A 288,358-nucleotide genomic window follows, 5' to 3' on the forward strand; every position below is an offset into this window, starting at 1 on the left:
CTTGGCTCTGCCCAACTAATGATGCTATTCCTGTACCAGCTCCTGCAGCTCCTAAATCCTCAGTGTGGTATAGAATCCTTGGTATAATTATTACCTGTACACAAAAATCATGTGATTCATTAAACAGTTTTAAAGATAAACAAGGAGTAACACCTAATGATGAACACACCCACCTCGTATCATTGGCAGGGATGAACCATTTATGTGAATACAAATCTTTTTCTGTGGCACTACATAAATCACTTTTTCCTTTTGGAACAGTCCCCACACATCTACCCTTCCCAGATACCTGGGTTAAAGTTATTCCTATCTCTTGTCCCCAATTACACTGAGAAGGACTACTTTCATTGGAATACATTGGGTTTTCCGGATCCCCTATTGCCTCATAATAAGGAGGTTTTGCATTGGGGTTATTCCGGTACAGTACCTGGAAACTGGATTTATGACTTTCCAGGTGTCGTTTTTAAGTACTGCCTCACTATTTTTTAGTATTCATGGGGGGCAGCTCCAAAGTTCCCTTGATTGCTGTGGGCTGGACTGTCCCAAATACCCTCGGGGTTTGGACCCTGGAATTTTCTTCTAATATTACTTTGTTGGGCCTGGCTACCTGAGGAATTTCAAGTATTTCTTTCTTTATTTTGATGAACCCTCCCCTGTCGGTCCCAGGTTCCCAATATCTTACCCCCCATATTTTTCCTAATAACCATGCTGAATCATCTGGATTTGTTACATTTATCCATATTTGCCAGCAAACGTTTCCAAGTCCCACACTGCTCCGTCTTGCCAATTGTGGACTTCGGTCAGGATGTGTGCACCCATAGGGTCCATACCCCACCTGTAGATATTTATCTGGTCCGACCCCAGGTTCCCAATCCGAGGCAATAGTTTCACATTCCCAATAGGCACAATAATATGAGTTTGGGTAGTTGTTGTATCCCCTCCCTGGGTTCGAACTTGGGCAAAGATAATATTCCTTTTATTTTATACAGCTTCCTACCGGTATTAGGTCACAGATGATTGTAAGGAAGTTTGGTGCACCAGCCATAGTAACAGTCTCAATAATTTTTTTGGTCCTTAAGCCTAATTAGACTCCACCGGAAAGGTTGATGTGGGTGGTGCTGTGCTGCCACACAAAATGTGATTACTGCAAGAACTCCCAAGCACCAATGGATACCCCTAAGGCTCATTTTTCCCCACAATTCACTCATCTGCCTTACTCGTCAGCTGGGTTGCAACCAGCTACAAGGTATTTTGGTTCTTCTCAGCAGCAGAAGTGTTCTTCAGGGGGAGCCTTTACCTGGGATTCCTGGTCCCCCTTCGCCCGCGGCGACCCACATGGGAGAAGCTGATGAAAAATACAAACAATTGCACCAAAATAGTTCTTTACCTGCGCCTATTATAAATGAATACCCTTCCTTCTCCCCAGAAGGTCTCCGTTTGCAATTCAATGAGCATTTAACTGCTTAGCCATCTCACTTAAAGCATCCTTTCCTTTCTATTTTCTTGTATATCTCTATTAATTATGTATATAAAAGACGCAGATGTAAAGCCACACTTTAAGACACCTCACAGAAACTGTGAAATAGATAAACCAATGCGCAAGAAATGCTTTTTCATGTCAAATAGCTTTTGTTTCATTTAATAGCAAATTATTCTACAACACCAAAACAAAAACAAACAAACAAAAAAAAAACCTAATAAAAACGCTGAAGTATTTCCAACCTCGAATATTCCATTTGACTACCAGAAGTTTTACCAACAGCAAAAGAAAAAACAAAACCGTTCCTCTCTTTCTTCTTTTAATTCCACCTGACAGCACTGAGTACCAGTAAGCTGCCAGAGAGGTGACCAGTGACACAAGATAATCACGGTCCTGTTACAACACAAAGGAGCAGTTAAATTTTGCACTGTGGTGAATTACTTTAGGAACACATTGCTTTGCTTAGAGGGGGAAAATAATACCTTTATTATCACAAACATCCAAGAGACCTTATGCTACCCCACAGAAGTACGGGTAAAGGGAAAAACAATTTAACTACCGCGTCTCTAGTAAACAATATTTGAAGCTTTGTTTTATTCCTGCCAGCAAATAATTTTAAACATTACTACAGTGTTCCTAATAAAGTGTACCTTTCTGGCAGCTTAAAAAAACAGAAGGAATGGGCTAATAACATAAGGAAGTGAAAGTATAACTCCACGAGGAACTTAGCAACCCATGGCAAACAGAAGAAACCTTCACCTCTCAGTGCACTTAACAGGGAGAGGAATTAGAGGTTAGTTAAATCTACCCTAAAGAGCTAAGCTCCTCTTAGACTCCTTGAAGACATGTTTTTAAGCAGTAGCACTGTGCTTGTCATTTATTTCTTTGGGAGGGAGGGAGATGGAATACTCAAATTGTTTCTCAAATAGCAAATTGTACACATCAGCCGCACTGAGCATCATAACAACAATCATTATTACAAGGGGAAAAAAACACTAAAATACTTCATAGTAGCACTTCCTGTGGAACAAATGGGGGGTCTACTGGCAATTCTAATTACCAACAGACAACACAGGAACTGCAGTACATGACAAGCTACCATAAAAGCAATCTTTCCCTGGAACAAAACTTCCCATCTTTTGCTCCCCTAAGAATATTGGTAACAGTTGGGAACTGCAACAATACCTTAAGTATGTTTGGTTAATGCTGATCTAACTTAACGGTCTGGAAGAATTTCTTAATAACTTTCACAATCATTTAACACTAGGCAGCATATCAGGTCTCCTTTTATCATTTTCATCAAAACTGAAGGGAAACAAGTAGACGGGATAGTCTACTGAGAAAGAACTAACACTGAGGCTGCTTATTTTTTAAAGGAAAAGGCGAGTCAAAATACATACCGACAGATGGTTGAGAGCACCAGAAAGTTCAGCTCTCTTCATCGTGAAAGAACGTGCAATGAAAATTAACAGAAAAGCAGAGGGACATCACTGCTCCCTCTGCAACCTGTTAGTATTTTTCCAAACACAACAGGTAATATATATAATGGTAGAAATCACTGTCAGAGTGTGTTACCAAAGTTGAGTACCCACAGACATTTAAAGACTGTTCAAAATGGAATTAAATCGTGATATTCTCACATCAAAAACTTGTTAATTCCCTTAGGGATTAAACTCATCTTCTCAACATGGAGTCAAGACAAAACTTATGGGGTGTTCTAGAGGTGCTTCTGGGACAGCTGCACAGATCTTCATCTGAATTACCTGGCACACAAAGCCCTGTCCTCCAAAAACCAACAGAGGTACAGAAATAAGCTTCAAACTGATTAAGGCGTTGTATTTCTCCACGTGGGGTTCTCTGTCTTTATTTGGCAAAGCTTTCAGAAACACTTGATAATTCACATCATATGACTTGAGTACTTGGATAAATTTGTGTGGTTTCCATTATTTGCTTTGAAGTACTGAAAAAGGTACGGGGTTCTTTAGTTAACCACAAGATGTCACTGTTGGTAAATCCAAATTTGAAAAATGGCAAATTTATCTGAACTGAAAAAAATGGAATATTGAGGTACTGTTAATTTCACATTTTGTTTGTTCCTTTAAGGATATCACAGCAGAGATTAACTTAGCTGGATGACTTGACATCTTTCAGATTGTCCGACTCCAAACAAAATGATCTGAACACAACCAGTTAATGCAAAAACATCGTAATAGTGTCAATACTAAAATACTTCTGCTATTTACTAACTCAAGAGGTATTGCTGGCCTATTTTTGTATTCTTACCTCCTCCAAGCCTATAAGCCTCATTAAGAACATCAATGCATTACTATAGCACATTATATCTCTAAAAAAGATAAAAGTCTGCCCTCATGGCAACTTGGAATTTGGCTGCTGAGGGGATCATACCCAGATGGGGGAGGGAATCCTACCATAACCTGCTCCATGACCCTTCAGCACACATCTTTTTGTGGTCTATCATTTCAAAACATAAAAAGCACTTCCTAGAAAATTCAGACTGATGCAAGGGCTGAACCTCATTCAATCCTTTCTCCCAGTCACTCGAGCTGTACAGAGAATGGAGACCTGAGATAACAGAATTCCTGTAAAATATATCCTTTATACCTTATAACTAAAAATCCAACCATATGGATTCTTTAGATCTGGATTTTGCTTGTTGCCATACCACTGACAAAAGATTCAAAGTAACTTTTCTTGAACACTTGCCTTCTTTTTGATAGATCAGGACCATTTTTACTCTATAATCCCTTTGTATTCCTTACTAGCCCACTGTGCCCCATATTTGGGATATGTTAAAAGTCACACCACACCACCTTCCAACTTCACACAATATAATGTGATTCATTCTTTTGTACTGCCATCACTAAAAAGTTGTCCCAAACAAGGGGAAGGGAAATAGGTTCTTGTAAAGTTCAGCTCCTGTGAGTGTTAGAGGCTGTTTAATTTGCTCTGAAAAGTCCAGCAGATCTATGAATAACCACATAAGGAATAACAAATACGCTTCCTTCACCACATTCAAGCTTTAAACTATCAGAAAAGAAAGCAGAAATGAAAAATACTACAATAGGTGGAGGTGTTCTGCTCAGGCTTCCTGTCTCTCTCACCATCTGTATTGACATTTTTTAACACTTCATCACAATGAGAAATTAGAAAAGGAATCGTAATTGTAAATATTGAATATGACTGCCACGTTTTCTCATTCCCTCGTTTGTTTTAAGATACTGCAGTGTACCTCGTGTCTCTCGTTAGCATTTCATAGAGCACTTCCACAAACATACGTTTGTTCTTGTTCTCAGCACTTTGTTCTGTCACCGCGACAGATGGCTTTACGCTGAAGCATATGAAAATATTAAATTCTCCATAAACCTGTTGAAGTATGAAATGTCTGCAAGTAATCACTATCTTGGCAACTACTTCTTTAATACAGGTATTACGGAGTACTATGCAGTGTTCCCATACTGACTTCAGATTTGACACAGCCCGCTCTAAACTCAGTTCTCTTTCAGCTTAATTAGCAGTAGCAGGCTTGATTCAAAATGATGTCATTTCTAAGCAAAAAAGAGCATTTTAGTTATTGTCTGATTACCAATGAGTGATAAAATCACATTAGAAAGATTAAATTTAGTCACAACAGGTAATTGTGTCATTGCATGAAAGAATCTGGAGCACTACAGGACTTGGTTTGCTTCTGTCTCCTCTCTGACATTAAGACAGATGTGATATTTATTTTCAACAACTGTTGGTAGAACATTGTTCTCGCAGACTTGATTCCAGATTTCTCTCACAAAATCTTCTATCCTATGACAAACTGGCCACTAGCTCTGCAAGCTTAAAAAAGAGAGAGCAAAGAGGATGTGCACAATGCTTATCACTCTCATGACACCTATACTAAACCAAGAACATTCAGTTTGCAAACCAGGAGAAACGTGAATACTCAGTGCAACAGTAGCATCAGAGATGCACATTGCAGTGCTTTTCTCAACAGGGAATTTTCTTTCCAGGAAGCTTCAAAACACTGAACAATGCAGTCCTGGAAGGAATACAGAGAGATGTTTCTTGAAGGCGAAGAACATAAGCAATGCAAGAACGAACCTAGAATAATTGTTACTAGGTTTATTCTACATGATTTTTACATATTCCTACTCCTTAAACATATATTAACAAAGCAGTCTGGAAAGAACCTTAGAGCTCATCCAGCTATAGACACCCTGCCATGGGCAGGGACGCCTCCCACTGGGCCAGGCTACTCCATGCTCCGCCCAGCCCAGCCTTGAGCACTTCCAGGGATGGGGCACCCACAACTCCCCTGGACAGCCTGTGTTCAGGCTCAGAAGTTCTTCCAGATATCCAACCTAAAACAATTCTCTTTGTCCTATCACTTTGCTCATGATAAAGTACCCCTCTCTAGCCTTTTCAGGCTGAACAGGCTTCCCCAGAACAAGACCAAGCAAGAGTCTTGACATCATAAAGTCATGGAATGCGACATCACCAGGCAATGGATTGTGACCTCACAGCTCTCCACTGCTCATACTGGGGCGCAGCAGAGCCTGGCTCAGTCTTGCTTGTTCCTGGTGTCTGACTGAGCACGTTGGCGAGGTCTTGAGACCCAGAAAGGCTTTCTTGGTTTGTGCTGTGGGGTTCTGGGAGCTGTTCTCAGTGCCCAGCCCCACCACATTACCTGTATTTCCCCGGCACTGCCTGGATCAGGCAGCCGGGTCCCAAAAAGCGCGGTCGAGGCAGAAAAGGTGAGAGGTGGGGGAACACATCCCTGGGGTGGCCACAGGGTTCAGGGAGCTGCTAAGGCTGCAACTACAGCCAGCAGGGAATGGCGTGGGGAGGGCTTCCTGCTGAGGGACCAGGCCACAACTGCTGCCTACCCCAGGACACACACTGACTGTGGCCTCTCCTTGCAGCATTTAGGACTCACTTCGGGAGTGCAGCAAGGGGAGCACATTTCCATCTCCTGCTGCCCAGCCCAGAACGTGGCCATGGAGGAGGAGTTCTGTGCCATCTGCCGAGACGCAAGACCTGACACCTACGTGGTGCCCTGCGAGCACCACTTCTGTCTCCGCTGCATCCTCCAGTGGACCTTGAGGAAGTACACCTGCCCGCTCTGCAGGAGGCTCATGAGCACCATCAACTTCGCAGTGCGGGCAGATGGCTCTCTGCCCTGTGTCATCACGCTGCCATCCGAGTACGAGGCAGAGAGCCACAACACAGACTTCCTGTGGGACGTTGCTGCCCTGCAGCCCACTCCATCGGGCAGCCCCGCCGAGCACGGAGAAGATGAGCTCCCCGGCACGTCCCACACGGCTCCCGGGGATGAGGACGCCGGTCCCACCCGTACACCCGTCCCCGAGGAGGCGCAAGAGCCCCAGCGGGAGGCAGCAGCGGCATCTTCGGCCCAGGTCGGCAGCAGCAGCTCCACTGCCGCCCAGCGGGGCAGGGACCGCTCGGCCCGCGGGTCCGGCCGCCCCAGGAAGAGGAGGGCCCGCAGTGCCCAGAGCACTTACCAGCCCTGCAAAAAGCGGCCCCCGCGGCGCCATTAGGCGCCATTAGTGTTATCAATTTTAGTAATAAATCAATGAGTCTATGATATTCCAATTATAACTTTTTATTAATTATAACGGGTAAAACAAAAAGGCAACTCAACGCTGGGCGACAGGGGAATCGCTGTTCCTCAAACTGCCGCGCCTTCCTATCTCCTGCAACTTCTTTTGTAATGTCCACTCTGAGCGTGTTGTCCTCCAATTGGTTGGCCGTAATCGCGCGACTGGTGTGCCGTTACTTGGTTGGTCCTTCCATGAAACTTGTATCCATCGAGGCGCGCTTTTCCTGTAACTAGGCAGATTACACAATCTACCCACAAAACCAGCGTGCCCTGCAATCCTCGCGGTCTCCACGCCCCGCAACCCCCAACCCCCGCGGTTTTAATGAACAAGCATTTTATCAAACTATTACCACATCCCGGTCTTAATGAGCAAACATTTTATAACAGTCCCCCCTTTCTTTTATTGTACCATTTTGTTTTGCTCATTAAACCGTTTTAGCTCTTGTCGACTCCATTCTAAGGCTTCTTCTTCTGGTCCCCCATTGAGGGGTTCATATTTTTCCCTAATCACCATTAGGTGAGCTGCCTCTAGCCGGTTCTTAACGATAGTGATTAGTCTATTTAAAATACAGGGTCCAAAGGTCAGACCTAATATTATTATAATAACTGGTCCCATTATTGTTGATAATAATGTGGTGAACCAGGGGGAACCATTAAACCAATTTTCATACCAACTTCTTTGAGACTCCTGGGCTCTTTTTCTTTGTTCTAACTGTTTTCTTAGTTCAGCCATTGTGTCTATTGCTACCCCCGTTTGGTCAACGTAGGTGCAACATTGTTCTTTGAAAGCCACACATAATCCCCCTTGCTGCAGTAGGAGGAGATCCAATCCCCTTCTATTCCCCCCTTCAGGGGGAGCCTTTACCTGGGATTCCTGGTTCGGTTATTTCAGCCAACGCTGCACTCAACAAAACAAAGAAAACCATCAAAGAAGTCTCCCAACAGACACAGAGACTCTAACTAGGTCACTTAACCCATTGTATTCGGCCTCTGGAAACTTGCAGCTCGTTTCTGCGTCCAACTGAGCGGCTCGCACATACGTACCTAAATAAGGCAGAAAGTGATCACTGCGCGGGGTTCGATGAGCGCTGCTTCCCTGCTATAGCTGAAGTGCACCAGTTGGCCAGGTTTGTTATTGAGAGCTTTAATCCGCTTTGGACTGGAAGGAGTCACCGACCCCAGAGGTCTCAGCAGGGACTTGGTTCAGCTTTTTGGCTGAAAGCATCTAAAATCCATTATAAAGTCTTACTTTTGAGAGTAAATCCTTTCCTGAACCTCACCCCAAGAAACACACACAAAGCTTCAATTCAAGTCGACCCAGAGCCTGGACTCAGGTTACAGAGGACAAAAGGTGCTCTTAATCCAAGTGACAAGAGGTGAACTCTGCAGTCGGAGCAGTGTATGGAATTGCCTACAGGTATTTGTACACGCGCTGCACGCTGCAGTGCGAGGACAGTGTGAATATGATGGGAGAGAGGAGAAGAGGGAGGGGAGGGAGGGACGGTAGGGGAAAGGAAGGAAATGCATGATGGGTTTTGCTTCTGCTTTGACACAGCAACATTCAGTCCTTCTTACTTCTTAGCATTTGCACCTGAAAGTAAATGTGACTTAGAGATGAATGACTTTCCATCGTTGTTAAGAAATCATATGATGATATTTCTCGTATGATCACACCACGGTATCTATCTCAGAAGCAGAATGTGCCCCTGATTCCAGTTTTAATTGAATAACTGTGCTTTTGTAACTAAATTCCCTTTGCCAGGTGGGTGTGAGCAGCTGAGAAGCTACAGCAGAGAGAAGGCAGGACTGGGTGAACCTCCTGGGGTGAAGGAAGCAGCACCTGAATGCCTTCTTACTCTGTGTCATGTACGTTGCTTATATCTCACAGCCTGTGCCCTGCTAAAGCTTTTACCCTTCTGTGGGGACCCCAGAATCATTACTCTGTTGTCCCACTGCTGTCCTCACCAACTGTCCACCTACAACCAGTGGTTACACTCATGGAATATCCTGAGTTGGAAGGAACCCTCAGAGATCACCGAGTCCAATCCCAGCTCCAGGCAGGATGCAGGAGGAAACGTGGCTAGAAATGAAGATGAATCTTGCTGAAGTCCCCTGCTCTGTGCTTTTGTTTCAGTGAATTTCCACCAAAGTAACTACATGAAGCTGAGAATCAGAATTCGGCGTATGTTCAATATGTAGAACAAGTAACCAAGTCTTGATGTCACCTCAGTTTTCTCCTGACTGGAAACAAGAGGATTGCATGCACATGACTTCTTTTGGTGGTCATTTTGCACGTACTAATCTGTCAGTGCAATGCAGTATCAACATTTAATACAAGAAGAATACAGCCAGTCATTTTGTAATTGCAACTATCAGTCTATATCCTGTCCCACGCAGCAGCTAACATTTAAGCCACTCATGGGTTTGCTTTTTGAAACACAAATATTTTGAGATGGAAACAGAGAAGCTTGAGAAGTGTGGAAAATGAAAACAAAGCAACAGCGCCATCTAGAAGTGCAGTGCTGAAGGCAGGGAATATTTTGGAGCTTTAAGTTCAAAGTAATGAACCAACCCAACCCAACCCTCCATAATGATCCTTCCTACATCATTCACTGCTCCGAGGGCTGGGGAAGGTGTGCTCCATGTCCCAGGGCATGAGCTTCCAGAGGGGATCAGTGCTGATGGAAGACAAACTACTTCTAACGTCAGATGGTGCTTAATCAAAGTGTAGCTTCTGCCCGGGGGAATGTTGGCTGCCTGACAATGCAGAGATTGAATTTTAATTAACCTGATCTATCAGTTAGCACTGATTTTGCCAATTGTAAATCTTTCCTATGAAAGTCACAGCTCATTTAGCTCCTCTGTGAGCTGAGTTCCTTTTAATGTTATTTAATGTATAATGTCAGTGTCAATCCTCTCCTGTTTCACTAACCATTTATGTAACTGTTTAAGTAGACCTCAACCTTCCAGGAAACTCAGAGCTGGAGTTTGAGGGCTGCCGTGAAACCTTCAGTGCTCGCGGCTCTGTGGTGTTCATTTGGGCATTAATAACTTCAGTTGTCCCCAGGTAAATTCTGCGCATGGCCCAGGGAGAAGAGAAAGAGAGAACAGTGAGCCATAAATACACCCTTGGCTTCAAAAACTGTTTCATGAGGAGAGATACCCTGTGACCGAGTCTTGCAATTCTACCAGCACGTGAACCATAGGAAAACAAAGCAAAAAGCCTCCTCATATGACAGATAAGAGAAGTGATGTCTTCCAGTCAGCTCTCAGACACATTATTTTGCATGAATTTTATTTCTCATTTCCTATTTTCTCGCAGTGCCTTTTTTACTTCCCCTGGAGCTGGAAAGCAAAGGGATGAAAAGGGAGAACTACACAAGAAATGTTCCTTTTCTTCCAAGCATGCACCCTCCTCAGTATACATGCTAGGCTTAGCATGACTGCTAAGGGAAAAGATTTGCTCCATTCTCTGCAAGCTGGTAACATGCTGGGCGCCGTACCTGGGAAGGGCTGGAACGTTAATGGGTTTGTTACAGGAAACAGAGAAGCAGCAATGCTACTTGGAAACTGCAAATGATCCTCCAGGGCTGGAATGGGTAAGGACAGCACTTCTATAGTATAGGATAGACCCAAAGCCAACATGAGGACTTTAACATCCTGACTTACGTTGATTAATGGCTTCCATCGATTCTAGATCACTAATTTAAAACTGATGATGAAGAACAAAGAATTTTACATTTGGTAGTTGTACAACCGGCTGCATGCAGTTCAGATCCTAGCAAACGGATTTCAGATTTCCTCAAAAGGAGGGCACAAAGCAAACCCAAATTACTGCAGTCACAGCATCAGTGTCTCAGAAGAGGGACTGTTTGTACTCTGCCGCTCACTCGTACTGTTCCACATATGGCACTAACAAGCAATTTTGTCACGCGTACACACACACGAAACAAGTATTTGCCTCAAAGATTCCGACATAACGCGTCTCGTCCGTAAGATGGCGCACGTTGCGCCACAAACGCTTTGCAGCATCGGACACAAGCCTGAAATCCTTTACCGAAGTTGCTCCGCTGCGCCGTGCCGACGCCGACCCGACGAGGTGAGCCTCACACAGAGAGCCCCCAAACCCGGCCTCAGAGAACCCCATGGAAAGTCAAGTCCACAGCTGCGAGACGAGGTGAATGGGCAGGAAAAGAACGTGGATGTCCTTTTGTTGAGGATGATTTTATGGGACTGTGGTTTGAGTCAATATTATGGACAGCCCATTATTTATGAGTGCCATTTGTGGCAAGAAAGGAAGAAGATCAATTTTAAAATCACTCATACGCAGAGATGGAAGTTACATCCATTGCTCCTTAACGACAGAACACCCCCAGCCATCTCTAAGCCCCTCAGCAGCTTTCTATCCTGTACATAGGATTAACGTAATTACATTTCCCATACATACAAAAATTACTATACTTTCTAAGGCACAGAATGCCATCTATAAGCAGAAAAGATGTAGTAGGACAGACGATATTTAGTGGATAAGTACACCTGTTGCCTTCCTTTCTATTTCCTTCCTACACTCACCACACCTAAAACAGATGCCTGCATCCTTCCCAAGTTGCACGGCATCCATTTTTCCCCAGCTGCAAGAGCTCTCTGCAGTTTCTCACACCTGCCAGCCTTGCTGCACAACGGGATAATCTTCAGTATCATCTGTGCTCCTTGCTTCTTCTTATTCCAATTATTACACTTTGACAGACAGATTCTTTCCAGATGATATGAATTCCCCACCTGTGAGCTGAGGCATAATTGTCTCGTGGCTCTGTCAGGACAGCAGAACTTCCATCGCTTTCTCTCCTTTTAGCTCCTTTATTGCCTAAGCAGAAATGTACGACAGCTACCAGCAATTACAGCATGGCACAAAAAAATGAGCTCAGTTCTCTTCCTCCTTTCATTCCCGTACCTGAGACTTCACGATCTGCCGCTCCTGGGGCAAAATCTCTGATCTGAGCACACTCCCTCAACTGCATAAAATACAGCCCTAGGGAGAAGAGCTGAGGAATAACGCCTGCCTCTCCAAGTCCTCGTCCCTGTTCTTCTGCATGGAGAGAGTGGAGGCGGCCGTACCTGTGGCTGAACCCACCCAGAGGGCGGAGAGTGAGAGGTGGCCACAGGACCACAGCCACCTCGGCAGCACGGCTCCTGAGCCCTGCTGTCACTGAGGTAGCAGGCACATTCACAGCAGGTACTACTGAGGCAACATTACATTACCATTGCACTAGTCACTCCTTGTTTTCTCGCCTCTCGTGCATGCTGTAGGAAAGTACTATTCAAGGACAGCTTAGGAAGTGCTTCAGGAAGTGTTTTTAAGAAGACCAAACACCTGTTCCAGCCTGGGAGCGAGATTATATATGTGTCCTCCTCCGCTGATTCGTCTCTGGCCGCGTCGTCCTCTGGGATATGTAGTTCTCCTCCAAGAGCTGAGTACTCGGGATGCTGCCATTCCACAGAACTGGAGCGTGAACCTTCCACACTTCCACATACCCTTTGTTACACTTCCACATACCCTCTAATTATACTCCGTATGCCGTTAACAACTACACTTTCTCATACCACCAAAACAGTTTGCCACTATTTGTACCCTCAGTTAATGATTCATACTGCACGTGATGTCATGATGTAGAATATTGACAGCAACAGCACAAAACCATGACAGGTGAAGTGCAAATAACTAAAATAGAATGTAGATCTTTGCTGCAATTTGAAATAAACAGGCACTTAACACTGAAGGAAAAAGAAACCCCAAACAACTAAGTACATCCAACTCAATTCATGACTTTTACAACTCAGTTAAGTTGGAAGTGAATCATTTTTGCTGCCTACCCAGGCTTCAATCAACGTTAAGCACAACTTTACCAATTACTACCTCATTACAGAACATAAGCATGCTAACCATTGCCTTTTCCCAATAAGCATTAACCTAAAGATTAGACAGCAGGGAAAACAGACATCAGAGAGACGTTCCAAAAAGTTTGTTCAGCATTTTAGCTCAGGTGAGACCCGAATCAGCGACGTGTCACATACGTTGCTATGGACACCGTCTCTCCGTTGGGCGAACCTCTCACCGCTCCTGCCGGCTTCGGGCCGTGAGGCGCTGGTACGGACGCGGGCAGGGAAAGGAAGCGGAGCCGGGCCGGGAGGGCGGGCGCTGGGGCGGCACTCCGGCGGGGCAGGGCGGTGCGGGATGCGGGGCGCTGCCGGGGGCGGGCGGAGGGAGGAGAGCGGAGGGGCCGCGCGGTTGTGCGGCGGCCGTTGCCTCGCGGGCGTTTGCGGCCGGACCGCCGCGGCTCGGTTTTGTTCCGTGCGCTGCCGAAAACGTGCGTTTTGTACTAAGACACGCCGTGAGCGCTCCCCGGGCGCTGCGTCCAAAGCCTTAAGCCTCCGCGGTTGGCGGAGATCGTCCGCTCCCATCCGCGCCCCGGCCCCGCAGCGCCACATCCCGCGGCCGCTCCGCTCTCACCGCCGTGCGGGGCTGGAGCGGAGCTTGGGACGGGGCAGGCGCTACCTGAACCGCTGACGTCTGGTTTCCTTCTCAGTGTGTTGAGGAAAAGTCCGCTGAGGACAGTGTTCTTCTGCATGGAGAGAGTGGAGGCGGCCGTACCTGTGGCTGAACCCACCCAGAAGGCCCTAAAATGAGAGAGATGCCCATCAGTGTGAACAAGTTTCCATGTTCCTCCTCCCCTAACAGCCTGCAGGCACAGGTATTGTAATCGCTGCTGGAAAAGCTGCACTGTGCAGTTCAGCTGCTGATCAGGTCTTCACTTTAACAAAATTGTTTCTATTTAATGTTAATTACATTGGCAATTTGCTGCCAACAGTTCTGATTTCTGTTACCAAGGGCATTCTGGACATGGGGAAACTGCACATTCAGTTCCCGATCTGATCCTGCTTTGTGCTCCCTCATTCAATGCATTGCTTAAATGTTTTAAGTTGCTGTGTGCTCAGCTGCAGCTCTGTATCACAGGCTGCTGTGCCATTGGGTGCCCTTCCAACAACCGTGCAAAACTAAGAACCCCATTTACTGGCACAGCACTTATGGGAAGTGAATGTCAGAGCAGTTGCAGCAATCTGCACAGCACTGAAATCTCTCGAGTACCACCACAGGATTCCCATTTAAGCACGGCTGACTGAATGTGGGAATCATGATTGGGAAGCTGCAGAAATAGCTTGGAGCTATTGCAAGACTGCAGGAATTCTGACTGTATAAAACTGCATAAAATAACACTGTGTTGTGCAAACAGTCACTGAACTAGGAGTCGTTTCTCAAAGTTTCATTCTGTGTCTGCAGTCTGAAGCCCAAGTTTTCCCTTTACACAACAACCGTGTGATGGAGACCAAACACGTTTCTCTTCTGATAAGACTGTGTTTGGTTCCGGAGAATTTCTTATACTGTCCTTGGAAACGTATGACAGGCAGAAATGGTTCAGAGCCCCTGAGCTTTGCTCACATGGCCAAACCCATCCCTGCTCTCCTTACTAAACCTTGGGACACTTCTTGCACTTACACAAAACCTGCAGCTTTGTCTGCTGAGCCAGCAATGAAATAATCAATAATCTTCCACTTCATTTTCCCAGTTCAGTTTTCTGTGGGAGATCATCCCAGACATAGAATAGTACACAACCAGTCCTTTGAAATCACCAGCACTGCTCAGGTTTTAACAGCTCCATTACTGCAGCCCATTTACTTCTGTCTTCCACACCAATTTCTGAACAAATTATTCACTACTTAATTCCAAAAATCTGATTTTTGGAAAGGTCCATCAGTGACAGAAAGCTTCTCTTTGCAAGGGGAGCAAGGACACTTGGGAAAGATAGAAAAAGCAATTAACATTCCATTTAAATTATTGCAGTCAGTTCGCTCCAAAAATTGCTTTATTCAATCTGGAACATTCCGAAGGACAAAGAGAGCAGAAGGATTTTATCTAAAGGCAAACACTGAATAATTTTTGTAGCTGCCTTCCTGTTTTTTCTCCTCACTCCAGCAGATAGGAAAAAGTGACGGATACTTTTTGACGGCCCCTGGCCAAGTTACACACTGGTCCTTACACCAATATGGTGAGTGGTAAAATGGCGTTTATTAGATTGTGTCAGTCCCTTATATAGGTTTCCTATTTCATTTACACCTCTTATACATATGCATGACCCCTTCTACATATACATGACTCCATCTACATATGCATGACCGAGTAGGGGAGGGCCTGTCTCCGTACATCTCGAGTGACCATCCAAGTCTAATACAACATCTCCCCAGCAGGAGATGGCCAACATGGCACTGGTTGCAAACAGGTGCTGCATAAGATGGTATCAGTGTTGATAAGCTGAAGCTTTTGTGGAGGAGGAGGGCACAGACTGAGGGAAGCAACCAATGCTCTGTGACCAATTGGGCACTGACAGCACTTTGTGTGAGCACCCCACAAGTATGGGTGCATGCACTCTTTCTACAAAGAAGAGTCAGTGCTAAGCAGCAGAGCTATTACCAGCAACCATATATTCAGTGGCTTAGTAAAAAATACCTAACAGAGTCTTAAAGCATTAAATGATCTGCAGCATCCCCATAGCTCCCCACACCCTTACACGAGGCACTGCATACAGGCAGTCAAACTGAGCAGTCACATACACAGCCACCCTGCCCTGCACACCACTCACAGCACAGCAGGCTGAGAGCTGCAAGGCATCTCTCATGCTGCGTGCCCAGGACTGCCCAAGTCAGCTGAAAGCCATGTCTATAGCAATGCAGCAGTTCAGGGGCAGCTCACTTGCATCCCTTGTAAACAAAACTCTGGCTGTGACAGTTTGTAGGCACAATCTTTGCTAATGTGAAACAAATTGACACCAAAGAGTGCCGGTGTTTTTCAGCACTGGGAGCAACGGGGACTGCAGGCTGCCAGGTCTGGGAGCAGAGCTACTCCCCATCCCAAGCTCTGCATGGAGCTTTACCTCAGGAAACAGTCTCCAATCGACGCTCAGCTCTGCAGACGTGCTCCAAGCAGAGCTGTGCACATCCCTGGGCACAACCCCAGCCCCTCTGGGGAGCTGTGGGCCCCAGCAGCGCCTCCACAGCCCCATATCCCACCTTGTGACCTCTTGGAAAGAATATGTATGAGAACGGGTCTGTGCACACCACTTGAGAACAGAGACCTCACTTAAAATATACTTTTAAATTTAGTGAGTGGAAAAGTGTATAAAACCTACAGAGCTGAAATCCCTCACCAATGTGCCTTACCTGCAGAGATAACAGAGCTGACCTCATCTTTAATTTTCCTTTTACCTCTGGAAAAGATAGACCTCATAAACCAAGCTTCAACAAGCTGGGCAGCTCTTCTGCAGCCATCAGAAACAAATTGCCAGGCTGTTTACAGGGCTTCATTATCTTCAGCCATGCCACAAATAGAAAGTGACAAACAGAGGCTTTGCTCCTCTATGCACCAACTGGAAAATGGAGCAGGGCTGATGCTGTCGACTGTGGAAGGGAAAAGACACAACAGTTTATCAGACATCTCTCAGATGTTTTTGTTAAAGGCTGCATTTTGTAGCACAACAGAAACAGAGCAAACACAGCAGCTCTGCCGCCCAGTGCCCGCTGGTGCCAAAGCTCTGCTATCCAGACAGGCAGTGCCAGGCATGTCCTGGGCACCTCCTGCAGACCAACTTCTTTTTCACCAAGTTCCATGAGGCAGAAAATGTGAATGCATTTGATAGGCTGGGATATTTTGAGCAGTGGATGAGGAGAGGGAAAGGAATACAAATAGCTTTGTTATCATAGCCCTGGAAAGGCTGAAGCGACACACCAAAGGTTTGAAGTTCTTCTGTAGCTAAATGTAGATGTATTGGTTATTAATATACAGATGGTAGCAAATGTACAGAAGGTATAAGTAAAGGAAAACTCACCAGTGGTGGTGCCTTGGCTGAAGAAGCTGGGGCAGTCCTCACTGGTGAGCAATCTCCAAGAGATGCTGCTTCAGTGGGAGTCAGCCCTTAAATGAGGTCTCAGAGGGGATGGAGTCGAGCTCCACCCCTTCCGGGAGCACAGCTACATCACTCTCACCTGTGCTCCCACAGCTGACCCCACACTTGCCTCAGCTGATTAATCAGAGGTTCAGGCTGTGATTACCAATCTCCCATACACTAGAAAATGAAATCTTTCACTCCTTCGCACTTCTACTGTACAATTGTTTGGGGTTTTGTTGTTTGCCTGCTTATTTTCACTAAGTATTTTAAGGTCTGCTCAGTGAGCAGAACATTGCTCAGCAAAGCCCATTCACTCACACTGCGGCAGAGCCCAGCTGGCACTGGTGTGGCTCTCTCCTGGCTCCCATGGAATGGGCACAGCCTCCCGTGCCCAAAGGAGCATGACTGCAGCAGACCTCACCTGGATCCCTCTCCTCTCTACCTCTGACCTCCTGTACGTTTAAATGCAGCAATGAGTGCCTTCAGTCACAGGCTGATTAACATCATTTCAGATCTGTTCCTTCCCTTATTAAGGCTGATGTTGTTTGTGGTTCTGTTCTGACCTGAATGATTGAGAGCTATGCTTTACAAATGGTTGGTCAGCTGTAGCACATCAACACAGAGGGTCCTCCTTCCAAATGGATAATATTAAATATTCAGCCTAGGTGTATCTGCTCCCTAAAATGCAGATGAATTGTTTTTATGTGAAAACAGCATCATTTGCTGCTGTGAAACCAAGGTTTTGTTCAGAGCTGATCCAGGCAAAACAAATCTTTAAAACAGACGAATAAAATGCTAGCAGAGGTACATCCAAGAGCTGGGAACCAAGTCCTACCAGTTCTGGCATTGTAGATGTAACCCAAGATCCTTGAGGCCTGGGCTTCTCAGTGCGAGCAGCTACACTTGGAGTGCAACACCGTATGGACCACAGAGAAAAGAGGAAAGGCAGCTGACCTTTGGGAAGAGGTTTCTTCAAAAGGCAAAGTAATCATTGTGTCACTTCATCCAGAAGTATTTCCCTGACAGATTGATCACCAGAATGTTTAAAATGTGCATTTTGTACTACCAGCTTCTCTTTGGTATGTTATGAATTTCCAAAGGCCAATGAATCACTACAGAGGGGTTTAATTAAAACCTTCTGCATTGATTGAAGTGCATGAAGCTCCACATAACACAACATCTGTATTAGCAGAGCTACTACAGTTTGACCTACAGTCTGTACCGGGTAGGTGGAGCACAACCGAAAGGCACATTAGAACAACACGGCTCAATAAATATTGGATTCCAAGTCCAACCCAGTTCCATTCTCCCTCCAAGCAGTCTAACAAAACAGAAATTTAATTGCTTAAAACCAAATACAACGTATTCCAAAGAGGAAAATTTAACACACACAAATCTGTTCAACTGAACTATTACCTTCACAGTTATTTGAAAGTGCTTTTTTCCCCTTCCAGTCTTTTTTTTTTTTTTTTTTTTTTTTTTTTTTTTTTTGCCTCCTGCAGACATGGCTATAATAACAAAGAGCTGATCAATATCACTCATTTACTGATACTGAGGGCTGTTAGGAAGGACGTTTTGGAGCTCAGAATAGCTCAGATTTTGCACATCTTGAACCCCACAGTCATACGGCGTGTCATCTTATGGTGCCTACAAAGGCAGCACTTCAGTGGGAAGACGTTCTTAACACAGAAGGGATACCAGGAACCAACACAGCAGCATATTTTCCGCAGGGCACTTTGCACGCTGTCAGTTTGCACTGTGCACACAGACAGCCCTCGTGGCACAGATCCCGGGGGCAGCCACAGCCCGCAGCACACAGCAGGGCTGCCACAGCCAGGCTTCCTCAGTGATGGCCACACCTACAGAGCAGGTCTTTTTCTGGCAGTTAATTGTCAAGAAACCTCACATGGGCCCTATTTTCAGGAAATATTTGACGATGCTCATCGACTGGATAAACACATGAGCTCATATCCACCCTAACAAGGAGAAATGACCTACTTCCACTTCTATTTCAGGCCCAAGGAAGGACTGCACTGTCCCAGCACTGCTGTGCCGTGAGCTCAGTGCAAGCACAGCCTGTTTCTCTTGGTTGACCTGAACATTTTCCGAGGTCACAGCTTTGAGCCCAGAGCCAAATGTCAGCACCCCGACTTTGTAATGGCTGAGGACGTCCCCTCCTCCATCCTCTCTCCCCAGAGGAGACACCCCAAAACTTCACGTGTTTCCTAGCGAGGATCCCCCGCTCACCATCGCACACTTCTGTCCGTCCTGGCCTTCCTGCTGGCAGCACACACTGCAGTGCAGCTGCGTTCCCTGGGGCAAATCAGATCCACCCAAAGGCTGTTTGTTTTTTACACTTTTGCCCTTATTTAACAGGAACAGAAAAGCCCTTCACTATAGATGTCTACGGTGAAGGAATGAAAAAAGCAGTGAAGCATTTTTAAAGGATGCATTAAATTTAAATAAATATATACATATTTGTTTGGTTTTTCATATTAATTTTTCTTTCTCTTCTACTCCAGAGGGCTTCAAATCATGACAAACCAAATCCAGCTGCCTCAGGAAAAATCAGTTAGGCATTAATGAATATCAAAGCCACAGGAAATTATTCTTTTCAGCTTTAAAAAGAATAACACACTTGTTGCCAGTGAATGCTTTGCCTTGGTCATTCTTTTTCTGTCTTTCTTTCAAGCAGCTGGTCCAGAAGCACGCTGAACCCGTCAGGTCTTGGCTGTCCCTCAGCAGAACATCACTGCTGCCCTCCGTGCTGAGGTCTGGCAACCAGCTGAGCAGAGCGGCCCACCCGGGGCTGCCAGCCCTGCAGGAAGGGCAGCGTGGAGGGAGCTGCAGTGCTGCTCAGCAACAGCCTCAGTCCCAGTGTCTCCATTTCTCCAATATCCTTGCATGCAAGCACTACAAAACCCCTCACAAACAGGACTTCACTACATTCCAGACTCTTCTTGGTTTCTTTACTGAGTTTTATTTTACTTCTTTTTTTCCCCTTTACAAAACGACCCTCTAATTTATAATTACATATCCTTTCTTGTCTTCCTTAAAGTATAATTTTGTGTGTGCCTCCGGTGGCGCAGTGGTATAAGGTGCTGCTTGCAACACCAGAGGCCCGGGTTCAAATCCCCCTTGTGGCGCAAGTGGTAAAAGTGCCGCTCTGCTACTCGGACAGCTCGAATCCCGGGAGTTGGACTTGATGATCTCTAAGGTCCCTTCCTACTCACACGATACTGTGATAATTTGTCTGCTTCTTCCTCCTTGCTCTCTGAGTCACCAGATGACCTGCACAAAACCCACAAACATGCTCTGCAGGCATTTGCGGTGGCATGTTGTAGGCATTAACGAGGGCAAGGGAGCAAAGGAATTACCTGGCTGTGTGAAGAATGGCTTACAGGAAAGCAGACAAAAAAGCAGCAATGCTTTGTTGTTTGAAGAGAGGGAGCAGGCGGGCAGAGCAGGCAGCCCCAGCGCCCAACCCTGGGCAGCACAGCTCTGCTCCGCACTGGCTGAGAGGCAGACGCTGCCCTCGTGCTGCATGTAGGAACAGGGGTGTTCTTCACTTTGGAGGACAGCCAGCCCTCAGCACCTGTGCCTTTTCTTAACACCTTGCTTTAAAAAACAAACAAACAAACAAACAAAAAAAGTGTAAAGCTGACCCTTCCATGCTGCTAAGGAATCTCTTTTGTATATTCTAAGCTTTCCTTTGCAGCTTGGCATCTGCAGAGCACCGCACACACTGCCTGCAGCAGTTTGGCACCAAAGGAGCCCTCAGAAAGCTGCTCTGTAAGAGCAAGCAATGCAGGATGCAGAAGAGAGACCAAAAACCCGGCACTCACAGGTAAGTTTTGACCCCTGATTACTGCCTGCATGGTTGCCATCACCTTAGTCTCAAAGTCATAGCAAAAGGTGACTCTTTTCCCTTCTCTTCAGAAAGGTTACCCTCTGACATTTGTCCGAGCCCAATTCTGCCCAAAGTTACCTATTAACTCTAGTTTGCAGTATGAGCAGACTGTCAGTACTGCTGCTAGGCCCAGCTAAGAGGAAGGCTTAATTATAAGTCAGAGTTTGCTGTTCTGCTGTTTCCTCTCCTTTGTTTTTGGCAGTTTGTCCCATAACTCCTAACATGGGATTTTTCTCCTCAGAGAACAAGCCTGGAAATTAATCTGAAGATCTTAATTACAATTAAAACAATTGCTCTCAATTGGACTACTGTATTTAATTCTCTTTGCTACTAATAAGTACAATAACCACATCATACAGGAAATACTGGCTGTGTTCAGGTCTGACCGTTGTGATGCAATCTTTGCACCTCGGTTTCATGAACTGTGCATCTTCCAGGATCCAGAGCAGCAAAGCACTTTGCCCAGCAGAACTCACCAGCAGGTGTGCGGGTGTGAGCAGAGCCACCAGGGACAGCCTGGAGCTGCTTGAACAGATGGACCACCTGAGGTTGTTTTCCAGACCATTCCCAGCTCCTTTGTTCACAGCACTCAAAGACCATTTTGCCTATAAATCACCCCTATCTGCTCCACTGACACTTGGCAGCTCCAATCACTAAGCACAGCAGCAAACACTATCACTGGGTTTCTGTTTGCAGGGATCAGCTGCATGGCACGTTTTGGAATGAGCAGCACTTCCATTCTGAACAGTTTGTAGGGATGCAGTTTCAAGAGGGCTCCAAACATGTAAAAGCATTACCATGTAAGAGGGCACGAAGGCTGAGGTAATGAGGGATTGCTGTTCCCTTGGTACGGCAGGGAAGGATCACACCGGGCTTCCCCTGGAGAGAGGTCCCACTGCAAGGCAGTGTCACAGTGAGCGCACAGGGCTGGTGCACTGAGATTTGTACAGCGCGCTTACTGTGTCTGGGAAGCTCCTGCTGCAGGAGGCAGAACCAGGCTGATAAAACCCCAAAGAATGCAAACAAGTTTCTAAGCAATCTCACCACGAATTTCTAGCTCTTTGAGCTCAAGAACGCAAGACACACTGAGCAAACAGCTATTCCTACCCTGTATGCTGCCAAGTTAAAAATGTGTTTTGAATGAACAAATGAGAAATCTAAGGTTTGTTTGGGTTTCCCCTGAATAAAGGGCTAATCTGTTATATTGTTAAAATTGCAAGAGCAGTTGAGCACAAACGATATGGGGCCATTAGTTAGGGGTGGAGTTTGGGGCCTTGAATAGGTGTGGAATATTGTAACGAATTTCTAGAATGAACTGTAATAACCGCTCCTCGTACCATGAATATGCGCGTATTCCCTCTAGAAATTGGGATTCACCTGCTTTCGGTGTGCAGGTTGGGAAGGAGTTATTTCCTCCTGCACCCGGCCGGCCGGATAAACGTACCTGCTCTACAACTACTGCGCAGCTATAGAGTTTGTTCTGCAAGTCATCCCCAAATAACACATTCAACATTAAAACAGGCCGAGAAGACCAGGCAAGGCATGTGGCCTGAGGAGGGCAAACAATCAGAAAGGGAGCCACCAACCTACAGACATCTGCTGGGAAAGGCGATGGCAGAACCAGTTCTGAATTACCCAAAAAAGGCTGTTGGTCAGCATCCCTTTCAAGAAAGATTTGTTTTCCCATCCCAAGGCTCGGGGCTCACCAAATACTGCAAAAGGAGGGATCTCCAGGTAGAGAGCCTTCCCTGGTGGCAGCCAGCCCTCCAGTGAGGGTAGGAAGGGCTGGAAGCAGGTTTTTGGAATTGCTGCCACCTGTGCTCCCAGGGCTGGCTGTGTCCCTGCCCCAGGTGCTCAGTCAGTGCTTCAGGCCATGACTCAGCAATTCCCATACAACACCTAAGGAGACCTTTTGTTTGTATGAGCACACTGTCATCAGTAAATGTGAGAGAGAAGGGCTTCAGTTCCAGTCTGCAGCATGGGTTATATACCTGTGTAAGCCCCAAAACTTACACAGGTACAAAACACCTACAGACTGATTTTGCTCTCTCTGGTTTTGCACATTCACACCAGGACTACTTGACAATTGGGTTGTTAATTCCTTCCAGGTGCTAAAATAAGTTTGGTTCGGTAGAGCACAGAGGGCCATGGAGGCCCCATGCTGGTGCCTCAACAGATGTAGGATCTGAAGGTCAATGCCTGCAGCACCCCTCTGCGGGACACACCAACATGCTCTGCTGGTCCCTTCCCCTGAAACAGAGAACTCAGAGCCTTCTTTTTAATGTGTAGATATAAAAAGTACAAGAATGTACCTGCAGCTTGGGCTTGCTTTTCTAATGCAGGTAATTTTCTTGTGTTTTTTGCATAAAACATTCCAACAGTGCTTACAACTTCCCCAGGGGAGTCTGTGTCGGCCCAGAGAACTGCAAGGCTGCAAGGGCAGAAACAAATCCATGCGTGAAAAAAAGGAGAGAGAATGAAAATGGAAGACTGACAGCCAGAGTGTTCTGGATAAGGAACTGTTTGAACAGATGAATGCTGTACGCATGCATCTCTGCTGGAACAGGGGTAGAAAGGACAGCAAGGAAGTTCTTTGAGATCCTCTGGGAAACATCTATGAAGGGAGATCAGAAACCCTGATTTTCAGAGATTTTCTGGCGCTCATTCACTAAACACGGGTTACAGAACCAACCAAAAGCACCTAAAGAGCAAAAAAAGGTCCCGAGTTATCCAGAAGAGCTCCATAAGGCTGCCATCACCACCGCTCCCACCAGCCAGCTGTCACAATTGCATTGAACATGAAGGCCGTGAACCCTGCTGCAGTTGCTCGGGGCTCCAGTGCGGAGCGGCCTCCGTTGGCAGCCGTGCAAAGCGTTCACACCCGCGAGTTCAGGAAGCTCAGCGCGATGAGCTCCGAGCAGCACGGCCTGGGCACCGCGCGGACAGCGCCGGAGTGAGGAGCGGCGCACGCCGCCTCGCGTGGCGCAGCGCAGCAGTGCGCAATGCACGGCGTGTGCTGCACTGCACGGCTTGCACTGTACTGCACGGCGTGTGCTGCACTGCACGGCGTGTGCTGCACTGCACGGCTTGCACTGTACTGCACGGCGTGTGCTGCACTGCACGGCTTGCACTGTACTGCACGGCGTGTACTGCACTGCACGGCGTGTGCTGCACTGCACGGCTTGCACTGTACTGCACGGCTTGCACTGTACTGCACGGCGTGTACTGCACTGCACGGCGTGTGCTGCACTGCACGGCTTGCACTGTACTGCACGGCGTGTGCTGCACTGCACGGCTTGCACTGTACTGCACGGCATGTGCTGCACTGCACGGCTTGCACTGTACTGCACGGCGTGTGCTGCACTGCACGGCTTCCGTTGCACTGCACAGCAACGGCCGGGCCCGGAACTCTGCCGCAGCCCGTCCGCCCCTCCTGTAACCGGGCCTGACAAGCGGGGGTCGTCTCTGTTCTCCTCCTGGTCGGTACCAGCGGAACCACCAGGAGACCCTGAGCTGGGTCGTTCGGGACCGCACGGCGGGGGCGCAGGCAGAGCTACCCGAAGCGCTCCCGGTGCGCTGCAGGCGCTCCCAGCAAAGGCCCCACCGAGCACAGCCGGTCCGCACGGCCCTCACGCGGCGCTGCGAGGCGAGGAGGGGACGGGGAGACGCCTCTGCTGGGGCCGCACCTCGGCACCGACCGGCGGCAGCAACACGGCGGAGGCGGCCGCGGAGCCCCGGAAGGGGCCAAAGGCGGCGAGCGGAGCGCCCCGCCAGGCCGGCCCTCCCCGCCGCGCAGCGCCGCCCCTCCCGTCAGCCGCGAGCGCCGGGTGCGGATTGGGCGCCTCGTGGCACCGCCCGGCCCCGCTGTGAGGCGGCCGTCGCGCCCGCCGTGGCGTCGGAGCGGGCGGAGCGGAGCGGAGCGGCGGAGCCGGCAGACGGTGAGCGCCGGGATCGGGCGGGTGGTTGCGGCGGGGCCCGGGCCGTCCGGGCAGTGGGCGAAGCCCCGCGGCGGCGGCAGGAGAGACGTGCGGGCTCCGGCCCGTGCCGAAGCCGTTCTCCGGCCCTCCCGGGCGCCGCAGCGCCGCTCTTTGTGTCCGTGCCCGGACGAGCCGGGGGCGGCCCGCCTCGCTCCGTGGCACCGCCGGGCCGGGCTGCGCTGCAGGCTGCCGGCCTGCCCTGCCAGGTGTGCGGCTGAGTTTTGTAATGCAGTGGGAACCGAGCGGCGGCACGGCGTAGCGCGGCACGGCGTAGCGCGGCACGGCGTAGCGCGGCACGGCGTAGCGCGGCACGGCGTAGCGCGGCACGGCGTAGCGCGGCACGGCGTAGCGCGGCACGGCGTAGCGCGGCACGGCGTAGCGCGGCACGGCGTAGCGCGGCACGGCGTAGCGCGGCACGGCGTAGCGCGGCACGGCGTAGCGCGGCACGGCGTAGCGCGGCCCCGCTCCGTTACGTGGAGCCGCACCGCCGTGCCGGGGAGCGCCTCCCGAGCCGGCACAGCCCCGGCAGCCCAGGGCCGCGTCCAGCTGTGCGCCGCGAGGCCCCATAGCGTGGTGCTGCAGGGAGAGCACCCAGCTGCTGCTTCTGCGCGCCGCTGAGATCGCGCGTCTGCGGCTGGGAGACCCGCGCGCTGCCCTGCCCTCTCCGTCTCTTCTGCGAAGCGTTAACCGCAGCGTAAAGCTTTAAAGGCGGCTCTTGGTTAAACGCCAGCCAGTGTCACGCCTCCCGTGGAAGCTGCGCGCTGCTGCGAGGCGTCACTTCTGGGTCCGGTGCTGCTGGAGGGCTGTTTGCAGCGAGTTAGCCGCAGAAAAACCTTTTTGGCTCTCTTACCCGCTCCTTTATTCCTCATCACAAGCGGAATGAGGGTTGTGGGGGAGCGGAGGCTTGCATTGAAAGTTTCCACCGAACAGCCCTTTGCTTCTAAAACAGCCTCAGGCCAGGACTGGGTGCGATTTGGCTTTAGCAGAAAGAGGTGGCATTAAGCCGGAGCTAACAGAGTAGCCGTGGTCCCACAACTTCTTTGGAAGTAGTGGATTCCAACTGCACTGTGCTGTGACCGCATGGCTGGCAGCAGGTGCTGGGCAAATGAAGCGATGGTTATTCCCATCGCATATGCTGCTGTTCTCACTGCTTGATTGCTAGGAATGCTGTAAAAACCAAGGCAGGCTACCTGCAATTGCCATCAGTTTATCTGACGTATCTGACTAATGAGTAAATGTCCTTAGATGTGTCTTATGTAAGTAGGATGGAAGAGAGATGGCTTCAGGAGCACCACCAAGTACATACAGCTAGCAGTTCTTTTGAAGACTGGGGTTTTGTAACTTGTAATCACTTAAAGTGACAGATGAAATCAGTGCTGACCCCGATATGTGTGTAGGCTTCAATAAAGGTGAGTCAGAAAGCTGGCTGTAAACTGCTGTGAGATCAGTTTAAGGGGATCTACAGGATGCAGCGCTACTCCAGATGAGAAATGGACTCTGAAGATGATGCAGATTTCAATCAATTGCTGGTGGAGAGCGAGGCTGGAGTTTTGCATCTGTAGCACAACAGACACCAAAGGGCTCTCTGGAGGTTCTTACTGGTGTCTGTTGTGCTACAGATACAGCGTGCATGTGCCACCCTGCAGACAGAATTAATGGCTTTTAGCAGGACAGCTGTAACTATTCACTTAAAAGCCTGAGAAACAGCAGCAAAACTTAATGGTGACACTGAAGTTTGCCTTGGAATGCTGCATTTGTTTGAAACAAAGCAACCAGCTGATATAATACTGCTGCTGCCATTCTGCTTGGTCCCTTTCAGCAGGAGCTGTCTGTGCTATTGCAGAGCTGTGCAGGGGCTTAACAGTTGACTTAGGAAGGATGCTGGTGCCCATCTCCTCAAGCATGAAGGAGAAGAGGATATGCATGCAGAAAGAATGACTGCTACTACATCTGAGAGTTGAAGTGATTTAAGGAAAATGACCTTGAATTTTATCTGTCACTTTCCTAAAAGGTGGATGTCCGTGCAGTCATTTTTTCAAAGGCTTGTAAGCTGGTTTTCCCCCGTATCGTGTGGTGCAAAAGTAGCAGGGGTTTCCTGGATAGAAGCTAGAGTGAGCTGCTTGATGCAGCCTGATTTTTCCTGGCAGTATTAATGGGAGATCAGTCTCCTGATCCATAGAGAAAGGAAACTTGCTGGGTAATGCATCCAGAGGAGGCTGTGCCCTTCTCTGTCCCAGAGCTAAAAAAAGGTTCAGAGGATCTGAGTCTTCTGATGGAACTTTAAAAAGCAGGCAACTTGGAAAGGGCAGATCTGCAGATTTGGCAAAGGAAAAGCTTTCAGAGGGGTCTGTCAGTGGTCATGTACACTCCAGGTTGGACTATGAGGTGCTTAACGAAGTTGAATTGGTATTATGCATCCTGTAGGTCCTAGTTTTCCACCTTCTGACACCTTGTACCTTGCCACGTCAAAGCACAGGAGAGCCTCAAAGACAAGTCCTGCAAGCTTCTGTTCTTATCTTCAACTATTAACACCTAGGTTGTCTTAAAGGAGCTCGTCTGGTTGGTGAAAAGGAACTCCCTAAGAGCCACCCTGAGTCACCCCCAGCTGTTCATCCTGTATTGAATGAGCAGAGTTCATAACACTGCAAAACAAAGGTGACAAACCATGCACCTGTCTGGCTGTAGTGGGCATGCAGCTCTGCTGTTGACTGTATGTGGCACAGTAGCTTTTGTTCTGTTTTAATTGTGGAAAACTGCGTCTGCCAGGCTTGCATACTTGGCACGATTCAACAGCAAACTGCTGGCTGCAGTGGCTTCCAGGGCTGGGAACATAACCAGTTCTAAACCCTACCTTGCTTCTGCTGTTTGGAAGCCACTAAGAGAAGAGCAGAAGCTTGTAATAATAATCTTCCCCTTAATGTTTTGTTTTAATGGAGTTTTCAATAACTCTGGCTTCATTTGCTTCTTGTGAAAATTGCATGAGAAACATCTTTTTTTTTCAGCTCAATGAACAACCAATTAATCACAATGTAGTCAGCCCTTCTCAGCAGACCAGTATTACAGATGGGCTTGCAGTAAACCATTAACATTACGGGTTTTTTTGCAAGTGATACCAATCCTGGAGCCCATTGTGCATTAGGAAGATAATGTATATTAGATCTACAAGTGTTAGATTTCTGGCCGTCTGATGCACCACTTCTGTAAGATTGCTTTAAGAACGCTAAAGGTAGCTGACTTACTACTTGACAGCTCCACTATGCTTTAGTGTTTGTACTGAAGAGTCTTGAATCTCTCCACACTGAACTGTATAGCTTCCATTACTGGGGGAACAAAACCTTTGCTATGCAAATCTAGGTGCAGCCTTGATATGAGTGGTCAGCTTGCTCAACTGTACCTAGTGACTTCAGTGTTTGTGACTTGCTTAACTTGGGCTACAATTAAAACTTGTTAATGGACTGTCATGTCTCAGAATTACTTCATCCTAAGGTACATCTGCATCTTGTCTCAACCTCTCAGTAAAAACAGTCACTCCTTTAACAGGTTGAGGTTGTCCATCTTGAAAGCAGATCAAGATCTGAAATAGGTCTAGCTTCCATTTGCTGTAGTTTGCTATGAAAACTTCTGAATTCAGAGGCAGCTTGTGAAGAAATACCTTAAGACAAGTATGGGCACATTCAGCACCTCGAGCTTCTTGTGCAGGCGGCTTGTGTGAGTCACAAAGAAGGTACCAACCATAAATGTTGCTGAATGTAGCAAATGTCATTAAATGTCTATTTTTTTCCACTGCAGGAGTCTGAAAATACAGTGAAGCCTGATAGTGCAGGCAGAAGAGTCTTTAAGAAGCTGGACAATCTGAAATAGGAACCATGTCTATTATGGATCACAGCCCCACCACCGGAGTGGTGACTGTTATTGTTATTTTGATTGCTATCGCAGCTCTTGGTGCCTTGATTCTGGGCTGCTGGTGTTACCTGCGGCTGCAGAGATTCAGCCAGTCTGAAGATGAAGAAAGCATCGTGGGCGAAGGAGAAACCAAAGAGCCCTTTCTTCTGGTGCAGTACTCTGCTAAAGGACCTTGCGTAGAAAGGAAAGCTAAGCTAACTCCGAATGGCACAGATGTACATAGCTAACTTGGAGCAACACACAGACTACGGCTATGATGTGTGTAACCAGCAGAATCTCTATACTGTGAAGAACTTGGCCACATGCACACTACGCATCAGAAAACATGATGGAGAGACTTTTAAGCATAGTCTGCAACTGCACACACTGAGTAGTTGCTCTCTGCATCAATTGTAGATACTACTTCCTCCACAACAGGAGCTGACTCATCTGGCATGAAGTCCATTGCTGGCAATGGATGCAAGGGTATCTTGGTGCAAAGAGACTAACAGCACTTTTTTGTTACTTGAATGTTCAGCTGAGCCTATTTTGATGGAACTACTACTGTAATATGAACTACTTACAACTGTGAACTGTAAATAGGCTGCCAGAAGCTTTTTGCTTAGCATTCACAGCATATGAGAATAGAATGATGCAACTGTACATAACACAAGGGGACACCTGAACCACAGCTGTAGATGGGAATCCTGATCTTTAAAACCAGATGCATGGTTAAAACTTGCTTCTGCTATTAATTTCTGAGTGCAAAGCCAAAAGTTCAAAACCTCACCAGCTTACTCAACTGGTGTAGCTTACGTCCTTTAAAAAGGTGTACCCCTACAATAAATATGCTGAGGGAAGAAACGTAGGAGCTCCACAAAAGGAAGTAACATCCTTTAGTTGCAGCTAGGTATGGGTTAAGCTTTTGGTTGCTAGAACAGACTTTGCTAACCACATGGCAACTGCAAGGAAACTGCCACTTTGATGGATTCTGACCTGGGAACTAATGATGGTCACCAAACCCTCAGGGTGGTCCAGAAAGTTTCCAGCAGTGTGAAGTGGCAGTAGAGCAGGCTTTTTCTCTTCTGTGTATCTGCATGCTGAAACAGCAGTAATTTTTACTTATAAAAACTAGCATAAATGCAACTAATGAATTTTTCCTAGGACCTCCATGTAATTAGCAGCTTGGGTATCAAGGTATTAATCAACCTTAATCAAGGTATTAATAGCTTGATGTAAAAGGCATTTTAAGACAGTCAGATACAGAATTCAGTTCACGTATCTTGTAAATGACTCTTGGTTTAACTCCACAAGATATTTTTCAGTCTCTTCTATGAGAAATGATACTGAAAGGGAGAAAGATTTCTGGTTTGTTTGCAGTCTTCAAGCCAGCAACTGAAAGTATTTCCAAGCAAGGAGATATTTTCATTTCCTGCTCTGTGCTATAATTCAACTACTGAAACTGTAACAAGATGTGTCAAATAAGGAGTTAGAGATCTCAGATACTTGGGAAAGGGACAAAGCTAAGCAATCAAGGCCTGCTTACCTACCCTAGAACCTTTAGGCTCTCAGGCATCTTTGTGCCTAATTTCATTTTCAAACACTTAACTGCCTCAGATAAAATATACTACAAATAATCAAATCCAACTTGTGTTTTTTTTTTTAGCTCACCAGGAAGTGATTGTACATGTACATGTAAAATAACTAAGTAACACTGGCTTTGCAGGACAATAATGGCATTGTCATAGAATAAAGTCTAGTCCCTTCCTTCCGGAGTAAGATGTGTTGCATTTTTCGTACTACTTTTGACTTCTTTCACTAAAGGCTAGAATTTGAAGCAGAAAAGAATACTGGCAGTAGGGAAAAGCTCCTGCAGTTGCTTCTAGAATACAGTGGGATACAGCTGCCCTTGCCCTGGTACATGCTTCTTAAGGTGTCAGTGGCAGGAGACTGGCATACATGCAGCCAGACCTGTACACCTAGCCGTGTGTATTATAGAAATCCTAAAAAGTAAAGAGAAAAGGATTAATTCAGGAAGAATTTTCTTTAGTTTTGCTTCACTAGGTAACAGTTCACACATGGCTCTCGCAGATTTCAAGACAGTCAGGTAACTGGTATACAAAAGTGATACAAAGTGCTGAAGTTCTTGAATAAAGTAGTTTGTCCATTCAAGTTCACCAATTACAGGGATGAAGTATTTCATTTTAATTCTGCAAACAACGCAGTGAAAATTTCAGAAATGGATGGAGAAGTGTAAATTAAAGGTCTAACTTTTCTTCTAGCAGCTGTTAGAGAAAGCTGGCTGAAAAATAATTGGTCCTTAGAGATGCTTTATACTGCTGCCCCTAAACATCAGCATCTTTAATTTTAAATGGATAGGTGTTTGCAAATTAGTGCAATAGTAAAGTGCAGAAAGTTTTCCATACTCCTCCTCTTCACTTTAGAATGGGGTAGCTAATAAGTTGTTCAAGTATACAAAAATATTCCATTTGATTTTCTAGATCATGGGGAAGAAGTCTTTATTTACAATGGATTTCAATAAAATCTGCATAAATACCTACTCAGTACGGCATCGTGACTCCACATAAGCAATCATTCTGTCCTGTTTTCACTATTGTGTTCTGTTGCTGCAGTATCAACATGATCAATCCTTTTTTCCTCTGTGGTAAGAGTTGTTGAAACTAATAAACTGCTGTCATCAGCAACTGTTTGCTCTGACTGAAGGGCTTCTTTAGATTCATCTTTGCTCTGTAGCTTTCCTTCCCTCGATGCCACCAGGATCCTTAGTAATGCATTCTCCTTAAGGAGGTTTTCTGATGCGTCAGCCAGTTCTTGAAGCTTTTCAGCCATTTCTAGTAATTCCTGATTCTTCTGATCGTATGTTGCCTGTAACTGCTGGCTGTGGAGCTGCAGAGTCTTGTGCTGCTTTTCCAGTGTGTGCTTCTGCTGCTGTAGTCGATGTTCTTCTCTCCTAGCTTCGGAAAGCTGTGCCTCAAGAGACTCGTGGGCTCGATGCAGGGCCCTGATTTCTGATCTTAATTTCTGAATTTCTTTCTCCAAGTGGGAGATGTGTCCTTGCTGTAAAACTGTCTCTTTATGGAGGCATTCTTTGGTGCAGGGCTCTGATGAAGAAAGACTTGAGTGATGTAAAATAAATTTAAGAAGATGAGGAAGGCTAATCGGAAAGTCTTCTGGAAACTTCACACTTTGATCCTTCCTGAAAAGACATATCAAGTTAGCAGAAGACATAAAGGTACTAAGTATCTGCTGCCCAACTCAAACATGGTATCTTGGCTAATAACAGTTAAGAGAAACCTAAATGTGTATAACGAAGATACAGCACGGAGTATTTCAGAAACTGTTTCTCCCGTATTCCAGTCCGTGTGCTACCAGTGTCTCTGCACTGGATCAGTATTTATCTGACAAGATCTTGTTGTTTTAAGAAACAGATTTTACTCTTAATCCACATTCAAGATATTTGTTTGAGGACCCTGCATGTAGTAGCACGACTATGGTTAGTTGAGTTGAAGGAAAACACTGAAGCACTCCAAATCCTATACGTGCTGTTAGCAGTTAAATCCAGCTCGGTACAACCGAGGTAACTACTCTGAGTCTGTACCTGTTCACCTAGCAATAGTAGCTTAACATGCTCCAGTAGCAGAAGGGCTAGCAGAAGAAGCAGGAAAATAGTTTGCTTTCAAACAGTAGCTGCTTGTCCGTCCCGCTTGCTGCTAAGAAGCCTTTCTACTGCTTCCTCATACTACTTTGTCTTTGTGGTGCTGAGGTAATCAAGGAAGCAAACTACTGATGACCAGTTAGTTGGTTTGGGGTTGTTTCTTTTTACTCCGGCATGTATAGCTCAACGTACAGCTGTAAATACTACCAATCCCACTTTACGACAAGGAGGTCCATCACTTCGTGTAACAGTGTATACTGTTACTCAACCACCTGACAAGAGTCCAAGCTGCTCCACTACCAGCTCCTCACAGCTACAAACCATTGAAAGACACCCACAACCTTCAACTGTCAAATACTGAGACATTCTCTGTCTTTGACCATGTGCATCTTCCAGCTGAATTATGTAAGTCAGGAAGAGAACACAGGATAAACCCGAAAGATTATCCAGGCTGGATGTGGCTTTGGGCAGCCTGGTCTGGTGGCTGGCAACCATGCACATAGCAGGGGGGTTGGAACGAGATGATCATTGTGGTCCTTTTCAACCCAGGCCATTCTATGATTCTATGATTATTCTGAAGCACAGCTAAGTCAGATGCAAGACAACGTCTAATGCTTCAAGTTCTGCAGCTGCTCTGCACAACCTGGCCCCCACACAACTCACATGTCCCTATGAGACAGTATGACTGTGCACTGGGGACAGGGGAGGTTTTCTAAGTTATCAAACATAGCTGCTTCAAAAATGTTTTTTGTGAAATCCAATTCATCACTGTCACAGGGGATGCAAACATGTTTGTTTGTTGAGAACTACTTATTGTAGAAAGATGACATCCTTTAATCAATAACTCAAGAACTGGGGCCAGATAAGGCTTGTGTTCATCAAAATTAAGCTATTTTTGGCAGACTAGGCAATGTGTTTTTTCTTCTCCTGCAGCCCTGGTGATCAGCCAAGTTAATTCTGTAATTAGCAGCATCAGTTTCTCAGCTGACAAGCAGCTTACATCCAAATTTAATGATTCATGACATTTTGGAAGATAGCCTGTGCTAAGACAAAATTGACATTACACAACAGTAATGTTTTACTATGTCATTATCCTTTTTTTTTTTTTTCTTTTTTTTTTTCCCTATATCAAAACCACAGCACACATCAGAAAAGCAAAAAGGCTATTTGCAATGAAAACCAAACCAAAGCAGTAGCAGCGTGAAGAAGAAAAAACTCAGCAGGCCACATAATCTGTAAAAACAGCCCCATGGCAAACGCATAAAGAGCTGCACAACCAGCCTTCACAGAAAGCACCTTTACATCTAAAATAGCATATAATCATTCTAGTGCTACTACATGTACTGTCAAAGCTAATTTTATTTATTTCCTAGATGTAGTAAAACACGCTAGAAAGGAAAAGCAGTAAAGAAATCTGCAGATACAGTTCCACTGTGAAACTACTTAAGAAACCACATGGCAAGTTACAGACCCAAACTCACTAAAAGCTGTGAAGTGAGCCTAGAGATGGTTTGTAAAACAGGCCAAGACAAAATAAGCATCTGTGACAAAACAAGAAGCATGGGACTATGTAGCAGCATCAGGCAGACAGAACCAGAGGAAGTTTCACCTACCACAAATCGTTTTACTGCTCCAAAACCTGCTTTACCAGTGCTTTAATATAATTCAAAGACCTTTTTGTGCTATTTCATCCTTGAGGCTCACACTAGCAGCATACTGAGACATATGGACCATAGAGTTATTATAGCTTAGTGAAAGTCAAAAAAAAAAAACAAAAACAGGAGGGAAAAGAATTGTATTACCTCTGATGAGGAAAGAATAAAATGGTCGGGAGGCGATCTGTCATAAATTCCCAAGGAAGATCATTTTGAGTGATATCAATTCTGTTAAGAAAACACACGCATGAAAAGTCACTTGAGGGATTACAAAAAGGGAAAATACAGACCCTTTAAGACTTACTTTTTCCTGAAGCTCTACATAGAAAAGAACATGAGTTTAATTAATGAAACAACTGGTCAATTGCTTGCTATGGTTTTATTTTGCTTTCTTCAGTCATTTCTGATTGTGAATTTTTACAATTCTACTAGAAAGAAAAGAAAAAGAAACCCAGAAGAGCACATAGTGGGTTTCAGGAACACTGAAACAGAAGTAATGGACCAAATGATAGAACTTCAAAGTCAGAAAGAGAATGGATGTAGATCTGAGAGCAGCATTTTATCTATGGGATTAAAGCAACACTTATAAACAAGTGCTAACTCTAGCTTTCAATTGTTTTTGCCCATATATCTGCTGCTGCTCCCTCAAGGAAATTCAGTCAGAATGAAGTAAGGACACGATGAGAGAAGAGTTGCATGCAATCGTGTATTGGAGAATACATCCATAAGAACATTTCAGTTGCACTAAAACCCTGACCATGTTTAACAATGTGTTAGACAACATATGTTATCATACCTATGAGTTATATAAATGCATGTATATGTATAATGTATATATATAATTCCTCAAAATACAGTACTGTAAGATTTCATTCTTCACTTCAAGTAATCAGAGGAAGTTAAAAATGCTTTTCTGCTGCCATCTGCCATATTGGTTCCCTTTCCAAAATCAGGTGCTCTGAGAATAATTGTTCTATTTGAAAATTCATTTTAACTGAACTGCAGAAACGCTGCAGTGAGACTGAAAAGTATCAAATTTAGGCAGAGGGAAGTAAGAGAATGGATTCAAAGAAAAATGAAACAGAAAGAAAGTAAATATTTTCTAGGCCAATTATCCCAATGAACTTGCATTATTCTAGAGAGGTTAAATTAGAATCTTTTTTTACCTTGCCACAGTGAAATGATCTGGAGGCAAAAGCCGAGCAAGCTGAATAAAGATATGATTAAGAGAAGCACAGAATCCACACCACTGTGCATAATAGAGCAGCAAGACATTCTGGAAAATAAATTGAAGAGTTTTATTACCTATTGTGATTAATCTGCACTAAAGAAGGACTAGTCTTCACAAAAGCTCAATTATTTAGCACTCTTAACATATGAAAATAAATTACATGCTAATGCTGACATGCTTTATTACAAGCTATTTACTGATGCCTTCTGTCTCCCAGGTTAACACAGACATTCTTGGGGAATCTCCTTTTTATAAGGAGAAAATGAGGAGAATTATTTAGTTTTCGCTAAATAAAAATGCATCCAATTTTCTTGCACTTCTTAGAATTCTTCTGCAGCCTTAAATTCCTGTGTTTAACAGTGACTGCACACCTCAGAGGTGGTGCTGGGGAAGATGTCTAACTTCCTGCTTTGGGCCTTTGGCCAGCAAAGGGCAGCTGGGATGCTGAAGCCAAGCACAGCACACGTACCCATCTGCTGCAGCCCTCACAGCCAACAGCCACTAATCCTGAATGCTTCTTAAAAAGAATAAAAATTAAGCGATTTGACTGCTCTTCGAGATGACCTATTACATACAACAGTTCCATGGCATGCAAATAGAAAGCTCGTGCCTTTCAGAATTTTGTGTGTGTGCCTTAAATCATACTTCTGGTTTAAAACTTTTTCTTCTATACTGTTTGCAAGTGCTTTTTAAAAAAAAAATTTAAACAACAATTAATACATAGAAAACAGAAGGTACTTATGTCCTTTAAGTAATGAAAGGCAGACATCACACCGCCTGTCAGCATTACCTCAGACTCTACATGTGCAGCATGTGCTGCTGCTGCTGCTGCAGAGTGCAGGCCAAGTCAAGGACTTCTTTACATCTCAAACACACAGGCAATGTAAAAGGACAGAACTTTGCCCAGTGTTAGAGCTGCTCTTCAGGAATCTGCAGCATTGACTTTTTCATTCTCTTACCAGAAAAAAGGCATTTTGCAGATACACTTAAAGTTACACTAAACTCGACTGCTTTTTTTTCTTTAGCAAACAAATATTCTGGCGTTCTTAATAAACACCACTTTATTTTACAAAGATGCATGTGGCTAAAAGAAGAATGAGAACTCTTCCCCAGAAGGTGAGCACTGACTTGCAGGAACTTTTTCCAGCAGCGAGGAGTACCTTTTCACTTGAAAACACGATGTGCTGGAAGGTGCTGGTGGTCACTTCAGCCATGACGCGCTCTGCAGGGACACGGGCTGAGGCGCCATCCACAAGATGCCTCTTCAAAGGACTGTAGACAATGCTGAAATTTTTTATGAAGTTCTCTGAAATGTAAATGATGCATAAAGTTACGTCTGGATTTTGGCAGGCAGTACTTTGCCATTCCCAGATGAATCTAAAACCAACACATCGTACACAGGCAGAAAACAGCAGATCAGGTCTATCTCTGACATACCAACAGCAGTATTTAATTTCATATTCGCTGCTCAGAATTCATGAAATTCTCACAGCAGATAGAAATACGCTTATTCCCCTTCAACATCTCTAAGTTTTGAGTATTTATGTATTATTAAGTAATAACTGAATAGGGAGGAGTAAGTAAAAATACTTTGCCCATGCCTGCATGTTTAGGAACTGCCTGTAAAAACTGAAATAACTGAAATCTGTTAAAGGTATTAAACACAAACCTATTTTAAAACACCAAAAGTTAGGCCACCTATAGGAATACAGTAAAATAAATAATAAAATAGAAAGCAAATCACATGTGAGCCTAACAACACATGTAGAAAAAAACAGTTCTGTAAGCTCAAGTAACTTAGATGAGAGATGCAGTGAGTGCTGCTCGGCACAGCAACCCTCATCCCACTCAGGAAATCCTGTGAACAGAGAATATTTATAGATGATGCTGAGGGCACACAGGGGAAGAAAATTTACTATCTTCTCATCCAGATCTTAATTACCCCCTGAGTGTCCACGTGTGGTCACTGATTTTTGTTTTTGGCATAATTTCTTCTCTCCAGAGTGTTGTGTGGGGCAGGGAGATGCAGATGGGATACAGGTGAGAACTGCAACGTAGCTCTTTGCTCTCCAGTTGTGCCTACTTACTTGTGCAGCTTAAACATCTATGGCAAACTGCAAATACAGTGTAATGATGTGACAACTACACTGATTGAACCTTCTGGAACAATTTACTTTGATGCTACATTCACCAGAACTTACTTCCATATCTACAGTCACTGCTAGCATTAAAAAACCCCGCAGTTTCCCCCAGCTGACCCAGCACACAGTCAGGGCAGGTAAATGCACAACAGGAGGCAGCTCACAGCCTGCTCCAGGAACTGCAGTAAGTCAGAGCAGTGATTGTGGTCATCTCTCCCCAAAGACAACTGGCTATTTTCTTCCCTCCTACCATTCAGCCAGGGAATTTAGTACTGACAAATCTGAACAAAAGCAACTCAAAGTTCTATCTGGAAAGCACACACGCCTTTCAAATTAAATTTAAAACAATTTCTAGATCAGAGGACAAAGGAAGGGCTGGTCTGCACAGGTAAGAGAGCAGTATCTCATGGAACGCTGGCAGCTTTCAGTATGTGGAACAGCTGAACACCAGCACTGCCATTAATACACAAATGTGTTTTACAGTATCACATCTGTTAGAGGTTCAGTGTTGTATTTTTTTCCACAAGCAAATCAGTTTTTACCACTTCCTTCAATGTTATCAGGCAGTCACCATTTACACACTGTGGCGTTTGCTTCAAGCAAATCATTCTGTTCTGTGCATTTTGGTTCTTTTACCATTTAGAAAAATATTCTACTAGTTGGTTACTACTAAATACATTAAATACAATAAATTAAGGTTTGTGACGTTGACTACAGTCTCACTTTTATAAGGAGTCCTTTTCAGAATGACATGAAGTTTTCCATTCTTTTTACTGATAAACCTTATTTTTCTTATTTAAAGCATTTCTAAATAGCAGATAGCATACCCAGGGCAGATCCTGTAAGTGACTGATTCTGATCAAGGACATAGTGCAGCTCTTCTTTCAGGTCAACAATGGCAGCAAATTCCTTAAGATGAGTCGACCTTGATGCTCCAAGTCTCTCTGCATATACCCAAAAAAGATTCGAATCCAGCAGATAGAGGTTCAAGGTTTTGTTGGTCCTGCAGCTCAGACCGGTAATGTTAGTGCCACTACTATGAAGGTCAGGGATAAAGCAGTTCCTATCCTCAATATGAGGAATAGAATTCTGGACTTCAGCATTATCTTTCTTCCCATGGGAAGAAAATGCAACTTTAGGGGTCTGAAAGATGGTCTTCTCAGAACTAATGAAACTTAAAAAATGTCTATCAACTGTTCTGCAACATGCAGTGTAATAGCTAAAGGGACTATAGAAACTTAGGAAATTGCTGCATTCAATGCTATTTGAAACAACGTGAAAAAAGGTGTGTTCCTGGAGGTAGAAAGAGTCCAAAGCTGTTTCTATCTCAAAGAAGTTGCAGTGTGGCACATTGACTTTATCTGGTTTGACACCAAGTGTCTGGTTGATGCAAAGCTCACACACATTGTGAGTTCTGGATATCGAGTGCCACTGCGGAAGCACCACCGTGTTACAGCATGGGTACTTGGTTATCAAAAGCGTTTCTGACAGTTTCATATGTGCATCTGGATCAGAGGAATCCGAAGCTGGTGAATCACTGTTCCCTAAGTGCTGAAGCTCTGGTTCAGCTGCCTGGCTTTTGTTACAGCTGTGGTATTCCAAGGCCACTTTGGTAATCTACAAGGAAAAGAGAAAAGCAAAGCGAGATTAACTGCATGTAGTTCACACAAAAGCAGTTATCTGTTGCAGGCGTAACAACCTCTGATACTGTTGATGGAATTTCACAAAGTTTAGCACTCTTCTATATCCCTAGGAAAGAATTACAGGAAGCTCTGACTTTGGAACAGAGCTCAGCATCTCAGTCTATAGGAATTAAATGCATAAAACTACAGAAATAAACTTTAAAATACTTTGAATCCACAATGTTGATCTGAAGGTTCTCTCTGTACCCTATTTATCACAGTTCAGTGACACTCCATTATATGGTTGAATCCCACTATGAGATGCATAAACCAGTATTGGCTCCTTAATTTCCTTTGTTTTCCAATATGAGGAGAAAATAAATAAAATCATTCCCAATGAAAAGAGAATAGAGGTTCTTCCTGCTTCACATAGCACACAAATTCTGTGAGCACAGCTAACAGTGCAGAAGTGACACCAGTGCTCTCCAGCCACGGCACACAAATGTAGCCATGCAGCATACTCCACACACACTGATGGGACTTACTGCAGTGGAAGCCTGCTGCTCTTTCAGCACTCATGTTCCTGTACTGAGTCACCAATTCATCTTTCATACCAAGGCGAAATGTACAGCAAAGTACGTGTAAAGAACAGATAAGTAAGGGAAAAGAAGGAAGCAGATTTCCCTTCCATCTCACCTATCAAATGAATTTATTTCACTTACTTCGTCTAAAAGAGGCTGAATTTCTGCCAAGGGGTTGTAAGGTACAAACATGAGGAGTGCTGGCCCTTTCTTCAGCTCATTGTTCAGAAGAAGGCTTTTTCCACCATGTGGTCTCAGCCAGCGGATGAGCAGCTCTCGATTTTCTAGAGCCCACTTGCACACATTCTCAGCTGTATAGTTCATGATGTCACTTGGATAGACCTTGAGAAGGGAAACAGTAATTGTTTGCTCTCATTTACTAAAACATACTGCTTATCGAACACAGTTCCCAACCACAGTGTTTTGTTACACTAATCCCTAAAACTCATTTTTAAATTAACAAAACTATTCAGAGAGCTTCAGCACTTCACACCTCCTTCCCCTTCTCATCAGATCACATCAACATTCACAGTCTTCCAGGCAACAAGTCTTCTGCCAGGAAAGCTTTTTCTTTCATCACACCCTTACGATCTCTGCTGTTTGCAGTCATACAAGGCATTATAAAGAGCACCATCTCTAAGTTGGTATCATCATGTGTTTGACTTACAGCATACTAGAGCAGTTTTTCTCACTACTAATTCAACACATTAACTCATCTTAAGTCAGTATTTTAAGACTCCAACATCAAGGCTGTATTTAAAATGGCTACACTGCTTTTTATTACTGAAACTACAGAAAAATTAAAAAGAGCGTGGCCAGCAGGTCGAGGGAGGTGATCCTCCCCCTCTACTCTGCCCTGGTGAGGCCTCATCTGGAATAGTGTCCAGTTCTGGGCTCCCCAGTACAAAAAAGACAGGGATCTCTTGGAAAGAGTCCAGCGGAGGGCCACAAAGATGGTGAAGGGCCTGGAGCATCTCCCCTATGAGGAGAGACTTAGGGAACTGGGTCTGTTTAGCCTTGAGAAAAGAAGGCTGAGAGGGGACTTGATCCAGGTTTATAAATACCTGAAGTGCGGGAGCCATAGTGGCGAGGCTGGTCTCTTTTCAGTAGTGCGTGGGGACAGGACTAGGGGAAATGGGCTGAAACTTCAGCATAGGAAGTTCCGCACGAATGTGTGCAAGAACTTCTTTACAGTGAGGGTGACAGAGCACTGGAACAGGCTGCCCAGGGAGGTGGTGGAGTCTCCTTCTCTGGAGATATTCAAGACCCGCCTGGACGCTGAGCTGTGTGACGTGTTGTAGGGAGCCTGCTTTGGCAGGGGGGTTGGACTCAATGAGCTCTAGAGGTCCCTTCCAACCCCTATAATTCTGTGATTTTGTGATTCTGTGAAAAATTGTTGAAAATTGGCTTACAGCTTCGAGCCTCATTTTCATGAATTAAGACAAGTTTATCCTGAACTGCCTGCAAAAATAACAGCAGCCTCATGTGTTTGCCACAACTTTTAGAAAAAAGTCACGTTTTCCCTGATCTCAATTGAATAAAATACTGCATGGATGATTACCTTCAGAGCTTCCAGCCACATCGTCAGTGTGGACAAATGAGGACTCCGTACACAAAAGCAATTCCAAAAGCATTTTCAGTCTTAGTATTCCAAAACCATGAACCACAGGTTTAAAGTTCTGATAAATTTTCAATTAAATTAATGTAACCACTTCTTGTAATCTCTTTATGATCATTTATGAGGTGTTTGGCCCTCTGGGGTTTTGTTTTGAAGGAGACAAACAATTTCCCATATTATTAATAAGACCTTCCCAAATTATTAAGATGATCCCAAGGGCCTCTGAAAACCTAAATCAATCTATTACAGAAGGCCAAATATGCTGCAAACTGAAAGCCTGCTGTCACACACTTCGGAGTACTAGGACAAGAGCTGAGCTGAGGTATATATATCTGTATCTATATATACTTTCATATGCTGAAATTCCAGGTATAAAAGTCTTTAAAATAAATCTCAGATACAGATGTTACACAGTCAAGAAAATAATTTAATTTCCCTCACGGATGGATGAGCTACAACTGCAAGTACTTCAGCCTGTGCTGGTGCACTGGTGCAGCTTCACATCACTGTGCTCTGGCACTTATTTCCCTACAAGCACAAGGGAAAAAGCCAACAAGCACAAGTTATACCTTTGACTCTCGCTAAAACAAGCCACAGAGTCGAGTTTGACGCTTCTCCTGAGGCCGTATCACCCACCTAGTTGAGACACTGCTTAAAGTTTAAGTCATTTAGAGCAGCTGCTGACTAGCAGAAAGAAAATGTGAATTGCTGTACAAATTACTGTATTACTGTACTTCTTAAATGCTCCTTGTTCTACCAGTTTGTGGAACACCCCTTTAATACACATTTCTCCACATGATGTTTGCACTGCAGCACAGTTTCACTCTCCAGGCACTGTCTCAGAATCACCACGACATAAATACGATACTCACAAGAGATGCGTTGATGTGTCTGTGCAAATACACACTGCCTGGATGCACCAACGAGATCTCCTCTGCCACATGTTTATCTGTGATCACTCCGAAGCGTATTGTTCCCAGGTAATCTTAAAGGGCAAATGTTCAGTTTTAAATAGAATTCTACATAATGATCTCCTCTCCTGACAGCCTTGGAAGAATACACATCTTATTTTTAAAATGCAACAACACCAGAACTGAAGACACCCAGGATTTCCCCTTTGTGTATCACGGAGAGCAGCTGTCCTGTACTCGAATTCCACAATGGCTGACCACAAAACATACCATAAACTTTTCATGTAAGTAAACTCTGCACAGTAATAAGATATAGTTTGGTAATTAGATGAACCTTAATAAACACTCAAATGGGATCCACTTTCAAATTACAAAATATTGCAAATGACTGAAGTCCATACACATACGTTGACCCTTTACATTTTGAAGATGAAGCTTTTACCTTTCTTTAATGAATGTAAAGCTGATGTAAAGAAGGTTGAATAACCGGGAGGCTGCGGTGAAGCATTGAACTCAAAATATCCCACAACTCCAGGCTGAAAGAGTAAGAATTAAAGTTAGCCGCGTGATCTGGAACTATACGAGAGATGAAAGCTGTTTGCCTACACTAAAATGTGATGTTTTAAAAGACAACAAAACAGTGCTTATTGAAGAACAGTCACTTTATGCTGTCAGAAAAGAATTAATATTAACAGACTGACCAGAAATCAGTTCTAAAGCTGTTATTTGAGAGCTACATAAAATGCAGGGAGGCTTTTAGGACTGCAGAGGTGCGAATGTGCAGCTGGCCATTGCCCACACTGGCTACTGTAGTTCTCTAAAAATTAATATTTGTTTTGAAATTATCGGTCAGTTCCTTCTGTATAATATAAATCATAATTGTTGCAATACTTCTTCAGAATGAAAATATAGTGCATAAATATTCTAATATATTCTTATATTCTATAATGTTATGCATTATGGTATATATATAGTATCTGGTATAATTTTTCAGCCTACATTCTCACCATTTACTACATTGCACATAATGAGCAACTGTGTGTGCAGCCACACATCCTGTGAGTCAATACTGGAACTGCTACACCGCCGTACTGCCCCACGTTAAAGCTACAGTCACTGCATGTTCTTCCCTTGTCTCACTTAGGAGTCAAGCGTGAGATCAGTTGCACAGGAACAAAGATACAAAAACAAATACAGAAAGATCCTCAGTTGCTGATCAGATGTGAAAAATGACTCATCCACAGGCAGGGCTGCTGGCACAGCCATGAGCACAGCTGGTTGCTGTGGGGCACACAGGGCACAACCTGCAGGCTGCTGCTCCAGAACATCACCAACATTTTGAGTGTAAATTCTGCAGAATGCAATTCATTTTTAAAAGTTATTATTAATCAGTTTTGTTTTTTTTTTAAAACCATTCCAATTGGTTTTGCAGGTCTTTGGCACTGAGAAAGTGATGGAATTTGGTTATTCTGTGCTGTTTCCCAGCTCCACCATCCCAGCGCATGCTGGAAGAGCACTGAATTCACAAAACAGGAGCACAGGGATGGCTGTGGGACAATATTCCAGACTCGGCGATCACCCTCCCCAACTTCATTTGGTATTTCAAAGGATGCTTTCATTATTTCAGCTTTACATATAAAAAAGCCCCATGAATATAGTTTCAAAACATGAACATATGATTTGCCTATTAATGCTATTAGTAAAAATAACTTGGAATGTTTCACCAATAAAATCATTCCCCTCTCCAGCCAGTGAGCTGCTCGTTCAGGCAGGAATTACCCTGCCTGACACTGAATGCTGCCCACAAGAGCCTTCCTCATAAAGGTTACTAATGAAATGCCCCAGGAAATTACCAACAATAAGAATGAGATATAGCAATTACTCAGACTTCTCCAATAACTGCTGCAAAGAAGAAAATAACAGTATAAATAAAGAAGAAGTGAAAATACCCAGAAATCTAATAACATTTATTCTTCAAGGAAGGACAACAGTTACCAAAAAAGACAGTCTTTACTTTTCTTCACTTTTCCTCCGTAACATCAAATTAATTAGGTAACAAACCAGCCCTTCCCAAGCACCCAAGTAAAGCCAACAAGGAGACACACACTGCTCCTCACATGGCTTCCCAGTTCCTGGCACCATTTCTAAATACCATCACTGCGCGAAGCAAACTGATGGCAACAAACAGCAACTGAAAGTCAGAAGAGACAGCAGAAGTGCCAAGAAGCCAAAGGGCAGATCTAGAAAGCGTTTCAAAGCCATTGAACAGGAGGCCCTGACTGCCGTCACCCACTAGTTGTGGCTGCAGATTTCCGAGCACTGACTGAAGCGGAAGGCGTCACCATGAGTGACTTTTAGAGGTTTCAATAATAAGAAAACTGGGTGGGCTTTGCAGCAGGTACACTTTGTGTACACACCTCATGCTCTATGTCTGATCTGCAACCTGGTTAAACAGTGTCCTTTTTGTGATCATCTGACAAGGAAGAAGTTCCTCCCTGTGACTGGGGCAGGTACAACAGGCAAGTGGCCAAAGTGCTGCATTCCTTCTTGAGATCCATGCAAACTGCCCCATTTTTCTGCCAGCTCTCCAGGTATCATAATGAGCAGCTCTGGGAGCCGGACCAACACAGGGGCTGCTAAGCAGGCGAGATTCAACTCTTGTAAGAGAGATCTCAGAATAGTTAAGAAGTTCCTAATCTTAGGACATAAGTGTGCTAAGAGGAGCTCAGACAGCACCAACTTCCATCTCCTCATAGCTACAGCAGAACTGCAGATTGCTCTCCGGATACCACTAAGATCTTCCTATACATCTTATTTTCTGTTTTCCAAACGGGATGTTTTTCTTTGCTCTCAAAAAATAAATGTAATTCTTAATTTAATTCAGCACTACTATCATTTCATGAATATACAAAAAAATCCAGTTACTGTCAGAAAAAGCAGATTCAGCTGCGGGTGATGAGCAGCACTGCAGTGCCTACAGCTCCAGTGCCACAGAGCCCTCCCATACCCAAATCTGGAGCCCAAGCAGCACCACTTTCCAAGGAGGCAAGCAGAACAACGAAGTTTTAGAGCGATAAAACTGAAACAGAAAAAGGACAGAATAGCTTTAAATTACAGCAAATATGTGCACCAGAAATAGACACAGAACTCACTACTGCCTCTCAGCCCTGGCTTACAATGCTGGGGATCTGAACAAATGCAGAGCTCTCAACAGACAAGCCCAGCCCGGCACCTGCACTGCCAGCTGCACACACTGCTAAACTAAAGAGGAGCCACTTGGCTCTGAGCCCTGCATGGCACCGTGCGCTCTGCCCATGCTGCAGAAGCGGCTCACAGCACAGGGCTGCTCACCAGGAAGTGAGTTGCAGTGCACCAGGGAGTGCAGTGCGACGATGGCATTTTTCATCACGTGCTGCAGAAATTGACAGTTATAAAGGGATTAAAAACAGTTCTGATTTCAATGCATGCTGCCCACTCAGAAGTAATTAATCCACCAGAACTGATCCCAACCTCAGCACCTCTGAGCACACAGGACTGGAAATGAGAGCAGCAGGTCACGAAGGAACAGCACACGGAGAGGTCAGGAGCCAACAGTTATTTCAGCTGATTTCACATTTGCTTTTACCCACCATTTATCTTAGTATAGAAAGATTTAACCCTCCTTTTAAATTAGAACAATTATTATATATTTCTTAGATGCTGCAAGATTTTGGGGAAAAGATTTCTCCTGTCTTTCTGGTTCGTTTCTCTTTTTCCCCCCATAAGGTAACAGCTCTGATTCTTGCCTCTACTAAAGTAGTACAAATTAACAGCATCAAAATTAAAATCATAACAGTTACTGCACAGAGAACCAGCGTTACGTGTTGTTTCATATATTTATGATTTAAGCACATTTACAGGGCACTGATTTCAAGACTCCGGAGAGCAACGAGCACCTGGGAGCAGATCAGATTAACTGTGAAACAAAACTCTTTCTGAACCACAGCAGTAAAGCTAGAGAAGAGAGACATGTACCTCATAATTTGAGAGGAAATCTAGTAATTTTGATCGAGACGAGATGTAGAGTAGTGGTGTCATCACCCGGCGAACAAACTTTTCAATATATACAGCACTCATTGGGCCTTTGTATTCAATTGGTCCAAAACTAGTACCAAAAAAAATAATAGAACATTAAGACTGAAATTCACAGTAGAGTCCCTGCTGGAGGTGACGGAGGTGGAGTTCTACAGACAGCAAGCTCAGCTCTTGGGATTGCTCTCTGTGCTCATTATCCATGGTGCCTGCAGTTGGCAGAGCTGCATTACATTGTCACAACAGCATCCCTGAGGCACAACACAGCATCCCCAGCCGAAATCACAGTGACAGCATGGTGTCTGTGTGCACATGTGATGTGTTGGTAGGGACAGAGGTGGAGACCACTTCTGAGTTTCATTAACAAAGTTGGTAAAAGCCAGGAATTAATTAAATATTCCTATCCATATAGTTTTGCTTTATCTACCTGAACTAAGTACACCACATAATAAAGATCTGAAAAACTCCTACTGTTTTCCCTTTCATTTTCAAATCTTTGGACTGAAAAGGTGCAAGAGTTCTTCACATGAACGTTTCCAAGTACCATTCAGTAAAGTGGGGACCAACCCTGCCATGCTGCTGATGGGCAGCCTTAGTGACCCTGCAGCTCCTCCCTGCAGCACTGACAACCAGCAGCATGCAGCTGAGAGCAGAGCGGGGCCATGTGGCTGAGGCTGCCGGACCTCCTCCTTCACCCCCAAGATCACAGAATGGTTGAGGTTGGAAGGGATCTTGAAGATCACCCAGCTCAACCCCCCCCTCATGCCACAGGCAGGGCTGCCCTATACCAGATCAGGCAGCTCAGGATCCCATCCAGCCCGGCCCCGAATGCATTCGGGGATGGGGTAGCCTGTGCCACAACCTCACCATCCTCCGAGTAAAGGATTTCCTCAGCACATATCCCCAAACCAAGTACAGTCTGCCTCTGCCATGGCAGAGCTGCAGAAATGCCACTGAGAAACTACAGTGCATCCAGCTCTGCTGTACCCAGTACTGGAAAAGCACTACTTTCTGCTCCACACAAAAAGAATGCATGCATACAAATACTAAAATAGCAAAGGTGAGACTGCAGAACACTACACAATGTTACTCAAACACCTGGGGCATAAGAAGGGAGCGTACAATTCAAATTTAGAAGAATGCCTTCACCGCACAGCTCCGTTTGAACACGCACCTAAATTCTATTCCTAAATGACTGCTGCCAAAAACTGGTACCAGTGAATAGAATCGACCTATAGAGCAAAAAGAAAACTAAAATGAAAACACAAATCTGAATAACGTGCATTTCATTGCAGAGAGAACTTCCATGCATGTGCAATACCAGCTTTCCTTAAGGACGAAAACCCAAGGAGCACAACATTTAACTGACAGGTACGGCCCTTCCCAGCAGCTCAGGAGCACACACGGTGAGCTTCACCCAGAATCCCCTCCTTTTCAGCTGCTTATTTTAACTGTAGACACGGAACTTTGAAAACATGTTTTTACAAAGGCTGCTCCAAAAGTAATGCCTCCTTTTTATTATGTTGGCTGATGACGTTACAGACAGATGTTGAAAGTGTTCTGTAGCTGAGAAATTGTTTTATCAAACAGTGCTGTTGTGCTCTTTGTAACTGCTGTAGTTTTCACGGAAATAAATAGGAGGCATTACTTTTGGAGCAACGCACAATACTTCTGCTTTGCAAAGTGCCAACAAGATAAACAGACTCTCCATACGAAGCCCTTACCTGCGGTGGTATAAATGTATCACAGGAAAATAAAAGAAATGCTTCTGCTTCCTACATTTCCCCTGGTTCCACCAGCAATTAATAGCAACAAACAGCACCTGCAAAGCACAGAAAAGTTCACAGCAAAGTACAGTACTGTAACTTCCTTTATCTGGTTTGTTTTCCTCCCCCAGTATATTCCACCTGTTATTTTCGACACCTTGTCAAAGCAGGATTTCATACCTCCTCCTCTGATTTCTGCTGGTTTCTTTCCTTCCTCCCCCACCCCCCGCTCTTTTATTTTTAAACCTTTTTGCTGTCATTTCTTCACACAGCAATATTTTATGGCTACTTTTCTTTCCGTTTTTAAGCTTCCCATCTAAATCCTGGGACTGGAGGCATACTTCCTGTAGTTTGTACCTGAAGGCACAGCAATAAATCTAGAAACACTTTACCAGATGGAAGCTGCAGAGCTCCCTATCCAGGATCAGAAATAACACACAGATGAGCAGGCATCAATGCGCTGCTCCATTCATTCTGATGCTGTGTACGTGAAATTAAAGACGATTGGCTGAATTACTGTACGGTACAAACATGCAGGTCTTCCTGCTTCCCATGGGATGACAGGAATCAGCCCCTCTTTGGAGACTAAAGATCTACCAGATCACGTGTAAGACTCCTATCTTCCCTTGTTACCTGGTCTGACAATCTGCTGGCCACATCTTCTATTTCTTCTCTCACTGCAACTGACTGGCCACACCACGGCGCGTAGAAGAAATACAGTGCAATCTCTGAGTCCTGACGAAGGTGATCTGCATAGTCTATTTGTCCCCGAAAAAGATCGATGACAGGAGATCTTGTGGAGAAAAAATTCACCGGAAGCTTTGCTGGCATTGTTACATCTTTTGCTCGGCTGTGGGAAGGAAATTAAGAGGGCTCACTGAGGCTGAGTAGCAGTGAAAGAAGCATGCCCAAAGCCTTGCATTAGGGCTAGTGAACGTCATACAGCGACAAAACTGCAAGAATTGACACAAATTATCAGAGTCAGTTTCAAGAAATACCATGAAAATCTACAGATCATCCTTTTAAACAAGTTTCAGAAAGTCATACTGTCATAACATGCATGCTGTTCATGGGCATATGAGTTCACACTCTTCTTGCTGGGTGCTGCAGAGCACAGAATTAGCAGGAAGAGTGATTCTTTGGATTTCCTCCCTGGCCTCATCCTCTTTTAACAGGTGTATTTCAGGTAACAGCACCCTGATAAAAGAAGAGACACTGGTCATACAGCTTTGTGATGCTTCCTGGAACTTGTGTTTGTTCGTAATTTGTACCTAACAGACAGTCTTCACTCCAGACCCAGAGCGTTTAACATACCGACTGCTTCCTCATCTTCACAGTTCATTAACTCTAGCACCCACAAAAGGAGTGCTCTCACACAGACTGCCCTAAAAGCAGTGTGTTCTACAGACCTCTGCCTCCATCCTTCCCCCATCAGAACGCCCAGCCCCAACAACTGAGGCTGCTTCTGAGGCACCATCAGAACCTCTCCTCAGACACAGCTGCCCACTCTCAGTACAGCCTGGTAGAAGGGCTGAGAGTGGACAGTTGGTCCCAGAGTTGGGTGAATGGGTGGGCAGACAGACGGAGGGTGCCTAGTGTGTTCAACTAAAAAACAGAAAATGTGGTTGTAAATTACAAGAAAACGGGTCAACAGAAGCCATGCCGTGAGAGGAACGACTCAGAGACTACAAGACAATCCTCATGTAGGAGAACCCTCAACAATTGACGCTGGGAGCTGCCAGGCGACAAAGCAGCAGCTCGCAGCCGATCCTCTGCGATCCCGCGCGGGGCGCTCACGCCGCACCCCAACAGCTGCCCTCAGCGGCCCCCCCTGCAGCTGCTCAACCCCGAGAGCGGCCCGCCCGCGAGCAGCGGAGCCCTCGTGTCCCGTGGAGCCCCGCGCCCCAAGCGCAGATGTTGTTAACGAGCGCGGTACGGCCTAAGGCCGACAGAACTCACCTCGACCACAACTTCCACCGCGGCACCCGGACTCCGCTCCGGGCTGCAGAGCCTCGCGGCCCCGCAGCAGCCGCTCTCCTCCGCCCGTCCCTTCGGCGGCCGGCGGCACCGTGGGCAGCGCGCGAGGCCTCGGCGTGAGTTCAGCTCGCGGCGGCCGGCAGCGGGCAGCCGCTCAGAGGGGAGGAAAAAGCCGCTCCCCGGCACGGCCGGTGACGGCCCGCGGCTTCGGATCGCCGTCTCCTCCGCCTCGCCCGCACGGCTCCGTGCGGCCCGGCCGGCTCCGGACCCCGCGGTTTCCACGGGGGTCGCTCCGTGGGCCACGCGCCCAGCATGCGCCACGCCGCAGCTTCGCGGCGCTCGACCATAGAGCGCGGGGAGGCGCACGGCTAGAGCGGCTCTCCGGGCCGCGCTCGGAAGGCCGCCCCGCTCCGCGCCCCGCGGCCCCGTTCCGCCCGCCCGCCCCGCGGCTCCATCCCGCCGCTCCTCCGCCGTTACCTGCAGGTGACTTTGAGGGCGACGACGAAAGCGCAGCCCAGCACGATGGCGGCTCCGCACAGCACCTCGGGTCGCCGCGCCATCTGGGCGGCGCGAGGCCGCAGTCGCGGGGCAGCCGCGGAGCCGGGCCCGGGGCCGCCGCATAACGACATCGCCGCTGGGCGCGGCGGGGAGGGCCGCGGGACACCGGGCCGCTCCCGCTCGCACACGTCTCCCTGCCGCCCGCCTGTCAGCCGCCCGGGGCGGGCCCGCCGCCCGCCAACCCAGCTCCGCCACGCAGCGCCGAGCCGAGCACGCGCGGGGGAGGCCGGGAGCGGGCCGGGCCGCCGTGGCCCTGAGGAGGAGCGCGCGGGAGCGGCTTCGCTCGGCGCTCGGTCGGCCCCCGGTCGCGGGGCCCACGGCGATGTCCCGCAGCTCCCCGTGCAGCAATCAGAGCTCACACCGCTAACGAACAAGGGATTCACGTTTAGTTTCGTCCAGAATGACTTCCAATAATTTACAGAGCACTTACATTGAACAACGAAAGCGTAAAGCCGAGAGAACAATTCAGAAAGGCACACGATACAGTCAGGCTTTGTCACAGAAATAAATGTCCATAGTACTCCACGCCGTCGATCGCAGCACAGCCGCAGCCCTGTGCGCCCAAAGGCAACGAGCGCTCACCCGCCCCACCGACCTTCGGCTCCACAGCTTCCACGTACACAACATGCGGCCAACGACTACACTGAGGCTCCCGAAGTCATTCTTAAAGCTCTTCTAATTTCTTATGCCAAGAAGGGTGACTAAAAAAGCTCTTGAGAAGAGGGAGAGGCGGAAGAGGGAAAAAAAGACAAACTAATTTAGCAATTGCTAGTGAGCGATAAAGGAGCTTGCTTAAACAAACAACTGAATCAGCACAAATGCGAAGCTGCTGTAGGATCTGCAAGAAGCCAAAACGAAATAAACAGCAGCAGCTCAGAATAAACGGGATGGGGTGGTCGGGCTGTTCCCACCTACTTCCAGCCAGGATGGCGCTGCCTGCCTGCATCCCGCACAGCGTTGCTCCTCTTGCTTTGCAAGCACGTGGGCCGTTTTTGTCAGTGCAGCTGAGTCCAAGGCAGTAACAACGATAAAGCAAATGGCAAACAAGCAGCCGAGACACAGAAACTAACCTAGACTTCAGCAACAGGTGCTCAAACTTTTTGCTAACAGGCAAATAAACCATCGGCTGTTTTTACAAGACCTCAGTCCTGAGAGGCTACATGCAGAAAAGAGCTTCGTGTAAAGTTCTCTTTATTACAGGCAACATTAGTCCATACGATAATACACAATACTGACATACAAGTGTAATCTTTCAAAATCATCATTTAAACAGCAAAGACCAAGAAACAATTTTAACTACTTCATTTTCAAAAATTAATACGTTTTTCCTCCCAAGATCCTTTTTCAGTAAATTATATTGAAACATACAAATAGAGAAAAAATACCCATTCAACATATATTGTAGTTAAATGGTTATTTTGCTTAAAATCTTTAATAAGAAAATCCTTTTTAGCAACCTACATATAGATAAGTAGCAAACTTTGTTTTAAACAAATCGTCTCCATTAAAAGATCTGAAGAATATTCATCCATCATTTTCTTAGCCCGCAACACTCTTTGTAATACCTTGATACCGTAAAGTTTTTCAGCTGAAGGACTGACACTAGGGGGCTTCCTAGACATTGCAACCTCTCTCCCCCTTCTATTCTCTATCATTTTCGTCCAACAGGAGGTGAGAAAGCACATAATACTTCAGATTTTTTTATTCACCGCTCTGTTTCATGACAGCACAGACAGGTCCACTCAATTCCCCTAAATCTACTATATTTTGCTGTTCAGGAGGAACAATATATGCCAATAAAAGCAGAAAACCTGCAGCTTTTCTGTCACATGCTTTTGATTATTGACAATTTTTGTGGTTTACGCTTCCAGCTGGTAACATGTTTACGTCATCTCAGTATTAGTCTAAACCTTTAAACAAAAAACTATATTTTCCAAAATCATTATCACTGGGAGCAATCAAGTGATCTTTTCTTGCTTTGCTGAGCTTCATTCTTAAAACTTGTCTTCGTTCTTCCCATTCATGGAGTTCAGCATTTCCATGGGCAAATTTACAGTTGTTTCCCTCTGTGCAAGTACCAGCCATATATCTGTTAAGACAGATTTTAAGCAGTGTTTTTGTAGCACTACGATGACAACTGTTATATCTACATATTTCACCGTGCTCACGTTTTTCAGATGCAGTGGATTCTTGGATTCTTACAGTCATAAAAATAACTGGAAGAATACTTAAGTTTTAATAAGATGATACTGTTTAGCATTTGATTATGCTCTTCTTCCCTTGCTGTCAAGTATTTGTGGAGGAGAAGAGATGATTCTTTCTGTTCTTTGTGATATCTTACTGAGTCATTTAATGCTTGACACCGTTCATTTACTTCAGGTATTAATGTAACTGATAATATGACCTTCACATTTAGTTCACTAAGCTACAAAACAACCTTTATTTTAAAAATTCCTTTAATTTTCTTTTGCTAACTAAATTTGGTTTTGGAGTATTCAGCACGTCTCAGGAATTCATTATATTCTAGTATTTTTCTGTTAAAAGGTAAGCACAGCAATTGATATTCACTTTATATTGCGTATCTGAGCTCTGTTAGCATTCAGAGCATCACATTACTAAAAATACAGTAAATGAGCACATAAACTACTGTGCAGTGCCTGCACACACCAAATAACTTGCTTTGTATGCTATGCCATCTCTCAAGATCTCTAGAACATTCAAAATCTTTAACACGATTCCAAATGGATAAAGTTTATGAATCAGGAAAATGATTTCAAAGTTTTCAGCCTTGCAATAAAACTGCAACAGTGCAAAGAAATGCCAGCAGGCTTACCAAAATCTACTGCAGCCAGCTGAATGGGCTGCATTTACAGATTAAAGGAAGCAGCAAAATAAACAACCAATGCAGGGAAAAAACAGCATAATACTTCTATTTGCCTTACAGCTCCAATTACAACTGTCCAACTAGAAACTGTAGCTGTGTTCCAAGGGTAATGCAAGGCAGATGTCTAAATAAGCTTACTAGCAGAATTTTTTTGAACAAGTTTTTTCCCCCTGCTGCTCTAAACTTGCAGCCCCTCATGAAGAACTCACAACAATTCATTGGGTTCTGCAATTAGGAAGCTCGTCACTCTCCAACTTCTAACAGCACACGTTCAAATAGTGCTAATTACTTACCTTATTGCTGAAAGACACGCAATAAAAGAAATGTCGGAACATGGTGTGTTAATACATGCAATGGCACTAATTATTTATACTGTGAAGTGGAACTTTTCTGTTTACAAAATATATGAATCTCAGAAAGCCCATACCTATCACAAATGCTAAAACATCCAGTTGGAAAGCGATACTGCCAGCAGTTCTGATCATCTTCTGTGTGGAAAACCTTCTCTTTATGCTTCTCAGAAGAAATGTGACCCTGCCACTGTTTCTCACTATTACAGTTCTTCCCACACATCCAGCAGTGGAAATCCACCTGTTCAACAGTGAGTTTGAAAACAAAACATTGAGAACTCCATTTTACTCACACAGAACTGCTCCTAATACATTTTAAATGCTTTCTTTATGTCAGTGTACAAATTGTTGCTTAGCTTGGATACAGTTATTTAAACAACATCTGCAGTTTATGATTTCCACTGGCTTTAGAGGACTCAGAAGAACTGTTTTTTACAGTTTCAGTTAAACTGTGCATTTAGCATAGCTAGCTATGAGATAAGGGAGCACCAGGAGAGTAAGGACAACAGCACATTACTGACTGGGAAGGAAAAAAGGAAGCTACGATTACTTACTGTTACTTCAGCATAGTCAGTCGGCATGTGAATTTGCTTCCCATTTTCTTTATTCGCCTGAGCAGCTGTATCATCTCCTTTTTCTGGTTTTTGACTTTTTAGCCATATGTCGTACAACTGCTCCAAGTCTTGAACTAATGAGAGCAGAAGCTAAAATAAGTAATTAGCAATTAAGGCAAAAGTCTGAGAATACTAGATAAATGACTGAGTTTGCAAGAATAATTCAGTCCCCACCTATTTTAAGAAGAAAAAAAAGGACATGGCATAGACAGCTACACAGTTTAGAGATACGAACCAGGAGCAATATGAATCTCTAGCTACTCACCAGGACCCATTTCTAACTACACAGAGAAAGCAACACAGTTACGTATTTCTAACAGACACGCAAAGTAAAGATAACTTGATAATTTGCTCCATTGACCAATATGCTACTTCTAACACTTCAAAAATATTATACAAACTACTTTGTTATTAATGTACAATTCAGGTCATGAATATTTAATGCAGCTATTTTTATTTAATGCTATTTTTGAATACTCAGCCAGGGCTCATTCAAATAAACTAAGAGCCTTCAAGGCCTAGTACAAAAGGTAGTAAAATAAAGTTGATTTAAAAGTTACTGAGGAACAAAAATGAGGAGCAGAAAAGTTAGATTTACTGCATTGCTTTAATCTTTACTTTTTTTACTTACTGCTGTTCTCCTTCATATACGTCCACATCTCTCTCTCCTCAGGACTGTGAGCAAATGAGCAGTTTCCATCATACTGACATTTCTTGCCGGAAGCAATATGATTGCACAACTAGAATATGAATTAAAGACATATTCTCCATGGGTGATAGCACTTTTTTTTTTTTTTTTTAGTTAAGTGTTCTCCCCCCCGACAGACATTTACATTACATGAAACACAAAACCACGTCCATTTTATAAAATGACTGTAGTTCAAAATGGAAACCAATAGATGCAAGCACCAGGCCTTCTTTTTACCTCCTATCAGATGACCAGATCACACAGCTGTTTGAAATATTTCTAAGATATTCACTGTAAGTAATTAGAATTTAGTTAAAGCATTTTTTTTAAGTGATCAACTCTTGCTGATGAAAGAGGGCTTCGGGAACTGAAAAGGACTGATCTCACAGGTTAAGGCTGAACTCTGGAGAAACACTGTCAGCATATTCTACCAGTTCCCCTGGGAATTTCTGCAGAGCTGATGAAATAAGGCCAGTTACTGGTATTTTACACTTATTCAGTTTTCTTAACACTAAAGGCTATTTTTAGGTTGACATACATCAAATTGCAGAGGCACTTGTTTCTTTGCAGGAAGGGGACGGATAGTCATCCACTTCTTACGTTCGTTTGACATCACAAGCACCACACGGCGATCTTTGGTCCACCTAGACAAAAATGGATGCATTCAATGAAAAGAAGCAATACTAACTAATGTGGTTCTGGGCAGCCTGGTCTGGTGGTTGGCGAACCTGCACACAGCAGGGGGTTTGAAACTGGATGATCACGGTGATCCTTTTCAACCCAGGCTATTCTATGATAACAGAAGACACTAATGTAGATCAAAGCAGTACCAGGAAAGCCTTGAATGTCTATTTATAAAGCCACCATCCTTCTAGCTGGAATTTAATTGAATTTTTCTGGAAACTCTATTACGCTTCAATACGCTTTTTGAATTCCCTGTATGACCTCTTTCCTTAACAAAGTACAAACTTCTTCAAAAGAGATTTTAAAGTTGACAAAAAGGCAAAATTTTTGCTGCTCTGTCTTACTTACGGATGTCTTGCCTTCGCACTGCAGTATTTTTTGTTTCTGTCTGGCTCATTAACTTGACCATTCCTCCAGCACTGACCACAAACAAACTTCATCTTCAAATTAAGTGATCCATATTTCATTTGGTTCCCAAGGATCTTATGCAAAAACAACAAAAAGAACAACAATGAAAGGTATTTTGTATCTGCAAGGAAATCCATAAGAAATTATGAATTATCCCCTATGATAGAAGTTTACAACATATGTCCATACACTGTAGTTATACTATATGCCCTGTAATAGTTTTTCCTGAAATTTCAAATCTAGCCATTTTTTAAAGAATGCATTTTTTACTCATTTCTGATTTAGGCATACGCAGACAGAAGTTGTGAGAATATGATGTATAAACTGAACCTAAAGAAGTCCAACATATTGAAAAGATAATTAATTGCCCTGTGGCAAATGCCTTTGAAATGATATTTTCGTTTTCTTTTTCACCTGCGACAGAATAAGGAAAGGAAAAAAGTAATTGTATTGAAGAAAAGCAGGTATTTTAAGCGTAAGTGGAATAAGGAAAGCTATACAGAAAGTTCGTTTAGGGAGCATGAGAAGTAAGCAATTTCTAAAATATGCTATATGACACACAGACCAGAAAAAAGAATCAAGTTTGCTACAGCGTTAGTTTCAAGGCAAAATGAAAATACCTGTGACCCGTGTGCACTAGCTTCCATGGTCTGCCAATATTTCTTTGATTCTTGAACAATAGCATCATGTGAAATACCTTTAAAGGAAAGTTAAAAGCTCATGAGCACTTACAGCTATTCTGAAATTTCAGACATGCCCAAACTGCTGTGCTACTTAAGTCCCAAATGTGTATTTACATCCACACATACACCTACATGCATACTTAAGAATCTCACCTCCAAAACATAAATGTAGTACATAACATTACATTAAAAAGCAAACATGGAAGTTTTCTAAATTATACGTTGTCCAAATATATAAAGATGCATCTGTAAGTATTTGTGTAAATACAATTTCTATAAACATATCCTCTGCCAATCTCATTATAAAACCTCCATTTTATTACAGAATGCAAAAAAACACAACAGCAGCTGGCAGAAACTAGATTGCCTCTGTCTTCTTTAAAAAGATCTTAAGCAAGCCCTGTTAATTAAGCTTTGTTTTAGGCCATTCTTACAGCTAAGGTTCGTATTGGAACTATACAGTGTTTTCACATACTGTAACAGTTATTGGTGTAAATCTACACAAATATCATGTGCAGAGAGGGACCTGGGCGTCCTGGTGGACAACAGGCTGGCCATGAGCCAGCAGTGTGCCCTCATGGCCAAAAACGCCAATGGCATTCTGGGGTGCATTAAAAAGAGCATGGCCAGCACGTCGAGGGAGGTGATCCTCCCCCTCTACTCTGCCCTGGTGAGGCCTCTTCAGGAATACTGTGTCCAGTTCTGGGCTCCCCAGTACAAAAAAGACAGGGATCTCTTGGAAAGAGTCCAGCAGAGGGCCACAAAGATGGTGAAGGGCCTGGAGCATCTCCCCTATGAAGTGAACTTGGCCTGTTTAGCCTTGAGAAAAGAAGACTGAGAGGGGACCTGATTCAGGTCTATAAATATCTGAGATGTGGGGTCGAAAGTGTCGAGGCCAGACTCTTTTCAGCTGTGTGTGGAGACAGGACAAGGGGAAACAGACAGAAACTTCAGCATAGGAAGTTCTGCATGAACGTGTGCAAGAACTTCTTATAGTGAGGGTGACGGAGCACTGGAACAGGCTGCCCAGGGGGTTGTGGAGTCTCCTTCTCTGGAGATATTCAAGACCTGCCTGGATGCCGAGCTGTGTGACCTGGTGTAGGGAACCTGCTTTGGCAGGGGAGTTGGACTCAATGAGCTCTGGAGGTCCCTTCCACCCCCTGTGATTCTGTGATCTGCTTGGATTTGAGGATTGGTAAAATGTTTCTTTCCTGAGGTAGGATTTGTTTTCTTCCCTGTGAAGTTATACAATTATACAGTCAATAAGTAAACAGAGGTTAAACAGATGTTTCATATGAAAGATTATTGTGATAGAAAGATAATCTATGATAAATGGAAAATGCTCACCAACGCTGAAGGTTCACAGTAAACTGCACACAGGAGCAATCTCCAGAGAAAGAGATCCTGCCTTAGTGGCAGTCAGCCCTTAAACGAGACCTGGGAGCACAGATGAATTACCTTCACCTGTGCTCCTGCAGCTGACTCATTGCTTGCTTCAGGTAGTTAATCAGAGGTTCAGGCTGTGATCAACAGTTTCCCATACATTCCCATACCTTAAACTCCAAAGACGAGGCTCATGCTGAGAGCAGAGAACCAGAATCAGAACAAAACCTAGAGCTCAAAGTAACTTTAGGGAAGTATGAGGGCAACACATCCTTCCAAAAATAAAACACATCCTCTTGTGGCAAAACGAGTTTACTGGGGAACCCAATCCTTACTTCAAAACAAAAATTACAGAGAAAGTATTTGCTGTGCTTGACTTTGTAGGGGCAGAGGGTAGGAACAGAAAATGACTGTTTTATTTTCACATAGAGACCTCTGAAGGATGAGCTCAGGAGAGACAGACTGGAAATCTGCACAAAAATAGCCACCTCTTATCTCTCTTTGATTTCACGTCTGTGTGACAGCTTCTGTTATCACACTGGCACAAGAATCGAGATAAACTGAAGGATAAACCGCAGGCAGAAAGGGGAAAAAATGCCAACGATGCTGCACCACATAGGGACTGCCAAGCTTCCCTTTTCCTCTGTGCATCACAATGATCCAGCACAACTACTTACATAAAGTACAGTCGTACAAAGCAAAGTAGAACAAATAAGCAACTATGCTGGGCCACAAACTGTTTATTGCCAACAGTTCATCAATTATTTTAAGTTTTAAAACAAAAAGATTACAAAGAGTTTTGAACTCATGGCCAAGGAAGGGCAATAAGTACAGAGAAATACAGTTCAGAAGACATCAGCTAAAAATAAAGTACTGAAATCTGTTATCTTCAAAGAAGACAACAAAAACCAGCAGAAACAAACAAAAAAAAAGCACTCTAAGCATCCTGTATGAAGAAGAGCAGAAAAACCGACTAGACCTACAGTTGACCACTGAGACAGAGTGCCCACCTAGAAGCACTTACTGTCTGTCTTACTATGTAAGAATACCAGATCAACACTAAGCTAAATGAAAGCTCAACTACAGAGAAAACAAGGTTCTTGTATGTTGGAATGGATGGGAACAATGGCATAAAATAAAATACTCCAAAAATTTCCCCCAGTGCTCCATGAAGAAGATATTTGATCAAGATCTTCTAAACTGTGAATGCTTAAAAATAAGAACAAATCTGGTTGGACTCGGATTTAATAAAAACGTGACATTTATGATTTTATTTCAACAAAAAGTAGTATCAGATGATAATAAGCTGTGCTGACGGTTTTTATTATTAAAACCTTTCTAACCTTCAATAGCTAGTAAACTTATCAACACTTTGTACCCTATTTACACAGCCATTTCTCTAATGTGCTGCTACGAAAGTTTTAGCAGACTGGAAGTCAATGCACCTCCCTCCCCCAGGTTGCTAGGCAAAGCAGCAGAATAAAATGAAGAGCAAGATGAACATTCTGTTTAACATACCTGTTTCTTTTTGCATTATCCAGACTTTAAGCTCTACCAGACTGTGAGCATAAAAGCATTTATCCTCTCTTAAGCAGCCATAATGTACCTCATGTCTGCACAGGTCAAGTTGACACCGAACTTGAAAAGGGCGAATTTTGGAATACTTCACCATAGTTTCTCGCAAAATGTGGACAAGGCACCTGTTTAAAGAAGATTCAGTCTTAGATATGTCTAAAAATGACTTAATGTGTGGGAAAAAAAATGTAAAATAACCCACTGTTATCACAGCTTACTCAAATGCCTTTGTAACACTTACTTGAAACCAGCAATTTCAAAAGGAAGTAGCACCTAATTACTGTTTCTAGTCTGAGTAAACCAACATCACAAATCAGTGCTCTTGTGAAATCAAGAGCTTCCTCTTCTGCAAAGCATTACTGAATCCAATCCAACTGGATCATTGGTTTCTAAGCAGCAAAGTGTATCACATTCACTTTATTTTATTTTCACACAAGAACTTATTCTTTCTTTAATGATGCTTAAAAAAAAAAAAAAAAAAAAGAGTTGATGCATCCCAGTAAAAGCCTTACTCTTACAGCTGTGGTATTTCCTCAGCATGGGGAAGTAGAGCATGAATAAAGCAATTAAAATGCTCCCACTTCCATTTCTGTCATATGAAAATTTAACTGTATGTAGTATCAATAATCCAACAATACTGCTGTGAAGTCTTTTTATCTTTCAAAGAATAAAGAGACTTCTGTCACTGCTTTGTATGAATTGAATTATTAAGACCTGTGGTCTAATTCAGGTAATTAATTTCAGGTAATTAATGTAAACCTGTACTTAACTAACTGCGTTAAAACTCAAGCAGAATAAGCACATCAGACTGAAGAAAGAAGATATGTATAAAATCCTATATAAATTCAGCACCATGCAAATAATTACACCAATGCAGCTCACCAAGCTCAGCTCTTACTATTTAGTTACACGGGGCAAACCTTGCTTGCAAAGTTTGTCTTAGCCATACTGTCAAAGCACCACGGTCAGTTAGCAAGGAAAAAAAAAATTATCAACAAGTAAGAAATGAAAAACCGATATTCATAAATACCCTGAAATCTTTGCTTTTAATCTGAAATTCAAAGAGATGGTTATTTCAGACATACTTGTTATCTTCGAAGTCATGCATAGCAGGGTGAGAACAAGAAGATGAATTATCCTTGTTCCTTTTGCTTATTATTCTGGGTTTATGATCAAAACATTTCTGGAATAAAAAAACCCAATTAATTATGAAGTATTTATTTAAATATATTTGAAATACTCACCTTGAGTATTTTATCATAGACTTCAACTATTCTCTGCTTCAAAGCTGGTCAGGTTATGACTGAACACACATTTCAAAACTTACAAGTTAGTCACAAGCAAAAGCATTTCTTATAGGATAATTATATTACCTATTATACTTTTTATTTTATCATTAAAGATAAAGCAGCACCTCACAAAGAAACATAAAGAATCCATGATGTTCTTGAAGAAGTCGTGACACAGTAAAGTTGATCTTTCCATTTCCTCCAAAAAGAGCTTCTCGACTAAAAGCTCCTTTGCGCTCCAATGTCCACACATCTATCTCCTCTTGGCAGTATGCAAACGTGCAGTGCCCTGGATATCGGCATTCCTCTTCAGCAGCAACATCTAAAATGATAACAGCGAATGTGACACTGCTTTTACCCAACTTCTACTCTAAGTTCATCTTAAAACCTTTACCAAGTCTACTAGACAGTTATGGTAAATCCGTTGTGAAGTCTAGCAGATAGAAGAAGAACCTCATGCTGACTGACAGGCATCAGCCTTTCTGAGTTTTAAATTTTCAACATCTCCATCAACTATCTTTTTGTATTCTAAGGCAACAATGCTGAGAACCAAGAGCACCTTTGCTTAAGTACAGTCAGATATGGCTGTTAATTAACACAACAGCCATCTTGCTTGCATCATTAGCAGTCCATACTGCAAAATAATACTTTCTTCTATTGTTGTTTTGCATATTAAGCACTCAGAATACACTGCATTGAGGGCAACAGTATCCACCAAGACTGCCTGACGGTCAGAGCAGTTCTTTTGCAAACCTACAGGAAGCTGAAAAGGTTATCCTGCAAGTCCCTCCTAGTCCAGAGCATGTTTTTAATGAAACAGACTATCTTGTTACTTGAAAGTATGTGCATACTGACAGACCTGCTGTAGTCAGAGTGCATGATCCATACTCTCTCTCTCCTGCTGGCTGGCAAAAACAGACACGTATGCACATCACAACTTCTGGGGGAATGTTAGAAAACAGAAGGGAACTACTTCTACGCCCGTCCCTATTTATCTGTACTGTAATACACGACTCGTAGGAAAAGAGAGATGGCTCAAGGGGATGCAGTAAAATGAAGCAAGAACATAAAAATACCACACTCAAAACTGAAGTTATTCATGATGAAGAACAGAAGTGCAGCTCATGTTTTCTAAACAATCACATTGTCAAAATATAGCTTCTCTCATGACCCTGAAAATATAAAGAACGCTGTAACTCCCTTCTCCATCTCCCATGAACACATATAAAATCTCATTCAATACTTCACCATGAAAAACCTAGAAGATATTAGTAAAATGTTAACATTTGTGCTCAAACCATCTATAACACACTTACCTTTACATATATAATATGGTCCCACATACTGTGTTTTTGTTGGTCTTGGACGTATTTTTTTCCATGATTTATCTTCAGAATTTTTTATTCTACCAATTAGAATATCCTTCTTACATTTATGTTCTAAATTAGGGTGATAAGCATAATCCAGTAATTTAGGACCTGAAACAATCACAAAATTGCTTTTATTCACATAAACTGCAATGTAATTTTATAATTTCCATGCACAGATTGGCGCATACACCCAAAAGCGAAGAACACAAACACAGTGTATGGAATTCTTAATTGAACCAGCAAGTCTGAGGAACCAAAAGTCATCAGCAGCCATGTTGAGCAGAACAGAAAAAAACTAAATACTTACAAAATGACCAGTCTTGTCAATAAAAAGCACGGAGGGAGTACTGTATCATAACCCTGTAATGCTATGGGACAGCAACAAATCACTACCTTTTGTCAAATTCCCAAGTATATTTTTCCATAACACTATTTTAAAATTAATTTGCTGATTTACAAGAAGTCTATGCAGGTGAACTCCAAGGATCAGAAAATGGCCCACTTAGTCTTCATTTTCTATTATATTAAAACAGCTCCTATGCTCAGACTCAAAATGCTAGGTAAGAAGTACATATGCCCAAAATATAAATGTCAGTCCCAGAGCTTTGTTATTTGGGAAGGAAAAGTGTGCCCACGTTTACAATCTCATTTCAGGATGGCACTGAAGTGCAGATTATATTATGTCTAAAAGAAAGACATCAGGGAGTAAGTTTGCAGACTAGCAATGCTCAGTGAACTTTGCTCTTTGCTACTTGGGGTCTATGAAAAAGGGTGCGACTCATTTTCCCTGGACAAGTTGATGGAACAGAATAATTTGAGGTTGTATAAGTAGGCGATACTTAAAGGCTTTGATAGAGATACAGAGAAACAGAAGAAATAGATGTACTGATATAAAAAAGTCAAGACAATGAACAAAGTATTCCCTTCAAAGTTCTACAGCTCCTGCACTTTTAGTGTGTTTCAAATCACTTCACAGGTTTTTCTTGTAAAAATAATTTAAGCCTAAAATAGCTCTTAAAATTGCAATAGTCATCGTCAAAATGCCTCAATACAGCTATCTCCAAGATCCATTACTATGGTGTACTTTAACTGACACCTGTAACTTGAAGCACAATGTGTGTTTTTTAAGATTAGTCTTAATAAAAGCTATTGCTTCTAGAATACAGCTCTGTTTAACAGCAACAGCTCAGGTCTAAAAGATTAGTTATATAAAAGCCCAGTACAGGTTAAGATCCTTTCAGTCAATACAGTGGAGTTAATTATTACTAAGGTTTGGAAGCCTCATGATTATGATTTAGAATTAGTTTGGAAAAAAAAACAATAAAACAGATGGGATGTGAAGGTTACCAGGTACTTTGAACTGCAGTTCAATTCCCCATGGCCAATCAGAGAGGGTATTGCAAGTTTTTTTAGTCTTGAGCAAAGGTGTCATTCTTCACAGTACCCTGGGCATTGGGAGGAAAGTGAATACAGAATGTGAATGACCTTACATAGTTAACCTACAGCTTGGGGAAAGCATGTGGAGACTGGTGGAGGTTTTAGAAATCAAGAACCTAGCAGGACAAGAAATAGAAACAAGAAGAAAGAAGATAAAAAGCTGCTGAAACATTCTACCAGTTCCTTAATAACAAGACTGAATTACGTCTGCAAAGAACAAGTCAGAATTGAGGGCTATTTAGAAGCCAAAAGTATTTTCATTTGTTTTATTTCACGGTATTTCGCCTTGTTTTTAAATCAACCCAGTTGAGTCCCAGTGCCCCTTACCTTTTTTGACAAAACATAACTGGCAGGCCTGTCTTAGCTCATGTGTGCCTTCTAATGGGTTTCTTCCCGTAAGTGCTGAAGATACAGATGTATTAGCAGTTGCACTGCTAAAAACATTTGAGAAGTCATTTCTAGTTTGACCTGAAATCCCCATGTAATTTTCAGACCCAAACAAACTACTAGGGCCATTTATCTGTAGGAAGAAAGTATATTTTACTTGAGCCATCTCATTTCATTTCTCCAACAGAAAAAATAAACAAATAAATAAAAATTAGCTGACTGAAATTATTATTCAAAGCATAAAAAAACTTTGCATGGAGAAAATCAAGTACAAGCTTAAGTACACGTCATAAAAGTGGATGTAGAGATTTCACAAAAGCCATACACTCAGCCTACCAAGCACATAACAAGATGCAACCAAGTACAGAGAGAACAGAAGCAATTGCCAGACTATCAGTACAACATGGCCCATAAGAATGCACTCTCAACATCACCCTCACACACACAATCAGTGGCTATCAGGGCCAGTATCTGCACAAGACATATAGCACAATTACAATACAGAGACCAGAAGAATTCTCAGGTTTGAGGCAGTCTCTGCTCTGTTCCTGCTCTAAGACAGTTCTCTAGGACTTGTAGTATTTGGCATTAAGACCATAAAAGGGATTTTCTCTCTTTTAGGTTGGTTATTTTTAAGTTTACACTGTTAAAAGTGTTTTAAAGCAACTTCCACAGAATAAAAAGTAGCCATGATAGCAGCCAGATCACAAATATGAAACAATCATTGTAGATTTTAGAACGCTTTTTTCCCCTGTGTCCAACTACTGCTGTTTTGAGCTACAACACAATTCTCTCCCATACCAGAACCAAGTATGGGACCACAGCACCATTTTTTCTTTAAAAAAAACTTCCTACTGTAAAAATTAAGATGTGTGTTAAGCCCTTGATGGATCAAGGTTTGAAATGATGGAAAACATTAACAATACTTACAAACAATGGAGAGTTATTGCTGCTAAGTGTAGGTGTTCCATCTCTAGAAGCTGAACTTGAAAGGTCTAAAAGAATAAAGTTTCAATTACTTCAGTTTCCCCAAAACATCCTATAAAACATCCCATTCAAAACATTTTAACTCCTGAGAAGCATTAAGTATCAAAAGTTTGTTTTTTAACAAGGAACCCATTTTGCAGTTGTTTGCTACATAGTTCTGTGCTCCCCCTCCCCCACCAGTTATGTGAAATTCCCCTTGTAAACATCTCAGTAGAAAAATAACTTGGTAATCATTGACAGTATGACTGAATGACAGTAGCAGCAGCTCTGCAGACATATGCTGAAGGAACATAAAGATAATACTCATGCTGTATAAAAAGGGTAGCTAGATAAGCAAAACTTGATTATCAAAAATACAGATATGAAAGAGGGCTAAGAGGATTCTTCTATTTTTAATTTTATTTTGTCTCTTCATTCTTAAGAGCACATTCTGTAACACTGGTGATCTGACAAAATTTATTTCATCTTTTCTAGTTCTCCACCTATTTCTTTCTATTTCACTATACACCTACAGCTTGAATCCAAACATGTACGGTTGCTATCTTTTCAAAGTACACAGTTATACCAACCAGCTTTTTAGGTCTTTCCACGTTTATTGTCAAATCATCAGAAATGGTTTACACTTTGTTAAAATAGATACATAAATAAACCGTGAAGATAATATGGCTGCTACTTATTCCTTGTTCACCCAAAACGAGTAACTTCCACAGTAAATGTAGAAGAAACGAAGAGAAGGAACTTAAAGACACTTATGCAAACACGAAGTAAACAACAGCTTTCTTTATAAAATCTTGTGTACACCCAACAATGATTATCAGTACAGCTAAAAATGTAAGCACAGACCAAATCTTCTGCATGTGCCAAGCATTACTGAGTAGCAGTAAAAATCTGTTAAACAAGGGATCCATTTGGCTAACTCATAACTCTCCCACATTGTAAGGTTAAATATTAAGACTCCTTTTTTACCTCTTTTTGGGTCACCGATTGAAAAGGTGCTTAACGGTGAACAGAAATTTTCCAGTGAAGAAGCCAAAGGCTGTGAAAAGATTTCTGAAAGGGAGGGTGAAGGAACAAATCCTGTACTAACGGGCAATGTCCCCAGCAAGGAAGCAGAAAAGGGCACGCTGGGAGCCACACCGCCTGCAGGAATTGGTCCCCTGGCACCTGCAGTTTGCTGGATGAAAAGAAATTAAAAAAGAAAAAGGTTCACACAAGAAAAAAAAAACTCAACACAATCTGCAACAGTCTTCCTTTCTGCCTTTTAATAAGGTTTTCAGTAAGCTTTTGTAAACCTGCAGAACAATAAAAGGTACAGCAGAGAACTGCAGAAATCACTCTAATGCAAGGAATCAAACACTTTTAAGGTTCAGTTCTCTGAAGTGAACTGAAGAAGAGATTCTGAATTTTTTTATGAGTCAGAAACCTACACAAATTTTTCTAAATAAAGAGAACATAATTCAAACAGTAAGGAGTTAACACTGAAATAGATCCTGGGGCAGTACCGAATGACATCACAGTCTGCATAAACCAATTTACCTTTTTCCCTCAAAGGAAAACCACACATCCTTCTGTACACCTCTGTTAGGGATGCGACAGAATGTGGGAGTTTCCTTCCCTGTGTCTCAACTGCTGCCACAAGAAGCTCCTTCCTTGCCTGGAGGCTGACCAAACTGGTCTGCAGAGCGGGCAACATCTGGTCCCCAAGTGCATTCAGGCTCTACACTACATGAGGCTTCAACCTATCTCAAAAGATAGCATTTACCATTGCCATGGCAAATTTACTATGATTTAACATTACTTACAACTGAAATTTCCATAACACATACAACAAAATAAAATGCATAAAACTTATAGTAAAAAGCCTATGCATTTTTTATTTCAAGAATACAAAACCAGTTCTGCAATCAATCTTTTTTACAGCTGCATCCATGGCTATATGAGAATTAAAAATAACAACTTATTGAAAAATCCAACATGCCAGATCCTCATTTAACAGCACGGTATTAAGGGCTCCAAGTGACTGTCACAGTCACAGCTCAGAGTCAGTAACCTCGCTATTAAGTTCAGCCATCTCTGCTCATCAATCAGAGCTTTCATTTTGATTGTCAGTTGAGGAACTCTGCATGTTTTGTATGCTCCAACTCTAGAAAGGCAGTGTAATGAAGAATAACCCAAAAAAACTCCTCAATTTTTCTAATAATCTCTTCTTACAAATTATGAACGGCTAACCAGAAATAGGCCATTGTGAGGCTATCTGCCACACAGGCGTGGACTAAGCTCTGATTGCAGAACTACTGCTTGGTGCACTAGAAGACAACAGCACAAGTACTGCTGTCCCACAAAGTTGTAAGAACAAGCTTGACTTTCTGCAGCCCCAAGGTGGGCACATCAAACACCTCCAGGCTCACAAAGGACCCAGTTGCAATAAGTATACACCAGCTCAGACTTCAAATGTCTGCTTCACTTTTCATGGTATTTCCTGGAAGTAATATCCCTGCCACAGAGGTAGTGTTGGTAGCAGCGTTTTTCGAAGTAGTACCCATCCACCAGCAACCTCACTCGAATCTTCCAGAACACAAATCCACTGCGATTTCCTTGGAGCTCTGCCAAGTCCTGGTATCTTTACAGACACATTTGCAAGCCTCCACATCTGAGAGCATCAATTTGACCATACACAACTACAGCTCAATGTAACCATAAAAGTTAATTCACATACAAAACAAGATCTCACTCAAAAAAAAAAAAGCAAACAAAGTTTTACCATTATGCTTTCATCTGGATCAGGCACAGAATCAAGTAATTCATCAAGTTCTTCACCAATAATTATATCTCCATCTCCACAATCTAAACATGCTTCTGGCATAGAGAAAGAAACATTCCCTCCATTTGCCAACGCTGCAGAAGGCAAAGAAGCTTTTTCCGCTTGAAGAGACATAACAGAAGATAATGATGATATGGGTACTGATGCCACTTTAGACAATTCAGAAACAAAGGCTGACGAAGAAGGAGAAGAAACCGTATCTTGCTTCTGGTCAGATAAATCTGGAACAGAAAGACAGGAATGAGTGGAACTTCTATTCAGAGGGGTAAAAACACCTCCCATAAGCTTCAGCCTGATGGTGTCAGGAGACAGAGAACAGAAAAACTTTAAGTATTTTAAAGCAAAACTATATTAAATGCCATCCAGTTCATATGTATCCATATCTCTGTGCTCATATATTGCTCAAACTTAAAAAGACAGGAAAAGTTACAGGCTTGATATGCTACTGAACCTCTGGCATAATATCCCCTCCCTATTCTTTCAAGTTTAACAGGTCAGTGAAATGATTATATTAATGGCAGTTCAGTCCTATCAAGGTGAGGACTGGCTCAGCCATTTTGTCACAAAACCATGACACACTTGAATGTGTAGTTTCACAGATAAAGATATCAGACTTTTGACACAGATCTTTCAAATGGCAAGTTAAATTTTCTTAAGAATAAATTTCATAACAGATACAACTAGATCTATAACGTATCTAGTTTCCTAGTGTTAATACTCTAATACACGCAAGACTCACCTAACTCAATATCTTCTACAGAAGAAGAATTCTGCAAGTGAGAAAAAAATGCCTCTCAGTACTTTGCACAAGAGCCCTTAATATTTTTCAAACATATATTTACAGGCAAAGAATGTAAGCCCTCTAAATTAGGTTTAATACAGCTTCTAAGTTATGAAGTCCAGTGGATTTAAGGGTGAAGTAATTTTTAAGATAAAGCATCCATTTGCAGACAATTGCTGTATCACTAAAAATTTGTAACCATCCAACAAAGGAACAGTGAGACTGATACTCGGCAAAATAAGAGTCCAAAAAAGTATCTTAAAGGAGCTGTTCTGGTGTTTCTTCATTCTATCCCAAGTCTTCCTTTACACCTAAATCGCTTATTTCATCTGAAAAAATCTTTAAGAACTCTTTTTCATCAGTGCTACTCAGATACATTAGCTGTATGAAAACAAATACATGTTCAGCTGCTAATGAAGGCCAAATTTTGGCAAACAAATAAATCTAAAGGCACTTCATCCCAGCATTCCTCACTTTCATTACTCTACATAATGTAAAATAAATCACATTAACTACATCCTTGTCTCGAGATGTTAAAAGTTCATCTATTCACTGAACCAGATTTAAAGTTTTAGCTCATATTCATTCTACTAAGATAAACTGAATGATAATCTCATGTCCTAGCAAGCAATAAGTATTCAGCTTTGCTGTATACAAAAAACAACAGAAACCTGAAGTCCAAAACATCAACTGCAAATTTTCACTTAATCATTGTGAAATGATCAGTTCTCTGTAGCTTAAAGCCATCTTACGCTTAACATGTCAAACCTCACCTGAGTTGATGCATCACTAGAAACTGAATTTGAGGGTGGCTGCAATGAAAAGACACCTTCATGAGCAACAAAATTGATATCAAGGGAAAAACTTAACATTAAAACTGTAACAATTTGTGAGATAAAACCAAATCTTACCTTTGCTCTTACATATGCTTTCCTTATTTTTAATCCTAATTTTTGAGCTAGTTCTTGAGTAAGCTTAATCACACTTTCATCCTAAGAGAAATAATATGTCATAACATACATGGATTATCATCTGGTCAAAGACATCAGTTTATATCTCAAATAGTCTTTGTTCTGCAAGATCTCTCTGTGCAAGATGTCTCTTAATGCACACTATGCTCTCATAAGCATGGGATTGCAAGCTGCACTCAAAAATACAGATCCTCAATCAACATGATTTTAAGATCTGGGGGGAAAAAAGCAGCCAGAAAACAGAACAGTATCCACTATGTTGCTTCTTCAAATAAAAAATGGAAGATTTTCCACAACCAGAGAAGTTCAGAGAAGCGTGTAGGGTGCATATAGACACACATTTACACTATTTCTAAGGTAGAGAAAGGAAAAAAAAAAAAAAAAGAACTCAGTATTCTGCCCTGTTATCTATCCATTTTAAAAGAAGATTCCATCAGCATTAAAAAACAAACAAACAAAAAAAAAAAGCATGGAAATCAGATTGCCAGCAGCATCACTGCAATCTGCAGACCCTGTCCTGCTACAGCACCCACTGCCTGCTAACACAAACATAGCCCACAACTGAAGGTCCTTACTGAGCATGGCTAAGAACTGCAATACTAAATGCTTGAGAGCACATCACAACTATGGGCGCTTTTTCTCTTTAGAGTACACCTCTGTCCAAAGAATCTTAAACAACAGTTAATCCAATGGTTCTGCTATTTATTGCAAAAGCTTATGGGCCAAGTGCCATACAGGAATGTGTTTCTTTTGGTGATCTTACTGCCTGTAAGATCTGCTATCAATCTTCACATTCAAAGCAAGCAATAAGAACAGAGGAATAAAAAAAAAAAACGAAAAAAAAAAACAAACACCAAAACCTGCATTTAAAACAAATGAAAAGTAATGCTCTTGATGTAAGTGCATGTTTTCTGTATTAATTCTGTACAACTAGCCATAAAAGTATCATTTGCCTACCTGTGGCACAGCAAGAGAACACTTTGCTACAGCATCATAAGCTGTCTTATACCTTCCCAGCTCATTCAATGCTTTTGCTTTCCGATAGAGTGCTCTAAAATTATTTTCATTTAACCTTAATGCTATCTCACAGTCTTCTAGAACCTTTTCATGCAGTCCCTATAAGGGAGAGAAAAGAAAAAAGGAACTAATCAGAACCATTTTTATTGTTGGAATGTAGAATTTGAACTGTATTAGACAAAGGTACTGAAATGCTATGAAACATTCACCAAGCCCACTGTACACCACACATGTGAAATGCATTAAGCCACTGCCCTATGCAACTAAAAGTTGTGCTACTGCTCTTCTAAAATCCAGTAAGAGGGATGAAGACAATTTAATTCTTTCTCAAAAGCCATCTTATTGCAAAGAGAAAGCGGCAGACTCAGGAGCAGTCAGTAACAAATAGATTAAAATACTCTTCTACCAACTTTCAAGTCTAGCATGACTATTCTGGAAGCTGGCAGCCCTGCCTTGTGGCAAGGGGTCGCAACTTGATGAACCTGGGGGTCTCCTTCCAACCCAAGCCATTCCAAGATTCTATGATTCTGATTGTTCTGCTATTCATTCTAGTATCCAAGTGATTACACTTGTGAAAAGATGAGACAAAACAACACCAAGAGGTTTTCACTATTAAACTTTCCATGCCTTCACAGTGTTAGTGGAGGATTCTCAAGAAATGATACCGTTTTAATAGACGCTTACCATGTTTGAAAAACATGCTATCCTGTTTACATGCAGCTTCTCTAAAATATCATCAGACACATGGATTTCTTCAGAATTGGCATAATCTGCTATGTTAATAGCTTCTGAGTAGTGATTCAGCGATCCTCTCCAATCACCTTCTCGATATACATCATTCCCTTCATTAAAAAGATTTCTAACAAGTTCTCGTATAAATAGCTGTAATAAAGAAAAGCACTCATGACGAACAGTATTTGTTGTGTATCTTCCATGTTCCCAAATACATATTTAAATAGGAAATGCATACTTGTAATTCATGGAACAAAAATGAATTATTATATTTTTTGTCTACATTGGTATTTCTTTCCCCCAGGACAATCTCAAATACTCAGCATCACCACACATGCAAATAAAAGAGGCTGAAGGACTCGTACAGTCACTGCTTTGTGTGTGGAACTCAAAGGCAAATGTAATTTGTGCTCCCTGCACTCTGCTAGCAAACAGCAGCCATAGCAGCTGGCAAAGCAGCAGCACACAAAGGCAGCTTTTGCAAAGCAGAAGGCTTTTTCAAAGTAAAATTTGAACACTAGCAGTCTTAAGTAACTCATTCTCGAGTCCAGTGATGCAGTTTAGTGTTGGATAAAAATACTAGAAAGATGAGTGTGAAAACATAAGTCTTAAAATTATACAAAATAGTAACACATACCCTAACCAAAATCTGTCACAAGGTTGTGTTCTTTATCTCACTTTTGTTGCACTGCCCTAAACTTTATCAGAAACAGCATGTCATTTTATCCAATGAATGCCCAATTCATCTGAGCTGCTGAGCAACTGTCAGCCATCCAAATATCTGAACACCTGGAGCACAGTCCATGTAGTCCTCCGGTTTCTATGCTGAGACATTTTAACATTACCATTCATACTGTATTATTCCTTAAATGATGATTGAAAGCAAGAACAAATATACAAAAAAAAAAAAAAAAAAAAAAAAAAAAAAGGCAAAAAACACTCCAGGAAATGTAGAAGTAATTTCATTACCTCATATTGTTCTTGTGTCCCTGGGTAGGGCAAAGTAGATCTAGAAAAAGAAATCAAGAAATCACAAATGTATTTAGGGAGCACACAGCTCATAAGACCATCACAGCAGAGAATGTTGGCTCTTACTTAAAAGCAGCCCTAACCCAGCTTCTTCTTCAGCCTGTACTGAGCAAGGCACGAATGCTGATGAGCAGATTTAATTAAACAACCGCATTTTGCTATTACTAACGAATCATTTTCATTTAAAGCTACACAGCCAGTCTTAGTTCTTCTCTTCAAAACATGTTACAATTTTGAATGCCGAGTTTAAAAACTCAGTGCTGTTTGTTTAAAAACAGTTTCCTTTCTCTTCTCCAGCATGTAGAAACAGTGTCTATATGAGAACTGCAACCTTTCTATAAGCACAATAAAACGACAAGTTACCTGTCAAAAGAACACACCAATGTTAATTAAGCCATACCCCTAACACTTAGGGATGTTTAGGAGTTCTTACATTTGACACTTGACAGAGACTTTCTCTGGCAGAAAACAGGCATTTATTTATCTCTGTTCTTTCAGGAAGAAAAGCAGAAATCCCTCCCTGTGCAGGTTAACCAAGAAGCTGCTTCTAAATTGTTTTTTAAAGTGCAGGGTTTTTTCTATGTGAACAGTGAAGGAATGCGAAATTTCAGAATCCGCTTAGCTTATCAGGATCTTGTAGGGAGGAACTTGGCACTGACCTAAGCACAGATTAACTGCTGGGAGGCTTTTTCATCAAGTTAAACATGAGCTCCAGAAACATCCAGGCAGCCGTGCACAAAGCGAGGCAGTCAGCAGCAGCCCCATCTCAGGTGTGACGGCCACAAAAGGAAGGGGGATTTCCAGGCACCCAAAATGTCCATGCCAATTTTTCCCAAATGCTGAAGATCCTCCCACCCCCATCTGCTCTGTTTGGGAACAAAGCAGGGCTGGTGTTACACTTTAGGAAGAACCAAAGGCCCTCTGACAGTATTCAATTACAGGGACTTCCCCAGTGCCATCCGTACCCACAGACACATATGCACACAAGAAAAAAAACATAGCACCATACTCTATAAACTGAAGTCCTTTCTTAATGTCCTGTTGTCTAGTGCTTCTTTCTTCTGACACATTGGACATGTTATCCTGAACATCCACGTTTCAGACACACAACTCCTCAAAAAGGAAAGAAGACAGAGTGCTGTTAGCAGGGCTGACCCCATCCCACAGCAGCAGACGATGCCCACCCAGCAGCAGCACCCACAGCCACGCCGCTCTGCACCTCCCAGCTCAGTACTGCCTCCCTGCTGCTCTGCGTCATGCAGTCACATCAGCAGGGGTGAAGCAAGCCGCTCACACAGCATGCGCACGTTACTGCTCAACCAAGCTGAAGCTCAGTGCTTCCACAGAGTCCGTCTGCAACAGCTCTGTACTTCATTTATTTCAGTATTCACTAGAAAGTACCTCAAAAGCTCAGTGTATTTACTGATAAAAAGACAAGTTGATTAGGAAACTACTGTTAGTGCCACCTCCCGAATCTCTCGCTGCCAGCCAAGAACTGAGGTGTGCCTGGAAGCAGGAGGACCATGTGCCCAATGCCTGCCTGGGGAGACTCCCAGCAAAGACCACTGCTTCATCTGTAAAAACGAATGACTTCCATTCCGCATTGCCAACTGAACGTCTAAGCATGATCTCACTAGTTTGAATGGGTGATTTTTTTCCTCATGTCATCCAATTAATGAAGTTACAATCACTCAAGTTAAACAGGCAGAAAAGCTGCACATAACGCCCAAGAGAAGGCTGCCTGCAGCACAGTTCTGCTGCTGCCTATGGCTGAGCCTTACAGCAATGGAGGAACAGATTTCATTTTAAGCAACAGGCCAGCAGGACAAACATCATACTCTGAGAATGCTACAACTTTGAACAAAAACAAACTACCTCAAGAAAAGACGTATTTTTTGGAAGAAGATTAGTTTATGTAGGAATGTATTCCACAGCAACAATGGAAGAACTAAAAAGAATAAAAACAAAACAAAACATCTCACTAAACTGAATGCATTCCCAACTGAGAGCAGAAAAGTGCTGGACCAGATGCCCTCCCTTCCCTGACTGACTTGGAACAATGTTTGCAAACATTTCTCAGCAGCCTCCCACAAGTGTACCGAAGTCCCTCCCAGTCAGTGCTGTTCTACACATACCTTAGTGCAGCACAAAGAACGGCCTCATTTTCCTACTAGGGTTGCCAAGCAAAGGCCCCCACTGCCTGCACCCCCAGCACCGCCACGGGCCCTGGGCAGCACGACCAGCTGCAGCAGCACTCAGAGGCAGCCATGGGGCTTCCCAGCAGCAGCACTCTGACGGGCTGTTCTGACAGCACATCTTCACACAGCAGTAACACCCAGTAACCTGCTCCCAAGGCAGAAAATAACCAAACACTTTCCTGTTACTGCTTTTTGCATGGTTTTATGCATTCTCTTTTCTTCTGAAAGTTATTACTACACAGGGAGATTCTAGTACATACACAAAAGACTTCTACTGTCAGAGAAACATTTCACCAACAATAGCATATCTGCAAAGAAATCTAATGTAAATGCCAAAAGGAAATCCATCGCCACCTGAATATGTTTTCTATACTCCTTTACATTCAGGTTTCACGATTCTAACAAGGCTGGTAAGAAATTCTCACATGAACCAAACCCACAGCTGTGCAGCTGGGCACATGCTCACTCCCAGGAACGTGGCAGCAAAACAAAACAAGCTTCAGTCCCTGCACAACAATGCAACAGGCAATACATTGCCCACGTGATGTGTGAGCACTAACATCAGCTTTGCTCTACTAATTCCAAGCAACCACAGCACTGCACCAATGCAGGTGACACGAGTCCAGTGTCGTAACTGCTGCCTTTATCTATCACCTCTGGCAAAACTTTTTAATAACTCCCACACTGACACTGGAGGATGTGCAGATCCGTTTCCTCTGTAGCAACAGTGCTGATGGAACTGATGCAAACTGGTACCACGGATAAGAGAACGCCAGCAAAGTGACAAAAATACATGAGCGGTGTCATTTACTACTCAAAACACTTCTCTGTTTTTCTCTATGTACTCATTTCCATCTATAAGACATTCAGGAAGAAGTTATCCTTCCTTAACATCCAGTCATTTTGCCCCACTATTTGATGATTTTGCAGAGGATTTACAGCTGTCTCATCTTCCCCATCCACCTTATGTTTAGACCACCTTGTGTAACCAAAATTATACTGGACTCAGTTACATGCAAAGCAAGCAAATAATGGGGTCTTGACTTTCAGTTACTCAGAGTCCACAAAAATCACCTATTTAGCAACCAATTTTCTCCTTCATCTGAACAAACCAAATTTAAAACAAACGTGTGTGTGTGTGTATATATATGTATACACGTATGTATATATAAGTTAAAACATTTCTTGCATTAGTATAAAAGCAAAGCCTACGCTCTTGCTTTACTCTTTAAAATTCAGTGAAAAGTACACCCTAAAGCAAAGGAAAAAGTATCATGCTAAAAACAGAACAAAAACAGACTATGCATCAGTAACTAAGGCTATAGGCAAACAGACTGTCACATCAGAAGTCATATTTCTACAACTGTTGCTGTACGACCAATCCAAGCTCTGTTTACTTCATCTGGCACAGCAAGAAAAGCTGCTGAAATCCATCAAGTTGAGGACTAATTTATACCATTTTGTCCTCACCACGGGCTTTAGTTCAATCGCATCTCACAAAAGCAGAAGCAAAGGAAAAGTTCACTGCCAACAGCCAGCACCGCCTCTTCTGATAGACACCAGCCAGACCAACAGGAGGCAGGGAGGACAAATTCACCCCAGCTCTGGCAGACAGGAAAGCTTACACTTCTCTCTTACACAAAGCTGCCACACGCTTTCCCTCCAGCACAGGGCAAGATAATGCCCTTGTTTCTATACTTTGTCAGTTCCAAGGCATTCAAGCCAAATTGTAAAGGACAGCATCAATACATAAGATACAACAGGGATAATTCTTTAGGCAAAAGAGATCTGAACACAACTATTGCTAGACTATCTCGCAAAGCAGAATGAATCTTTGGAATGCAAATCAACCAATTCACACAGAACCCAGAGAATTCAGTCTTTCTGCAGAAGGAATCTGGGTGCTGTCAAGCACACTCTAAAACCTCAAGCCCAGCAATCACTGCTACAAGGTCTCATGTGACACTTTTCATAGACCCTAAAGTGATTCAACAGGCAGCGAAGCACACGAACATACATCATGAAAACCAGAACAGTTCTGCTGCTGTCAGAGCCGACGTACCCCAGAGGGCACCCACCTGCAGCTCACCCCGTGAGTGCCCCCTGCTGAAAGCTGAGGTCCGCAGGGTAAGGAGAGGGGCAGGACTGAGCCTCTCCTATGCAGCGCAGACAGCTCACTGAGAGACGCAAAGCGAACAGAGGAAAAACACACAATGTTATTTGGGGACAAGAGCTACTAACGCAGGGAGTTCGTGACCTTCAGCTGACCAAACGGCCCTGATGCGGCTCCTCACTGGCAGCAGCGATCACAACGCTCACGTACAGCAGCTCTCCCCGCAACCCCGGCCCTCAGCGCCGCCAGCAGCGCTCCCCGCGGCACTCTGTCTCCACACGGCTGAAGCTCAAATACCGGCGGCTTCTCACAAGCTGGCAGCGCACCCTCTCGCCACGCATCATCGAACTCACTGCTGGGCTACAGGAGCCTCAAATGTTTGTACAGTACGGAACACACGCAGACGCCGCCGGGATCGCTGCGGACGCCCCTCTGCCGCTCCGTGCCGCGCTACAGCTCGGCGGGCGGAGGGCCGCGCGAACGCCCCGAGCTGAGCCCGCTTTGTGCCGCAGCGCACAGCCCCGCGGGGCACAACGCACGGCAAGGAGCGGCAGCGAGGAGTCGGCTCGGCCAGAAACGAACCGTGCCGACAGCCCGGCGCCATCAAACTTTACTCAGCGTCGGCAAGTTGTCAAACCCCGTCCGCGGGAGGGAAAACGCGCTCAGCCGAGCCGAGCCCGCGCCGATGACACGAACCGCGCCCGCCCGCAGCGCATCCCGCCGCGGCGAGGGCTCGCTCGGGGCTCCCACCGCCGCCTTTGTTCGCGCCGAGCGGCGGCTCCGCCATCTCCAACGGCGGAACCGACCGGCGCCGCCCAACGCGGCAGGGGAGGGCCCGGCCGCTCCGCCGGGAGGGGCGGGACCGGGGACGCGGCAGCGGCGCGGCGCCCGCCGGGGCCCGGGAGCGGCTAACGACGGCTCTGCCGGCGCGGAGAGGAGCGGGAGCGTTCCCGCCGCGCTGTAACGGGCCGCGAGAGAAGGCGGGGGAGGAGACAGGACCGGACCCGCTCCCGCGCCCCCACGCCTCTCTCGCCACAGGGCCCTGCTGAGCGCGAGCGGCCCGGCCCGCCGCACGGCCCTACCTGCTGCTCGGGCCCGCGGGAGCGCAGCGCCGCGGAAGGCGGAGCCAGGCGGCCTGGCGCGCGACGACGACGACAACGGCGGAACCTCCTCCGAGCCGCCCCCGCCGGCGCCGCCGCTGCCGCGCGCGCCCCCTGCCGCTGGGAGGCCGTAGGCACGGCCCGGAGGACAGAAGGACGCGATTGGCCGGAGCGCCGGCGCTGCGGGCTTTTCCATTGGCTCATCGCTCTTGTTTTGGAAATTCGCACTCCTGATTGGTGGCGGCGGGGGAGCCTTTTGCTACCGATTGGCTGAAAACTTAGCGGCCTCCCGCCGCCTTCTGCTCTCGGCTGCCGGCACGGCGCAGCACGGCCCTGAGCCTCGGCGCGCTCCGTGCTGCGCAGTCGCAGTGCGGGCGGGACAACGCACGGCTGTCCGGCCTCCGCTCAGCTCTCCCGGAAGCAGCCCGCCGTAGGACACTGACCCGCGGCAGCCCTCGCACCCAGTGACGTCATCCGCTCCGGCGCGAGGGATACGTCACCGCGTCGCTGCGTGACCGCCCGTGAGCCGCTGCCTGTTCTGCGCATGCTCGGGGCGGCCGCGCCTCCGCTCGTGGGTAGCGCGCATGCGCCGTGAGCTGAGCGGGAGGCGGCGGCTGCCGTGCTGAGGTGTGGGTCGGGGTGAGGCGGCCGCCCGGCAAGGCGGGCTGTCCGCGTACCGCCTTTCTCTCTTCGCGAGCACCGGGATGGCCCGAGGATGTCTGCGTTGCTCTTCCGGGGCGAGCGTGAAGCCGAGGACTCGTTATATCTTCTGCCCGCTCGTGCTGGAGCCCAACGAAACGTCCTTAGGAAACCTCTTGTGCCGCGTACCGTGGGCTGGCGGGAGGCCCCGGAGCGCCGCCCTGCCCTGCACTGCCACGGCGGCCCGTGAGGGGGCGCGATCCGCGCTGCGCTGCCGGGCATCGGCACTGCCGGCATCCGCGGGCACTGCGCTGCCTCAGCCGGGCGGGGGAGGCGGCGGTCGGACGCTGAACCGTTAGTTGTGTGTCTGTGGAAATGAAGTTTCTGAAGAGACCTGCGGGCGCAAAACCGGGTTGTGGTTTTACCGCAGGGGCTGAAGGACGGTGGGAGAAACGAACGAGCGAAGCGCGGTGCAGCGATTTCACAGAATCACGGAGTCGTAGGGGTTGGAAGGGACCTCTAGAGCTCATTGAGTCCATCCCCCTGCCAAAGCAGGCTCCCTACACTACGTCACACAGCTCGGCGTCCAGGCGGGTCTTGAATATCTCCAGAGAAGGAGACTCCACCACCTCCCTGGGCAGCCTGTTCCAGTGCTCCGTCACCCTCACCGTAAAGAAGTTCTTGCGCACATTCGTGCGGAACTTCCTATGCTGAAGTTTCAGCCCATTGCCCCTAGTCCTGTCCCCACGCACTACTGAAAAGAGACCAGCCTTGCCACTATAGCTCCCACACTTCAGGTATTTATAAACCTGGATCAAGTCCCCTCTCAGTCTTCTTTTCTCAAGGCTAAACAGGCCCAGTTCCCTAAGTAGGGGAGATGCTCCAGGCCCTTCACCATCTTTGTGGCCCTCCGCTGGACTCTTTCCAAGAGATCCCTGTCTTTTTTGTACTGGGGAGCCCAGAACTGGACACAGTATTCCAGATGAGGCCTCACCAGGGCAGAGTAGAGGGGGAGGATCACCTCCCTCGACCTGCTGGCCACGCTCTTTTTAATGCACCCCAGTATGGCATTGGCCTTTTTGGCTACAAGGGCACACTGCTGGCTCATGGCCAGCCTGTCGTCCACCAGGACGCCCAGGTCCCTCTCAGCAGAGCTCCTCTCCAGCAGGTCTTCCCCCAGCCTGTACTGGTGCATGCAAATATTTCTTCCTAGGTGCAGGACTCTACACTTGCTTTTGTTAAACCTCATCCGGTTTCTTACTGCCCAGCTCTCCAGCCTGTCCAGGTCTTGCTGAATGGCAGCACAGTCTTCAGGCGTGTCAGCCAATCCTCCCAGCTTCGTGTCATCAGCAATTTCAGCCCAGTCACGGGCCGGGCCGGGGCCTGACGCGGTGAAGTTTGTCCGTTCCGCGCTGCCTGTTTGCGCGCTGAGCCGTGCAGGAAGGCGGACGCTTCGGTCATCCTGTCCCGAGCAGCAGAGCCGCGCTCAGCTCTCAGCTGGCAGCGTTAGTCCTGGCGGCTCATCCCCGCGATGTACGCCTTGCCTAAATCCCGCACGTGTTGCTCAGCTCGGTGCGAGCACACCCCGGGCTGAGGGTGGCAGAAGTGCGCCTGAAAATGGCACGAGTTGAAGTTAAAGACAGAAGAGGCTGTGAGAATACCCGGCCTGTCAAATTCTTAGGGGACAAATCTAGTGTGCTGGAAGAGATTGCTGAGCAAACTATTCCGATTTGCTACAGACTGTCCCCTGCAGGGCAGCTGAGCAGCATGCGGCTTGGCACTGCCAGAGCCTGACCTGGGGAGTCCTGCTGTCAGCATCCGGAGCACCTTGAGAATGCGGCAACATACTATAAATCTCTGACAAAAAATACATTTTTTTGTGGAAATAATACATTTATCTTTTATATAAATTAGGTTGGAAGTTGTAACACTATTTTCTTCCTTCATTTGCTTAAATTATTCATATGATTCAGTTATTAACTACTCCGAGGAACAGACTGGTAGTTACACTAAAACCCTCTTGAGCTAACTTCTTGTCACGAGCTAACAGGTGATAATTACTGCTGTTATGTAAACTGATCCCATTTTGTTTATAATATTTATAACAGCCTACATAAACTTATTATTTTTGACAGATTCAATTGCTGATGGAATTATACGGAGATGAAAAGCAGAACTTGATTATTGTTGCTTGTGAGAGAGATTAAAACGCCCTTTTCAGGGAATGTAGAAACAATGTGGTTTGGTATCAATACGAAGAGCCCTCGGTACCTGGCTAGAACATCAATACAGTCAGCTAGAACATCTGGTTGTAGCTGCCTTGGACAGTTCAAATTCTGTCTTCTCCAGGCCTGGTTCAAGAGATGTTTCATCGCTACTTGAACTGATGATTCTGAACTATGGAGGTAAATAATATTTGATAGAAACAGAAAAACTTCACACAGAAGGTGTAATGAGCCGTTACAGAGCTTGTCTGTGCTTTGAAGCAACTCGGTGTTCTTTGATGAGCTTAAGCACTGTAGTAGAATCGTGAGTCAGAAATGTGTATTTTAGTTACTTTCACAAAACTGACCAGGAACCTGCCTGAAAATAAATTAGAGAAACGGAATGGTCTTTGAGCTGAAGAATAGGGCAAGTAAGGGATTACAGGGCAGGCTATGGGGAAATCATCCGACAGATCATTACACTTATCTGTGTTGTTGATTCTGAAGTGTTTATTTAAAAATCCCAGGGAAATATTGTTGTCTTTAGTTTGCATCTTTGTTGTCATACATTTTCCATTTTCCATTTAGATATCATTCTGTTAGGAGAATTTTCTCTGTTAAAAGTTCCTATAATGTCTTGAAATGTAGAACCCAAGTAGCAGGTTGTTGTTGCCCATGTCCCATTGTTTTCAGGGTGCCATGAAAACAGGAGCAATTCCTTTTTGTTATTTTTATGTTAAATTCAAACTAACCGTGGCAACAGCAAAACCAACTTCTTGTTTGTTTCTGAAACAGGATTTCTTTAGGCCGTGGTTGGCATTTAGCAATAGAAGTGGTAGGGCAGCTTCACCATCATGAACACTTCTCGTGTTCCTACACCTCTGTTGCCCCCTTGTGAGTGCATGAATTCATCTGGGTGTGTGGTGAAACAGAACTGATACACAGGCAAAACAGTGGCTGTGTTTCAATGGAAGGACTCCCTGATCTGGCTCACCTTACATCCATGCAAACAGTTGCACTTACAACAGAAAAAAAATGCACTTGGAACAGTGTCCTGAAATTGTCACTGCTCCACTGGAAGTGACATCCAAAAAGAGCATGCAACAGGAAGAGTTAGACAGCAGTTGTGTGGCACTGTGATGGAAACAACAGCAACCACTGAATATTTTACTAGGCACATACAAAAGATCAATCTAAGCGTTGTTTTACTTGCATTTGTCACTCATGTTAGCCTGAGATGGCACTGGACTTCATTGTTGTGGTGTCAGAACACATGCAGAATGGGAGATAGATGTGCTGAAGAAGCTCAGTGGATGCTGTGCTAACACAGCAGTTAGAGCAATAGGTTTGTTGACTGAAGCTAACCTGAGAACAAAAGCAAAAGGTCAGCATGGGCATTTTTCCCCTACCTAACCAGGTAATCTTGAATCATTCTCTGTAAGCAAGATCAAAATCCTGCGCGATTGTCACTATTATTAAGTAATATTTACGTTTTCCATCCTGATGCTTTTTGCAATTCTATCATGTCTGTGTAATTAGCTTCAGGTGAATGTGACTAATTGTGATTTAATATTTTTTTTTCCAGCTGAAGTTTCTGTGGGTGCTGGAGTTGCTGACCCAGTATGTAGCTATTCCATGAAGTCTAGAAAACTGAATCCTGCACTCCAAAAACACCCCGACTGTGCTCTGAGATGCAGTCAGTGAAATGTACCCTTACTGCTGTGAGTGGCTGGCAGTGTCCTGTAAGCTTTTGTGTCTCTTTTCAGACTAAACAGACTCAGGCTGCAGCCTGACAACACTGTACGTTTTTGAGCAGTAGTTACAAAACCAGAAGAATCTCCTCTTTGCTGCTTTACTTGCAGGTACATGCATTCCTAGCTGTTAGTGTAAGCTGTGGCTAGTAAATAATATAATAACCTACGATTTGTGACTGAGTGCTTAATTAACAAAATAATCACAGAGCTCCTTTTTTGGATTAAATAAAGTGATGAACTAATAAAGAATTAGGACTTAAAGGAAGTAGGAATGAAGGCATTGCTGCAGCTTGCTTTCAAAAATAGGGTCAGACATCTTTTATGTTTTCCCTGCTAAGCTGATAAAACAGGCAAAGGGACTTATCTTAAAATCAATAGAATAGCTTAGAAGAGGAAACAAAGCAACAGCAGACTCATTTTTGTGAGTCAAATGTTGAACAGTGAATCAGTTCAGAACGCCCTGAGCAGGTGGTTACATCACTGCCAGTGGTCGCGTTGGATAGGTGTAAGGATGTTTCAGAGCGTTGCTTTACCTGCAGCATCCAAAGTCCTTATCAAATGTCTTCTGACACTGGAGTTGCAGTTCCCAGGAACTTCTGACCTGAGTAAGTTATTGATGAGTGAAGATAATTCCCAGAATGCATTCCCTTCACGTGTTTTGGTTTTGCTGTTTTGTAAATAGTCCTTGCTTCTTTCCCAGACCCAGAATTCTGTCATATTTAGGTATAATGACGTTGTGTTCTTTCCATAAGCAGTCACTTGCAAATATAGGGTTATTCTAATCCTGTGTATATTTTGGGAAGAAATCTCTCTTCCTCAATACTTAGAACAGGGAATTTCAAAAAAGATTTGTTTAAACATCTGTAAAAACAGTCCATTTGGGTCAGACATGAATACATGTTTTAACTGCTCAAGGAAATATTCACCATCAACACCTCAAAAATGAGATAGATCCATAGACAGATCAAGATATTTCAAGGGTATGTGGAAAGCACATCATGAAGTTATTAATATGTCAACTCTCTTCTCTTTGAACGGCTTTAAAATGTCCTTGTTAACATTATTATAATTATTTGCTACAATTTTCCTAAAAGAAAAAATCTTCTGAACATTTCCTATTATTTCCTTATTTTTTACTGTGGCTAAGAAAGCATAAATGTACCAATATCAGCCCACTTAATTTAGTAGATTATTTTGTTATTTCCCACTTTCTCTATCATAGTGTCTTACTGTTATTGTTCATACATCAGTAAAGAATACTGGAGACTAAGCTGAGGAAAATTACACCCATTTTCTGACCTGCTTGCTAATTTGACATGTACATCATTGACGTAACAAGCAAACCCATTGTCATGAGCTTCAGCTGTTTACAACAGGTCTGAACTTTATTGTTTTCTTTCTCATAACTCTGGCTGTGCTGATTAATTTAACGATACAAGATGTATCAGAACATGTCTGCAGCCACCGTTAGTGCAGACCTTGGAAGTGCTTTGATGAGGGGATGATAAGTGTAGACCAAGTGAGATGCTTTTGTTCCATTCACTTTCTCTCTATTGGTCCTGTCTGTTTCCTTGGCTTTATACTTAGGTGTTAACAACAACAGATACTTAATACTAGAGATCTATAATGTAACTGGTAAGACTGATCAACCTCTCTATCACAGCTTATGTATGCAGTTTAAATTTGAGCATAAAGAAGATGGGGGAGGTAAAAGCTCCTAATTACCAGCTAGACTGTTGCTGGCAACATTTCTGTCACTAAAAATGAGAGTCTAATTCTTTGCACAAGTATTTTCAACACAAAAGGTAGAGGCAATAGTTGGGTAAAGCCTCTTTAAGGCTGCCAGTGAGATTATCCTTTTCCTAGGTGAGCTAAGTAGGTTAAGTATCTTCAAATACTCTACACAGTCTCTCTCATATCCTGAAAGCATTGGAACAGTCTGCTTCTTTACAGGCTTAGGTCTAAATGGCTAAATGCTACACTGCATTGCCTTACTTAATCACTGCTAGTCCTCAGTCACTGCTTTGGGTCTTACCTATCTCTGACTTTTTTCTTATGCTACAGAGGAAGCTCAGGCCTTTCACATAGAGACCCAGCCATCTTAATGCCCAGCTATAGACCAGCTTCTCAGTTCTTGCAAACACTATAAGCAGTTATTCATCAGCTGATCTCCGCAGTCATGATTATTCCAAAAGTTAAAGAAGTCATCCAGGACTCAGGCTTGCACTTGTAAAAATGGCAAAGTACTTTCAAGCTGAGTATAAAAATGCCTGTAAGGACTTCAGATTCTCCAGTGACGTGTTCCAAGTCCTGAAAACATTTACTTTTTCATTAATTTCACTTCATGTTAGAGAATATAATGACAAGCAAAATTGTTTTAATAATCTGTTACCTAAAACACAGCAAAACAAAGAAAGATGCTTTGGAAAATCACAGTCACTCTGAGAAACTGAATTGAAATAGAACTTTAAATAAGCAGCGGCCAGACTGGACTGGATTCTGTCAGAGAAAGTACTTTTGGACAGAAAATGACCAAAGGGAATGTACTTGGCTGGTGCTTTTGGCCTACCTTGTTTGGGCTTATTTCTGTGCTCACATTGCTAGGCATCAAAGTGCTGGTATGTTTTTCCTTTTTCCTTAACGCTGTTATTGAAATAAAGGGCTCAAAACACAGCTTCTTCAGAGAGCAGGAGATAAGTCTCCCTGCCCTCCCCAAACATTTCACACATGCTTTACAGATAAAATGTACTCGTAGCATTCACCCTTTATTCCTGTCTGCAAAAATAACGTTGGCTCATTTTTTCACTCACCTGAAAGGGCCCACAGACCCCAGAATCCTGCTCAAGATTTTTGGGAAGCAAGTGTAAGTTATGGTGCTTCCACTGCTCGATGTAATAGCTTCTGCTGCAAACCATGTCATAAGCATGTAGGTATACACAATTACTCCTAAATGTATGCAGTTTCAGAAGTGATAAAGAGTCCCATACGAATTACCTAACGTGATCTATTTAATTTCACAAAGTTCTCATTTTGTGGTATGGAAGAGAATCCACATTAACAGGCAGTTACAAATAATGGCACTGATGGAGGAGCAAAACCTTTCACAACAGCAGCAGCACACGTGGGTAGTGCACACTCAGCAAGAAGCTGCAGCATACCTGAGGTCTGGGAGCAGTGCTCTTGTCTCTCATACCTTTGTGCCAACCATACTTACATTGATTTTGTGTTCTTTTCCTGTGTGTTATAAAGCCTCTTTTGTGTTTCTAACCACTCATAGTTCCACAGAGTCTGAGTTTTAAGCTTGTTCGCCCCAAGACCTGAACAAAACAAGCTTTAGGTGGCTGATTTTTCTTCGCTGTGTTTGTGGTGGTTTGTTGTTTAGCTCTGCTGGTTTTATTTTAAACTGGAAAACGGTACTCTGAAACGTGGCACCCACCCACCAGCTGCATACAAAAGGAGGTTTTATGTTGACAGGAGAGTTAATGTTCTTCCAAACCTCAGTGCAGAGCATATATAATTATACTAAATGGTTGTTAGGAGCTATTTTAAAAGGAAATATCTGCTGTCTTCGGTTTCTCTGTACGTACACATTTCAGGCACGTCAGCTTTGTTAAAGTCTCTTAAAATGCAGCATTATTAGTACCAATAGAATAAGCTGCCCCAGCTGCTTTAATGCACTGGAAGCACAGCTGTGGACATCTGTTCTCTCCACCTTGTCTCCAAATTTTGTATGGAGCTTCAGCTGTCCCATGTCTCAGTACAGAAATGTGTCCAATTGAACTGCTTGTTTTTAAACCCACACAACTGTTCCAGGGATTGGTCATATGACAATTTACTTTATTCTGTGAAGTGCTGAATTTCTAGTATTAGCGAGGTTTTGTTTGTATTTTCCTTTATTGGCTTTTAGATGTCATAGGGATGCACAGGTTTAACTGAGAACAGCAATGAACTAACAGTAAATACTGTTTGTATTTTATTTGCATGTTTGTGAGACTAAAGCTTCTCTGCCCATCAGTTGAAATGGTTTAGTACTGAATTTATTGTCCTTCTCTTCTGAAATGCTCCCCCATGTTACTTTAACAAATACTGTAATGAAGTGATGATTTTTTGCCCTTGCAGGGAGAAAAAAAAAAAAAAAAAAAAAAAAAAAAAAGAATGCCATGTTAATTAAAATATAATCTTCACTACAAAACTTTTACCAGCTTTGAACATGCACAGTCCCATCCAGCTGCAAATCAGTCACAGCTTGCTCTGGATTCAACATTTTTTTCCAGGTAGGAAGAAAGGGTTACAAGGGTTCTGCTAACAGAACAGGAAGTCCCTTATCTCCTACAGCTGTGTGATTCCATATTTAATTACAGGCTCCAGACAGATACAAAATGTGCTCAAATGATTTACTTGAGCCTGTACAAGAAATTTCAGGACCTACGGCATAGAAGCCAAATGAGACGATTTGACCTTCAACTCTTTGAATAAAGGACAAGTAAGTTAAAGAGGAAGGTGAGCAGAGACCAAAACAGTGATGACTTAACGAAGGACAACATTAAAAGAACAGGGAAAAAAAAAAAAAAAAAAAAAAAAAAGAAAGCAGTTTACCAATAAGAAGTCACTTCTGGTTCTTCCCTAAGGGCTCGTGCTTCTTGCTGCTCTCACATCAGTCCCTAAGTCCAGTATTTAACGCAAAATTAGGGCTCCTACGACTCCTCCTCTTCCTTCAGCCTGCAGTAAGGTTGATCATAAAGGCACCCGCTTAATTCCAGTACTCCCAGTTGTGGGGTAATCAACTCATTATGCTGATGACAGAAAACTGCAATATATGTGCTATGATTTTTTTTTTTTTTTTTTTTTTCCTTTAAATGAACAATAGTGGTCATTTAATGCCTCTTTCTGGTCAGAGGAAGGTGCACTCCCTTCCTTAGGATCAGAGATGAAATCATTATGGTTAACTAACAACTTTGCTTTACATTTTAAGTCTGCTTAATACAGTTATTTTTCTTGGTGGCTATCAGAAAGAGAAAATCCAAACCAAAAAACCCGCAGTATGGTATTGTATGGAATAAATATAAATTAGAAGTGCTACATAATTATATTTGTGCATGTCTCCCCTTGATCCTCCCTTCTGAATAAGACTTGGAAACAAGCAATGATTATCTTTTCCTCACCAATCCTTCCTAGGGAGCACATGGACCATAAACTAATAAGGATTTAGCTCTTCTTCTTTCTGAGAGAAGAAATAACTACTGCAACGTTAAAACATTCATATGACATTAAAGAATTCCAAACAGAAGTAGAAAATTAGAAGGTTAGGGTTAAGAACACTTCTTTGTTATTACTCAGGAAGAGTTTATGATTCTACAGGTTCTTCTGAGGGTTGCCCAAAGTGATAATAGGTATATTTGTATCTCATCCCTCCCAATGGGATATAGTCTACACAGTCTCTCTTAGCCTAAAGACTATCTTCATCTTGACTACTACTGTGTACAGTTCTGCAGTTTTCCTCCATCTCGGTAAGAATACAACAGAACTGGAAGAATATTTGAATAAGGGCAACAAGGACATAATGCACAGAAACTGAATTTCAGAACAGGAAATTATAAAGGTAAAAATCAGTTCTTTATGAAGAGGACTCTGCTTCTGTTGATGGTAAAGCAATGCAAACAATAAAAGCAAACAAAGAGAGTGCCAGGTCTCTTTGAAATCAGTTCATATTATTTCTCCTTTGTATTTGCATTGTGTAGTTCTTGACACATGCAGAACTAATTTTCAATGCATTTCTTATTGCAGTAGAATAGATGTACTGCCTTTCTTGCTTGCCAGGCATCATTTCATGAAAAAACAAACAAACCAACATTTGGCTAATCTAAAAGTGGTGTAAGAGCTATCTCCAACTGAGATATACAAATACGTACATCTATGGATATGTTCATTAGATATAAATAGATATATCGATTTTATTAATTAGATTTTCCACATTGCAGCTTATTACCATTTGACTATTGTTCACCTCTGGGAAGAACCAAGCTCTACCTTTTCTACAATCCTCTTGCCATCATCATCTTTAAAGCTAACCAAACCCATCTCCATCAACTTCTCTCTCCCTGAGCCCTCCAGTGGCCTTCACTACTCTCATTTTAGTAGACAAACATGTGTCTTCTGCCAGTCCAAAACTATAGACAGTTTATAGTATAGTCTCATGTGTGCCAAATAGATGAGAAAAAATGATTTTCTTCCAAACCTACCAGCTGTACTCAGCCCAGTATGCAGCTGCACACATTTGCTTGCAAGGCCACACAGTTGACTCATCCATTTTGACCCCTGGGTCTTTTACCAAGCTGCTCTCTAGACAGTTCCCAACCTGTCCTGCCACATGGGGTTGTGTCAGCCCCGGTTCAGGGCTCTGTGTCTGCTGAACTTCATGAGGTCCCTGACAGCTCATTTTTCCAGTTTGACCAGGTCTATCTACACAGCAGCCCTGCCCTCCAGTGTATCAGCCACTCCCCCCAATTTGCTATCGCCCACAAACTTGGTGAGAGTTCACTTGATCCCATCATTCTGGTCATTACAGCAGCCACTGCAGGAACTCAAGTTGATGTAATATCTATTAAAGAAAGCAAGTCAAACACCCTTCCAATGATATGCTAGAGCTTTCAACGTTTGTTTTACAAAAGTAAATGGAAGAGTTGTGTCGCTCTATCTCTTCACATTGAGGTATAAAAATCAACAGTAGCCCTAGGATCCACGAGAAACAGGCCTGGGTACAAATGCTGTAACGTAGAACTTGACTTACAGCATGTAGTAAATTCGCTGGACCATACAGATGGCTGTCAAAACTAAAGAGCTAAGAAAGTCAGAAATTATTTATAGATTTCCTTCACCAGAATCTGCTGGTTTGTGGCTGTGCTCAAAGACAGATGATATTTCTGTATCATAAAAAAGGACAGTTTTGTATCAGTATTTACGTGGTGCTCCAAGAACACGCTTGCAGTCTGTTCTTTGCCTGGTGACAGAAGGCACAGGCTGACCTTTGTGCTGGTAGCCATTATAGTTGAGGAGAATCTGGAACAGAACCAAACCAAATCGAAAAAAAGCCTAATGTAAAAAAGAATGCTGTGGGAGTCATTTAGCTCATCTGCACACACTATAACTGTAAGTCAGTTTCAAGAACATTTATGTAATAACAACCTTTCTAGCACACAACTGTCTGTTATGCTCTGTATGTTTGTTTGCTCTGCAAATCATCAGCAAATCAGACCATAAGCAAATCACCTGGCTTCCATTTCCATCTCTAACAATGGGAAAAATAACTTCTTCCACCCTTCTTTCTTAGTTCAGTGTGCGTAGTTCAGTAATGCACTGGAATAGGAAATATGTCATACAGAGTAATGATAACATGCTTAACATAGTAGAATCCTGATTTTGTAGGACTTATCTTATACACCTACACACCCTGATACTACCATCATCATCAATACTAGAGCTCATCATCATAGCTAAGTGGTGAGTATGTCTATATAGACACACGTATATACGCACCAGCCTCAACCAAGGTTAATGCTTTTTACTTTCTCAGTTAAAACATCTGCTTTTACTAAATATGAAGTGTTAACAGAACTAATTCTTTTGTTAGAAAAATAGCAACATAGATAAATAATAAATAGAAAAAACACCCATCCGCAGCCATCCGGCCAGCACAGACACACCACTGCGCCACGCTCAAAATCACCGCCTTCACCTGCTCACAGGGAAGCAAATAACTGGCACTCGCATTTATCCTATTTCAGACCTCCCTCCACATCTGAACAGTTGGATTAGTTTACTCGGTTATCCTGCTGCATGTACAGACTAATACTCTCATTCTGCACATAAAGAAACTGAATCACAGATATTGTAAAAGTAAATTTGTTAAGCCAACTTAACAAGTTTGCCCATATCTTTATGCTGAGAATGTTCCTTGGTACAATGATAAGTTTCAATTACATTCATCTGTTCCTCAGAGTTCAAAACAACCTAATTAAAACTACCACTGAGCTCACACAACCTTGGCTAAGGACATTTGAAAAGCAAGTGCTTCTCCCACCCTCATACAGCTCCAATTCACATCAAGTAAGACTTCATGAGTAAGAAAGCACGCACCACCTCTCACCAGTGCACCAGTACAGCTCTCACCAGTCACCACCAGGTGCTTTGGAAAGAAGGAACAGAAGAAAATGTCAACATGACATTTGCAGTATTTAAATACTATTTAAATATTTAAAGGGAACGTGAAGTCTCATACGTGAACTTCAACGTCTGTAGCGTTTTTGTTAGCAATACAACATGGCGATTAACTTGGCAACCCAATTCCTTGAACTAAACTGCTTCTTTCTATGAGTTTTTTTTTTTGCTCCAGTTTCATGAGATGTTCTCCTTTGAACTTTTAGCACAATTCACACAAAACAGAACTCCTGACTTGCATTCCTTGCTTCTTTTCTTCATGCAGTGTCACGCTGCATCTTCTCCTGCTTTCTGACAGAGCAGCTGCAGTCTGAGCATGTCAGTCCCACGTGATTTTCAGCAGTGATTTGAAGATTACTGCCCTTCCCTCAGAGACCAGCATTCTTCTAAATCAAAGAGGACATGTTGGTAGCAGATATAATGACAGAGGAGTAGGAAGGGTGCTCACAGACACAATCACTACCAATAGCCTCAAAGATTCTGTGCCATCACACAAAACCAGCTTTCTGTGGTCTCTACAGAAAGAGAAGCTGTCGGAACCCCAACAGCACGCTGCTGATCTCCCTCCTGTTCTGGCAGAACACTTCCCAGGGCCGCAGAATACCAACAGGATGGCTCTGTTCCCATTCAAACTGTTCACGTAGAAAGTACTCAGCAGTTACTTTAAAAAGTATTACAGCAGCGCCTCATTTATTGACTGCTCTGTGTACAACTTCTGCATGTGCCACCTCCCTTAAATGTTAATTGTTTGTTGGTTTGGTGGGGATCTTATTGTGACAGTTGTATAACACGCATGTGATACTTAAAGAAGAATTAGCCGGCCTAAATGAAAAGTCCTCGTCAGCTGCGCTAACCCAACAGCAGCACATTGCACCCTGTCTCCTGAAGGGCAAACATACCAGACAATCCACGTTGCTCCCCTGGATACTACTCTCATTGTCATACCCGATGGCATGCTGGATGGGACACTGTTCTACTGGAAGTTTCACTAAACTGCTGTTGAGAGCTATTAAAGCACTGTAATAGGTGTGACTTATGGACCGGAAGAGTCAGTAAACAAATAATGTACAAGTGACAATATAAAAATAGTGTAACAGCAATTAGTGGTGTGACTCCATGAGTAACAAGAAAATTGCTTTGACCCATTTGATGACAGTAGCGACAAAATCTCAAAAATAAATCAATTTTATCCCAAACCGATGGATTTCATTGTGATTTGAACATTAGCAACACCTTTTCCAGATCACCGACAGCAGTAACGTTTGTTGGATGGCAGTTCTCTGGGACACGAGCCCACCTCCCCGGGACACACAGCAGGAGCTGTGCCCGCACCGCTGGCAATGCTGCACGGCTGGACGCAGCAGTGGCAGCCATCAGGAGTGCAGCAATGCCAGCAGACCACAGCGCAGCATCCCGAGCCACCGCCCGCCATCCCTGCCCGCCATCCCTTCGTGCAGTTCAAGCTCTCAGGCTGGAAACACACTTTGTTCTGGACGGCAACGCTCACACCGTGACTGCATCTACTTCAAGCACAGCACACAGCTTTGCCTGGGCTGCCATAGAAGCACTGGCATTCTGCATGCAGTTGCACAAAGGCACATCGATATTCCACCCGCAGCCGGGGTGCCTCCCCATCTGCCCCACGCTATGCCAACTTCTGTGCCAACACAAACACATCCCAGAGCAGCGACTGACGGCAGCATAACAAAAACAAACCCAATCTGTCTGTGCATGCTTCTTCTGGAATCAGACCGCATATGATTTCCACCTCTGAGGAAAGAGGAAAGATATCTAAAGCAGAAATCAGAGTATTTTAAGGCAAAAGAATTATTCTTCAGTACAGATATGCAAAAATATTCCATTTCTTTGGTGAAAATACCATTCACTACAAAAGCAAACAAATAAACAACCTTCAGGCTGCTTTCCAATCGTAAGATGACCAAGAACAATTTCTTGTTAATCCCAATGAAAGAAAGAAACTGCTGTCTTTATGTTTATCCCTCATAGTGTTCCTATCCCAAAGGGTGCCAATGTCACAGGAGAGAAAGCCAACCCCAAAACAAAGCCCCAGCACAGCAAGGGCTCAGACTGCGGGGAGCATCTACATGGAACACAGCATTTCCATGCAGTTATCAAACGTGTGATGAAACCACTGCAACACAGCAATGAAGAGAAATTGTATAGAAGTGGCACTGTGTACTGAAAGGGGCAGTAACAGCACGGTGGGAAGGTGGCATCCAGCTGAACGCTCTTCAAAATAATTGAAGAGTTAGAAAGGGAAAAAGGGAAAAAAGACCTAAAAATCACATGACTGGGAAAGAAAAAGAAGCCGCGCACAGCAGCACATCCCTGCAGGGTAAGGCTGCGTGGCCGGGAAGGCTCCGAGTTCCTCTCCCCGCAGCCCGGCCGGGGGAGCAGCCCCGCTCCGCCAGCGCTGAGCAACAGTGCAGGAGCGGCGCGGAGTCCCAGCGCTGCAGCTCCAGAGCGGACCGACTCGGAGCGTCACCGCCGGCGGAGCGCCGAGCGGCCGGCACGGCACCCCCGGACCGCAGCTGCAGCCCCTCCCTTCTGGCGGGACGGGCAGAACGCCGTCCTCGGCCCCGGCTGCGGGGACCCGACCCGGGGCAGGAGCAGCCCTTTATAGCCGGCTCACACCTACACGCCTCTCCCAGAGAGCGGCGGCGCTGCCCGGAGCCGCATCCCCGCCCGCCCGCCGCGCTGCCCATGGAGCTCCGCCGCCCGGCCCCGCTGCCGCTGGTCCTGCTGCTGCTCGCCGTCGGTGAGTACCGCTTCCCGAGAGCTGAGGCGGGGGTTGGGGCGGAGCGGGCAGCCCGCAGAGGGACGCGGCGACGGCGCACCTTCCCTCCCGAGCAGCGGCCGGCCCGCTGACCGAGATCCCGGCGCGGCCAGGAGAGCAGCGCGCCCGCCCCTCCGCTCCCGGGCGGCACCGAGCTGGAGCTGCCGCCCTGGAGGTCCCTTTACTCTTGAACTTCATCGGCCGTGTGCGAACGTTACAAGTTTAGTATCCCCCACAGACTGCAGCCTGCACGCAGGGCAGCCGCCTGCTCGCTCGCCAGCCGAGGCGCCGAAGCGCGCCGTGCTGTGCCACACCGTAGGCATCGCTCGCAGCAGCGCGGCGCAGCAGGGCTGCTCCTGCACAGCGGGTCGGACGCAATGAATAAGGTGCGGGTGGGTCCGTAATTAAAGGACCCCTGCCTCCCGCCTTACCCTCATGCACTACTCACTTGGCAAATATTTAATTTTTCGGCTCCTGTGTATTAAATTGGTGTCCTGTTTATTCAACCGTATTAGAGAGCAGTTGTAATAGTGTACAGTTCATTTCCTCATTAATTCTCTGAGGTATTCATCAGTGCAGTATCTGACTGAACGTATTCCTTCCACGCTCCTGTGGAGCCATACCCTCCTTTCTAAATAGTTAACATACAGACAAACATCCACTCATTTCAGGTTCATGCAGTGACACAGAAGAACCCCACATTATTTGTCTGTGTGCTACACCACACAGAGCACGGCAAAGCCCAGCTTTCACTGCTCCCACTTGTCCCCCCACCCCAGAAGCACCAGGTGCAGTTATGGTTATTCAGTGTGTGACTGAACTGAGCACCCGCTGCACCTCTAGGATAAAAGCCACTTTTCCAGACTAGCACTCAGCTGCCTTAAGTAAGAGATTCTCTTTTGTCTTCCTGCCCTTCTTCACACATCCCTACTCATTCCTGCAGCAGGTCCTCCGTACAGAGCTGAGCAGGGGCCGGGGGGAGGAGGGAAGAACGATCACAGGATTAAAGACCAAGGGAAGGTGCTCACGTAATGTGGCCAGCAGAAGGTCCCACTAAGTTCGCTGCCCCAGTTCTACTTCCTGACCTCAGCGTACCCCTGTTATTCCTTCTGCACTTTGTTCCTCTTCCAAGTCTTCACCCCTTGCTCAGTCCAAACCACAGCAAGAACATCAAGGGAAGCAATGAAAGACTGTTTCACTGCTTGTGGCAGCCTGGAGTGATCATTACAGAGAGTGCCTGCCTCCAGCCTGATGGCTCTGAGTCAGGCTTCACACTCACTAGTCACCTGTTCTGTAGGCAGGGAGAAGGGAGGGAAAGGCAATTTACCTCTTTCTCAATGCTTGTGCCACAGCATCAGGCAGACTTACCTGTCCAAGGAAGATTTACTGTTTCTATAAGCTGTAGTTTCGTACGGCGGCAGTCTGGGCAATGAGACGGGGTGAGAAAGGCCGTCCCTGGGGGCTTTATGAAACCAGTGGACAAATCTAAGCCAGAGAAAGAAACAAGAGGTAACGCAAACAGCGTGAGGGCATCCACTCCTGGCAGGATCTGAGAGATGCATCAGAAAATCTGCTCACTCCTAGCTTTCAAGCTCCAAACTACTGGAGCACTGTGGCTTTACCAATACCTATAGGTAATCTTAAATATAAATATATATCATATAAATATACACACATCAAAAATGTTACTGTGGCCTCTGCCTTTGATAGCATGGCTTAGAATTCCTTGTAAAATCTACACAGGATAATGATTAATGCACTATGTATCACAGTTCGTGTAAAGCTCTGTAGCTCAGTATAGTATCTGAAAAACTCTGTGACCCACGCAAGGGAAGAACAGTACAGGAAATAGGACCTGCCACAAAAACTCGTGTTTCTAAAGTGCCTTTTCCCCCCTCCATGCAAACTTAAGAAATTTTAGGGGCTGCAGTTTGGGATTTTTGTTTTGCTTGAAATATCATTGCAAAGCAGGCAGCCAGAAAGCCAGGAAAAATCATATAGGAAAGTGTGGCAGAAAATACCATGTCACAATTATTGTGTCTTTGCAAGATAATGTACAGCACAATCCAAGCTCCCAAGCGCCTGCACAGGCAGCAATCCAGAGGAGTACAATGAAGTTTAAATGCTCCAAGCATGGCAGGAATCCAATTTGGGCAACAGAATTACAGATTGGAAATGAAGCGCAACACAAACATAACGGGATTACTCAGTGCTACTTTCTCTCAGGCTGTTCTTACTGTTCACTTAATTTCACTCTTTAGAAAGAACAGCTTCTAATCTCTGTGACTTAGTTATTAAAATCACAAAGACAACTATAAAGTTTGTCAAACAGCACACAGGGATAGCAGAGCCTAGAGCAATGCTGGGACTGGTATGCATTTGTTTTCCCTTTGACCTTCACTTGTAAAGCAGGTGCCTGGCACCCATTTACACGGGGTTTGCACACGGAGAGACCTTGTGAGGGCTTGGGGGCCAGTTTGTCTTTCACCCTCCTCCCCAAACACCCATCTCTAAAGCTTTCTCTCATCAGCTGAAATTTTAGCAAAGGCCCTCAGGATTCCAGATATGGGATGATCACAGGAATGAAATATTACTATCATTTGGAAAGCTCTAACAGGACAAGACTCAAACTGTCTTGGTGTAGAGTATCTTTGTACACTTGCTTGTACTTATTTCCTGTGACCTCCAGATAGCAAAGCAATGCATGCATAATTTCTCATATACATAATTAAGCCACCAAATTAAACCCAGTCTGGTTCCCTCCCTTTTTCCTTAGCCATGATATTGTCTCCAACACAGCTGTGCACAAGTAGCATAGCAAAAAAAAACTCAGGGACAGTAAAGATCCATTCAACACAACCAATATGAGTTACCCACTATTGGCCTAGTGAAAGTATGACTGCTTTTTCATGAACACACAACCAAATCCACAGAAATATTCCTGTCCTGAAAACAAATGAGCAACCGCTGTAAAAACAAACCTCACAGAATGTTTTTAAAATGCATCTTAATCATAAACTATATGGAAGTGTACAGGTATCTCACTCCATTTTTCAGTTCTTTGATTTTATCCCACAGAAGTTCTGATAAAATATTCTGGAATCTTTTTAGGCCACTGATACATTCATATAACCCTTACCATGCTGACATCCTCACCGCTTCCATAGTTCTGTGGGTCCCAGGAGTCTCCTTCATTGCTTCTGTTATACTCAGGTCACAGTGCCCTTGCAACAGACTTCTCCTTCAGTCACATCCAGAGCATCTGGTACTGCACAGTCTTGGTTTGCACCTGGATGACTAGGAACTCTAATAAAAAGAAACTGCAAGAATAACAAGTTTGTTTCCTTTTCTTTAACTTACATGGCATACTTGAAGGAATTACACTTGAGCTGCTCAGGGAGAAAACCACCACTGCTTCCACCTTCCCTGGATTTAAACAAGGAATTAGAATTTCTCTGAAGCTGGCAAACAGTTCCCTGATGCAAATAGGAATAGAATTTAGAAAAATCTTGCCTTCCTCTTCCCATTTTCTGTCCCTCCCACGTCCTCTTTCCCCAGTGCCCAGGAACTGGTACACTCTGTACATTCTTCTCCTTCTTCAGGGGTTTCCTCAGGGTTATGACTATCACTCAAGCATACTCAGCTTTGCCATCAACTGCTGTTGCAGTTCTTTCAGCCACAGCACAACTCCAGCCAGATTTCCCCAGATGCTCAGGAGTGCAAGCTGCTCCTTTTTAGTGCTGCAGCCTCTCTGTAAGCTGGGAATGCACTGAGTGTGAAAGTAACTCTTGCAATGCTGTTGTAGAGATAACAGTTGCCCCAAATGTACTCTTCTGCTGCCTGGAGCTGAAATGCGTTATTTCAGAGCTACAAAGGAAGTAGTCATGACCATGCATCCACAACAGGACTACAAAGATTCCAGAGCAGTCATTGAAGTCCTGACGTTCATTATCAAAGTTAGAAGATAAAAAGGCTGTATCTGAGTATTTCATCCAATACAAAGTAAACAGTTTTTCTTCCACAGTTTATAGAAGCACGTTGGGGGAAGCCCATGTTAGGAACCGAAGAGGGATTCTTGAGTTAGCCGGAGCCATTAGATGCACTACGGGGCGGTCTCCTTTTGCATACCTACGTTATGGATGCTACTGCGGCCTGGGAGGAAGGGGATGGCCCAAGGACAGAGTGGACTGGTAAGCATAACTATTTATCTGGGTAGCAAAGTGCTGAGTGCTTGCAGATGCCAAAGTAAGAAGACTTAAGTATCAGGTAGGCCTAGTTAACATCAGTGAGGGAAATGAGTCTGAACACAATTCAGAGTGCTAAGAAACCGTGAAGAATTAAAATGGCTTTAACACTGCCTTCCCAGTACAACACAGTTTCCTAGCTGTTGCTGCTTGGCCAAGAGCTGAAGAACTTCTTGGAGAAGTTTTAAAAGCTCAAACATTCAATCTATTAAAAAAAAAAAAGTCATTAGAAAAACCTCCTAGTTCTACTCACCTGACTGTACTGATAATCAGTATAAGACAAAATTGTGCAAAATTCAACCTGGTGAAAATAATGCTTGAATAAAAGTAATAATGAGTTCTTACTAAAATGAGCATTAAAAACATTCCTCATATTTAGCACTAGATCTCACTGCACTGACCAGCATCAATTTAATTTATAATTGAACATTAGCTGACAAGAAGACAATTTCCTGGTTACAACAGTTATATAAGGGCTTACATTTTCAAGTTCAGCATTACAATGATGCACTTCCCACCACACACTACACCTTAAGTTCCCACTGAGCAGACAGGTAACACTGGAAATCAAAAGGAAAACACCTGATGCTTACCATTCAAGAACACACGGAAAGCCAACACCTGAAGGTTTTGCACAGAGCAGTTGTGGTCAGACTTTACACTCTCAGAGACTTTGCCTATGTACTTCAGGACTTTGGTATAAACACTTATTTTAAATACAGTTTTTGAGTTTGTTACTTTAATAGCTGGGAACACATAGGAAAAGAAGGGTCAATTGGTAGTTCTTGGTCACTCACATATCTAAAGATAACAATGGAACATCTGCAGCTTGCTAGTCTTGCCTTGTAGGTCTGATTTTCACACTACAGAAGTTCCATGGTAACAAGAATGCTCTTCCCAGAGCACAGCTCATTAATTGTGTGCTGGGTTTCAGCAGCTACATAACATTAAGGACAACCCAGAAGCAAGTGCATTTACTCTGCTTCTGCGTTTGATCAGGAACAGCACTACCGAACATGTAGCATCAAACACTTTCACCAAATATTTCTTAAAATTATACGCTACACCATGGAGTGCTTACATTCAGAATTAGGTCTGCAAACAAGTAGATTATTCATGTAATAACAGTATCTAAATAGCCATCTAAATGTATCCCTATCATTTATGAACTTGCACACGGAGACTACTGCTTTTTTATTGCTTTTATAAGATGACATCTAAAAATCCAGAAACGTATATTCTATCCTTTAAAGGCTTAAAAGTTATTCTAAAATTCTAAAATGTAGTCTTATTCGTACACCTAAAGAGGATGTGCTGAGCTCCTTCACAGGCATTGTGCTGCTCAACTGTTCAGCACTGCAGAATGTTGAAATGAAGACTGGTAAGACTGGGAATCATTTAATAAGTGTGGGGGGAAAAAACAGTAAAAAAAAAACAAAGGGAAAAAAAACAAACAACAACAATAGAAAAACAGTAATTACAAGTGGGGAAAAGTCAGTGCTGTGAGCTCTACTGCAGACAAGTTCCTCAGACAAGCTGAACACCACCTAAACACCATGTGCCTACAGTAATATGATGCTTTTAGGTGGAAATGGAGTGACTGAACACAAAATTGCTCACTGATACATCCTGTTCTTCCACTGAGTCAAGGTGAGCAGCTGGTTTGCAGTAAGACATCTCGGATGATATGCTACAGCCTAACAGGTTTTCTTGTTTTCTGTTAGTAACTGTTACAATAACATCAGGAACTAGAGGAAAAATAAGGCAGTTATTATCCAGCAAACTGTTCTGGTGTTTAATCGTTACCTAGAGAAAGGGCTTACCCTTTTAAGTAGTTACTTCGTTAAAAACTGAACACACTTTAGATTCTTATGAATGAAAATACAAGGGAAGTTCTATGAGTTCAAAATGTAGCAGACACTTTTCATCTTCAGTCATAATACAAGCAAAAGTATTCTTCATTGTACCTATTAAAAAGTTACCTTGTTTTGATTCCTGAGTAGGTAACTGTTTGCATGCTGATGTGGATTATTTTATTCCTACAACCTATAGAAACACGCCAATCAAAACCATCCAGATGATATGTGACTGTAAATTACCACACCATGCATTAAGGCAAGCCCATTTCTGTTATTCCCAGGTGCTGCTTTAATCATGACTGCTGCTACGGTAAGGCAGAGCAAGCAGGCTGTCACCCCAAGATAGAAAGTTACCACTGGGAATGTGAGGACAACAGCGCTGTGTGCGGTGAGTGGACCATTTGCGTTGTGAGTTTAGCTTGGCTTGCACCAATTGTGTCAGGGACTTCACAGAAAGACATCCTTTAACTAACTGCAAAATCCTTATCCTGCCTTCTCTCCATTTCTGACTTCTTTGCCAGGGTAGGCTGTGTTTCCAGAAAGCATGGCTCTGCCAAATAAATCCAGTTTCTTCTTCTAAATTCCCACTTGCCACAGCCAAAACTCCATTCAAACAAGTTTTCATTACTCTTCCAGTAATAATAAAAATCCAAACCAAACACACAGCCCAAACCAACAAAACAGAAACAACGCTGGGCACCTTTTCACTCCAGCTGAAAGACAGCTGATGTGTATGAGGGAGCCCACGTTACACCACAACCTACATCACACAGACCCTCTACTTCCTAATTTCCTCCTCTGCTCCGATCCTATCTGACTGACAGTCAAGTTACAGTAAAGCTGTCTGTGGCTGTGAAGGTTCTGCTCCTATTTCAGTCCAGAAGCTGATAACATTTAAAATACTGACCAAGACAATAAGAAGCACTGACAAGAAACAAAGGTAAAATGGAGTAAACTAAGTTTTGAGTAATAACAGCAAAAAAAGGTTCTTCATTCATATCGATGTTTTATTTATGCTGCTATTTATGCTACTTATGCTGCTGAGAAGATCATCCCATAGCTAGTTACGGCATCAGCATTTGTACATTCAAAACACTTCTGCTTTTCAGTAGAACATAAGTTCATCTGTCACTGAACTCATGCTCACACCACAAAATCTGCTAAGTTGAACACTAGATTATAAAAGAAATGTGGCCAGAGATGAGTTTTATCACAAACATACTTCACTTTCTTACTGAATTCCCCTAATAAAGTGGGAGTGGTGGTAAGCAAGGTGAGGTGGGATTTAAGCTGAAAATGGAGCCTTTTTGCATCCCTTATTTCCCATATATGCTTTTTAATGCTACATCCTGTAACAGATCAAAGTGTATGTGAAATGGAAAATTTCTTCATGATTTCTGCCCCAAAAGGGCATGCAGGAAGGTTACTTACTGCTTTCCAAAGAGGCAGTGGTTATCAGAGTTCCTTTTGAAAGGCACTGAAGATTTTTTGCTAAAGCAAACCATGCTTACATATTCACTGTTGCTGAGCTGGCCTTGCATGGACCTCAGTCTAAATATGAAAGAATTTCTAATACATGAAAGAACTGCATTACTAAAGCTTAGCACAGTTCCTATTGCATTTCAACTACAACAGCAAAATGAAACATTACCACTGTTCTATAAAAGGTGATGAAGACTATATGGCATATATGGAAGACAGGTAGTAATCGTACTTTCATTTGGTATTTTTAATATTGCTACTTCAAACTAGAATCAAACCTATTTTGTTTTCTTTCAGAATCACTAGAAGACAAATGTCAAAAAATGGCATGTGAATGCGACCGTGAAGCTGCCAAATGTTTTTCTAAAGCTCCCTACCATACAAAGTACCTCCTGTGGCCAGATATTATGTGTGGTGAGGTTCAGCCTTTGTGTAGATATTAAACACACAGCAACAGCCCCTATGAAAACTCTGTACTTATTTAAAATCTGGAAAGATGGCTTTTGTCACAATAGTGACAGGAAATGATTTTTCTCTTTCTTGTCCTTCCCTCCTGCCACTCCTCTGCCTCAGAATGGACAAAGTAAACACTTCCCTTCTTATTTACTTTCTACAATACATGGACTAAAACTAAGTTCAGTAACTTGGTGTACACTTTTCTTTACTAAGCTCAAACTCTTCTTTAGTATTTATCAGTTTAAGGAGTAATTGACTTCAAATTCATTTGAGTCACAGCATGGTTTGGATTGGCTACCTTTTCCATCAGTCTGATCTCACACAACAGATGAGTTTGCACAGTTCAGGAGCTTGGAACTCGTCAGGACACAAAGATGGCTCAGCTTGAGTTGTTTCATAGTTTCAAAAGAAAAGCAGAAGTCAGTAACAAGAACTACTGACAAATACATTTTTTCATAACTGATAACTTTAACAGCTAAAGGACCAGGAGCGGTTTACCTTCACTCACCTCAACTCATTCATAGCTACAGGAATGCAGAACACATACAAGAAATACAAGTCAAAGGTAACGTCCAACACTTTGATATAAAATAAATAAATCAAACTTCAAAGGAAAGACTAAGATTTAAAATGGTATCTTTAATCTTTAAAAAATATTCGTAGGCAAATTTAAAGTTCATATTCATGATACAAATGCAAAAACAACAACAACAAAAACTCAAAACACATAATGAAAGGTCAAAAACCTTACATCATTTAGTGGCAATCTATTTATACAAAACAGTCCACATTTCCAGTCAGCGTTCATTCACAGACCTAGATACATGCCTTTCTTTGCAGTAAGGCATAATTACAGTGTCAGGTCACTTATCCAAAATAATCCTTTTAAGAGCTCATTGTGAATTTAAGGCTTAGCAACAGATTTTAGGAGAGCATTAAAGAAGCTGCTGATGAAGTCAAACTGATCTGAACAAAACAACAACAACAAAAAAATGTCAACAGCAGTTGCCATATTTTCCAGAGGACAAAGTTTGGTCTTTGCAATCTACGTAGGGAATTTCAGAACGACCTTACTGCACATTTCTCAAGCAGAATGTCACACGTGAAGCAGGCTGAAAACACCACAGTACTTTCAATATAAAGCCTATCCTTTCAGCTTTCCTTCAGCAAACTCAAATTTTGAGCAATGAATTGCTGGTGTGAAATTATAAGCTGAAAATACTACCGTAGCTTTTCAGAAGACACTGATTTTAAGACAGAATAAAGAAGTGCTATTTGTTCAAAAATATCATAACATGACTGAGTTTCAGATGGCTAAATCAGGAATACATTTGTTTCTTATTAACTATGAGAATCATTTTGGGTAATAATGCCCATCCTCAGATTTGGAATCAGCTGCTTAACAGTAACTTACCTCAAGGCTTTTTTGTATGTTTAAAGTTCGCATAATCTACTTTCACTACCACATCAGAAAAGGGAAAAAAAAAAAAAAAAAAAGAAGTTTCTTTCAAATATGCATTTTTAGAAAATAACCAGCTCAAAAGTTCATAGCCAGTCATTACACTTGTGTCTCCAGACGCCTTACTTCCTTAACCACAAGATCAATGTTTATAATTGGGTTAAAGTACAAGGCCCAGTAAAACAAACAATTGCCGACAAACTGAGGAGTAAAAGGCCAAAAAACTACAACAAAAAGACCCTGGGTTGAGACTTTCCAAAAGTGTTTCCACATTCTGTGAGGAACAGTCCTGTGGAAAAGGAAAGGGAGAGGCTTAGAGGCTGCATTTTTAACCATTCTAATGCAACCTAGTTTCTGATTTAGTCTCAAGTTATTTCACACCTACTTAAGCTACTTGCAAAAAACAGAATTCTTCACTCCAGAAAAACTTACTTAAAATGCAGCAGTATTACTTTTTACACGAGGAAGTATTAAGTCCAATTATTCAGATAACAAAGCACACCAGATGGAAGCAGTAAAATCCAGATTTGCCATAGATGATTCTCATACAGGCTGTTCTCTTTTGAGGACGCTCTGCCCCCTAGCTGCTGGCAAGAGCAGCAACTCCATGTATTCCAAAGCAACAACTTCTCCCACTAAACTTTAAGAAAAATTATAACCAAGATCTCGCAGCAATTATGAAGTTATATTAATACACTAAAGCAGTAACATCTGTCCAATGAAATATCCTTTAATAACTGTCTTGTGAACATACCATGACAGAATTCTTAAATATTCCATTCTCAGCTGACAGATAATACCAGTTACGGTAAGAGGCAGTTCTCAAGGAAAGAGTGAGGTGTGTTCTGAACTATTAGGTAAACGATATTATTGCATTTACTACATCTAGTCAGTAAAAAACAGCTACAAGAAATCCTTTCAAGTATTCACAGCAACAAAAATATTCAAGAGCAAGTTTTGTATGTGCAGATTCAGACTTGCATCTTATTATCCTGAGCCCTGGTCAACACTGTCATTTTCAGTAAGCACTTATAAAACAGTAACAGACTGATTTTCCAGTTTATAACGTACTTCCTGCATCCCTCAACAAGCTTAGTAGGACTTACTTCAATTCTCTTCTTGACCAGAGCTTCCAAAAGGAGAATAATTCCAGAACAGAGAGTAACATGGCATTTACAATGATAAATCTTGATGTCCAGTAATGTACATCCAGCCAATCCCATGCAAATTCAGCTACCAACTGGTATGGCAAAAATATATACTTCACAATGAATTCTCTCCACTGTTTCCAAGTGGGATCTTTAAGGTCCTGTAAATTAGGATAGAAAGACTGTTAAATAATTTCCTACTAAACAGACAATACTGGCTTATTTCCACTGCTCCTTTATTGATCGTTTATTGTTTTTTATTTGTTCAGCAAGTTCAAAGCAGTAATTAATCTTTTTTATGCTTTCAGTAGATAATATTGTGATCCAATAATTTCAATTAATTAGCCAAAACATCACGGCCAGACAGACTTTACCACTTTACCATGCCATTTCTCCAACGAAGGCATTCTCAGTGAAAGGTCTTTCTACAGTTGTGAACTTTTTTTTTTTTTTTTAATGATAAAAAATAATGATAATAATAAGAAAAATAAGTTTCACACATTTAAAGTCTTAAACACCTTAAATAAATCTTAGTAGATGTTATGGTCACATCGCTGTTAGTCCTACATAACAAAGTAAAAGCAACAAGTTACTTTTAAGATTTCTTTTTAGAGATGACATGAATAATTACATCATACATTTTTGAAGCAACTAAATCTTAACATGCTTCAACCACACAGCATTTGAGTACTTACTAATAATTTTGTGACCATGTCTTCATATTGGTCTTCTTGCATAGGACAAATGGTGTGGATAAAAGGTAGGAAAGCTTCAGTATAATCAAACAGATACAAGTATAACATGCTGAGTCTTGGAGAATTCTTGAGTGCATATAAAAGAAAGAGTGATTTTCCTGGATTTACTGCCTGAAAAGTATCAAATTGCAAACAATGAAAAGACAAAATGAAGGCTGCATGACACTTCTTAGACTTTTAACAGTCATTTTTCAAAGGATCATTTTTTCAAATTAAGCTAGGCAATTTTTACAAAGATGGTTCTACATCCTTAACAATCCTTTTGACTTTAAGAAAATTGTCTTTGTATTACGTGATCATTTCATATTGATGGTAGGCTGTAAAGAGAATTTACCTTGTATTCCCAAAGGTTCTGTGGTGGTTTAACACCTAAAGTTTTGACACGTTCCAATTCTGCTGTAATCGCTTTTCTATGGTTATTGTTCTCTATACTGTAAGGTTCTTTTGTGAAATCCTCCTCTGTCAGCGTTAGAAGGAGCCTAAAAAGGCAGAAGAATTCAGAAGGCAAATGGTGACTCTTCACCAAGAAGATATGACTAACAAACCAGTAACTACATACTGAAACAATAAGCTACTGATAGAAGGTATCACCTTTTGGATCACTTTCCATATGTTTTGAATCAACTGCGTCTCAGAGGCTGGGTTTTAAATATCCTTCTTTTCAAGTCCTCTCTTGCCTGCTCTCAGCATGCAAATGCACGAGCTGTTGGCTATTAATGAACACAGTTCTTCAGTACATCACAGATCTAGTCTGGTCTCCTGATTATCAAACCTAGAGCTCTTGGGTGGAATGCAACAATGCATACAGCATATGCATATTTTCACAAGAAAGAAAAGGTGGAGGGGGTGGATAATGCATTAGTAGAATTTTATTTTCAGGATCATTTCCGTTTGCATTGTCAGTATCTAAATAAGTTCTCAGAAAAAACTTCAGTTAGGTTGCTAAGTATCTACTACTAACATTTTCAACTACAATTAAAACTTCCCCTGTATTTTATCTTGATACATCAACAGAATACTTTCCCACTCTACGGAATAAAGTCTGATCATTTCATAATGCACCATGCCTAGTGAAAGCTACCCAGCAGTCAGCTCAGACAATAGCTGCCCCAGGCAATTAGACCTCTCACCTTCCATTCACTTTCTCCAGCAAAAATCTTTCTTTATAAAGAGAAGCCCACGGGCCCAGCTGCTCTAGCCAAAGTGCCACTTCTTCAGCAGTCCATTTAGCAACAGCCTTGTGGACAAGAAGATCATCTTCAAATTCTCTGCTACTCCAGTGATACCCAAGTAGTACTACCTAGATGTAAATTAAAATAAAGGAGATTCTTTACCTGCAACACAAATATATTAAATCATACAAATAAAAATGCATTAAGGAGCTTGACATGCAAAATCTTCCATTCTAAGTGCCCTACAATATTTTGGTTATGAGGAAATACCTTTAAGCCTCAGCCAATTTCTCTAATTTCCATTTGCTGCATATTGAAACCGTAGCTACTGATGGACAACTCTGAACACTGCTGCATTCACTCAGCTCAGCTGAAGTTTCTTCTATACCGACAATCTTTTTGACATTAATGGACTTTAAGTGTATTTCATTGGATACTTAATCAAATATATGGAAGACCATCCAGATGAAACTTACTGCTACACAAGTTAAAGCTGTCAGAACGCCTGAGAAAAACCCTCTTCCTCGAGGATTAATTCTTCCTGTGTTTGGAGCTGTAGAAATCTGGCCATTCCCATATTTTTGGAAGGTTGCTAAGCTGCGCACTACATCACTGTTTTGCTGAATATCTTCTTTTCTTTGTTCAATGGCATCAGAAAACAGCCTTTCAATAACATCCCTAATGGGAGAAACACTTGTCACTGACCTATATAATCACTGAGACTTAGCAGAAGTCCCAGAAAAGGGATTTATTTTAAGATTTATGTTTTCCAGCTTATACCAAAGACAACCATCTCTGAAAGATAGAAAACATCTGTTATTAGCACTTTGTGAAGTTAATCAACTACTTCAAAACTGCATTTTAAATATAGAGGAAGTTCAAAAGCTCTCATTTAAAAAACAAGTAAATCCTTGTTGCAAAATTAGAATTGCAGAATTAAGATACACTACGAGCATGTCCTGATGATTCAAAAATGCTAAGCAAGTGACAACAAAAGCATCAATCCTATAACCTACTTATTAAAAACCTCTTAGTGAAGACCAGCGTTTCCTTGCACCACAGGAATTGGATAGCAGGTAACTGCAGACAACAGTTTGATATTTGCTTTCTTCTGCCATAAGATCGCATTTCTTCCTACAAATGACTACCACAGGAAGTCCCATTGCTATGGAGGATAATTCTAACTTAATACAACCCATTAATTCGTAATCATTTTAAAAGACACAAATGTCTCAATATAAAAAATAATCCCCTAAAAGGGGAAGGGGAAAACCAAACAAGCAACCAGCAGCTTACTTCTGTGCTTCCTTTTTTTTTTTTTTTTTTTTTTTTTCAGAAAAAAAGATGGGTAGCACAAAAGACTTTGGATTATCAATAAAACACTAAAAATACATAAGCAGACAGTTTTGCTTGGTTTAGGAATCCAAACAGACAACAGAAGTAGTACATTAAAATCACCTGAGGAGAATGTTGACTTTGGGGAATCCTTCCCATTTTTCTCTGCATTCCGGACATTCGTTCTTCTTGGAGGACGCCCACCACAAGGCTAAGCAGTGTCTACAGAAACTGTGCCCACAGTTCAGGGTGGTGGGATTGACCAGGATGTCATAACAGCAATGGCAAAGGAACTCACTAACCGATACCCGCCGACCGACCTCAGGGGGCGCATGAGCTGTAACTTCTGCCACCTTGGGTTCGCTGTGTAAGAGCTCATCATTTTCCATCTTCTTTTATACCTTATGCAAGCAGGTCTTCAAATTGGTACAGCATTGCTTCTGCAAAGCAACAAGAGAGGCCTCGGTATGGAAAAGAAAAAATTTACGACATGTTTAGGATTGCAATCAGTGCACTTTTTCCATTGTAACATACTCTTTTTTGCTGTCATAGTTTTAAAACATGTTCACTTAAATTCTCCCTGAGTGAAACATCATCTTCCACTTTTTCTACAGCACATTCACCCCTAACCACCATGAGAATCATCAGACTCTAGATGTAAAGCAGCGGGCTCGGTCTCTTTGCCTTTTCTTTTCTGGCATTACCGAAACCAAAAATGCAGCGAAAGCAAAACCAAAAGCGGCGCCAGCTCTCCATTCAGACGCCCTTCTTATTTTGACTACCCCAAAGAAACAGCTGTAGAAAACACCAGAACAAAAGAAATAAAAGCAAGGACATCGCCCGCGCACCCCACGATGCCTCGCGGTGCTCTCCGAGTCCAGGCACGGGGCGCAGCGAGGCGAACCCGCAGGCCGGGCGCTGCCCCGACCCAGGCCTGAGCGCCGTGCGCCCCCACAGCGCCAGCTCCTCGCTGCCATTTCAGGACACGCACAGATGAGAAAAGAAGAGTGCTTTTCCCCAGACTTGCCCCAAATTCCGTCCTCTTCGCTACGCGCTCTCGCTCCGTTCTCTCGGGTTACCACATCAAGACAGGCTCCGACGCAGTTACGGACACGGCCGCGCACCGCAGGCCGCAGCACAGCGCGCCGCGCTCCGCCCCACTCAGCGCCACTCCGGCGGACACGGAGCGCGGGCGGGGGAGAAAGGGGGAGGGAGCGAAGGAGCGGGGAGAGGCGCAGCGCTTCCCGCCGCACCGCGAGCCGCTCCGCACCGCAGCACGAGCCACCGGCTTGTCGAGCGCAACGAGCGAACCGTCGCTTCCATCACTTACAAGGGGAGAAATACAGGCAAGTTTTCAACGTCCCAGAACGCCCCGTCCGGTTTCCCAACGAGAGAGAGGAGGCAGCGCTCCCGCAGGCGCACGGCCCTCCCGCTGCTGCCGAGCCGCCGTCCCGACCCGCTCCTCCCCGCAGCCCAGACACCGCCCCGCAACCCCGGCAGGAGCCCCGGCAGGAGCCCCGGCAGGAGCCCCGGCAGGAGCCCCGGCAGGAGCAGGCCCCGCACCGCCCCGCGTTTAGCCGGCGGCACCGGGAGTCCGCTCGGCACCCGCGGCTCCTCCCACAGCTCGGGGTCAGCTCCGCCTCGGCGGCGGGGCTCGGCTCCCGGCTCTGCCTCGGCTGAACAGACGGGTGGCCGCGCGTACTCACGGCCCTCCCTTTTCAATCTTTAACCCTTGTTTGTCAGAGTTTTAAAAGGCAGCCTGCCGTAACTGCTCTACATTCTGCATTTTCCTTAACGCACCCGCTTCCCTTGGGGAGCACCGAGCTGTGTTTCTGACCATATGCCCACACCGAGGTAACCCTGCCCTAGGGTTATTGTCCAGGCGAAGGCCTGGAGCCCTAATCGCAGAGGTTCGTTAGGCTATTAGAGGCTGGTTTAATGGTGGTGCTACCCAGGATGCTGGCTCACAGAGACTACTTCCACTACATTGATTATGTGTGTACGTACACATGCACACTCATAAGTATTTACATCAGTGTCTGTTCCCTTACTGCATTCCTTTCTGACTACAGTCCAAAGCAAATCAAGTGCTGACAAGGTGAATTTCTTACTGTGCAACACAAAGTGACATTTTCTTAAAGCCTTGGTTCTTATTCAGCCTCATACAAGCTGTGAGTGCAGCTCAAGTGGTGTGAGCTACCAAAAGCAGATGCTGTACGCTACAGCTGTCCCAGCCTACACCACCCGTCAGCACAAGGCTCTGTCCCAGCTAAGTTCCAGTGTTTATTTCACACACAGGTCTAGCACACAACTCGTGCTGCACCTTACTCTGTTTGCAGTTCCCATTAAGTATATGAAGTTAAGTCCCACTGAGCAGACCCTTTAATTACCCTAGCATGAAAATATTAACCCTTTTCCAGACCAGAGGAAGATCACCTATATCCACCTTAGCACACACAAGGAATTGTACTAAGAATATTTAGCTCTTGCTCTAGAGTCTGGTTTTGGCATTTTGATATTTTTTTGTTTGCACTTAGATTTGCTTTGATGTTCATTAAATAGCAGAAAATACTCTGATACCAGTGTGCTGCAGACTTGAATAAATATAGGAATTATAAATTGTTCTTAATACCCAATAGCATTTCCTTTTTATTGCAATAAACTATAGGAAGAAAGTAAAGAGAAGAATATTCCAGACATGGATCACGGCCAGAAGATGAGCAGTCTGGGCTATCAACACAGCCATCAATAACACAACTCGGCAGCAGCAGCCTGTGCCCTGGGAAAAGTTGCTTTTAACAAAGAATGGTTGTTCTACCCCTGGAGGCAGCTCCGTCCCAGCAGAGCTGTCCTTGAGGTGCTGCCCGCACAGCACAGAAACCTGCCATCCCACAGCCTTGGCTTCCTGCTGCTCTGTGCCTCTGGCCCAATTCTGCAGTTAGGTCCCAGAAGCACCACTCCTCCTCGGGCCAGGTGCCATGAGCTCCGGCTATTTGCTCACCTGGCACAGCCTCTGCAGCCACCAACCCCAGGACGTGCCCTACACACGCTCAGGGGCGCAGTGCTTCAGCTTGCAGAGCAGCACGGGTGGAAGCTGAGCGCTGCCACGAGCAGATTACGGCACCTCAAAGTTTCAATTTGCCCATTTTCCACTGGCTGAATACCGTTACCTCTTTTGTTCCAGCTCTTCACAGACAGGCTGCAGAAACAGATCTTGAAAATCACGTGAGCAAGATTAACATTTCACACTTTAATCAAGTCACTGTGAAACAGAAGAATCTCTGCTCTTTCAACTAACCTCTTACTGAGCACCATGTAATACTACAGGTGAATTGCTGCGGACACACGAAGCATAAACTGCTCGCAGTTAGAAGGCAAAACCTCATCCAGATCCCCCTCCACCGCCCAGTCCTGCATCTCCAGCTCCGTGCAGACGCTCCCTCCATTTGCTTCCATTCTGCTGAACGCAGGAAAGGGACTTTCCTCTGCTGGGTGAGCTGTAACCCCGCAGGCCGTTCCCCCGCGCAGCCTCGCTCCCTTCTGCACCACGTTACAGCGAGGGCTCCGAACGCAGCACGCGTGAGGGGCAGCCGAGGCGCCGTGCTTCCGTCAGCGCTTCCGCCGCGGGACACTCCGCGCTCTTCTCCGGGACGGCCGCTCCCTCCCGCAGTACGGGCACGGACACCTCGCTGTGCCTTAAGCTTCATTTGCGATTGTCTTACGACGGCCTTCTGTCTGCACAGGACGAGGAGCGCTTACTGTCCCGCGGTGCTCTCCTGCGGCCTCTCCCAGCGCCGCGCCTCAGCTCCGCTCGCCCATCGTCTTCCTCGCACCTCCTCAGCTGATGTCTGTCACTTCTTTCCCTTCACAAAGGCCACGTAGTGCCGCACAGGACAGGCCGCTCTAGGGCTGCATGGGGCAGTCCGGGCCGACCTCTCCCGCCGTTAGCAGCGGTTCCCAGGCCCTAACGGTCCGCCGCCGTGCCGCTGTCATCACTCACGCAGAGGCGGCCGGGCCGTCCCTCCCACCCGTGTCCCGGGACCGGCTCCGCCCACAGCAAGATGGCGGCCGCCCCGCCCCGCCCCGCAGGGCCCCACGTGGGCGCGCAGGAGGGGCGGGGCCGGTTCCGGAAGCGCTCCGTGGCGGGGTTTGCGCGCCGGGCTCCGGCGGGCTGGTGCGGGCGAGGGATGGAGGTGATCAGAAGCAGTGAGTGACTTGCGGCTCCTCCTCGCCTCGCGGCTGCGGGCTCCGAGCCGTGCGGGGTGTTCCCCGGTGACTCCGCTCCCTCTCCCCGGGCTGGCGGTGGGCTCCGGCCTTCTCTTCTCGGGGCTGCCGGGCTGCCGCGCTTCTTCCGCGCCCGCGGGGACGGCCCCGAGCGACGGGCGGGAAGCCGGGCTGGGCGCGGCGGGTGGCTCCGGCGGGTCGCCTCAGGTGGGTCGCCTCAGGTGTGCTTTTACCTCTACCGCAGATTTTAAGGACAACCTAAGCAAAGTGTACGAAGCTGTCGAAGAAGCGGACTTCCTGGCCATTGACGGGGAGTTCTCAGGTACGGCCGCGCGTGCTGTGGGCTGTGGGCCGTATCCGTGTGGTAACGTAAGGCGTCCGAGCACTGGCCTCGAAAAGTTCGAGCAGGCGCTGCTGGAAAATGATAACACCGCGCCTTGTGTGTGCGATGAGGGGGCTTTGGCCGAGAAAATACATTTATGTGTGTCATAGAATTGTACAGCGGTTCGGTTCTGGCTGCAGTTCTTCTCCTGCCCCTCGGTAATTTCTGAGCATGTTGCTTGGTTGAGTCTCAGCTGCAGCTGTCAGAGAGACCGGCAGGAAAAACACAAACTCGGTCTGTGCTGTGCGCACGGGAGGCTGGGGTCAATAAGGGAGGCTGGGGTCAATAAGGGAGGTCCTGCTTGTGTTTGGACAGGGAGAGGCAGCGGTAAGAACTCTGACATTTGTAAGGCCCAGAGGGTCCGTGCATCAGAGAGAGACCTCAGTAAATGTTCTAGCTGTGGATGTCAACTTCAGCCAACCACAAAGAGAGTGTGATCAGGACTCGTTTTGTTAGATGTGCTTCGTCAGGATGTACAGTTAGTATTTGGTGTTGCTTTGGATGAAGTTGTTCATTAAATCTCTATGCTGAACTTATGATTTTCGTTTGACTTTGAGCCACTGCTGTGCTGTAATGTCAACACTGCATTGCTGATAGAAGATCTCTACATGTTTGTATGATATGGAATGGGAACCATGCTTTTACACCAAGGCTTTAGTGTTAGAACAGTACGTTCTAATTGGGCGTATTTTGTGTTCAAGACTCATGCTGTTACACAACAGAAAACCTCTCTCAACTGATGTTGTACCAGTTGTTTCATTTTTGAGCTGTGGCTAATTTTCGAAAGCTTACCCTAAGCCCTGCTTTTTCAGGGATCAGCGACGGGCCTTCTGTTAGTGCATTAACCAATGGCTTTGACACACCAGAAGAACGGTATCAGAAACTTAAAAAGGTAAAGTGTTCCCCATGACTAAATGAAAGCGGTTGAAAAAAGTTAGAACTCCAGTTCAGCAAGGAGACAGTGCAGCACAGTATGATAACTGGAGGTCTTTGAAACTGAGTCACCTGTGTGAGCTGACAAAGAGGTGCTTCTTTTCTTGGCTCTGCTAGCACAGGTATTAGGGAAAGACATCTAAAACCTGATGAAGTTGTGGGAAGAGCAAACCAAAGGGTGTGATTCTTCATGTAAGCTGTAGTAGATCTGTATAACTTGTTGTCGAAGAATGTTGAGGGTTTTAAACATTTTTGGTTCAAATTGGGACTTGGTAAGAGAAAGTCAGTGACAGAGAAGCTATGTCAGAACTAAGGTCCTTCCTGAACAAGGGTCCTTCCTGAACAGCCTCCCCTCCACCAGAACGTACTGCCTCTAACAAACCTGAAGTGCCAGCTGTCACCATCACTTCTTCCCCTCCACAGGGACTGAAAAGGATGAGGTGCTGCAGGGAATTGAGAGTCTTGAAAGCCAGTCCAATGACCATGGGAGACAACTTGTGTGAGGATCTAATGGTTAAAGCTGTGATAGTTTGGGTTGTCATGCTCCCAACCACAGGGTTCAGAAAAGAGAAGTGCTATGCGAGCCAGCAGTACTGTTTTCTGATGGTATCCACAGAGTTTACACTGTTTAGCATTATTCTGTTAAGAGACATCCAAGGACTAAACACTGTTCACTGTTATTCTGTTAAGAGGCATTACAGTATGAGGAACTGGTGGTGAGTGATCCTATTGTTCCTCTCCATTAGAGGTGGCCATTGAGAAACTATGTTTTCCTTGTGTTTGAAAGGGTTGTTGAGAGGGGCTGGAAAGAGTGAGTCAGTGCAACTTACAGCAGTGTTAAAAACCTTTCCAGTGTTAATTCAGTGGTTGTGAAACAATAGAGGATAAAGTGCCTAGCGGCTATGCTGGTTCTTATATCACTGTTAGCCATGTGGATCAGAGGAGTATTTAGTGTCAATGTATGTATTTGGCATGACTAATGTCCCTCACAACGTGTTCCATATTACATGGAATGTAATTACGTGGAATGTAATGTGATGAGAACACCAAGAAGAATTTCTAGCTGCTTTAGATACAGTGTATCGTCCTAATGTGACCCACAGCAGGAGAGATATGAGACTTCCTTTAGTTCTTGTGTTTTTAGGGACTGAAAATATGTATTACAAATCATTGTGAAACAAAAGTAAGCTGATAAATGGGATGGGAATGGAAGCTAGATAAACAGGTCTAGTCCAACTACTAAAAATTACTAGCACAATGTATATTGACTAGGAAGATCCAGACTTGGTTAACTCTGAAATGAAGCTATTTTTAAATGTATACCACTTTTATTCTCATGCAAAGTTTTCTTTACCTTTTCAGCATTCCATGGATTTTTTGCTCTTTCAGTTTGGCCTTTGCACTTTTAAATATGACCACACAGAAGAGAAGTATGTAATTCTCTTATTCCTTGTGTTCTTTGAGGAATTTCTGAACTAAACTGTATTGATGTGCAACTCATCTTTTTCACAGGTATATTATGAAGTCATTTAATTTCTATATTTTTCCAAAACCCTTTAACAGAAGTTCACCAGATGTCAAGTTTGTCTGTCAGGTTAGTAGAAAAACAGGTTTGATTTTTTGCTTGGCTGAGGTATACTTGCAGAAAGTTCCTAAGCAGTGTTTTCAGGAAGATTTGTATTGCTGTTGAGAGTGGGAGAGAAGTGGTTTGTTTTGCTTAGAAAACAAATAAATGTAAGTTTTTGGGTTTTGTTTTGTTTTCTTACAGAAAAAATAAAAGCATCAGTTAAGAGTAATTCCCCAAAGTGAGCTTCAAGAGAATATTTGTGACTTCAGGTTTTCAATCTTGGAGCTAATGTTTCAGATCTGGCAAGATCCTTCTAATTTTTTTCCTTCTCTGTCTTCCTGTTTCCTTACTTTTTCCATTTGGTCCTCTATTATTCTATTTCAGTTTCACTGCTTTCTGGGCCATTGCCAGCATTTTTCTGGTCTCAGGTTTGTTCTCCTGTACCATATTTTCCTCTTTGCCTTCCTTGCTGCATGTCCCTTGTTCTTCCATTTTACTGTATCAATTCTTATTGTGTATGTGGGGAAAAAAAAACCCATAAATGTAAGCAGAAATTACTTTTTTTCCTCGTGATAAAGCAATATATGTATTTAGTGAGGAAAATAATAAAACGTAATACAGAGAAGTAGAGTCTCAGATTATTTTAATTCAGGGTTATGAAGTTGTCTTCTAGTCGAGCTTTTCTGTTCAAATGAAGCAAGCAAACATCAAAGCACAGTTAAACAAAACCTCCCTATTCCTTCAGAGAGCGGAGTGATGGTGTTCTTCTGCAGCCAGACTTGCTGCTTGTCTTGAATGTGCATTTTTGTTTTCTTTTTCTTGGGATTTGAGACTTACACTCAGAAATTTGGTTATTTCTGTTGTTGTTGTTTTTAGTGTATCTGTACCATGTTTGCCTCTTCTGTCTAACTGCTTTGCACTCAGACAGATCAAGAAGGACTCCTGTCTCCTAGACTGGGATATTTACTTTGATTTTTAAGCTTTAATAAATTAGCATTAGTGCTCCTTAACCAATTGTTTAAACTGAAGCTGTGGATAACTATTCTAGGCTTAACAGCACTGAACAGTGCAAAAGAAAGTTTTGGGCTGCCCGTGTGGAAACTATACAGTATAGTGTCTGGGGTAGTAGACAGCCTGACTGTCACCGCAGCTACAAAAATTCTCTTTGTTGGTCTTTATTGTCTTGATCCAGGAAACAAAGCCAATGAAAAATTTCCACAACAGTTGAAGCTGAAGCTAGTGTATTTTCACTGTCTTTTTTTGTTATTGATGCACCAAATAATTAGGACTGAGTGTTTATCACATTAACTTGGAGAAACATGTAGGGCTTGGGATGTCATGTGACAGTTGGAAATAAATGACAAATGTAATGTGGCTTAAACTGGATCTGACTTCTTTAGGCTTGCAGACTTACTTGCTTTTGACTCTGAATTTATATAATTTCTAAAAAACTTAAATTTCTTAACAATAATTGGTCTTTGTGAGCCACTCTTTGTGAGCTCTTCCCAATTGTGAATTTGTTTTCTTTTGTTGCAGAGTTCAAGCATAGATTTTTTAGCAAACCAAGGATTTGATTTTAATAAAGTTTTTCGCAATGGTGAGTTGTTTTTCTTCCACTGTTCACAAAATTTATGACATCTTCATTTTCTGCAGAAAGAAAAAGGCAGCACTGAAAGTATTCTCTTAACACAATGGTATTCTCAAAGAATAATTCTGAATTACTAGACTAAGAATAATTCTAAATTATTTGTATCTGATCCTAGAATTATGCTGCTAATTACTCTTCCAAGGTCTGTTTTATGGAATTAAAATGAATAGAATTTGTATTTAGATAAGTACTTGGTAGATGCTTTTTTTTTTTTTTTTTTTTTTTTTTTTTTTTTAATTGATTAAACATAGATTAGAGTAACATTGCATGGCAGGATAATGGAACAATTTTAAGTAACATTTTAGCAAAGGTATCTGTGCTTTGGAATAGATGCTGCTGCAGTCTGTTATCAAAGCATTGCAGGTGTCAAGGAAGAGAAGTGCTCAGTATTCTGGTGATCCCTGTCTGTATTTCTGCCAGCCTCAGGTTCGTGCTTTATGCAGATGAGGCATACAGCTCTTAAGAATCTCATGGTACCAGCTAATCTGCTGTGTGGTAGAAGAATGCTTTTATACCTACAAATAAAGAATGAGCTCTAGAACAGGAGATCTGAAAGGGCGGGATGTGTCTTGAGCCTTCAGGGGTGTAATATGGGCAGATGCTTGGTTAGCAATAAGTCTTTGTTAAATCATGCATCCCTACTGTGCTTCTAATTATGATGAATTTCTGAATGCCTTTTTCAGGAATTCCATATTTAAATCAGGAAGAGGAAAGACAGCTAAGGGAACAGTATGATGAAAAGCGTTCTCAGGCCAATGGTGCAGGATCTCTCTCCTATATTTCTCCTAATGCCACAAAATGTCCTGTTGCGATTCCTGAAGATCAGAAAAAATTCATTGATAAAATAGTGTAAGTGAAAATTGTTTAATATAAACTGGTGTTCTATTACACAGATGGTAACATCACAATAAATGATGTATTCGAAAAAAAGATTTCCTCTCCTACTATTTATGATGAAATATTCTGTGAAAGGAAGGGCAAGTTTGAAAAATTCACTGAGTTTTTTGTTTGGTAAAAAAAAAAAAATCGCCTTAGTTGTCCATCAACACAAGGAGGAATTTAATTTCTTTGTTATTGTTATTCTTAAACCTGATGGAAATCTTTCCAAAGCAGTTCAGAATTATAGGAAGGAACAGTCCCCCAAGACTTTTTTATTCAGTCTTCATCTGGCTAGCATTACTGAATGGTTTTAAGTGAAAAATAAAAGACATATCCTACATTTACTGGGATTGTTCAGTGCTTCTTTATTGCATCTTTCTTCAGATGGTTTTGAAACTAACATGTAAACAGTACTGCCATGTTTGTACATTGAAGATATTTTTATTAGTTCACTAACTGTGTTGTTTGGTTTTAAATAGTGCTTTCTTTATGGGAGAGCTGTATGCATATTGGTAAAAGCTTTAAGCTATAGGAGCAAATCATCTATTTAATCTCTTTCTTCCAGGGAACAAATAGATGAATTTTTAAAGAACGAAGACAATGAGAGTCTGGAACTGGAGCCGTGTACAGGGTTAGTTTTCTGAAATTACTTGTCCTCTGAAAATGGTGGTTTTTTTGTTTTTTACTCTATTGAATTAGGAGAGTGACAAGGAGGAAGAAAGATATTTTGATTTGCAGTTTTTTCTTTACTTATTTGTCTTGTCTCTTAATGCTGGGAAAGTCTAGTAATCTGAATGAATGTCATGCTCTACTTTATGAGCTGTAACATCAGTGTACATATTTACACACACACATGTTTAATGTCTTATGTGTATGGAAGTGTCTTGCATATGTAAGCCTACTTTTGCTGTTAGTGAAGTGCATAATCTTAGTTGTTGTGTAGTTTGTTTTTTACACTGTGTGTTAAAATTGACTTTAGTCAATCACTTTCTCAAAGTCTATTCAGCTTTGGAATCCAGATGTTTGGAGAGTGTGGTTGTTATTGAAAAAAAAAAAAAAAAAAAAAAAAGCTATATGAAGTTAGAATTAGGAGATCATTATGAAATGAGTAAAGTTATGTTGCTGTATCCATATTCAATAATGGTGAGTGTGGAGCGTTTGGGTATCAGTGACTTATGCTCTTAGCTTAATAATCTTCTTGCAGATAACAGAAGCAGCTTTCATTTGAGCTTTGTTGTTGTGAAATGCAGAAGAGAAGCATTAACAACACAACTGTCTTTTGGCTTTAGGTTTCAGAGGAAATTAATTTACCAGACCTTGAGCTGGAAGTAAGTTACTGATAATACTGCCTTACTCTGTGCCTTTAGTATTTCTGATTTAAAAATAAAATAAAATAAAATCTGGGTGAGAGCTAATCAATGCAGAAGTGATTAATCTTAAGAGAAGTGATTAAATCTTAAGAGAAGATTTCTTTGGTATTTTAAAGGTTGTAAGTTCTGTGGCTCTGCATATGGCAGCACTTTGGCAATTAAGTGTGATTGCAATGCAGTGATACAAGCAAGTAGAAGAGGTAGCAGAAATTGGTACTAATATTTCTACCTCAGGGTGGTTTATAAGTACTAAAATCTACTACATTTTAAAGGGCTGCATCCACTAAAGAACTCCATGCTTCAAGTAAGGGAGAGCTTTCTTGACAGTGTTTTGATTTTCTTGAAAGTAGGTTCTAGATTGTGATGAAAAATTTTGGAAGTGTACTTACTATTGCTTAACTAAAAGGTTGTGGGTTCTGCAGCAGCAGGATGGGAAATTGCATAAGAAAATATTTTAATCTTAGTAACCATTAAAATGCTCTAGGTTCGTAAGGAGGCTGATTTGACTGGCCAATATTTTTAAATAAAAATTAACTTTTTATAGTTCTTTTGCATGTAAGATTAAAATTTATAGTACTAATGAAACATGAAGTTACATAATTGCTAGTGTGGATTCAATATGCTAAATGCCAAATAAATAACTACTTATACTCACTTTTACTTTTTGGTAGGTATCCAAAAGGTATCCACGTTGAAACCTTAGAGACAGATAAGGTAAGCAGGTGTGCTACTGCCTGTGAGGTTTGTCCTGTTCTAGGACTAACAAACTAACAAACTGCCCTGATTTCTAAGTCTCATCTGAGCTTTGTTGTGCCAAATCTGGATGCATGTAAACTGAAATTTGGTGAACTACATTCTGATCTCTAAATCTGACCAACATTTGAATTATAATGTATATATGTGTGGCTTACTATTATTTAACAGTGAAAAATTCAAATACCAAAGAGTATTTTAAAATGTAGTGGGTCTGACATTTAATGTTGATGAAAGGTAGGTCCATTGGTGAAAAGTAAATCTTGATCTTAGGAGAATGGACATCACATACTGTATCCTCCATTCCTAGCTCAGATCTTCACTCCAAAAAATATTTGAAATCCACAGGCTATGATGAACTACTGATAACCTTTCTTAGAAGTAAAAATGTATTTAGTGAATGTTAGGTTTAGTGGATATATATGATACAGCTTTCTAAAGCTGTCTTCTGTGTGTGGATGATGAAGTAGTACTTATAATAGAAACAGTCATGCTGAAAAGTAACTGCTGCTGAGGTATGACTTAATTTTCTCAACAGTTCAATTTGCAAAAATGTGTATGGTCTTGTCTATGAACTTCTCAGTGTAATTTCTCAAGCAATACTTTTTTCACTTTAGAAGGAGAGATATATTATTATTAGTAAGGTAGATGAAGAAGAACGGAAAAGAAGAGAACAGCAGAAACAAGCAAAGGAACAGGTAAATATTTGCAGTAAGTTCCATTTCTTTAGTTTGATTTAAAGATGGAGGGGAAGAACCCGTGCCCTCAATCAGCTGTGTAGAATTGCATGTGATAGAGTTTGGGAGTATTTCCCTCTTGCTTAGTAGTGGTTTTTGCTTCAAACTGATTCTCCAAATTCCACACAATTAACTTTGGCTTTGCAATATAGCACATGCAACATAGCAAAATACACCACAAGATTTTAAAGATGGAGTAGTTTTAGAGTATTTAACCAGTATTCTGGAGCAGTGAATTCCTCATTGTATGAACATGCTGTATCAGAGAAGCAAGGTCTAGTCAGACGAAACATAGGCCAATTGCATTTAATAGTGCTGTAGGACTGTAGTCCTTGCAAAAAGTCTTGCAGAATTTTTCAAGCAAGTTTACATGTTATTTGGATTTACAATTTGTCCTTGGAGTAGTACTCTGTTACAAAACTTGCTTGCTTTTAGTTGTCTGAGTTAGTGTTCTGTGCAATTAAAGTAATCTGATTCTTCTTGATTGAATAATGCTGCATGTGACTGCTGTAGTAACAACCTGGCTGCAAAGTTATTTGTGGTATTCAGACACTCAGCATTTATGGGACTTGATACTTGTGCCTGCTGAGTGCGAGGGAATTTTCGTGGCGTACCATGACTTGAACTGTGGGAACTGTTGGTTGAGCTTTTCTTATTAACTGGTTGTTATTTTGATTCATGTGTCTTTTTGCCTTTCTTTTTGATTATTTGTTATCTTCTATAATTTATTTTTGTCCTTGAGAGAGGGGAGTGAACAAAGGGCAGTGTGAGTGTTTGGCTGCTGGCTGGGGTCAGCCCACAGTGGTAGCTCACAACTTGTCCAGCATTACAGTGAGCCAGAGATACACTACAGCTGGCATACTCTCAGCAGCATCTGCCTTTGGCCTCATGTGTCTCCCAGACTTCAACATTTCTTTTGTGGTCTCTTATTGCTTATGTTTGAGAAATGGTATGAGCCAAACTGGGATTAAAATTTTCAGTGTATGCTGGTTTGCAGGTACCATTTTGATGATAGTTGTATTTAGATTTCACTAATGCCAGATTCTTTGCTTACAGGAAGAACTGAATGATGCAGTAGGATTTTCCAGAGTTGTTCATGCCATTGCAAATTCTGTGAGTTGATGTTATTTTTGATGTACTTTGAGCTGTAAGGAAAAAAAAAAAAAAATAGCTCCAACAAATGTTCTTTTCTTACCCTGAAATACACCTTGAAGTTGCTTCCCTTTTTAGTGTTTTCTTTTTTCTAGTTGATGTTGTCATTGTTTTCAATGGTAAACTAAAGTCATGGACAACCTAATTGTATGAGTCAACAGTAGAAATTTCTACTGTTCTACAGGATTCTCTTTAGAAACAAAGCTTTTTTTTTTTTTTTTCCCCTCTGTTCCAAAAAGGCTGTTTAACTTTCTTGCACTTGAAGGCTTAATCACAAAAGGTCATCTGGGTCTCTTCTTTCTACATGGTTAAAGTAGGCTATAGTTTGACTCCTTCAGCCTGATTATTTTCATGTAGTTGAGACAGCATACAGTTTAAAAACCAAATATGTATGCATATTGTTTTCTCTAGAAATAGAAGATGTGGGGCAGTGGATAAAATTGTCAACTGAAGCAAAGTTAACATTTAAAAAATGTCTTGACTTTTTCAAGAAGGAACTTCCTTGTACAACATCTGGCATAAAAGGTTCTGTGCTTGAGAACACCCTTAACTATTGTATATTAATTACAGCCACAGGGAATATTTTGTCATTTGTTATAAAAGGTAACCAACTGACAGATTGAAGTAATCTTAGTTTACATTTGGATACCAAGTTGTGAGAAACGCTTGTAATATTATATTCTGATCATTTCAAGATGCTACTGAAGGCTGTGATAAGTGGTTGAGAACAGAAAAATGAGGGGAGAGGCTGCCCTGAGAGAATGAAAGAGTCAGTGAGGCAGGTAGAGTGCAGCAAGCAGGCAGATTGGGTGTGTGCTTGTTCCCAGCTGCTCTCTGCTGACGTGCGGGACAGTGCTTTTCACATGCTGCCATCGATTTATCTGTGCTTGGAAGCATAACTAACTTTTCACATACTTTTCACAGGGCAAACTTGTTATTGGGCACAACATGCTGCTAGATGTTATGCATACTATACACCAGTTCTATTGTCCTCTACCTGATGTAAGTAATCTTCTCAGTGTGCAGATGAGATTAAAGTCATATATCAAGCTATTTATGTCATCAACCTTTCTTTTGAGTGGAAGCATATGGCAATTTTACTAAGAACTGTAGAGATGTACTTTAAAAAGAGCACTTGTGGCTTCTTGGCTGTTGCCTTCTTAAATCTTCATATAGAAGTTCTGTGTAATCACAGGTGATATTTATAGTAATGTTGAAAAATACATCTCTTGTGGGCTGAGAGTTAGTCACTGTATCTCAGTGAAGTCCAGCAGAAGGCCACAAAGGTGAGGAAGGGCCTGGAGAATCTCCCCTATGAGGAAAGGCTGAGAGACCGGGCCTGGGGATAAGAAGATTGGAAGGGGATCTGGTCAATGTTTATCAGTATCTAAAGGGAGATGGGAGGCAAATGGATGAGGCTGGGCTCTTTGGTGTTGCACAGCGATAGGACAAGGAGCAGTGGCCTAAAACTTGAAGTTTGGAAGTTCTGTACTAACATGCAGGAGAACTTCCTTATGGTGAGGGTGATGGAGCACTGGCACAGTGCTTCTCTGGAGGTATTCAGGACCCGTCTGGCTGCTGAGCTGTGCCACCTATTGCAGGGACCTGCTTTAGCAGGGGTTTGACTTTATGATCTCTTGAGGTCCCTTCCAACCCCTGTGATTCTGTGATCTGGTAATTTTAGACGCTGACTGGATAATTGTTGCTGTTGTTCCCTACCATTCTGAGAATGACTAACAATTAACTTATTTGGCCTTTATTTTCTGGTTCAATATTAATTTAGGACCTAAGTGAATTCAAAGAAGTGACGTCATGTGTGTTTCCCCGGTAAGATTTGAATTAAAACTTGCAGCTTCTTCAATATTGTTTTTATCAAACTGATGCTATTTGTTGTAGTGCTGTAACAAGAAGTAAAATTGTGAACAAGTTAGATAAATAGTTCTGAAAATATTATGTGACATCTCTCCTTCTCAAGAGCAGCGCTATTTTTCTTGACTAAAGATGGTGCTTGCTGTCCTCTGTTTTTTGTCACAGTGATGGTTGTTTTGAGTCTGCCCTACATTTGGAACAAGATCTGTTTGCTACTGGTTATTACTTTTGCAACTATTTAGTCAGTGGACAAAGCCAGTAAGTTTTGACTGCTCCAAGGTCTGAGAATAATGTTTCAGGATGATGAAACTGCTGCTTCCCAGCTAATTCATTGAAACATTTTTAGGGATTCAGTGAAGTGGACATTCTTCTGTTTTAACTTAGTTAACTGTTACTTTGTTTCTAGGCTATTGGATACTAAACTGATGGCAAGTACACAACCTTTTAAGGTAAATAAACATACTAAACAAACAATGTAGTAAAAAATCAAACACCTCTTTTTGTCCTCTTATCGAAACTGCTGAAATTCCTAGGATACAAACTTAAACATTTGTTCAAGTGACATTCATTTGCTGCAGTTTCGATGTAACATAGAGTTTTGAATTACAAAGTGTACAGTATACAGACTTCAGTAGTCACCTTTGATGCATTCAACTATTATGGCTGGTATTTCAGATATTTTCCTTTGCTCTATGTGCTGCCTTCCCCACATCCCATATGTGGAAACAGATTCAAATAGAATATAATTTTGGCATAATATATCTTCAAGAATTTTGGAGAGTAGTATTAAATTCTTGTGACTCATACATGCTATGTTGTAGGCAAGGCTTTTTAAAACTTGTGTTGATGGACTTCTCTGATGCATTAGTTTTGAAATAAGGTCCTGTGTAAGTCCTTACAGAACACAAGGTGCAGCAGTAAGGATTCATTTTATTCTATTTGATTTCAGTTTCCAGAGGAAATGTGCTTGACCATGGCAATTAATACTAACCTTTCTTGCAGGACATCATTAATAATACATCCCTTGCAGAACTGGAAAAGCGTTTAAAAGAGGTTCCATTCAGCCCTCCTAAAGTTGGTAAGAATATATCACAGTGGTCTTATTTTTTTGTTCTTGGCCTGAGATGCAGGCTTTCATACTAATATTTAACATTTTGCTGAGAGGGTCTTTAAAATCAGGCAATATTAGACAGTGCAGTTGTATTTAGAACTATTTTATTTGCTTATGATTGTTCATCGGTTCAAAGCCAGTATACTCTGATGGGCACTTGAACAAACAGAACTAAGAAATTCTGCAAGTAGTGATATGTGTTCTAGAAAATTAGTGGAGATCCTCTAGAGCTTTCTTTGCTTTGAGGTAAAAGAAAGGATATTTAATAGAAGGACAAGCTTGTCTCGAGATTGTAGCATTTCTCTTGGGTGGATGGCTCAGAAAATAAGACTATGATAGAAGGGAAATGTATTTATATAAAAGTAACTCAAGTACTAAGAAATGTCCTTTTCAGCTCAGATAGTAAAGATTTAACTGAATCTCAGACAACTGTAGTTTCTGAAATAAGCATTATGAGGACTTGTCTGAAAAATGCCAAATGTTTTCTTACCTTAGTTTTATATATCAAATTTGGATTCATGTTTCTTTTTATGCGATACAAGTATATGTTTACTTACTTCTATTGTTTAAGTTATGCTACTATTTCTGTATTACTATTTTAAGTCCTAGATATGTTTCACTGTTGTATTAGATTCTTCTGATATGGTAGATTGTAATAAATAAAATGGAATTATAGAGTTCTCTTTTTAGTCTGTACCTTAGGGTAAGGGTTACCATTCTGGTTTCTGAAGCAGTTAATCTTATTCTTGCTATCCTATTCTCACTGTAACTTCAAGAGGAAAATGAGCCATCTTTCTAGAGGCTGAGAAGCTAGCTACTGAGGTGAAATAACTTTGGTGGGAATGGGAGAAGTGCTGGAGGAAAAAAAGGGGTCATACACGTGTACTTTTCTGGTAGGGAGACTTGGGCACTCTTGGGTACTTCTCTTCAGCCAGGTATCATAGTATCATAGTATCGTGCGAGTTGGAAGGGACCTTAGAGATCATCGAGTCCAACTCCCGGGATTCGAGCCCTTCTGTGTAGCAGAGCAGCATTTCTGCCACTTGCGCCACAGGGGGGATTCGAACCCCGGGCCTCTGGTGTTGCAAGCAGCAATTCTACCACTGCGCCACCGGAGGCACACATAACTGTATCTGTTGAGGTCTTCACTTTTGGGGTGATTAAATGGGTACTTCTCTAGATCATACAAATACCAAGCATGCTCATCAATTGTTTATCGATAAAGACAACCTTTAATCCACTTAAATGATGAAGATGGAACTGTATTTCTTGAAAAAATCTAACCATAGTTTGATTGGATAGTTAACAAGAAGGTTACTGTTAGTTTTCAATCACCCTGAGTTACTGTTCTGTTAGCTGCAAGACAGTCAGGAGAAGGCATGGTGTGTGGGGAAATTCTGCTGTTTCTGCATTAATATTCTGTCGGAGCTAAGGAGGTATGTGAAAGAAGAGATTAATGGTTTCCTAATAGAGTTGGGTTTCTATCCCAGGAACCTCTTCTTTAAAAAGATGTACCTGGTTAAAAACTTCTGAAAATCGTAAAAACTTACTAGAAATGATTATGGCAGAAAATGCGTATGTCAACATACAGGACTACATGATGTATGCTGACAAACTGTTTTCTCTTCAGAAAGTGCAGAAGGGTTTCCAAGTTACGACACGGCTTCTGAACAACTTCATGAAGCGGGATATGATGCTTACATTACTGGACTGTGCTTCATCTCCATGGCTAACTTTCTAGGTATCTATGTAGTCTTTTTCAGACCTTTTCCTTAGTTCTATCTGTAGCTTCTTATGTACTGAATTTCTTCTTTCTTCATTAGGTTCATTTCTTAGTCCTCCAAAAAATCATGTGTCTGCTAGATCAAAACTCATCGAACCTTTTTTTAACAAGTAAGTAGTTGCTATACTTAAAAGAATGTGAACCCAAACCCTTCTAAAACCTAGAAATGCAACACTAGCCCTGAAATAAATAACTTCAGACTCAGAATCAATGACTAACAGCATTTTTTTTAGCACTTAAATTTCTGACTTCTTCACACACTAGTAATCCTGCAATGGAGCCAAAATTTGTACAGTAAATACCTTTTATTTGGAAAAGAATAGTTTACTTTCTGCCAGCTTGTAGAAGGACACTTAGAAGAGTTAAACCTAGACCATCGGAGTTGAATCTAAACCATCAAAACCTAGATTTTTTTAATGGCTTTGTCAATGCCAATGTTGGGGATATGGCTGTAATTTTGTAATTGTTCACAGAGCAAGATTTGGGAGTAGTACAATTGAAGAAAAACTGCTTGGGTGTTCTTTGTGGTGTAGTGCACTAAGACTGCTGATAAGATTAAAATTGAATATGCTTAAATAATCTGGAAAAATTAGAATATGCCTGGTGTAATATCAATCTAAATAATAAAAAGCTGTTGTATTAAGTTGCTGGGTAACTAATCATGTTAAGGAATAAGAACCGTGTATGATTAGTAGGTTTCATTGGATGAAGATATGATTGGTATTTTTGGTATTTTTTTCTGCTTTACTTTAGGCTATTTCTTATGAGAGTAATGGACATACCTTATCTGAATTTGCAAGGACCTGACTGTAAGTAGCCCTATTCATTGTATACTTATTACAGTTCTAACAAATTTCCTGGAGGGAGGAGGTATGAAGATTAATTACATTACAAATTAATACATTTACATACAGGGACTCTAGCTGTGTTTAGGTTATTAGCTATTTATCAAAGGATAAAAACTTCTCCCTTTTATTTGAAATTATAAAGGAGATTGATTAGCACAGGTTAAACTTGTTAAACTAAATGTAAAAGGGTTGAAGATGGATTTCACACACAAATATATAGCTACTAAGAATGGTGACCTATTAAATGTGGTGTCTTAACTCAGACGCTTTCCGCACCCCCACACCTTGGCAGTAAGTACAGAATGCAAAGTACTGAAGAGCAGATGATTCTAAAAATCTTTTGGCTCACTTTCTTCACAATTGCCATGTAGTAGCATGTTTTCCTTAACTTCAACCAAAATATCTTTTTTTTTTTCTTCTTTTTTTTTCTTTTTTTTTTGGCTACAATAGAAAATGATTTGAGAAATTAAAAAAAAATTATCTGAAATATTACTTAAAAATTCAAAGATTTCCCAGTTTACAGACACGGGGCTGTAATAACTTGCTAATATAAAAACATGTTTTACTAGCATGAACATCCTTATTCTTCTGGGTTGTTATATCATGAAGGAGAAGGATATGGATGAGTGATGCCACTGTTGCCTTGACTTAAGAAAACATGAAAGCAGGTCAGCCTAGTGTTTGACCTAGTTGAAGGCTGAACTTTGTAGTGTCTTACATATGACTTATGTGATGTGTCTTAGAGATACATGGATATCTTCTGTGGTTCTTCCAGATGGGTATTGTTTTCTGTGAAGACATTTTCCACACATGTGTTGGAAAGCTCAGTCTGAAAGACTGACCCTTTTGTTATGTGCTAGTTTAATGGTAACAGAGTGTAGTTCTAGAAAGATGGAGAGGAAAATATATACCGTAGAGGCATATATATAATTTTCAAATGCAGTAGGTGATCAGATCACTGAGCAATGGCTCTGCAGATCTATTGGAATGGTTATTTAATTATATTTCCCCAGTTTGATACTGAGTGGAACGATAGTGTAGGTAAATACTTTCGGTCATTGAGAGAAGGCCAAAGCTACTAAACTGTGAAGGTGCTGCTTCTGCTTGCTAGCCGAATTACAAGATTGTTTTGATTGTTTGCCAGGAAGAGTTACCAAAAAAGAGTGTCTGAAAATCTCTCTTTCTATCTGAAAGCACCTCTGCAGAACAGACTGATACAGGTGTTTCAGCAGAATCTGAGCCAAGGATGCCTTCTAAGCTTCAAAAAAGAAAGTACAGTTAGAATGGCTCTTTGAGTAGAAATAGAAGTTCATAATCAGCCAGAGATACAAACACTGCTGTGGGCTGACAGAGCTATCTGGACTTTATTTTTTTTTTCCTTGCAAGTGGCCTTTTTGCAAAGAAGTAAAACCATGCAAAACATGCAAAGAATAAAGCTGCACTGCAGAGGTAGTTCTGCTTAGAGACTGTACTTAAAAAAAAAAACAAACACAAAAAATGGTGCAGCTGACTGCTCAGAGCGTCACAGTGTTTGTCACTTCACTTATTCTGCACAATTATAGCTGGTTTGTGCCATTTTTCTAGAAAGGATGGACATTGGTTGTACGTACAGCATGGAATATATGAAAATGACTTTCACAGTCTTTAGTGTTGATTTCTTATGTGCAAATGATCTTTACTGGATGAAGTCAAGATATCCAGATATCTTTCAGTATATATAAAAGATGTTTGGGGCCTGTTTTTTTTTATATGTTGGCCTTTATTTGCTGGTTTTTTCTGGTGTAGACTTCCTGCTAAGTCTGTCAGTGTGTGTTCTGGCTTGTACTGAGAATGAAAACTGCTTTGAACGTTGTTTCAGGACTAAGTTTTTTCTTATTGACAGAAAAAAATGGTAGCATTAAACTAGTGCTACGAACTTTCTAAAACTGGAGCCAGAACATGAAGAGCCTGCTGCTTTTTGACTTTATTTTTCTATACTTAGTCCAAAAGAGATTAATTTTGTGGGCAGTTCCTGCTGCATGTAATGCTGCTTCAGTTTCTTATACAAAATCATACTAAATTATCTGTATACCTACTTCATGCATAAGTGCAGAAAATTTTCCCTGGTGCCTGGTGTTTCTTCATAGGTCTTGGCCAGTTTTCTTTATAATAACAAAAAGTAAATGCTTTATGAACATGTTAGGTAACTACTTATTTTTTTTTTAAAGCATGTACTAAATATACCAGTGGTGACTCTTAGTAGAATAACTTCTTATTTTGCAGTGCAGCCAAAACGAGATCATGTTCTTCATGTCACTTTTCCCAAAGAATGGAAGACTAGTGACCTTTACCAGCTTTTTAGTGCCTTTGGTGAGTAATATAATCCGTCCTTCCTTACGTCTTTTTTTTTTTTTTCTCCTCTGACAATGGAAAATACTTCTGGATTTCTTTCTTATTTTTGAACTATGAATGCAGGCTTAGTATGGGTAATGATAAATTATGTTCAGTAATTATTGAGTGGTACCTTGTGTAATTTCTTTGTAGTTGTGTGTCTAAAATGTCCGCCCTGCAGAGCTGCGGTTTAGAAATTTTTGTTACCTGGTACTTGGTGAATGTTGTGGAACATTCATCTTTATATTCATATCCTTTCCTGGTTAGGAACTGAGATTGTGTAGGTGACCAAAGGGAAAGGCAATTGGTATGATAGGTAGATCAAGCCCTCAGGAGTGAGGTCTGTAACTTAAGTCATAGTTTGTAGTATGGGAGAGAGATTTAGGGCAAACCTGAATCTTACCTTGATTGAAAGAATTACAGTATGAACCATAAAGATGTTTAATCACCAGTAAAATGGTGAAAGTCCCTTGGTGTACTCAATGTTGTCACTTCAGTGCTTGCTCTGATTCACTATAGTAATAATTATTGTCATATAACTATAGTAATGCTTCAGTAATATCTGCCTCTTCTTTACCTAGAAGGTGATTCAGTAGTCTGTTCAGGATTTAATGCAGGATAGAACTTAATATTCAAATTTGCTAAGTCTAGAATATGAGTTGCTGAGATTCTTTTTCAATTAGACTTTCAGGGGTAAGAACTCCATGTAAGAGGAGTTTGGATTTTGTTTCTGCAGGCTTTTAAATACTCAGCCATATAACTTCACTCACTTTAACAACAGTTCCTTTTCAGGGTTGGCATGAAACAGAAGCAGGGATCACTACCACCAGAGGTCATGCTTACACACCTGAAAATATTATTCAGTTTGGAATTGTCATTTATCTGGTTTTCACAGATTCCAGAGCTGTGTGTTTTCAGATTTACATTTACAAACTTGTGGTATTTGGATCATGCTTAATCCATGTTTTATTTTCTATTTTCTATTTTATTATCATGGGACCTCAAAACAGGCTGCAGAAGAGGCCTTCCAGAATTATAGGAACAACAATGCTTTGTCAGCTGTAGCTGGACAGAGAGAGAGGCAATGTGAGATGATTTGCCAAAAGCCCAAAAAACATGGCAGCAACAGATGTGAATTATTTTGATTTTATAATGCTAATTGAATTAAAGTGTTTAATTTAAAAACTTTTACCTGGATTGTAAATAAATTGTCAAGTTGAATAATAACTTTGATCTGCCTTTCTAGAAAAATCATTTTGACTTGGTTTTAGCCTAGTACTTGAACTGGAGTTGTCATCTCCTGTGAGGTTTCTAATGAAAGCACAGAGACAGTCAATCTTAGAACTATTTTACAGTTGCTACTCTAGAAGGGGTGCTCATGATTCTGAAGTCTTTCAGTACTGCACGCATACCAAATAGACACCTGTTGTTGCAAGTTGTTTTTACAGTCCCATGAGTGAATGTAATTTCACTGTGCAAGCACTCGCACTACTATGCAGTCTCTTAAAATATTTTTTTAAAAATACCTTCATATCAGTATTTAAAGAAAAAGAATTTGTTGGAATTCATTGCTTTTGTACACACCTTCCACAGCTACATAAATTAATGGGCTTTAATTAAAACATATTCTATCAAAGTATGGTAAAAACCTGCTACGTAAAGTTTTTCCAAATGAGTGGAGTCAAACCTATGCACTGTGATTTGTGAGAGCACAAATCAGACTTCTCTGAGAGGGAGATTCACAGCGGTGCATTCTGGAATCTTGCTAATCTTGAAGATGCATAAAGTACTTTTAAAAAAAGAAGTAATTGATCCTTCATGTGTTTAAATCTTGTTCTGGTAGTCCAGGCTACTACATTTGTGAGCTTTAAATGACTTTTAAATCCAGTGTTAAGACTGCTGTACAGGTTTCACACATGGTGATGTTTGCTCCTGGCTCCCTCTGCTAAAAACTCCCTGTTTAACTTGTGGGTTTTTTTTGTTTGTTTGTTTTTTTAAGAGAAGAGGAGGTTAAAAAGTGCCCCTTTCAAATGTGAACAGTATAGTTTAAGGAAATACTTCTAGCTAAATATTCCCCTGTAGTTTAGGTTCAAATAGGCATCAGAGCTTCATTGACTGCATATTTTAAAATTGTAATTATTTAATTCTGATCCTATATATCCTATACAGAAAAGAATCCGCTGTTTATGTTGTTGGTGTATAGATACTTTGCAATCTTAAGATGGTGTCAATGTGATTTTTTTTTTTTCTTTTTCTTTATTTAATGCAGTAGAATGTGCTAATAACTTCTTTTTCTTTGGCTAAATAAAGGTAGCAAGTGATTAGGAAATGCATGAAACAGAGCCAAATTAAAACAGTTTTCCTTCCTTTTAGTAGCTTATAACTTTTGGGATTCATGAGTTAGAGGTCACATGTACATCTTTAGTTTAAGGGCCTTTCATGGGTCAGGTGGAAGTCACATGAAATTAAAGTGCATTTTAAGTCAGCTTGCATCATTTTTCTAAATCTGGTAAAGTCTGAAGGTTGAATGGTGATATGACGCTACATACACTCAATGTCTTATCCTAGCCTGCCTGAAAAAAGTTGCACCAGTTTTCAGTGTATGACGTGTACAGACAGTCCTCTTCTAAGGACTGGAGATGTAAAAGGATTTCAGACTACAGAATAAGTCCTTGTGTCTGAGGTGGGAATCTTTGCCTACACGTTTGTTCCTTTGTAAGCAATTTTTGGCCAATGTTATGTTTTAAGCTATCCCCAGAGAAAATGGAACATTAGTTTCATGAATGGAGAAACTCAATTCCAGCCACTGTTCCATTTGTGGCAACTTCCAAATGAGGTGCACAGTTTTGTGCATTTGACCTCTTACTTATGAAAACGAAGTTTTCATTGTGCATCCAGGAAACAGTGTGTAGTGTGACACAAACCATATTTTGAGGATTTAGTGTTGCAATACTTAGAGTTCGCTTCTTGTGTGAGCCACCTTCCCCCTACACTACCAGAAGTTTTCTTAATTGTGTGTCTGTATTGGAAAAGGAACAGTGAGTGGTAACTTGATCCAGTCCTTTCTTCGTCTTTAGGAAATACAGTTCTGAAAAATGGTTTTGAAATCCCAAGAGCTGTTCTGTATTTTGGTACAGAACTGAAGTTACGTAGAAAAATTGCTTTGATTTTTTGTTATGGAAATATATAGGGCACATGGAGTGAGGGCTGAAAAGCTGCCGGTTATAACTTGTCTTGCTAAAAGATTGGAAGGAGAAAAGACTACAAAAACGAAGGAAGACTGTAGGAGTCTGGAAGGCATTAGTCAAATCTCGTAGGTTTTCTTTCCTCTTTATTCAAGTGAGTCTGAGGGTATACAGGATGAACATGCAATGGTCACCGCTTGGTCTGAAGTGGTTCTGGGCTCATGCATAAATGGTGATGCATTATTCACCTTTACTGTGGAATCTTGTTGCTAAAAAAGAAATATAACATTCTGAGCTGAAGTTACATTTAATTGACCATCTTCTTAGCCATCATTTGGCACAGCAGATGAACTGTGACAGCCTAAGATAAAAACAATCATTTTTTTGCCATTTCTAGGTAACATTCAGGTTTCATGGATTGATGATACATCAGCGTTTGTATCGTTGAGCCAACCAGAACAAGTACAAATAGGTAAGTGTTTCTGAAATTACTTCAAAATTAAGGTGAGACTTCAACTGCTTTAAAATTCTCTAAGCCAGCAGTGTCTGCGGTTCTAGTGGCAAGACCGCTGAATTGCTCTAGATACGATAGGAGCAACTAAACTTTCATAGCATGCGTTGCAGCAAAGACAATGAGACCAAACTGGGCTTTGTTGAGAGTTTTTCATGACCCTCCTGAGTACCTGAACCTGTAGGTAGAGTGTAACTACTTTCTTCACCTGATGCAGTACTTTTTTGAGGCCTTTACTGTTATTTTGTACAAAGCAGAGATATCAGGGTTAAAATCATCTGGCTTTGCCTCTACATATTCTTAGGACAGATACAGGTTTGATATGTTTACATTTGCTAGTGACAACTGCAGTATAAAACCTTTAGTTTTGTTGCAGAGCACCTATAAAATAAGTAAGTATCCTAACTCAGTCTGGACTGCTGATGTATCTACAGTTCATTTATCAGTAATATACAGTCTTTCTAGACCTTAATTCTTTTAATCTTCATCTGAATTTATGAGTTGAGCTTTGAAGAAAAAGTAATGGAGATAAGATCTACAGGAAACACACGCTTTTAACTTTTCTTGAAAGTTGTTTTTTATTTTGTTTGTGTTGCTTCTTATTTAATTACTCGGTAGATTTGTATGTTCTGAGTTTTAGGGGGAGAGGAATTGATTTAAAGAAAAAAATAGCCATAACTGTATAAATATTCTTAGTGAACTTGCATTTGTAATTCATGTAATTAATACAGATAGTAACATTGTGCTTAAGTATTGGGCAGATACTTTAGGAAGAACCATTTCCAGCAGAAGAAGCTGACTGAAAAAGAGCAAAACATAATGTAGATATCCCAAGAGACATGCTGAATAAGTAATACTCTTGAGAAATTATAAAGAGTATTTACGAATGCTTAGGAATGAGATAATCCCCTTTCGTGCTGTATATATCACTGAGCATCATACTTCACTTTCAGTTTATCCACTTGCTTTGCACAGGAAAAAATAAATGATTACAGTAATTCTGTATTCATTTTGCTTTTGTATATACATCTGTTGTATTTAAATCACCAACAAGAAAGACATGACTTTATCATGCATGTCAAAAGGAGCATGAAAAGGCAGTTTTAAGTAGTATCCAGTGCCAGGAAAACAATTCACATTTTGATTCTTACACCTGTAGAGTGAAAGGAGATGATAGCAAATAGGTTACCCATGTAAAATAAGATCAAAGCTGAGTGGAACAATGAACAGGAGATTAAATAAAATGCCAAAGAAGATAATTATTTGGTCAGAGAACAAGCAGCTTGCTTGACCTTTTTGTAGTAGCAAAAAGAGTAGTTTTAGCAGCTGTGTATAGAATGAAAGGCTATGGTAGCAATGCTTGCAGAGATGGCAAAGAATGGGAAAGCTTCTTGGGTGAGTAGTGGCAAGGTACCTGGCATTGCTGTTCTGTGCTTGGATGCACACAGTAAAAACAGAGAAGTTACCAATGGCTCTGAATTTAGCAGAAATAAACCATCCAGTTATGCAGAAAAGCAGTTTCTGCTTTTGAGATTTTCTTCATTCATTGTTGCTGGGCCCACCAGATCTTAGTAGTTTCCGTGGTCAAGGAACCACCCGTAACTTATAACTTGAGAACACTGACTGGAAGTAGCCTGTTACACATAATCATTCTGGTAGTGTCATTCCTTTTCATTCGAATGCTTACATGAAAGTATCCAGCAGAGAGCCACAAAGGTGAGGAAGTGCCTGGTGCATCTCCCCTATGAGGAAAGGCTGAGAGAAAGGGGTCTGTTCAGCCTGGGGATAAGAAGACTGGAAGGGGATCTGGTCAATGTTTATCAATATCTAAAGGGAGATGGGAGGCAAATGGATGAGGCTGGGCTCTTTGGTGTTGCACAGCGATAGGACAAGGAGCAGTGGCCTAAAACTTGAACTTAGGAAGTTCTGTACTAACATGCAGGAGAACTTCCTTATGGTGAGGGTGATGGAGCACTGGCACAGTGCTTCTCTGGAGGTATTCAGGACCCGTCTGGCTGCTGAGCTGTGCCACCTATTGCAGGGACCTGCTTTAGCAGGGGTTTGACTTTATGATCTCTTGAGGTCCCTTCCAACCCCTGTGATTCTGTGATTCTTTTCCTACTCTTAACAGTGAGCTCTTACTGCTTTCCTGTGTCTGATTCTGTGTCCAGAAAAAAAACGTTGCAGGCTCATTGGGGTAAACCAGCTCGGCAGCTGCTCAGAAATCACCAGAAACACCATTAAGAAAGGCATGAGACCATATGACTTGCTAAGGAGCAAGGAATGAGATTCTCCAATCTGGTAACGAGCTGTTAGATGGAATCTAATGGCAATGCATTCTGTTTCTTTCCAAAAAGTTTCTCACACCTGAGCAGTTTGTTCTCAGTGTCTGCTGGTACTCAAGAGACCTCTCTTACTAGAAAAGAAGTGTTTTGTGCATTTTACACTTTTAGTATGTTAACATATTTGAGAGAACTAGTTCTACCAGCAGTTCTGTACTAGTAAGGGCTGCGAATGAGGTGTGGTGAACTTTGTACTTCTGCAGTTGGGGAATCTTGCTTGTAACAAGACACGGAATTGTTGGTTGATACATTCTAGTCTTGGTCTCAAAGTAGAACTGGTGGCATAGTTCACAGCACAGATTTACAGCTTTCAGCATTAGTGATGCAGATTTAGGAGAACAGATTTGCTGTCAGGTATCTACAACAATATTCTCATCACTGCTTTTTCATTTGGGTTTATTTGAAATACGTCTCATAGATTTTGTTTTACTTACTGAGGAATTTAAACAGGGTGCAAAGGTTAAATAGTTTGAATTCTTTCAGTATTTAAACTGCAACTTCAGACAGTTAAAGTCCTTTATAACAATCTGCTTACAAGTGCGTGGTGTGGACAGTCTCAGTGGACTGTACCATCATTTCCGTGTTCTTTGTTGAGGGAAATGTTTTTCTCCCACTAACTGGAATGCTAAATTACTTACCCAGCAAGTGCAGCATGGCAGACGAGGTGATGATGCCATTCTGATGTTTTGCTGATGTGCACACTTGCATGGAGGTGCTTGAATCCATGCCACCAACTAACATGCATTAGTACAGCATTTCACTTCTCTTTCTACTTATAAAGAAAGTTATTATGTAAGCTTAGTGCAAGACCAATACAGTGGGTACCTACAGACGTATGAGAACGAGTTCAGGGGTTTTATCCTTTTAAAACTGTTACAATACAGAAAAGAAAGGAACATAAAAGGTGTTTAAGTATATCTGGACTTGTAAAGGTGCAGTATTACAGACATGTAAATAAGTGCATTTGAGTAAAACTTACTTAAAATATTAGAGCTGGCATTATGTGTCTTCAGGCTCCTGTCTGCAGTTTTAAGAATAATGTTAGCTACTGTAAAACTAGGAGTCTCACCTTTAAACCATTCCTAGTTGTACTTGATGGCAATAAAACAGGCCCAGGCTACAAGAAAAAGGGAAGAAAGGGAAAAAGGTGCATCAATCTTTAGTAGACGGATTACCTGAAGCAAGGAAATAGACAGTATGCAGCTTGTGGAATTAGGTACTGAGTTAAATAACAAAATATATCTATTTTGCAATGGAAAAATGGTGTCTGATGTGGTAATTTGTCCTTGTACATTTTGTACTTGAGTCTTAAAATTTCGCTAACAAAATATTGAGTCTTGGTATGTTTTAATGCAGTAGCTTCCAGCCTGTTTAAAGTCTGGGCACCTGAGGAGAAGCAAGTGCTCCTGGGTGGGAATCATCAGGCAGGTTGTTGAAGAGTCAGAAACTTCTTGAAGCGCACGTACTGATGAGTACACATGTACTGAGTGCTGCATCTGCTACTTGGAGACCTGAGACTTTCTAATAGCGATATTGAGGCTTCTTTCCTTATTCCTGAATGAAAGACTGCATAAATCATTTTGATGATCTCTGAGAGAGTGAATGGGGTTTATATTTCAGGATCTGTGTTGACTAAGTAAATTCTTAACTTATTCAAGGCTTTTGAATGATTCTAGGTGATTCTGGGATCCAAAATTGCACTACATTATAAGGTTTTGAACAATTAGGCTCTCCCATGTGCTGAAGTGTTTTCTTTCTGTTATTTAAACATAAATAAATAATAGACTCTTAACCTCAGAGCAAACCCAGACTTTCCTCTCATGATGCCTCAGTGCAGGATTATCCTAGAGGATCTTCCATGAGACCTCAGTACCTTGTTCTGGCTAATTCTTGACTATTTTATTATAAACAGTTTGCAGTGAGGGTGTTTTTCCTCTTTAACCTTCCTTGAGGATAAGGAGCACACTAATGAAGTGTCACTTTACTGGGGAAGGCTGTGCAAGCCCGCAGTACTTACTTTGGCATGGGCAAAAGGATTTCCAGCAGCACAGCTGCTACGGAAAATGGAAAGCAGCCGATCTGTGCTTGAATTAGCCATTATTTTTTACTTCCTTCAGCCACAGTTGGAATGTATTTACTTGATGCTATGAGAAGTAGGCTTATGTGTGATAATTCTGCTGAAAGTGAATAAAATTATTTTCAAGATAAAGTTTTATTTTAAACCAAGCTTTAGCAAGTGGTTTGCTAAATACAACCAGCTCAACAAAATACCCGCCTTGCTAGTGTGTGTTGCTAAGCATGCTTTAAAAATCCTGTCTGTCTTGTGCAGGTGCCTTGCTCTGCTACATTCACAAAGCCCTAGGTCTCACTATAGGGGTCTCGGATGGATTTCTTCTCTTAAAATTCCTGTGTTTTTCAGTTATTTGGTGAACTGATGTAAGCAAAAAATGGGTAATCAGGTTTAGATAACTTTTTTTATAGAGAGAGTTGAGAAAATGTCTGTCTGTCTACTAAGACTTTACAGCTGCAATCCATGCAATGAAAGGCAGCCACATGGTGTTGGTTACTATCAAGTTTCTCACAGGAAAATTTATCTTCACTTTATGTTTTAAAAATAAGGAAATAACAATTCTGTTCTCGTTAGTTTAATATATTTTGTTAGAATTCACAAGACATTCAAGCAGTGCTTTTCTTCCATTGGCATTGTAGAGTTAAAGTAACTGTATCTGGTTTGCTAGCATTGACAGCCTTCATCAAAAGAGCATCAGAGAAAATGTTTTTAAAACATATAGGGAGCAGCTTTTTAATTCGAGCAAGATTTAATTGTCTGTGTGGCTCCTTAGAATTGTCCACACATCTTCATTTCAGCTGTGCTTTGCATGGAGAAATATTTTTAGCATATACCTTTTAAGTGCTGGATTTAGCATATAATATGCTAGTTACAGTCACCATTTAACTCTTTGGAACAAGTCATATGTATATACATATATAAAAGTGAATATATATGTGGAATATGAATGTGGAATATGAATATGCTGCTAAAATATAGGACTTATTTCAAGAAAGAAGAGTTGTCTGACCAAAATATTTATTCTCATGCGGATTTTTAAAAAGGCTGCTTCAAAAGGATTATCCTTTTCTTAAATGTAAGCAGGGTTTGTCAGGGAATTAAATGGAAGAGCCATAACTCTGGTTCCTAGTGTATAGCAGAACAAATAATGTGAAATTGTTATTGTCTTTTGACAAATCACTATTTATCAGATAACCCATGGTAACTATGTGCTTGATTTTAGCAAGTAAAAACATGCTTGAGTTTAATTAAACAGATGTTACCCTTAGGATTGTCGGCCGGTATGCAGTAACTCCGGTGAGCATCAGTAATTCATTCACAGTGCCTGCACACTAACTTCATGGGCAGTACGTATTCTCCTAATTCTTACAAACAGATCCTGTGACTTTACAGTCCAGACAAATGTAAGGGGCACGAAAGGAGGTATGTTTAACATGCCTTTAATTAAAGCAATAGTCTCATGAGAGGATTGCTGATATCTTTTCTTGGGAATAGATATACATGATTTAGATGCCAAGTTTTACGTAAGTTTGAAAGACTTTCCAGCAGCAGCATCTATGTACCGTGACTTGTACTGCAGGTAATTGCTTTCATAGCAGCTTAGTCAATATGTAGAGTAGAGGACCTGCTCTGAAAGAGGAAAAAAACAAATCCACATTTCTGAAGGGTGATGTGGAAGCATGCTATCTCTTGTGCATGGGTTAGAAGTAGTGCAGAATATCATGTATTCAAGGCAACAGCACTTCATAAAGAATGAGAAGGTGATACATGCATCTGAAATTTCTACAGAAGAGTTGGAAGTACACAAATAAAATAAGGATTTAATCTCCACTTTACTATTACAGTATTTTAAAACACTCTGCCTGCATACATGAAGAGGAATGGGTTTGTTTTGTTTTGTATTTAAATGGATTTGCTGGTTTATAACAGTTTATTTCAGTGACTTAAACTAAAAACTGTAGAAGACACCAGTTGACAGCCAGTTTAATTTGCTGATACATCTGTTCCAGCAATGGCTTTAGGCCAGAGCCTGCTTGCAGGTTAAAAGTAGCTCTGCAAAGATGCTGAGACTCAAAGGAACGCTGGTAAATTGTTGCTGAGTAAAGGCAGTGACAGTTTTTTCTTTTCAGGTGATTCTAATTTTGTTGACTCAAATTCTTCTGCCTCCAACTGGCAGTACTTTTTTTCAGTTAAGTGGAGATGGAGCATTAGAAAGATATGAGGAGGCAGCAGCTGGATTCTAGTTAATTGCTGCTTCCACCGATATCTTGGGCAACAAAAAATGCAGCTCAAATAAGCTTATGTTTCATGGCAATCAAACAGAGTTTTGGCAGAGCCTTTGCAAATGTCGTCTTTTCCTGGCAGACATGCAAAATAAACGTGCTGGGTTAAGTAATGAGATTAAAAGGGAAAAAATCCAGGAAATGTTTTCTTGCCAACAAGCAATCTGGAAGAGGATTGTGACTGAAGAATTGATGATTTCTGATTTAAAAGAATTGACCATTCTTGTGTGAAGTCTCCCTCAGAAGTATTTTGAATATGTAAATCAAACATGCGGTGTGGATGCAGAATACAGCTGTTTGTTTGTTTTGCCACTAACAGTAGAACTAGATAGAAGACATTTGTATGAATAGAACAAATAGTTTGCTGTTTTCTGTTCTTAAAACTAAGTTATCTCAGAAGAAGGCATGTTGTCACTGAAGTGTTTTGTTTATAACATCGCTTGTCTTTCTCATAGCTGTAAACACCAGCAGATATGCTGAAAGTTACAGAATCCAGACATACGCAGAATATGTTGAGAAAAAACATGAAGAAAAGCGAGCAAAGAGAAAATGTACAGAAGATAGTTGGAAGGAGATGGAGAGAAAACGGTTGAAAACTCAAGGTGCGCCATACATTACCCAGAGTCAATACTACTGTGTTAACAGGTGAGACTTTCTGTATTGCAGACTCCTTATTTCTATCGTATTTTCATCAAAGACGTAGCACTTTTGAGATGGTTCCCATCTGTCATTTTTCTCTGTACTTATATTTTATTAATTTGATGTAAATCAGTAGCGGTACAGCACCTGTCACAAGATCATAGATAAAGGAATAGAGGAGGTTTGGTTGTTAGGCAAACTTGAAATGTTGTGATATTGGGGGTACAACTCACAGCTTCAGAGCTGGATGTACCAGTACTGCTTCTTAAAACCAAAATTAAAAAAATCACCTCTTTCATGTTTTCACACCTCTACGTGGCTGTTGTCACTTGGGAACTTTGAATGCTCTCTTCCTATGCTTCTGTAAAGGTGATCTTCATTTCTTGGATAATTTTCCATGGTGATATTGCCACAGTGAAAGGTATGAATTACCATCTTAGGCAGTCCTGATGGAGCTGTCCTTGTGTTTCAGGAACAGGAAGGTAAATGAAGATGCTTGTATAGCCAGTTCTAGTTTTATTTCTACTGGAGAAAGTATCTCTCCTCACTGAATGTTGTTACATGTATTTTGGGTATCTCACAGATTCTAGGCATACAGTGAGTGTGGTGGCTTATAAACCATATCCAAATACTTTGGAAAGCAGTAAGACTGAAAGGCAGGTTTGTTTTTGTCCTTCAAATTAGTAGGGGATGATCACAAATGTGTCACGTGGAAAGCTGTTGAAAAAATTTGTGAATTGTTTCCCAGTTGTTTTTGTATCTCAGTGAGTTGTCTGCCTGTTCACTTCATGTCCTTGAAAATTTGGCATCTGTTTTTCTTGTATTGAAAGGTTCCCTAAGAAGCACCCTTGCAGTGTTATTTTTGGATGATCAACATCTTGATAACCCTAGAAAGCAGTCTTTAATTTGTCTGTAGACTGAACTTCTTTTGTAATTGATGTTCTGTAAATTTTAGTTCTCATTAATCCAAGAATAAAGTGATTTGATTCTCTTCCAGATTCCCTTCCATGCAGATCCTTTGGCATGCTTTTTCTTAGTTTTGTCTTTGTTACTCAATGGATTGTGTTCTCCTGTCAGCTTGTCTCTTGCAAATATTTCCTCTTTCCAGTGTAATCTGGCAGTTGTACCAGCTGAGGTGTAATGTGTAACTTCAAACCTTGTGGTCTTTCAGTTCACTCAAGCTAGCCGTAGATGCATTTTCTTTCCAGAAACACAAATATTTTTAAGATGTATGTAAATATATTTATACAGTGTTACAATGTTTATATTTGTCCATCACATTTTTATGCATTTATGTATGTATATGTGCATATTTTCCCAGATTAATCTGAACCATATATAAAGTACTCATTAGTATGATGAAGCTAGCAGCTGATCTCTCATAATAGCTTCATGCTACTGCATCCTTTATTTATTTATTACTTAATAAGCTTACTGCATTAGCTTCTGCCGGCAATGGGAGCACAGCTGCAGAATAGCTGTTCTTCTCCATGGTGGCAATATGATCATTCAGTAGGGAAGTTGTTGGTTGTTTCTTATAAGCAAAGCTTTTACCTTGCATTGGCAGACTTAGAATGTAATGAAGGTTCAGTAATTCTTTCTTAACTCCAGATTTCCCCTTTCTACCATCTTCCTCTCCTGACATTCATCCTGGCAGGCTGGCATTTAGATAGGTCAGCAGAAAGGAGAGGTTGGGTAGGGAGGGCTGCTGGACTCTGCTTGTGGTGAAGATGTGCACAACCACACCTGCTATCTTCAGTGACCAACAGAAAAACTGCAGTGTGTTACCTAAGGAGATTTGCCAACTGGTGATATGTGATAGGATTTTCTTACTGTTTTTCTTAAATTTGGCTAGTAATTTTATTTTAGAACTAAGAATGAAACTTTATTTTGCTGCCCAGGAATGCTTTCAACTCTGCTTAAATATCTTTTTTTTTTTTTTTTTTTTTTTTTAAATGGTATTTTTCCTGGGTGGCTGTTAAATGTGTGTTCTGAAGTTTGAGTGCTGTCTTTGCTAATGGCTGATGTAAGTCTGTCTGTAGATGCTTTAGGTGTCCAAAAAAATGAGGACTCTGAATTGGAAAATTACTGATAGCTAGTAGTTTGTTTTTTTCCACTTTGTTCAGTTGTTTCTCAGCAGAGTAGGGAAATTGAGAGGGACGTGTGGATGTGCTCCAAAAAGGCTGGTAAAATTAGAAAACTGAACTTTGCTCTGAGTAGTGCTCTGGCTATACAACCATACTCATTTGCTACTATTGCTAAGTGAATAAATAACATCGCTGTACTTCTTGAACCTTATTTTAGGTCAAAGAAGAATAGGACACATGGAGTTGGAGGAGGGGGGGGTTGGAAATCAACCAAACCCAGAATCTGTAGTCATGTGGAGTCCATGCAATGAATGAGTAAATGTAGAAAAAAACCTAATAGTTTAGGAGAAAGCAGGAAGTCAACTGTATTTGATTGTCTATATTTTGGTCCTTGTGCTGCCCGTTTTTTGGTGTGCTTTCTTGTTTTTAGTTTTGTTTTCTATTTTTGTCTGCAGGAAAAATGTGAAGCCTGAAATTAGTTTCATTTTGTACTTACACCTTACTGAGTTTCTTTCTAAGAGACCTCAGTAACTCTAAGTTCTGCAGTCATAATTTATGGCCTATAATTTTCTTCCCTACGTATTTTTCAGCATACCTTTCCCAAAAATATAATTATTAAACTTTTTAAAAAATATAATAGCATGTAGGTTGCTCCAAAAGTAATGCCTCTGGTTTATGTCCATGCAGAAGACAATGGACACAAAGAGCACAATCTTGCAATTTGATTGAGGAAATTCTCACATATGAATGGTTTTTCAACGTGCTGTGCCCCCCCCCCCAAAAAAAAAAAATCTGCACCAGTTGAGGTGACCACTGACACTGTCAGCGCTGCTGAAATGCACCACCCCCTCCTATTGCACTGACATCCACTGTTCAGGCTCCGTATATCTTCACAAGTGTTGACAAGTGTCAGTAGGGGCCATTCTGTCCTCCATGGAAGAATTCAGTTTTACCCCTTTGCTCCACCCACACTCCCATGTCAGGCGCCATTCTGTCAGTGCCCCTCTGCTGCCATCTGTCACACAGCAACAGCACGTCATGGAATGCTGGTGCTGCCATCCCACCAACAGCTGCCTCTTACACTGGGCTGACATCATAAAACAGGAGGCATTACTTTTGAAGCAGGCCCTTGTAATTTTTAATTTTTTAAATGCTATGTTTTCACGAGAGCTCTGCTCCTGTCCCACCCCCTTCCCTTTCCGAACAACTTTTTGGCTTTCATCATTCTACCGATGGTAGTTGTGTTGTGGTGTGACGTGAAAACAAGATTTATAAGAGGTTGTTCAAGAAGGCCTTCTGTGTGTGAATGTTCGGAGGAAGAGCCAGCCATTCAGCACAGTAAATGGTGTTTGTGTTCCTGAAGTGGGAGTAAGAGCATGAAGCATAATCATATGTTTTGTGTTTGTTTACTGCTTTTGGACATCCCAGAAAGTCTGTTCTAAAAAATGTTCAGATGAAAAAGGCCCTCCACTTCAAAGCCAAAACTATATGGCTAGATCTTCCATTCCTTTAGCTGAACCTTATTGAAACCCTGTGCTTCTTTATATTAGCAACTAAAAGAAAAATAAAACATTTAAAAATTTTGTCCATAACCTAGAAATAAAAGAATTGAATATTGAATAAAAGAATAGTCATCTTGTTTTGTTATTAATAATTGCATTCTAGTTGAATGGAAAATCTCTGTGGTGTTACTTTAATGTATCCTGAATGAAACAGCTCTAAGTGCATGTTCATGATGTTTTCTCTGCAGTAGAAATACTTGTAAAACTGAATGTAGTTTTGAGAGAGCAGATGAACTTAGCATGTATAATATGAAGATGTACAGCCTTAATTACACTTGAGCTGGGTGATCTCATCAGAATAACAGCTAAGCCTGAGATATCTACATCACAATAAATACTTTCATTTTCATTACATCCTAGTAGATGACTTTTATGGACTCTAACAGTTGAGTCACATCTTCCAGATAATGTAATTTCATGGCTCACCACTTAATACAGTTTATATTACTACTTACTTAAGCATTTAATAGGTACATAGTAACTAGTACCCATGTAATAGTTGTTATTAACTTGTTGATAACACTTTATTTTTTTCTACATTTCAGTTTTACAGGTACCGGTATAATGGGAAAGAGAAGTATGAGTCCTATTCAGGAAGAAACTGGTTCTGACAGTTTGGAAGAAGAAGCGGATCCAGAAGATGAGACAAACTCCTGTGCAGAGTCCCCTCCAGATGTTAAGAAGAAAGCCAAAAGGTTAAAAAAAATCAAGAGAGAAGAAGTTTCAGCAGGTAAAAGCAGTGTTCTTGCTCATGTGTGCCTCCGGTGGCGCAGCGGTAGAATTCCCGTTTGCAACACCAGGGGGCCCGGGTTCGAATCCCCCCCTGTGGAGCAGGGGGTAGAAGTGCCGCTCTGCTACACAGAGGGCTCGAATCCCGGGAGTTGGACTCGATGATCTCTAAGGTCCCTTCCAACTCGCACAATACTATGATACTATGATATGATATGATAATTTTCTCTTCTGTTTGAAACTGCCTTAGGCCTGAGCAAAACTGAAGTTTGTTATTGAGAGTTTTTTGTTTTTTGCTTGTTTGTTTTTTGGATGTCTCAACTTTTCTGGACTTCTATGAATGTAATGCAGTAAGTCACTGTCACAACTTATTTTGTTGTAAGTTATTTTAATTGAAAAAAATTGCATCAAACTAAATGAAGCAGGATGTATTTGATTTCTTATTCACTTCTATAGAATAACACTCTTCAAATATTTTTAGGGATTCTAAATTTCTTCTTTTTTCTTCAGTGAGACTTTTTAGTTATGCAGAAACACCAAATAACCCTATCTTAAACAAAAGTCAAAATTGTGGAAGCAGGATTCTAAAGTAGATCTTGACATTAGTCCAACAAACCATCAGCAGTTGTAAGACTCCCCTCACGTAGACCTTTTCGCTTAAGCTTGCTCAGAAGGAGTTATAGAATAAATGAATGCATGCAGCTCGGTTTGTATGATGAGTATCTTTAAACAAACTGTTGCATGCAAAAGAGTCCAGTTTTAGTAAAACTACCCACTGCCCTGAAGACTAATGTATTTGTCCTTGTAATTAACAATTTTGAGTTAACACAGACTATCTTGATAACATTGCACTGGCATCCCTTGTTCCTTGTTATTTAGGAGATAGTTCTGTAAGTTTGAGGAACTGATGCCATTTTTCAATCTGGTCAGCAGTTATCTACCCTTATGAGTAAGCCAAAACTTTCATGGTCAGCTTGCCTGCCCCACACCGCCCCTCCTGCACATGACTTGGCACAATGTTGATATCCTCTCTTCTCTAGAACATCTGAGAAAGTACTGGTTGAGACAATTCCATGGAGGAGTGAGCTTCTGCCAGATGGGCGCCCATTTTCTGGGATCTTAATCATAGTCAGGCCTTTCAGATTTCAGTGTTTAGCCTTTATGAATCACATAGCTGTGCTTTTATTTCCTGAGGAAAAGTGAGTGTGCTTAATATCCCTTCCTAGCATTCTGGATGAGTGGGTCACAGTCATCTTTAATGACTCTTGCAGTTTACCACATGTTCTGTGTAAGCTGATGTTTATTTGAAAGGTTTGCTGGACGACCATTCACATTTCATGAGCTGCTGTTAGCTGTTGCAGCTTGTAGGAACTGCAATTTTGAAAATCAGAAGAAACAGTAGACAGTTGAGCTGTAAAACTGTCAGAATGTGGAGCTGCCCTAATGATGGTCTTTATGCTCTCCCAGGTATTTTATATATATATTTTTTTTAAGACCTCATGTGCAATGCTTGATAAAATCAGCAGTGTTTCTAATACAAATCATACATCTTTTCCTATCTTCTAAAAAGTGTTAGGATGTATAAATAAGATATCTAATATTATAAATTAAATATATCTGGAGGAGAAAAATACTACTTTGTATGCTCTGAAAGTACCAAAACATTCTTGATTTTACTTCTTTCAGTATTTGTATGCTGAAGTCATTAATGCGGGGCTTTGTGATTCTGTCTTTTTAGGAAGCCTCACGAGTAATTCCACTGAAATTTTTGAAGTCCCTGAAACGTGGTAGGAAATAACTGCCTTAACGAGTGGAATTGATTGAAAGCAGTTGTGAGAATACACCTCCTGGAAGCCATAATTTATTTAACTAAAGTGGTGTTAACAAATCAGTATGTGTCCTGAGAACCAGTTTAATTATTTTAAACTGAACAATCACTGTTTTACCTGTGTGTATATTAACTAGTATATGATCTTGTTGTTAATCAAGTGAAATCCTTGCTGTTATTAATGTTGTTAGATTTAAGAAGCAAGACTAAATGTATTTTGGTCATCCACTTTGGCATGTTGGCTATGAAATATACAAAAAGACCCGGCAGTCTATGATTTTGTGCTAGACTGTTTCCTGTGCTTGAGGGGAGTTACCACAGATCTCCTAATCTCTAGATGTTTTTCTCTTGATACAGGTAGAACTGTAGTTTCACAGATTCCTTTCTACCTGTTACTATCTGGAAATCATTTTTTAGTTTTCCATTCTCTCCTTCACCCCCAGTGCGGCCAGTCTTCATCTGAATACCAGCTTTAACAGATACCCCGTCTTTTCCAAAAATATACTTTATATGTTCCTTACATATGAATTCCTGGTGGGAGGTAGTTTTTTCTTTGTTTTCACATCTGCTGCTGTTTTCACTCTTAAGTCCCTATCTATTTCTCCTCTGCTTCTTCCCCATCTTGTGGGGTTTTTGTTAAAAATGTTTTTTGGTACCTGTGACAAACCTGCTAACTGTACCAGCCCTCTATTTGTTTAAAGAAGATCTGCATTGGTAGATTTCAGAAAACGTTTGATATTTAACATTTTTGTATCATGGAAATAAAAACAAAATATGTATTTCCATAAAACGAAAATTAAAGAAATTTTCTTAGGATGTGGTTTGCTTTTATGTATTGGCTTCTGAAATGTATTATTTTTTTGTGTTCTTATTTTGCTCTTCATAACTGTTTTTTCTTAGTTATTATTTTTAAATCTTTGTTAAGTTTTCAGTCTATGTCTGGCAGGTCTTTTGGGTCTATGGACTGACTACTCTCAAGATCTTTGTGAAATTTAATGAAGAAAAGCCAAGTCTATTGAAATAGTTTGCTATGCATTTCCCTTGGGGAAAAAAGTATGAGGGTTCTGCAAATTAGCAAGTTGAAAACCTTTCCTATGGAAAACTAGAATATTAAGAAGGCTACATCAGATGGTACTTAGATCACCGTGTGAACTGTTGTCATTTTAGCAATGCAGTAACCTGCTTGAAGGTATGCCAAAATCTGTGGGTTTTTAAGCCATTGCAGGAACTATCTTGAATCTGTTTTGCAAAAGGAAAAAGGATTTAAATCTTTCAAATGTGAAATGTTTAATTTGTAATCTTGGAATACCGCTGGAAGTAGTGCACCTAAGGTTTGTTGTTGGTATTGTTGGTTTGTTTAGCATCTTATTATTGCAGTAAGACGTGGGACAGAAGACTGTTATTAGTGATGTTAGGGGAAATTATCAACAGAACTCTTCTGATCCAGAATGTATGTAGCAGCACAGGAACTTGTCTTCATTTCATTACAATAGAGAGGCTTAAGTCCTTTCCAGATTATTATTTTTGTATAGCCTGGGCATATATATCTCTAAGGTACTGTACCCACTATTTCCAGTCTTCTTCCCACTCTGTATTTTGGAGAGCAGTATGTTACTCATCTCCAGCTGTACTTAGCATTATTGTCTTGAGAGGTAGTTGTTTTGTTTTCTAGTCCCTTGCATAGCCCTAGATTTTACCAGATAATACCTACTTAATAAAGTGAGATGGGATTAGGACTGTGGTATTAGACTTGGATAGATGCTGTTGTAAAGAGGAAATGACCCCCCATTATTGCATCAGATCTTGTGCTGTGTCTTTTGTGCACCTCTCTGTAAATCAGAGCACCAATTCTAGCAGAGGAGGAATGCGGCTTCCTAAATTTGATCCACATTTGTTTCCTAGTGTAAGTTTAAAATACGTACCTTTACAGCTTTTACTCACAAAACAAAGTTGCCATCGTTGCTGTCTGTGGCCCTGTCTCTCAAGTTGTGCTCTCTGGGCTGTGATGGGAGGGGTTGGGCACCTGTGGTGGGGGTGGCTGTGTGGGGGTGCTGGGGCAGTATCGAGGAGTAGAGAGTGAGTGCACAGCAGCTGTAACTGGGCTTGTTTTTCTGCTCTTGAGCTGCATAAAACAGTCAATGTTACCCTGCTGGTGTTTGCACCAAGGTGAAAAGTTTTTCAGCATCTGGTGGGCACTGCAGTGGAGCTGTGTTGCTCCGTGCTTGTGGTGAGGTGAGGAGTCTCAGTGCTACCAGAGACCCTCAGCTACAGGCCAGTGCAACTCTTCCTGCAGGACTGTAGCATGCTGCCAGGGCTGCTCCGAAAGTAATGCCTCCCGCTTTATGGGACAGTCTGATATGTTTTGATGAATACACAAATTTTTAGCCAGGTCTGTTTTTAAGAGAACGTGGCTGATTTCTTTTTGTGAAGGACAATATATTGACTAAATTCACTTTTCTCATGTTTATGTAGAGTTCCCAACTTGAAGGCTGAAGTGCCTCTTGTTTTCTTTTTAGTAATTCTATTTTAATAAAATTTAAAAAATACACACAGATATCAGTAGCAGTGAAAAACTGGTTAGCTGTAACAGCATACTTATGTACATTTAATATTTCCTAAATAAAACTAAATATAGTTGTGCAAGTAAGACTTCATGTATGGTGTGCTCAGGAAACATCAACGTTAAAAGTGAAAATAGATCAGAAAATGAAGGTTAAAGGTGTCTTCATGTTTTGTTGGTACTGTATTAATGCTGCTGTGGAGCACTCAGCTGGAACACAAGAAGCGGTGACCTACAGTGAAGCAGGATCATGGCTGATCTTTTGGTGTTGTGTTCTTCTTTTGGTCAGACCTAGAGCTACTCATATTTTCAGTGAGAACTTGATTACCCAACTTAATTTTTTCACTATAGCTTGTGAAAAAGAGCAGTATTTTCTTACTAATTCATCCCAATAAGTTTGTAGCTTGCACATTTCTTTGGGACAGCTGGAATTTTCTATACACACTCTTAAGTTTCTCTGTGTTGTGCTTGCCTTTCCTATTCTGATAATTGCTCAGGTTGTTACAGATTTGGGACAGAGAGGCATTACTTCAGTGCCTGGATATCTAATTCCAGACAGTGTGAGCAGTCTCTTTTAACACAATGATTCTGGTTGGTTTCTTTAGGCCTGGTTGTATTGCAAGGCCTATTCTAAAAATACCCACAAAACTGCTTTGTCTAACTCTAAATGTATTTGATGACTGCTCCTGAGTGGATGTCTGATAGTGGCAGGAGGAGTAAGGCCAAACTTTGGTGTGTCAGTGCTGTTGGAAAGCAAACAGTCCATGATGGTTTTGGTCTGACAGGCAGAGCCAGCAGGCTGAGTCTCACTTCATGCTTGGAACAAGGCAAGTGCTACTGGAGCAGCTTCATAATCAGAAAACTTTGTCTCTTTTTTAAAATAACACTAAACTAGATTTGCATTTTAGATATTTAGACCTGTGTGTGATGTAACAGCTTTCCAGTTTTGTCTACGGAGAAGTGAATTACATTAAAACTTTACATTGTCTACCCGAGGAAAAACAGAAAGGTGAAAATGTTTACTGTGGTAAAGTTAAATACAGAAGTGTTAGCAGATGAGAAAAAAGTGCTGTGCATTTTTTTCATTGCTGCTGTTGCTCCGTATGCTGTGAACCTAACAGATGTAAGTGCTTATCCCATCGTTTAGAAGAGCCTTACTGACTTCTGTCCCCACTTGGAATAAAAAAACAGTTTCAAACCTTGCAGTGCAAGTTACTTATGGTGACAAACTGATACAGCGCTGCCATATCCCGGTCTTTTCTGCTGTGAAAAATAAATCAGCATGAATGATCATAAGAGCAAATCCAAGCTATGCCACTGATCCCTCTGGGTAGGTGGATCCATCTTAATGTGCTCTGACTGGCTTTTAGGTAACTGAAATTAGTACTGGAAACTGGAATGGAAAAAATGGCTAATATAAATAGGTTAAAGCATCCATAATAATAGATGCGCAGTATCTGCTTAATAATAAAAGCAAAGCAGACACTTAAGAACCCTCATAAAATTCCAAGGCTCCAAACAAAGGAATAACTGAAGAGCTTACACAGTTGAGTTGAAGATACAGAGTTCTTATATTTCATTAGAAGAAAGTAATGGCATAGTCATTAAATAATACTATGCCACATTCAAAAATAAATTCTCCAGCTTCCCCCCCCACATCCCATTTCCTGTAGTTCAATCCCTATTTAAATCACTGCAAATCTGCTTGGCACTTACTGTGCTCAGCTATGCCAGTTCATGTGCTGCTCTGGATCCAGTTCAGCCTCAGTGCCAGCAGCTGTCCCAACTGCCTTGCACCTTCCATGCTCTGAATGAGTTGTTTTGAAGCACAGAGCTGACTGGAGCTACAAATGTATGCCTGGGAGTTCAGGCGGCTGCACATGTTCCCTTGTGCATTACAGATTCCTTAGCTTGGAAGCTAAAAAGCTGCTAGAAAACATTTGTCCAAAGCTATAGTAATTCTGCATGGATTGATTTGTCTGTATTCCACTGTGGGGTGAAATGTGTGGTATGGGAGTTAGTGGGAATCTGCAAGCAGTTTGAACTGGTTTTTTTTTACATATATGTATACAGTATCTCATAGCAAACGTTACTAATGTAGTTCATCTGTATTTCCACAGTTTACAATGATATTTTCAAACATAATAGCATGAAATAGCATTTGAGGGATTCCCTACTGACCTTCACACTATGTTGGGAGAACCAAAAACAATCTCATTCTCACAAGTCTTTGACTACTGGCTGGATGTGTGTGTAGCTGTGGATGGAAGACATTAATGACAGTGGTGTCTTCTGAAGGTTGTCACAGTTCGTAGGCAGTACCTATAAGGAGCTGGATGGTGGGATTGGTAGAGATCTCATGGCCAAACATGATGGATTATTTATTGGTTTTTCTCCTAGTGGTGATGGAATGTTGAGAGGATATTTTCTACTTATGAAAATCAGTCCAATCTCAAAGAAAGATTATTTTTTCTCCCCTGGGCTGCTTACACTTAGCTACACTGGATTTAAAAACTCCTTTTTTATATTGCTGTAGCAAAGCTCATGCAAGTCAAACTTATTTTTGTTAGTTTAGACTTAATTTTTAGGAGATTCAGAGTCTGGACATACTTTCTTCCCGACATGAAATTCTTCTGACTTTCACTTATTATATATATGATCTTCTAGGGTATATAGGGTATATCTCAGAACGCTGAGTTATGAAGTGTTGGGCATTGCATAGAGTGAAGCTCAACCACTCAGACCCACATGGGTTTAATGTGGTTAGTGAACATGAATTCAATAAGGTACTTAGCTGCAGATTCCAGTGAACCTGAAGTGATTCATGGCTTTATGAGGGAAACCTTACAGTAATTCCTACATTTCATAGCTTGACGCAGTGCATTGCTCCAGTGATTTTACTGGCACTTCCATTTATGGGTTTTTTTTCAGTTTTCCATAAAATCGTATCACAGAGAGCTTCTCATTCTACTGAGAAATGAAAACAAGAATTTAAAGATTTTGATATATCTGTGGGGTGGGCCAGCTGTAATCCTTAACTTGATTGATGCTATAGACAGTTTCTGCTGTTGCAAAGTTAGAAGAGGTTACTGCTCTGATTTGTATGTTTCATTATTGTAATAGAAATGTATTGTTCTACTTTATTTTGCTCTGTTTTTCTGGCTACCTAAAAGGAACAGGCAATGAAATTCTAAAAAGGATATGAATGGTACATTATAAGAGGCTCTTTGCCAAATTCCACACGTTTACACTACCAGCATTTATCCACAGTGTTGGCAAAATGGAAAATGCTTCTGAGCTCCTTGATTATTTATAAGGCAGATAATTCCTTTCTTTTTCCTGGTAGGAGACAGCATCAGATAATCTGACTCTTGTCACTGGTTAGCCACCGATTTTAATTGTGACACTGTGCAACTCACTGTAACCTCTCTGTGTCTCCAGCTTCTCCATCTGCACTGGGGAAGTAAGTTACGTATCTCAGATTATTACTCTGACACTAAGGCTTTATTACATATAAATAATGATTATTTTCATGTGAATCTAATTTAGCTCCTTCGACAAGCTGCTTAGTGGTTGTCAACAGAGCCACTGTTGTGTTGACAATTTTCAAATAAAAGTGCTGTGCTTCCATTTTTCCAGACTGATGGACAAAGGAACTCATCAGCTAAAACTCATACAGTTAAAAACTTCTCAGGCACTGAATGATTGACCAGGTTTCAGAAAGTGAAGACATACAAAAGAGCATTAGAAATAAAAATCACTGTGAGTTGATTTAAAGTCTTCTAGTGTTACATCAGTGTACACTTGATTATATCCACCTGTAATCTTATTACATGTAGTATTTCTTGCATATAAAGGATATTACTGAGAAAAAAATAAATTTTAATCTTTAGATTGCAGGATTCACATGTTGGCAATTAGTCCAAACATCTAAATATTCTAAATAAACATTTCAAGAAATTGTATTGCTGCACCCAGCATCCAGGTGTGATGGCCTGGGACAGTTTGGCTAATCCTGAGTATGGCAGTGATGCTTTAAATAAAAGGAGCAAGGAAAGTAAAGCCTCTTTGGCCATGAAAACCAAGTAATCACAGACCATGATCAGTGCCCATGCAATTTCTGCTAAATACTTAAGAACTTAAGATACCGTTATTTAAAAAGAAACCATGGAACCTAGAAAATAAACTTTGGCCAATTCATTGTTTGTGGAATGGTTTACATTAATAGTACATTAACTATTAAAAAGGAGAGAACTTAAAGCAGAAGCATTTTGTATTCCTAGTGCAAATGGAGTAAATTGGTTTTTATCTCTATTAAAGCCAGAGACCAGGGCTCTATATTCTTAAAAAACAAAGGTCTGGCATTATTTTCAGTATTTCAAAGAAAAAAAATAACCTAAAGGCCTGGAATGGGGATTTGGTGTTGGCAGGAAATTGGCCTTCCTGTTCAGCATGTGCTTTTTGTTATTTCTGTGGAAAAAAAACTACCTATTTAACCAAGTTTTAACCCCTTCAGACATAATTCCTAGTAGGAGCTCTGAATGCTAGTCTAGTTGTTACTAGGAAGATCTGTGGGAATTCCATAGCTTAATTACTCTTCCAGCTGCTCTCTGCCCAAGTTGGATGCATACCAGTCCCACAGAGGGGTTCTGTCTCTTCAATGTGACTAAATTTTAGGTCCCTTTCAACCTAGACCTTTTGGTACAGCAAATTCAGCAATATATCTCTAGCTGCTTATGAAGGTTATTCAGCTTAACCACCTGGCTTGGGATGTCTGTTCATCTCACTTGCTTGGACTTGGGGATAGGAAAAAACAAGTAGGAAAAAGAAAAAGTCTTGCAGCTGTTTCTGAAGTGTTTGACCACAGATGTAGAGCCCAAGTAGGTGAATTACCTGGCAAGCTGGTTAGAGTTCGCTGCATGTATCTGCCCTGCCTCTGCTGGCAGCTCCTGGCCGGTAACAAGGCTACAGAACCCACAGAATGCTGGCTTTGTGGTCATAGCAGTTCACAGCTCTGGATTAAAATTTAACAGATAGGCAGCTCTGTAATTTCACATGCTCAGCATTGAACTGTAGACTTTTTTCACCCCCAATTTTATTCTCAGGAAATAGCATAAATATTATGGATGCAAGCTGTAGGTAGAGGTGGCTGGTAGGAAAGGAGTACAGTGTGTAAAAGGTTGGCCTTTGATGAAAGCAGCAGGTAACAGCTATAAAGAATCTGCAGATACTGAGCCTTTCCACCTGCTTTTAGGAGGGATATGAAACATGCTGGTTTCTCATATTTATGTTGGTTTAAGAGCCTTGATCTTGTCAGCAGGACTCTGCAAATCTCCTGAACTGCTAAAATTCTGAATTAACTTTCTGTGTAACAGCTTTACATTCAAACAACCTCCCGTGAGTTACAATAAAGTAGCTGTATAGCAAATTATCTTCAAGGCCTTAGAAACTGAATATCTGTAGGGATTTGAATTTATGCAAATCACAGAATCACAGAATTGTAGGGGTTGGGAGGGACCTCTAGAGCTCATTGAGTCCAACCCCCTGCCAAAGCAGGTTCCCTACACCAGGTCACACAGCTCGGCATCCAGGCGGGTCTTGAATATCTCCAGAGAAGGAGACTCCACCACCTCCCTGTGCAGCCTGTTCCAGTGCTCCGTCACCCTCACTGTAAAGAAGTTGTTGCGCACATTCGTGCGGAACTTCCTATGCTGAATGACTGTCATTTTTCTTAGCAAGAAATCTTTCAGAGAAAGTTTTCTTTCTTTCAGAATTTCCTTTGATTTGATACTTTCCTTTTTTGGAAATATTAATTTCCTTTGGGGAATCTTTGTTTTGTTTTTTTAATTCCCACAAAGACAGTGGTATCGATTATAGTCATGCTTTCATAATCATATTGTAATGGAGTAGATAGATAGTGATAACAGATTGAAAAACTAAGCAACCAAAATTGTGCACAAGGCCTGCATATATCTGCCATAGCTTCATGTTGCCAGAGCAACGAATATAGAAATTGTAGTAGGAGACATAAAACTGTTTTTTAACAGTGTCGCGTGTATCGCCTTATATATTCCTGACAACGCTGCTACCAGATATAATGAAGAACCAAGATGATAGGGGCTGGGGGGGGAAAACAACAACATTTTTAAAATGAAAGAGAGGAATTTTCTTTTTAAAAAGATGAGAAGTATAATAATAAAAGAGAAGACTTGTTGAGATAAACACGTTGAAATCACACAGAAAAATAATGGCATGACATCATGTGAGAAAGTCAGAACCAAAAAAGGACAAGTTTTGTAGGCCAAAAAGCTTCTATTCATTCCCAAAGAATTTCTCCTACTCGCACAAGAATTGAGAGAAAGAAATAAAGCCATCATCCTTGGAACGCTCACCAAGTCCAAATATGTTGTCCCAGATAGGAAAGGTCAAAAAAGTAAAAATACAGTACAATAAAGACATGGTCTTTAATCAGGAATGCTTACTGAGAAATACTGACTTACTGCTCACAGAACCGGAGCTGATATTTACTCCCAGTAATCCAAAGAAGTCTGCAGTCACTGTGAAGCACTGAATGCTCTTGTTGCCTTTTTTCAGCAATCTACTGCTCACATATTAGAAAAATAATTGACACTTTCTTCTATCTGGATCTCAGAGCAGCAGGGAGAGTTTTACACCTTTATTAATTCACCATGGGGATTCCCAGGTGCTTGTGATTTTCAGGAAAATAAGCTGCTTTGCAAGCTGGTTGGTGCCCTGTAGTTCACTGTGCTCTGAATCAAATCAGTCTGTTGTCTAAGCTAACGCACACTGCTTAGGAGGCAATGAAGGCAATGAAACATTCAGGTTCAGAAGACTTCCAGGACTACATAATAAGATGACACCCCCCCCAGCCTCCTTTCCTGTTAAGAAGCACATTCTTCACAACTGTATCTACTGCATCAATTAAAAAAGAGAGACACTCATACAGATCATTCCAGGTGGAGTTTCTCCATGCTTTACAAATTCATTAAATAGTGTGGAAAAAAGATGGCACTATTTAGAAAGGGAAAAAAATCAAAACACTGATGTTGAAATATAAATAATAAACCATTTGAATACAAATATGTGGAATTACATAAAAAAAAGCCAAGGTTTATACAGAAAAGGATCTGAAAGTTGTAGGGGGCTGGAAGATGGACTACAACATGCTGTTAGGAAGAAGCAACTACTGGAGTTTTCCCAGGACCTTTTGAGCATCTTTACTACTCTTCGTTTACCCATTCCTTTTAGCCTTTCAGAACAGTCAGTATAATTTTAAATAGGCACCACAACACTAGGCATCTTTTAAAAACCCTTTGGTGCCTTGGCTCCAACACACCTGAACATAAAATCTGCTGAGAAATACATTCTTGAAAAATTACATGCTTGTAGTGCAGTAACGTGATGGAAAGTACAGCAGTAATGGTGGAGTGGCACAATTCTAGGCTGCAACAAACGAGAACAAGCCCAAATGCTGCAACAGATACAGAAACATGGGGAGAAAAACTGCTTACCTTTGGAAGGCATCAAGCATGCAGGGATCTCCAGTAAGATCCCTTTGCCTCCACTGCCAGCCCTTAAATGAGGGCTGGGAAGGGGTGCATCCCAGCTCCACCCTTCTGGTCAGTCATTGCATGCACCTGAGCTCCCCTGAGCTGGCCCTGCCTTTCCACCAGGTGCTCCATCACTGCTTCAAGCCCTGACTTGCTATTTCCACTACAATGCTTTTACACAATATGGTTTCTATCTCTTACTGTGGGGTATTTGTGTACTGTACTGAATTCAGGTCTTGAGTATGCACACAGCATCTGCAGTGGTCAAATGAGCTTCAAGGATCTCTGCTTTCCATTCCTGCTATTCACCCCAACTCTCCTTCCACCATGCAGAGCTAGCATAGCTGCCTATGGGCTAGTAGGGAGCTGAACTGCAGAACTTATCCACCTGAAAAAGAATACAGCAAAAACTCCGAGACAAACAAAACCTAAAGGACACAAGCAGAAGGCAGGAAAGTCTGGATGGAGATCTTGGGGAACACCTAAGGCACAGCACCCTCAGAGACATTTAAAGAAGCATCATCTCAGGGAACCATCTAGTCACAAAGTATAGTTTCACAACATCTATTCACTGGAAGTATTCCTATTGATGTTTTATACTAACAAAGGTCAAAATGGGTTACAAGAAAGTGGTTGATTAGGGAATGAAACATAAAACCATAGATAATTTATTTGCTCTTTAGTGAGCAAGTGAAACTACTCAGTAGTGAAAATCTGAGGAGCTACATTTGGAGTCCAAACTGACAGCTTGAGAAATAACAGGTGATCAGGAATGAATCAGTATCAACAGAGAACTGCTCATTCCCCACTAAACAAACTGTCAAGAAACCAAAGCTTGGCTCAGAAGTATGAGAATTAATAGTTGATGTCAGGAAGAGCAGCAATGATCATTAATTTGCCACCTGGACATACTCATTGATAGCACACTTGTGCACTAGCAATAGAGAGCAGAAATGTATAAAGCCAGGAAAGCAAGAGTGAATTGGCCCAGCTTCCAAATTCATTTTGGAGTTAGGTTAGTGGCAGAGTTTTCTGTCTGGTGAATGACTTTAGTCTGATATTTGTTAGCTAAACAAGCCTAAACAGAAGAAAACCAAAGTGGAACGTGTGTGTCAGGTACATTCAGATACTCCAGAGTGACTTGTTATCAGTAAGCCTACACATTCTGCTGTTGCTGTATGTGGGAAAGGATCCAAGAGGAACAGAAATACTCTTCTGGACTCTTCAATATCAAAAACTTTTTAAATGTGAGAAGACAAAAATTAGAAAAAATAAAAAATAATTTTAAAAAATCTTTATGAAGAGTTGAATAACATATTTCCTCACCCTTCTAACTCATGCAGTCTATTTAACCGACTCACAGACTACACAGTGTCCCCCATCACTTTAGATACTGGCACATAAATTTGGGGTGTAGTCACCCTAAAGTCTTTAGCCTACAAAACAGCCTGAGCTCTTCTGGCTTAGAGTCATTCAATGGCTGGAAGTCACGCCCTTTGCTGTAAATGCTGTTGACAGTTACAGAATAATCCTGGTACAGAAAGTTTCTCCTCTTAACTCCAAAAGAAATGCAATGGCATTAATTCCCCTCAAGCTCCTCTCTGTCCCAGAGGTACTACAATGAATCTGAAATTCCCAGTGTTAGCAAGACTGCACTACCACAGAGATCGCTACAGAAAAGGTAACGCATCGTTGGGAAGCTGGTCAGCACTGATTTGGTGAGCTCTGAATCTAAGGATGTGCCAAACAGAGCTTACAGCAGTTATTCGGTCTCCACAGTGACATCTTCACTTTAAGTGGTTTGATAGGAAGCTAATTAGAATGCATACAAAATGAATAAGGGAGCTATTTGAGAGTAAAATGTAAACTTCAGTGTCATCTGTTGGGATTCCAAATTTCTTTTGCTGAAAATTAGTAACTATCCTGGAAGCAAGAGCTCTTCTGCAGTTTTATGAGGTGATCCAGACCTTTTGTGGTATAATAAAGACTGCAACACCTCACATCTGAAAGGACCACTGCATGTTTAGCACAGCCAGCCACAGCACAAACCTGGGATTTGATGAAGTAAATCTAGTACTTCTTTAATCCACTGTAATGCTATGATGTGATAGAAAGTACAGCAATAGTAGCACAACCCTGGGCTGCAGCAACAAAGGAAGAAAAACTGCTTACCTTTGGAAAGCCTCAAGCATGCAGGGATCTTAGAGAGATCCCTTTGCTTCCACTATCAGCCCTTAAATGAGAGCTGGGAAGGGGTGCATCCTGACTCCACCCTTCTGGTCACTCAGTGCATTCATTGCATGCACCTGAGCTCCCTGGGCTGGCCCTGCCTTCCCACCAGGTGCTCCATCACATGGCTCAGGCCATGACTGAGCATTTCTGCTACAAACATGAAATGCAAAAGTTTGGCAGAAAAGGAAGTAAAATAAAGCCTTGCCAGAAGTAAAATAAAGCCTTGCACAGTTGTGGAGCTAAATGGAATAGACAGCCTGTTCAGTATTTTAGTGTCTGAGGGCTGAACAAGGTACGATGTGGCAGAAGTTCATTGGTGTGACCTGTCCTTTTACTGACATACTCATGCAAATATGCAAATATCTTGAGTAGCATGGATAACTGTAATGGCAATTATTTTAAAACCTAGCAAGAAAATATTACAAAATGCCAGCATTTTATTTTTTCTAAAGAAAACAAGTCAGCAAGAGTCCAAACCTGATGTTGTAGGGTACTGAAAAACATCAAGACTTTTTGCCCTGCAAACTGGTATTTTCCGAGATGCAAATTATCGTCCTGTGCTTCCTGCCAACAGTCTGTAGTCAACAAGGCTTTTCTTTCCAACTGTTTATTTTTCTTTAAGAGTGTGTGTACATGAGTTAACCAAGCTTGCTCCATACCTGCTTTTATGAGCAAAAGTATCTTTTAGTGGTGCTCTATAGGAGCGAAGCTCCTTTCCACTTCACAGAAGATGGCACCATTCAGAAAGCGCTGTTTCAGAACGTACCTGGTTTAATGATAGGATCTGTAAACACAGCAACATTTTCTTGGCAACAGGCAGAAAAGCTGGCAGCTAAACAGTTTCTTTGGAACAGTTTATTGGCATTACATCTCTGCACTAGAAACTTGGATTTCACTTCTTATTTTGTTTTTCTGTTCCCCTGGTTCATTTCCTCTTTATTTTTTTTCCCTCATGATACATAGAAATAACATGCTGCGTTCTTTGTCCTGAACAGCGAATTAACTTTGTTGCTCTGTTGAAGTTGTAAGGAGGTGGATTTTGTAAGAATTCTAGTTATATATTGTGCATTAATGAAAAAGGTAGCTAAATGAAAATCATCAATAGCATAGAAGGAAAGGAAACCATTTAAAGAAATAAGTTTTAAATGTTTAACTTCCATCATCACCACTGCTGAACTTATATTCTATGCATAAGTATTTTGCCTTACAATTTAATTTTGCCTTCCTGCTGAAATGAAATACTTAACTTCATATTTTCAAGTCCATAAATCAAAATTAAGGGCAATGATTATTAGGTTAAGACATTCTGCTGTGTCTTGTGAATGCAAAGTGTAAGCATTTGGTTGTTTTATTTAATCTGAATTGTTAAGCAGGCATTTTTACTTCTTTTAACTGAGTTGCATTACAGCTGTTTACAGTACCAAGCCACATAAGAGTAATAAACAGAGGAAATGGGAAAAGTAAGAATAAACAGTTTAATTCTTAATCAGCTACTGCTTTTGATACTTTAAACATGGTGATTGTTAATGTGGAAAGCTCTGGAAGCCTCAGTAAGCTGGCTTGATCATCTGAAGAATGCCAGTACTTCTTAGGGAAAGTTCATGATTCATACTCAAGGATTAAGCCAAGAGAATCTTGTGACCTAAGCAGCCTGGCCTTCCAGTGGTAAAAATGGGATTTTCTTATCTTCACAAAAATAATAATGAAGACAGAGAGTAGGGATGGAAACAGACTGTATACATTTGATTGAAGAGCTAGCAATGCTCAGACAGCACAAGGGAAATTGCAGTTATGGCAAATTGTGAGTGTTGTGATAGAAAAATAAACTACAGTATATTAGGTATTCCTCAGAGATGAATCAGAGCATGTCTGAGAAGCAGCAGAAATATGAACTGTGACAAAAAAAAGTAGATATTTTGTCTTCAGCGTCTTGAGTGATCCTTAGGAACTGTTTAGTCATTCACCTGGTAATTCAGGAAATGGCTCTTCCCTGGGTATCAGTTACTTCAAAATGATCACATCAACATGTATTACATTATGGTAGGTCACCAGTGCAAGAAGGCTGGGTGTGAGATTTGGAGTGATGGTATGAAATCTCATCCTATTTCTAATAATAAACATTTACTTGACAGAGTCAGTCAACTGAGGGATATCATGCGGCATGTGCGGGACAACAAGGGGATCAGGCCTAGCCAGCATGGGTTCATGAAAGGCAGGTCCTGTTTGACCAGCCTGATCTCCTTCTATGATCTAGTGACCCATCTGCTGGATGAGGGAAAGGCAGTTGATGTGCTCTACCTAGACTTCAGCAAAGCCTTTGACACTGTCTCCCATACTATTCTCCTGCAGAAGCTGGCAGCCCATGGCCTGGACAGGTGCACTCTTGGCTGGGTAAGGAGCTGGCTGGAGGGCCGGGCTTAGAGAGTGGTGGTAAATGGAGTTAAATCCAGCTGGAGTTGGTCAGGAGTGGTGTTCCCCAGGGGTCAGTCCTGGGGCCTGCCCTCTTCAATATCTTTATTGATGACCTGGATGAGGGCATTGAGTGCACCCTGAGTAAGTTTGCAGATGACACCAAGTTTGCTGGAAGTGTGGATCTGCCTGAGGGTAGCGAGGCCCTACAGAGAGATCTGGACAGGCTGGAGAGCTGGGCTGAAGCCAATGGGATGAGGTTCAACAAGACCAAATGCCGGGTCCTGCATTTTGGCTAGAACAACCCCAGGCAGTGCTATAGGCTTGGGGCAGAGAGGCTGGAGGACTGTGTAGAGGAAATGGACCTGGGGCTATTAATTGATGCTCAGCTGAACACGAGCCAGCAGTGTGCCCAGGAGGCCAAGAAGGCCAATGGCATCCTGGCTTGCAAAAGAAGCAGTGTTGTCAGCAGTAGCAGAGAAGTGATTCCCCTGTACTCTGCACTGGTGAGGCCACACCTCAAGTGCTGTGTCCAGTTTGTAGCCCCTCACTGCAAGAAAGACATCGAGGCCCTGGAGTGTGTTCAGAGGAGGGCAACAAAGCTGGTGAGGGGTCTGGAGCCACAGGGCTTGTGAGGAGAGGCTGAAGGAGCTGGGAATGTTCAGCCTGGAGGAGGCTCAGGAGAGACCTCATTGCTCTCTCTAACTACCTGAGGGGAGGTTGTTGTGAGCTGGGGGTCGGCCTCTTCTCTCATGTAACTGGTGATAGGACCAGAGGGAATGGCTTCAAGCTGTGCCAGGGGAGGTTCAGGCTGGACATTAGGAAATACTACTGCTCTGAAAGAGTGGTCAGGCAGTGGAATGGGCTGCCCAGGGAGGTGGTGGAGTCTCTGACCCTGGAGGTGTTCAAGGAAAGTTTGGACGCTGTGTTGAGGGACATAGTTTAGTGAGAACTGTTGGTAGTAGGTAGATGGTTGGCCTGGATGATCTTGTAGGTCTTTTCCAACCTTGGTGATTCTGTGAGCTTCAATATTATAGTTTCTCCATTTCTGCAACTGAGATAATAATTCAGCTTTTGATTTATTTGCAAAAATGACCTTTGAAATATGAACAATAAAGGACTCAATACATGGGAGCACTGCAAACTGACTCTGACCAAGAAAGTTGCATAAATGCATATCCTTTGGTAGAGCTCACTGATACAAACAACCTTGGTTAGATATGGATCCACATATGCCACCTCTGTCATCTCTCTTACTTCAGGGTTTTAACTGCTTATATTTCGTAGATTATAAGGAAATAAAAGGTACAAAAGTAGTAGCTATCATTACTTTTTGAGAAAAGCAAAACATTATTGGTACATGATAACTCCAGTCTTGCTTTACATTCAATTCTGTTGAAGGGAGGATCGATATCAGCAAGCAGAATGGTAATCATTGTGGAAATCTGATGTTCCTATTGGTTTCTTTAAAATTTTTGAAAATTCCTTAGCATTTCCTTAGCATTCACAGTGCAGAAGCATCTGATAGGTACAGAGAGAATTTTCAGCAGCAGCGTTTGTGGGAACTGCATAGTCAGGTAACAGCAAACTCCTTTCTGGGCAATGCTTTGCATTGGCTTATGTGTTGGCAAATCAAACATGAGGGAATGATGCTGCAAGGGACACATGTAGGCACAGTAGTCATTTTTATAACATCCAACTGTTCTGTTGAGGAAAATGTACATTTAAAGCTTCTGATCTGCAGGGAAAAATTACAATCATTGTACTCCTGTGCTCAGTTGCAACATCTTGAATTTGTGTTTATTCATACATGCCTTTATAATCCTGCTGAGTTGCAGTGGGAATAAAAAAATTATACAACAAAAAACTATAACTCATTGAAGTGCATATAGCAGTTTCCATCACTGCTCCTAGAAACTGCTCAAGTAGCAGTAATTTTTAATCTTCTGTAAAAAATATTGGTGCATTTAGATGTTAATTCTCTTCTGCGATGTTTGGAGAAAAACTAGACAAATTGCATTAGGAAAGACAGTTTCTGTACAACAATACTGCAAACAGTTTCAGAAATTACAGTCTAAATCTTCCAAAATTTTTCTCCAATGTCAGCAGTGCACCATGCCTTGGTAAGAAGTGGAAGCAGACCTTTGGAGATGCATCCTGGACACTCCTTGTGCCCCTCTTGGTGAAAAAAAAAAAAAAAAGGATGGGATGCTGCCAGGACAGCCATAGTTTCTGCAACACAAAGCTGAATTTACAAGGTTGTTGTCGTAGGAAAGCAGAAACAATGTTCTGCAGTTCGTACCCTGCAGTGCTGCTGTTCTTCCATTGTTTTTACAAACATTGCTACCTTTCTAGGCAACCAGGGCTGCTAATTTCTTCTAATTACAACTATATGAAAAAGAAGTGAGACAGAGCTACCTCTAGTAGACTAATATCGACATGGTGAATAATTAAGCCATCAAGAAAACTGTGTATGTTTTCAGCGAAGCCAAGCATCTGCACACAGACAATATCTGTCTTACAGCTGAAAGCTATTCAGTGTCAGAGAACAGTGAGAATGGATGAAAAGCCTTTGCTAAATCTCCTTCAAGACAGACAGGAGCATGTTTATTTTCACCAAATATCCATACATATATGGCACTCTCTCCGAAACGGTCAGTTGCTGGAAGAGTACCACCTTTTTATTCCTTGTGATATGTATCCTGCATGTGCATTTCCTGTATGTGTTGCTCTGCTGCGAGGGACCTGGGCGTCCTGGTGGACGACAGGTTGGCCATGAGCCAGCAGTGTGCCCTTGTAGCCAAAAAGGCCAATGGCATCCTGGGGTGCATTAAAAAGAGCGTAGCCAGCAGGTCAAGGGAGGTGATCCTCCCCCTCTACTCTGCCCTGGTGAGGCCTCATCTGGAATACTGTGTCCAGTTCTGGGCTCCCCAGTACAAAAAAGACAGGGATCTCTTGGAAAGAGTCCAGCGGAGGGCCACAAAGATGGTGAAGGGCCTGGACCATCTCCCCTATGAGGAGAGACTTAGGGAACTGGGTCTGTTTAGCCTTGAGAAAAGAAGGCTGAGAGGGGACTTGATCCAGGTTTATAAATACCTGAGGTGTGGGAGCTATAGTGGCGAGGCTGGTCTCTTTTCAGTAGTGCGTGGGGACAGGACTAGGGGCAATGGGCTGAAACTCCAGCATAGGAAGTTCCGCACGAATGTGCGCAAGAACTTCTTTACGGTGAGGGTGACGGAGCACTGGAACAGGCTGCCCAGGGGGGTGGTGGAGTCTCCTTCTCTGGAGATATTCAAGACCCGCCTGGACGCCTACCTGTGCGACGTGGTGTAGGGAGCCTGCTTTGGCAGTGGGGTTGGACTCGATGATCTCTAGAGGTCCCTTCCAACCCCTATAATTCTGTGATTCTGTGAAATGCAGGAGAAAAGAAGTCCTGAAAGACTTGTGAGCTCTCAGTGGGAAACCAAGGCAAAGGGCACGGTTCTCATACTGATGGGCAAAGGTATCTACATTCCACAGTGCCAAGCAACCATCAAATCCTGAAGAGATTCCTAATTCTTGTCCTTCAGGCATCTGGGCCTCACTGAAGTCTTGCAAATGATTAAGTATATTAGACCTCTGGTTACTCATCATCTTGCAGAAGTATGTATTTCATCTGTCTGTCCTGGTTTTCTTTTTGCGTTTACCCCATATTGTGAGACAGGATATTACAATAAGTTCTTCATATTTCTCTGTCAGTGGAACAACATTTTCCAGGCAAAATGTGTCACACTTTTGTGTGCCCCCGGTGGCGCAGTGGTATAAAGTGCTGCTTGCGGCACCGAAGGGCCCGGGTTCGAATCCCCCCTGTGGCGCAGGGGGTAGAAGTGCCGCTTCGCTACACAGGGGGCTCGAAACCCGGGAGTTGGACTCGATGATCTCTAAGGTCCCTTCCAACTCGCACGATACTATGATACTTTCCTCCATTGGGTTATTATTTCTCTAGAGCCATGAAAGTTGGCATACCATAAATGCCAGTGGTGCTTAAAAGCCTGTCTTGGTGGGGAAATGGATTGCAAAAATAGTATTTCCTTACTTTTGTAAGGAAAAAAAAAAAAAAAAAAAAAAAAAAAAGGAACAGTTTTGTAAAATAGCTATTCAGTGAAATACACAAAAATGCCATTAGTATGAAGGATAAAAGTTCTCCTGCAGTGCAGGAAGAAGCCCTTTTTCTTTGTGCTTTTCTCATTTGTAATTAATGTGCTCACTTCAAATTTCTGCCAGCAGCTCTGTGCATAATGCATCACTGTGCATTACCTCTTTGTTTCTCCTTGTTCTATCATGCTGTGTATAGTTATGAGATTGTAATGGAAAGTGGTATTTGGGATAAATATGGCAGAATCTCTAATAATATATTTTTTGTTAATTTTAGTTCAAATACAGTTAGTGACAGTATCAGTACAAACACGGCCTGTTTCAAGGTGTGTATACCTATGTAACAAAAACAGTCGGGAAAGAGCTTAGGGAGCGCTGGAGGAGACACTCAGCAGAACGCACCGCAGCAGCTCTTTCATGCCATATCCAAATATCTAGTACCTAATTTTCAATAGGAAAGGCAAAAACATGGAAACGTGGCCTAGTGTCCACAAAGTGAAAAGACAAACAGCAGAAAATGCTTATTTTTCATCTAATGAAGTCACCAGTCAAATTCTGCTCACTGTCCATGTGTGTAGCATAGTTGCTTATGTGCATGAATGAAATTTATATTCCTATACCTGCCCCAGCTGAAAACACATGCTGCAGCCTTAGTGGTGTAGAGTGTGTAAAGGAGGCAAATTCATTGACGACAACAAATAATGTCCATAGCAGTGAAAGCTCTGTTTACTAAGGACAGAAAATGTCTTTTTTCAGCGATCAATTTAGGCACTGATCAATTATTTGTTTTTTCAGCTGCATAAAAATTTTCCTCGCATTTCCATCTTGTTCAAGTGAACTACTGAACCCCTGGTACAACTCTTGATACTGCTTATCAACTTGTCACATATTGCAGCATTTGCAACAAGAAAATGTTTATCTTTTTGCCCCACTCAAAGCAAGCAGCAGCACAGAGAGCTCCTGCAGAAAGACCCTGGCAGTGGCCTGCAGCCTAATGGGACTCTGCTTTGTGCTGTTCTGTTTTTCATTCCCATATCTTTTTTTATATGAGTAAGCACAACATTTTCTAAACTCTGATGTTAACGACTGCCGATGAATAGCTACAGCTTGATGTAAAAACAAAACAAAACAAAAAAAGTTCCAAAAGACATTCAAATTATTCTTTGTTCTTTCCAGTTTTTCTAACACCTGAATGCCAAATATGTACATCAGCATTCTGCAGAACGACAGAACAAAGTCCCAATCCGCTGCTGCATTTAGATGTGCTAGCGTGAAAAATGGAAGTGTTGTTCACTGTTTCATAGGTGAAACAGGAAAGTGCTCTTTCCTCTCTGCTGTGATATTGATAATAAGAAGTGAGAATTTGTCCTTGGGATACCTGTAAATGTTAATGCTATCCAATATTACGCTGCACTGGAAAAGTTAACATTTAAAATGATTTAAACTTAATGTTACAGGTATTGTTACATATGGTGCAGAATTAACACTGACCAAAGGCATTTTCTTAGGGAGACAGTCAAGCAGAAACACAATGCAGCAGCTCTCCATTTCTTGCCTCCTTGCAGGTCTCTTCTGATAAAAGTCAACACAACCAGACCCACCAAATAGCAGTAATGCTGGGCTGATGCCTGCCAGCCCTCACCACATTCACAGAGTACTTGCTGCAGTGACAAGGCATAGCACAGCCTTGGCAAGGGCATGCATTCATTCCCCTCTGCACTGTATGATCATCTGTGTTTCAGGACAGTGCGCTGAGTGTCCTGCTTTTGGAGAAAATCAAGAGGCTTGAGTTCACTAATTGGCATAGCTTTTTCTCGCATGTATGCCATGGTGGGATGTCAGCACAAGGTACGTTATCAGGGAATTGCAGCTGTAGCTGCCTCCTTTCTGGCAGGAGCACCTTGAAACAGCTACCTCGTGGCTTTTATTTGTTTGTTTGTTTGTTTTTAATTCTTGGAAGTTTCTGTTTATTAATGGGATAATCAGCAAAGAAGGAGATAAAGATAAAGCTGGTATGGGAAGATATTACAGTTAAGGCCAGAGTTGCCACCCCACATGGTGGGAATCAGTGTTCTTCAGGGAGCTGCTGGCTGCAACTGTTCACTGTGCGCAGCCAAGTTCATGCAGCAGCTCACCTTGCCTTGTCCCACTGAAGGCCTTTGGCACCTCTCTGGGATGTGCCAGGACCTACATGACATTCCTCAGCTCTTCCGAGCAGCTGTTTTGCGATGCAGGTGCAGCAGTGCTTCCTGCACTACAGCTCTGCATTGATCACTGACGTGTTCCCTCTGCACCCACTGAAGCAGAACTGATGCTGCCACAATTCAGTACAGCACTGGGTCTGGTGCTGCATTCTGAGTAGGGCTGTAATAATCAGTACACGTAACAGTCGAGATACTGTTGTAGCTGAGATAATAACAGTTGGACTCAACAAATAAATCAGAGGATTGTTCTGCTTTATACAGGCTGTCCATTTAAGAACCATCTTTTTCTACTATATTTTTTTATCTATTTTGAGACTGCTGGTAGTCACAAACACAGTACATCTAATAAAAATCTAAAATGCTGGTAGCACTCTTCCATTCTGTAAAAGAATGTAAGTATTCTCATATTACTCATTTATTGGCATGTAACAAACATTTAATGTATTTTCCAATGTGGAAGTGCTATTTGAAAACTACCACCTACTTGCTACTGTTCTAACATGCAGATCAATGCGATGAATCTATTGGTCCACATGAATGACTCCTATAATTGAAAGAGACCAAAATCCTGAACAGTCTAAGGGAAATGTTCACTTTGCTCATACTTAAAAAACAACCACACAGCAAAATGATCACTGACAAAGTATTTCATAGTGCAGTCTGTCCATAGCCGGTTCACAAGGTGCTGTTTTTCAGTAGGCAGCACACAGATGAGTTCTTTAGTCCTTCCTCTGGGGCTGTGTCCAGTCCTGAGCTTTTTGTAACAGACTATTTCTAGTCAAAATCATAGAAATGGTTAAAATATACAATTAGAAGCAAGTACTTGAATTTGAATCTTTAAGGATATATTGCAAACTGATTTTTATTTCCCTCCTTAAATTTATTCTCACGTCTGCCAGCTCTAAAGAAATGTTTTCCTTGACAGCGGCGTAATGTGATAAACACGTTCCACAGATGCGCATTTGAGGGAAGATCTTAATTTTGCTCCAGTCTCAAGACTCTGAGCAGCTACATATGTAAGAGTCAGCTGTTAGAATCTACAGGCTGCATCTCCAAGCAGTTGCATGAAAGATGGCTTGTGTTAAAAAATACATTTTTTCTGATATTCTTAGAAGTTTGTGTGTCATATAAGAATATAACACAGGGCAAATGCAAAATCAGATCAGCTTTAATGCTCAAAACTATTGCACTGCTCTTTATATAATATTGTCACAAGCACAACCCCCCAGAAGACTCTTAAAAAGTAATTAGAATTCCAGTCTTTCCCCATTAAGTCTCTTTTATATAAAGGTGATAAAAATTATAGCTCTGGGAGTAATCCCTCTGCAGATCTTTGATACTGCAGAACATGACAGAGTCTGCGCAGCCTCATGCGTTTTTAACACATTAGCTGCAGAGTCTTTGGAAGCATTGCTTGGAAATTAAAAGTTTACTGAATGAACCCCTGTATTCATAAATTAATGATTCGGTAATCAAATACTTTATAAGTCTTTTTGGTCATTTTCAGGGCTGCATAAGCCTCAAGCCAGCACTTTTCGTTCACGTTATAAGGAGCCAGGAACCACTTTGTGATCAACAAGCCAAATAGAAACACTGAGCTAGTGATAGAAACACTTAGAATTGATACAATGCCTAGCTTTTCTGCTGCTTTCTGCCTGGACACACCTCTGAAATGCTTTTCCTTTTTGGAATGGATACATAAGCATGTTTTGACCTGTGAGCGCAATACTGTGCGATGCAGCTTATTCAGTCCTTTCAGACAGTGGTTTTCTTATTGCAGCATCTACCCGGACATCAAGGATTTGGGGTTCTGGTCCTAACAGCAAGCTCCCTTTGTGACCTACAGGGTATGACTTAACCCGTAAGATTTTCCTGCTGGAAAAATGAGAAACACTTATTTGGGAAAATGAAGAAAATTTCCTTGGAGATAAAGTAGTATAAAATGGGGGAGCATTGTGTGAATCTAGTTTCTTTCCTACGTTACCAAGTATTCTGAAGGCTATTTGAAGATATTTGGCGCTGACAAAGTGTCAAAGTGATGCAGTACATTTATTATTTCTTTTAAGCTAGTTAGTGAAATCGAGAGTATATTTTACACAACCCAGCCCTACACGTGGCTACTGAAGTAAATGCTACTAGCACTGCACATGTTAAGTGATGATATACTGTGCTGCAATGTCCAGACAAAAACAAGCAGTGTTTACATTTGTGTGTTCTGCCTTTCCATCAAATAAACTGTGGAAAATTGTAGAATTTGAGTGCTGTTTTGCCTACCAGGAATAAGCTGTGCCTGGGGAGGAGTGTGGGCTCAGCATCGCCCAGCAGGGCCACCAGCACCCCTTGGTCCTGCCCACACAAACACATCCTGAGCAAAAAGCACCCCATCGCTGAGCACTCACAGCGTCTCTTCTAGGTTTCATCTTAAATTTCTTTATTTGGGGACTGTGTAGGGATGTGATTTGAATATTGGAGTCTGTGTGCATCTAATCTAACTAAAAATACTGTGCAGATCTTTTACTTTGATAAATGTCCTGAAGAATGGTCCTACCAGCAGCTAACATTCTGAGTGAGGTCTGCTGTAACGAAGCCATCCAAACCTGTGCAAAACCCGTGTCACATTTTCAGACACACTTACTGAATTCTTAAGTTAAAAACACACTCATTGCACCAACAGAGTGCAGCTCATCTTTATGCCAAAATATGTTTCTTTTCCTAAGTACTGTGCAGTTGTCAGCATGTCCCTTGCATTTATGACTTCATGACATTTGTTTATCAACAGATAGTGGCATATCTTGCAGTTACATTTTAAGCAGCATTAAACGCAACCAAAAATAAGGTAAATAAAAGAAAATCAGTTGCTCTTTTAAAGTGTTTTTAGAGAGAAGCTGTACATAAGAAGCTAGGTCTTCAAGCAGTTCACACCAGGCCCAGCAACACAGAAGAATACTGCAAGAGCAATAAGGATTTTTAGGGGCATTATGATAGTGTAATGGAAACACATCTGCCCCCAAAAGTCCCTCATTTTCCCTGCGGTAAAGAGCCATGCAGGAAGTGGTGAATTCTGTGGAACATTGAGAATGAAACTATAAAGCATTTTTTTTGTTGTTGTTGAAACACTTCTCCAACAGCACTTCAGGATTTCAGCATTTCCTGAGCCCAGTCCATAGGAAAACAGTAGTTTTCCAAACAGTCCCCAGCTCACACACTTGGGCTGCATTAATTGTTCTGTTCATCCACCAGACTGAATTCTGACAAAGTTCCCTTGGAAACACCATTAGTACTGGAAAGCTGGAGAGAGGAACTACACAGAACTGTAGGGCAATTCTTGTTCTTTCATCTATCCAGAATTTCAAAAGCAGAATAACCAACATTTGTAGTCTGGCTTTTTAAGGACTTGCTACAAGTGACGGTGCAAAGTTAGGTTGGTAGGAAAAGGGAATACATAATACACTCATACAACTGTTATGTTTTGTTTTAAAGCACTTCAAGATATTTTATGTGTAGTCGTGTGGGCAGTTTCCCATGCATAGAGAAAGTCTGCTCGGAGTACAAACAAAAAGAAGAACCCCCCTCTGGTAAAGACTGCCTATTGCGTAGTTACAGATCTCCATAGAAAAGCAGCACACTGGAACTGTTATGCCTGTTCAATCAACAAGCCTAATGAAAAGTCTCTCTTTTAAAGTAACTCCTACCACTAGTGCACACTGACTACCACCTAGCAGGCATATTCCTCAATGGATCAGTGGAGCATAAGGTATAGAATACAACATGGTTGGGAAAAATAAAAAATAAAAAATAAAAACAGCAACCAATTGCTCATACGTTATTTAAGAGTGCTATGTAATCCATTCAGTCTATCTTTGTTCCTGTCTCCACGTTCCAGAAACGTTACTGTAATCTTGCCTGAATTTGGTGTTTATGCAGCTCCTGTGGCTTCCAGTAGCACCTGTGTGCCTGGTGCCAGGGCTGTGTGCTGCTTGCCTGCTTTCAAATAGGCCTTTTGTTACAAAAGAAAACTTTTATATGGACAGCAGCAACAACAAAGTAAAAAACAAAGTTCTGATGAGTCTGCAGACTGATGGTTCCAATGGAATTAATAGATAACAAATAGAAATATCCCAGCGGGAGAATTGCTGCATTCTATTCCCAACCCTCGTGGGCCAGTCCTGGGACATCCCACAGGGCCTTTTCTCACCCTGTCCAAAAAACATGTATGTGTGTCCTGTGGTGGATGACAGAACACATTTTGTCCTTCTTTATTTCTCCTGGCCCACAAAACTGTCACTTTCAGACATGGATGGCTGGTTCCTGCATTATGTCAGCTAAGGAAAGGCCGTGAATCTATTGAAACAATTACCTGTAAAGATGTGCATCCAGCAGCTACCAACAGGACCAGCCCAGACCCATGGGCAGAACTGCTGGCACACTGTGACAAAAGCAGAAAAGCCAGTTCTTTGTTCTTTTTTCTATGTACATTTACCAAATTCCCTAGTTTTCATCACTTGAGGAAAAAAGTACATTACATTACAATGAATTATTACCTAATTTGCACCAAGAACAGGGCAAGTGGTGACTTAAACTCACTTGAAGTCCTCCATTTCAGCATTACAGAATGCTGTACTCTTGAGCTGCATGTTATGAAGCGCTCTATACACGTAATAGAACTGCTTTTATACCAGTTCTTCCACCACTGGTGCAGCTTCCACACCAGAGCAATGTTTGTCCCCTAATATTTAAATTTTTTTAAATGTGACTGTTTTTTCCTACATAACCAGCAGACACGATTTCCAAGACAAAAAAAGGTGGTGATACCTCTGTGAGGTGCATTTGAACAGATTTTCTTTCAGTGTGTGGCCCAGGCCTTGCACAGGCGAGCAGTGCTGACACATACAGTTAGAAGTGCGAGGGAAGAGCAAGGCACAAACCAGCAGTCACAGCCCGGCTGCCCACGTTCCTGCTCTGGAGGAACTGCAGACAGCCTCACAGGAAGGGATGACTGAGCTCACACCTGTATGGTACGGCATGGAGCCAGGTCCTGAGATCCCAGAGACCGGTCACTGCTACCCTCTCCTTCCCAATGGCCATACTGGAGGGCAGTCACAAAACTCTTCTGTGGTAATGTGTGGTCTGGGAACGTCAGATACTGAGGCCCTGCTTCAGAACTCAAGCCACAGAGCAGTTCCCAAGCCGTGCCACCCGGTTCTGATCTCGCTGCTTTCAGTAACGTGTCCACACATTTCTGAAGTGGACAGAGAGGCACTGGATAACCCTCCCCTGCTTCACTGTGTGTAAGCTGTTTTTTAAAGCTTTGCTTCAAAACGCTGAAAAATCATTCTAAAAGTGAACTTTTAATTCCAGACATAATGCCTTCTTTTCATCTTCACTAAATTCCTTCTTGCTTTTCAAACAAACAGATCCCAGCTGTCCCATTGCTGACGCTGGGCACTGCGGGAGTCTGCAGGAGCAGTGCTGCTGGGGCCACCTCCACCGTGCACAGAAGCCCTGGCTGGATGAGATCACCACAACAGAGACCACATTTTTACATGATAAACGTTTAGGGTATCGACCAATGTGTTCCCTAATGGTGAGTAGTTTGCTTAACAAATATACATCTAAAGCTTAACAGCTACATGTGATATCCATCACAGTAGAAGGTGATGAACAATTTTGGGTGAGAAAGGCCTACAGAACTATCACTTTGTTCTTTAAGAGTGCTCAGTAGCCACTTACATGGTCATACACACTTTATAATGGTGTAAATTGCATTTGAATGAGCATATGTGATTTTCTTTATTGTCCTTAGAGAACGAGATAGAATCTATCTGAAAAAAAAAAATAAAAAATCAAATCTAGCTGTTTGTTTAACAAGATGCGAAGCACACCTCACAGAAATGGCACAAAAGACATGCTTTGATTGAAGAGCCTTCAGGAAAAACTCCATGAGCAGCAGAGCAGAGCTGATCTCTGCTGCTGCTGGAACATTTGAGTTAGCTGTGTGTTTCCTTGAGAGCCAGACCTTCCAGTCAGTCTGCTTTCTAATGCTTAACTCTCTGCTCTTCTGTTCTTGGAATACCAGCGGTGAGTCCACGGGAGCCAAACAAACCCGAGTCTCACAACTTGTGACACTGGACATAGTTTGTGAGTACACTGCAGACAAATACTATAAATGAAAAGTAAAAGTAAGCCAACAGCTTAACCGGTTCCTGAAAACATAACTTTCTGAAAAATGCTGCTTTGGAACAGTATTACTTCACACAGGACAGGAGCTAAAAGGCATACAAGTTCATACAAGTTCATCTCCCAAGTCAGATTTCAGTCTTGAACGAGTGAGTAATGTGTTGCACGGAGGTTTTGCTATGTCCTATTTCCTATGTGTAGCCATTATGTAGCTATACAAGTAATTTGGCACAATATCAATTTGCCTCAACATACAGATCCTGCATATCATCTCCCGATATGTCCCATACCAACACCTTATTTTCTAACACTGCACTGATGTGTAACTTCAGCTGACCTGCCAGGCAGTTTGAGTAGGTCTGTGCTGACTGCAGGCTTAGTGCCACAGCCACATCCAGGTGTCAGTCTGTAACTCAGCAAATAATCAGCTGCTCCAGAACTGCACAGCCACCCTTACAGCAACTGACAGTGTGCCCCTGGATCCTGTGTGCTGCGCACATTGGCCACCTCTCTCACACTATCATTCATAGCATCCTTCATTCTGTCTTAAACATACGTGCATTACAGTTGGAGCCACAATAAAGCTCAGCTTATCCACTAACAGCTTTTGAACAATTATTAGAATTTCGTTAAGAAAGTAAAACTACATCACCTACAAGTACAAATCATGCTTAGGTCCTTTAGGCTGCCGATATAGAAATGAAAGCAGTAGTGCAGACTTGAATAGCCTTACCAAGCTCAGACTTATTCATCAAAGTATACTATAACAACTTCTATCAGTACACAAATCAGTCATCTTCACATGGATTTGAAGATACAGCCCATCCACACACACACACACACTGGGCACGTGCTGAAGAAACAGGCTGTCTGGAGAGGGAGAGATGTGAAACTGACACAGTTTGTCAGCAAAGGAACCGAGGAGGGGACAACACAAACGTTCCTGCAGGTTAGACCATTTTCTGAGGGTTTAAGCTGTCTCCCTTTGCTAGAAATACTTTCTCTTTTCTCAGGGGCCACTTATGCCAAACAACTGCTCTTTGAAACATGACTTTTCCTTCATCTTTCACTAGGTTTTTATGGAGAAAAAAAAAGAAACAGAGACCTTTTATAAGCTACAACAGGGGCTAGACAACTGTTTGATGTTTAGTTTGGGGGGCTGCTAGTGTTAGTATGTCTGAAGATGACATTAAAGTTAAAATATTATTGCATACTTAAGTGTGCAGTAGCCCATTACTGAGTGCAGCAGTAGCTCAGTGCTGTCATGAATTGGACCAAATCCGTTTACAAATCATGAATAATTTATTGATTTGAGTAAGCGACCGCAAACAAAAACAGCGCTGGGCGACCACGGGAGTCACAGCTCCGCACGTGTGGCGCACCCTCCCCCTGCTGGCCCCAGCTTTTATAGTCTCTCTTGTATTCTGATTGGCTGCCGTGTTGGCCTTCCACGCCTGCGCTCCCTTGTTGCCGGGCAGTATTGCTCCGAGTGGTTCTTCTCTTCTTGTTGATTGGTCCCATTCTTCCCGCCACTCTGTTCCCCGCCGCTATGCTTTCCCGCCACTCGTTGCCACGTGGCGGGTAGACAGAAGCCGCAGAAACAGGGGCGGCAAGTGCAGGAGCCGCAGGGGCGCTTACAAAACCCGGAAGCCCGCTTGACTCCGTTCCGCGCAGCCCCCTCCCCAACAACAACAACATACCCAACACAATGAACAAACTTTCACCAACTTTTTACAATCCCTCCTTTTTCTTTAAACTAACTTATTTTGTTCATTGAATCTTTGGAGTGCCTGCCGGCTTAATGCATAGATCTCGTTATCTTCATCATCTTGTTCTATGGTCTCATATTTAGCTCCTACTAACATTAAATGAGCAGCTTCTGATCGGTTCTTTACTATCGTGGTTACCCAATTGAAAATACATTGTCCAAAGGTTAACACCATAATTAACAACAACAGAGATAATAATGTGGTGAGCCAAGGTGAGTAATTAAACCAGGATTCATACCAACTTTGGTGAGCCTCATTTTCTTTTTTACGTTTTTCCAATCCTTCCCTCAATTTGGTCATTGTGTCTCTTACCACCCCAGTATGGTCTGCATACATGCAGCATTCCTCCCGGAGGGCTGCACACAGTCCCCTTTTTTCAGAAAAACCAGATCCAATGCCCTTCGATTTTGAAGAACTACTTCTGAAAGGGACCTTATTGATTTTTCTAACGCTGAGATGGACTGTTCAATTTTAGCCAAGTCCTCATCTACAGCAATGCGCAGAGCTGTGAATCCTGTACCAGCTCCTGAATCCTCAGGGTGGTATTGAATCCTTGGTATAATTATCACCTGTATACAAAAATCATGTGATATATTCCTTAAGCCTAATTAGACTCCACCGGAAAGGTTGATGTGAGCAGTGTTGTGCTGCCACACAAAACGTGATTACTGCGAGAACTCCTAAGCACCATCGCTCATTTATATCTCCCGGTTTTGGGGAGTTCAGTAAAGTCCAGCTGGATCCTTGCAAAGGGTCGATATGCCAATTCTCGCCCTCCTGGGATCCTTTTTCCTCATATTTTTCACATTTACCCTCCGGCAGGTCATACATCCATTGACAATCCCCTTTGCTACATTATATACCCCTATACACATATAATTATTAGCAAACTGGTCCACTAAGGCCTGAGTACCCCAATGTGTTTGTTCATGGAACCTCCGTAGCACCTTTGTAGCTACTGACTTTGGTAAAACCTCTCGTCCATCAGGTAGTATCCATTTCCCCGTTTCATTTTCCCGAATCCCCATTTGTATCATTTCTTTTTCCACAGACGTGAAACAAAGCAGGGGAAGGGGATTCTGTCCACCTTCTGCAAACATGGCCGGGCAATCCTCCCTCTCGGTTACCTTATATATACACATAAGAGAGGCCCTTTTGGCCTCCTAGTCAGCTAGATTATTTCCTCTAATTTGCGGATCCAGTCCTCGCTGGTGACCTTTTACATGTACTACTGCAATCTCTCTTGGTTCTCTAATAGCTTTCAAAACTTTAAGGATCAATTCCTGATGAATTAACCCCCTTCCCTGTGAGTTTATAAGTCCTCTTTCCTCCCATATTTTCCCAAAAGTGTGTACTATCCCATACGCATATTTAGAATCTATATATATTGTACCACTCTTGCCCTTTAATAGTTTTAAGGCTTGCAACAGGGCATACAATTCACAAGCTTGAGCAGACCAGCTCGGGCTTAATAGTCCTGATTCTATCACTTCAAATGTTTTTCCACTTACCAATGCATAGCCTGACTTTCTCTTTCCTTCAACTACTCTAGATGAACCATCTATGTATATCTTTTCCCCTGTAGGTAATTCCATGTCATCTAGATCGGGTCTCAGTTTTATTTGCTCCTCTATACTCCTAAGGCAATCATGTTCTAGGGGCTCGCTGGGTTCACCATAGAGAAACTGAGCTGGGGTCTGCACTGAAGTTGTTTCTAGGGTCAGTTTTGGGGAGGAAATCAGAATTCCCTCATACTTTAACAATCTTGCATCTGTGACCCATTTGTCAGCTTTTTGTTCGTGGCATTCCAGTTCAGTCCAGTGTGCATTACAAATATCACACTCCATAACCAAATAACAAGACAAAAACTTATTGGTTGTGCAGAATCGTTCCAAATGTCCACTGCTTGGGGATTATTTAGGAACAAGGTCTCCTCCACTCACAAACTATCAGTCCGGCATGAAGACTAGATTCCCAGTTCATACCTTCAGGCACATTGGGAGCAACGCTGCCTCATGTGCTGTTACCAGCAAGCTGCTGGCCAGTTGACGTCAAATCACTGGCTGCACTGGAGACATTAACCAAGGAGACGTTGACCAAAACCGGTGCTGAAATGCTCGGATCCTCACGGTGTGTAGGATGGCTCATCGTTTGGTGCCGGCTTAACCCAACGTGCCGGCAGCCAGCGGGGCCCACTTGGGGTCCCGACACAGGCGTATCCTCTGCCCATGACGAGGAGTGGCATAGGGTCTGGGAGCCATGACCCTCCGTCAGGTCTGATCAGGACCTGACCTATTGGAGTCTGTTCAGTCAGCTGATGGTCTCCCATCCGATTCTCCAGATGCTTTAAACTAAACAGTGCACACAGGAGGAGAGCGTCTGGGCACAGCTCAAGCCCCTCTAGCCCTCCCCCCTCTTTAAGCGCACGAAGACACCCCTTCAAGGTCTGATGCACACGCTCCACAATAGATTTGTTAGTGCTGTTGCCAGGAATGCTGAAGGTATGCTTAATGCCCCAAGCTGTACACCAGTGTCCAAAACGTGCACTTCTATATCCTGGGCCATTTTCAGTCTTTAACTCCTGAGGTGCACCCATGACAGCGACAGCCATGTGCAACACTCTTATGCACTGCATGGCAGTCTGTCCAGATTGTGCCACAGCCCAGAGAAAACCACTACATGTGTCAATTGTGACATGCAAGTGATGGAAACACCCAAACTCTGGGAAACCCGTAGCATCCATCTGCCGAACCTTATTTGGTCTCAAACCTATGCAACAACAACTGAAATGTGAAGCATCTGGGGTTCACCCCTGCAGGAAACCTGTCAGCCGAATGGCAACCTGGGCAATTCTGTACAACATCACGTGCAACAACTGGAACGTGAAACATCCTGTGTAGTGACCATGCTGACTGCTGGAACCGCCCACGTGACACTTGCAACACTCCATGTATATTATAGGGGGAGATTAATTTCCCCTCCAAAGGTTATCTTTTGTGCTTCCTCTAGCAAGAGAGCAGCAGCTACTACTACTTTTGCAGGCAACTAGGCCAGCCCCGGCTAACATGATCTAATAATTTAGATAGGTAAGCCACAGGCTTTTTGCCTCCTGCCCAATCCTGGGCAAGCACCCCATAAGCTGTCCCCTCCACACTGTTTACAAACAGAAAGAAATGGTTTCTTTAACTCCAGGAAGCTCAGGACTGGAGGGTGCACAAGTTCCTTCTTTAATTTATTTAATTGTCCTTCATCTGTTTCTGTCCATTTAAGTAACCCATCTTTGTTTAATTTACTATAAAGAAATTTAACTTTTCCACTGTAATCCTCTATCCATTGTCGACAATATCCTATTAATCCCAACAACTGTCATACCTGCCTTTTTGTTGTTGGGGCTTTTAGGGCCAAGATCCCCTCGACTCTCTCTGGGTCCAGTTTTTTGTCCCTTTGCTCAGCAAATGACCCAAATACTTCACCTCTTCCTCCACAAACTGCAGTTTTGATCTAGAAACAACCCTTGTAAACTAAGGAAATTTAACAACTGTACACTAGCCTGCCTCACGCTATCTTCATCTGTCCGTGCTATTAACAAATCATCCACATACTGTAACATTGTTGTTCCCGGTGTTCTATTATAATCCTGTAAAATTTGTTCCAAGGCCTGACCAAATAAATTTGGGGATTCTATAAATCCCTGGGGAAGGACCATCCATCTTAGCTGTTGCTTCCTATGAGTATCGGGGTCTTCCCATTCGAAAGCAAAATAATCCGTGTTGTCCTTGTCTAAGGGGCATGCCCCAAATGCATCCTTTAAATCTATTACACTATACAACCGGTCATCTGGGTGCAATTGGCTTAATAGGGTATGAGGATTTGGCACTACGGAAAACCTGGTTACAGTTCTCTTATTGATTTCCCTTAAATCATGTACCAGCCTGTATTCGCCATCCTCCTTTTTTTCTTTTTTACTTATTTTGTAAACCTCCGCCCTGTTCCGCGGACACTCGGTACCTGGCCCTGGGCTGAGGGAAACGACACGAGGGCCCCGCGAGGTGCCTCCACCCGCCCGCTCGGTCGCCCGACGTCCGGGACGGCGCGCCGAGGGGAAACCCGGCAACCGGCCCCGGCGACCCTCGGGGGAGCGTCCGCCCGCGGGGGCGCACCCGTCGTCCGCCGCCACCACCTCGCCCTCCTCCCGGGACCCGGGGTTTCCCTCCGTAACCCGGCGCCCGCCGGCAACTGCGGCCGGGAGAAGCGCGGCTCGGACCGCCCCGCCCGCGCGGGACTCGAGCCGCCCGGCCACCGATCGGACGGCCCGGACCCGGAGGCGGACCGGACCGGCGACGGACCGGCGCCGCGGGGAGAGCGCGAGGAGAAGAAAGAGGGGAAGACCGCAGCGAGGGGGGCGGGTCGGTGCTCCCAGACCCCGGCGCGACGACACCCTCCCCGCCAACCCCCCGCTTCCTTGGCAGACGGGGCCGTCGGTTCGGGTGGGGGGTATGTAGGGCGGTGGTGACACTGGGACTTCTAAATCCCTTATCTTCTTCTTCCGCCCTCCTTTTTCTTTAGAGGGTATAAATGCATAAGGTATCCAGACGTGGGCATACTCACTTTCCTCTGAACTACCCAGTCCTCAGAGGAGCCAAAAAGGGCCAAAATACACTCTCCCCTTTTATGGGCTTATTGCCCCACACTAAATCATTTTGACTTTACTTTTTCCCCGCCTAGAAGGGGAATCATTCCAATTCTTAATCATTAGCCCTAATGGACTGTCTGGAGGAATAGGGGGTATACCTATACCCACACCACTAGTTCCCCCACCCATGGGACCAGAAGGCTTACTCTTCTTCTGTCCCATCTTCCGGAGCACCTTCACACACACTCACAACGCTTCCCCCTTGTCGTGGCCCAGTCCCTCGCGGGATGTGGGAACCGCACTACCGAGGAGTCCGCACTCGCTCCGCCCACAATTGGACGTCTCAGTCGTTGTGCTCCGGGATACCCAACCCCAACCGAACGGATCACCGGCCTATACTTACCCACCCCGTGGGTCTTCGCTCGGTCTTCGTGCACAAAGATTACTAGGGGTTTACCGGTTTTATTTTGTTTGCGTCCTTATTTTAGGTTCGTCGGTGAAGGGCTTGAGCAGGAGTTTCCACTCCTGGGGCCGCTGAAATCAGCGGGGCGCCTCCCCAGAAGGACCCCTGATCAAATCTCCTTCATCCGAGTCACGGCACCAAATTGTCATGAATTGGACCAAATCCGTTTACAAATCATGAATAATTTATTGATTTGAGTAAGCGACCGCAAACAAAAACAGCGCTGGGCGACCACGGGAGTCACAGCTCCGCACGTGTGGCGCACCCTCCCCCTGCTGGCCCCAGCTTTTATAGTCTCTCTTGTATTCTGATTGGCTGCCGTGTTGGCCTTCCACGCCTGCGCTCCCTTGTTGCCGGGCAGTATTGCTCCGAGTGGTTCTTCTCTTCTTGTTGATTGGTCCCATTCTTCCCGCCACTCTGTTCCCCGCCGCTATGCTTTCCCGCCACTCGTTGCCACGTGGCGGGTAGACAGAAGCCGCAGAAACAGGGGCGGCAAGTGCAGGAGCCGCAGGGGCGCTTACAAAACCCGGAAGCCCGCTTGACTCCGTTCCGCGCAGCCCCCTCCCCAACAACAACAACATACCCAACACAATGAACAAACTTTCACCAACTTTTTACAAGTGCTAAGTTTAGTGTCCACTGTAAGACCAGAACACATTGGTTTCTTTTGCAGAACAAAGTGACAACCAAAAGCGGGACTTTGTGGGCCAGTTGGATAAAACATAAGCTCATCTCGCCCCCAAAACCCCGACTCTGGAACCACAGCCTTCTGAGACTCAATTTGTATGTCAGGTATCTTTGTAAGATATGCCCAATTGAGAGAATCAATCCTTATAAGTAGCTAATCTGGGAGCTGATAAGGGAGACTTGTATCCAAGTCACAATACACACTCCACTTTCTGGACGACAGGAATTGCTAACAGATACCATGCGGTCTTAGTCACACGTCAGGATTAGTTTGTTTAATTAAGCAGCAACTTCTGTAAGCGCCTATAAAGTCACGCTGGACTCACCCAGAGCAGCAGATTTACCAGATCCAAAGTGTCTATTCATATCTTTCCAAAGGATCAGCTCATTTATCTGTTCTTTATCGCAAACTAAAGCCGAACCACTGCAGGAGGTGCCAGCCGTGCCTCCTGCTGGGTCACAGCACCGCCCTCCACAAGAGGCTTCACTCGGACCCGAGTTCCCTGCTGTCAGCGGCAGGTCGAGCGCTCCGCTGTGTCTGCACCTCATTGCCCTCAGCACTGCGTTCCTCCACAGCTTCTTTAAGGGATGAGAGCTCTGCATACAAAGGGAACATATTTTCTAAATCCTCCGTTTATAATTCCTACAGAAATTCTAAATAAATACCGAGTCTAAAAGCATTATAGTTTACACTTGGCAGCCGCAGTAGGTAAATGCTGTCAGTTATGTTAAAGAAACGAATTACTGTGCTTGAAAAGCCACTACTACGTTCATGCTACTTTTGGAAAGCCAAATCTGGAGCCAAGGAATGCTGCGCTAGCCGGACTGCGTGCTCAGCAAACGCATCTCGAAAGAAAAGCGCGAAGTAGATTGCGGACATTCCGACCAAGCGGTTCGGGTGAACGCGGGCCTGCAGCAAAGGCGGCGGACGGGCTCGTTTCTCCCTGCGGTGCCGGGCTTTTCCCGCAGACAGCGGCTCACCCGCACGCCCTACAGCCGCGGCACGCCGCGATGGCCGCCCGGCGCCGGGCGCACACCTGTAGCTCCCGCGGGGCCGGCGCGGCCGCACCCCTTCGGCGCCGCACCGCATCGCATCGCACCGCAGCGCAGCGCCCCGCGGCCTCCCGCCCGCCGGCTGCCCCTACGCGGCCTGCGGCACGTTGGGCGCGGGGAGCGGCGCCGGAGGGGAAGGGAGAGACGGAGGCGGCCGGGGGTGCGCGGCCCCGCGCGGAGAGGAGCGGAGCGGAACGGCCCCACTCCGCCGCGGGGCGCGGCTCACGGCGCTGCAGGCGCGACTCACCGCGTGCCGGTGCCCGGCGGCGCCCCAGGGCGGAACGGGGATCCCCTGGCAGCTTCGCGGTCCGGAGAGCGGCGGCCCGCGGTCCTCCTGCGCGGGCTCCTTCCAGCGGCAAAATCCCGACTCGTGACACAGAAGGAGCACCCTGCCGGGCGCCCAGAAACGTTTCTTCCTCACGGTCACGCCACGAGCCAAACAAGAGGCCACATCGAGGGGGGCGGGGGGGGGGGAATCCAGGTTTCTTTCTGTTTTCCTTTTTTTCCCCTTCCCGTTCCCCTCCGCTCCTTTTCCTTTAAAAAAGAACGAAGTGCAGGAGGGGAAAAAAAAAAAGCCGGCACCGGGAGATGAGAGGAGCGGCCGCACCGCCCGCCGCCACAAAAGGCTGCGCTCCTTCCCGCACCGCCTTCCCGCACCCCGCCGGGGCCTCGACCGTCTGAAAACCGCTTGTTTGGCTTTTTATTTTCTTAGAAACTGCCTCCAAATGCTGGAACGGGAAGCGGCATTCCTAGAAATTCGGGAGGCGGCAGGAAGGGCCGGTCTGTGAAATTCAGCCCCGTTTCCTGCAGGGGGCTCCAGCGCAGGAGAGAGAAAATCGAGTGAGCGATAAAGCGCCACTCGGGCCGCTTCGATCAGATAACGGATCGAAAAGGAAGAACGGTAAAACAGGAACTCACGTTTCTCCGATAAGATCTCTGAGCCTCATAGGAGCACGAGCTAATGTGTGACCCCCGCCCGCATTTCCACCCGCGTTTATGGGCGCTCGGAGCCCGTATTGACTTTTCGCGTGTCAGCCGCGCGCAGCGATCGCAGGGCCGGGGCAGGTGGGCAGAAACGGGCTCGGCAGAAACGGGCTCGGCAGAAACGGGCTCGGCAGAAACGGGCTCGGCAGCTCCGCTCGGCGCCGCTCTCCCAGCCGGCCGGTTCTGCCCGTCAGTCATTCATGTCGTGGCTGCGCGGATCTCGTGCGGACGGGCCGTCCCGTGTCGGCTTTTGCCGAGGGGCTGTGGGAGATAAGCGGCTCCGCCTGGCTCACAGCGGGGCGGCCAGCGGAAAGCCGGGCCGCTTCATAGGAAGCAGAAGTGTAATTAACGCTTGCAAAGAGCAAACGTGCCGCTACGCGCTACCAGTTCTGTAAAGATCGCAGTGCTTTTCTAACAGGGCGTCGTTTAGCCACGAGTGGCGAACGTCGCTACAGAAAACACGACAACTGGCTTCAGTGGAGGGGTGACGGATCTCAGCTCGTGTGACTCCGGCAGGTGAATTGAACTGCCGGAACGAGATCGGCCTCAGCCACGTGAACTCCTCGTCGTTCCGTCAGTGTCGGGCAGAGCGTCCAAACGCAATAAGAACTCCGGGCTCTCCGGCTTAGTTTCGTATTTGACAAACTAATTTAATGAAACCCGTTGCGGACAGGCGCGTGTGCGATCGGCACGGTCCGAGCGTTGGTCCCGGCCGCTCCTCCGTCCGGTCCGATCGTCGTCCTGACCGAAAACCCGCTCAAAGAAAGGAAAGCCCAAGTCCAACCGAACGTTTTCTGCCCGTCTGCAGGCCAGAACACAGCCGGGACAGCGGCGGAATCCACAGCGCGGGTCGGACCGCCCAGTCTCGCATCCCTGCTCTGTTCCGCGGCGCGCCGCGTTATTCCGCACGGCGGCGGCGCAGCTCTGACCCCGGGCGGCAGCGCAGCGGAATCGACGGAGACGGACGTCGGAGAGAACCGCGCCGCGCCGCACGGCCGCAGCGCTGCGGGACGGCAGCCCGGCATTACCGCCGCTCGGGGAGCGCCCCGACCGCCCGCAGCACCCCGCACTGACCGGAACGGCCGCCGCGGCGCTGCTGGCGGTTCCGTTCCGTTCGTCCCATCTCGGTTCCGTTCGTCCCATCTCGGTGGCTCCGCTCTGCCGCCGTCCTCTAAAAAAGGACGACCACAGAAACGTTCTCCGGCGCAGACCCGCTGAGGCACGGACGGGGTTCGAACCCGTGATCTTCGGTTTACGAGACCGACGCCTTACCACTTGGCCACCGCGCCTGCCTTAGCAGCTCCGCCCGACGCCATTCTATCGCTGGCGCTACTCCCGCCGCTCCGCAGCCCTCGCCGTGCACGCGCCTCAGCACCTGCGGCCGTCGGGCGCGCGCGCGCGTTGCTCCCTCCGGCGATGCCGCCCCGCCTTCGCGCGGCCGGGCGCTCCGCTGGCGCGTCGCGGTGTGCCAGGAGTAGAAGTGCAGCCTTCCATCACTGTGAACAGAATTCTCCAAGCGCTGGTGAATTCCCACTAATAAAGAACATGAGACAGGTTAGTTGTACCCTACTGGTGACGCGTTGTGCTAGTAATTCTGCTCAGCCCTTGTGCCTGCTACTTCTAGTGTAGAAGGTAACAGCAGCAGCACCAGTTACCTTATCTGATGAAGAAAAGACCTTGCTTAGCTGTTGTCTCTGCCATTTCTGGTCTCCTGGCTGTACAGTCAATAGGTGTACAGAGGTTAGACTCACAGAGATGTTTGGTTAAGTACGATTATCACGATGGAAGATAATTAATAATAATTGAAAATGTTCACCAATGTTGAAGGTTCACAGTAAAACTCCACAAAGGAGCAATCTCCAGAAAGACTACCCAGTGGTGGGCAGCCCTTAAATGAGATCTGGGAGAGGTGGAGTCAAGCTCCACCCCTTCCGGTCACACAGCTGAATTGCCTTCACCTGTGCTCCCACAGCTGACTCATGGCTTGCCTCAGGTGGTCAGTCAGAGGTCCAGGTCATGATCAACAGTTCCCACACACTGGTGTATTAGAAAATTTTCTTTTATGTGCTGTATTTGCTGGTTGCAATCTGTCGTCACAGTTCCTGAGCAGCTTCCATCTGTGTTTGATTTATTGGTGTTTTCCTAACTTTGTGAGCCAAGATGTAATCTTGTGGCAGGAGGAAGCCAAGAGGAGTATTTGAACGATAGCTGGAATTCACTTATGTTATTTCACTTCAAATACACTGCATTTTTGAAAATTTATTCAGATGGCATCAGAGATAGTATTTAACTGTAAAGCAATGTCTAATGCTGAAATTCTTCTGTAAGCATATAGGGAAATGGGACGTTCAAGATGAAATCATAAAGAGCTGCCCAGTAGATTAAGAAGAAATACTTGTTTGGGTTTAAAGACTGTTCCTGCTTTCTTTCCTTTAGATGGTTTCTTTAGAGCTGGCCAAGCTGGTAGAGCTTCCAAAACCCCAGGCATGTCTCATGCTGTTGCTTTTACCTGGGATGAAAAGCTACATGATCAGAAATTGTCAGAAATCTGGTGAACAGAGGTGAAACAGAAGTTGAGCCTGGGATGTTAAGTGCGTGTGGTTAACCTGGATCCCAAATGTTATTCTGGGACCCCTCAGATGTGGACAGCCTTTCAATGGCAGCAGGATGTACAGATGGGGATAGATTTCACCTCTTGTTCCATTCTCAAATGAGTGACAGCATTGCTGAGAGCACCCTGGCAATTATGAAAGGAGTCACTGTGAGATACAGGCCATGGATTTCTTACCTTGAATGGTAATGCCTTGACCCAAACAAGGTTGTAAGCAACCTATCAAGATCTCTGTTTGTATGAGTAAACAGTCCTTGGGATCAGAACGCTGATGTAGCACTCCTGTGTCCATGCTTCACCTCCTGGGTTCTGTGGGAACTTCATTCTCTTTGGTAGGGAACTGTGAAAAGGACATTCTAGAGATGTTATCAGAATTACCTTTAAGGGGCTTTGTCGAGATAGACACATTCATATCAGGGATTAATGGAGAGGACTTGTATATGCTTCAGGTCTGCCAGATAAGAGATTTCTGATTCTTCAGTTCTGCTGCTGTATTGTATGACTGCTGCCTGATTCACTTTTTTTTTGTTTGTTTTAGCAGAATTTTTGATGTTTCAGTTTACAGTTACAAGGTATTAAGGTGAAATTACTTGGTGAAGGGTGAGTTCTTGGCTACTTATTACAGTCTTTGTTGTCGGTTATCTTGAGCTATCAATGATATTTTTAGAGTAGAGAATATTCTGATTAATTTTGGAAGGCTTCTCCTGGAAATGGTTTCTGGTCATGTTTGTGTGGTAACATATATTGGGTTTTTCTCAATATGCTGCTGTAGGATTTCTAAAGATTTTGATATAGAATCTCTTCAGTGATCTCTTCAATAATTATCCAGTTTTTCCTTAATTGTGGCTATCCTGTTAGAACAGTAAAAAAAGCCTGAATCACTTTCTAGTTTTAAGAGTGTATTTTATAGTGGTCCTTTCCCTTGAGCTCTTTCTGAAAGCCCTCATCCTTTATCCTGAATCTTCATTAAGTGATGTCCCTTTCTGCCACAAACTGCTTTGGAACATTACCTAAATTTACTACAGGAAAGTCTTCTGGACTCTGGCACTGAAAAGATAATGTCAGGGACTTTGCCAAAAGGAGAAAATTGGTGTTTCTTTTTCCTTCTTAAGTGTCATTCTTATGAGTTGGAGGTGGTGTTGCTTTAGGAGAGGTCTTTGTTGTGTTTTAATCTTCAAGAATAGGCCTTTCTAAAAATCATCCCAACTTGATGAGATATAAGTTACATCTTTATATGGAATTTCTGTAATTGTGTAGCTGTGTTTGTAAAGACACGCTGTGGGGTAGCTGATACAGCTGTCAGTCAGTGACGCTGAAACTTTGTCCTGCCTTTATGAGAGAACATTCACTTTTCACTTCTAATCAACACAGATTTCTTGGAGGGACTCAGAATTATGCGGTGCTATGGCAGAACAGAACAGCAGTCCTTGTTCTGCAGAGGAGGCTGAGACTGAGACTCATAAGTAATTTATAGATAAGTGCAGGAAAAAAAAACAAAACAACCCACCTCAAACCCCTTAGGCGTTTGTTTGCTATTCCTCTAGTTTGTTTCTTTGACTCTCTTTTAATAAGTTCTTAGTGAGGCTGCAGAGTGCATTGCAGGGGATGGGGAAACATGAAGGACTTCTCTGCTATCAAGAAGTCTGACTTGAGATGGTACAAATGTTCTAAGAAATCCAACATTCCTTTGCAACGTTTGTGTAATACGCAATCAGTTAATTGGCAGGAGTAGATAGCATTTATAAAGATGCACGTGTGATGACAGCCACTTTTAGAGCATGGTTAACATGGAGAGCTTTTATTGAAAACCAGGGTTTATAGTAGTGGAAAAGTTCATTCGGCATCATATTAAGCCTTATGCAGCCTTGTCTTGGTGTTTACTCCATAATGTTAATGTGAATGCAGTTGGAGAGCGTAGGAAAAGGCGATGGCAGAACCAGTTCTGAATTACCCAAAAAAGGCTGTTGGTCAGCATCCCTTTCAAGAAAGATTTGTTTTCCCATCCCAAGGCTCGGGGCTCACCAAATACTGCAAAAGGAGGGATCTCCAGGTAGAGAGCCTTCCCTGGTGGCAGCCAGCCCTCCAGTGAGGGTAGGAAGGGCTGGAAGCAGGTTTTTGGAATTGCTGCCACCTGTGCTCCCAGGGCTGGCTGTGTCCCTGCCCCAGGTGCTCAGTCAGTGCTTCAGGCCATGACTCAGCAATTCCCATATTTGAAGAGTATATGTTTATTTTGTAGCTCTTTGTGAAACTATTAAAACACAGAATTGCAAGTTGGGACCCAGTGAGAGATTTATCTCTGATACACTCTGATCTGAAATTCTGTAATGTACGAATGCACAGTGAAAAACTGCTGTGCTGGTTTTCCACTGTTTGTGCTGGCATCTGAAGGGAAGTTTATGGCACATATAGCCTACAAACTTTTAGGATGGATTAAGTTCATACAGAAAAGGTATTTCAGGAAATTTACAGGGCATATTGTTCAGTTTTACAGGTATTTAAATAATAATGTGGTTTTGTAATACTTTTCCACATTCTAAGGTCATCAGCATTGCACAGACTTTGATGAGGAAAGGGCTGGTATAGAGATTGCTGCGATACTTTCTTATATGGAGGCAAATACTTCACTGAAGCAGCTTCATGACAGAAAGAATCTTGTGCATATTGAACAGCTCACGGTTCTTTCTCCTGAAGAAATACATGCAGGTGTTTGCTCCAAAACAAGATGAGCAGAATACAAAATCTGAATATGAAATCCAACAATCCAGCATATCTTGAAAACCTCAAAGAACTTAAGAAAATCATGAATGAATAGGATAGATCTGTTCTTTGAACTTGGTTGTTTTTCAGTGAAGTAGGAGGCAGAAGAGTTTTGGGGTATGGTGAACCTAAGCAGCTGCACATAATGAAAAAAGATTATACTACAAAGTAAGGTCTGTAGGGTTCATGAGCTATATAAAAGATGATTGTTTACAATTGTTTTAATTTTTATGAAGCCACACTGTTCCGATTACACTGACATCACATGTTCCTTGTGTGTGTTTTACACAGATTAGAACTCCTGCAATACCTTCAGCTTTTCTTTTCATGACAGAAGTACCTTGCTGAAAGTGAAGGAAAATGCTGCATTGTGCTTTTGTTCTGAGTAGCCTAGTGTCTCTATACAGCAGAGTATCTATGTCACGGTTCTTATACTATGTTTTATTGAAAGAATAAAAGCAAAAGAATTAAACTAATAAAACTCAGTAAACCTAAACGTTGGGAGTTCGGGAGTTCTTCATTGTTAGAGATGTTCTCCCTGATTCTGAAGAAAAACCATCATTCCTTTGGAGTTTGTCTAAGTCCTTGTATCATTCTCGTTCTTTTTTGTACTTGTAAACACTGCCCAAACATTTCCGACTCACACGACCCACAATTTTAGTTTGTTATTAAAGGCATTTCTCATTTTTAATAAGTAAAACAAGGCAACTTAACCATTTTCCTTTTTTTTTTTTTTTTATTTTTATTTTTTTTATTTGAGACACATAGCAAAAATGCTGAAATATCAAACATTTCCTCAGTAGCTACAATATTGCCACTATGTACAAAATATCTGATAAATGTACTACACATATAAAAATACAGTATGCCTTACATATATACAGTACAATGTGCAAAACATATGGCATTCAAACATATGGAATTGATTTTAGGGGTGCAAACAACAAATACAAAGGCATCATGGTTTCTTATAGAAAGGCAAAACATAAACCACGCCCTGATTGCCATAATTTGCGTTTAGTAAAGTAGTGCTTAACTGAAGAGGGCCCTAGGAAGAGGCATCTGTTTTCTTCTTTTCACAAAATGAGATGCTAAGACATAATTATGACCGTGAAAATAAGAAGAGAATCCCCTCCTAGGGTTAGCGTCATTTCTACTGCAAGCAGTACTGTGGAAAAAATTCTACCTGGCAAAAAGCCTGTGCTATTACTGAATACAAACTTCTCAAACAACAAAAACAATTCTGTACTCTTAAACATCAAAATCTGCTTTGAAAATATCTACATCCTGAATTTTATAAAAGTACATGTAATACTTTTGGGGATTCACTTTCCTATGCTTCAAAATACAAAGTGCCTTCTTTGGCAATAGAAATGGCAATACTTTGGTTCCTATTTAAATTCTTATATCACTATAATTTATTTTAGGCTGTTTTTTAATCTCTGAACTGTACTTCTTATAAAAATAGTGTGATTGTATAGTTGTTAACCATTCCCTGCTTTTTATTGAGATTTCACTCTCATAGCTTGAATAGCGCTTTTTTTTTGGCTAGAATTTTACATATGCATTTATGCACTTTTAACCTAGAAGTCTATATATTCAGACACTACAGAATGACATGTGTCTCTTTTTTTTGCATTTTATTCATCACAATAAAAGAAATATTTGAGATTAGTTCAGGTTCAGTTTTTAATGGATGCTTTTTATTGGTCACATATATACTACATGCAACTCAATTCCACATCTCTCTCAAAAGGAAACTTCTATTACGACCTAGGAATCATCAGAAAGCAATTTAGTAGGCCACAATAAAAAGAGATTTATCAAGACATTTAGTAGGTATAGGTGGAAGAATATTTTTTCCAGTTTTAATGGAATTTGCTTTAAATTTATAATACACTGAAGATGCTATCCAAATAACTGTATACATCGGTGAGCTTTATCGTGTTTTCATTACATAATGCCCTTCCAGTTAGTTATATTCTTTGACTGTATTTTCTCCGCCTTGAGAACAGTTCAGCAGCTTGTGCTTGGTTTCCAACTACGGTGCCTACACTTTTCAGGCATCAGAATGTCTGAGATTATGTAACAGAAGTTTAATATTGAAACTTCTGATCGTTTGCTTCCTTGAAGATAATTCCTGTCGGTCAACTTAGAGATGCCTTGAAAAGAAATTTCAGTATTAAACAGTGATTGCTTCTAACATGGCCTCAGCTCTTTAATGGGCTGGTTTTGCAAGGCTCTCATTACTGAATTAGAAGCTACATTTCTGTAAGGAACAATTGAATAAACTAATTTTATTTTATTTTTTTAGGATGTAACTGCTAAGTTTGTGACAATGATTTGCTAACTCTTTGTAATGTTGCATAAAATTTTGCCAGTAAACTTACTTGTCTTATGTGATACTGTATGGCACTACAAGTGCATTAACAAATACCATTTCTGTACTACCTGAAGGATGTGACTCCTCTTGATTAATACCAGCCCTGTAAAACACACCTGAGCTCCTTCTATGTTAAGAATTGTAAACACCAACTTTTGAATTTCACACTGATAAAATGATATTCTTAATTACTTTGTAAGAATTTAGTAACAGCAGATTCAATAGGATGTGTTGTGTTAGCATATTGTAGTCGCTATATGGCAAATTTAGTGCCACTGCTTCCTTCTGCAACTGTTCTCCTAATGAGAAATATTCAGTGCTGTACAGTTGAACTGCACAGTCATGATTAAATTTCTAAGATGTGTTGTATCTGTGTAAGAAAAATTATAATGCAAAACATGCACACACACAAATCTAAGCAAAAGCTATTTCTGCCATAACCTGTGTATATAACTGTGGCAAATATATCACATTTCAGAACAATGGCTGTAGCAAACCATCATATATAAGGTTTTAATACATACAACCCTCAAATGTACAAAAGAAGTAATCACACATCCCCCACACCAGAATATCTGTACTTTGAAAACTAAAATGATCCCTTAAATTTTTTTTTGTTTGTTTTGTTTTTTTGTTTTTGTTCCCCTCCCCCCAAATCCCAAATAGACTTTTAGAGCAGAAAGCTATACTGTACTGCTAACAACACATCTCAGCTGTTTGGGTTTATTTCTGCACATAGATTCCTATGGAGTAATTAACATTCTACACTGCCAATGAGAATAGTTTTGTAGCAAGATGATTTTGCCAGTTTCAAGCATATTTACATGCATATAAAAAATGACAGTACAATCGTTCTAGGTTAATTTATTCTCTAACAATTAATTTACTTGCCTCTTATTTAATCAGAAGGCAGGGTCAAGAAGGGGTAATTGTAACCACATGTACGTGGTACAGTATGTGACGTACCACACACTACGCTGACGGTACTGTAGGACTACATAAATTCCATTCAACGTTGTTCCTATCAGACCAAGAGTCTTTAATTCTTGTTCCAGTAACAGCTGAGGGCACTTTGTATCTCAGAGTATTACCTCCCAAGATAATACAATGAAAAGGAATGCAAAAACTGAATGTACTCAGTGTTATTGAAAAGAGTCAGAGAGCATCAAAATTTAAGGCAGACAATCCACACATGACATTGTACTCAAGTACAGTAGGCACAGCAAGAAAGAATAACGAATTATGCCTTTCAGCTTCTGTTGTGAAAATATTGGTAGATTGTTCTTCTGTTCTTGGTTTCAGAGTAAGTAAACCCTGACCTGTAAAACTACTGAAAACAGATGATGATCTAAAGTGCTGACAGCTGATATGATGCCAGTTTAAACCCCAAATCAGTAATATAATCCAGTATTTCACCTGAAGCCAATGGAATATCTGGAGATGCGGAATTTACAGATAATTCTACAACATTTCATGACAAGAGTATTTGGTTTGATATTAACATGATTATTTCTTTTAATTTTTAAACGTGATTGAGGTTGCTAAGTGGTAAGTATTTTGTGTTTTGCTACTTAAGCTTCATACCGTTCTTAACTTAGTTTCAACAAATTTTGTTTTTGAAGGTTGGTGGAGGAAGGAGTTCTAAAATAAGATCAGTTTTCAGACTAGAAAACATCACCTTTTCACTGCTCAAGAAAGGCAGTCCTAATTTAGAAACACACTAATATGGAAAAATTCCAATTTTATCAGCCTGCCTCAACCATAAAAACATTTAACAGCTATCATGAGAAACACCACTGCAAAATTTCCAGGTATTTTACCAGCATTGTTTAGTTTGCTTTTCCTGACTTCACATAACAGACTCAGAGACAACAACTCATGGCTTTTAAATTTTCATGCACTGTATTATGCAGTAAGAGTTAATTCTATTGTTATCTGTACGTATGAAATATACCTTCTCACCACAGAATGGTATATCCTGATCATGTGCCCTTTATAGTTTTCTGTGTGTGCTATTTGGGATTCTTACTGAGCCTGTTTACATTCCCTGATGTCGTGTAGTGGTAGACGGAGCTGTTCAAGAGATAAAAGTGTTTTTTAGGAAATGATCACTTTCCTGTCAGTATTGTCTTCTGCAGCTCAGCTCAATCCTGCAAACACCTTTTACTAGGGGCACTGGTACTGTTCCTGCATAGATGTTTGTAGGATCATTGAGCATAACAGCATCATTTAAACTTTTTTTGCTTCCTCAGAATGTTCTAAGATGCCGAGATAGTGTATTCAATGAAGTAAAAATATCCTCAATGACAAATTAAGATATTATATTCATTACGGTAATTTCTTCAGAGTACTGTTCCCCTCTGTTCACAAAAATAATCTATACAAAGTTTAAAAGAGTATACAAATAACTGTCTGATATACATTAAAACCCAGCTATTAAATCCAGAGCATTGAAATAGAAAATTCAGTGTTCTCAATATTTCTTGGCCAAGCTACAGTGAATTTCTCGCAGTTATGCTTAATATCCCTTTGGATGCGGTTAAGTTCTTCCCTCATGATTAAAGAATGGGGAAGTTTTAAAAGCCACAAAACCAAAATACAAAGACAACTTGAACAAATTAAGAGTCTAGATTTACGAAGCTTCACTGAACCAGCCAGTGTTTCTACTTGCCTTTGCCCTCACAATTCAATTTGAACCTGGCTCAGGCTATCCACAGGAACAATGAAGTGCAGTGATATCTCAACCTCCCTCAAACATTTGCTCGCTGCGTCAATAAGGACATTTGAAATCTCTCCCATGTTTTCTTCTCTAAGATGAACCACGCTGTGTTGTTCATTTAAGCATTACAGAGTCAGAGACATAACTTCTTTCTTATGTATTTGTGATGCATTTCCCTTGTCGTGCATTGAAACAGTAATACAATCATCCTTTCTTGACTTGTAAAAGACAGCTTTCAGAGAGCCCTGACCTGCATTAATGGTAGAAGCATGGAGTAATTCACTGTTGTAAATGTGAACATCAAAAAAGAATTACCTTCAAGCATTTGTTCTTACAAACATTTCTATCGTATTTTATTCTAACTGCAATCAAAATATTGTAATAGGATCTCTACAGTAAAAAGAGATTTCCAGGTCATTTTCTTATTGGCTTCAGCTTAATCCCAGTGCAACTGTAGGTCTTGAGTATCTAGAAAGTCAGTGGAAAATACGCTGGGGGCAGTGGAATTGAGAGGAGTGAGTCCAGATGAAGAGCTGGGCATTGTAATGTCTAGCCATTCCATATTGTCTAAATTTGTGTCGGGAAGGTCAAGAGATAGACAAGAACTATTAGTGGTAAACTGCGGGTCAGATGTTTCCATGGGTGAATGAGAGTGATCTAAAATGCCGGAGTGATTAAGCAGATCATTCTGGAGGTCTTCAATTAAAGAAAACGACTCTCGGTCCACATTACCACTTGTCAATTGAGGAATTTCATTACCTGAAGGCAAAGTTCCATCCAAGAGGGCTTCAAGTTGGTTTTCCAGACTCATAGACAAGCTGGTTGTTGGTTCTAAGGACACGGCAGGAGGGGCCATTTGGATCTGTGGTGGTGGGCGGGATATCACTGTATTTACTGGCATCGTGGTGATGTTGGCTGTTACTGGTCTCATTTTAGAAATGGGAGATGGTTCTTCCTTTATTGGAAGGGAAATCTCTGTAATAATAATAATAAAAACAAACAAACAACAAACCTGAATTCAGAATAGACTGTGACATTTCTTCACACTTACAACTACTCCTTTTTTTTCCCACTTCCTCTTTAGGTGTGCCTACAATGAACTTCAATGGAGTAAGACGTACATCAGACTAAGAATGTCAGATACTCTGTGAACAACAAAGTACGTCAGGCTCCAGAGTTCTGCTTTCAATAATACTCCAGCTGATAAGAATAATTTTATCAGAATGAACAGCCTTCTAGATCTCAACTTTACCTCCAGTTTATAATTTAGAGTTTTAAATATAAGTAGTTTTTATAGTTTTATGTATAGTTTATAGTTTTATAAATAGTTTTATTTCTATTATATATAACTCTTCTGATTAACTAGAATAATTAAGGAACCAACACATTCCCTCCCTGAGGAAAGAATACCTGAACCAATTTTCAGTTTGTCCCTGCTGACTCCCACGTCGCCCTTGACGAATTACTCTTTGAGATCAATTAATGCCATTAGGACAATTTTATAACTGATTCTAAAATTTAAAATTAGTCTTCTGTCAAAAGGACCATGTAAATTAGTGACAGTAAAAGGAAATACAGTGAATAAATTCCAGAAATGCTTCTATGTGAATGGAGTCAAAGTAAGGTGTAGAACGTTTCAATATTTCTGACAGACCAGAACATGCAAATAAATCCCCTAACACTGATGATGTTTCTGACAGAAAAAATATACCTGATATTTTGCATCACTTTTCCAAGCCAAAAAACATGTTCATAACATCTGTGTAAAAGCAGCTATTAAATCAAAACTGTTGGGAAAGGAACCCTCTCAGTCTTGTAAAATGCATGAATAAACTAAACATTTTTCAGTGCAGAATGTGCTTATGTAAATGTAAGAGCCCTGCATACTTATCTCCTTCATGATCAGAACATGATTTTGCTTTTCTGATGGCAAGCAGAGACCCACTGTTACCTTCAAGATCAATTAGGTTTAATAATGTAATATTTGGAGCAAATATTTCAATAAGCACCCTCATGTTTCACACATCCATTGTTTCAGAAGTAGGGCTCCTCCAACTACCAATGAATTGTTCCAACAAAAGCACTGAAAGCAACTGTGAATTTAGCAGGAATTGTTCACTGCACAAGTCACCTGTCTTACACTATCACTGTCTTCTCCATTTTCTTCAGCTGAATCTGCAATTTCTTTTGAAGAAGATAAAATACCTACACGTATAACGTATGACTGAAGTCAGTCATTTATGTCCTGATATCCACTGCTGTCAAGATAATTATAAGGCAGCAGTACAAAACACTTAATTGAATTGCTTGGCGTCAAAATATCCCCCAGTATTGTAATGGCTTCTTAGTCTACAAAGCTTAATTATGCCTGAAAACATTCTTTTACTTCAAGGCTACTTTGTATATTGTTTTAGTTATTTCACTTCCCTGCTGACAGCTGTCTTACTTCAACTGACACAGAATTAATATCTCTGTCTTTAATATCTCTATGTAACTTATACAGAGCTTTCCCAACAATGTATCTTTGATCCGTAGAGCTGTTAATAGACGGTTGTATTTAATGAAATGTTAAGATCATAATATTTCAACTCTTATTCTATTTATGGTATTATTTCAAAATATTATGAATTTGTGCAAGTTTTTCAATTTTGGTAAAATACATCTGTGCTAACCTAAGGTGTTCTTTTAATCATTTGAATGCTGTGTGGACTGTAGCAATGGTCTGCTTGAGATAATTTACCAGCAGAGAATTTCAACAGCTGGCTGACTGACTGTATGTGTTTTGGTAATTGTCTTCTCTAAAATGTAATTAATGCAAACCTTCGGAAGTACTAGTTTCACCCAGATTTGATATTTCCTGTCCTTGGAAGAATTCTTTCAATTCTTTGATTAATATATTGTTCTTATTACCAGCTTCAGTTCTATACATCACATAAAATTTTCTTGGCTTACCTCCACTCTTGATGAGAATATCAAAAAGATCATCCATCTGCTGACTGTGTGCGCTGGAAATCTGTAATACGTGAGAAAAGTGTTATTCTTGTTCATGTAGTATTAAGTTTCTAAGCTGACTGAGATCCTTGCTTCTCTGAATAGTACCAACCCTATCTATGATCAGCACTAAAATTCTTTGTATGAAATTGCGTATCTAGAAAACCGAGTTTGGAGAGACACCTATAATCTGTCTCATTGGTTGGAGACCAAAGGATTGGGAAAAAAGTATGAAAAGAAAAACAGATTTCATGGAGGCTACCTAGAAGAGAGATGCAGAAAAGTGGGGATAAGGGCAATAGCTATACCTCTGCAGCAGGAAAATACTTGGAGGCTGTACCTCCTGCTTTCTCTTCAGAGAGAACTTGTGAGTAGTCACCACACAAGATATATATATATACACACATACACATATATATTTACTAGTTGTAGATTCACGTGTTTCTTAAGAGTGGAGAGAAAGTGTTAACTTTGTTTACCTGTTTTAAACACTCATCTCCTGAATGTCTGAACCTTAAGCAAAAGATAAACAAGCTCCACAAACACTCAAGCTTAGTAGAGACTTGTTTGAAGGTCTCAGAACTAAAGCTGTGTTTAAAACACTGGTGAAAGCAGTTTGTCTTCAGGAAACGTGGGATCTGAGAAGGGGCCTGCGGAGAGACGCTCTGCTAGCTGGCAGTGATGTGGTCACTTATCAAGCTTATTTCAATTACCATGTTAATGTTATGGAACTTGAGAAGGTCCAAACCGTTTAGAACTTTGACTTTCTTTTAACAGTTGTTGAAGGAAAAACACAACAAGTGAAACCTATATACAGAACGCCTGATATGTTCAATATATATTCTTTTTTTTTTTAACATTAGTTGCACATTAATGATACATTTTAACCACTCAGATGAGGGAAACACACAGAGAAGTCAGGGGAAGATGTGTGGGAACTACTTTACAACAAAGTCTCTATGTTTACAGAAAACATCTTTTTCGAGAGTGAGGGTAGGATTCAATTGCCTGCAGATGAGCATTGAAGCGCTTAGGATTATCACAGCTGCTTCTCCAGGGGGCATGGCATTCTAGTATGTCCCATGTCATTTGTGCCTTCATTGTGAGAAGATGTGCCAAGAACATAAGAAATGCAGTTAGATACCCATGCTTCTGTGCACTTGCCACCATAAAGACAGCACTGAACGCTAAGTCAGAGTTGTCTCTTTTGGGATGGTTCTAATACACATGAAGTGTGTGTTCATTAGATTTATTTATAACTTCCTTTCTGTATGAAGGATATACAATAATACAGTCAATACGGTCTGCTGAATTATTCACTAAGCTCACCATATACAGCATCCTTTCAAAGAAATGTGTACTTAAGTATGTATATGTTTGCCTGTATGCACATGAACGCTTGCACACATTTTCCTCAAGTTTCCTCCCTTTGGAAAGCATTAACACACTTCAGTGTGGAACAACTGCAGTTATTGTTGAGCAGTGACAGCAGCATTATCCCAGCTGTATGTTTCACCAGCTGGTGAATCTAAAAGTTAGTTATGTGTCTCTTAATTTAATCAAAAGGAACAAGAGGAGTCCTGCAGTTAGGAAACGCTAATGAAGTATAATAGAAAATCTTGACACTAAAGAAAAAACTACACTAAGCAACGACTTTCATAATTCTAAAAAATGTAGAATGTTTTGCAAGGACTAAACAAGTAAAAAGAACTACCTCACGGTGAGATGTCTGAATACTGCGGGTCTGTTTTATGGCCTCTTCATAACGGGGAGGGTCTTTTGTCTTGGATACCGTGTTGTTGAAGAGGGGCTGCTGAACAGTGTAAGACTGGGCTTGAGATGGGGAGCCAGGCTGTGTGAAATAACAAAATAATGACTGAACAGTACATTTTAATGAAATTGAAATGTATCAAGATACACAGATTATCTTGTTCTGTCGTACCAACCTACACACTTATGGTATAATCAGAGGAATAAAATAAAGCTTTTCACACACAAATATACATATATGCACTACTAAAATCTACAAAACATCTTTTTTCGAGTGAACTGCAACATAGCCACCCATTATTTAAGAACAACGAAATCAAACAGAACTGTGTTGTGGAGTACTGTCGGGCTACTCTTACCTTATTAGGAGGAGCAGGTCCATTCTGCACAGAGGGAGTCTGATTATTACCACTTTGAATGTTAGAGTTTGATGCTTTATTTATAAAAGATTGTGAAGGTGTTGTAACCGGCGCAGTCTGATAGGAAAACACTGTAGATGATGTGGTAGGTGGAAAAACCTGTAAAGGTTTAAGATATTAGTCTTAATATTTCAGTTTTTAAATTACTGCAACTGGGTAAATGACATTAAAAAGTCTTAAACTTTTTTTTAAAATTTGTTTAAGTACTTGCTTAACTTTCCTGTTAAGGGAATGCCATTTATACCTGCTTTTCGCTCTGGTGGATTAATTTGTAGAGCTAGAGCAAATATACTTTGAAAGAAACTTTGTGTGGGAACATGCTTTCATACACTCCAGATAAATAAAACACTTCCTTGCAACTCTCCAAGAAGCACGATAGTGTATAATTTAATTTTTCTGAAATACCTTCAGGAATACGGAGCAGCTTAATACAGAGTGTGTGATTTCCTTACTGAGTGGGCAGTCAACAAAATGAACTAATTTCTGGTGTTACCCAAATGGCTCCTGAACACTGACCGGATGTGGCACTGACCATCTCTCTCTGGGAAACCTGTCTCAGTGTCTGACTACCCTCATGGCCTGAACATTCTTCCTTATGTCCAGTTTGAACCTCCCCAGGTGCTGCTCTGTGCCGTTCCCTCGTGTTCTATCACTGGTTCACAGGGAGAAGAGAGTGGTGCTTCTCCCTGCACTTCCCCTCCTCAGGAAGTTGCAGAGGCCAATGAGGTTCATTTCTCAACCTCTTCTCCAAACTGGACAACCTCAGTCTCTCCTCACAGGACATGCCCTCCAGCCCTTTTTAATGGGGCAATCTTGAGTGCATAAGGCTGCCCTTTTTAATTCAGTATCACACAGATACCTTAATGACAAAAGTGAGAGAAAATCTTAGGTAAGGGAAGAAGATAAAGCTAGGATAAGCTTTGCAGAGCAGAGTTTTAACACCAAAAGATGTCTGCTGTGAGAGGAATTAATGCAGCTTGTTAGCCATATGGATCATCTGTGTGTATTTTCCAGCTGTTCACAGCTAAGCTGAACAGCTGGGGAGATGTATCCTTGTTAATGAATGAACTGAAGAACAAGGGCCACTTGGGGACTGGCATGCAAAGAGAAAGCTCAAGTGTGTAGCACAAAGTAGAAGCAATCATCAGCTGGTTTGCATATAAATCTAAGCTCCTTGAGAAAGTCTAAAAGGATTCAAGAGAAACTAGTTCAGAAAAACAACTATTAATGGAGATGATTATCATTAGGAAGGCTAACTTCACTAAAAAGTGTTACTTTAATGATCAGCATTACTGACAGTCCACCAGCTGTAATGGCTCAATATACCTGCTGAAATATCTAAGGCTCATGAATGCAAACAGGCGACAGGTAGAACTAATGCTGAATGCATGAAAGCTGTTCTGATCTATTGTGCTGCATTAGTGTTTTACATTCTGATGTTAAAAAAAAAAAGTAATTGCACTGGCAGTTTTCTTATATAAAAGATGGCAGTGGAAACTTCTGAATTGAATACATAGCTAAGGATGACTGGAAAATTTATGTATGGGAGCTATCCAGTCAACAAGATAAGATTAGCTCCATAGCAAACCCAAACAGTTCTGGCTTCAGTAGGATAACTTCAATGCCCATGAAATTAAACATCTTGAACAGGCAGGCTGGAGAGCAACAATGCTCATTTAGTTGTGTTCCCCTTTTCTCTAGTGAGCTGTCTCGAGCGAGATTGGCAGTTACCTAACTTATCAAAATTATCCTCTCATTTTGAAATGTTAATTGGTTCTCAGTTATTCTTTCTATGGGGCAAACTTGAAAACCTTGTTCTCCTAAGTCACTGGAACCTTAGAGACCACAGCACTGATAAAGAAGCTAAACTAATCTCTTAGTTTCCGGATGAGGCTCAAAGGAGGAGAAAGCTCTTTCTTATGAGTGTTTAGTGCTGTTATCAGTCACCAAGTGAACATGACTGGGTTGTGCATCCAGTGCTGCTGCACATCTGTTCTGGAATGAGAAATTTCAGAACTGACAGTTTTGCGTACAGAGGAAGAGGAGAATGTCTCTGCATTATTCCTTGCATTCCTCAGTAAGAGAATTATTCAAGGTGTGGAGTGGTTTTGACTCTTTGGAACTGCTGTCCCTAGTATCTTGAGTCTGTATCTTTCTTCATCACTGAGGATGAATCAAGGAAAGTGGGAGCACTGAAAGCATGAACATCTGTAGTCATAGGTAAAAGCTTTCTCTGAAAAAACACCTACAAGAATCCTCCATTTTGAGATGATGGCAAACAGCAGAAATTAATTGGAATAGCTGCTAAACCACTTGTGCCAGGCACGAGAAGGAATGGAGTGTGTGTTATAAGAGTACCTTTAAGACAAAAAAAAAAGTCTTTAGCCTTCGGTATTTACTTTTAGCTGCAAAAGTAGCCCTGAACAGATGACAGTGTTGGAAAGAGGATGAGTTACTAGCCCATGTTATCCCATACAATGATGTACAGAGATATTAAGAGCTTGTATATGACACATATGACACACAAAAGTTTGTAAAAGTGCTGCCTAGAATTAGAATACATGATAGTACATCTCTTAACGCTTATTGCTATCCACAAACCTTTCTGATTTGTTGGGTCTGACCAAGTGCATGCTGCGTGATGGTGTTTTGCTTTGATTGTGGAGTATGCATCTTAGGTGCTGTCTGGACCAGGCCAGAGGAAGGAATAGGAGCGGGTATTTGTGATGGGGTCTGTATTCCAGCCTGTGATTGAGCCTAAAGGATGAAGATAAAATATTCACATTATTTGTATCTCACAGTAAATTACATTATGTAAAAATCTGTTTGCATAGGTTTCTGCGGAATAGCTACAGGATGTATTCCAAGAGGTATCAATGCGAGCCGTGAACAGGAAAGAATAATTTTCTTCTCTCTGGTGCTGGTAGGCTCCAGCTGTAGAGTGTTATTTATTTTGGCACCACAGTTTAAGAACAATGAACACAAACTGGAGAGGGCCCAATAGAGAGCAATGAAAATAGCAGGAGATAAAGAGAGCACAACCAATAAGGGATGAAAAAAAATGGATTTTAGTAACCCTGAAGGCAAAACTGATGAAGCAATGTGACAAGATTTCTAGCACGTAAAAAAAAGCTGTTATAAGAAAATCATTGCAGTTTTTAAAGGCAAGTTGCATCTAGCCCCAGGAAAGGTAGTTTGAGTTGGAAGTTAAGAAAACTTCCTGCAGTATCAAGGAAGTGAAACACCAGAAAAAGCTGCTTAAGGTTTTTACAGAATTCTATCAGGATTCCAGAACAATTTAGTCAGAGATCTGTGTGGGTGGAGTAGCTTTTACACTGCAGATGGTAGGCTCCAACCCCATCACAACTTCACAGTCCTCATAAGGGCTACTAAATGCGTCTGCACACATACTAGCACCAAAGCCCAAACCCATAATATACCATAACATCAAGCACACACTGGAACTGAAACAGCTTGGCTTTGTAACCATGAGAGTGGTAGGTGATTTCATCCAGCTAGCAGGCAACAGCATTGCCCTGGGAAGTGTATGTTTAATTCTACCACAGATCAAGACTATAATCAACCTGGTCAGATTTCTCTTGTAGCTCTACATTTATATCCTATTCTGCTTTATGCTGCATTTATTCAGAGTGATATGACCTTATAACCAGCCTGGAAATATTACTTGTGTAAACATGGTTTCTTTTTATAACTCTCCTGGAGCTCTGCAACCTAGTGTTCATATTTTTAAATGTAATAAGCCACCAGAACACAATGAAGTTTGAATATGTATTTTTAAAGCAGGTATACCTTGAAATAAAATGCTGGGTTTTAAGCTGAGTTTGTTTGTTTGTTTTGAGCTACAGAGGTGGAATTTGTTATTTGGTACTATATATATAAAACAACTGTGTGCAGAAGGAATATATGTTAAAACAACTACTGTTTGAGAACAATTCCTAGAAGTTATAAACAGGTTGGCTCTTAAAGAGTTTCTAATTTTTTCACTAAAGCAAAAACAAGCCTGATTTTTACCAGTTAATCTTATAAGCAACACATTTTTCAATCTACATTTAGTTAAGCAAATATTGACATGTGTTTTAGTGGTGAAAAATGAAAACATTCATACCTGTAGCTTTATATTTCCAACTGGTAGCTGCACTGAAGTAGTAGAATTAGGTCCCTGGATAGACAGTGGAAGGAGCAGCTGTGCAGTTCCTTGGGCTGTCAGTAAAGCTTGGGGTTGGGCAACAACTGCGGTTTGTGGTTGCCTCTGTGGATTAACATAAAATTGAGAAATCGCATTCTGGGGGTCAGCTTTGGCCACAGGTATCTCTTGCTTGATGATAACTGCCTTTTTGGCAACTGGATTCTGTCCACTAGTGTATACTGACTGTCCTAAAGGATGACTGGCTACAGATACAGACTGACTTGTGCTTGAGCAATCAGTAAGAGCATTTTCATCTTTGACAGCAGTACTGAGTTGCTTCTGTTCCAAAGCAGCTGAGTTAGCAGAAGTCTGAGACTGTTGTCCCCTTTTTTCAACCTCAAGTTGCATTTTCAGCACTTCCACAAGTTTCTGCTCTTGTTCCAGTTTCCTTTTAAGCTCTTCTATCTGTTTTTCTTTTTCTTGAAGCTTGCGGTCCTTTTCTGCTACATCAAATTCCATGCTTGAGATGTTTCCACTACTACGATTCTGATTATCATCGCTTGTATTTGTTCTTAGAGGTGAAGTACTTAAGAACTGGGATGGTGACACCATGGTCATCATTTCTGTGAAAGTATCTGCCATACCAGTATCATCCGTGCTTAGGTTAGATTGTTCTGAAGGGGAGGGAGATATAGGCAAAGGAGAGCTAACATTCTCAGTATTTCCTGCTTTGCAGCCAGGTCCAGCAGTTGTTTTTTCTGGAGGAAAGCTGGATATTGAATTAGCCACTGTTTTATTTAGTGTTGTTACAGGAAATGCCACAGCCATTTCCCCTGTGTTACCAGTGGCTCCAGTAGAAGTAGTGACTGTTACAGAGCTGCAAGTAGTGACTCCATTGTTATTAAGATCTTGGTAGGGTTTCAGACGCTCAATGAGATCTGTTTTTGTTCCAGACACTGGTAATCCCCTCAGCTTCAACTCCATTTTAAGCTCTGCTACCTGAGATAAAGTAAGGTATGATAGTAAACGAAGAAAATAACTCTTATATAAAAATAAGTGTACATTTTACCTTGTAACATTTCAGTAAGAAAAATATTTTTCAACACATTCACAAGTTATTTACTTCTCTGGGTTCTAACAGCATGCAAGCATACAGAATCCATGAGTACATTTCCACTACCAGTAACTTACTTTCACTGGTTAAATGGACAAAAACTCTGCAGTGTTCAGCTGCTGCACAATGAATAATTGTGGAGTTATGATGAATTTACATATCTACTAAAAATTTGAAACTGAAAGTTCAGCTTCAATTGTGGGCTAACATCTTCTGAAGAAAAGCTGGCAACAGTGCAAATAAAAGCTCTGACTACTGGCATGCTGAACCCGTTGTTATGCTACTGGGACAGACAGATGTGTTTGATCAGAAATTTACCAGGTTGTTTAGACGGTTCAATAGACACATCAAACACAGAAGGCTCTTTTTCTAATTATCAATTGAAAAGTTACAGCTATGTGCCATTTGGGTTTCTTTCACAAGTATAAAAAGTATAAGCAGTCAAAATTGACCTAGCTTTTGCTAAAAAAAGTGTCCTCAGTTTTCCAGTAGGCTTACCGACAAAGTAGAGTGCAAATGTGGTGAGTGTAAATCAATTATGTGCTGCAGCTTATCAATTAAAAAAGGACAGTCACTGGTGTTTATGGTATACGTGCAACCCATCTAATTGTACTTCAGTACTTTGCTGGTATAGAATTTTCAAGTTTAAGTTTTTAAAATTAGTAAATGACACAAAGTTGTGGAAATCCATATGCACTGCAAATTTCTGAGAACCACAACAGTTTTAATTAACTGCCCTCCTAACAAAGATAATCAGCCCTTCCTCTCCACCCCAGTCCATTCCCGTCTGGTATCTCTGACAGACTTACAGCAAGTGTAACATTTCAAGATTTTCAACAGCACTTTTCTAAATTCTTATCAGAACCGAAGTAGAGGATTTGTTGTCAAAAACATCACCAGCAGGTACAGCTGATGTTATCACATTAGTGTGAATACATTATGCAGAAAAAGTAAGAGAAGAAATTCTTTAATTACCACAAAGCAGAACTTCAGATATTAACTGAAGTGTCTTAGTAAGTTGGCGGTTCATTACTTAAAAGTTTCAAAAAGTTATTTCAAACACTAGTTTGAATTGCATCATGTAGACTTATTTCATATGAAATGATTAGTGTTAACATATGCAAATACATTACTGTCCTGAGAATCTTGTCTTCAGAAAGACATCTTTTCCTCTTTCAAGTTCAAAAAACACCTAACCAAAAACCCAACAGCTCGTTGAAGGCAGAGAACCATATCAACTGCCCACTAGATGTCCCCACTCTTCTCCTCGAGTCCAGTTCACCTGTGTCTGCTACTGACAAGGATCTTAACCTAAACCCACAAGCCTCTTCAGATTCATTTTCATTATGTCCTAGTATTAATTCCTGTAAGTGTTCTTCTGAAGGACGAATCATATGACATACATTCACATTAGAATTCAAAGAGTTACAATTTGTAGCTTTTATGAAATTTAGTGTCAGATGATGTGCTGAACTCCGGTGACAAAAATCTCCTTAGCAGTGTTATTTCTGTTCAGACTTCAGAGCACTGACCTCTCTGAATATATAATTATTAGGGCATGTTTTTATTTTTATTTCTTAACTAAACCTCTTCAATGAAATACTAAAACTATCATGAAGAAATCGCTGTTCCAGTGCTAAAATCTGTCAGGGTGGAAATTTCACATGCAGCACACCTCATTTTATAAAAGGTATCAAACTGGGTCCTTGTACAATGTCTGAAATTCTTTTCCTTTTCTAATTCTTTGAGAAATAAATGTCATTGTTATAATACATGCTTTTGAGGACAGAACAAATATCTTAAGTGTAGAAAAGCTGTGTATAAAATCCTCACTACTCCGTAATAAACAGTTAAAAGAAAAATATGCTTTTCATTGGTAAATAATATTTAGACTTATTCTTGATAGTAACTGTCTACATTTTATGACCTCTCCTGATGTTAAGGAATGGAAAAATGTCTCTCTGTTACCTTCAAGTCATCCAAGCTTGAAGGCAGAGGTCCTGGTTTCCGGCTAAGAACATTACTGTTCTGTCTCGTTGAGTTTGCAGCTGATGTTGATGTGTTGTTGTTCAAAGCATTTAGTGGTGTGTTTCCATTGTTGTTCTGTTTGTCACTCAGTGGCCTTCAAGAGATGAGAAAAATGAGGACAGTAATGTGAATGCTAAGTATACAACACATGTAATACATAATACATATATTTTATATTCTTTTCAGTCAGAAGCTGTGATTCTATAAACTTAATGAAGAGTGATTTCTAAAAAATATATACACGACATGACATTAAAATACTTTTAATAAAACAGCATGGAGAAGAAAACATACAGAGAATACTATATTGATATTTTATTTGTCATTAAGCTTACATATTTATGCTTCACAGTTTATATTATTGTCATATTATCCCTTAAGGGCATTGTGGAGAGCAGAAATAGTTTATACTAGTTCATCTTTAACTAGGGCAGTCAATTATTTTCCTGTTTGATGTCAGAAAAAAACCCCATAATGGTGAAATCTATGTACCAACCCTACATGCAAGTCCAATGTCCGCATCCAGTAATAACAAAGTGAAGGGAGTTTACTGTGAAGATGACATGCTTTGAGTCAATGGTTCCCTCAGAAAGAAGAATCTCATATCAGGATCTCAATGTAATTGTTAAAAAAATTTTAAATGCCACCATTTACACGAGGTACCATAAATTAGCTCATTTCGTTCAAGTGATTTAGGAAGAAACATTTCTGAAATGTCAGAAAACAGAACATAAGAAGCGTGGGTAAGCAGGCAGAAACATCTCTAGTTTAAATGTTAGGATACATGGTGATTATAAATATAACCACAGATGGTATCCTTTTACTTTTCTAGCCTCGTTTGTGGAGGAAAGAAAATTTGGTGAAATCTCATTAAAAAACAAACAAACAAACAAACAAAAAAACCAACAGTTGAAAGCCACCTGAATTTAGGGTTGTGTGACTGTGGCACGTTACACTGTCAGCACTTCAAGGAAAAGAACGATGGTCTTAGATGGTCAGAATGGAACTCTGCAGTCAGTCAGCTCCTCTTTCTGCTAAAGGCTGCTGGCAACTCTCTGAAAGACTTATTTTTCTGACTGCTTCTATCTATATAACAAAGTACACTTCTCATTGTTAGAAGAGCTGAAGAGTTCACATAAGCACCGGAGCTGAGGCTATAAACATCCACATTTTACATAATTACGAAGACTTATTTTACTTGAAAATGGCAGGAGTTGAACTGACATAGAAGGACAAAAAAAACAGCAAAAGAGCGCACATCTTTGTAAAAGCTGCTGTCTGCATGTTTCTCTTCTGCGCTGCCTACTTCAATCATATTTGAGTGCAAATGGTGACTAAACTTTCTTGCTTTCACATACAAGTTTTGAGTTCCATATATGCCTTTGGTTGGAAAAAATGCATCTGACAGGTAGAAGATTCTATTTTGATATCAAACTGAAAATAAATGGGACTTGTTATAAGCTTTTCAGACTTCAGAGGCATTTTGAGAACGGCCTATCTCATCACTACATTGAGGTTAAATAATACCCACACTAACACATGTTGCCATTAAAGTTTTCTCAGTTTCCATCTGTCTGTAACATTTAAAAAACATGTTTACTTCTAAGACACAAAGTCTACAACTGTTGCATATATGCCTCTAATTGACACTTAGAAAACATGAACAAAGCTTCACATACTTCAGTGGTGCAGGCAGAATTGTCTGGTAGTTGTAGTGTTGTTGCTGTTGGCTCAGGATCTGCAGCTGCAAAAACAGTTGCTGCTGTTGTAGCAGACGAGCATAGTTTGAGTCCATCTGTGGCTCGTTCTTCTCACCTTTCTGATCAGGTGGAATATATTGATGATACTTCAATTTTTTCACCCTTGGTTTAGGTTCCTTACATTTCTTACTCCGATGCTTATCGTTTGGGTTCTTTGGGTGGCTTTGCTAATTACGGATGGAAAATATTGAAAGAACTATAAGAGACATTGTATTTATGAGCAATTATGCAAGATACAAAGATGAAGTGTGCAGGAATGTATTTACTGCTAAGAGAGCTACTGAATACAATTGTCCTTGCAATCCCACTCAAAAGGACTGGTCATCAACCTTGAAAAGGTAACGTACTACAGCTATTTTATACTTGTGCATGTGAAGCGGCCATCAGAAATTACAGTTTGTGAATATTTTGTTAGTACATGGCACAAATGAAGCTAAAGGATTCTGCTAGTCATGACCTGTCATTATAAACAGACATTCTTCTGAAGAAGCAAAGTTCAAAGCCACTTACACTTCATACATGTGAAAGATAATAACTTAAACACCATCTGTAAACAGCCACAGGTCAGAAGTACTTACAGATCTAGATTAAAATCACAGACAGACCGTCCTATCAAGTCCAGGATTATTCTAATGGAGCTTTCAGCACCGCTTTAATCAGCAATATCTGTACATATGGTAAAGTGCTCTTCCTTTACAAGATCTTCAAAATTATTTTGATTGACAAGTTGAATGCAGTTACCTAGTCATACAGAAGGCATCAAAGCAGAAATCCTGTGTTGATCCACGCACAATTACTACACAAGTCGTTTGTTTTGGGGGAATATCTGAATTTGTCATTAAGGTCCCGCAGTGAGGCAAGTTGGTAAAAAGTTTCACTAGAAATTGCCAAATTTATACTAGAAATTGACTATTAGAGGTCATCCTCTGAAAATTATTTTCATGTAGTTATGTGGAAGTCTACATATATGCAATCACTACAGAGCTGAAATGAGATGGACATTGTCCAAAATGAACCATTCTCACACTGTATTTGTAAAAGTCTTCCATGCTGCTGGATAGGGCAGTGTAGAAGATAGAACTGAGTGCACCTTTCTGATCTCCAAATACAAGGATACAGTAACTTAAGTGCTTTATTCTCATATGATAACGAAGCTACCAAAATATTTGTGAAAAAGGAGGAATGCAGTTCACTGGTTTGGCTATAGGCAGATTACGAACACATTTCCTCTGTTTCTATTAAATTATTCCCCATACAAAGCTAGAATAGAAGATTAAATTTCTCCAGTAGAAAAAAGAAAATCAATTGCTAAAATCTAATATTATATCTCTATGTATTTTTAAAAAATTCAGTCACAATGTAGTGCATCACTCTGCTTCAACACTTCATTTAACTACACTGGAAGTACCTCTGGAAATCATCAGCCAGCCCTTACAAGTGTTAATGGTTGATCTCAAGGTACCAAAGGCTTCAGTCAACAGCAAAGTATGTTCTGAACACTAAAAGCAGTTGTTATTGGTTACAGATACTGTAACATCATTAATGTATTTCTGCCACTGAAAAACAAAACAGATAAAGAACTGTCTTCAGATGCCACTGTTTCAGATATCTACCTTCACTAACGTTGGCCCAGGCTTTGCTGCAGACACAGTACTTGTGGTCATGGTGGCTGTAGCAGTAGAACGTGCAACATGTTCGATTGTGGGAGGAGTTTTAAGGAATTCAGGAACTGGAGAGGTTAAAGGTGGATACTAGTATTAAAAAAAAATATAAGGAAAAAGAGAAACATTAAAAACATCCACAGCATCTGAATAATCAAAAACATGTGAAGCAGTTAAGACTGTTCACAAAACAGTTTTAGAAGAAATGACAAAAATAGGACTCTTCCATGTACACAAGTGTGCTATAAACACACATTTTGGCACATTTGAAAGATATCAATTAAGAAACTGATTTCTTACCTTGACTTCTCAGTTTGTATTTTAATTACTGCATCTAAATGTATCAAAAATCTGTTTTTACTCATACAGGATTTACTTCTAGTCTCACTAAGACAAAACTTTAATTGATTTTAATAGTACATATTAAATATTTTACAACAATTATTCTTTACTTAATTAGTACTGTTGATATTTGTTGCAAGTAACAAGAATTATAACCATAAAGGATTTACAAAACATAAAAGAAGCCCTCAGAAAGGGCACTGTACACATAACGCTCAGATTGCGGCTTGCTTTGCAGAAGTCTTTTCTCCTTCAACATACATGAGAAACAAACTGAAAGGAAGTATCACGAACACTTATTTTTCCTGGTTCAAAGTTCCTACCCTATCATTCTGATAAATCCATTACAAAAAGTTGGAAGGACATGCAGAAGTAACCTGATCCACTCAAGTCAGGAACATTTTACCAAAACTACTCCTATCATAAGAGGGCTGCTCTGAAAGTAATGCCTCCTATTGGCATTACAACAGTGCTGTTGCTGTGTGACAGATGGCAGCAGAGGGGCACTCTGACAGAATGGCGCATGACATGGGAGTGTGGGTGGAGCAAAGGGCTGGAACTGAATTCCTCCATGGAGAAAAAATGGCCCCCAGTGACATTCATTAACACTTGTACCTACTGATGGAGACCAAACAGTGGAAGTCAGCACAGTGAGGCAGGTGGTGCATTTCATCAGTGGAAGACACCACATTCCAGATGCCATGTACAGCTGTCATGCCACGAAATGAAGAGCTCTTGTTCATCACTGGCAAAAATGTGTAGCTAATGGTGGTGACTACATTGAAAAACAGGGCAGCTGAGAATCTGCTCTATCAAATAGTGCTATTGGGCTCTTTGTATTGTTTGTAATTTCCATGGAAGTGAATAGGAGGCATTACTTTTGGAGAAACCTACATAGCTTCATAGTTCTTCAAGAACTGACAGCTATCACTGGAGCAACTTTGTTCCCAGCATTGTAACAACAAAATGAAATCTTGTCTTTAAGGCAAGAACTGCAGGAAAAGCTTTGGTCAAGTTCCTCCCTTGATAATGCTACCAAACTTTGAAATGTGAAAGCTTCCACAACCACAGGTACAAATTTTTAAATTATAAAAAGTTCATAAAGTTTGGTTTTTTTTAAATATATATATATATAGAGAGAGATAAGTGGAGATTTTATTAATTATATGATTTTACTGATTTTAAACAAAAGGAGAGAGAGGTTACAGATAGCTAAAGAATGGAATGTACCATTACCAATCACTTTCAGGTTTACCACTGTTTGTTACTGATCTGCTTGAAGCAACACTCAGAATGTCACCTTAAATTCTGACCCTGGATACACTGCACCTACACCTGAAGCAGCTGACTAAGTTACAGAAAAACACCATATTCAGAAAAAATGCTGTTATTTACTGAGTTGAGCCCTTCAGAGTTTTCTGTGTGAAGTCAGAATCTTGTGCACACAAAGAAAATCTTAGCCCACAAATTACTGCTCTCAGAAAAACCTTTCATGAAGGTCAAACATCAACATAGGAAAACTAACCTGTTCTTTTCAGAATGAGCACACGGTATTAATGCAGCCACATAATAAGAAATAATAAGAAGAAATAATCTTCAATAGCATTTGCTAAGGAGGTTCCACCACTACAATGTTACTGAGGAGGTACAGTTCAGTAGCCTGCACTTTCCTGAGTTTGTTCCCTTGCTGTTACAAGCGCTGTGTATCATTTCACCTGTAAGTTGTACCAAATGCCATAAAGACTTTGCATTTTTTTAAATTATTATTTTCCTGCCACCACTGCCAGAACTTCCAAGATGTCTTCTAACATAATAAAATTTCATTGAGCTCAACTCTGTCATGTCCACTCTTAATGTGCTGAAAATAGCTGCAAACAGGCTACTTCGCTTTCACAAGCTATTTAAGCTGTATAGTGGTTTTGATCCTTCTTTTCATTTTTTTTAGCTAAATAATATTTCCCATGATCTTGATCAGCCAAATCCTGCCGATTTTTACTTTGTAAAGACCTTCTATTTTCTGAGAATATTTCCCCCCCCTTTCTTAGAGGTGGTGTCTCTGGTATATCTGATTTTACATTATTTCAAAATTTATGTTACTGAACCCAAGAGAATTCCACATACAGTGCAGTGTATTTGGAAGAAACTACCTCTGTTTCATTGCTACTGAGTGAAAAGAAACATGTAGGAAAGGTTCTGATACGGCTTTACTGATTGGAAAGATTCAGTATGCCATGCTTAGTCAGTGAAAACGCCGCATGTGAGTCTGTGTTGTGTGAAAAGCAGACTAAAGATATAAATACCTTTGCTTTTATAACCAACTTCCAAAGTGTTTGCTCTGTCCATTATCCACTCAGTATCTGTTATTTGCTGGACTTGGATAAGAAATGGCAGGGTACTTTAGAAGGACTAATCCTTTAGGAAAGGCGTGTAGGTGCTGTAACTCATCACACTGTACTGCTTTCGATGTCAAGTTTACAAGGACTATTCAAGGTATAGCATTATTATTTTAAAAAGCACCCAGTTGGTCTTCTAGTGAGAGTCTCTATCATAAACCACACCAATGAAAACAGAAAAATATGAATGAGCATATTAATGATTAATAAAATGATTGTCAGTAGTTCTTACATTTCCTTTTCATAAAGTCTCAGCTAAAAATAATTTAAAATATTTGCTATTTCAGTTTATTCATTACATAATCTTTCATAATTTGTCACTTTGGTTCTTTTTGAACATAAACAACATGACAGCAACAGATAATTCAAACTGCTTAGCAATCCTTTAGAGGAACAGTTGAATGAGGAGAACACTTAAAGTAGAAAAGTCAGTATCTTTCAGAAAATTATGTTGCTTGAAATTCATGGTGTTAAATAATCATCTGGCCATAGTGTCTTACTTTTTTCTTACATTAATTATCTTGAACAACAAAGGACCTTAATTATACAAAATACGAAAGTTTTTACAGAGTGGCCAATTTTACCACAAGTGCCAGAAGAGGCAATGAACCATGTGTGTTATTCAGCTGTTGTGCTTTCAAATTTTAGTTTAAAAATCTGAACAGATCTCAGCTTCTTCACTTGACCACTTCACAAAGTCATGTAAGGATTACACCACATGAACAGATCTTTTACTTCCAGATACAGATGATATTATTTCTGGACTTTTTCTTCTAAAAATGCAAACAAGCATTTAGCAGGTCAACAAGCTGCAGTGAATATATTACGAAAACAGTTATTCAGTTCTTTCTCATCAAACAAATTCATCTGTTCTGAAGATAATTGTTTTGATGATGACTGTTTAATGCTGTCAGAATTGTGGTAAAGCACCTCATCCTTACCAGATGCAAATACATCAGGTGAAATCAAGTTTTGGGTCATCATGAGCTGAAGGTTCCCAAAGTTATGTTACTTTCTCTGAGGCTTGAAAATGTGTGGAGGAGGAAGCTTTGAAAGGAACACTGGCTGCACTTCACTGTTTTCAAAATATTTTTTGTACTTTCTGTTGCAATAAAATATAGAATTTGTCAGAGGAAATTAGAAGAATGAAGGATCAGTTCCCAGTCAGAACCTGCAGAAACATGCAGGCTCATTTTCTTTATTTCACAAGGAGCAATAAAGTAAGCATCAGTTTTATTCTGCAGAGGAGCAGCTTTGCATTTTAGGTCTGTACACAAAAGTGGCTGTAATACATTATCAAATCCACAAGCAGAGGATTGAAGTTCTTTTGAAGTGCCTTTCCAGTTAGCTTCAAGTGCTGTGTTGTTTTCTTGGCGCAATCATGTAACTATCTTACACTTCTTACTTGAAAAGCTTTTGGCAGGTATTGCTCTGGGTATTTTTATTTAGCTCTCCATTTGGAATCTATCTGTTAGGAATCTAATTTCATGTTGTTTATTTTCAGTTTCTTCAGCACAAATTACATTCGTTTGATAAGAAACTCAATTAATGTCTTATTTTTTATCTTTGGGAACAATGAAATAGAACAGATGTGCAGTACATTGTGTCTGGCATTGTTTTTTGAGCACAAACTATGCAATACTTTTTGAATTACTAAATAACTAAGTAAAGGACAGTTTCAAGTTGTCCCTGGCCATTAAAAGAATTGGACAACATCTTGGGAGAACAGGCAATATTAATCTCATATACAGCTGCTTAAGTTTACATTTTACTTTATAATCTATGAACTCAAATTCAGTTCTGTCTTATCTTTTAGTTTGTCTTATTTTAAAAACTGCAGTGTAGTTCCCCTATGCAGAGCTCTGGCTTTGCTGTAAACCCTCTGGCAGCTTAAATACATAAATAAAAGCATTTTCCATGAGCACACTTAATAGAAGGACAAGCATAAAAACGTGGCTCGTTTGTGGACTTTGCTGATTGTTTAACAAATCACTGTCAGACAAATATAACAGTTCTGCTGTCTTTTCCTCCTCTGAAGCCTTTAATTTGCGTCTCTGCCTAACAAAAAATTTCATAGGACAAGCAGAAATCCAGATAAAAGTAAACAACTTGCCCAGAACGAAGACAGACATTCAGTAATCAATAACAGCCATAGAAAACTGTAGGCTTGGAAAACAGCAGTTTTTCTACTGGCCACAACGAATTTCAGTGAATCTCTGGCTATGGGAATTTCACCACCGCCAACAGCCAAGGACTCTGGTCTGTAATTCTTAACAGAAAGTGGAACCCCAGCCAACTCTGCAACAGCAAACGTACTAATTTCATGTGAAGCTATGTTCCAAAAATATATTGTGAATCTTTTACAACTGTACCTGTGTTGAAGTAGTAGCATTTGGTGTTACTGGTGAGGGTGAGTCACTTGTTTTTGGCTCACCAGGGGAAGCAGCTGAACCTTGGGATTCTTGGCTGGCTGGCTGATCTGGTGATAAAGCATCACTGCTGTCTTCATCAAACGAATAGTCATCCAAAGCTTGAGGGTAACTTTCTTGTCCAGCTGCTGGAATGTTTATGAAGAAACAAGCAAAATAATTCTTTTTAGTTATACAAGTTAAACTTAGACACTCGCTGGTGGCAGAATTAGGTAGCTGCTAGAAACTGACCACTTTTCATGAACGTATTGTATGTTAAGTATTCAATAGCGTTTTTGATACAGTGATAGTCATATAGATGATATTAGTAAGAAACAAATATTTTTCTGATGGAGTATTATGGTCTATATATTTCTAACTTGGATTTGAACAAAAACTGGGTAACTATATTTGCTTAAATGATGACACAACTTAGGCGTCAGAAGCTGAAAGAATAAAAACTAGCAAACTCTATGTTTTCTTCTGGTGAACTTTACTCTTAAGACTTGAAATACGCTGTAGCTCTTCTACTTGCCTATAATTGCTTCTTTAACACTGGAGTCTACAGGCAGAATATTTTTTTCTACCAGTTCCATAGGGCCAGGCCTCTGTGCAATCTTCTCATTCAGATCATCTGCCAAGCGAGCTCTCTTCAGTTTCATCTGAGTGGCTTGCAACGAAGGCTCCGCAAAGGTCTCTAAAATACACATTGATGTAAATATTCTATTCAGTCTTTCCCCAATTTCATGACAACTAGCACTGTCTCATCTAGCCGTTCTACTTACACTGAAAGCATACAAGAAAAATCTCAAACTAGTACTAAGATGATATGAAAAGATACTTGCCATCTCCATGCTTATGCTTTCTATAAAGTAAGATAAGTATATATAGCCTATTTTTTAAAAGCAATAACACTTTTGTAAACATTTCTAGAATGTCCAAGAATAAAGCAAAGCATACAAAACAGCCAATTCTAATTAAAATCTAAAGATAGCATTTGCTGCTTTAATATTTATGAATGTATGCTTTGGTAAAGGTTTAACTGATAACTGATTTTCAAATAGAAAATTTTCGAAACTGTATTTCAGGAAAACCTTGAGATATTTTGTCATTGTGGAGATGGTTTATCAACAAAGACACTCCTCTCTGGTGCTTGATCTCTCCAGACCAAACACATGTTTAGAAACTACTGAACATTCAACTGACTTGGATTGTGACTATTTGGTAACTTCTGTAACTGATAAGATTATGATGAATCACAGTAATACAGATTCATTCCTAAAACAGATCACTGTTTCAAAAGACCTGAGCAACAAGCAAAGTAACATGGCAAGGTAGAAGTCATTTTATAATAGATAGGGTTTTTTGGAGGGGGAAAAATGTTCAGAATAGTCAATTGTTTTAAGGCAATGAGTAGAAACTGAATTAATATTTACATGCATGTACACCATGGCATAATTACCATTAGGGACTAAAAGCAATATGCACTTGCCAACAAATGCACAGTTAAGAATACTTTCACTGCCACAGCTGTATGTACTAAAGACACCGTAGAAGCAGAGAAACATATAGACATGTAGTAATAATGCACATCAAAGCCTAATCCAGTTAGACAGCTGAGTGTGTAACAGTAGCTCCTTGTAAGGGCAGCTTAAAAGATAAACACATACCTTCAAGGATGTGCATTCTGACGAGTTCGGACCGATCCGGTCTGCTGCGAATCTTGTGCTTCAAAAAATTTTCAGTCTTTAAAGAAATGAAGAATTATTATTAACTGGTGTTTATTTGAAAAAGCAGAAAGTAATTCACTGATGTCCAACAATGAATATTTGCAGTTGCATTCAGGTCAGTGGACACCACTGTTACAACAGGGCTACCAGAGAGGGTTTTGCTTTGCTTTCTTTTAGTTTTTCAGACAAGCTGTATTAATGAATTTCTTTCTTCCAAAAACAAATTTGGAATGTTTCTGGAGTTGATCCCTTTGTGCCACGCTAAATTACAGTAGTGCAGATTAGATATTTGCTACAGAAATATAACGCAAGCATAATTTAATCAAAATATTTTTTCCTTAGACTACAGGGGGATATGTTACACATACACAGTTAATCCTACATACATACTTGGTTTAGGAAGGATTAAGAAACTTCCTTAGATTTGATGCCAACACATTATTCTAACAGATTCTTTTAAGATACAAGCTCGTATTATTACTATAATGCTCAGATTTTTTTTTCAAATTGAAAATTCAATATTGCATACAACTGACTGTCCATTTTCAGATGTTAATGGCAAGTTTACACAAAGTGCTTTACCCTGGCTCGCTCCAGGCTCTTTATCTGCTCATGGAATGCAGCGGGACTTTTCAAAGCTGTGGACGGAAAAGTAAAAGTTAAGTAGATGAGAAGTGATTAACAAGAAAAATATCCAGTCACCAGGTGTGTTTGGATGTTTACTGCTGTATTAAGGCAGTGTTTGCATCTGACCAGGCTTACATTTGACTCATGCCAATTCTATTAATTTCTATTTCCTTTAATTTCTATTTAACACAGAATATGTGGAATATATGATTTTAACAGATATGACATGCTAACAGTTAACTTTTCCACAAAGTACATTAGAGGCTGTTAACTAAGACTGTTCCACAGCAGAAAATTTATGAGATAAGACATAAAATGCCGAAATACTTTCATTTATTCCACTACTCTTCTCTGAAAGAGCTGCCACTTCTCTGAGAGAGTGGTCAGGTACTGGAATAGGCTGCCCAGGGAGGTGGTGGAGTCACCGTCCCTGCAGGTGTTCCAGAAACATTTAGATGTGGTACTGAGGACATGGTTTACTGGAAAATACTGGTGGTAGGAGGGCAGTTGGGTTGGATGATCTTGGAAATCTTTTCCAACCTTGGTGATTCTATGATTTTATTCTATGATTCTACATGCTATTCATCTATACCTATGTTATCCTTGCTGTTACTAGGAAGAGATGAATTGTCCTTCAATAACTACTTATGCAGATTTTTCAAGAATTTTTTATAAGCCTTGTGTGTTCAGATTAGAAAACAGGATGATCCTACATTATGTGTCAAATCAAAGCAATATTCAAGGAGACAGTTAATATTCAGAAAGCCTATTTGCCTGTATGAAAATCATGCAATATCAGCAGAAAGCCTATCTGTAATGGGCTCTCAATAGTAAAAAGACAAGCAAATCACGGGAACCATACAGCTGGAAAAGACCTACAGGGATCACATAGCTCTTCTCCATCATGAATGCACTATCTACTTCAGCAGACTCTGCTGAAGACAACCATCTGTACTGCCTTTCTAAACTTTCAGGGGGATGTTTCCAGGCAAGATACAGCCATCTACAAGTTTGACTCTTCCTTGCTGTGATTTAAATCCAAAGCTGCTCTGCAGTGAAGAAATCTACCACAGAGACAAAGAAAGCTCATTTCACAGAATCACAGAATGACCCGGGTTGGAAGGGACCTCAAGGATCATGTAGTTCCAACCCCCTATTTATCAGTAATATTACCCACAGAAGGCAAACTCTCACTCTTCTTGTTGCTTAGCAAAAAAGTTGGAGTGCACATCCTGGTACTGAATTGCTCTCAACCACTGGGCTGTATATGCAAGAACTTGGAGGGAAAGGAGAAAGCTGGGGAGGCAGGGAGTAATCAGTTATAGCAAATGATCTTTTTCTAAATGGGTATGCGTATGTTATAGCAAGTGGGAAGCAGTATATAAATAAGCAATAAAATCCTCCAATTGGGTGGAGGATTTCAGTGTCCTTTATGTGAACAGTGATTCGTTCCAGTCAGTGAAACATGGCATCAATAGTCAGTGTGTTCTGAGTGTTCTGTGTTGGGCCAGCTGGGAGTGCGGGCAGCCCATGAGCAGAAGCCCAAATTCTGGATTTCTTAGTGGTGAACACAAACAGTTCTAAAAGAATATGTGACAGTGAAAGAGTTAGAAAGATGTCCTGACACTGAGTGTGAAGTATATGGTCTCCCCTAAAAACAGGAGGCAACAGAAGAAAGTTGGCAGGCTTATTTCCTGGTTATTGTGTAACACCAACATTATCACAGGACAGAGTCTGGAGGACATTAACTGGAATGAGCATAGCAACCAGAAGAACTACCATCAAGGATGAAAGTGAGCAAGAAGGCAGAATTACTCGTTTTCTAATGTATACAACCACATACTGTGATTCAGCCCCACCACAGTTCTTGGTCTTAAACAGGGGCATATAATTTGATGGGTTTTTATGACTTAATTATTGACTGTAAGGCACAACAGAGGCTGTTATTTGGGGAAAATCTAAAAAAGTGGTAAACTGAATTTTTAACTGGAGAACAAAGCCTGGTAATTCTCCAGGTGAAAATGAAGGAAGACCAATAGGAAGGTCCCCACTTTTTTTCAGAGGCTGTCAATCTTTTGACTCTTTGTCAAGGATTATTTGGGGTGCAAAGCAATTGTAGATTTCTCTGTCATGATCAGAGCACAAGAAACTCGATGGGTATAAAATAGCCCTGCTCTCCTACTGCTGAATACAGCCCTGTACTCCTTTGTGATGGAATGCACAAGACAAGCACGTTCTACAATCAGAGCTAGATACTCCTGATTAAAGCAGAGATCTTGCCACTCATTAATAGAAACCATTATAGTGTCCTTTGATCTTCCAGAATGCTGGCCTCATGTATTTCTTTCAATAGGAAGAGGAAGAATTTTCCAGGAGTCATCACTCCTTTGGTAAGCTCCGCAACGAGTTAAACAAGCTAACTCTATCTTGTGTATGTTGGTGGACAGCTGCCCCTTGGTTACCGAGTGTGAAGACTATTTTTACTAGAACTGGAAGAAAGAAGAGGCTGATCCAACTGGTATGTCTCTGAAATCCAATGCTCCTTATCTTGGTGCACACTGGCAAAATTGAATTCTTCTTGTCACCCAAGTGAAAAAGGTAGCACTATTGCTATACTAGTCACAAGAGAAGATGCATACCTGTTATTCCATAAAGTACACTATCAAGTGCAAGCAAAACTTCTCACGTTGAAGAGCTGTAGATAACTTCCCTGATGACAGATGAATATCCACTGCCTCTCATAGGAGTATCTGTGGCAACTGTATGGGCCTTGGAGTTATTAAACTTTGTGAAACAGCCACGGAAGAAGAAACAATCATCACATGAGACTGAACAATTTATCTCTGGACAGACCACATGAGAAGTCTTCAGGGGTAGAAATGACAGGCCTTGGTACAGCTCTTATGCCTGTACAGGAGAATGCCAGCAAGCTTCCACCAGGAAGCAGGTGATTATGGAACCCAAGCTCCTGCTTACATCTCATGTGAGGCTTGAAAAACTTGCAAGTATGGCACTTGGCCGGCTGTATATACTGAGTGCATCTATCCAACTAGTAACGTATGCACATATATGTATATGCACTGAGGCAGCATAGAAATACAACATATAGTAATATATATTCTGCAATACAAATTGGATGATGGGATATAGTTCTCATTGGACACTGTAGACCTAAGAAGGTGAAGATACTTTAGCAAAGCAATCCAAAGCCTCATGAGTATTCGGAAATTGTCAGCAAGAGATTTCAGGCTAGAATTTTTAAAGCTAGAATTCACCGGTGCGCACTGAGCTATTTGTAATACATATATACTAATATTTTGCAAGAAAAATCACTTTGCACAGCTGAAAGTTTTCTACAGCTTGGTGCTATTATCTGGAGTCCAGTCTCAACCCACACTACCCACTGGTGTATTCTCCATGTTTTTTGTGTACCTCTCATTCTGAGGCCAGTTAGAAGACATAGTAGGAAACAATTAGCACAGAAACTGGGAGCCCAAGTGCAGGAACAACAAAATGTTTTGAAGGAAAGTGTTAATTGCAGTTGACTTCTAGGGCTCTAGATTTTTTTGTCAATTGCCTACTGATTCAAAATAATTCAAAAATATTCAAATTAATTTCAGTGTCACTTACTTTCAGAACAAAATGCTATGAGTACAGACACTATAAACTGTTCCAATTGTAGAACAGAGTTAGAGATGAAAATGGTTTACTAATGTCTTGCACAACTTTCAAGGAAAGATGGCAGGTATTCAGATTTGGGAGCTCAGCATTACAGAATCCTGATAGCAAAAATAAATTTGTGTATTTATAACAAAAAATTACGATCTTGAGGACACTACTGCCTTAGCAAGACACTTTGTACTACAGCTGATCAGCAGCATCTCAGTGCTCCAAAAGATGGCATCTAAAGGCATTCACTGAATGTCTACCAGTATATAATCTGATCTGAAAGAGAAGAATACGCAGCTCTTATACCACCTTGGGTGCTTTGCCAGATATGGCAACTTCTGGCAACTAGGAAAAAAAAAACAGCAATCTTTTAAAAAACAAAACCAACCCCAGAACAAAGTCTCTTCGCATATTCTTGGAAATGTATTCACATGCAGTGATGGGAAGAAGCTAGGCACAAAAGCTTTTGAGTATCACCCAGTGCACATCGCCCAGCCAAAGACAAGTTCTGTAACATCACAGCCATGATCATGCAAGATTTAACACAGAAGACGTGCCTGCTGATGCCCTAGTTATAGCTTCTGTGTGACCTTCAGTTTGGTCTGGCAACACTTATCATCCTACTCTTAAAAGACTGCTGGCTTTGATATCAATGTTCAGTCACTTATAAAATTTGATTTATTTCATGGAATCATAGAATGGCTTGGGTTGGAAAGGACGCCAAGGATCACCAAGTTCCAACCCCCTGCCACAAGCAGGCTGCCAACAGTTAGGTCAAGCACCAGACCAGGCTGCCCATGGCCCCATCCAACCTGGCCTTGAACATCTCCAGGGACAGAGCACTCACAGGCTCTCTGGGCAGCTGTTCCAGAACTTCACCATTCTCTACCTGTAAAAAACTTCCACCTGACATCCAATCTAAATCTCTCATCCATTACTTTAAAACTGTTTCCCTTTGTCCTATCACTATCTACTTGTACAAAAAGTTTGCAAAAGTTTGCAAGAAGTTTGCAGTGGCTATTTTAACTGAAACATTAGGTAAGCATGATGAATTTACTTCTTGCTCATTTTGATTACCATAAGGACCCCACTACTCTTTTCAAATGATAGTTATTTTTAATTATTTCAGGGAAGTCCCGACCTTCACTGTTTTATATATGAGTTCATAATTAATACATTATAGTAACAAAAATTACTAGAAATAAAGCAAGTCTTACGTGGCATGATGCCCTGGTCCACCAACTGTTCACGTGTCCGTCTTTGTTGTAGCCTCAGCTGAAGTACTGACAAAAGAAAACAACCATTCAAATGTAAGCATAATATCCCTCTTAAAAGTTCAAGTCAAACTCAAACTGTGCCAATTTTACTTCAATTTTAGAAATAATTTTGCTATCCACATTTGATAGGTCACATCTGATAAAAAGACTGCTTCAAACATACATCACAAAGAACTCATACTTCCCCTCCAGAAAAAAAACGTTTTTTTTAATAGTTAATTTTCCCTTGTACCTGTATCATTTTATCACAGTGCTTTACTATTTCTTAGATATGTATAGCTGTTAACCTAATATGAAATTTCATCTTTTGTTTGAGAGATGGTCAGGACACTTAGTTCAGAAAAAATACACTAAATTTGTAATACCTACTTTCTCAAATTCTGTCTTAACAGTTAATTATGGGTGTATTATTATGACATGCTGTTTCCACTGTATTTCACAAGGAAGCAAAACAAAGTAATACATCGTCCAGAACATCAAAATCAATGTAATTTCTAAAAATTAGGCAAAGGACAAACTTCATTGTTTTCAGAATTTAAAAGGAACCAGCTTATTTCCTGTTCTGCAGTACAGGAAGGATACTCCTCTGGCTTAAGCATTACTACCGGGAATAGCAAAGCAAATGCTGACAACAAGGACGTTATTTTCTTATGTGACTCAAACACTGAGAATTTAAATACAAACATTTGAGGGCTGTGCCACAGCAGTTCTGTTCAGAGTTTACAATATCGTTACACAGGAATTTGTGTTGTTATACAAGAATTACAAAGAACGGAGATGTGAGAACATAGAACAGCAGCAGACGTAGAGTTGCCTTCCCCAGATCCAGACACTGGCATGATTCTCAGACAAAGACTTTTCCATCTTCATATGAAAGGGAGCAAATTTCTAGTTGGCATTTGACATTCTAACACACTAACACAGATGCTTACTGCTAGGTCATGTGGTTGGACTGGGCAGTCTAAACACATTCTATCACCTTAGCATTTAATGGTTATTGCATTTTCATTTTTCATTGGCAAGTTTGTGGAAGAAAAAAAAATCACAAAGGCCTCACACTGTTTGGCAATACAAGCAAGCTAAATAACTGCTCCATAGAATCATAGAATCATAGAATTACTCAGGTTGGAAAAGACCTTGAAGATCATCAAGTCCAACCGCAGCCCAACCAGTAGCCAATCTCTAAAAAAAAACAACAACAAACAAACAAACACAAAAACCACAACAACAACCCTCTGCTAAATCATATCCCTGAGTACCACATCCAAACGGCTCTTAAACACATCCAGGGATGGTGATTCAACCACCTCCCTGGGGAGCCCATTCCAGTACCTAAACACCCTTTCTGTAAAGAAGTTCTTCCTAATGTCCAACCTAAACTTGCCCTGGCGCAACTTGAGGCCATTTCCCCTCGTCCTGTCACTTGTCACTAGTGAGAAGAGACCTGCCCCACTCTCACTGTAAGAACCTTTCAGGTACTGGCAGATGGCAATAAGGTCTCCCCTCAGCCTCCTCTTCCTCAGACTAAACAGCCCCAGCTTCCTTAGTCTCTCCTCGTAGGGCTGATTCTCCAAGCCCTTAATGAGCCTCATTGCCCTTCTCTGGACCTGCTCCAGTACCTCCATGTCTTTCTTGTGCTGAGGTGCCCAAAACTGGACACAGTACTCGAGGTGAGGCCTCACCAATGCCGAGTACAGGGGCAGGATGACTTCCTTAGTCCTGCTTTACTACACCATTCTTGATACAAGCCAGGATGCCATTGGCTCTCTTGGCCACCTGGGCACACTGCTGACTCATATTCAGCCAACTGTCCATCAGCACACCAAGGTCCCTTTCTGTCTGGGAGCTTTCCAGCCACACTTCCCCAAGCCTGTAGGGTTGCCTGGGGTTGTTGTGACCAAAATGCAGGACCTGACACTTGGCCCTGTTGAAACTCATTCCATTAACCTTGGCCCATCGATCAAGTCTATCCAGGTCCCTCTGTAGTGCCCTTCTCCCCTCAGGCAGATCAACACTGCCTCCCAGCTTAGTGTCATCTGCGAACTTACTGAGGGTGCACTCAATCCCCTCATCCAAATCATCAATGAAGATGTTAAACAGAAGCGTCTCCAATACTCCTACTCTATATTTCTTTGTATCTCTTCAGTGTATGTGTTAAGAAGTTTGCCTGAGGTGTATGCAATTGCTGAGACTTCTCTGAAAAAGAACAAGCAAACAAAAACACACAGCCCTACATCACCTAAGCATCAACAGTGCAAAAACATACCCCAGGATGTGTTACTTGTATTTGGAGTTGATAGAATTTCTGTCAGTTCTTGAAATGAATCCTTCTTGACCATGACTGTGATTGGTGGAATTGACAAAGGAAATGGCAGAGGGAGAAAGTAAAACTATTCAGCAAAAAAATAAATAAATAAACCTAAGTATGTAGGTATCTTATCTCCTATTTTCTGAACAGTTTAAACAAATTCTTTAATAAAAATTAGTTCCAAATATAGATGATAGGAAACACTGTTATATAATTTATGAGTGTATTCTATCCATGATTTGTGGCTTAAAGTCACGATCAGATACTTGGCTTAAGCTCTGTGGGAAGGAGTAAATACTCATCTATATCCTCAGCAATGTGCAAGTCTGAGCAGACTGTATGTAATGTACTGCAGCAGAAGTATGAGAAAATAAGTAGGTGTGTAGCTGAACATAAACTGTATGTGCATACACTTGAAGTTTTAGCACTTCTTAGCAAAAACGGGAAACAAATACTTATTGTGTCTCATAGCACTACTTGTCTACCCATCATCAGATAATCTACACTGGTCATCACAAAACAAATTAGATATGGTGCCTTTGAAGTTCAGCCACGTGTATCTGTACTGGAGCACTGAAAAAAAGAGATAGAAATGACACAGAACATTCACTTCCTAATAAATATCAAGAACTTATATATTACATAGCCAGGGAAGGACTGCCTACAGAATGGCTAATAGGGAAGCACTGATGGGAGAATACAGAAGAAAAGATAACTCAAAGATGCAATCAGAAGATAGTCACTGAAGATTCTGATTTGATCAAAGCAAGGAGGTGAAAGTTGGATTAAAAATTAAGATGAAAAAAAAAGTTTGGTATTCAGTTTTTGCCATTGTCATTTAACTGCTGAGCACTTAAATGTGTGACTAAAGAGAATAAAGTGTCTAACCGTAGTCGCTGCAAATTAAGAAACCAATACATTAGTTTTAGAAGTTGAAAAGCTGAAAATTGTTTTTGCTTTTCCAAAGCAAACAAACCAGGAAAAGATCTAGTATTTATACATCCGTGAAAGACATAAGGATTTAAGATGCCTTTAGTCACATGGAGACAAAAATAAAGAAGCTGAGATGTTTCTAAGGAGGCAATGGCAACTCATGGTACAAGAGCTGGACAGCTCCATCTAGACAAAAGTCAGCGTACAGGTCTGTGAGTCAGAGCAGATGGTCACAGTACAGGCAGTAAGGACCTTTATAATGTCACTGTAGTCACAGAGACTCAGCCCTGCAGATTAGCAGATATGCATTATATACAGAATTCACAGTATCACACAGTATCACAGAATCGTGCGAGTTGGAAGGGATCATCGAGTCCAACTCCCAGGATTCGAGCCTTCTGTGTAGCAGAGCAGCACTTCTACCACTTGCACCACAGAGGGGATTTGAACCCGGGCCTCCGGTGTTGCAAGCGGCACTTCTACCACTGTATCATTATACTGAAGTTGAAGCTGTAGAGGGTATGAAGGAAGGGAACTAAGAATATATTTTATGAAAAGCTAGAAAGGAAATGGGAACTCACAAGAAGTTGGAACAACCAGAAAGATGTGGAAGATGGGAGTCATGGAAACTAAATTAAAAGATTTTAATAAGAGAAATGTGATGAAGTTATATTCAAAGACAAGAATGTAAGATATGAGAATGGAGCTCAGCCTGCAATTTTAGCAAAGAACTGTGAATTTATTTCAGGGAGAAACTATACAATAGTTTTTTGATTAATTTAAATTTAATATAAATAAATCTAAAACTGAATTTACTGATTATATATAGAAGTAGAAATGCACTCAGCAAGAGATTTCTGCAGCAATCAGTAACCTACGAGGAGAGACTAAGTGAACTGGGTCTGTTTAGCCTTGAGAAAAGAAGGCTGAGAGGGGATTTGATCCAGGTTTATAAATACCTGAAGTGCGGGAGCCATAGTGGCGAGGCTGGTCTCTTTTCAGTAGTGCGTGGGGACAGGACTAGGGGAAATGGGCTGAAACTTCAGCATAGGAAGTTCCGCACGAATGTGCGCAAGAACTTATTTACAGTGAGGGTGACGGAGCACTGGAACAGGCTGCACAGGGAGGTGGTGGAGTCTCCTTCTCTGGAGATATTCAAGACCCGCCTGGATGCCGAGCTGTGTGACGTGGTGTAGGGAGCCTGCTTTGGCAGGGGGGTTGGACTGGATGAGCTCTAGAGGTCCCTCCCAACCCCTACAATTCTGTGATTCTGTGATATAAAGTAAATCTAATAACGATGGATAAGACAGAAAGACACAGCTTACAAATGATCTGAAATCTATCAAGGCATTATACTAATTCATTACACCATATTATTTATTCTCTGTCTTGCCCTCTGTATTTCTTTTTTCTGTTTGTTGTTGTTGTTTTCTTTTTTTAATAATCATTTCCAGAACAAATTGTGAAATCCAGGAAGGCAGAATTCAAGAGAAATGAGGTACTATGAAACAAAGTTCCTCCGGGGTACATCTTATTCAGCCTGTTGCCTGATCATTTGCTTTTCTCTCTTACACTTTTAAAATCAGGTGGTTAACATGCATAACATCTAAGACCATAGAAGATGAATCACCAAACTTAAGGCCCAGAACTGACAGAGATTTATATGTTAATACACAGCATCAGGCTAAGAGATTCCACAATTACCATGTTTTCCCCACTACCTTTCTGAGTAAGTAGAAATAAAGTGTGCTGTTAAATGCCTTAAGAGTACAGTTACTAGCAAAGTTGAGCAAGTGATTTTCAGCTCTGTTACAAATTAGTAATTTGTATCCTATGGCAAAGGTGTCTCAAAGTAGTACTATATTATCCCAAGAACTGGAATGCATGGAGGCCAAAAATAAATGGATAGTTGTCTGTCAGGAACAACTCTATCTGCACTGACCCGCAAGCTTTCACCACTGCTTCTTGTCTTGAAAAAAGCCAGCACACACACTGCAGTGATTCTAGCACTGGTTCCTCATCTAAAACCATTTTCCACCTTGTTGTTTTCAATTCAAATTGAAACTTTGTCTTTTTACAAAAGGTGCTATGAAAGTATTCAAATAGTTGGCACTTAACAAGCACAGAAATGCAACAGACTGAATCACTGAGGTGTTCATTAGTCAGCGTATAGTTATTTCAACTGAGAGCAAGAAGAATAATGTATTGATTAAAAAAAAATAAGTTCTTTATGTAATCAACTCACTACTTCCTCCAGTGGAAATGAGCCATGTGTGTCCTTAAACCCGTGAGGAAAAATGGGAAAATGCCATCTCCAACATTCCAGCATTCTCCCTTGGAAATTTCTAAGAGCAGGAGGAACTCCAGTGTGGGCTGCTAGGCTGGCTGCCATGGAAACAGACAGTGCTGGGAACAGGGTTGTTTCCTTTAAATTAAAATCTGTTACACAGAAAGCCTCCACTTAAAACAGCCTCCCTTAAGACAGTCTTTACACAGACAGTCTCTGACATCCTGGGCTTGAAGCACAGAGCAACAGATGTTAACAGCATACATTCTAGTTGCAGTGAGGTACTGCTGCAGAAAATGATTCTATCTGCTGCACTTCATTAGAAGTAATTGATGACTCATTATAGAACCAGGATTAATACAAGTGTGTAAACAGCAGGGTGGCAGTAAAGTAGGAGAGTGTTTTAACAGATGGCTGGTGGCCTTCACAAGCAATCTATGGTAATGGCAAATACAATAACTAGTTTGCACACAGCTTTACTCATTTCTGTGTGTCCAAACTCAGAAATTTGATGACACAGTGCTCTTCTCATTTATATGGCATGCCTAAGAAAGAAGGATGGTAAGGAGAAAGCTGTGAGAATATTATCTGCCTGTGATTTGTTGGAAGTGATTCTACCTTGTTCAGCAGGTTAAAGATAAAATGCATCAACAGTCTTTGTACTGAGCGCCCACTAGCATGAAGATGATGCTACCTGTTAAATTATTTTAAAATAGAAATGATTAATCATCAAAGAAATCTCACACCGCCTAAACCCTGAACTTCTGCATATGCTGAAGTGTCATTAAAAAAAAAATAAAAAATCTATTTGTACAAAAAAAATCCTTACCTTTTCTTGCATATTTTTATGTATTGTATACATACAAAATTATGTATTATTTTGTGGGTGAATTTTCTGCAAAGGACATATCCAACATAACATAGGAGAAGTAGAACTGCCTCTTATGCATATTCATTTTAGCAGATACTCAGTCATACCATCACTTTATCTTATAAATGATGGCAGCAGAGACTACTGAGGGCTGTTTCAAACCATCTTATCCGAATTCTGGAGGGAAATCCTACAGTGCTGTGATTTAAGCTTTTGTGTTTAAGCAGTAATATTGTACACATAGTTGTTTACAGAAGTAACATTATGCTACCGAAAGTAGGAAATAAAAAGCTAGACCAGAAGGATAGTGAAGTGTGATCATTAAAAACAAAGAAAATGAAGCACAACAGTAACAGTTGAGAAGCTTAAATGAGTAGGAAATAGAACAGTCTGTATCTTTTCCTATTGCTATGGAACACGTTGCTTAGAAACAAGTCAGAACATGCAGCAGCCGCTAAAATTACTGGAAGGTCTGCTGGGATGAAGATATATGTATGTATACGTTAAAAGCAAAACCCGTATTTTTACAATTCTTTCAAAATCTTTCAAATTAAAAAATAACAACAACAACAACACAACCCACCACCCTGGGTGTAAAATCTAAAAAAACAAAAGCATTTTGTAAAGTTGCACACAGTAAGTATATTAACACTAATTACATATTCTAAATCTGCAATAACCCTCTGCTGTCTATTATTGTTTTCTTAAAACAGATTTGTATTTCCTCCATTATTACAATCAGCTCAGAAACACACTGTCAAGAGACTAATGGGTTCAAACTCTCCATCAGCTACAGACTTGCTTTGTGACAAGTCTGGAGCGTATTACATTGACTGATGACAGACAATTTCCAGACAAGCCCTCTTGGGAAGTTAATACCTCCATTCTCCACAGTCTTCTTACGCACAGTAGAGGCAGCAAACAAAATGCGTACCCAGGCCAATCATCCAGGTCATAAGATTACACATTAACCTAAGCCGAGGAAGGTGAATTTATATTTAAGATGGCTGGTGCAACCTGGAATAGAAGCAATGGCATTCTGTCAATTCTGCTACGTAGACAATAATGTAACTTCTGTGGGGGCCTGCTCAGTGAATGAGTCAGTGACAACAAAGCTACTGCCTCAGAAAGACTGAAAGCACACACATGCACTGATGGATGCTTTGTTAAAGGAAAAGAAACATCCAGCATAGCAACAAAACAGAGGCTTCAGAGTTTGGTTTCATAACTCAGTCTTATCTACAACTGCAGAATGCCAATGAAGAGGTAATGGTCCCTTCTTCCCTCCAACCACAGCTGTTCCACTTGCCGCAATATGAGCAAAGACGTAGCCTGCCAGGTCAGTACTCTAACTTGGGAAATCTAAGACTACTGAAATAGCCTTCAGTGATACCTACTCACTGATCCAGCTCACTTCAGGACTGCATAATCACTAATGCCAGCACAAGAAAGAGGATGGCAGCAAACAGGACAAGGCTGAATGAGATGACAGCTATTTTTTGGCAGCAACGGCCTTAGGCCTTACTGTCTTTGAAAGCTTTGGGAAACCTTGGCATGACTGGAGTTCCATAGGAAGTTTTCTTAGAACTCCTGTATAGTCACTGTATCCTCTAATTGTATATAGATAATGTATAATATATAATTACTACACTATGATCTTGGTTTATCAAGGTATTTAAGCATGCGGCTACTACAATAGCACTACCATGTACTTATTATTCTCTGTTAAAGTGCTATACTGAAGAAGAAAAATCTGTAGTGTGTCAGTTTACTTGTAAGACAATCACCCCACTGTCATTAAAGAGACCATTTATGGTAGATAAAGTTAAGGACACTAATATAGCCTCACAGGATCCATATACTGCATTTGAAGTGCTTCCTTTTATTATGACAAACAGTATATTACTTTTTCAGCATTTTCTTATCTGTTTTTTCAGAAACATATCTGATAAACTGCCACTGATGAGGGGCACTACATAGAAATACTTAAATTATACTTATGTAAATATACATTATATATAAAAACTTTAAACTATTTTTTTTTAATAAACACAGAATCCTCAGGACTATATGCCACTGCAGGAGAGCAGTAGAAGTCCAGAGTATGACCAAGAGTCAACATGCAGGCAATTGCAGGAAATCTGCTAAACAAAGAATTCTCATGCAATATTGATTTAACTGCATGGATGAAGGAAAGTAACTACCCCTGCCTAAATCTGGTAATTCATTAACCATACAGCATGAAGATATTTCCAGCAAGCACCTGAGCAGTGCCTGTGCTTCTCTCGTTCTGCCCTGTATCCTGTTTCTAGGACTTGCCAGTCTACAGTTCCTCGCAAGACAATAAAATAAAAAAGCAACAACAAACCCAGAAAATTATTATGCTTTAAGGGGAGAGGGGGAGGGAAAATATTCTTTCCTGGTCAGCTTTGTTTCTTTACAATAATTGGTAGGCAACTGGTAACTCCGAAGCTCGGATTAATACATGAAAGATAGCACCATACTCATTTCTTTCACCAATTTAATAATCTCTTCAAGGACTTCCCTACACTGCTGTACATTCTTGAACGCTCTCGGTAATTTCTGTACTGGAACAACCTGAGGTACAAAGCAAAACTGCCTAAATTCACTGCTCAATTACAAGCGTAGCCAAAATATATTCCTAACATATGCGCTGTTGATCACATCAACTCTTTCTTACTATCTGTATACACAAAGATGTCCTTATTTCATCCAAGGCTTTTCACTTAATTTTCTAAATGTTTTGTCTGTTCGCTCGGTATTAGATGACAATCCGTCAGGAATATCTGAAAAAGCTGCTTAGCTACCTTTGCACAGTAAGCCTCAGAGACAAACTATTTTTGTTCTTTGCTCATATAAAAGGCAATTTTGATAAAACGGATAAAACTAAGAAATATTTTCATAGAACTGACAATAAGTAATGACAGGATGCTACAACATATATTTTACTGAGTAGTCATTAGTCTGCGCAAAGAAAATAAAATCACCCTTGTAACGGAACCTTCCTGTGCCTTCATTTGCTGAGGTCTGTATTAGGATTTGTATTTCCATCAAGCTCTTCTTCCTTGTGAAGAACCAGCAAATTAAAAAAGGACTGCACCCAACAGAACTTATTCCTAAAATAAGCAAACTCTATCATTTTTAGATTTCTCAAACTTACACAAAACAGATCAGGAAGCAAAGGCTATTTCACCTTCTGGATTACGTAGATTTCTACATGCTTCATCTCAGGCTGCTAAATGAATTTCAATTTTTTCAGCTTTAACCATTCCCATGTAGTATTGAAAAGTACCTGAACAAGAAAGGGAAAATCTGAAAAATACCTAAACTACATATTTATGTTATAAACTGAAAAGGTGAAGATAGCAGATCTTCATTGCATAACTGTTTTCAATAATTTGTTCTACATACATAACAAAAAATTTGCTTGCTTTAGCTAAGCTTTAGAAAGAAGAAATACTGAAAGAATGAATCCTGTATCCCCTCAGGTTCAAGTGGGCCTGTTTGAGTTCTTAAGGCAAACACTATAAGAAGGAAGCCACTGTCAGCCTTCTCTCTTCAACCACTGACTTTCCATTAGGAGGAAAGGAATCAGCACTATTAAGCTCCCAGCTATGGATATTTACGAGCATCAGCACAGTCAGTACTCATTATTTTATACATAAAAACAAAACAAAACAAAAAAAAAAAACACAAAACAACAAACTACTAACTCTTGGGTGTACGATTATTTTTTTTGTAGCCTGAACTTATTGCTTAGTAACATAGTGGCTTTTCTCCCTCATTTAAATAAGCTGCCAGTTACTGAATTCTATAAGAAAATTTGTGTTTTTTTGCTATTTCAAATGTCATTAAGATTCAAATTAAACACAAAACCAAACACAGGATTTAAATTCTGAGAAAGGCATCTCATGCAGGAAGGGGAAAAGAAGAAAGAAATCCTGACACATGAACCAAGATATCTAGAGCAAAAGCTCCGGCTGAGTGCTCTAAAAGGGAAGGAGTTTTATGTACTACAAAATAGAGCTTCTTTCTGATTGATTATGGAGCTGGAGTCTGAGTCTTGAACTGCAAAGAGCCTGGAAAGTTATCATGCACCAGCTAAGTGTGCTGAGCAGGGCTGCCAGCTGACATCAGGCGGTCTCTTCCCAGTCCCCCTTAACACAGGTCAGCTACAAGAATATCTCCTGCTAGAAGGAATGAGACAACTTCCATGCCTCAGCAGTGCCATCGCTGCAGCCCAGCAAATACTACTTAAAATTAATCTGGTAAAGCAGCATTTGTTAGCTTTAAATAAAGCTCCAAATATCCTCATACTATAAGTATTTTACAAACTGATGCTTAGGGGCTGCATTAATTTAATATACAGTGTAATAACAATCACTTAAGGAGATATGAATTAATTTCAAAAGCAGACATCTGGAAATGAGGCTCTAATCTAATTTAAGTATGGGGAAAAGAAGGATATTCTAGAAAAAGACAGTAGCTGAGGATTCCTGTGTTGGCAATAAGCTAGCAAAGCGCATACAGAACTAGCAGTCTGTGGGTTTTTGTAACAAACAGCATCAAATTTCACAATATCCACTTCATTATATTCAATTCAATAGTGACACTTTGGAGGGTTTTGTGCACTATTTACAGAAAATTTCAGAGTTCTTCATGAATTCAGAACTACAGATTACTCTGAAGAGAGAGATCGCTCATTTTTCTTCACAGTGCAATTTCTGTCAACCTGATCTAACAATTCTGAATTTAGCTTTTAGAGGGAAAACAATACCCAATTTGTTTTGCAAAGATACTCCACAACATACAGAATGACCCCAGAAATAGTTGTGAAATGAGAATGCACGGTTCTTCTGCATTTTCTGTCCCCCAATCAACAAAAAACTGACCTTCCTTGAGACTTCTCTGGCTGTTCACCTCAAGGCATTCCTTCTCCTTCAGTGGCTTGACATCTCCTGCAGGTAAAATCTCAGAAAATCCCTGTTGCTGCTTCTTGCAGCTATCGATCATGGTGAGAATCCTTTACACTGGCAACATCCAGCACAGGAAAAAATATTAATTTGTCACCAAGCAGTACACTGCTGTCCCGAACACTGCTTCCAGTTTCTTTCTAAGAAATGAGCAATCACAATCACATCTTTTTGCAGCCAAAAGCAGCCATCATTCTTCACTATCTACATTGACCTGCAAGATGCACAGTCTGCTTTGGAGCCTGTAACTCACTCAGATGACAGCACAGAGCCTGTGAAGCAGAACTCTCAAATCCTGCCTCTTTTCCCAGAAAACCACTCCCCTTTTCCTCTAGCTGCGCTTGCTTCTTCTGCACAGTCGTGTTTCAGTGTGCAGCTTGACAGTCAATCATCTGACAAAGAATGAGTCAAGCAGTTAAAAATAAATCCAGCAGTTGCTGAAGGAGCAGCATTTGCTGATACCTAAGACAAACTACGGCTGAGGACTCTCCCTTTTCCCCTTCTCCCTTCACCCCAGCGCTCTGCACACTGCTGCAGGCAACAGCAATACTTTGTCTTTGTCTGACTGGCACGTTTATTTCTTACTAATTTTCATCAGGAAACAAAGCTGCCTATTGGCATTAGAAAAAAATGTCGAGGAATGTTCCCCCATCCCCAGCCCTGCAGAAATGAGAAGAGCATTTCATGGCTTCCATGCATTTCCTTGCTGTACAGCAGAGCTTCTAGTCCTTGTTGTCAATATCTTAGAAACAAGCATTTTATTGTTTTACTTTTTGCATTAGTTACAATTCTTGTTATTTCCCAGCAGTTTCAGGAGCATTTCCTCCCACAGCTCCTGATCTCCAGCACTTTACATTTATCTTATGCGAGTCATCAGCTTCAGCGTTAGTCAGGAAGGTTTTGGGGAAGGGGATCCCCCTGAAATGATCTGCCATACGCCATAAGGCAACAAAGATTATCGCATATTTTTTGTACTTTGAAGAAATAAGCCACATACACATTGAAGATAACTTCAAAAGGTGCACATTCCCTTCCCTTTGGCCCAAATCCTGTCGTTACAGAAACTTTCCACATTCCTCCCTGGTATTTTAAATCCTTCAGTCTGAAATTATAAAGGACACCTCCCCTCAGAAAAACTGTTTCGCTCTTATGGCATTAGATACATGCAACATCAGATGCCTGATTTAGAAGTTTAGAACTACAGAATAAGGAAACATGGCTTTGCCTCTTTAGATTTCCCTGCAGGCTGCTGTCACTCTGTACCGCACAACGGCTCATCACCTCAACCCTGCCATCCCAGGCTGCTGGCTCAGCATGCTGAGGGCCCAGCTGGCCCCAGCTGGCAGCCATGCTCAGCCTCACCTCCGCTGGGTGCAGGAGGACACATCTACATCTCTGTACATTGCCATGAATTTCTGGGTTCTTCACACTGTGTTAGGTCAATTCAGTTCTTCATCTGCACAGTAACTTCTTCAAACAGGAAAATAGTACTCTGAGTACACAGACTAAAATACTCATGTAAACAATACCTGTTATACTTCTCGGAAAAAAAAATGTGTTAACTTGAGCTGTGACTAAGGGGTTTTTTGTTTGTTTTTAGAAAATTCCAACTTTCAGCAGACTTTTATCCTGCTTTGTTAGGTAGAAACAAAGCAAGACTTTTTTTTTTTTTTTTTTACACCAGTGCATAAGTTCTTTGCTTTGAACACATACATCATTCATCAAACAGAGATGAATTTGGACCCACCTTAAATACAGCCATAAGATTCTAACAGACTTCGGCTTTTTATCTTTGCATTCTTGCATTCTTCCGGCAGTAAAACATCGTTTCCTTTTTTTTTTTTTTTTTTTTTTTTTTTCTTTTCCAAAAAGTCTAGTGAAAAATTTTAGATTTCTTTGGAATATTGCTAATATCCTACCCCACTGTGGTAACAAAATCCAAATCCAAATGAGGGTCACCACCTCCCTCAGTTGCTCCTGCCAGAAAAAGAACAAGTTTCTTAAGGTCATTTCAAAATTCTAAGTCTGCATGTCCTACTTCTCTTCTCCCAGTGAAAGCCATACAGGTCGAGGACAAATGCTGGCACTGTTCACAGCATCAATAAAAACTCCCTACCATTCTACCTATCCACATATACATCTAAAGAAATAAACATGTAAAAATATATAAGCAAAAAATATGCATTCAATTGCATATACATATATATAATTTTAAATGACAGCATTCAGGCATTCAGCAGGCAATGCTACCTATGATTTGCAAAACACTCACATAGTAACTACTGTACATCACCAGTTTTCTTTGTATGACATTAAAATCTGTATCACAAGCTAACATTTCATTGATAACATAAGCAGCTAGGATTTAATTCTAGCAATTCAGAATAATTACACACTGGAAGTTAAAATTAACATCCATTTCTAGCCATGCATGTAGTAATCTACACAGAATCCTACAAAAAAATACGTCAGAATCAGCCAGTTTGATCAAGAGATCTATTTAAAAGAAAACATACTTTCCATATCTTCTGTAATCAGTCAAACGCCAATCCCTGTAACAGAATTTCTTCATATATACCAGATGCCTTGAATTGAGTCCATCAAAGGTCAAGTCTCTCATCCTAATCTCTTCACAATGAGCAGATAATTAAAAAGAAAATCTATAAATCAAACTTAAATGACAGGACGTTTGTTTAGAAGTTTACCAAATGGAATGACCCTGCTGGAATTCTTTCATGTAGCCTGTGAAAATATATTCCTTCTAAGAGGTCACAGTCCCTAGAGAGCTCTGAGTTTTGGCCTGTACGTCTTTTCACATGCTTTAACATTTGAAAATTGTTCCTTGTAGACACTGACTGATGCCCTGGGAATGCTAGGATTGTGGGAACTGGCACTACCAATGACAAAGACAGACTTACTGGGAAATCAGCACCTACTCATTTTGCTCTCTCCAAACAGATAAGATAACATTCAAATTTTATTGGGGTCACAAAGACATTTGTTTTTTCTACTGATGCCATTTCTTAAAACAAACACACAAAAATAAACACAAACAGCTACGTTTTAATCACAACATTCTGTGTGTTCTTAGGAGGGATTATTTAGTAGAATACTCACACTGGATGTTCCATGGACTACTAAAACTTAAAGAAGAGCCAAGTCACAGAATAGTTGACATCCTGAGATCCTCTAGTTCAAAGTCTGTGCTCCAACATGGCCAGCCAGAGCAGGCTGCTCAGCACTTTGCCTAGTTGGGTTGTCAGCACTTCCATAGGATTCCACAACTTCTCCAGCCAACCATTCTTCTTTTCTAACTATACTTCTGTGTAATTCTACAGAGTACACACTACACACACTACCTATACACTATACAAAATACATACACTCCTAGTGTGTACGTATAAAACTTGTATACTCCTCTATCTAGGTCTGTCTTTAGAATACACTTTATTTTCTGTTCCAGTTTATTATGTTAATCCAAACTGTTTTCCATTTGCTGTTCTCAAGTTATCTCATTACTCTCTTCCCTCTACTTTTGTTTCTCCAAGCTGTCTCTAAAAATTACATTCTGTAGTTCCATGGACAATAACCTGCTCTCTGTACTGTTAGGAGAGGAAAAAAAAAAAAAAAAAAGAGATTTCAAAAAAGTGGGAAAAATTGATGTAGATGAACACACAGAATATCTGAAACTTCACCTGATTCCTTAGTATCAAATTTTAGCTCGAAATCTTTTAAGTACGCCGAGGATTAAGAATTTGTTTAGAAGCCATTAAGCTACATCAAGAATGTACGTTACCAGTGCTACATAATGAAGAAGGTAAGAGTAAGAAGTATAAGATAAGGTAATATAAGAAGTATACACGTGACTCTTCTAGATGTCAAAAAGAATCCCGTGGTGCATTCAGTTTATCTAAACCATATAATTAGGTTAAGCGCAATGTAGACCTGATTCAGTTGTTTTGAGTACCACTCGCATCCCCTTTAGCAGTATTCAACATACACCATTTGGATTTTATTTTATTTTTTGGAACTTCATATTAATTACAGTTCCCCCAAGCCCTGTAGTGATCCCACAGCAAGCTGTCATTCTCATCCAACCTTCAGTACCTTAAGGCTTTGGCTCCTCAGTGTCATTATTCATATGCAGGGCCGATTTCTTTGGCCTGATTTCTTCTAATATGGTTTTACCACTCTTGTCTTTTGTTAATTGTCTCAGAACGTTTTTTCTCTCTGAGTCCTACCTGCTCTGAGAAGCAGATGTCAATTAGCAATATGGGGCAAAACTATTCTATGCACAATGCAGAGGATAGAGCATGTGCACATGCACAGTCCAGCGTGATTTACAACCAAAACAAACAGCTGAAGCAGCCCTACAAAGTGGTACAGGACAGTCAATGGCCTGTGTGGGATCCATCCAATTACACACACATTTTATTTCAGGAGTATAACCAAGCTCTCACCTGTGGATAATGACTGCACAACAGTAACTTACTGTCCTACAAAAACTAGTAGCCACTGTCATATGAAGGCAATTCTGGCACATAGTGATAGATAGGAAAGCCACTGGAAAGCCAGGAAGGGTTGCTGTATGTCATGGTTTTATGCGCTCCATTTCCATTTTCTTTTCAGAGGGAAAGATAAAGCTGATCGGGAGTCACTAGACTGCTCTTCTTTTTCTGCCTGGCTCTGCAGTGTGTGCTCCCTAGCCATCTTGTCTTCAGCGTTAGGGAAAGGCCTTTGGTTTTGGACATTCTTTCTCTTAGATTTATTAGCCTAAATTCCAATTATACTGTATTATATTGTGTTATCTCACATTCCAATATATATTTGGTAAAATAATTTTCTCCCTTAGCTAATTGCTGCTGTTTTGTTTCTAGGCCCATCTCCCTGCCTTTTCCCCACCCCCTTTCCTAGGCCATGGGTCCCTTCACCCCATTATAGTCACAGAACCAGGCTGAAATGGGCCAGAACTGCTGACACTGTAAAATGTGGAAGCTAGGAACTTCTCACTCTACAGGTATCTTCAAACAGCTAGGACTGCATGGCTTGTGACAGTGAGACCCTCCACCTCTACCTCTAACAGTTAAAGTGGCATGCTTACCATGCTTACCAGTGCTGAGAAATTAGGAATTCAGCATGCAGAATTTGCTCTTGCAGTACCAAGTTTTTGTTTTGTTTTGTTTTTTAATGGTATCTGTATGTGCAAGCCCTTCCCACCCCCTGGCTCTGAAATAGCAGGTTGGAAGGCAGCACAGAGCATCAGCCCCATCCACCCTCCTGCTGTCAGCAGCAGACAGCCCATCCTTTCCTCTCTCTGCCACCTCCTGGCTCTTAGACGAAGGCTTGTGAAAGTGCAGTACAGCCTCTGAGCAGCATATTGTTCTGACAAGTACTTCAGCTGTGCCATGATGCCTACTACTTTTGTCATTCTCCTCCACAGCCATCCAGCTAAACAACACCTAGTCATCAACTTTCTTCCTCTCACTCCCAAAGGAGACTCATCTGTGTCACATTTTTCCTCCCCCAGCCACCATCCTGCCTAAGAATACAGCAGCTTGACAAAGAGAAGGCTTTCCAGATTATAGTACAGGTGAAATGTGCACAAACAAGAATTCTTCAGGAGCTTTTAAGACTGTGACAGTCTGCTTCCCAATCCTTACTTATGTGAGCAGTCCAATTGCTCACCTGACAGACCTGAACTATACACCAGTGGTTGCCATTAGACTACCAGAACTGTCTTTGAAAAGTAGAACCAATGAAAAGGTACCTTTTGCTGCTTTTAGAAAGCTGAGCAACAGTTGTTTTCCAGAGAAAAGGCATGATAATTCATTGCAATTAGCTTACACAATCAATGCATGTATTTGCTAATTATCCAGAAGCAGATGCAGACTAACGAGAAACTCAAAGAAATTTTGTTAGTAATTCAGTATTGTGCATGGCTGTCAGCCTGAAAACAGCTGGTCAAAAGAAAAAGGGAAACCTTAAAATTGTGACAGCCCAGAAGACTACCATATAATATCCCAGAAAGATGATTCTTTGTTACAACACGCAAATAGATACACTGAGAAGTCATTACACACAAGTTCATATAACGTTCTATACAGTTTGTTTTTCTAACCCTGAGTAACTCAAGTGTTTGTTTTACAGATGACTCAGCTGAAGTATTTTTCAGCCCTACAATTAAACTTTATCTGGCAAATCAACTTGAAAATTCCCATTACTTTACCCCAATTAAACTATGAAATGTTAATTGGTTAGTATTTCTGTTTCATGCTTTCTTGATGGGAAAAGATTGGAGAGTAGAATATTTTGCTGCTCTTCTCATTCTCTCGCTCCTCAAATAAAACTGCCTTTCAGTCTTTATTCGCAGATTAAACACCTGCACCTAGTAATTAGGCGGGGAAGCTTAAGATGCTGTTTCCCTCAAGCTACTCGTCATTGATACTCAAGTGGAAGTTACAGTCTCTTCAACACAGTTGCCAGCACATCTAAGTGCTCCTTTGTCAACTCAAAGAACACCAGTTTCACTGCAGGTTAATCTATACCATGGTACTCTGCACCAAAAAACACTGAGCTACGCTCACCTGAACTGTTACGCCAACTTTGCTGCATGACTGAGATCTCTGGGGGCAAAGGAAGGAAAGCATAAAGTAGTAACATCTACAACTATTGGCACATGCCTGCAAATTTGTTGCATGTTTCTCTTACCCTATTGTGAATTAACTCCATGTAAAACCAAAACACGAGCCTTCCACACTTGTCCTGTCAACAATAAAGCCTGAAATGCACTTTCTCTCCTGACTTGTACAAGTCCACTGAACACTATGCAGACAATACTAGAATAATTCAGCTTTCTACTGGACTGCATCGGAGAGTCTCATAGAAGTAAACAGAAATTTTAAAGAATCACTACTGAAGCCCACAGGAAGTATAATGCTTCCTGCATGAAACTATCCAACAGAAAACCTTAAATATTCCATGTTTTCCAATTAAATGCCATTGTACTTTTGTATATGGTAGTCTTTCACAGTTAGACTTCATAAAATATTGACTTGTTAAAATACCCCAGAAGCAATCCAGTTCTGGTAAAAAGTCCGAACAGATACTAATTTTTAAAGCTTCTTAAATATCAATAAATCAAATTCAAATTTTACTTGTACTCTTTTTAACTCAGACTTTTACAATTTCTAGAAAAATATAGCTCCAATTTTCCTGTTAACCAAGATGACTAAAACCTGAAATTATGGGCAAGCAATAGTTTTGGTGCTCTGGAAGATCACAGTGCCCACAGCTCTTCTTGTTGCTTCAAGAAAATAACAGGAATGCAAAGTGGACACTGCTTCCAGGTCCGTATAAAGTCAGACACAGTCAGCTCTTTCTTTCTCATAACAACAGACAACGTAACGGGATGCTCCTCCTCTTTAGGATACTTAGGAGTTATTTAAATACTACTGGAAGAGTACTCTCTGTGGCAGGATGTTTAATTAATATTAGAAACAGAAGAAAAAAAAAAAAAGTAGAAAATGGTATTGGTGTCCATCAAATGCTTCTTTACCATGTCTACCAGACTTTATTCCTCAATAACGTCCTCTAACTATATCTTTTCTGCAGTTCAATTTGCAGTTCTTTTTAGTTTTTAAAATTGATAGTGTTGTGCTAATAACTGCCTTGAAAACAACAAATGACTTAGTCTTAGAAAAGGACCTAAATGATGTGAGACCATGACCCATTATGTGAGCTTCCTACAATTGAATTTCCTCATAGAGGACATTAAAATCATTGTGGGAGGCCTGATACTTACAGACAAAGCTGATCTACTAAATAAGAGGAATTATGATAAATAATGAAGGGTAACTATTCTTAAACCAATTGGCATAGGGAACGGGCACACAGGAATGAAAGGCAACTTCTCAAATTAGTAATGCCCTCCCTCCCCTTATTTATGAAAATCTGTTATTTCAACACCCCTTAGGCATCAGGGTCTCTTGCTGCTGCCATTTCCTTGGAAAATAAATAGCTAACATCTTGTATCTGAAGTTAATACAAAACTTACTTACAAATTATTTTCCTAATTTATTAAAGTACAAGAGTATTTTCAAGTTACAGGAGGAATGCCTAAGAAAAAAACCCAACAATCTGACAGAGAAGAACTAAAGATGAAATACTAAACAGCAAATGTGGATCACAGCTTGTGGATCACAGCTTGTTTGATTGCTTCTTTGACAATTTATCTGCGTTCATAAAAGCAGAACAATAATGGAACAATGACACCACATGAACAGGATAAATATATACTTGACATACTCAGCATGATTGCTCATAAAAAGAACTTCAGAAGTTGGCCATCTTGGAAGAGATTTTTTCTGTTTAATTTCACGAATATGAAATCGGTAACAGCCTTCAGATGTATAAAGTTTGACTTTAGATTCAAAGTACGTCCCTGAGTCATATGGACTCTCCATTTAATATCAAACATTAGACACCAAAGGTACAGATTTTTTTTTCTGCGTTACAGAATTCTTAAGGATTTAGAGACAAAGTACTAATAAATTAGTTGCAGATCCCTCAGTTTAAAATACTTTATTAATATACCAGTAAACACAGTATTCTCTATATCAGGATCTACACACATGGACAAAGATAAGGAAGCAATTGTAAAATATAAGCTCAAGTATTCAAAGTGTTATTCATTCCATATTCAAAAAAGCTAAGCTTATGTCTCTCCTCTGCTGTGTGTTCCCACCATTACATTCTTCTCTCTCGGAATTCGGTATGATTCTGGGGGATGCAAACAAAGCACCATGGGACTTGGTGCCTCACTGCGTGAAATTACAGACACTGTGCTGTGCTTCTGAAACAGAGAGCTGTGACATGGACACATCCATAGCTTTGTGAGATACACACAGCCTAGTAATAGGCCATCGTTTTTTTCTGCTTTAAAGCAGAAATATTCAGACAGCTGCCATCTTATGCAATAATGCTTATACTGTTGCAACTGAATTCATTAATAGCTCACTGTGGCTACACTTGTTAAAATAACCCTTCAAAATCAAGTACTGCATTTACATACTTTCAATATTCCCAATACTGACAGCTAACATTAAAAAAACAAATCTTTATTATTGTAAGATATTAGCTCTGTGAAACAAACCCCACAAATAAGAGGTTCCAGCCTTCTTTCCAATAAAAATGAGCCTACATTTGGATTCAGTCTTGCATTTGGGTTCACAACCTACATTTGGATTCAGATTTCTTCCCAGTGCTTACTGTAACAGTGGGAACACTTCTTTTTCTCAGTTGCCATGCCAACATCAACACATCAACAACGGAGAGACATTGGATAGGCTCCTGAAACGTAAATCTTATTTTCTTTCATTGTTCTTCCATAAGCTCTGTGGTGAATTAAACTTTCTAAAATACGATGTGAAACTTCAACTCAGTATTATATTTGCAGAAAAATCTGTTCTTAATTATTCCTTGTTTTGGTCTGGTAATAATAAAACTCCTTTCAAAAATAGGTAATTAATACTTGTACATTATCTGTTACTTAAAAATTATTTGTAAGTATAATGCCTCCATTCTATGTGCCTCAGCAAAGTATTCCAGTTGGAGTTTTAAGGTCAGGCTTTCATCCGCCATGATGGGTAAAACTGATCCGGACAGATTTTATAACAAGCAAACATTATGGCACTTGAGCCTCCACAAGATCTGGTGTGGGAAAGGCAAGTGAAAATAGTCAATGTTATTTGAGGAAAGCAAAGATCATTATTCCCAGAGAAAACAACAAAGCAAAGGGAGAACAGCTCCTCTTGCACTCACCATTCTTGCGCTCATTGAGAGGAGGTAAGTACTGACTGGGCTGCAGGGACAGCTCCTTAAACTCATGTGCGACTGCTTCACTGTGAGGGCTGGGGGCAAGACGTGGCAGGGATCCAGGGTCGTCCTCAGCATCCGTTGTCCCCACGTGATCCATTGCGTTAAATCCTCTGGAGAGAAGGAAAGCAATCCATCTTTTAATCACATAACAGCTGATAAAACTAATAAAGAAGAAAAGGAAATCTACGTAGACATGTTACTGCCAGCTTTGGTCAGTTCCTCTACACAGAGAATTCAGCTTTAAAATTGTATTTACAGCACATAAAGCTTTTCCACAAACAGCACAGATTTAGGAAAAACGCACTTAAGCACTGTATTTACAAGCAATTTAACAGTTCAGAGAAGTTTCTCTGCTGGCTTTTACAGAAAAATTACATTATTAGCTCTTAACAAGGACGTCCCCAAGCTCCTGTTCTAGCAAGTGACACAGGGTCATCAGTGAAATGTTCATTTTTTTTCCCAGAAGCTTCTATTAGCAAATACTGAATGAATGGATAGAGACATACAAATAGCTTTTAATTTTTTTGAAGCACTGCAAAACTTTTCTCAGGATTAATAATCAACTTTGGTATTAATTCAGAACTTGATATGGACACATAACCACACAAGGATTAGTTAAACTCTAACAAGGAAAGCTTGCTGCCAGGAAATCTTTCAAATTAATTCTATTTCACACTAGCTGTGCACTGTAAAGTCCTCTCTAGAATGGAGTAAGCATCCCCATTCATTATTTCTTTACTTTCTACCACTCATGCGGTACTTAGTTTGCAGTGAGGAATACAGAAGCATGGTAAAAGCTATCCAAAGCTCACAGAGCTTCTATGACTGAAACTTCAATAAAATCACTGTGAAACATGATCAACATGAAATAACAAGTCATTGAGAACCATAAAACAAAACCAATGTCCTAATGTTAAACCGTTTCATTACTTTTAATCATTTTTTCTTAGGAAACACTGCTGCTGCCCATATTTAAAGTTCAGACTTTTGGTATGCTGAATGTAAGTGCTTCCATGCTGGAGTGTGTATTTAGCGGCCATCTGCACACAACATGTGGTTCAGTGACCACAGCCAGAACATCTCATGTGTTACCTGACATTTAAAAAAAATTAAAGACAACAAAAAAGTTCAGTGACCATTGAAGAATGGCCTAAACTATGGAAAGGGATTAAAAAATCATGTTGCTGAAAGCACCGATTTAAAAGTAAGAAACGTACGAAACGTAAGCCAGTGCTGCTTGATAGATACTTCAGTAGAACAATTATGATGGTTAAGAGCATATTTTTTGTTATTTTCCATAGTTACCAACTGCTGCTTTCACGTAAAATTAAGACACATTAACTCTGTTACGCAATCTTTTTCTTTGTTCTTGACTTTTAGAAGCACAATTTACCTAGCTCTCATTTGTTTTACTGACATTACACTCTGCTCAAACTCCCACTCACCCACACAAATTAAGTTCATTACTAACCATGCAATTCTTTTCAGAGCAGAATTTAACTGAAAATTTAGTTGCTTATCTGCTCATAATCACAGTATTTTATCCCCAATTTACTGGCTGCAAGTTATACCTTGGAATCACTTTTCAAAGAGATTGAACCATGTTAGCTGTGCTCATGAATTTAATTCCATACACAAATTAATAGAAACACTCGCACGTATGAAAAGTTTCATATTTATTAAGCTACGTGTTAGCTTTTGACAAAACTGTTTTCCATGTGAGAGGTAACAAAATACCTTATTTTAAATTAAGTCAATTTAAATTCTACCAGTCCTAAAAGACTGAGGCAAATTAGTTCCTTGTCTATTTGTGCATCTTGGCTTCAGAACTGTGTTTTAATGTGGCTCAGCTGTCCACCTTCAACCAAGAGAAAGGCAAGTAGCAATTACAAATCACATTAAATGACATTACTCACATCACTGCATAGCAACTCAAACCAGACTGACTTCTCACACAAAAAACAGCTTGAATCTGTCCAAATTGAGCTCAAAGGGACCTTCTGGAGGTCATCCGGCGTAGCTCCCGTCTCAGAGCAGCTACCTGCTGCTTAGTAACTTGTCTCGCTAAGTTCTGAAAGACAACAGAGCTGGCAATTTCCACCACCTCTGGGGAACTTCACTCAGAATTCTCCCCCTGCATCCCCTCTCTTCAAAAACAACATCCCACACGGTACTACCTGAGACCGTTCTGTCCTGCTGCTTTGCTGTAACACAGGATGATACTGCTCTCCACAGACCTGAAATGGAGCTGTTATGATGCTTTCGCACAGTATCCAAATTAGTCAGGCTATTGGGAAGCCTCTAAAACAGAGCTCAGAGCTCTAACCCTAATCTGAAAGTTTCCAATTCCCAGCAAAACAAATAGTCTTAAAATTGCTTAAGAAACCTTTGCAAGAATTGTATGCCATTTTAACCACTAAAAATAAATGTGTTCATAAATAAATTAATTGGCAGTGACATCCACTATAGGACTTCACAGCAATAGGACTCCACAAAGAAAAACAGGAAGAGGCTGTGGCATGCAAGGTAAGTGCACACTGAAGCACCAGAGTAGATGCCAGAAAGCTATTCCTGCTGTTTCCTCAAGAAGCTGTCTGTGAAGGCTGACAGAGCTGGGTAAGATTGTTGCACACAGCTGTTACATGCAGAAGGTCCTCTTTCAATCATCTGCTGTAAGGATGACGGAAGTCTTTTTACCTATTGGCTGTAAGGCATCCAGCTATTTTCCCATTACATTAGAAATCATCTAATCTCTAATGTATCAATATAAAAAAGTCTGTGACCTACACCATCAAAACTTGGTTCAGATCAGTGCCTGCTACTGTCCGAATCAATGAACAGAACACTGAAAGTATAGCAAAAAGATGACTAATTACAGACTAGCAACAAAATATAAGCAATGCATCTAACACTTCATTTTTGTTCCACCAAAACCTAAGGCAAAATCAGCTGTTACACTTCCTAAAAAGAAAAGCATCTAAAAACAACCTTTGTGAAATTAACAGTTTGTCTTCGGTTAATAGCGCTTTCTCTATTGACTGACAAAGTAGTTATGAAACTTAAAAGAGTTATTTTGACAAACAGTTATCAAAAACAATGAGAAAAAGAACTAGGAAGAGATATCCGTGTAACCAATGTCTTTTGTATGCTGTTGTATCTATGAGGTGATAAATCACCGCTGGTTTCCAGCACTCTCATTTTAACTGCTAGAGGAGATGCATACAACTTGTTTGGCATCTGCTGGAAGTTATGACCAGCAGCATTTACTTCACTGTGAAACCAGATCAGTTAGGCAGGACATCTTCCATCTACCTTCGGTTTTTGAAAGCCAAAAATCATTCCAGCACTTGTAGCACAATTGACTGGTGAGCAGCATTTGAAACACAAAAAGCTTATCTGACAAACAGAAGTCAATGGTTATTCCTTCAGAGGTTACCACTCCTTCGAACTAACAGACCTGAAGGTTAGTAAGGGGTATCAACTGCCACTCCCTTAGGTATGAAAAACCTTTCTCCTTACAAAGTTTTTTAAAAGTGTAATACCATTTTATTTGTAGTAATTAAAATAAAACCACTCCTTTGCAACTGTAGAAAAGGATTTCAGGTTTGGAGGGTTTTTTACACACAATCAGGCAAAACAGGTAAGAGTAATAAAATGAATCACAGAACAAAACCATTTTCCTACTTAACCTTCAGAGTAGATTATCAAGACATGCACCAACCCTGCAAGCAAGGCACCAGTTCACATTTATCTGACAACTACTCAGAAGCAGTATGGCAGTACTGGGAAAGAACTACTGTAAACGACTCTTATGTAAGTGTCCTCACAGATCGTAGGTGGTTGCTATCTTTCTTAACTGAAGACAAATGCTTCGTTTTTTTAATATCATTTTATCTCTAAAAGATATTTCCTTAGAAAAACCTCAGGAGGGGGAAAATGCGTACCTCTCAGCCACTTGGAAACACCAGGGCTGGTATTTTATTCAGTGTAACTGGTGAGATTGGCAGCACATTTAGGCAGTTAAGCTGGTTTGATTTATACAAAATTAGCTGGAAAAAAACTCCAGAATCACACTACATTCACACAGGCCAAGTCAAATGGCTGATCTTACCATAGTTTCACTCTACTGCAGTATAAAATTCTTGTCACACTAGATTAGACATCAGGGATGCCAGGCTACAGTACTTAACTTATTACAGTATCATGCTGGCAGATCACATAGGTTTCAGTTTCTCCACTTGTAAAACTCAGAAAATTTGAATGATATAGCCACCAGTTTGTAAAACACCAGAATAATTAATGGAAAGAGTACAGGAATTGCAAATTTTATTTGTTTACTTATTTATTTTGTAACATGTCATGAAACACTACAAAAGATGCTCTTAATATAGCGCAAGCACCACATCAGCAGGTGAGATTTGCCCTTTGCACAAAGCTCTTGGATCTCCTTGTTAATGCCTGAAAAATCTGCAGTGGGGACAGTGGTCTCTGGAACAGTAGTAAGCTTTCAGAGGACAGGTACACTTTCAAACATCACTTCAATTTCACCAGTGATGGAGCATGAATGATTTTTATCTGGGACAGAGTGTTGAAGTAGCAGCATGAGAAAAACTTGGCAGTTCCTTGTGTTCTCATAAGGACAAGCTTTCAGAATGCAGCTGGCCCTATCATGAGCACAGGCAGGTCCACAACAAATTTCCCTTCTAATCCCCAAATCAAGCGAGTCCCAGCAGCCACACTCTTGGAAGGCTCCGTTCCTCCTTCTTCCCAACCTGTACAAGTAGGGCTTGGACATAAATACGCAAAATACACAGGAGCATTTAGCTTACTGAACCCTGCAGCAAATGTCAGCAACAAAAGTCATTTCTCAGAGATGAGAGCTAGGGATTGACAGCCTGCGTCAAGGAGACGAAAAGATGCAGTGCTCTTAGAGCGACTCATGCCCATGATTTCCTATGGCAGGCAAACAGAAACGGTGTTGCTAGTAGAGCATATTTATGTAAGTGAAGTTGACAAGCTAAACAAATCAAAGCATAAATGTTCATTTTGGTGTTATTAAGGCACTCAATAGCTCAAGTCCAAGTCAAGTTCAAAGATTAATAATATTAACACATCATAGAACTGCTAGATATTTTAGTGTTGTTGTATCTTAGAAGCCTTTTAACAGGAGCTCCGACAGTCCAGAAAGTAACTTTAATTGTGACCTTTTCCATAATCTTTAAAATGTTCAGGTTTCTTCAATAGTCGAAATATCACTCAGTTTTAAAAATGAGTGTTGGTTGAACACCGAAGGCATTTCAGAAAAGGTTTAACTTCTCCATGATTTCATTTGTTTGCTTTGCTACTTCAAGATGTTCCCAGTTATGACTAAGCAGCAGGTGCTATTCTGTTTATTTTAGTGCCTGTAAACCAAGCCCTTGAACAGAACAAAGCAAGGAAAGCATTACGATTCAGGTCAAAGAGGAAGGAACTGCAGGACTGTTTCCTGTGAAACACGCTACTTTCTACCTTCCTTCATGAGCGCAACTGAATGTTACAGAATTATTTCTGTAAAATGAAATGTCTTGAAAAAGAAACACTTTGCTTCCCTTTATTTCCAGACACTGTTAAAAAGGTTAACAAAACATTGTATGTGGAGTGCCGAAGATGTAACATTTTAAGAAATACAGTCAACTATTACAGAACAAAATTCAATTATTATGAATGCTCAGTAATATATTAAAAACTAATGAGGTATGAATTCAAAATAATGTAGCACCGTTAGGGCTGACTAGCAACTTCAATTTAAGACATCTTGCAAATATCAGGATGAGTATATCCAAACTGCTGCCCAGCGCACACAGGCAGATGGTCCCTATTCATAACCTCAAGACAGCTTAGAAATTTCACAAAGCTTTTGTTGCCTGTTAACCTGTGTCAACACAGCTACTTTCAGATATTAACAGCGCAAACAGTACGCTCAATCAGCTTCCACTGAAACCAGCCAACTTGTTCTTAATTTCTGAAACCAAAACTTGTACAATTTAACCCATTACTGGAACAAAAGAAAATTTAGAAAGTGGTAGACGAATACATAAATTAAAATCTCACTGTTCCAAAAATTCCAAGCAGCAGCAATTAATCATACTTTCTTCATATGATTTATGCTAACGTCTAAAATTGTCTTCTGTTTTCTCATTTAGGACTCTATAATCCCTGCAAAAAGCATGGCAGAAGATCATATATATGTAACTGTCCCAAATGACTGGTTTAACCTTGCAAAGTTGTTAGATGGGTTTAATGTCCTCTATGTTGTTTCTTTTAACTAGAAATAAAATAGAGGCTTAGATTTAACATTTCCGACTTAGAAGTTTAATGAATGACCTATTTTATAATGATTTTGTTTACACTGTGTGATGTAACAACAAAAGAACCATCAAAGATCACTAAAGCAGGTGGTGGAAGCTTTAAGATAATGGTTATTGTGCCACTGTCTTAATTACAGAATCATAGAATCACAGAATGACCTGGGTTGGAAGGGACCTCAAGGATCCTGAAGTTCCAACCCCTCTGCCTGGCAGGGCCACCAAACTTCCACATTTTCTAGATCAGATTGCCCAGAGCCCCGTCCAACCTGGCCCTGAACACCTCCAAGGACGGGGCATCCACAACCTCCCTGGGCAGCCTGTTCCAGGACCTCACCACTCTCCTAGTAAAGAACTTCCCCCTAACCTATATCTACCCTCTTTCAACTTAAAACCATTTCCCCTAGTCCTGGTATTATCAGTCCTTTTGAAGAGTTTACTCCCCTCCTGGATATAGGTTCCCTAATTAGACCAAACCCTTTGACTATCTACAAATGGAAGATTTTGAAGGCCTCACTTATGGCTCCCACAGGGTGGGTTACCCACAGCTACGCATGCTGTATACACATATTTATCACATGCCTGCTGTGTGGATATGAATGCCCATCTCTCTCAACTGAAAGAGACAGTGGCACAAAGTTTTTGCACTCGTAATTTTTCACTAAATTATTCTCTGCTGTATTTGTCATCCTAGAGTCAGAATAAGTTCTGCAGTCAATGTACTTCTCCAGTTAGCCAAAGCTGCTATTGAAACTGGACAAATCTAACTTTGATTGGCTTAAAAGTGTTAACAAGGGCTTTACCAAGTCCCCTGCAAACTTTAAAAAGCCGTTAAAAGGAAAAGAGCACCCAGGTTTCATTATTTATATACCAGCTGTCACATCTAGGTTCATGGCTTTAGAAAGACAATCTCTTTCCACCTCAGTCTTCACTCACTTCTTCTTCAAATTGCATCTAATACAGCAGAGTTGAAGAGCAAATTATTTCACCTGATCCAGAAGCTAACAGTACAAAGTGTCACATTATATTAGGTCATAGTGAACCAGTCAGTGGTAGTGGTAGTAGTAGTGGTACTGCTCATAACCCACGCAGTATGCAGTGACCTGATTTTTTAAACAGTAGTGACAAAAGGTCAGAATGTGAATGCAATTACATCATCCATAATAGATTTAAACCCCACAGCATCTTCCCGAGAACTGTAATACTTTTTTTCATAGGTACAGTAAGAATGTACAATGAGAGAATGCTTAAATCCAAACGTTTAAGCTTCAAATAAAAACGGCAAAACAAAAATCCCTCGCATATCCCCAACTTCCTGGACTCTGGAAATTAAGCATGAAAATATGTTGCAAACAGAGTATTTTCGCTTCAAAACTAAAACAACATCATTTGCAAAAGAAAATCCAACATTTTAATTCTCAAATCACAAATGTTTCTGAGATGCCTACCAGCATCCAGGCTAAAAAAGCAAGACCACATGAAGGGTTATCACTTACTGCTTTTTCATGAGTACGCTACAAAGATAATAAGTAAATCCAACTTAATCCCCAGATCAACATCCATACTCTAAAATAACCAGAAGTATGTTATTAGTTGGGTACCCGAAGACTCTGACGTTCTAGACAGTTTAATGCTGTAATCCACAGTCCATGCCCTCATAATTTCTCATGAACTCCAAGACTAACATGAACTGGAATTCCATTTTCCATACTGAAATTAGCTAAAGTCCAGTAGTGCAGAAACTTTAGGTCAGGAGAGTTTATGTTGCTTAAAGCCACTTTCAAAGAAGTCTTCTCTGCTAAACTATTGTATATTTCAATATTTCATTTTCTACAAGGCTGCTTGATAGAAAATAAATGAGACCAACTATAGAACTGTTTACTGTAGAGTTCTGCAGTGATTGCTAAATTTAATAGCTTTAACATCCATAAGTTTGCTATTTTTGTATTATTTATGATTACAATTTCAGATAAAAAAAAAAAACACCAAACCTTCCCTTCACCATTCTCATGTCCCTCCATACAGAATGAAACAAAAAAGGCCTCACCTCTCTCAGAACTGGCAGCATCCAAGAATAAGCTGATACAGAAAGAAACGGCCTTCAAAAGTACTTAAAAACTTAAGACCTGCTCAAGAGAAAGTTAATAAATACAGAGAAAAAAGACTCTTGTATTAAAGACATAACTTTTCCAGGTCCAGCCTGAAAACTGAGAAGGCCTAACTGCAACAAATTATTTCATTCACTCAGTTAAGACTGATCATTTCCAGAGATCTTAAGGAAAATATTTATAAATTTACAGTGAAAGTAATAACCTCAAGAATTAATGTAACTCATATGATGTAAAAACAGTTTGTCAGTAAACTGCTCCTCACAGTAAAGAACACAGTATTTCTAAATTACAAGGAAAACACTGCTAATACATTTTAATACAAAAAGTGCAACACCACCTTATTCTTAAAACACTGTAAGAGCTGTTGAACACAGAACACCCCTGGACATCTCCCTCAGATGTTAAAATAATTTAAACTTCAGCTATTGACCAGGTAGGTCTGATGACAGTCACCAAACACAGGCTGCTGCTGTTAGAACCACCAGCTGTGCTGACTGACAAAATCAGTGAACTGTCAGATGAATTCCACCATCCTACTTCTGGTTTACTATGACTTTGTCTGAACTGCTGGGACAGCCAGAAAAACCCTTACAGAGCAGGCTGAAATATTTTTAAATATCATCTTCTAATATCCTTCTGCATAATGCAGAAAAAGCTCTTACTGAGCATTTCAAAAACACAACACAATTAGAGTACCACACAGCTTACAAACTCCTAAGTCTGAAAACATTTCAAGCTGCAGTTTCTCTCCTACATAGTAATTTGTATATTAAACATGTTCTTCAACAGCACAAGAAAAATGTACTTACTTCAGTACTCTCTCTGATATCTCAGCCATTTCTATCACCTAACAGTCAGCAAAGGTCATTTATCAGGGAGTAAGTCTAAACACTGGCTAAAGCAATTCACCAACACCAAAACACACCAAGTGCTTAAATTGTTAATCAATCAGTTAAAACAAAAAGAACAAAAAATCCAAGGGCTCTCCTTCCTCAAAGACATATTTCTGAACTCCATTAAAAGACATTTTTGCAAAAACAAACAAAAACATCCCAAACCCTACATTATACTGTACTCTATTTTCTTCCTGAGACCCTGTTAGAAAATTACTGATAATCTTATCGAAACAACATATTCACTAAGTATTATTTATTAAGATATTATTTCCACAGCCCAGGTTTTTCTTCTAATTTTAATTCCATTATTTCATGTCTAGCAACAGATCACAGTTCTTCACTTCCATGGATTGTTTCAGTACCCCCTTTCCTTCTCAATTCCTCTTCCCATATTCACTAGTTTTTTCCATCTGCCATGTATCAGCAAATCACTTCTCCTATTGTACCTATCCTAACTTTCACTTTACCTATCAAACGTTCTCTGTGCGCTTTTCCTGTTGTATCTTTTCTTCCCTTGACTGCTGGCTCAAAGAGATGTGCCCAGTCTGCCATACCATCTAGATGTGGAGTCTCTTGACTACATCCATCTACTAACACAGAACTTCATCTTTTGGACTACATTCTGGTCCCACTGCTGCCCAAAATATGTAAGAAACAGCAAATTCAGAAATGTTAATCAGTTGTTTTAGTCTGAAAAGAAAAAAAAAAAAAAAAAAAAAGAAAGAAAAGAATGGTATGTATTGTACAGCGCTTTATCCATCCTAGTTTTCAGATTTCCAGTTTCTCCCCGTGTTGCCTACATTTCCTTCTGCTCAGAACTTTCTTTCTCAGGGCAGAGAAAGATGTGCTACTGACTGCTGCAGGTTGTTACCATCAGCATTTCAACACTTCCCAGAGTCCACCTTCCTGTTTTTCCAGTTCTGCACAAATAAGTTTTTAAAATTAGGCCTGTTGTAGGACCTGGTAAGAAAGCAGTCAAACGGTTAAGCTGGTAAAAATGAGGAAGGGTGGAACATCTGGCAGAGGAAGGAGGGAGTCATTAACCACTCAACTCAGATCTGCTGCAGCCAGAACAGCTTGCGTCACCACGCTGATCCGACTCCAGGAGGAATCACCAGTTACACTACATTACATTATTCACAAAAGCAGAAAAAGATGGCTGAAACCATCTACAGGTGTAGAGTGATTCTCTGAAGCTTGTTTCATATTGGAAGATGTTTAATTCCTGACACGGATGGATTACATTTTGTACAAACTGACTGCATTTGCTTACTTTTATAAACTGACGGCATTTGCAACTTACAGTGTAACTGCTGCTACAATTGACACAGATGCAAAGAAAAATTAAATAACCCATACAAATTCAGAAACAACCAGGGCTGAGCAGTAAGTAATGACTTCTTGTTAATTATTTACTTGAAACAAGGTGGCTGTTACCATTACAAACAGGTTATTAAAATCCTTTTGCTGAACAGAAACCCCTGACGAAACTGCAGCATGTAATACATTAACCTACAAAACAGTGAGGCTTTCAATCATCCCCACAACTTCACATAGTTGTGTGATGTTGTAACTATATTCAGTATTTACCTAAAATGTATCAGCTGAACTCCAGAAACAATGGAATTTTTTGAAGTAAAAGCAAGGCCCAAACCCACTTGTTACCTGCTCAGCTTTGCTTTTGGATCAGTTCCTCAGTATTTCAGGATAGCAAGCATTGTTATCATGTGAATTCATCAATGTGAATTCATCACTTGTTTCACACCATGAGGGCATTCCTTCTGATGGTCTGCTTTAGGTTGTATTTCTCATGGATGTGTTTTGTGTTTTTAAGATTTTTTTTATTTTTTTTTTTTAAGAAAGAACCCTGAAAAACAAGCTAAGAAGTATTTCCCACCAAGTTACATGATATCATAATGAATACCCACATGCTCCAAAATAATTAAAGAGATTTATTAGTCAAAAATCTAAGTAATACACAAATGGTACAATTCAAGACAAATGTAATCATTATAAAGATTCCATTAATTTCTGTACAGTAGTTTTAGCACATTCAGAAATCTCCATGTTCCAAACACACATTCCAAGTCCCTCTTTCACTTTGTAATCACTGAAAAAAGATTAAAAAAAAAAAAAAAAAAGTACAAACTCTGCTTTGCTTTCAGACTTACAAAGTGACTTACATTCAAAACCAAACACATGCAGAAAGATTGCTCATTCACTACATACAAAAACACTGTTAACATGTACAACTTAGCCAATGCTTTAAAACAAAGTGACATTACTGGTGACACAGCAGGTCCACACAGATTACATTTAAATACGAACGTTTAAGACCATAATTCACTACACCAAGTACTTATCAATGACATTTATAGATTTCCTGGCTTATGCTAAGTCACAGCTATTGCTTTCCTAAAGCAGTACGAACATCTGTTTCTAAATCCTGAAAAGCATCAAGCATGTGTTTAACTTTGTGCAATGAGTGTGATGTCATAAACGAATGCTTAAAGCTTTGCAGGATTAGGAACCTCATCAAACAATACATTTTCATTTTCTATGAAATGGGAGCAAAATAAAGGATAGAGCCAGCAATGCCTGCGCCTCCCTGTCTGTGTGCTCATGTCTCTCTCTCTGCGGATAGGAAGTACTGAGAAAGTTGTCACTTTGTGAGATGTAAGAGCCATTTAGGGGCATGAACTGGACTTCAGTGGAATGTACCACCTGAAACTCTATTTTCACAAGTTTCTCTGCATCTGAATTTTTTATGAGCAATCTCTGTTTCATTTACAATAAGGACAATCTTGCAAACTGACTTTAATGTCTCTAGAATTTTTAATCAAGTTTCCAGCAACTGTTTCCTAGCCTTCCGACACACTTTTAATAAGAGGAACAAAATATGGAAATAAAAATGCCACTGTCCACCTTTTTAATAACTACAGATTATGGCTGATTGCCTTGTAAATTCACACTGAGATGAAGGAAGCACAAACACGGGGCCTGCGATTTTTTTTTTCCACATTTGGTTCATTTGGTTTCACTGTTTGGTGCGAAGATCAAAAATGAGCTCAACTCTGACTCCTCTCCCACTCTGTTGCTTTTGGCATCATGCCCAGATTTAAAACCAGTTTTCAAACATTTAATTAACGGCTTTAGCCAAGAACCCAAATATGAGATCTTAAAACATGGAATAAACAATCAGAGAGATTCGGCTTATCGCACAAGTGCACAACTATTATATTAATATCTGCATTTAATAACAATAATCTGAACACAAATTTAATATATTCTGTAATGTGAGTTTGCTTTGGAGATTCAGGATATGGAAGATTTTTGTAGTGGTGGCATAACAGCAGCTGTTAATCTCTATCACAAAAGAAAAAATTGAAAAGCTTTTGCTCAAAAGTGACTATTAAGGAATTTAAGCTCCTAAGATGGTGAAAACTGCTCAAGAATCAATGTCAGGAAGTCAAGTTCACTATGCTTGATGCAGCACAGAAAAATTATTTACAGGTGCAAAGATGAAATGTCCATGGTTGATTTGCAAACAGACTTAATTCTAGTTGTTCGTCTTTTCAGGCATGTTGCTAAAAGAGTAGCAGATATATTCTCCATAAGAATCAAGGGTTGCAGACAGACTAAACCAGGACACAGAGCAAACTAGCACTGTATTTACCATGATAGAAACAAAGGAAAATGTTTTGCCTCCAGCTTCATGCTGGAAAAACAAGAAGTCCTTGCAATTTATCTGAGTTCTTGCCTGTGTGGGACTAGAGCACTCAGCATTAACTTCACCGCTTTAATTAAACATGAGAACAATCCCCATTACTTTCAGAATAGCATACCAGGCTGGTCTATGTTACCTAAGCCTGTATTTTGATTATCATGAGACGTGATCCCCCCTGTACTCAGCACTGGTGAGGCCTCACCTCAAGTACTGTTTTGGGCACGTCAATACAGAAAGGACATGGAGGTGCTGGAGCAGGACCAAAGAACAGCAGCAAGGCTGGGGAAGGACTTGGAGAATGTGGCCCATGAGTAGAGACTGAAGGAACTGGGACTGTTTAGTCAGGCGAAAAGGACACTGAGGGGAAACCTTATTGCTCTCTTCCAATAACTGAAAGGTGCTTACAGCAAGAGTGGGGCTGGTCTCTTCTCACTGGTGACAGGATGAGGGGAAATGGCCTCAAGTTGTGCCAGGGTAAGTTTAGGTTGGATATCAAGGAAGAACTTCTTTACAGAAAGGGTTGTTAAGCACTGGGATGGGCTGCCCAGGGAGGTGGTTGCGTCACCATTCCTGAGCACGTTTAAAAACTGTTTGGATGTGGTGCTCAGGGACACAATTAAGCGGAGGGTTGTTAGAGGTAGAGTAGTACAGTTACACTGAGGTTGGACTTGATGACCTTGACAGTCTTTTTCAATCTGAGCAATTCTATGCTTGTATGAATAATGTGCCTAGAAAGCATTATTATTAACCAGCACAGAACAAAGTGTGGTGCAACTACAAGAAAGAGAGGACTGTTTATATTTAACTTCAGTATTGAGTAGAATTGCAAATTACTACACAGTAATTAGAAAGAGACAATAATTTAATACAAGGTTCGCTCTGAAAGTAATGCCTCCTGTTTTATGATGTCAACCCACAGTGTCAGAGGCAGCTGTTGGTGGGATGGCAGCAGAGGCTGAACCTTCCCATCAGCATTCTGTGACGTGTTGTTGCTGTGTGACAGATGGCAGCAGAAGGGCACTCTGACAGAATGGCGCCTGGTATGGAAATGTTTTTGAAGGGAAGAGGTGGAACTGAATTCATTCATGTGAAAAAATGGCCTCCGCTGACATTCATCAGCACTTGCGAACATTTACTAAACTGTGGCTGTTAGTCCCATGAGGCAGGAAGTGGTGCATTTCAGCAGTGGCAATAGTCATCAAAGTTCAATCACATTCCAGATGGCCATGCACGTTTTTACAAGTGTGGCATGCAGGGTCTTGTTTATCACTGGCAAAAACGTATAATTAATACTGGTGACTGTTGAAAAAAAGTATTTTGTAGTTGAGCATTTGCTCTCTCAAATAATGTTATTGTGTCTTTCATGTCTGCTGTAGTTTCCACTGAAATAACTAGGAGGTATTACTTTTGGAGTGACCTCCATGTTTTCACTAGTGTAGTTCTATAATGTTCAAGTGGACCATGACTACATTTTCATTTGGTACCTTCCTACTTACGAAGATCATCAATTATTCATTTCTAATGCTACATCTGTCTTTTTTGATAGAACAGTTAAATAAGTTTCAAAGTGATTTGAAGTTACACAACAAAAACTGAAATAGTATTTTCATTTGTTTAGTCAATTTCTTCATTTACTACTGATTTTAGAGCTAAGTGCTTATCAAATGCAATTACTCTCCCTGAAAACTAGTGATGTGATAACAGTCCAAGCTTCCACATACGTACAGTTGAACAACTTATTCTCCTATTTCCTCCATTAGATAATGCAGACTGATCTTACTGTCACCGAAACACACCCACACAGGATAAGAAAGCCATACTGGAAATACATCATTACTTCTAATGCAGCGGTAAATAACTATCAGGGCTTTTTTGAACTCTGAGATAGATATATTTATATTTTATAAGGTCTGATACTGACAAATTTGTTCCAAGAGCAATGGAAATTATAAAGATTAGTCTCCTATAAGCTTGTGTTTTCTGTCTTCTTAATTTTTATTTGTAACCCCAGTTTCCTAACTGCGCCTCACTTGCCACCCTCGCCAGACAAGTGACAAGGTGTCCTATGAGTGAATATTTCTGACCACCCAGACAGCTGCTGCCAATCAGAGTTCTGCCTGATGAGGATTTCCCTACAAAACATCCAACTTAGGAGTTGCTATCAGTTGAGATATTTCTCTCAGAAGCTGGTTAACTTTTCCAAAAAATAAAAATAAATGTACAGGCAAGGCAGGAGATTGCACCATCCAATTCAAAACCCTCTAGAAGACAGCCAAGTCGCATCTCAGGTTTTCTCCCATCAAGAGAGCAATAGACTTTCACAAGTGATTACGTGAAGCATAGAGAAATAATATGCTGAATATTTCCAAGTAGCTTTCATTGCATTTTAAGACTAGGGAAGAAATGTGATTCCATGAAGTACCTTGATAGCATTCACACACTAGGAAAGTCAAACATACCCCCATCATTCAGTGTAGTTACACAAATGGCAAGCTTGCACAAAGGCAGACCACCACACTCCTAGAACCACAATTAAAAACTCTTACTAAACTCTGGAAATTGACTTTTTTTTGAAGTCAGACTGCACTATTCTCACTACATTCCATTGTCTAGCTGGGGTGAGACATAGAACAGGCTCAGAATTTTCACCAATTCTCTAGCAGCTAAACAGCAGAAACATTCCATTTCTAAACTGCAAATGTTTAAGTTGACATAGCTTATTTTCTTATCTTACTAAGCTACTTGAATGTTTAGTCTTCATAATAATATACGTACAATCCCCTACCACAACGTTCTCAGTTACCCCCTGCGAGAAGATAGCTTCCCATCTTCATCTATAACAGGGTCTATTTAATCAAAACACACTGGTACAGCGGCAGTCCAGGAGTGCTGTGCTGTAACACACTCTGCTAATAGAGCAACCTGAGTCATTGTCAAGTAACTGTTAAATATAAACAAAATGCTGCCAACACTTACAAACAGTCTTCCAAAATCTGCAAAGGCTTGTAAGCATGACAGTTCTCAAAAAAAAAAAAAAAAAAAAAGAGAGAGAATACATGATTTAATTGTATCCCCAAATTCTTTTTTGCATGAGAAAAAACATTTTTATACGAAAAACCATCAACTTTATCAGGACCATAAAATAATCCTATATATAATACATATATAATAATGGCTAATATTCAATACTTGACTCATTAAAAACAAGCCCAGAAGTTTCATATCATGGTTTCATTGATTAAAAAAATCTATATTAAAGAAATTGCAATAGTTTTAAGATGCAGCACTTACCTTGGATTCTCCTCTTATAGTGTCCTCTTGTCGTGACTGCTTTCAGCACATTTCTGGTAAATGGAAAAGAAAAACAAAGATCATAAAAGATGTCACAAGGATTACCTTAAAAGTGACATATACCATTTCACTCAAGCATTTAAGATATTAACAATGAAAGCTTTTTTTTTCTCAGCTTTTGCACATTTATGTTGAAGTTCCTGCATTAAAAATCCTTAAGGTACACTACTTTGACTTCATTTTTTGGCACCTTTCACACTGTGGCTTAAATTGTAACACAGCAGTTATTGGTCTTTCTAGTTATCTCTGGCAAGGGTAATAGTGCTAGAGACACACGACCCACCCCTTCCAACCCAACCGCAATACACCAAACAAGTTCTAGCTCCTTCAAGTTCTACTTGTAGAATCCTTTACAGCTGGAATGCCTTCACACTTCAAAGTTTAACTGCTTGTTATATTTACTTACTATAACTTCATGTATTAACAGAAACATATTTCATTTACCTACATAAACCAATACAAATGAGCCTCTTTAAAGAAAAAGGAAACTGATAACAATCATGCTTTGGCTTTATGCTATAAGAATTCAAACGTTTGTTCAATCACCATTTATTAGCACATTACAGAACACACATACACACAATTATATCTACACACACATATGACTATGTCAGCAGAAACCTACTGTGTGCCATATTTAGGAAAGTTCAAAAATCACAGCCATCTTGAAGGCTGGTGTACGGGAACTTTTGAGTCCCGACCTGAACCAGACTGATCAACTGGGAAAGGACCCAGTCAGCCCTCGGCGCAGGTGAAGGTAATTCAGTGGTGTGACCGGGAGGTGTGCTTGCCTGCACCTCTCTTACACCTCATTTAAGGGCTGACTGCCAGTGGGAAAGGTTCTCTTGCTGGTGATCCCTCCTTGGTGAATCTCTGCCCTGTTAACTTCAAATCTTATTTCAGGACTAATGCAAATGCTTCAGCACACACCGATACAAGGGCTTCTGTACAGGTAATAGAATCGACTGCAGGAGCAGATTGGGGTGATGACCACCAGATCACTCAGCCTCAGTACTCCGAGGAAGGAAAAGTTTTTATTTAACCCACTTATTTCTAAGGCCGGGCCGCGCGGATTTCTTTCAGCCCGAGGCACAGCACAGGCCCGGCTCCTCACCCATCAGTTTCTCCGTCCTACACAGAAAATACGCGAGTACGCCTGGGACCGTCCCACACAGCAGCCCGGGACAGAGGGCACGCGGACAAAGCTCCAGGGCGCCCCACGGGCCGGGCCCAGCCGGACAGCCACCTGCGGGGAGGAGCGGGGCGGGGCGGCCGCTGAGGGGCGTGCAGGAGCCCGCGCCGAGGGGACACCGCCCTCCGCCGGCGGGAGGACGGCGTTCCGCTCCGGGCCCCCAGCAGCACGGCAACGGACCTCAGCCTCGTTAAGACGGCGCTGGCCCAGGAGAGCGGGCGGCCTACCGAGGGGCCGGGCGGCGGCAACGGGCTGCGCCGCCGTCCTCCACGCTCTCCTGTGGGGTCGGCCCGCAGCCTCTGCGGCAGCCGGAGCCGAACCGCCGACGCGCCGGCGCTTGAAGCGCGAACCCCGCGTGGAGGAGCCCGGCTAGGTGGCGGCACCGTTCGCCCCCTCCCCCCGCTCGCTCGTACGCGCCCTCCCACCCTCACTCACCCACTCACCCTCGCCCAACGCCGCGGCGGACATGATGTCCTCTCGCGAGCTCCGCGGCCGAGACCGCCCCCGGGCGTGCGCCCCGCCGGTTGGCCCTCGGGCGGGGGCGGGGAGGCGAGCGCGCTGACGCCGCGCGGCCGCCTTACACGTGTGGGGGCGGGAAGGGGCGGCGGTTGGGGCCGCTGCTTCCGGGCACCGCGCGCCCTCTCACGGAGCTCCGCCGTAGCTCCGCGCCGCTCCGCTCGTCGGCAGAGCTCCTCCCCGCGGCCCGAGGGGCGCCGCCGCTCCCCGCCGTGGCCGTCGGCTCCGCCCTAAGGCGGTACCCGCGCTGGGGCACCGACCTGCGCCCCGCGGGAGGTGGTGTCGTGGGTGGCGGCGCTCCCTCGGGGGCCCGGGGGGAGACGGGAGACGAGGCGGCAGCGTTAAAAGGTTGAGGCGTCTGAGTTTGGCCAAACGTCACAACAGCTGTGAGGGAAACGGCGCTTTGCTCGGAAAAGGTGATGGGAGCACGGCCCGTGCGTGGAAAAGCGCAGCTCGAACAATGAGGTGTTGCTTCCGTTAGCTCGGGGCGGGGCTGCGCGCACACGGGGCCGTACGGGGCCGCGCTGCTCCTCGGCGCTGTGCCCGGCCGTGGTTGGCAGCTCCGGTTCTGTTCTGCGCTTTTTAGTGCGGAGATTTAAGGGCTGAGCTGCCGCGTGTGGAACAGCCCGAGCAGGTGTGTGTTTGTTTGCTGGTTGCCGGCTCTGGTGCCACAGAGCTCCCCAGGAGGCTGTGGCTGGCTGAGGCCTCGTGGATACCAAGCCCTATTTGGTTCCTGGTTCTCATGAGGTTTTTGATGCCTTCGTTCAGCAAAACACATGTGCACGTTAAAAAGTTTTAAAATTCCATACGATTTTAAACATTCTGGTGTACTTCGTTGTAGGCTAATGCTTTGACTTTTCAAACATGGCTTGTATGAATTAGGTGGGCTGGAAGGGAGGTATTTGTTTTGCCTTTTAAACTAGAGCACGTAACTTGCACATTCCTCTAAATTACAGTTAGTTAATCAGGTTTTAACTAGTTTCAGAAACAAACCAGCAGTGACCTGGAAGCAACAACGTGCTGTGTAAAGATCACACTGAAGCCTGTGGTTCACTCCAGATTCAATTCTGTCAGCCTCTGAATATAGCAGTTCAGACGTGAGAAATAGCAATGAATGCAACTAATAGTATGTACGCAGTATAATGTGTGCCATTCAGTAAATTAAGATTATAGAACTAGTTGAAATTGAATATTTCTAGATTTTCCCTTTTCTAGCAGAAATATCTGGCACAGGGATTATGATATTAATCCCTCTTTGCCATTATATTGGTTGGAGAATATCGTAAAACTTTGAAAGCTAACACAGAAATATGAGAAACATATGAGTTCAGCAGATAACTACTGTGACCAAACATGTTGAGAGAAATGATACTCTAAACTCAGGACAAATTATTACATGTGACCAAACAGCCATTGTCATTAACAAAAGTGGCAGAAAAAGTAAGAGGTTTGTATTACAGGGAGGCTGGAAGACACACACCTTAAAAAACCTCTGCAGTTCCTTTAGTTCAAGCAACTTTTTCCACGAAAAGACACTCTTCCCACAGTCAGAAATTCATAATCAGTAATGAACTACATTTGCAAACTGATTCTTATTGTTTGAGTTTCAGCACAAACCAAGGATTCAACTGAATCTGGATACATCTGTTTTTTGCTTTGAGGTTCTAAGGACAAATCGAGGCTTCACCAAGTCATTGCAATGACCATCACCCATCAAAATGACTAAATACTTGGTATTTCCCCATTACAATTCATATTGTTTAATGTTTTGGGAGTAAGTCTAGAGAATAAACAACAGAAAAATCTCCACCTGTATGTTCACTGGTGCACACGAAACAGAAAGTAATGGGGAAACCACTGTATTTAAATTCTAGTGAAGAAATTTGGGTGTGATTGGTACTGAAGATGAGCTGTTAGATAATTATGCCAAAGGTTATGTCTTTTTTTCCTCTTCTAATACAGTGAATAATAGGAATATTTGCTGTTTTCTTTCTCAAGTTGGTGTCCATCCACACACACAAAAAATGTTTTCTGTTTTCCTGGAAACAAGCACAAGCAATCCCTTTGCTATGGAGAGCTGAAGCTGCCAAAGTTCAGTCTGCCTCTTCACCTTTTTGTTTTACATTTAGGTTAGCCAAATAATTAATAGCATTGCAGAATCAGGGGAAAAAATGATTATCTGTGATTTCAGGTGGCCTCAGCATTTATCCATATTTCTGTCTTGTGTATAAAACTAGAAAATACGCAACTAGTTCAGAAATGCTTTACCTCGTTACAGATAACACGCATAATATAAAGAAGAATGTACTTGTGCAAGAGGTGCAAAATGTTTCCACTGTCGCATGCAGCTTAGATTATTCTAGTTATTTCAACTTGTGCAAGCACTAAAGCATCGGTATGGTGCAGATGTGGTTGATACTATGCAGTTACTGAGTTTTACACAGTAAGCTGTACTGTGTAGTGCTAGAAACCTAAAGAAAGGAAGTGTCAGAAAAAAGATGTATTAAAAGTTTCCATTAAATGCAACTGATGCTCATCTCTTGAAGATGTTTGGCCAATGCATGGGAAGGAAGATGCATTTAAATAATCAAATAACCTCTTGAAAATGGCATCTCCCATGTAATCTCAGTGGAAATTGTCCAGCTCATCACAATAGCTCTTGACTTGGAGCACCACCTTTCCTGTCTGGGGCACGAACATTTGTGAGATTTCCTTCTTGCTGCAGGGAAGTTCAGTCACAGAACTTGGCATTTTCCTCCAAGAATAACAGTGAACTCTGTGTTCCCTTACTTGCAACAGAAATAAGTGCAACAAACAGGTGGAGTAGTTTTAACTAGTATAGTTGTTGTCTGAAGGGAGAGACCTCACTTTCATTCTATTGCAGTGTCTTTTGTTGCTATGAACGACTCCTTATGAAAAACAGGCAAATAATAGAATATCAGTTCTTTAAAAACCAAATTATTGCACAAATGTAAATATTTGTTGTGATGTATGAGATGTACTTCATCATGAAGTTGGAAGCTGCGTTTTAGGGAAGGGCAGTGTTTAAAGAAACAGTGCAAAAAAAAAAAAACCAGGAACAGTGTATGCTTTTGGTTCTATAACATTACATAAAGGATTTCTTCTGGAAATGTAGGTACTGTTCAGTTTTGTTAATGGGAGAACATTCATTAAAGCCCATAATAAGCAAATTCTGTAATTAATGTAGTTAGCACAGAGTTATCAAATTAAGATCACTAGTATTGTGTATTTTTACACATTTCAAAGTCCTGTCAAATACAGGCAGTGCCGGTAAAGTCAGCAGTGTGGTTGGCTGAGGGGTAGCTGTAAAAATCTTAATGCAGTGTGATGCCTCAGAGCCATCTGCATTTTCCAAAAGCTTCCCAGCAGTTCTTTCCTGAGCATATCAGGAGAGCCTTCATGATCAGTGTTGTGGAAAAGATGGCCGTATGTGAGTTGATAACTTCACCGTTGCAAATGCTATAACCAGTGCATGTGGCTGGCTTGATTATAAGTCATGACTTGCTGCCATTGTTTATAGAAACATGCAGTCTCGACATGCCCGCATTCAGCAGGTCTTGTAATCTGTTTTTCTGATACGTAACTCCATCAAGGAATCACACTCTTGCCAGTTGAGGAATTTCACTCAGGAGAATCCCATTTGCAGTACTAGTGTAAATTCTAGCAAATAATTAAAAAGTTGGTGTATATATTCAGGTAATGCTTTTTTTCATTATCCCTATCTGCAGGCATTATGATGCTCATTTGTAGCATTTTTCTCTAGAAAGCATTTGGAGCTTCTATCTTCTAACACAGATAACTGAAATACTTTGTTTAAATTGTAGTTCAACCTGTGCAGCTTTAGAGACAAGCTTTTATTCACAAGTTACAACATGTTGGAAATACACCTTCGTGGAAGCACAGAGAACAGTATGTTTGTGCCCATAAAACACATTACTGTGCGTGGGATAAAAAGATACGTATTTCAGAGAATTTCTGTAAATCTGCCTTCACCCAGGAACACCAATGAACCACTTCTCTTCCTTTTATTTTTTTCCTGCTCAGGTTCCAGCTAGTACATGGTGTATGAGTTTTTTGTCTCACAACTAACACTTACTGAATGATTAGCCAATAAGAATGTTAATTATGTGTTATTAGGATCCATTTAGTGAGAAGAGTGTTTTATAATGCATCTTCCTTGCAGCGGGTATTTTTGTCAGAAGGTAATTCCAGATTTTCCAGCACATGTATGGAGTATACATAGTCCACAGAGGAAGCCAAGTGAAGCCCGGGTGAAATTCATTGCAGGGTATGGTTATAGAAGTTTATTGTGGGGAATTTTGATCATGTCCAAACAAGAGTAAAGTTTTCTATTAACACCGTGGAGGTGCTTGCCTTATTTTCTTTGTCCAAAGAGATTAGTTCCCATTTCTTTGGGTAGGTCTTTAACTGGGAGATACGTTAGCAAATACCTATTATCTCTGCACTTTAATCATTTTAAGTGGTTTATATCCTCAAAGACTTGAACTGATGGTAGATTCTGTGTTTCCACAGGGGACTCCAGAATCTCAATTCAGTCTTCTTGCCAATGATAACAAACCAACAAAAAAAAGCCCCTGCTGGTAATACTAATTGTCTCCTTTACTGATAGCTAGTAAAGGGATTGGTAGAAGGAATATTATTAATCACCATGATGCCAGTTTAGTAGGCCTTGCTAAAATTTCTTTAGAAATACAGGAAAAGCCCTGAATACATTCTTTCCCTTTTCAGAAAGCACTTTATGCTTCACATCACATAGTCACAGGACTCCCAGCATTACCTTACTTCAAAATTGGGTCATTTTGTGAATATCAAAGATGATGGAGCTGATGGTAAAATCATGCTTTAAAGTGACCGTTCCTGTTTAACCGAGTTGCAAGTGCAATGTGCTTACACTGCAGAAATAAGACACCACACTTAGCTCTCCTAATAGGCTACAGTTTGTGAAAGATCCTGAACTCTTGTCATTTTCTTCTCTTGGTCTTTGAGAATTAGAATTTGCTGAAATTTCGGGCAGTGCACCAAAGCATTTGACAAGAGGATATCTGCTGTGGGGATGTTTGTGTTGAGTACAGGAGCAATGGCAGCCAGCTGCTTGTGGCTAATTAAATGAGAGAAGTTCTCCACAGAGTTGATTTAATTTTCTGTTAGAATGCCCAGAGCACCAAATGCGCGTCTGGTCACTGGGAAAACATTCTTAATGCACGTTGTAAGAATTAATACAATTAATTCACCACCACCAGGCAGAAAAATCTTGGGATTTGTTTTTGCAAACTGAAAACTGATGATGACTTTACAAGACTAACTGTATGATATTTTCACATTTTACATCATGTGAGTTCTGTTTGCCATGTAATGCTCTGTCGAGAAGCAAGAAGCGCTTACTATGTTAACTTGGAGATGAAGGGTCTCCTAATTCCTTGTTGGATACTGGAGGGTCTATGACCTGCTAGTCCCAGGCAGTAATGAAGACCTTTTCCCCACGGGTTCAAGTATCTCTTGAACTCATCTTATTTTGTTAAAGTATTTTTATTTGTTATAATGAAAGCTTGGAAAAAGAACAGTTCAAAATGTAAAAATAGCAAAATGTGCGGAGGTTGCAGTTCGTTTTGTAAGTCAGAGCTTGTGACTAAAGCATGCTGCTTAGCAACAAATGGGGGAAATCTGAAGGTGATCACATCGCTTTGCACTCTTTGGAGAGTAATTATTCATGTTCCTCCTACCTTTTAAGCACCATCCTTTTCATGTCCCTTTTCTGCTTGGGATGAGAACTGTGTGGCTGGTCGAGTTGTGCAACCTAGTTTTATCATCAGCAATACTTGTGCCGCTGCGGCTGTGATTCAGCTGAAGAGCTCCAGCTCAGAATTCAGCTCTCTCTCCCATGATGCTGCACATAATGTGTGCTTGTCCTTATGGACCAAAACATAAATGTGTGTGGAGCTGTTGGAGGGAGTCCAGAGGAGGGTCATAAAGTGATCAGAGGGCTGGAGTACCTCTCCTATGAGGATAGGGTAAAGGAACTGGGCTTACAGGAGGGGAATCAGCTTTTTACATGGGTGTAAAAAGTTGGTGAAAGTTTGTTCATTGTGTTGGGTATGTTGTTGTTGTTGTTGTTGGGGAGGGGGCTGCGCGGAACGGAGTCAAGCGGGCTTCCGGGTTTTGTAAGCACCCCTGCGGCTCCTGCACTCTGCCGCCCCTGTTTCTGCGGCTTCTGTCTACCCGCCACGTGGCAACGAGTGGCGGGAAAGCATAGCGGTGGGGAACAGAGTGGCGGGAAGAATGGGACCAATCAACAAGAAGAGAAGAACCACTCGGAGCAATACTGCCCGGCAACAAGGGAGCGCAGGCGTAGAAGGCCAACACGGCAGCCACTCAGAATACAAGAGAGACTATAAAAGCTGGGGCCAGCAGGGGGAGGGTGCGCCACACGTGCGGAGCTGTGACTCCCGTGGTCGCCCAGCGCTGATTTTGTTTGCGGTCGCTTACTCAAATCAATAAATTATTCATGATTCGTAAACGGATTTGGTCCAATTCATGACAATTTGGTGCCGTGACTCGGATGAAGGAGATTTGATCAGGGGTCCTTCTGGGGAGGCGCCCCGCTGATTTCAGCGGCCCCAGGAGTGGAAACTCCTGCTCAAGCCCTTCACCGACGAACCTAAAATAAGGACGCAAACAAAATAAAACCGGTAAACCCCTAGTAATCTTTGTGCACGAAGACCGAGCGAAGACCCACGGGGTGGGTAAGTATAGGCCGGTGATCCGTTCGGTTGGGGTTGGGTATCCCGGAGCACAACGACTGAGACGTCCAATTGTGGGCGGAGTGAGTGCGGACCCCTCGGTAGTGCGGTTCCCACATCCCGCGAGGGACTGGGCCACGAAAAGGGGGAAGCGTTGTGAGTGTGTGTGAAGGTGCTCCGGAAGATGGGACAGAAGAAGAGTAAGCCTTCTGGTCCCATGGGTGGGGGAACTAGTGGTGGGGGTATAGGTATACCCCCTATTCCCCCAGACAGTCCATTAGGGCTAATGATTAAGAATTGGAATGATTCCCCTTCTAGGCGGGGAAAAAGTAAAGTCAAAATGATTTAGTGTGGGGCAATAAGCCCATAAAAGGGGAGAGTGTATTTTGGCCCTTTTTTGGCTCCTCTGAGGACTGGGTAGTTCAGAGGAAAGTGAGTATGCCCACGTCTGGATACCTTATGCATTTATACCCTCTAAAGAAAAAGGAGGGCGGAAGAAGAAGAGAAGGGATTTAGAAGTCCCAGTGTCACCACCGCCCTACATACCCTCACCCGAACCGACGGCCCCGTCTGCCAAGGAAGGGGGGGGGTTGGCAGGGAGGGTGTCGTCGCTCCGGGGGCCGGGAGCACCGACCCGCCCCCTCGCTGCGGCCTTCCCCTCTTTCCTCGCGCTCTCCCCGCGGCGCCGGTCCGCCTCCGGGTCCGGGCCGTGCGATCGGTGGCCGGGCGGCTCGAGTCCCGCGCGGGCGGGGCGGTCCGAGCCTCGCATCTAATCCCGGGCGCAGTTGCCGGCGGGCGCCGGGTTACGGAGGGAAACCCCGGGCCCCGGGAGGAGGGCGAGGTGGTGGCGGCGGACGACGGGTGCGCCCCCGCGGGCGGACGCTCCCCCGAGGGTCGCCGGGGCCGGTTGCCGGGTTTCCCCTCGGCGCGCCGTCCCGGACGTCGGGCGACCGAGCGGGCGGGTGGAGGCACCTCGCGGGGCCCTCGTGTCGTTTCCCTCAGCCCAGGGCCAGGTACCGAGTGTCCGCGGAACAGGGCGGAGGTTTACAAAATAAGTTAAAAAAAAAAAAAAGAGGAGGATGGCCAATACAGGCTGGTACATGATTTAAGGGAAATCAATAAGAGAACTGTAACCAGGTTTCCTGTAGTGCCAAATCCCCATACCCTATTAAGCCAATTGCACCCAGATGACCGGTTGTATAGTGTAATAGATTTAAAGGATGCATTTTGGGCGTGCCCCTTAGACAAGGACAGCAGGGATTATTTTGCTTTCGAATGGGAAGAGCCCCGATACTCATGGGAAGCAACAGCTAAGATGGATGGTCCTTCCCCAGGGATTTATAGAATCCCCAAATTTATTTGGTCAGGCCTTGGAACAAATTTTACAGGATTATAATAGAACACCGGGAACAACAATGTTACAGTATGTGGATGATTTGTTAATAGCAGGGAAAGATGAAGATAGCGTGAAGCAGGCTAGTGTACAGTTGTTAAATTTCCTTAGTTTACAAGGGTTAAGGGTTTCTAGATCAAAACTGCAGTTTGTGGAGGAAGAGGTGAAGTATTTGGGTCATTTGCTGAGCAAAGGGACAAAAAAACTGGACCCAGAGAGAGTCGAGGGGATCTTGGCCCTAAAAGCCCCAACAACAAAAAGGCAGGTACGACAGTTGTTGGGATTAATAGGATATTGTTGACAATGGATAGAGGATTACAGTGGAAAAGTTAAATTTCTTTATAGTAAATTAAACAAAGATGGGTTACTTAAATGGACAGAAACAGATGAAAGACAATTAAAATAAATTAAAGAAGGAACTTGTGCACCCTCCAGTCCTGAGCTTCCCGGAGTTAAAGAAACCATTTTTTCTGTTTGTAAACAGTGCGGAGGGGACAGCTTATTGGGGTGCTTGCCCAGGATTGGGCAGGAGGCAAAAAGCCTGTGGCTTACCTATCTAAATTATTAGACCCTGTTAGCCGGGGCTGGCCTAGTTGCCTGCAAAAGTAGTAGTAGCTGCTGCTCTCTTGGTAGAGGAAGCACAAAAGATAACCTTTGGAGGGGAAATTAAAGTAATCTCCCCCTATAATATACGTGGAGTGTTGCAAGTGTCACGTGGGCGGTTCCAGCAGTCAGCATGGTCACCACACAGGATGTTTCACATTCCAGTTGTTGCACGTGATGTTGTACAGAATTGCCCAGGTTGCCATTCGGCTAACACGTTTCCTGCAGGGGTGAACCCCAGATGCTCCACATTTCAGTTGTTGTTGCATAGGTTTGAGACCAAATAAGGTTCGGCAGATGGATGCTATGGGTTTCCCAGAGTTTGGGTGTTTCCATCACTTGCATGTCACAATTGACACATGTAGTGGTTTTCTCTGGGCTGTGGCACAATCTGGACAGACTGCCATGCAGTGCATAAGAGTGTTGCAAATGGCTGTCGCTGTTATGGGTGCACCTCAGGAGTTAAAGACTGACAATGGCCCAGGATATAGAAGTGCACGTTTTGGACACTGGTGTACAGCTTGGGGCATTAAGCATACCTTCAGCATTCCTGGCAACAGCACTAACAAATCTATTGTGGAGCGTGCGCATCAGACCTTGAAGGGGTGTCTTCGTGCGCTTAAAGAGGGGGGAGGGCTAGAGGGGCTTGAGCTGTGCCCAGATGCTCTCCTCCTGTGTGCACTGTTTAGTTTAAAGCATCTGGAGAATCGGATGGGAGACCATCAGCTGACTGAACAGACTCCAATAGGTCAGGTCCTGATCAGACCTGACGGAGGGTCATGGCTCCCAGACCCTATGCCACTCCTCGTCATGGGCAGAGGATACGCCTGTGTCGGGACCCCAAGTGGGCCCCGCTGGCTGCCGGCACGTTGGGTTAAGCTGGCACCAAACGATGAGCCATCCTGCGCACCGTGAGGATCCGAGCATTTCAGCACCGGTTTTGGTCAACGTCTCCTTGGTTAATGTCTCCAGTGCAGCCAGTGATTTGACGTCAACTGGCCAGCAGCTTGCTGGTAACAGCACATGAGGCAGCGTTGCTCCCAATGTGCCTGAAGGTATGAACTGGGAATCTAGTCTTCATGCCGGACTGATAGTTTGTGAGCGGAGGAGACCTTGTTCCTAAGTAATCCCCAAGCAGTGGACATTTGGAACGATTCTGCACAACCAATAAGTTTTTGTCTTGTTATTTGGTTATGGAGTGTGATATTTGTAATGCACACTGGACTGAACTGGAATGCCACGAACAAAAAGCTGACAAATGGGTCACAGATGCAAGATTGTTAAAGTATGAGGGAATTCTGATTTCCTCCCCAAAACTGACCCTAGAAACAACTTCAGTGCAGAACCCAGCTCAGTTTCTCTATGGTGAACCCAGCGAGCCCCTAGAACATGATTGCCTTAGGAGTATAGAGGAGCAAATAAAACTGAGACCCGATCTAGATGACATGGAATTACCTACAGGGGAAAAGATATACATAGATGGTTCATCTAGAGTAGTTGAAGGAAAGAGAAAGTCAGGCTATGCATTGGTAAATGGAAAAACATTTGAAGTGATAGAATCAGGACCATTAAGCCCGAGCTGGTCTGCTCAAGCTTGTGAATTGTATGCCCTGTTGCAAGCCTTAAAACTATTAAAGGGCAAGAGTGGTACAATATATACAGATTCTAAATATGCGTATGGGGTACTACACACTTTTGGGAAAATATGGGAGGAAAGAGGACTTATAAACTCACAGGGAAGGGGGTTAATTCATCAGGAATTGATCCTTAAAGTTTTGAAAGCTATTAGAGAACCAAGAGAGATTGCAGTAGTACATGTAAAAGGTCACCAGCGAGGACTGGATCCGCAAATTAGAGGAAATAATCTAGCTGACCAGGAGGCCAAAAGGGCCGCTCTTATGTGTATATATAAGGTAACCGAGAGGGAGGATTGCCCAGCCATGTTTGCAGAAGGTGGACAGAATCCCCTTCCCCTGCTTTGTTTCATGTCTGTGGAAAAAGAAAAGATGATACAAATGGGGATTCGGGAAAATGAAACGGGGAAATGGATACTACCTGATGGACGAGAGGTTTTACCAAAGTCAGTAGCTACAAAGGTGTTACGGAGGTTCCATGAACAAACACATTGGGGTACTCAGGCCTTAGTGGACCAGTTTGCTAATAATTATATGTGTATAGGGGTATATAACGTGGCAAAGGGGATTGTCAATGGATGTATGACCTGCCGGAGGGTAAATGTGAAAAATATGAGAAAAAGGATCCCAGGAGGGCGAGAATTGGCATATCGACCCTTTGCAAGGATCCAGCTGGACTTTACTGAACTCCCCAAAACCGGGAGATATAAATGAGCGACGGTGCTTAGGAGTTCTTGCAGTAATCACGTTTTGTGTGGCAGCACAACACTGCTCACATCAACCTTTCCGGTGGAGTCTAATTAGGCTTAAGGAATATATCACATGATTTTTGTGTACAGGTAATAATTATACCAAGGATTCAATACCACACTGAGGATTTAGGAGCTGCAGGAGCTGGTACAGGAACAGCATCATTAGTTAGGTAGAGCCAAGAATTCACAGCTCTGCGCATTGCTGTAGATGAGGACTTGGCTAAAATTGAACAGTCCATCTCAGCGTTAGAAAAATCAAAGGTCCCTTTCAGAAGTAGTTCTTCAAAATCGAAGGGCATTGGATCTGGTTTTTCTGAAAAAAAAAAAGGGGACTGTGTGCAGCCCTTCGGGAGGATTGCTGCATGTATGCAGACCATACTGGGGTGGTAAGAGACACAATGACCAAATTGAGGGAAGGATTGGAAAAACGTAAAAAAAGAAAATGAGGCTCACCAAAGTTGGTATGAATCCTGGTTTAATTACTCACCTTGGCTCACCACATTATTACCTCTGTTGTTAATTATGGTGTTAACCTTTGGACAATGTATTTTCAATTGGGTAACCACGATAGTAAAGAACCGATCAGAAGCTGCTCATTTAATGTTAGTAAGAGCTAAATATAAGACCATAGAACAAGATGATGAAGATAACGAGATATATGCATTAAGCCGGCAGGCACTCCAAAGATGCAATGAACAAAATAAGTTAGTTTAAAGAAAAAGGAGGGATTGTAAAAAGTTGGTGAAAGTTTGTTCATTGTGTTGGGTATGTTGTTGTTGTTGTTGTTGTTGTTGGGGAGGGGGCTGCGCGGAACGGAGTCAAGCGGGCTTCCGGGTTTTGTAAGCGCCCCTGCGGCTCCTGCACTCTGCCGCCCCTGTTTCTGCGGCTTCTGTCTACCCGCCACGTGGCAACGAGTGGCGGGAAAGCATGGCGGCGGGGAACAGAGTGGCGGGAAGAATGGGACCAATCAACAAGAAGAGAAGAACCACTCGGAGCAATACTGCCCGGCAACAAGGGAGCGCAGGCGTAGAAGGCCAACACGGCAGCCACTCAGAATACAAGAGAGACTATAAAAGCTGGGGCCAGCAGGGGGAGGGTGCGCCACACGTGCGGAGCTGTGACTCCCGTGGTAGCCCAGGGCGCTGATTTTGTTTGCGGTCGCTTACTCAAATCAATAAATTATTCATGATTCGTAAACGGATTTGGTCCAATTCATGACAATGGGTATGTCATGAATTGGACCAAATCCGTTTTCAAATCATGAATAATTTATTGATTTGAGTAAGCGACCGCAAACAAAATCAGCGCCCTGGGCTACGACGGGAGTCACAGCTCCGCACGTGTGGCGCACCCTCCCCCTGCTGGCCCCAGCTTTTATAGTCTCTCTTGTATTCTGAGTGGCTGCCGTGTTGGCCTTCTACGCCTGCGCTCCCTTGTTGCCGGGCAGTATTGCTCCGAGTGGTTCTTCTCTTCTTGTTGATTGGTCCCATTCTTCCCGCCACTCTGTTCCCCGCCACCATGCTTTCCCGCCACTCGTTGCCACGTGCCTCCGCTCCTCATCCAGCTCGCCCGACCTGGGGGGGGGGCGAAGCGGCACAAACGGAGCAGGTAGACAGAAGCCGCAGAAACAGGGGCGGCGAGTGCAGGAGCCGCAGGGGCGCTTACAAAACCCGGAAGCCCGCTTGACTCCGTTCCGCACGGCCCCCTCCCCAACAACAACAACATACCCAACACAATGAACAAACTTTCACCAACTTTTTACAGGTAGATAGACAAGGGGGAGTAGTTTTAAACTAAAGGAGGAACGATTTAGGTTGGATGTCGAGGGAGGTTTTTTTTACTGAGAGGTGAGGTGCTGGAACAACCCAGAGAGGCTGAGGATGCGCTGTTCCGGGAGGTGTTCAAGGCTAGGTTGGATGGGGCCCTCGGCAGCCTGGTCTGGTGCTTGGTGTAAGTGGCTGGCAGCCTGCCTGTGACAGGGGAGTTGGAACTCGGTGATCCTTGGGGTCCTGTCCAACCCAAGCCATTCTATGATTCTGTTTGTGGCCATTCATTAAGCTTGTAATTCAGTCTCAACGAGCACCATTCACCAACTCTTGCCTTAATTCCCCCTCTGTGACTTCTCACACCCTGATCACCTAGTTTTGACTTTTTGTGTCTTTTTGCATGACTTTAAAGAGCACAATGTTGCTTTTCTTTCTAGATTTGATTTTATTTAGGAAATCTCTCGTACCCCAGGTTGAAAAAAAAAAAAAAATCACTTCTTAACTACCCTTGGTTTGGGGCAGTTATGAAGCTGTAAAGTTTCCATTCATTTCCTTTGAAAAAATGTGGTGATTGTCAGGTTTTGGATTGAAGCTTTTAACAGTCTTATCTTCGGTAAACAAACAGACAGAAATCCACTTATGTGCAGAATGCTTTGTCCTTGACATAGAGCACTGTTCCTGAGCTTGGATTTAGATAAGAGGCTGTGCATCTTCAGACAATGAAACCATTTCAAAAAACGAAAGAGAACAAAACCAAACAAAAACACTGGAAGCACAAAGGAGGGGAGGTAGCTCTGAGTTGTAGAAACAATTCTCAGTTCTGGGAATGATCTTCAGAATTACCTCATTATTTATTCCTAGTGCACCAATTAAACAAACAGTTCTATATATAGAAATGGGATGGGCTTAGCTTACGTTTTCAGGGTCATTTTCAGAGACAGACATTAAAGATGTACAGGATCCTATTACTTGGCATAGCAGACACTGCATACACATGTGCAAATGCACATGTGTAAGATTGCACACTGATGGCAAAGTTGCTAGTGAATAAAGAGCATTGAGAGTTTCCTGGTGGATGTGAACTGAATTTCCTCTGTTTTGGGTAAGAGCACATGTGGTATTAAATCCACCTGAAATATGGCAGGAATCCCTAAGAAGCCAATGGGGCTGAGAAAGAAAAAATAATCTCAGTTTAGTGTTTATAACACATTGCGGAAAAGATTGAGGTCACAATTATTTGTTCAAATGTTCACGTGAAGGAAATATTAGTAAAAAAATAATAATCCAGATTATGATTTGTTGGTGAGTGATGTGCAATACAATGCTTTCAGTTATATGGAGGATAATCAAGGCAGCAGTTGAAATATCTTTGCCATCTCAAAGGACTTTTCTAATAGATTAGCACAAGGCACATGGATTTGCAGTACAACAGCCTTCAGAAGTTTATAGCTGTTGTTTTATTTGGATGGGCAGGACTCCTGAAGGATGTCTGTATTTCTGTTGTGGTATAGCTGCTCAGGTAGATGAAGGTGATCTGGTTATGTGTCCATTCTGTAACAGGAATCTCTCATCTCAGACTTTCAGACTGCAAGCCTTATAAATAGAGTGTAATGTTCTGTCAGTTGGGAAGAAGAAAAAAAGAAAGAAAAGAATACACTTCAGAATGCATCCTTAGAAACTACATGTTGGCTGTTAGAATCAGGTAATAGTTTAATACAAGCACAAAGGGATTGATGTTTTTTTCTGACTCCTTTTTCCAACTTTTCACTGATCTTAAAGATGGAGAAAGGACAACGTGTACCTTGGCAAGTAGAAGAGCAAGGCAGAGGGGTTTGGGTGTTAAAGAACATCTGAGTGGAAGCTGGAAGTGTAGTATGTTGGGTATTGGGTAGGTGGTGCCTGCGTGCACCTGGGGTGGAGTCAGGGAGGTCACGAGTGTCACACAGGGGCGGTCACCTGTACCACTATGTAGGGTTTGTTGTGAGGCATTAAACTTGTACTTTCGGCGTTACGCACTGTGTGTGAGTCCCGTCTGTTCCCCGTGCGCTGAGGCACGGTACTTTCACACGGCAGCCTTGACTTGTCGCCGGATCGGGAGGCGACATAGTATGTGATCACAGTCCTTGTTGGTTTAGGCCTCCTCAATCCTGATAGAAATAATAACACATGGAATAGGAATTATTTTAGGCTCTGAACATTTTACAGTTGTATTATTCTGGTGCAATAAAAGGTATATGAGATACAAATGCCACAAGAAAATGTGCAAATTCTCCTATCTATGCTTAAGACTCCAATCATTTTGTTGTATGTAAAAAATGCTTCAAAATTTTTGTAATTTCTTATATCATCCACTCATTATCTATATTTAGTCTGGTGTTAATCTGTTTCCAAAAAGATAAAAGTTTATTAGCAAGAACTGCCAGTGGGCTGCTGCTCTGTCTTTTCTCTAAATGTCAGTTTTCCAACTTTGATACACCCTAAGTCAACATGAAAATAAAGTACATGTTGCAGATGTAAGTCCCTGGCCATTGAGTACTGTACAAGGATCCAATGCAGTCAGTCTTGAGAAGAGCTCCATGTTAATTCTGCTGAGTAGACATTACAGACTGCAGTAATACTGAAGCAGCATTCCTGAGGGCAAACAACTGGAGAACCCAGACAGACATCAAGTTAGGATAAGAGAAGGAAAGCAAAACAAACATAAGAAAGATGAAAGCTTAAGAGAAAATCTGAAGATAATGCAAACTCAGCAGTCATGAGAACTAAGTTTCAAAGAAGCCATAAGATGTTACTTAAACTAATTACAAATGATGCTGTGGGCATGTTACACAGACCTAAGGCGCAGCTGTGCAGTCCTGGTGCCACCAGCCCTTGGAGAAGGGGAGGCTGGGGGGAATCTCATCATATCTGAAAAATTATGGCTGTTTGATGAATTCCCCGGTGAGTGAAAAAGGGAAACAAGCAGTATGAGTTTCTCTGCAACTGGCTTACAAAGTTTTGCAGTAAACACAGCAGGCTCTATAAATGCCCAAATGTAACATGCTCATGTTTGGCTTTTGTAGCTAAAAATTGCAACGTCACCAGTACTAGGAACAGTATCCAGATACTATAGACATAGGAACTACGGAACCTACCTTGTGCACAATAACAAACTGCCCCTTTGTTATAAGTGTAGAAACAAGCAGTTTGGTAACTAAAATTCATTACTCTTGGTGAAAGAAAGCTAAAGGTCAGAGAATGCATCTAAAAGATTTTCATCATTTATCCATGTTGTTTTGGCTGTATGTAGGTGAGGTATGACTCCTTGGCTCCGTTATTTCAACTGCAGGTGTTTTCATGACATGCAGCATCTCCCACCTTTCTTAACAGTTGGTTACTGCTGCTTCAGAAGGACAAACCACTAACATGCACTCAGAGATTATAATAACCTGGACTGTAACCAGACCTCATGAAGATATCCAGACAAAAGAAGCAAGAAGCAAAGCCACACAACAATAACTTCAGTGTATATTAAAGAAAAACAAACAAACAACCTGTAATAGAAAATAAATTACAAAATTCCACTCAAAACAACATTTATGTAAATATTATTTAATATATTATTTGATTGCACTGCATGACTTTGATCTAGCATATGCAGCAAAGGCTTTACAACGTCTTCACATATTTTCACCTCACTCAAACCTAAGGAAAAAAAGTACCAACAAAGCTGACGTGCAAATAGAAGAACAGAAAAAAACAAAGAACAACACAGTTTGTGTAATATCTTAATGATGCGAATGCACAAACAATACATGTTTTCAAAGGTTGTTCAAATCCCCTTTATTGAGCCAAGTCCCTTAAGATACACATTCTAGACAATCATGTTTTTAGTTCAGTTTTCTGGTATCCTAGCACCACTGTTGAGGCATTCTCTATGCAGAACATTTCTGGCCTCATTGTTCTGAATAAGCAGATGCCCCATGGAAGGACTTTTATACTAAATGAAAAAAAAAGCAGCACGCACAACAATAGAAACCCTAATCTTAGCTACACACTAAGCCCAAAAATGTTCAGATCCCAGTACAGGGAAATAAGAAGCAAGAGTTACAGTACAGTTAATCTATTTTTTTTAATTAATGAATTCTAATTTGGAGTGGATCTTCTTCTTGGTGAAATCTGCAGCTGCAGAAAAAAAAATGTTCACTTTCAACATCACACAGCTCAGAATGTAAATTAACAGGTTTGTAATTGATACTTCAAATGCACAACAAACACTGGATCTGAAATTGCACACATGGTCTTTACTGAGCTCAAACAGAAAACTAATAACTTCTTGTTTAATTATGAGAGCAGATAGATTAAAATTTTAAAATATACATATGCAATTCTTTACAGATAATAGTTCATAAACAGCTTATGTAAATCTATTAGCACGTAATGAGAGACTGGTAATGATCGATCTGTTTGGCAATTGCAGTTTGCAGCACTGCTGTCACATCAAAGCTAAGTGCATAATATGTGCTTTTGAACAGTGTAAACATTCACAAGATATCAAAATAATCCTGCTTCCTCCCTGCTTTATGCTGCACCAAACACTAAGATACCTTTCAGGTGATGCAGCTTTACTGAATTCGCTGACAGATGTTCTGCTTAAGACATAAAAATGCAAGTGCAATAGGATATGGAAAGAAGACAATATTGGAAGAACTTTTAATACTTTTCGAAAACCTTACCTAGAAAGCCACCACATTATATGAGAGAAGACACACTCTGTCATAACAGAATAGTCCCAATGGTATGCCTATACTTTACTTTAAAGTAAATGAGGTGGAAGAGCTTTTAGCTTTAACAAGATGTACCCCTTTCAAAAGGAAAATCTCTATCAGTAAGACTTAATACTTAACTTTAATGGACTTGATGAAGAATTTAGTTCATTCAGTGTTGTTATAAAATCTGTTAAAGTGCTATAGGAATAAAAATCATTCACATTTCTGTATTAAAAATTTTCCTCATGAAACCTGCCTTCAGTAATAAGTTGCTCAAGATATTAAACCTGATGGAACAGCATTAGCAGGAAAAAGCTGCTTATCTTAGAGGGCACTTCTTGACATATTTCATATACCTTGCCACAGTACTGTACAAGAAAAACTTATCTACAAGATATGCTGGTTGGTCCCATTAGTCATCTTTTGGTTTTCTCTTTAGATATTGCCTCCTTGTAGGTCATGTGAATAAAGTCAAAGAGTTGTGTGGCATTGGCGGCATTACCCAAAATGTCACAGAGTTTGTCCTTTGACAGTGTCACCAGCTCAGCAATACTCTTCACATGGTTCATTAAAGCATGGCAGTTTTTTGCATTAACACCTGGCATTTTTAACAGAAAGTCCTGAGGACCAGGGTTATACTTGTCTGACTCAGGAAGAGTTTCAGAATCTGCTGTGACCGCCATTGCAGTTTCTGCATCAGGTTGGGGCCGGTTTTGTTTTAACTCTTCAAACAGTTCAGCAGTAGCATGGGGTGAGGGACACCACAGGATACGTAACTTGGGGAAATGGAGTGTGAGAAGCGTCAGTTTAGAAGTAACATCGCTACTGGAAATCTCCTGACGTAGGGAGCCTTGTGGAATCAAGGAGAAAGGTTTGTTAGGGTCAAACTCAATCAGAAGAATTGGTCGCTTATAGTAACGTGACATAGAAATGCATTGCGCATACAATCTTCCATTATTTAAGGAACCAATAAGATCGCTGATACTTTTTCGCTCTACACAGATATCGGGAGTTAAAATGTAATCTCCAACTTCCAAAGTAACAGGCTCAATGTCAATACCACGACGATGAATCAATGATGGAAGCTCACTACGAAATTCCCGCATGTCCACTATTATAGTCTGCTGAACAGTCTTCTGTGCCTGTCCACCTAAAGAGCAAAACAAACTGAGTTAACCCGTACTCATGAACTCTGACTCCACCTTCCCTGAAGCACATTCCGTAATGGAAGCACTGTTTTTATTTCTCTCCAACCTCACTACAGTCAATGTTGGTCTCATAATCAACAAGCTGTCCGAAAATAGTCCAAATGTTATCTCATCTTAATGGTAAAACACTAATCAAGCTGTAGCTTCTTTTCAAAGAAAAACATAATTCATTGTTATTTCACAGACAAAACAATGAGAGATGGACTAAGGCAGATGCAATTTGTTCCCCATCAGGACTGCAGAATCAGTGTGCCTCAGTCACCCACCCACATGTTTTGGATGACACTGAACCACAAAAGGTTACAGGCCTTTCTCACAGCTTGGAGCTGCAAGCTTAATTTCAGAAACTGCTCACCTGCTTTGCGTGTGTCTGTGGAAACAGAGGCTGGCTTGACATCTCTTATTAGGTCTAGGTTTGTCTCATCTCTTCCTTCTCTTTCTTCAGGAACAACCATACTGGCCCTTTCTCTAAGGAACCATAAACCAACAATCACTAAAAACTGAAGTTAAATGTGGATACATCAAAATATGTTAATACTGTTCCGCATGATGCAAAGTTGCATAGAGCTGAATGCTGAGAGCCTGACAGGAAGTGCAATCCAGATTGTTTGGGCTAAATTCTAGACTCTTACTGTCAATTTTTAGCACTTCTAAGAGTCTTTCTATTTTTAGAACTTTTTAGTTCTAAGTTAGTTCTAGAACTAATGACTAGAACTAGAAGTACAAGCTGGAGAGAAGACAATGTTTAAGAAAATAATTGCTTTGCTCCTGAATACTACTTATGAAAATCTTAGAAATATCTTTCAAGATGTGTTACCTGCAGACAAAAACAGTTTCCAATATGAAATTCATAGACAATTAAGTAAAAATACCAGTTGTGCTGGGTAGCTTACTTAAAGTCTTCTCACAGTTAAAAACTTCATTTAAAATACAAGCATGAAAGGAAACAATGTGAAAAATTAATAATGTAGATAATAAGCTAATTGCTACCGAATTAGTTTTTCAAAGGCCTCCTTCTCTTTTCTCAGGGCTGTGAGATAGCGCTGTTCTTCTGTTGAGCTTCCATAAATGAGGAAATAAACCCTACAGGTTTGGAGGAAAAAAAAAGATGACATATTTAAGATTAGTAGCAGTAACTGCCTGAAAAACTTATATCCCATTTTCCCTCTTCTACCAATGTCACATACTCTTACTGAAACTTTGGGATTCAACCAGAGTGGGTTGCCAGAAGCGTACAATAGATTTTATTTTTCTTTTAAGATAAAAATTTGACCAACTGCATTCTTGATTAGCACCAAGTCAACTTGCCTCAGAGGCTTCCCAGGTCTGCTTGCCTTGTAGATTTCCAGCTGCCGAACAAAAGTTAGTTCTGCATCATACAGTACAACATATCTTGGCTCTATTTCATGCAGCACCCGAGTGAGAGCATAGGGATCACTGCAGCCCTGCAGTGGGTGAATAATTGTGAGTGGGTTTTTGAAAATGCCATAGTAAGAATCTGAGGGTAAGTTCACAGGGAAATCTTCAGGAATGGTCTCTTCAATACTGCCTTCTTGGCTTCCATTTAATTCTCTGTTATCTTCCACATCCAACTCCTCTCTGTTTTCCCCCTCAGTTTTCCCTATCATTTGGACTATAGTTTGGTCTTGCTGCTTCTTGTGTTTGTTTTGTTTAGAACAAGTAGGGAGTTTGGCTTTTTTGGCTTGAGGTCCCGTGTCTGGTCTGGCATTTCCTTTGGCCTTGACCGCTTTTCTGTCCTTTATCCACACTTCTCCAATTTTCTCATCCTTTCCAAGTGTTTTGTTATACAGTCTCGTTAAAAAGGCTTCTGCTCCATCAGTAATGTACTCCCTGAGCTGTGCACAAGCTCGGTCATCACTGGCACAAATAAGAACTTGCCCTGCAGTCAAGAAACAACATCATGTTTGTAATCTGTTACTTTGTAAGACATCTTCAGCAAACAGTTTTTAATGATCCTAGAAGCATGCCTGCCAAATGCCTTTTCACTTGGTGGTCACAGTTGCTGTGGACTTACAGGAAGTCTGAATTACACCACGTTTTGTACCAATCAAAGATCCTTATTCAGATATAGTATATAAAGAAGCAGACAATTTTTTTTTTAAAACAAATTCTTTTTTATGTGGAATAAGACTGCTTAACTGGGACTGTTCTAGTTTTCAGCCTCTATCATCTGTGTCAGGGATTTTAATAAATACACGTTTCACACAGTATTGACAGTTGTGGGCCCTAAATAACAATTCTCTGCTAGCTGACTCAGATAAACTCCTACAGTACTAGGCGAGAGAGCCAGTTCTTATCCACAGTCAGAACACTGTGGGTGGGAGAAAAGAGCACTTTTTTACCCTCACAATTTCCTAAAATAAAACTTGGTGAAATTTAAGGGGGTAGCAGGAAAAGCAAAAAAGGAATTAGAAACACACTGGGTAGGAGATAACAGTGAGACAATATGGAAATGTTATAACATGGAGATTAGGTGCAATGCTGAAGTTACAGTGGTAGAGAGGTCATCTGGTTCCATCAAATGGAAGCACCAACACAAACCATTAGTGGCCACCTTCAGCTTTTGGTTTGATTCTGTTCTGGGAAAGGCAAAATTTTAATGCGTAAAGTCTTTGTAGTAGTTTTAAAACCAAATACTTCTACATAAACACTTTCTCTTAATTAAGTCCAGAAATTACTATATATAAAACTATTAAAATAATATAATATCCTCTCACCTGGACCACCAAGGTCTTCACTGTTTTTATTCTCATTTTCAATCTCATTCAATACTTCTCTCAGAGCTTCCCATTTTGGGTTACTTTCTAGAACCAATTCCCTTTTCAGTTCTGAAACAAAGTACAAGCCAAAATACTCTTCAGAACCTTAAATTAATGTTTCAATGTCATAGCATGATAGCTGTTGATGAGTACAATAATCAATAGCCTACACATGCAACTTGTTATACTGATGGGGCTCAAGAACTGTCATTAAAATTATAAACACTTAAAAATAGGGAAAAATGCTTTTATGAAGCAAAAAGTTAAAATAGTAACTCGTCCTTCAATTCAGAAACTCTGGAATATTTATCTATGTATTTTAAATTAAAACAATGGCAACTTCTTATCCCTTCATATGAAATGAATAAGATCAAGCTTCTGCAATTCAAGAACAATCCTGTACAAGCTCTCCCAATGATTAGGTGAGTTAGGTGAGAAGAATCTTTTACTTTTCATTACTTTCTGCTTTTTATTACATACTTCATACTTGTTGAGCAAAGATTATGCCATGATATCTTACGTAGCTGACTGAGGGCTAGAGCTCTATAAGACCCATGCACTGAACCACAGCACAAGTAATAATATGCAGACCGTTCAAAATCAAGTGACACTCTCCAATTTAAATTAGGAATGATGAGTACCATTTTCCTTCTTTACATCACTGTTTTCAGAGACTCTGCATTTCTGATTCAGTTTTTCATCTCCAATGCGATATACTCTGGCTCGAGCATTTACAAACATAGAAGTACTGGAGTCAAGAAACAGCCAACCTAAAGACAGAAGGAAAATGACATTTGAAATGTACATGCTTCAGACTTTTCCAATAAAAGCCCACATCTCTTATCTGGATTAGCTGTACAACCTGCACTACCTGCTCACTAAGTAACTACTAGCTTAATAAAAGGCAGAAATATGATACAAATCTCACACTGTTAAGTAACAGCAGTTATGTGGGCAGATGAAAGCATTATGTGTCAATAAAAACCTACGTCCTTATGGCTAGTTATATAAAACCTAATTAGATACATTTGTATGTTTAGGGATGTTGATCAAAAGAATCAGCAACTCACTATTTCACGCATTAACTTGTATTCAGTGCCTACCTGAATTCTCACCAAAAGCTTTTTCACTTGCTTTCAGTGACTCCAGAAGATTAAGGAAAGTGACACAATCATACTGAGTTAGATACTGTAGCAAAGTACGCAATATCTTCAAATCTTGCACCAAAGATTTTGTCTTAGCTCCAAGCTGATGCCAGAGAGGATCTAAATAGTGACGTATTGTCTAGAAATATAAATTGCAAAGTTCAACATGTCAAATATCAACTCTACTAAATAAGATGGGAATGCTTTAAAAAACAAAAACACCTGTAATATAGACATTTTTTTAAACATAAATTCAAAAATACAGAAAACTCAGGCAATTTAACAATTAGCAGCTATATTTAATGTGTTCAGTACATATTTTCTTTCACATATCAAACAATTGGCAGTATAAATATTAATATATTAATATACATATACATATGAATATGAATTTCATATTCTATATACATATACATAAATATACATTTCATTGGCCTCTGCCTTTAGCATTTAAGACTGCTTATTTAGGTAGAGTAGAAGATGTTGTAATGTCATTTAATTTTTAACATAAGATGAATACAATGCAGAAACGCTTCCAGATTTTCTAAAGTACAGAACATTTATTGTCGACTAGATTAGTTAATAAGCAAATGTTGAAATTTATGATTTTACCCTACAGCAAGTATACGTAAGTATGCCAATCATGTTGCAGACATGACAGTACCAGCACCACACACAGTTAATTCACATATATGATGGTTAAAAGTACAACAGCTGCATGCATGCATATTTTATCTATTATATACCATGCCTCATCTAATAAAGAAAATAGAAAATGCAGGTAAGAAATTGAAATTGAAGTGAAAACTGGCCAGGGAAGAAAGGTGAGAATACAGCATACCTATCTCTATGATTATACTGTGAATCAGAATGCTTTTGATGTAGGAACTTGCCAAATGAAGTAAGAACAATTATGCCAATTCACCAAAAATCCTGCTGGCAAAGTGTAACATCACTGGCTGCTAATTTAATTATTTTACAAACAATGTTTGTGTTTTCATGCCAAACTGTTCAAAGATCTGCATTCCTTTACAAAGGGATTCCTTCACAAAATGTAGCAAAACAATCAAAATGATTACCTTGTCAAAAGCTTTACCAAGAGCATTTTCTAAAGATAGATCTTCTACTTCAAGAGCTGGATTATAACGTTTCAGTTCTCTCAGACACGCATTCAAAATGTCCAGGATTGAAGTTTGGATAGCAAGCATACTAGGGGTCATTGACACATGTATTTCCACCACTTCGGGTTTATGCTTCTCTAAAAATGAGTTCACCGCTATATGAAATCTACAAGGAAAACAGCTTATTAAGATTTACGAGAGTATTTATCTTGACACCATAATTCAAAAAAGTTCATATAAACTGAAGTTACAATTGATTAAATGTAAACAAGTAAGCTAAATGCAAATCATAACTCTTTCCACAAAGGCAAAGACTACAGTCTGATCAATGTTCTCATAAAACCACCTGATGATTCCCCAACTACAGCTGTTTTCATTCTCATCATAAGAGCCTATAGCAGTGCTGACTGATCCCTGGAGAATTACCACACAGATTCCACACCACTATTGCAGGTAACAAATCCTGAAGTAAAAACAATAGTTCTCATAACGAGGAAACTGTAATGGGCTCATAAACCCTTTGGAATCACATGGATCCAGTGGCAAACACTGTGATAAGGTAGCTCTGAATAATAAGCAGCAGGACCTCGGCTATAGGGGCTGTGTTGTAACAACGAGGCTATTGCTACATGGGCGCTAGCTGACTTTAACTAACAGAAAACAACAGAGAAAAACATTACCACCCTCAGGTCTCTCCGTAGTTCAGAAGCCAAGGAAGAAAATTTAGAGTTTGTGTTCAACCTTTCCTACCCTGGCTATGCCCACTTCTATCTCTTTGTAATGCTAAAAGGAAAACTTAAAATTTTGAGTTTACAGTGCAGAACATGAGTACACAAGATGGAGTGAAACACATCCTACTCTGAACAGAAGGAGCAGATCTGCATTGCCCCTGCCCAAGGCAAGAGCACTGAATGGGTGATCAGCTGAATTGACCAACTCTGTGGCTCTGCTCCTGAAAGACTTAAGGCATGCCACAGGCTTGGCAACTTAGTTTGTAACAGTTATCAAGAAATTTTCCTCATAGATTACATACCCAAAGAGGAAGGTTTCAAAAAAAAAAAAAAAAAAAAAAAAAAAAAAAAAAAAAGAACAAACAAACACACAACAACTGATTAAATGCAAACCAACAAATACGCAAACTGAGATAATTCTGGAGCTTCTTCATAACTGCAAACAAATCCTTTCATGCATGGCTGAATGGTGAGACTATTCTCACATTACTTTGTGGCTTCAAGATGATGTTCGATAAACTACATTTTTCTTAAGCTATGGTAAATATCTACTATGATTTCTACTGGCTAGAAGGAGAGTTATACTGTAAGGTTCTGCCTCTTACAGATTCAACTTGAGTCTATTTTCAAAAATACCTCGAGAAATTTAGCATCTTTAAAATCACTTCTGTCGATAAATGAGTGAAATCAGGTTGTGAATACAAATACAGAATGCAGACTAGCAGCATGCCTACATAAAATTCATTTTGTTAGCAGTCCATAGTAGCAATCATAATAATTTTAAGTTCAGCATAGAAAAGAGGTACCTTACCTTGGCCACAGGTAAAGTTTCCTGACAAAAAGGTTTCTCATCACTCTTTCCACTTGGCAAAAACCAGTGTTAAATGCAACTGCATTATCTGTAAAAGCTTTAATGAAGCCTTCCTTGTTTTTTTGTCGATAAAGTCGTAATATAAACGATTCCTGACAGGACTCAATGATTCTGTGTGCTTTATATACCAAAACACCTGGGAAAATAAATGGTTTTCAAGTTAAAAAGTAGTAATGGAAGACTGAATACCTTATATATTTTTCCCCAAGTTTGTCTTACCCTTCTGTTTTTGTTAAAGTACAATTTCAGTCTCCTACAATGATGTCAAACAAACTTACAAGGGTTCATGAAATAGCTTGGGTTAGAAAGGATGTCAAAGATCATTGAACTCCAGCCCCCCAGCCATGGGCAGGGCTGCCCTTCACTAGCTCAGGCTGCCCAGGGCCCCGTCCCCTCTGGCCTCAAACACCTCCAAGGCTGGGGGCATCCATAGCTTCTCTGGGTAGCCTGTGCCAGCAGCTCACCGCCCTCAGTCTGAAAATTTCCCCCTGACATCTAACCTAAGTCTCTCCTCTTGTAGTTCAAAGCTGCTCCTTTTTGTCCTATCACTCTTTGGCTGTGTAAAAAGTCAGTCCCTCTCCTGAAACCTAGCAACTCCTTGCTTTCAGTACCACACAGCAACCCACCTTCAGAGCTGGGTTAGTGATCTTTAGCAAAAAAATCTTGTGCTCGAGTAGCAGGACTTCCACAGTGCTTCATGCAAAACTTGGACTTGGGACTTTTAAAAGGAGGAAGACTGAATGCAATACTGAACACAGTATCACCACAGAGCAAGTCTGATATCTGAGTTCTTTTATTACAGAAGTTCCATAATCACAGACTTGTTGAATATGTTTCTTTGATTATCAAAAAACTTGAACTATTCTCAAAGAACTTCTGAAAACATTTTTTGTGCTATTCATATTCTGATATTCATGTTCACAATTGTGAACAGGAGGGAACTTAATGGCTACACCAACAACTTTATTCATGGCTGTGAGCACTGGGAAAAAACTATCGTACATATTTTAGTACTGAGAAATGAGACAATAGTTAAACTGCCTTAAGCCTTCGAGGCAAACACTTCTGGGATTTACATTTAACTCAGCCTTGTTAAACCCAAGGCTAACAGCAGGCTGTTTTTTCCACTCCCCCGGTGAGGAGAGGCCTACATGATACTTCTTTTCTGTTCACAGCTT

The 288,358-nt window shown here is 41.4% G+C and overlaps 8 protein-coding genes and 1 non-coding gene across 27 annotated transcripts in view; 3 read left to right on the forward strand and 6 right to left on the reverse strand.

The window, feature by feature from the left end:
- The first annotated feature begins 24,843 nt into the window (after window positions 1-24,843).
- Window positions 24,844-30,648, forward strand: SNN (stannin). Its single transcript, XM_072349324.1, has 2 exons — window positions 24,844-24,952; window positions 28,781-30,648. Exon 2 carries the CDS (start codon window positions 28,858-28,860, stop codon window positions 29,119-29,121), a length of 264 nt encoding a protein of 87 aa, XP_072205425.1. The 5' UTR covers window positions 24,844-24,952; window positions 28,781-28,857; the 3' UTR covers window positions 29,122-30,648.
- An 817-nt stretch (window positions 30,649-31,465) lies between these two features.
- On the reverse strand, window positions 31,466-50,874 carry TXNDC11 (thioredoxin domain containing 11). Of its 3 annotated transcripts, none has more exons than XM_072349320.1 (12): window positions 50,600-50,874; window positions 48,779-48,995; window positions 48,104-48,201; window positions 46,323-46,452; window positions 42,751-42,844; window positions 42,270-42,382; window positions 39,921-40,121; window positions 38,404-39,193; window positions 36,596-36,741; window positions 35,371-35,480; window positions 34,352-34,432; window positions 31,466-32,090 (listed from the first exon to the last, which is right to left on the reverse strand). In XM_072349320.1, exons 1-12 carry the CDS (start codon window positions 50,749-50,751, stop codon window positions 31,466-31,468), a joined length of 2,757 nt encoding a protein of 918 aa, XP_072205421.1. In that variant the 5' UTR covers window positions 50,752-50,874. The 3 variants fall into 3 exon arrangements, with proteins under 3 accessions (XP_072205421.1, XP_072205422.1, XP_072205424.1); XM_072349321.1 differs by lacking the exon at window positions 50,600-50,874 and adding an exon at window positions 50,105-50,402; XM_072349323.1 differs by lacking the exon at window positions 46,323-46,452 and having other exon boundaries at window positions 50,600-50,705.
- A 175-nt stretch (window positions 50,875-51,049) lies between these two features.
- On the reverse strand, window positions 51,050-78,255 carry ZC3H7A (zinc finger CCCH-type containing 7A). Of its 6 annotated transcripts, none has more exons than XM_072349013.1 (24): window positions 78,164-78,223; window positions 77,047-77,145; window positions 73,780-73,883; window positions 72,711-72,750; window positions 71,694-71,891; window positions 70,950-71,108; window positions 69,933-70,013; window positions 69,795-69,833; window positions 68,980-69,010; window positions 68,181-68,461; window positions 66,386-66,593; window positions 65,363-65,427; window positions 64,373-64,565; window positions 62,555-62,716; window positions 61,364-61,560; window positions 61,035-61,132; window positions 59,893-60,074; window positions 56,929-57,005; window positions 56,249-56,382; window positions 55,755-55,860; window positions 55,160-55,268; window positions 54,469-54,602; window positions 53,992-54,155; window positions 51,050-52,769 (listed from the first exon to the last, which is right to left on the reverse strand). In XM_072349013.1, the coding sequence occupies exons 3-24, from the start codon at window positions 73,845-73,847 to the stop codon at window positions 52,580-52,582; spliced, it is 2,916 nt and encodes a 971-aa protein (XP_072205114.1). In that variant the 5' UTR covers window positions 73,848-73,883; window positions 77,047-77,145; window positions 78,164-78,223; the 3' UTR covers window positions 51,050-52,579. The 6 variants fall into 6 exon arrangements, with proteins under 6 accessions (XP_072205114.1, XP_072205117.1, XP_072205115.1 ...); XM_072349016.1 differs by lacking the exon at window positions 77,047-77,145 and adding an exon at window positions 74,643-74,718 and having other exon boundaries at window positions 78,164-78,218; XM_072349014.1 differs by lacking the exon at window positions 77,047-77,145 and adding an exon at window positions 74,646-74,718 and having other exon boundaries at window positions 78,164-78,203.
- Window positions 78,256-93,369: 15,114 nt separating this feature from the next.
- On the forward strand, window positions 93,370-102,355 carry PLA2G10 (phospholipase A2 group X). Its single transcript, XM_072348890.1, has 4 exons — window positions 93,370-93,771; window positions 97,814-97,979; window positions 100,174-100,280; window positions 101,672-102,355. The coding sequence occupies exons 1-4, from the start codon at window positions 93,717-93,719 to the stop codon at window positions 101,815-101,817; spliced, it is 474 nt and encodes a 157-aa protein (XP_072204991.1). The 5' UTR covers window positions 93,370-93,716; the 3' UTR covers window positions 101,818-102,355.
- Window positions 102,351-182,879, reverse strand: BFAR (bifunctional apoptosis regulator). Of its 5 annotated transcripts, none has more exons than XM_072348888.1 (8): window positions 182,701-182,879; window positions 107,823-108,139; window positions 106,841-107,042; window positions 106,323-106,492; window positions 105,527-105,671; window positions 105,133-105,303; window positions 104,396-104,598; window positions 102,351-103,578 (listed from the first exon to the last, which is right to left on the reverse strand). In XM_072348888.1, exons 2-8 carry the CDS (start codon window positions 108,086-108,088, stop codon window positions 103,389-103,391), a joined length of 1,347 nt encoding a protein of 448 aa, XP_072204989.1. In that variant the 5' UTR covers window positions 108,089-108,139; window positions 182,701-182,879; the 3' UTR covers window positions 102,351-103,388. The 5 variants fall into 5 exon arrangements, with proteins under 5 accessions (XP_072204989.1, XP_072204988.1, XP_072204990.1 ...); XM_072348887.1 differs by lacking the exon at window positions 182,701-182,879 and adding an exon at window positions 110,998-111,739; XM_072348889.1 differs by lacking the exon at window positions 182,701-182,879 and adding an exon at window positions 108,691-108,940 and having other exon boundaries at window positions 107,823-108,160.
- On the forward strand, window positions 111,793-149,276 carry PARN (poly(A)-specific ribonuclease). Of its 2 annotated transcripts, none has more exons than XM_072348883.1 (24): window positions 111,793-111,905; window positions 112,168-112,245; window positions 113,118-113,197; window positions 114,601-114,668; window positions 114,751-114,832; window positions 116,342-116,402; window positions 117,137-117,302; window positions 117,898-117,963; window positions 118,622-118,660; window positions 119,374-119,416; window positions 120,073-120,153; window positions 121,249-121,305; window positions 122,269-122,346; window positions 123,128-123,171; window positions 123,620-123,662; window positions 124,216-124,291; window positions 125,955-126,065; window positions 126,148-126,217; window positions 126,861-126,916; window positions 129,218-129,304; window positions 132,908-132,982; window positions 140,172-140,361; window positions 144,550-144,734; window positions 146,472-149,276. In XM_072348883.1, the coding sequence occupies exons 1-24, from the start codon at window positions 111,887-111,889 to the stop codon at window positions 146,522-146,524; spliced, it is 1,908 nt and encodes a 635-aa protein (XP_072204984.1). In that variant the 5' UTR covers window positions 111,793-111,886; the 3' UTR covers window positions 146,525-149,276. The 2 variants fall into 2 exon arrangements, with proteins under 2 accessions (XP_072204984.1, XP_072204985.1); XM_072348884.1 differs by having other exon boundaries at window positions 111,833-111,892; window positions 146,472-147,376.
- A 1,775-nt stretch (window positions 182,880-184,654) lies between the features above and the next one.
- On the reverse strand, window positions 184,655-184,726 carry TRNAT-CGU (transfer RNA threonine (anticodon CGU)). Its single transcript has one exon. It is a non-coding gene; the product is annotated as a tRNA-Thr (tRNA).
- Window positions 184,727-189,562: 4,836 nt separating this feature from the next.
- MRTFB (myocardin related transcription factor B) lies at window positions 189,563-261,716 on the reverse strand. Of its 7 annotated transcripts, none has more exons than XM_072349638.1 (17): window positions 261,577-261,716; window positions 259,882-259,934; window positions 243,456-243,622; window positions 222,184-222,249; window positions 217,253-217,308; window positions 216,611-216,686; window positions 215,476-215,637; window positions 214,905-215,086; window positions 209,750-209,887; window positions 208,056-208,303; window positions 206,317-206,470; window positions 203,214-204,233; window positions 201,689-201,844; window positions 199,028-199,186; window positions 198,613-198,750; window positions 196,860-196,920; window positions 189,563-194,882 (listed from the first exon to the last, which is right to left on the reverse strand). In XM_072349638.1, exons 3-17 carry the CDS (start codon window positions 243,607-243,609, stop codon window positions 194,344-194,346), a joined length of 3,309 nt encoding a protein of 1,102 aa, XP_072205739.1. In that variant the 5' UTR covers window positions 243,610-243,622; window positions 259,882-259,934; window positions 261,577-261,716; the 3' UTR covers window positions 189,563-194,343. The 7 variants fall into 7 exon arrangements, with proteins under 7 accessions (XP_072205739.1, XP_072205742.1, XP_072205743.1 ...); XM_072349636.1 differs by having other exon boundaries at window positions 191,831-194,882; window positions 214,905-215,089; XM_072349637.1 differs by having other exon boundaries at window positions 191,831-194,882; window positions 214,905-215,089; window positions 261,569-261,666.
- A 16,354-nt stretch (window positions 261,717-278,070) lies between these two features.
- The window catches only part of ERCC4 (ERCC excision repair 4, endonuclease catalytic subunit), a 12,613-nt gene continuing 2,325 nt past the window's right edge, over window positions 278,071-288,358 (reverse strand). The window contains exons 3-11 of the mRNA XM_072349574.1: window positions 287,121-287,316; window positions 285,537-285,744; window positions 284,416-284,596; window positions 283,954-284,082; window positions 283,271-283,381; window positions 281,841-282,432; window positions 281,523-281,615; window positions 280,888-281,000; window positions 278,071-280,474 (exon numbers count right to left, since the gene is read on the reverse strand). Coding sequence (XP_072205675.1) covers window positions 279,741-280,474; window positions 280,888-281,000; window positions 281,523-281,615; window positions 281,841-282,432; window positions 283,271-283,381; window positions 283,954-284,082; window positions 284,416-284,596; window positions 285,537-285,744; window positions 287,121-287,316 — 2,357 coding nt within the window. The 3' untranslated portion in view covers window positions 278,071-279,740. The remainder of the gene's footprint in view (window positions 280,475-280,887; window positions 281,001-281,522; window positions 281,616-281,840; window positions 282,433-283,270; window positions 283,382-283,953; window positions 284,083-284,415; window positions 284,597-285,536; window positions 285,745-287,120; window positions 287,317-288,358) is intronic.

Source organism: Excalfactoria chinensis, chromosome 14 (genome assembly GCF_039878825.1).
Source record: "Excalfactoria chinensis isolate bCotChi1 chromosome 14, bCotChi1.hap2, whole genome shotgun sequence".
NCBI lineage: Eukaryota > Metazoa > Chordata > Aves > Galliformes > Phasianidae > Excalfactoria > Excalfactoria chinensis.

Excerpts from the sequence above, each read along its gene's own strand:
- ZC3H7A (XM_072349012.1), bottom strand. The coding sequence starts at position 73,847 with ATGTCCAATGTGTCAGAAGAAAGAAGCACTAGACAACAGGACATTAAG. Across the intron at positions 62,717-64,372 it reads GTTATGTTTTGTCAAAAAAG|GTCCTAAATTACTGGATTAT; the intron begins GTAAGGGGCACT and ends TGATTGTTTCAG. Across the intron at positions 61,561-62,554 it reads ACCATATTATATATGTAAAG|ATGTTGCTGCTGAAGAGGAA; the intron begins GTAAGTGTGTTA and ends TTATCATTTTAG.
- PLA2G10 (XM_072348890.1), top strand. The coding sequence starts at position 93,717 with ATGGAGCTCCGCCGCCCGGCCCCGCTGCCGCTGGTCCTGCTGCTGCTC. Across the intron at positions 93,772-97,813 it reads CCTGCTGCTGCTCGCCGTCG|TTTATAGAAGCACGTTGGGG; the intron begins GTGAGTACCGCT and ends TTTCTTCCACAG. Across the intron at positions 97,980-100,173 it reads CCCAAGGACAGAGTGGACTG|GTGCTGCTTTAATCATGACT; the intron begins GTAAGCATAACT and ends TGTTATTCCCAG.
- BFAR (XM_072348888.1), bottom strand. The coding sequence starts at position 108,088 with ATGGAAAATGATGAGCTCTTACACAGCGAACCCAAGGTGGCAGAAGTT. Across the intron at positions 107,043-107,822 it reads AAAGTCAACATTCTCCTCAG|GGATGTTATTGAAAGGCTGT; the intron begins GTGATTTTAATG and ends TTCTCCCATTAG. Across the intron at positions 105,672-106,322 it reads CTGGAGAAAGTGAATGGAAG|GCTCCTTCTAACGCTGACAG; the intron begins GTGAGAGGTCTA and ends CTGCCTTTTTAG.
- PARN (XM_072348883.1), top strand. Across the intron at positions 112,246-113,117 it reads CATTGACGGGGAGTTCTCAG|GGATCAGCGACGGGCCTTCT; the intron begins GTACGGCCGCGC and ends CTGCTTTTTCAG. Across the intron at positions 114,833-116,341 it reads ATGTCAAGTTTGTCTGTCAG|AGTTCAAGCATAGATTTTTT; the intron begins GTTAGTAGAAAA and ends CTTTTGTTGCAG.
- MRTFB (XM_072349636.1), bottom strand. The coding sequence starts at position 243,609 with ATGGATCACGTGGGGACAACGGATGCTGAGGACGACCCTGGATCCCTG. Across the intron at positions 209,888-214,904 it reads ATGCTACTACTTCAACACAG|TATCCACCTTTAACCTCTCC; the intron begins GTACAGTTGTAA and ends TTTTAATACTAG. Across the intron at positions 204,234-206,316 it reads CAAGCTTGGATGACTTGAAG|GTAGCAGAGCTTAAAATGGA; the intron begins GTAACAGAGAGA and ends ACTTTATCTCAG.
- TXNDC11 (XM_072349320.1), bottom strand. The coding sequence starts at position 50,751 with ATGTCGTTATGCGGCGGCCCCGGGCCCGGCTCCGCGGCTGCCCCGCGA. Across the intron at positions 48,996-50,599 it reads GCCCTCAAAGTCACCTGCAG|CCGAGCAAAAGATGTAACAA; the intron begins GTAACGGCGGAG and ends TCCTTCCCACAG. Across the intron at positions 40,122-42,269 it reads GACACATCAACGCATCTCTT|GTCTATCCAAGTGACATCAT; the intron begins GTGAGTATCGTA and ends TCCCTTCTCAAG.
- SNN (XM_072349324.1), top strand. The coding sequence starts at position 28,858 with ATGTCTATTATGGATCACAGCCCCACCACCGGAGTGGTGACTGTTATT.